The sequence below is a fragment of the Pseudonaja textilis genome, chromosome 2 (genome assembly GCF_049901715.1).
Source record: "Pseudonaja textilis isolate UNSWEBS1 chromosome 2, rPseTex1.2, whole genome shotgun sequence".
In the NCBI taxonomy this organism is placed as follows: Eukaryota; Metazoa; Chordata; class Lepidosauria; order Squamata; family Elapidae; genus Pseudonaja; species Pseudonaja textilis.
The window spans coordinates 162,095,796-162,344,737 of NC_141991.1; the positions used below are offsets into that span (position 1 = coordinate 162,095,796).

The following is a 248,942-nucleotide window of genomic DNA, read 5'->3' on the forward strand; positions in this document are numbered from 1 at the left end:
ACAACTTCCTCACACACCTCAACAGCCTACACCCCAAAATACAATTCACCATGGAAACAGAAGCCAACAATCAACTTCCCTTCCTAGATGTCTTGGTATACAAAAGATCCAATGGCTCCCTAGGACACACCATCTACCAGAAGAAAACACATACAAACCGCTAGCTACATGCACTCTCACACCACCACCCAGCACAGATCAATTCCGTAGCCGAGACACTCATCTCCAGAACAAAATGCTTAGCCGATGAACAACACCAAAAAACTGAACTACACACTCTCACCAATGTACTAACAGCCAATGGATACCAAAGAAAGAAGATTACCCACCTAATCCAAAAAGAAACCCCAACCAAAATCCAAGACAGAGAACAAGAAAACGGCAAAGCCCTCCTCCCATATATAAAAGGCACTACAGACAAAATCAGCAAGATCCTCCAAAAACACAACATTAAAACAGCATTTTGCACAAACAGAAAAATATCCACCATCCTAAGAAACCCCAAAGACAAAATCGAATTAGAAAACCAAGGAGTATACGAAATCCCCTGCACTGCCTGCCCCACCACATACATTGGACAAACTAACAGAAGAATAAGTGCACGCACTGAAGAACATAAGAACTCAATCAAAAAAGAAGAAACGACCTCTTCCCTGGTCCAACACCTCAAAACCACAGGACATGAGATTGACTTTAAAAATACCAGAACCATCGCCAAAACCGAACACTTCAACAGCAGAATAATCAGAGAAGCCATAGAGATAGAAAAACGCCCACACAGCATGAACAAATGAGATGACACCTCCCACCTTCCAGCCATTTGGAAACCCGCCCTCATGAACAGACGAGTACCTAACATGAAGAATGACACCAGACCCACACCCATGAGAGCCACACAAGATGCCGCCACCACACTTCCATGTAGAAAACAGACTCACACCCACTCAGAAGATGAGACACGACCACGGACCAGAAGCCGCACTGCAGCTGCATCACTACCCACTTCAAACCCCTCCGAGCCATACATAAAGCAAACCGACACCCACTATGAAGATGCAGCATGACCACGAACTCGAAGCCAAACAGCAAGATCACAGCTCACCAACTCAAATCCCCCAGCAACTAAGACTAACCTGAGCACAACCAAGCCCCCACCTGAACAGAACATGCCTCCAGCCAATCAGAACACGACCAACCCCCAACCAATCAGAACACAGCCAAACCCCTACCAATGAGAACACACCCCCACCCAATCAGAACACAGCCAAGCCCCCACCCAATCAAGTCCCACCCCACTAGCAGTTAAAAGGAAGAAGCAGCTGCAATCTCACATCACTCAGAGAAGCACAGAGCTGAAGACAGAAGCCTGAAGATGATGAATGAGACTTCATCGAAACGTTGCCTAGATACTTCGAATCTTACGCGGGAGAAAACCCGAACAACCAAAGATCCACATACAAATACCCGCAAGAACCTCAGAAAATATATATATATATATATGTGTGTGTGTGTGTGTGTGTGTGTGTGTGTGTGTGTTCTGACTCACCTGTGGCCACGAGGTGAGAGTCCAAAAGTCCAAAGGAAAAAACACAAACAGACAATATCAGGAACAACAGAGTTAACTTTCCTTTGGCTGAATTCGTCATTGGCAGTTTTCCTTTCCCAGAAGCTGTCTGCAAATTCTGATAACGAGCAGAACTATAAATCAGAGACGAATGGCAAACAGAAATACTTTGTCCAAACTGCAGACACAAATTAACAAGTTTGACCCGAATGGGGATTCAAAGCTAACACGCATCCTTATATTCCCTGAAGGGCATGTCAGTCTCTTTCCTCAGTCCCTGATTCGACGTCTCCTTCCAGTTTGTGCTTGACGTTTCTGCTTAGGTTTGTTCCTGGCATCAAACCAACATTCTTCGGTTTGATCTTCATCTAAGGACTCCGGCACGTTCTCCTGCTTATCTGCTGACACCTGAGGCATAACTAACGAGGAATGTCCTGGAGAGGATGAGGATTCCGAAACTTCCAGCCAAGCAGGTTCAAACCCCAATGCCAAGTCCTCCTCTTCATCCTGACTCCCATTTATGTCATTCAACAAGGCAGGCTCAAACCTTAATGCCAGATCTTTCTCATCACTCGAGCCTATGTCTTCTGACAGAGCAGGTTCAACCTCTGAATCACAACACACACACACACACACACACACACACACACACACATATTCACATTTCTTATAATTGAAAATGGTGCTCATTACCCTGAACCAATTATCATCTTAAGAGTAGAAAGGCAACTAGTGGGGAAGAAGTGGGATGGTGTTTGGAAAGGAAAGGATTACACCATGACACCAGTTTTTCTTCTTTCTACAGGTTTCTGAAAATGCTTTGGGATTTTAAAAAAAGGGTGGGAGACAGTTTTACATTTTTAAAAAATCTGGAACACACTTTCAAATGAGACCATCAATTGTATGCACAGTCATTAGATTTCATTGGATGCATCTGAAGAAGTGAGCTACAGCTCAAGAAAGCCCGTGCCTTGAATAAAATTGGTTAATCAGAAAATATGCTAGCGTATCCTCCTGATTTTTTTTGCCAGCATAGATTAACCCACCTCTATCCTCTTATCTTATCTACACTTTCAAATGGTTTCAATATTCGTTGCGGATGATCCTGTGTCTGTGATACTATTATGATTGCTGTTTTAACCACTTGGTTTTAATTCTCAACTGCTTTGGAAATCTTTTTATGAAGAAGTGCAGCATAATTGCCAATACAACACTAGAATTATGTCTGGTTGTTGTGACTGGGTTAATACTAAAAACCGCAGATAATCTAGGAGATCTTTCTGAAGCTGCAGACACTAACTTTCTATGGTAGATAAACAATCTGCTTTTATTTTGGACACTCATTAGCATTACCCTCTTATCCCAGGTCATGCAGTGGTCCCTCACCATGAGGATGTATATGTTCCTACTAGGAGGATGATCAAGGAATATAGTGGACGTATATCATAATGACTCTCAGCAGGATCATTCAAGGTGTGAAGGACTTTCCAGCTGTACAGCTAAAACAAATAGGCAACTATATTGAACAGCAGCAATGTAGGAAGATGCTGGAGGCAAATGAACATTTTAGTGACAATGGCAAAAATGCCATTGATAGAGCTCCAGAGAAGGCAGTGATAAACTACGACTGTATCTTTATCAAGAAAACCACATGGATAGAAAATAGAAAATGATTAATGATAGAGTGCTGAATGATGGGCTCCTCAGGTCAGATAGCACTGCCCATGCTACTGAGGAAGATCCAGGGATCTCTTGGGTACTAATGTTGTTTATGATATAGCTAGATTAAATCCTTTGGGGTGTCTAGCTGCTAATGTCGCCATACTGGAAAAAGAAAATCAGAACCTGGCAAGACAGAATTATAGTGTAAACATGGAACATAAATGTGAACACGAAAAAGCTCAGCTTAGTAAAAAGATGAAATGAAACAACTACAAATTGACAGCTTAGGTACTAAGAAATTGAGATGGACTAAGACTGGACAATTTCAGTTCAAGATCATACTATTTCTTACTCAGGATATGTAAAACAAAGTTGGAATGGGATTGCTTTTATAGTTAGGAAAGGTATAGTAGGAATTTAATACTCTGAGTGTGGTAAATGTTTGGTTATGCTTAGATATTTATTATTCCTCTGGCTAAAATAGTCTTTAGTTGTGGTTTGTGGTTTGTGATTTTTGTTTTTACTATTGATCTTTTAGTAGCTTATTTTACTATTTTAATCTTCTTACTGAGAGAGGGAAATGCACGCTGCTCAGAATCCCTCTTGATTGGTTATATGTCCCATGTAAGGCCCAGCAAGTAATGAATGAATGAATAAATAAAATGTTATTTTTTCAACATCTTTTGCTTGGGCTTTTGAAGATGTTGCTGGATAATATGGTAGAAAAGTCTGACAGTGTTATGAACTAGCTGACCTCTGACTTTCCAAATCGTCTTTACCTATTTGATTCTGTCATCTTTGGAATGAAACAGCAGCAAAACAATTTTTGGTCTCTCAGAGCAAGATTTTCAGGAAAGTGAACTCCCCAGAGGACCTCACCAAAGGATGATTGTGAAGTATCAGTGTTACATTTCTCAGAAGGGTCAGTCAGGTTAAATAGAGGGCAATGGTTGCAAAGGAGATGATGGTCAACAGCCGTACTATACAAGAGTTTGAAATGTTGCTGAACTTCATAAGAAACACAGTGATCCGACATTCCTTCAGTTATAAACTTTGATAAGAAGCCATTTGCTTTAAAGGTATCTTAAGGTTGAAACAATTATAATTTCTTTTTATATTCTGGGCTGCTTTAGTCAACAGAAGAGAATGGGATCAGATATGGTTGTGATTAAACTCACATGTTGGCAGTTTCTCTTGAAGTCAAGTGAGTTCTGTGCCTAATAAGTGAGGCCCCAAAAATCCAGTCCTATAATGTATTTCTACCCTGAAAGGCCTTCTGAAGAGCTGGAGTGGCTGTATTTCACACCTTTCCATAAGCATATTAGGGTCACAGGGAAGGGCTATTTTGGTGTCTGAATATGGCTTGCCTACCTATTTAGAATGTGAATGCAATTGTATTTGCATTACCAGAAATGTCGAGGTCAAGAGACCAGCCTGATTAAAATATAAAGAAGCTCACGGCACAAGTGAGTTTCTTCTGTAAGACTCTGATTTTGGGGAATTTTTGCTTTTTTCAATACTTTCATTCTTTGTTATGAACTGTTATGAATATTTGAGGGGCTGCCATAAAGAAGAAGGGGTCAAACCTATTTTCCAAAAACACCAGAAGGCAGGACAAGAAACAATGGACAAAAACTAGTCAAGGAGAGAAGCAACCTAAAACTAAGGAGAAATTTCCTGCCAGTGAGAACAATTAACCAGTGGAATGGCTTGCTTTCAGAAGCTTTGGGTGCTTTGTCACTGGAGGCTTTTAAGAAGAGACTGGACAGCCACTTATCTGGAATGGTATAAGCTTGAAGAGGGGGTTGGACCAGAAGAGTTCTAAGGTTCTTTCTAAGGTTCTTTCCAACTCTGTTATCCTGTTATTAAAATACTATAAATTCCAATTTTTTACATGTTAATGTATTTCTTTTAGCTCCCCTAACTTTTAACTCATTTCTTTACCTTTTAGTTTTTAATTCCCAATTTTTAACTTTAACTTGTGTGCATCCAGCTATGTTCAGTTTTCTTTCATCAGAGTAACTTCTCTTAATCTTAACGGGGAGAAAGGAGAAGAGGACTTGATCAAACTTGGGGCATAAAAGTCCAAGAAAATCCTTGAAGCAGCTAAGGATTGATGAGTTGCTCCATGAACTTGATTGTATGCCAAAAAGTGTTACAGATTTATTTACTATAAGTAATTGCTTCAGTTCTTTGACTAACCCATGATGGAAGACATTTGCAGAGGCAGAGGCAGAAGCTGTGAAAAACTAGGACATGTTAGCAATCTACTTACTATACTACTTTCTACAGGAATCTCCCTCGTCAAAACAGCAAACAGAAGGGCTAAAAAAAAATAACAATAGCAATAGTTCCTGGGTCAATTGGTTCCTCTCAGAGCGTGTTAATGGCAAATCAATGCTTAATTATTGCAGATCTGTTCAGAATTAAACAAGAGTGAAAAATGGGACTCCCCACCACAGATTTCAAATATTTGAGAAAAAATATTTCTCAACAGGTCCTCTACCAGACCAAAGAACCTCTCTTGGGATGAATGTTGAAGCAACCTCAAAAACTTTACAATATATTATACAATCAATTCAATTGATGCTTACCATTACAATATCATGAATATTCATAAAGGGGGTATTTCTAAGAAAATAGCACTCTCCTTGATTTTACTGCTACATATCCTGATTTCCCAAGTAGATATGGAATCAATGGAATATCTTTCCAAGTGATAGGGATGCCAGTGGGATCTTTGTAATTTAACACTTGCCTAATTCTATCAGTGCTGATTAAGATGAGGAACTAGGTGGCTACCTTTTAGATCTGTCTTAACCAGGTTTTCAAAGATATGACAATTAAGCCTCTGCTGCTGCCTTTTGATTCTGGGCCCTCTGCCAAACATATCTTTGATGGTAAAGATACTGATAAAAAGCTGGCTTCTGTCCCAGAGAGGCTGACCTTGGCAAGGCAAAGCCACTCTTCAAGCTTGGATGAATTAACTCCTCCATGCTGTCCTACCAGGGAATAGAAACAGGTCAGAAACTCTTTTGCATGGCTAGCTAGGAATGAACAAGACTGTGTTCTTCAGAAATGAAAGGGCTTGCAGGAAGAACTTGCCAATCTACTCTCCAAAGAGTGAACAGCTATTGTGACAGCAAACTTGAATTTACCTTCAGACAAACATGCATTGTAATGATAATTGCACTACTCCTTTCAATAACCTATTAAACACAACATGCCTCCTCCATAGTAAGCATATACAGGATATAATTCACATATTTAAGAAAAAAAAGTCAAAACATACAGAACAACTATTATCAATACACTCAACTTTTGCCTGTGAATGCTTTTGTGCAGACTTCTGCTATCTACTGTTACAAGACAAAGCTTACTCCTCTTCTTGGAGCACATCCCAAATACAACAAAAATTTAAGGACAAAAGCAATCACTCATATTTCAGTCTCCTACCTTATCAGACTCCATCCAGATCTTTAGCCTCAACAGCTGCCAACACTTCTGGTTTTGCCACCTGGACTGCTTCCCCTAGTTGGCAATTGTCTTCTTCTTCCACTATAAAACCCAGATTCTGGAACTTCATGAAATGCTGCCCCAAATGAGGAAATCCAGAATTTACAGACTATTTAAAACAATTTGAAATTTTAGTTTTACAAGAAGCCTAAGACAAAATTGCTTTATATTTAAACAGTTACATCTTTGATTCCCTTTCAGCCAGATCTCACCAAAAGGATTGGCTATTCACTGAGGCAGTCAACATTCTTATTTCCAATAAACTGAATGCCTACACTTTACCTGCTTTCTATTGAGAATAACTTGCTACTGGTATGCTCTTGACAGTTGGTTAAACCAATCTGCTTCTGATAAGTGTGTATTTCTTACATTATACCCATATTTGTCAAATTAATAGAAGATGGGACTATTTTGAATCATGGCTGGTGAATTTAAGTTCACAATTCTAGGTACTATAATAATGGTGGTTTCAAGGCCAAATTTGGAAGCAATGATAAGGCTACCTTGCAGTGACACAATGACCCATGTTCTTCCTCAATTGAGAAAACTTCCTGGAAATGTAAGGATTGCAGTTTTAACATACTGGAAACTTTTTTGTATCAGCAATAACATTTGATTTAAGGATTCTTAATGGATTATATACCATGGAACCAGAGAGTGAATTCATCTTTTGGGGTCCAAGATCCCTTTTGAAAGGCAGAATTGTTTAAGTTCAAACTCAGAGGCAGAATCTATCTGCTTATTAAAATGTCCATTGTATACCCAACAGAGATCTAGTTTGATGCCGCCAATTATTAATAACTCTGATTGCCATTACTCTTCTCCTGTATGACCACTTTTCAAAAAGCTCGAAGAAGGCTTCAAAGATCTTATGAATATCATTAAAGCCACCTGTTTCTTTCCTTTTACGATGAATTGTTAGTTGCTAATTTGCAATTTTAGAATGTCTTTTTATAGTTGTTGTATGTTGGTCTTTTAAATAAGTTTTGATTTGATGATCACTCTATTTTGTGATTCACAGGAGCAAATTCAATAGCATATAAGCCCCCTATCACATTTTCCCCTGCCATCCAATTTAAACTTTGCATATATTTTTTTGCTGTTGATCAGCTAAGCACTTATTATTGCCTGAAAGCTATTCCATTAGTGCTGCTTATGCTTTATCAAACAAATCACTGAATGTTACACTCAGGTCTGGAAAAGGCCCAACTAAAATGAAAAGAAATGTCAACAGAGTTCACAATTTTGCAAAGACTATGTCTGAGGATGAAAAAGCTATTTGCATAGAAGAAGTAAAGTATAGCTAGAAGTTTAACTCTTTCTTATGGTTGTGGCCGTGTCATTTTTTAGAAGGTTTCTTCAGATCTAGAATTTTAAAAAATAGAGTTTTGGTTTCAGCTAGAGATGGCAATTCTAGATTAACAAGGACACTGGACATTGCACATGACTTTTGTGTATTGGTTTTATTAAATGTCTACTCTGGCTCTGGAGGCTTGGAGAACTACTTTAAATTCAGGATTATTTTAAGACATAAAATATTAAGGTAGCCTTTCCATAAAGACCAAACAATAAATGCTAAAATTAAATATTAAAATAATGGCATGATTCTGGAGGGATGACACTGAAAAACAGTGAAGCAACAATACAGAATTATTCACAGCCCTCTGATTTGCCAATTCAGAAGGGCCAGAATTTTATTCAGAGTGCAGCTGAAAATTACTTGGCAGGAAATAGCAATATTTTCTACATGAGTCCTGAACACATTGTAGGAAGAGACACTCCATTCATCTATAGTAATAAAATATCACGAAACTGATAGCATCTTTTTCAACTAACAAACTTTTAAAAATGCCTAGGTTTCCATAAAGTAGTTCGCTTCATCAGATGCATAGAGTAGCTAGTTGAGAGAGAAGGATTGGCCCAAGGTCACCCTGCTGATTTTGTGCCTAAAACAGGACTAGAACTCATGGAGGTCTGACAATTCTCTGTGGCCAACTCGCCACGGCCAACTTGCCATGGACAATTCACCATGGTCAATTTATCATAGCTAACTTGCCGGGGCCAACTTGCTGTGGGACAACTTTCCACAGCTAATTTGCTGCAGGACAACTCACTGCAGGGCAAGAGTTACACTAATATCAAAGAAATAGTGGAATAGAATCATTAGAGAAGGGGTGCAAAAGAGGGATAGAGTGAAATGTGAATGGCAAAAATTAAAATATTTTTTTATTTATTTTAAATAATTAAACAGAATTGTTATATTGTCCCACAGTGAGTTGTCCCACAGGAAGTTGGCCATGGCGAGTTGTCCCACAGTGAGCTGGCCATGATAAGTTGGTTGTGGTAAGTTGGCTATGGTGAGTTGGCTGTGGCAAGTTGATTGTGGCAAGTTGTCCCATTCTGAACTCATGGTCCCCTAATTTCTAGCCTGATGCCTTCACCATTGTACTAAACAAACTGAAACACAGATGTAAAAAGAGGACTTGGAGCAATTTAAAAATCAGGCAAAACATTATTTAAGTGGGTAACAAGAAGTAAAGACAATCCTCTGTAGGAGTCTGTAACCTCAGATATGAAAATCTTCAAGAAAAGCACATGGAGGTGCTCCAGAGGTAGCAAGAGAAGGAAAGAGATGTATTAAAACTTGTATTGATCATGCAGATCTCTATTAATTAGCTACTTGAATCATGAAGGTGTGACTGCGTATTATTATGTTGTATTTTAAAACTAGATAGTTCCAAATAATCCAGATAATGATTTGAGGGATAACCATTCTTGTCCCTCAAATCATTATTTAGATGATTGTTCACTAGGGATGTGGACATTGGCATTTCCAAAATAAAATAAATGAAGCATGGCTACCAAACAGCCACTCAACCTTCTTTAATGTTGAAATGGCCTGGAGAAAGCCAAGTTCTCTCTTGGAAGACAAGGAGAAGGCAACGTGTTTGGTGAGGCATAAAAGGCTCACGGCAGGCATTAAAATAGTACAGAGTATATAACTCTTCAATAATATGCAACACAAAGAAATGTGAGAGCCTGCTTGCCTCAGGAGGAATGGACACAAAGACCTCACCGTGCACTTGGTGACATGGAAACAGTTGTATTGCTTCAGGCTGTTGCATCCATCATAGTTTGTAATTATTTTGTGCTATTCTTTCTCTATACTTTGGTGGTAACTTTGGTGTCAGTTGCAAATAATGTCCTAATATATTTTGTCCTTTTTTACCTTCCAGATACATCCCACCTCTGACAAGGACATTTTTTGAATAGCTGCCACGAGTGAAAGTCACAAAACAGGCAGCCCCTGAGTTACAATCATAATTCAGCCCAGAATTACAGTTGTAAGTCATTGTGGCCGTACGTTGAGGCACTCACATGAAGTAGCTTTTCAGTATGTTTTTTTTGTTCATTAAGTGAACAGTAGGATCATTAAGTGAAAGCCATGGTTATCTGATGACTTGTAGTCTCTCAAAATAACCCAAAACTCAAAACATATATTAAAGTCCGGGAAAGCCTTCAACTTAACTTCACTGTTTTATTTGGTACAGTTTAAAGTCACAAAAGTAAGTATTGAGGCAAACAGAAAACCAAATTAAACCACATTGATGAGAGTCCCGAAGCAAGCCAAGATCATAAACTCCAGGAAAATAACCGAGAAAAGTCCATGGGAAGAACGCCAGCAAAGATAAACCTCTTTCAAGGTGAACACTAAATTGACTCCTGCAAATTCTAACTGCGCAGTTGCAAACTTATATACAGAGCTCCCACCTGCAAGCCATGAGGAGGATCGTGGTAATCTCCTCTTGAGTAGACCTCACTTTCCCCTGATCCTCTCCTCCCTGCATGAGCTAGGATGGACAGGGGATGGGCCTGGATCCTCTTCTGACTGCTCAGCCAGCCTCTGCCCTTTCCCAGCCTCCTCCCCAGCTCTGGAGCCACACTCCCACTCCCTGTTGGCTGTTCCTCCTCTTCCTCCCAGTCAGTCTCCACCAGGGGCAGGACAGGTTATTAAATAAATGCAGAAGTCATTAAGTGAACCCGTTCATTTGAAAGGGAGTTCAAATGAATGTCAATTGCGGTCACCTGGCTGTGGAACACCAAAACTGGTCCAAAAAATAATCTGTTGATATGTAGCCACATGATCTTGAGAAGGCAGGATATGGCTTTTTTTTATGGTTGGGGGTGCTATTTGGGGTTAGGATTAAAGCACCTGTTCCCTGGGTGTTGTAATTTTGAACATTTGTAAAACAAGTGGTTGTTATGTGAGGACTACCTGTGCATCTGGAAAATCTTGATTCAAATCCTTTATTAGATAGATAGATAGATAGATAGATAGATAGATAGATAGATAGATAGATAGATAGACAGACAGACAGACAGAATTCATTATTGGCCAAGTGTGATTGGACATACAAGGAAATTATCTTGGTGCAAATCCTTTTAGTGTACATAAAAGAAATGATACATTCGTCAAGAGTCAAGAATCATAAGGTACAACACTTAATAATCATAATAGGGTTCAATAAGCAATCAAATCATACTAAAGAACAGTCAATATAAATCGTAAGGATACAAGCAAGAAAATTGCAGTCATACAGTCACAAGTGGGAGGGGATGGGTGATAAGGAGTGATGAGAAGATTAATAGTAATAATAGCGCAGACTTTGTAAATAGTTGGATAGTGTTGAGGGAATTATTTGTTTAGCAGAGTGATGGCATTCAGGAAAAAACTGCTCTTGTGTCTAGTTGTTCTGGTGTGCAATGTTCTAGAGTGTCATTTTGAGGGTAGGAGTTGAAACAGTTTATGTCCCGGATGTGAGGGGTCTGTAAATATTTTCACAGCCCTCTTTTTGATTCATGCAGTATACAGGTCCTCGATTGGAGGCAGGTTGGTAGTAATTGTTTTTTCTGCAGTCCTAATTACTCTCTGAAGTTTGTATCTGTCTTGTTGGGTTGCAGAATTAATTAATCCTGAAGCTCACTGGATGATCTTAAGCCAATTGCTTTTTCTCAATCTAGCCCACCTTGTCTAATTCCCGAGAGCAAAGATGACGAAGAACAGAGCTACTAGTGAAGCCTTGACTTCTATACATACTATACCTATCTCTATAGTATACACGTGTAGACTTTAATGACATATACACCTTTGCAGGCTGAATGGATAGGGACTGATATGAAGATATATATTTTTTTCATTGCTGAATCAGTTTTGCAGATGTCTTACATCAAAAGTCATGGCATAGATGTATACATTCTTTCCAATAAGTTGTTACATGTCAATAAATTAATTTAAGGGCACCAAAAGGAGAAAATCTGAAGATAATATTAGCATGGAAACAGATACATATAGAAGGGGAGGAAAACTCCTTGGAAGTGGGTTTCAAAATAGAGTGGATGTTATTGGAAATGATGTCATTTCGAGATTAAGACATCTTATTGGCTAGCCCTGATAAATTAACTTGGTAGTTCTTATTTAAAATAATGAGATTCCATACCCTCTTCAGAGTTAGCCCCAGGAACAAAATATAGTGCCCAATCTGCAGAATATGTAAATGGCACCTTATCTCGGGCTAGATAAGATTGTTGAATTGAGATGAGGAGGGTAATTCTACTACCAAAAATAAATCAAGGAACAATACCAGACAGTATATGCTTAAAAAAAAATCCTATTGAGGATTTAAAGAAAAGATTATTTCAGATGAGTGAAGGCTCACACATGAATCCTACTCCCACTTTCAGATTATTAGCTGCTTTTGCAACTAAGAAAATTAAGAAGACCGCAAACCCAGAGGATGTCCTACTGGTGGGATTCAATTTTTTTTACTACCGGTTCTGTGGGCATGGCTTGGTGGGTGTGGCTTGCTGGGCATGGCAGGGGAAGGATACTGCAAAATCTCCATTCCCTCCCCACTCTAAGGGAAGGATATTGTAAAATCCCCATTCCCTCCCCACCCCACTGACCTGCTTTCCAGCTCTGTTCTCCTGTGCAGGGCAACAGAAGAAGACCCAGCCGATCATTACTTCAGTAATTTTAGCTGTCCACTCTTCCAAGCTCAGTAGGCAAAATCTGATCAACTCTGTTCTGCAGGATTAAATTATATGTGTGAGCTTTAATTTGGGCCAATCTAATATGTAACAGGAAATGAAAAGGCCCACGGAACAAACTGAGAGATTATCCAATGTGGAGAAAAATAGAAGAAACAATAATCACAAGATTTTACATTATTGCAACATTATGCAATTTCTCCATAAATGGTATATGATACCTCTGCAGAAATAACAATAACAATCAGAGCTTTTCATACATTCCACAAAAGCTGCATTGTAGTAATATGGTAGAGGAGAGTATGAGTTCTTCCCTATACGAGTATCTGATTAGTAAGAGCACCGTCTTAAGTTACCCTTCTCACTCAAACAGCAGAGGAAGATCAGGTGAATGGTGCTTGTGTGTGTGACTCGTTTGTAGCAGCATTGTCCTTCCTTTGCCCTTCTTCTCTGGACAGTGGAAAAGACCCATTCTTGGCCCAACTCCCTCCTGTTCAATGAGGAGCCAATTCTGAGCGCAGCCACCTCGCTGATTATGATCTTTCATTCCAGTTTCCTTCTTCCCTCCACTTGCTCCTTCTTGCCTGAGGGTCTGCAGGCCCCTTCTGGGAATGAGCTCCTACCTTGCCCGTCTCCTTGCACTTGCTGCTAATGAGCTTGATACGGGCAGCGATCTGATGGAGAAAGTGATAACGTTTCACTCTTTAATGGCTCTGTGCTTCAGTGCACCAGGCAGCTATACTCTTTTATGGGATATGCTCAGGCATTTGCTCATTCAACCTGGAAGGAGGGCATGAACTTGTCTCCTATATCCACCACCACCCATTGATTTGATCAAAGCATTAACCCCCCCAAAATGGCCTTGAAATCCAGAGTGGAAGTTCTGAAGTTCTCTCTGTGGTTCCATGGGGCGAGATATTAACACATATTAATATTAAATATTATAATAAATATTAACAATTCCAGAAAATCAAACTTTTTAAATGAGCTATCCTATTACTGAAACAGCTCCCAACCAAGTCTTCTCATACCCATCCACCTGAGTTCTACAGCAGAGGTGGTATTCAGCAGGTTCTGACCAGTTCTGGAGAGCCGGTAGCGAAAATTTTGAGTATTTCGGAGAGCCAGCAAATACCACCTCTGACTGGCTCCGCCCCATCTATTGTCTGCCTCCTGAGTCCCAGCTGATTGGCTGGGTCTTTTGTTTTTTTTGTTGCCCTTCACAGGAGAACAGAGCTGGAAAGCAGGCTAAAGCTGCTACATTGTATTGGGAGTAGGTGACCAGGGAAGCCAGGTGATTTTGGGTAACGATAAGTAAGCATTATTGTTACCTTACGAGAGCAGCAGAAGAGCTTGAGGGGAAAGTGTCAACTGGCATATTCCCAAATCAGTTGACTTTGCTATAATCATGAACATGCTTGTCTTAACCTGGTTGAGAAAACTTTCTTCCTCCCCTAACACCAATGAAGCCAGCTGGGAGGACCAGAGAAACAAACCCATCATTGGAAGGGTTGCCTGTTTAAACTAATGTTACTTGGCTACCCCTACCCATCCTAGAGAGCAGAGATGTTACTGACCAGTTCTGGAGAACCGGTAGCGGAAATTTTGAGTAGTTCGGAGAACCGGCAAATACTACCTCTGATTAGCCCCACCCCCATCTATTCTCTGCCTCCCGAGTCCCAGTTGATTGGCTGGGTCTTTTTTTGTTGCCCTGCACAGGAGAACGGAGCTGGAAAGCAGGTTAGTGAGGTGGGGAGGGAATGGGATTTTGCAGTATCCTTCCCCTGCCACACCCACCAAGCCATGCCCACCTAGCCACGCCCACAGAACCAGTAGTAATTTTTTTAAAATCCCACCAGAGGGAATTATTTGTTTAGCAGAGTGGTGGCTTTCGGGAAAAAACTGTTCTTGTGTCTGGTTGTTTTGGTGTACAGTGCTCTGTAGGGAGCACTGCATTTTGAGGGAAGGAGTTGAAACAGTTTATGTCCAGGATGTGAGGGGTCTGTAAATATTTTCACAGCCCTCTTTTTGACTCATGCAGTATACAGGTCCTCAGTTGAAGGCAGGTGGGTAGTAATTGTTTTTTTCTGCAGTCCTAATTATCCTCTGAAGTCTGTGTCTGTCCTGTTGGGTTGCAGAACCAAACCAGACAGTTATAGAGGTGCAGATGATAGACTCAATAATTCCTCTGTAGAACTGTATTAGTAGCTCCTTGGGCAGTTTGAGCTTTCTGAGGTGGTGCAGAAAGAACATTCTTTGTTGTGCTTTTTTGGATGATGTTTTTGATGTTAGGTGTCCATTTTAGGTTATGTGATATAGTAGAACCTAGAAATTTGAAGGTCTCTACTGTTGATATTGTGTTGTCTAGTATTGTAAGAGGTGGTAGTATGGGAAGGTTTCTTCTAAAGTCTACCACCATTTCTATGGTTTTGAGTGTGTTCAGTTCTAAATTGTTCTGGTTACACCACGAGGCAAGTTGTATAACCTCCTGTCTGTATGCAGATTCATTGTTGTCTCGAATGAGACCAATCACTGTTGTGTCATCAGCAAACTCCAGTATTTTAACAGATGGATCATTTCAGATGCAGTATATAGGGAGAAGTGAAGATAGCACACAGCCTTGGGGGGGCCCTGTGCTGATTGTACAGGTATCGGATGTGGTTCCGCAAAGCTTCACCTGCTGCTTCCTATTTGTTAGGAAGCTTATGTGTTCAGGTACCATTGATTGGTTTAATTTACTTAGAAGAGTGTCTGGAATGGTGGTATTGAATGCTGAACTGAAGTCTACATAGAGGACCCTAGCATAGGTATTTGGAGATTCAAGGTGTTGTGGGATGTAATGCAGAGCCACGTTAACAGCATCATCTGTCGATCTATTTAACAGCATCATCTGTCGATCTATTTGCTCGGTATGCAAACTGCATGGGATCTAACAGCGGATCCGTGATGGTTTTCAGGTGGGACAGCACAAGCCTTTCAAAGATTTTCATAACTACAGATGTTACAGCAACTGGTCTGTAGTCATTCAGTTCCTTGATGTAGGGCTTTTTGGTACTGGGATGATGGTAGAACATTTGAAGCAGGGAGGAACATAGCACATCTCTAGTGATCTATTGAAGATTTGGGTGAAGATGGGGGCCAATCAGTCAGCACAGATTTTTAAGCAAGAAGGAGTCTGGCCCTGGTGCTTTTCCTGGCTTCTGTCTGTGTAATAGATTTTGCACTTCTTTTTCCGTGATCACCAGAGGTTGTGAGCCCAATGGATTGGGGCCAGTTGCTGGAGGCTTGGCTGTTGTTGGTGTGTTTGAGATGTGGGTTGTGGAGATAGGTTGCTGTAGTTTCTTTTCAAACCTGCAGTAAAGCACATTCAGGTCATCTGCTAGTTGTTGATTTCCTTCTGCCTGGGAAGGAGGTTTGCTGAAGCCAGTAATGTTTTTAAGAGTTTTCCACATGTTTGCTGGTTCATTTGTTGAGAATTGATTCTTTAACTTTTCAGAGTAGCTTCTTTTTGCTGCTCTGATCTCTCTTGTTAATATGTTTCTGGCCTGGTTGTATAGCGTTCTGTCATCTTTTCTGTAGGCTTCCTCTTTGGAACGACGTAGCTACTTAGTTTAGCTGTGAAGCAAGGTTTATTTGTTACTATATATTTGCAGGTTCCTTGTTGAGACACATAAATCTTCACAGAAGCTAACATATGACGTTAACGCAGGGGTGGGCAAACTTTTTGGCTCAGGGGCCTCATTGACTTTTAAAATTTGACAGACAGGCCGGGTTAGCACAAGATACGATACATATAAAAAACTGCAAAATCTCCGCAAAATCAAGTCACTGCACCTAATGCACCACCTGGTGTCGAAATGCCTGTCATTACAGGTCAAAATCAAATGAATGCAATCATTCAATCATTCACATCAAACCTTAATTCTGTACCAATCTTCGGCGGGCCGGATTAAAAAGACCAACGGGCCGGATGTGGCCCGCGGGCCGTAGTTTGCCCACCTCTGCGTTACAGTATCTGTGAGCTCATCTAGGTCTGCAGAGAGATATTTGGACATATGTTTTAGTTTCAGCTTAGAAAGACTGCTTCCAAAGATGCTGCACACTATTTCAGCCTCTTTTCCAGGGAGCCAGCAATTCTCGGTCCTTCTGGGATTTGAGAGGCAAAATGTAGCATGCTATTTAAGATGGAAAAAGTAGCCCACTGTTATAAGGGACATCAATCTCTCCAGAATGCCATCTTTTCAGAAAGATCGTGGAGTAACGCTTTCTGAGCTTCAAAAGATAATTGAATGAAAACAAATACGGATCTGCCTGATGTACAAATTCTACTCTTGAAAACAACTGCATTTAAATTTGATATTAAAAGCCAAACAATTTTTGGAGCAAACAACTACAAACAAGTTTGGCAGAACTGTAGAATATGCATGTGCAGAAGTGAATTTTAAAAGAAGGGGACAGAATCCCCAAATCAATATGGAATGCTGATCCCTTTTATTTATTGGTGACAGAAGAGCTGGTGGGATGGAAAGGGGCATAGTCATATTCCACCCTGCTACCTATTGAGATAGAATATAGAATAACAGAGTTGGAAGGGGCCTTCAAGGTCTTCTAGTCCACCCCACCCCCACCCCCACCCCGCTTCAGCAGGCAGGAGACCCAATACCATTTCAGACAAATGGCTTTTCTTAAACCTCTTTTTAAAAGCCTCCAGTGATGGAGCACCCACAACTTCTGAAGGCAAGTCATTCAACTGGTTGATTATTCTCACTGTCAGGAAATTTCTCCTTAGTTCTAGATTGCTTCTGTCCTGGATTAGTTTCCATCTGCTATTCTTGCCTTCTGGTGCTTTGGAAAATAGTTTGACCTCCTCTTCTTTGTGGCAGTCCCTCAAATATTGGAACATTGCTGTCTGTACTGTATCCCTGTACAAACTTTCTTCCTTGGCTTTTTTTTTTCAAATAAATAGTAGGAATATTCTCAGTATATAATTGAACTGGTCTATCAGTTTCATCTTGTTTATTACTTATAACTTTGCTCAAATATCCTTCCAGTCAAGCTTTATCCATGGCCAATATTTGGTTGAATGTGCCTTAGATCCACACTGAACCTCTTGTGATTGTGAGTCTTCAGATAATGCCCCAACTGATAGCCCAATATTGTCACTTTGAATTCTTTATCTCCCTTCTAGCTTGTTGCTCAGTTAATAATAACATGCACAGATATAGGAATATTAATTTCATTAACATTTTAGGAAATTATTATCCTTCAGAGTGGGTATTATACAGATACTTTTGTGCAACAGAACAGCAATGTACAATTATCTTAAGTAACCATAATTTTCTGTCCAATTGTCCTTGAACCTGTCAGTTAATTAGCTACACTGGATTTCCTCTTAGTTTTCAGCTTTCAAAATCTTCTTTTTTAAAATCAATGCTGAAGAAAATGCAGTAAGCAGTGGCTAAATGTTCTCTGGAGGGATAGTGAATTCTTATGAACCATAACTCCAGAGCTTTGACATTTGGGCATGCCAACTGGGGCTTATGGAAGTTATAGTTCAAATGATACAGACATTAGTTGCCTAACAATGTGCAACTTCTGTTAGCTATTGATCAAGTTGCTCATGAAATGGATCATACAATAAGGGTGTGCAAAGCCATACTGGCAAATGTTGCTGATCTTATTGAAATGGGCTTCCTTTTGGTGGGAAATGTTACCTCAAATATTGCTTCAGGGGGATAACTTTCAGTGGCATGTTCAATCTCTCTGGGAAATGCTGTTGGACTTGCTTTTTTCCTTACTTACTGGAAACACCTCATACGTTTTGTTCTTTGTAAAGGAACCCATCAAATCTGGGGCAAGGGATGGGAAGTAATATGAAATTTCAAGAAGGAATGGTGTCCATTCCTAGTCATGGTCTCCACATTCATGAAAATGTGGCTGAGCCCCACCAATGGTATCTGCACCAATGGTATCTCCAATTATTCCACCCAAAATGGTGATCAGAAGAAATTGGTTTTGTTGAGGTAATTCCCTGTTAGGAGAATGAGTGCATACAGGGAGACGTATTTGAGAGAAGTGTTTGAATAATACACACACAGTACACAGTACACAGATACACTCTACAGTAAATGTCGGTTTTTACTTCCAGAAAGGTTTAAGCAAATTCCAAAATAAGCAATCCAAAATCATTCACAGGTAAATCAGTCAGTTTTTCAATCCAGGGATAATCCAAATATCAAAGTCCAGTGTCAAAAACAGTTCAGTAAGAGACTTACATTAAATCCAGTAATATCAGCCAGTTAGAAGAAATGGAGCAACGGCAATACTTTCCAACAGAAGGAAACAGAGATACAGAGAGATACACTTACACTCTCTTCTGAGACTAAGACTAAGACAAACCAGGTTTCTGGCTCCATCTTATGGCTGTTTGAGAAACCACACCTAATTACAGTTTTGCATTTTCTTAAAGATACAGTTTTAAAATGTTTATCCTGGTTTATATATTTCTAACCCAAATAGCTGTTAGGTGACTTATATTCCTAACAGGTTTCCTATGAGGTCTTAGATAATATTCTCATGTGAAGTTCAAATCAGAATAGAGCTGGAAGGGACCTTGGTGCAGTGGTGGGGTTCAAATTTTTTTGTTTTACTACTGGTTCTGTTGGCATGGCTTGGTGGGCACGGCAGGGGAAGGATACTGTAAAATCTCCAGTCAGAGGTGGTATTTGCTGGTTTTCTGAACTACTCAAAATTTCCACTACCGGTTCTCCAGAACTGGTCAGAACCTGTTGAATACCACCTTTGCCTTGGTGGTTTTCTAGTCCAACCCTATACCATTTCAGACAGATGATTGTCCAATCTCTTTTCTGAAACATCCAGTGTTGGAGCATTCACAACTTCTGGATATATAGATATAGATATATAGATATTTGTAGTAGCTTGAAAATTCAGAGGCTCCTTTAAGAAGAGTGTGTGTGTGTCTGTGTGTATGTGTCTGAGAAAGAGAGGGAGGGGAAATCCTGCAAATCTAAGGAACACTGCTTTCAACAAAATTGGGTGGCCTACAATGGTAGGTTTGTAATTGGTCATATTGGGGGTGGAGAAAGGTGGGCTGAGTAAAGTAGCTAGTGATGAACCTCAAGTTAAAACCAGCGACATTAAAAGGTTTAGCATGGAAAATGCCTTTGGGTCAACCAAGGATGCTCAGGTGGAAAAAAAACACTATTATTACTGACACAAACATTGTTTCAGTTAAGGAGAGTGTTTTGACCTGACCTTATCCACCTTTTTGTTTATAATGCTATTGGGAGAGTATTTTTTCCTGATTTACACATTATAGAACATAGCCAAAAGTATGCAAAGTGAGGTGATCAGCTGACACCGTACATATTTCTGGTTCCTATTCTGAACTATTTGAACTTAAAAAAAAAAACAAATTTTCCATCCATTCTCTACAAAATAATAAACACTCACACTAAGAAATCTCCCTTGACTCTGCAGGGCTGCTTGCTTTGTACTTTGTAGCTGCATGAAAGCCTAGTCGTCATAACTTTTTCTTCCCTTTAATAGTGGCACGGAAGAAATAGCAATAGCACTGAAACTTATACATCAGTTCAGAGCACTTTACAGCATTTTCTAGGCAATGTCAGCATATCAACCCCAACAATTTGGGCCTCATTTTACCAGCTTCAGAAAGACGGAAGGCTGAGTCAACCTTGAAACCCATCAGGATCGAACTTCAGACAGTGGGCAGAGTTTGCCTGCCATATTGCATTCTAACCACTGCACCACCATGGCTCCTTTTTTTCTTTAATAAGGACTTTAATAAATGCTATAATAAGGCCAGAGATATTTTTGGCATCCTGTACATTTCTGTGAAAATTGCTGTGTAGCATGCTGAAGCATGCATTTAAAGAATAATAAATTTATTATAACAATATATAATTCAGCAAATTGTTCAAAACCAGTTAAATTTCCTATCAGTGTTCAAAAGTGTGCTGTACTTGTATCACAATATTTGTTAATAGAGAGTGCGAGAGAGAGGAAGAAGTTGATGTTGAGAATATCACTTTATGTTTGCATATGTGTATCATTTGCTGAATGGCATTCTGCTAAAGGCTATGTACATTGCAATCTCTATTAGTTTTTAAATTAATGTTAAATTAAAAGTTTACATAAGTTCAGAGAAATGAAAGAGGGGGGGAAATCCATCTACATTTTTAAATAATGTTTTGGATAAAATAGTTTCTGGCAAGAGAAGCCAATTTTCTAAAAAATAATGTTAACTTTGAATTAACTTTGAATTGTCTTGTGATATGTTTTGTAATAATTTAATCTATTTCATATTGAAACATAAAGGTATGTGCTTCTTTTTATCTATAACTAGTTGCTATCTATATGTTTGTATGTATATATGTAATAAATAAATATAACTATGCATAAATATTAAAAAGAATAAATGTAAAGGTTCCCTTCACACATATGTGCTAGTCGTTCCCTATTCTAGGGTGCGATGCTTATCTCCATTACAAAGCTGAAGAGCCAGCACTGTCCGAAAATGTCTCCATGGTCATATGGCCAGCATGACTAAATGCTGAACATGCACGGAACACCTTCCCACCAATGTGGACCTACTTTTCTACTTGCATTTTTACATGCTTTCGAACTGCTAGGTTGGCAGAAGCCGGGACAAGTAACGGGAGCTCACTCCATTACGCGGTGTTAGGGATTTGAACTGCCAAACTGCTGACCTTCCTGATTAACAAGCTCAGCATCTTAGCCACTTAGCCACCTTAAAAAGAATCGCCAAATTCATAATATTTCTTATTTATGAATTAGTTATACCTTGTTCATACCTTATTTTAAAGTGTTGATAGATTATCAGACAAAAAGTAAAGATAAAATTTTCCCCTATCCAGTTGTGTCCAACTTTAGGGAACACAACTTGTTTCTTGGCTGAGGGAGCCAGCATTGTCCGAAAATATTTCCATGGTCATATGGCCAATGTGACTATACACAAGGTGCTTGGAACATTGTTATCTACCCACCGAAGTGGTACCTATTTATCTACTCATATTTACATGCTTTCAAATTGCTAGGTAGGCAGGAGCTGAGGCAAGGAATGGGAGCAAAGAAGATATAAACGTGGTTTTCTAAGTCAATGTGTGACCCACAAGGATCCTTTTGTATGGTTTAGTGGGTTCCATTTTAATACTATTGAACTAGATAATCCTTGTGGTTCTTTCCAACTTTATAATTTGAACGTTTTCTCCATTATTAGTCATAAGTATTAATAATGGTTTACTGGTTTATAAAAAAACCATAAACTATAGCTGTGGTAAAATTGCATAATTTAATACATATAGCTTAATTAGATGTAGCAAATTGTTAATGCCCATCCTTTTAGCCTCGGTGGTGCAGTGGTTAGAATTCAGTACTGCAAACTACTTCTGCTGACAGCCAGTTGCCTGCACAATTTGGCAGATCGAATCCCACCAGGCTCAAGGTTGACTCAGCCTTCCATCCTTCCGAGGTGGGTAAAATGAGGACACAAATTGTTGGGGGCAATATGCTGAAGTAAAGCTTCTCCTTCCATCCTACCTATTACTGTCAAGGAAAAGCATAGATCCAGTGCCAGAAAAAGAAAAAGATAAATGGGAATGATGGAGAGAGAAGATTTTTACTTCCCTTCCCAGTTCTGGTACCTATTCTCCAGTTATATAAGTGAATCTAGTATTTTTCAAACCTCAGCAACTTTAAGATGTTTGAATGTCATTGCTGACTGGGGAATTCTGGGAACTGACATCCACATATCTTAAAGATATTGAGATAGAGAAGCACTGATCTAGATAATGTACATTTCCTATGATCCATTGATAATTACAGCAATGTTTAGGAAAACAACATATCCTATTCTCTGTCAAGCCAATCAAGACCAACTAATTATTTGGAAGATGATTAAAAACAAAGCAGCGAGGGTTCTTCATTGATTCCACTTTGCCAAAAGTAGGTAGGTAGGTAGGTAGGTAGGTAGATAAATACAGAGACAGGCAGACAAATAAATAAATACCCAGTTTATGTGTTTAATCAGGGTAAAACAAAACAAAATTCAGAGAAAACTCAGACAATGGATGCTCATTCTCTAACCATCCTACCTCCCTCTCTCCCTTAAATGCCCTCGCGTATTCTCATGAGTTCTTGATGATTCTTTCAGTGAACACACACACACACACACACAAAACCCAGTATGGAGTCCTTGATGTTATCTGAGCTTGCTTGTTTGCTTGAAGACTAGGTAGTGCATCTTCTAGATCTTCAGTGCTAGGAGTAGACTTTGTTCTCTGTTAGCTTGCCCTGAAAGTGTAAGTGGGGGTGCTGTTTTCTTCTTGGTAGTTTCTTGATTAGGTTGTTGTTTACTGCTGGATTGTTTATCTGATTTTAATCCTGGTGCTAATCCCTGCTTCTCTGGGTGTTGAATTTGCTGGTTAGGAGGTAATGCATATTACACTAGAGGGCACCAGTACTTAGCAAGATGCATTGAAATAGATGGCTAGGCACAATAGTACAGTGGTACATGATATTATAGCATTTTCCACTCACTCTCTAGGACTGTGACCTGCTCCCATAACAATGAAGGGTCAAGTAGGGACACTTTTGTTAGAGGCGACTAGCAAAATTTTACATGCAGGGGAAAAAACTGTAACAAGAAAGTAGCCATAAAATAGCAACAACACCTAGATAGCCTTGATGAACTCAAAAAGATAAACAAAGTCAGAGCGAATTGATAGTTGGAGAGGAAATCAAGATGTTCCAGGCCTATAAACTAGGCAGGGAAGCTGAAAAAGAAGCTCAGAAGAAAGGCATCCATATTGCCCAGAAATACAGCTTCAGGAGAACACAGAGAGGAAATATTTCCCCTACTTTTGATATATGGAGGTGATAGCTGATATTTACATTATAATTACAAGCACTAATTAGAAGTAGCAGAAAATGTGAATAGAAACCCTCTGCCATTTTCAGTCATTTAGCACAAAAGAGCAACGTTCCTTTCTTCACAGAATTACAGATAATCCTCAACTTATGACCACAATTGAAATAAAGAATTTCACAGAGCTCTTAGAAGAAACAAGAAGCAGTATTATGAGGCTGAAGATGAAAATAGCAATGGAAAAACAAAGGAAGTTTTTTTTTAAATCTGTGAAGAAGATTTTAATCTTGAATTGATATGCTATTTAATTAGCACTCTGGTCATTATTGCAAGGTACAGGAATTGATAGAATATCTATAGACACATGGCTAGCAAAAGAGGAATCAGTGAGATTTTAATCAAAGTATGCCAGTAAATGTGGAAGATGAAATAGTGGCCATTAAAATGCAATATATCAATCTACATCAGGGGTTTCAAACTTGATTTCACTGAGACCCATATCAAAGTTGTGTTTGACCTTGGGGGGCCAGGTGGACATTGCCAGTGTCACTCATGTCGGGGGTGCCTGTGGTAGCCTGAGTGCTCTGCCAGTGAAAATGGGCTCCCGAGCTCTGTTTTCTGCTGCGACGGCTTCCTGCAACCCTCTGCCAGCAAAAACGGCATTCGGGAGAGCAACAGGTGACCGTCCCGAGCTCCGTTTTCGCTGGCAGAGGCACCACAGGCTGGTCCTTTGCTGTTTCCAGGGTGGCCCCTCAGGCCAGATCTAAACACTCCATGGGCCAGATCCAGTCCCTGGGCCTTGAGTTTAACACCCCTGATCTACATGCTGGAAAGAAGACTTAAGAGTGTTCCAAGTATTGCACAATGGCCTTAATATTACATGCTGGCAAAAATATTTGCTTAGAATCATCCAATGGAGATTAGAATCCACAAAGAAAAGGGGAATATCAGATGTGTACGGCAGTTTTTAGAAAAAAATAGAGGATCAAGAAGATATATTAGTGCTGAAGCACACCGGATAATTGAGAAACCAAAGAAGTCATTACGTGCTTCATTGACTGTAGAAATGGCTTTGAATGTGCTTAGGAAAATGGAACCCCAGAACATCTCATTGATCACTTGCGAAGCCTATACACAGGACAGGGTGCCACAATCTGGGTGGAACATGGCCACCGACTGAGACAAGGCTGTCTGCTCCCTCATTCATTCAACTGTATGCTGAATTATTATTATATTGAAGGAAACCAATGGGAAGAAGAAAAGTATATTTTAAACTGGAGGAAGAAGCATAAAAACCTATGCTATGCTGTTGATGTTGTTTTGATATCTGTAAACAATTTGCAAAGTCTACTCATCCAAGGCAACAAGCAAGTGAAAAAAGATGGGACTCTAAGTAAATATAAAGGACCAATCTAATGACAGCGAATCTAATAACCAGCCTTTGAATTGACAATACGGTGGTGGATAACTTTTGCTTTTATGATTATCGAGCCAGGTTGGTGTAGTAGTGAAGGCATCAGACTAGAAACTGGGAGACCTGTGAGTTGTAATCCTGCCTTAGCTACAAAGCCAGCTGGGTGATCTTGGGCCGGTCCTTCTTTCTCAGCCCCAGGAAAGAAACAATGGCAAATCTCTTCTGAAACACCTCGCCTAGAAAACTGCAGGGGCTTGTCTGTTGCTCTGGGAATCAGACATGATTGAGCAGCAGAAGGAGAAAAAAGCACTAAAGGAACTGGCAATTAAGAAATACACTGCAGATTAGCATATGCATGGGTAGTAATAAAAGCCTTTGGAAAATATGTTCAGAGGTCATTATATGTCTATACTTGCAAACATCAAAATTATATAGGTAACTGTTTTCCTGATGCACTATGGAAGCAGAAGCTGGACTTTGAAAAAGCAGTTTAGGAAGAGTATTGGTGCCTTTAAACCATGGTGTTGGAGAAGATTCTTCTGTATATTATACATAGCCATCTAAACCAACAAACGTTATAGTTATCAAAAAATAAATTAATCAAGTGCTCTCGCTTGAGGCATGCATGATCCCCCCCCTTTGTTTTTAGCAAAGAGGGGGAAAGCCCTGATACATCACGTGATGCTGGGGTGATGATGTGAGTTTGACACCCCTGGTATAGGGTCTTCCTATCTGTGCAGGGTGTTGGACTAGAAAACTCCAAGATCCCTTCCAACTCTGTTATTTTGTTATTCTGAAGTTAAGTGAACAAATTATTGTAGTTGTGGGTTATTGAGGTTTTTTTAAGCATAAAGTTTGCTTATAAACCAGCCTTCTTCAAGCTGGTGTCCTTCAAATATTTGGGTGGTGCCCTCCAGATGTCCCAATTTAATAGCCATCTGGTGAGGAACATAGCTGTAACATTTTTGGAAGGCAACAAAAAGCTGCTTGCATTGCAAACTCATTTTAAGTTTACAGTAGCTGACCCAATGGGTTTCTTGATTCCTTTTCCTCTTCAGAGGTAGTTGAGTTTTTGCTGGCGGACAAATAACCCGAGTGCACCCGTCTAGTACACCTATGGGTCTTTTCAAGATAACACGTTTCTGAAGGGAAGGCAGATAAATAGCACATTGTGTGACATTCCTGGGATCTCAGTTCAGTATATTTGGATGCCTCAGGCTCTGGCTTCATGCGTGCTCTATTTCTACTAATATGGTCTTTGCAGGAAATGACTTCTTTGGTGCTTTATAACCTAAACTTCAGCCTGTTATTTTTGCATTTTGAAATGGAAAAACCAATGATTTCAAATTATTGACTGCTGGAATAATTTTGTTTATAAGAATATTGAAAAAGATCTTCTGCAGTCATGACATAAGTCTAAGATAATCAGGCTTGTCAGATGCTACATCTTTTCTATCCTGCTCTACGGAGTAGAGAGCTGGTCTCAGACAGAAAGCCACTTGAAGAGACTAGAAGCATTTGAAATGTGGATTTACAGACAGCTGTTGCATATAAGCTGGATTGACAAAATCAGAAATGAGGAGGTGATACACACCTGGGAAAGCCAAGGGCAATCATCAAAACCATTAAAAAGTGAAAGTTAGAATATTTTGGATATGTGATGTGAAACCCAGAAAAATACAGCATACTTCATTTAATCCTCCAGGGAAAGACTGAAGGCAAGCGAGGTCCAAGCAGAAGAAGAATATCATGGTTTCAGAATCTAAGGGACTGGTTTGGAAAAAAGTCAACAGCACTTTTTTGTGCGGCTGTTGATAAAAATAGGATCACCAACATGATTGCCAATGTCCGATGACAGATAAGGCAGAAGATAAGGATACTGGGAAAATGTAGGATAGGTATTTGTACATTGCTAAAAAAACATAGTTCACCAAAAGAGGATGACAAAAGAGGATATACACTTGTCAAAAAATAAATACAATTAAATGTGTACAAATATAATTAGCAGAAAGTTTAATTGGAAATAGAGTATATATCAATATTGTAACTATGTCAGTCTGTATTTTAGAAATAATTGAAAATAATGTTTGACATTTGCTGAAATAAATTTTTGGACAGGGGAAAATATAGATTATTTCCTTACCTGGAAATATCTAGGAATAGTTTTCATTTGCTATAAGAATCAAACCTTAAGAAAGTAGAATAGAATAGAATAGAATAGAATAGAATAGAATAGAATAGAATAGAATAGAACAGAATTCTTTATTGGTCAAGTGTGATTGGGCATACAAGGAATTTGTCTTGGTGCATATGCTCTCAGTATACATATAGGAAAAGATACATTCGTCAAGAGTCAAGAATCATAAGGTACAACACTTAACAGTCATAGGGTACAATAAGCAATCAAATCATACTAGGAAACAATAAAAATCATTAGGATACAAGCAACAAGGTTTCAGTCATGTAGTCTTAAGTGGGAAGAGATGGGTGAAAGGAAGGATGGGAGGATTAATACTAATAGTAATGCAGACTTTGTAAATAGTTGGACAGTGTTGAAGGAATTATTTGTTTAGCAGAGTGATGGCGTTCGGGGGAAAAAACTGTCCTTGTGTCTTGTTGTTCTGGTGTGCAGTGCTCTATAGCGTCATTTTGAGGGTAGGAGTTGAAACAGTTGATGTCCGGGATGTGAGGGGTCTGTAAATATTTTCACGGCCCTCTTTTTGATTCATGCAGTATACAGGTCCTCAATTGAAGGCGGGTTGGTAGTCATTGCTTTTTTTGCAGTCCTAATTATCCTCTGAAGTCTGTGTCTGTCCTGTTGGGTTGCAGAACCAAACCAGACAGTTATAGAGGTGCAGATAACAGACTGAATAATTCATCTGTAGAACTATATCAGCAGCTCCTTGGGCAGTTTGAGCTTTCTGAGTTGGTGCAGAAAGAACATTCTTTGTTGTACTTTTTGATGAAGTTTTTGATGTTAGGTGTCCATTTTAGATGTCCAATTAGAAAGTGATGCATAGAATGCTCATATATTTCACTAATCTCTTTTATCCAGATTAATTCCATACTTTCATACAAAATTTCATTAAAAAAATTACCCATCCATTCAACTCCTTAAAAATCTTGGATTTTAAGTTTCTGATTAAATTTTAATCTTCTCATTAAACAAAGTAATTTAACATTCTCCCTGGATGCATTTCTATATGAGCTCAGTGAATTTTTTAGACTTAGGAGAGCAAAGAAGGACTGGAAAGAGTAAGTGCTAAGCCTTGGTATCATATCTGAGTATGATATCAACACATTTTAAAGAAAAGGAATCTTGTTTGCTACTTTACTAACATTCCTAATTTTCAGTATAAATTATCAGATTATACAGTACTTTTGTTTTCTTAAGTGGCATAGAATGTGTCAACATTCAGTCCTGCTGTGCCGACTTAAGCGCTCTTAATAATTGAACAATGGGTGGTAGGGTCTACTTGCCTTGATGAAAAGGCCATGACTGAGGGTTAGAGGGCAATCTATGCCTGTAGGAAGCCTCAGTTTGAATTTCTAGCATCTCTGATAGTACTAAGTGCTCTTGGAATTGTAGGAGATTTGCCCCCCATATTTATCTCTTGGCATTCTGCTGTTAGATGGACTGATTTTCTGCTGTATTTTCTAGCTGAGGGAAGAACTGAATATAAAGTTCGTTTAAAGTAAGAATCTAACAGACACATGGTTTATTGCGTGTGTGTGTGTGTTCGTTTGCTGTTTTTACTTGGAAAAAAAAAGGCTGCCAGACCTGGTATCACACATATTACCAATCCAAAGTTATGTCCCAGTGTTGTTTAAATGTTTCCAATTAACTCCTAGTTGTAGAAACATAGACTCACAGGGCTGAGTGGGACTCTAGTCCAACCCCCTGCTCAAGACAGGAGTCTTTATATCATCCTGGACAAGGGGCTGTCTAAGCTTTTCTTGAAAACCTCCAGTGACTAAGAGCAAACACAACTCTGGAAGGCAAACCCTTCCACTGAATAATTATTCCTACTATCAGGAAATTCCTCCTTAGTTCCAGGTTGAATCTCCCTCTAACGAGCTCCCACCCATTGCTTCTTGTCCTGCCCTCAAGTGCTATGGAGAATAAATTGACGCCCTCTTCCCTGTGATTGCCCTTCAAATACTAGAAGACTTCAAATACTAGAAGAATACTCTACCTGATGCTGTGGTTTCTTCCCCAAACCCCAAAAACTTTAACCTTAGACTGTCTACTATTGACCTCACCCCTCTTCCTAAGAGGCCCGTAGGAGGCGTGCATAAGCGCACCAACGTGCCTACCGCCCCTGTCCTATTGTTTATTTGTATTTTTCTTATAAGTATCCATCTCATGTATTCATAACTATGTTTATTCTTATACCTGTATCTTGTAAGCGATTGACAAATCAAATGAATACTAAATACCGCTATCATGTCTCCCTGAGCCTTCTCTTCATCATGATAAACATACCTACCGTGTTTCTCATATAATAAGGCCGGGTCTTATTTTTTTTTTGAGCCCCGAAAAAATGGCTAGGCTGTCTTTTCGGGGGTGACTTAATTTCCCCCCCCCTTGCATCTTCGGGTGGGCGGTGACGACTTGGATGTTGACCTCGGCATTGGTGAGGCACTTCGTATCGGGGTCAATGCAGGGAACACCATATCTGGGTGTGCAACAAAAGTATTTCCTAACGGCAAGCCCCCCATACCATTCCCCCCATTTCACATGTTTTAATATAGGCCTTAATTTGGGGGGAGGGGCTTAATTTCATTTCATGCCTATAAAACATGCTGGGACTTCCTATTGGGGGAGGCCATATTGTTGGAGAAACACAGTAGTTCAGCCTAATGAAGAGAAGGCTCAGTATTCCAATACTTCTTGTGATTTGCCTTCATGGCTATACTGCACAAATACAGATAGTCCTTGACCTATGACCACAATTCTGTAACTAAGCAAGACAGTTGTGAAGAGAGTTTTGCCCCATTCATCCCACAGTTATTAAGTGAATCATTGCGGTTAAGGTGTAGTAACGCAATTATTAAGTGAATCCGGCTTCCCCATTGACTTTGCTTGTCAGAAGGTTGCAAAAGGTGATCACATGACTACAGGACACTGCAACTGTCACAAATCTGAATCAGTTGTCAAGCGTCTAAATTTAGATCACAGGAACATGGAGATGCTGCAACGGCCATATGTGTGAAAAATAGTCATAAGTCTTTTTTTTTTTTTCAGTGCCGTTGTAACTTCGAATGATCACTAAATGTAATCAGTGGTGGGATTCAACCAGTGTGACAACCAGTTCTGTGAGCACACACATGCACGCAGGGTGCGTTTGAAACAGCTCTAAAACTTACCTCCTACTGCAGCCCCGGTGAGTAAAACAGCTGAGACGTGGCAATCTGCTCTGCCATGCCTATCAGCTGGGCTTCAAACAAAGGAAATATAGGGCAGACTAGTGCAGGGGCAGGTGGGCGGAGCCAACTGATTATCGGAACTACCGGTTTGCCCGAACCGGTCCATACCGGCTGAATCCCACCCCTGGTTGTAATTCAAGGACTACCCATATCACCTTTAGAATACATTATATCTGTCAGAGATCTTTGATAGAAAAATGTAACAGCCCTGCAAATTTTAGACTCAAATGCAGCTGCTTTTTGCTTTGCAACAATACTTAGATTATTTGTTGCATTATTTAATATTAAATAAGTTTTATTAAATATAGCTTAACCCTCAGGCAGGTTTTGAGATTCACTTTTTTCAACTCTTTTTCATTACGGAACTGTTTATAAATAGTGCAAGAACTGATAGATGCAATCATTTTAATTTCAACTTTAAACATTTTAATCATTTAAAAAGAAAACATATTTTGGTAGGAGACCAAGGAAAAGATAGAAAATGCACCGCTATCTCTTCAGCCTTTGTAATAGAGGACTATCCTTTGTTATGTAACATATCTGGTCACTTTAAAACAACATAAAAATTTCTCTCGACTGTCTTCATTCTTCTGGAATGATAAAGTAGTCATCTTTTTTTTTTTAAAGGGACACATTCTTAGTTATAGAATATGTATTTTATTTTTTGAGATTTTAAATCCTAACCCTAAAATGTGCTGGGAAAGATGCAAGGAAGGATAGGTGGATGACCCAGAGCAAAGTTAATAGACTGTATTATAGCGGTGATGACTGCATTAAAAGGACCCTTGAAAGTTGAAATCTTTCTGGAGAAAATATATCCAGGTGGTCACTATGAATAAATGCCATCTCGATATCACATAAGGAGCCCTGGTGGTGCACTGGTTAGAATGCGGTCTTACAGACAAACTCTGCCCACAGCCTAGAGTTCAATCCTGCTGGGTTCCAAAGTTGACTCAGCTGTACCTCTTTCCGAAACAGGTAAAATGAAGACCCAGATTGTTGGAAGCAATACGCAAATAATGCTGATCTTATAAATCACCCAGAGAGTGCTGTAAGGGGATGGATGTGAGTCTAAATGCTATTGCTATAATTCAGGGCTGTCAAACTCCCGGCCCATGGGCCAGATGCATCACATTAGCCACTCCCACGACTGGTTTAGCAAAGGGGGGAAAGTCCGTATATGTCACATGCAGTGGTGGGATTCAAATTTTTTACTACCGGTTCTGTGAGCATGGCTTGGTGGGCATGGGAGGGGAAGGATACTGTAAAATCTCCAGTCAGAGATGGTATTTGCCCATTCTCCAAACTACTCAAAATTTCTGCTACCGGTTGTCCAGAACTGGTCAGAACCTGCTGAATACCACCTCTGGTCATGTGACACCGCTGTGATGATGTGAGTTTGACACCCCTGCTATAATTTATCAAACCTGTAAAAAGATTTTCACCTGAAATCAAACACAGATAATTTCCTCCATCAAGGATAAAAATATTCAGCAGCACTGATTCTCCTCTGTAGTTTCTTACCACAAAATGCTTATGGAACCTTTCTCTTCACTTTGAAGAAACACGAAATTGACCCTAAGGCAAATTTTGAACAAAAAGTGTGATCTAATAAATCTTTCTTTCCTTCTCAGACAAATAGATCAGATAAATAGGAGAAATGTCAGAACAAATAATAATTAAAGAATATGACAAATGCATGGCCAATTTTGACCGATTGCACATTGAAAAGGCTAATACAGTTTCTCATACTATTTGTTCACAATCAAACAAAACCAAAACCTATTTCTGATACATAACAAGAAACTTAATTAAATTATATTCCTATTTTGTAAAGGGCAAAGAATTTATTAATCTATCCAAAAAAAGAAACACAAATGATTTCTGTGTAACGTGTACTTATGGCTCTTGCTATTCTTTCGAGGAATTCATGATGTTGAAGTACACATGTGAAATGACAAAAGAATTTTAAAATCCACCTTAGGTCTGGGAAGCTCAAAGTTTAAAACACACAGCCCAGGGTCAGGCTGAGCAGTGAGTAACTTACTACATTTTCTGTTATGTTTTTCCCTTGTGGTATAATTTGCAATTTATAGCAAATGATCATGTTGGTAAAATTGTGGGCAGTGAAGCCTCACTGATTATTTGGGTGGGATTATTTGGGCGGGAGCTTAAGCAAGGGCTGATCTCAAGAACCAAACACTGCTTTAGACCCAATTGCAAATGTCTTGCTTTATTACAGCTATACATTTTTAACTTGACAGAATGTGTGCTATGGATGAAGACAGGATGAGACAATATAAACAACATAATAATCTCATAATAATGAGGACAAGGTGACATGATGCACATTGGCAATGATTAAATTACATATAACATATAATAATGTTAATACAGTAGCTGCACATTAGGAATGGCTGAACCATTCTGTGACACCACCTTTAACAACATCAAATAACATTTGCCTATCCCGCTCAGGTCCTTTGGAAAGATTTGATAGGTGGATAAAAATGCCAAATCCAGTCTAAATATCTGGCTAACTGTGCAACAAATCATAATAATCGTAAGCATTACATGGTCAATTGCTAAAATGATCAGGGAGAAAGTGGAAATTATAGATCGTACACTCAGCCTGTGCAATAAGATTGCACAAACTGATTTTAAACAACTATATAACACAATAGCCATGATGATTTACTGGAACTTCCATAAAAAATATGTGTCAGTACTAAAAAATTGGTAGGAACTTATAGTTGAAAAAGTATTTGAGAATAAGCATATTAAAATATTGTCGGATTTCCGACTACAAACTGTTAAAGTCTTAGCTTGTAATACATCAACTTTAAATATGGTTGAAAATGAGAAAGTGTGTATAATTGATGTGGCAGGAGATAGTAGACTAGAAGACAAAGAATTGGTGAAGATCACAAATTCAAGATCTGAACACTGAAGTTGAAAGATTATGGCATGAACCAGTTGTGGTGGTTCCATCAGCACACTGGATGCCATACCAAAAACTGACACTTAGAAAATTTGCACATTGACAAGATTTCCATCTGCCAACTACAAAAGGTCATAGAGCTTGGATCTGCACATGTACTGTGCCAATGCATTATTTACGACATCCTAGGTTCTTGGGAAGAACACAATGGAAATGAGAGCCAACACCAGTTAAAGAACTGCTGTTTTCACATCATTGTGTATATAATAATTTTCTAAATAGGCAAAAGTCCTGTGCAAGGTCTACTTTCTGCACTTTGACTACCTAGAATTTCCAGTTTTAGGTGAAACCAATATAATTGGCTATAAAATAAGGTTCTGTCAATAATTTTTTTTATCATCTATCCACATATACAACCATTCTTACTCTGACACAGTAAGGTACAGTAAGGTACCCCTGTCCATTTTTGTTCTCTGTTCCAACAAAAATGGCAGAAAAGAAAAAAAAGAGACAGGCTGAAGATGAGATGGGGAAAATGGGGGGTTGACTGGAAAAGAAAAAGAAGGGGAAAGAAATGAGGCAAGAGAAGACCCAAGTAGACAGTAAAATAAAAGATGAGAGAGAGAGAGACAGAGAGAGACAGACAGACAGACAGACAGACAGACAGACAGACAGACAGACAGACAGAATGACAGACAGACAGACAGACAGACAGACAGACAGACTATATTTAGGTTGTTCAAAAAGAGTTAAATTCACTTGGCAGATTAACCCGCATTAGCAGCAACTTATCTTCTCTCTAATTTTCCAAGGGGCGCAAACTTTGCAGCTGCCTAACAAGGACCTATTTCTACCTCTTGCTCATTCTTTAGTTATCAGCAGCATCTTCTGTTTTTATTAGGGAATACAGTATAAAATGATTCTCTTAATTCATAGGAAATTATGTGAGGAAAAACAAAATCTATTATCAGGTTAAGTCCAATAAATACTGCGTTCTGCATTGGCCTTTTCCCTCAAGTTGCTTAACTGAGTCCATGAGGTGGGGATATGAATGTATTGGTCTATCTCAATGGAGGGCAATTGATCCAATGAACTAATCTCCAGAAGGTTCAGTAGAATCCCAAAGTGTTCCAATCATCTACTCAATTAAACTAACCCCACCAACAGCAAGATTATTGTACAGCTGATTTGGTCTAGTGCAGGGGTGTCAAACTCAAGGCCCGGGGGCCAGATCTGGCCAATGGGGTACTTAGATCTGGCCTGTGGGGCTGCCCTGGAAGCAGAGAAGGACTGGCCCATAGTGCCTCTGCCAGTGAAAACGGCGCTCATGAGGGCTGAGTGTGACCCTCCTGAGCTCCATTTTTGCTGGCAGGGGTTTTTAGGAAACCATCCCAGCTGAAAACGGAGCTCACAAGGGCTGCACAAGCTCCGTTTTCACAGATTGAGGGTGGCAAGAGGCCATTGTGAAAACGGAGCTCAGGAGCCCATTGTATTGGCAGACCGCTTGGGCCACCACCTGTGCCCCCCCAACATGAGTCATGTCATGCTGGCGATGTCCACTTTGGCCACGCCCGCACTGGGTCCCTGAGATCAAACACAATCCTGATGCAGCCCTCAATGAAATTGAGTTTGACACTTCAGGTCTAGTGGTTAAGGCACCAGGCTAGAAAAAAAACCCCTCTGAGTTTAAGTCTCACTTAGCCATGAAAGCCAGCTGAGATATGTTTACCATCTTGGATTGTTTCTAAAAATAATAAAGGTGGGATACAATTAAATAAATAGTTAGAAAACTAATGAACTACCTACAGTGGAAGATTGGATTATAAAATTAAGTGAGCATGCAGAAATGACTGACCAGTCTCGAGGGAGAGAGGGAGAGGTTATTTTTTGTTTTGAAAGACTGGAAACCTTTTTGCTTAAAGAAGAAAATGTGAAATTAATGGTTTCTGGATTGGGGGAATATAAAGGGCCAAAAAGGATGGGGAAGAGAATAAGATGATAACGACTCAATAGAAAGAAAGGTGGCTACGTAGCTGTTTTTTTCCTCCTTTCTTGCTTTCTGTCTCTTACTTTACCTCTCATACTGCCTACCTGATTAATGGGGAAGAGTTTGACAATGCCAAGAATCTTTGTCCAAAGACTTCTGTATAAAAGATTATGATATATGAGGCATGTCCTAGAGAAAATGGATGGGGAGTCTGTATTCAAAATAATACTATTTTCCAAAACATCTGAATCTCCTAGTTAGTACGCAACCTTAGTGGAAATTCCCTTCCTACATGGCATCTCTTTCTTCCATATTCCTCAACATAATTTGACCAACATTCATTGTTTTAAATCAATTAGTGGTCAACAAAGGTCTCTCACCCTGTAGTCTCACTATTTAAATTGCAGGTGTAGCATTTACACACTGGATAACTTGGGATTGTTCAGATCAAAGATCTGACAATGCCCCCCAAAGACAGCAAAAATATAGGGCTTATGCTCTTGGAGCCAGAAAGCCCAACTGGGAGGGTGAATACTGCAAGCTTACAGTGCAGGAATTCATCTAGTCACTTATCTGCCCCAGGTATTTATAAGGTGGATTTAACAATGAATGTTTCACGAGCTTATCTAGCTTTAAACCAGTGTTGTCTTAGGATTCTTTCTCTTTCTCTCTTTCTCTCCTCTGTGATCAATAGGTACAGGGCATGTTTTTTTCAGAATCAGCACCCACATTTTTCTCTGCTGGCCTTGAAGCCAGCCATATCAGTGATGTTTAATGTTGTGCTTGGAACTGGAAAGTTAAAAGGACCATCATCATCATCATCAACAGATATTTATTTAATTTGTATCCAGCCTTTATTATTTTTACAAATAACTCAAGGTGGTGAACATTTCCAACATATCTTCCTCCTCCTATTTTCCCTACAATCACAACACTGGCAGATGGTACAGGATAAGAAAAACAAGGACAAATAGGCTAAAAAACAGCTTCTATCCCAGGGCAGTAACTCTATTGAATCTTACTGTATAGTGCAATATTAATGCAATATCAGGGTTTTTCAATCCAATGTATAGAATGTGAAGGATGTATGTTTGTGTTTATTTTCATAGTCATAATGTACACTGAAGATGATATTTAATTTTGGTGTATGAGGTACAATGACAATAAACTAAACTAAGCTAAACTAAACTAAACTGAGGTGTGAGTTAGGCTGAGAGAGAGAATGGCTAGCCCAAGGTCACCCAGCTGGCTTTCGTGACTAAGGAGGAACTTGGACTCATGTTTTCCCATTTTCTAGCCTGGTGCCTAACCAGTAGATCAAACTGGCTCTCTTAATTTATATTTCATTTGGTATTTTGTATAGTATTTCTTCTGGGACCAAAATCTTTTCATAGTGTATCTCTCCATCTTGTAGGAAGACCATCACCATATTTCTTTGTGTCTACTTATCGTCAGGTAAACATGTAATGCGCCCTGTCAATTTATATTTCTGCTTTAATCCTATTTTTATTGACATCTTTGAAGCTAAACTGTTGTTGAATTCCTGATTTGATATCTGAGCGAGATCATTAGCATTCATTTTCCCACTGCATGCTGCATGGCTTACATCCATAAATCATAACTGGAATGACTCACATGACTCACTGCATGACTCACATCCATAAATCATAGCTGGAATGACTATAGTGTTTTCGGCAGGAATTCAAGTCAAAACATCCCTACGTATAACTGACAATGTTTGTTTCTACACAGCCAATAAATGGAATCCCACTAGGTCTTGTGGTAATCAAACTTTCTCTTACTTTGAGGATTTTGATATAATATTCAGTCAGGATTTGTCTTCCAAGAACTTTAATTTGTTATTTGGTGTTCTGCCATCTGAATGAGAGACTGTCTATCTGTGTGAATCCTTCTAAGTAGGTCACATCCAGTCTTCTCATCTCAAGCCCAAATGTATTCAGATCCTTCAATACACTTAGTCTCCATGAAATCCCCTTCATGGCTCCTCTCAGACACTACTGCAGGGCTGAGGGCCTGATGCGTCACGTGCTGGCCACGCCCACACCTGGTTTAGCGAAGTGGGAAAAAGTCACGATATACCACGTAACACCGTGACGATATGAGTTTGACACTCCTTCCTTATATGTTGCCTTAATACAACTAAAGTGAGGTGCCTAAAAGTGGAAGTGATATTGGGTGCAAAATTGGTCAAGTGAATTTGGCCCCTTTTTTTGTAGTCATCTTATGCAGAGGACTCACATTTAATTTATAATGACCTATAATTCCAAGGTCTATCTCACAAGTACTGTTGTTAAGCCAGATATTCACTGGTTTACACCAGTACATTGGAATTCTGTGTCCTATGTGGAAAACTCAGCCTTTTTATGCATTCATTGTATTGTTTTTCAGTCCCTTTGTGGTATAAAAATCTGTTTCCAACCTACCCTTTGATAGGTTCTAATAAATTAGATTGGGGATGACTAGAGATGCCTTTCAAAGCAGTCTTTCCCAGAATGATATCCTACAATTCCCAATACTGCCAATTTTTGACTGATTGGGTGAAGGGGAATAATAGACTAACTTTTTAGAAGATACCAGGTCATTGAAGGCTTCTTTTAGTTTTGTACAAATGGCTTTGGAACATTGTGGAGATGAAATAGGTAAAAATGAATGAATGAATGAATTGAATGAATGAATGAATGAATGAATGGAATGAATTAATGACATTCCAATTCCTCTGATCTAAGATATTTTGTGTTCTGCCAACAACTTAAACAAGCACCTTAAATATTCTACTTCTGAACAGGCACAAACGTGAATTGAGTTGTAAGATAATGAATGTGTTTACAGTAGACAGATCATATGATCGTATGACAAAACAGGGTAGGTCCCAACCACAAGGATATTCCACTCTAAATTTCAGAGGCAAAACTCAGCTATTTGGGGGAAAGACAGGTGTAATAGCCTGGGAAAAATCTGTGCTGCATACCTGGGCTGGGTTGCAGGAGTAGATGAGATGATAGACAATCAGACAAATTCATAGCATATTTTAGGCATATTTATTAAGAAGCAAGTTCAATAGTCTCAGTGTCCTTCTAATTCCTTTCAGCCATGGCTGGAATATCCATATAATAAACCTGCCTGCTATAAAGACTTGTTCTATCAGGCTGGAAGGAATTCGGGAGTCCAGTCACATGTGTAGTTCTAAGAAATGGCAGATATTAGAAGTTGTAGAACTTCAAGCTTTGCAGTTGAGAAATAGCAATCTTGAATGTTCTTCAACATGGAAAATAAAACAAACTATTTCTAAAAGCAAAAATCTGTAACAGAAAAAAATGTAGCCTAACCCACTAATTTCTGTTTCTTTTCTAAGAGGCTTTTGATATAGGGTAGCGCTCAACATGCAGATAATTGCTTTAGGATAACAAAAATCTTCATGACAAGGATTTACTAGATTAGAAATAAATTATATTTCTTGTATTCAAGTGCTGTTTAATATTATTTTAGATGGAAGGAGAAAAATAGTACACACCAAAGAAAATGATTCAGTCCTTGAGTAAAGTAAAACAGTAATAAAAACCTTTGCAAAACACCTGTGTGTGTGTGTGTTTGTCTGTGTCCCCATCCTGATATTCCCCTTTTGACATATTGTATGCAATATTATACAAAACAGAGAAAAGGAATAAGGAAGACTAAGTGTGTGTGTGTGTGTGTGTGTGTGTGACAGAGAGAGAGAGAGAGACCTAGTTTATACCACTCTCATTCCTTATAGCCCACACAATATCTACCCACAGTATTTGCAGTATCATTGTAACATTGGTAAAATGGCTCTTACCTGCAAAAATATGAGCCATTACATTTTACGCTATCTGAACTTTCTGAATAGTTTTCAGGAACAGCCCAGAGAACTGTGCATCAAATAGTTCAGTTTTAAGGCCTTTCCTTACATTATGGAATGGCTCTCCTGTAAATCAGATTTGCTCCAACCTTGTTAGCATTTCCAAACTAAGTAAATTTTTTCTTGGGGGCTTAACAAGTTGAAAAACATATTAGCTTGTTTTACATTTTTGTTGAATTTTTATGATTATTTTGATTACTGATTATTCTTTTATTATACTGCCAATAGTCCATGATGGTAGTGATGTAAAAATCTAATTACAAATTTCCAGTTTGTGTATTCCGACCAGTTTTCTTCAGTCCTATTAAAGCCTTTCATTTTCTCTTTGATTCACAAAGTTCACCCAATTTTTTCTTCAGTTTAATTTAATCTGTACTTGTCATCTTTTATTCTTCTTGTTATACTACAGGACACAGTCTTCACTATACTACAGTCATCATCAGATAGACCCACATACCAACTTCTGCTACTCATTGTGGCGTTGGTCAGCAATGCTTGCCCATGTTTTGTAAAGTGACAGGGACAGTGTAGCAACACTACACAGTGTAATAATCATTCTGTCATTTTTGTCAGATGCTGACAAAAGATTACTAATCTAGAGACTACCTTTCAAGCCATCATAAATTGCATACCTATCAACGAAAAGTGTATATAGTGTATGGGCACAGCCTGAGGACACAAACATGTACTATACAATGTGCTTAATTTACATGCCAGTTTCTAAACTCCATAGACATTATTATAAATTAAAGTTTCTAAGGAAGCCAAGAGCCAGGTTCAACAAGTAACTGCAAGAAAGCAAACGCTTTATTGCCATTCATAGATTACTGAGATAATAAACTGTGTTATGACAGTGACTCATATTTGCCCTTTGTAGCTTCAACTATCTGGAGAAAATAAGACTCTACAATGCAAACTTGAAAAAGAATAGGCGATGAATAGAATACCTTTTAGAATATTTTTCATTGTCATTGTATTCCACAAATACAATGAAATTTGAAAGCTACTCCAGCACAGTGCCCCACACACCACATCACAATCACACTACAGAGTTTTAAAAATTAAAATAATTATAATAATAATAATAATAGGACTAAATCACAAATGCACTGTTTGATTCAAGACCATTACTGCCTTGGAAAAGAAACTGTTTCTCAATCTATTAGTCCTCATTTTAAGACACCTATAACGCGTCCCTGATGGTAACAGATCAAAATATGAATGTCCAGGATGAGAAAGGTCTGTGAAGATTTTTAGTGTGCTAGAGAGGAGTCTGGTCTTCGCAATCTCTTCCAAAGAAGAAAGAGAGCAACCAATGATTTTTTGTGCTGTGTTTATAATTCTCTGGAGCATCTTCTTATCCACTGCAGAGCATCCAGCATACCACACTGTTACACAGTATGCCAAAATGCTCTCAATGGTAGACTGGTAAAAAGTAACCAGCAACTTCTTACCGAAACCACTCTTTTTCAGCAACTTCAGAAAGTGCAGGTGTTGTTGGGCCTTCTTTGTAGTGGCCATAATGTGGACCGACCAAGTAAGGTTGTCGGAAATATGAGTTCCTAGAAATTTAAAACTATGAACTCTTTCCACACAGTCTCCATTGATATATAGTGGGAGGGGCTCTGCTTTGCATCTTCTGAAGTCTATAATAAATTCTTTGGTCTTTTTGACGTTCAGGGTGAGGTTATGACTCTTACACCACAAGACAAATCTGAGAACCTCTGACCTATAGGCCATCTTGTCTCCTCCTGATATGAGTCCCACCAACGTGGTGTCATCTGCAAATTTTATTATAGAGTTAGTGGGACAAGAGGGAGTGCAGTCGTAGGTGTAGAGTGAATACAAAAGGGGACTCAGCGGTCTATCTTCAGGGAAGTCCAAAACCAGAAGTCGCAGCAACCGAGTGCGCTGCCATCTTGGTAACCAAAAAGCAATTAATTAGGCAAAAGCAGGAAAACTACAAAAAGACAGCCATGCTGTTCACCCATCCTCTCCCTTTGAGAAGTGGACTGAAGGACATTATGTAATTCAGGAGGGCAGAAACAGTATTGTGTATGTAACTTTTTCAAATAAAATTGGAAGTTGCTTCGTTAAATATTTCTTTTTTTCTGGATCTACCTTGCTGTTCACCTGTGCTTACTTTTTTTGACTAAAACTTCTTTGTAAAAATGTATAAATTCAGCCCACAGAGAGGATTATATTTTGGAGGGTCCAAAAGTCTGAAGAAAAACGTAAGCATATTATTGGGCTGAAGTAGTGGTTGCTCTTGGAAGGAGCCATCAGCTTTGCTGTTGCATACGGAATTAGGCTCCCATTTCTCAAGGTAGATTCTTCCTGCAAGACATTGTCTTTCTCTCTTTCTTTACCCCCCTGTAGGAAGAAAAAGCTGGTCCAGTTTCAACCTGGGAGAAAGGTGCTGAAAATAAAATGGAGGCTGATTGGAAAGAAGGATTCTGTTTACTGAAGAGCAGAACCACAGCATGCAGTTCTGGGACAGCTGACATTAGCTTGATGAGTGAAAGGATTTTTATACTGTACAATTTCTGAAATGCTGCAATGTAGTGAGCCTGGTGTCTTTTGCTATTCTAACCTGGGTGGGTTATTCCTATTATGTCCTAAAGGTCACATCCTGTTCTTAGAATAGGGTGGAGGCATGTAAATTTTAATCCTATCGCTGGAGGTGAAGGTGTTTTGTTTGTGAATAGGCAGGCTCAGTCTTTCTTCATGGGCACCAACTATTTCTGGCTTTAAGAACATGCTTCTCCATTTCTCTTTCGGGAAAATATAATATCCTGCCTCTTTCAATATTCCCCCAAATATTTCATTTTTCTGGGAGGCGGGGCTTTCCTTACCCTCTTCCCCTATTTGTCTTCCAGAAAGATTTAGACCCACAGAGGAAAGAAGTGCCATTGCTGAAGATCACCCAAGTAGGGATCTATATCTGCGCTGCAAAAAACCTAGATAGCCTAAACAAATACAGACAATTTTGGTAGTCCTTGGGATTTTTGTAGCTCAATTCAGCCTAGCCTTTTACTCTGGAACCAGCTGGAGAAAATAAGTACCCCATCAATTGTGCAGTTTGTGAAAAATGAGAAAGTTCTTGGCTGCGGTTACTAAATGTCCCTCAGGGCCTGCGAGGGGGGCGGCCAGGCGACATTTGCGATCCCCAGGAGCCAACTGACCAGAGGAACTCTGCGACCCAGGGCCATTCTGGGGAAGGAGGGGGGGAAGGTGCGCGTCATGATTTGCCCCGCCTCCTTCCAGAGCCTGTCCCTATATTTCTCTCGGTCAGGATCGCGGCTAAAAGCGTGGCTCGGGCAGAGAATCCTGAAGCCAAGAGGGAATAGGAGGAGCGCGCGTGCGGAATAAGCCGCGCTTAGCTAGGACCGCTCTTTCGCGCTCACGCACGCCGCTTCTTTTTTCTTTACCCGGGAAAGTCGCCATCGAAGCTCGGGACAAGCGCCATTAGTCTGAGCGAGTGGGCAACCCAAGACGCTCTGGCGCCAGGTTGTTGTCTGGGGGGCGGCTTCTGCTGCTGCAGGCGCGCTTCCAACCAGGAGGGCGGGAAGAGAGCCATGGGGGTGCCCTTGCCAGGTGCCAACGGCCGCTTGGGCGCTCTGTGGAAGAGGCTGAGTCGCGGCTTACGACCCCTTATTCAAACCAAGGGCGGGCGGCAGAGCTGGGACGAGATACACCTGCTGCATCTGAAAAGGTAAATGCGGGTTTCGGATTGGGCTGCTGCCGCCTTTGCGTTTCAGAAATCAGCCCTCTGCCGGCAAATGAACAGCTGGGCGGGATAGTGTACTCCAGGCTGCAGGATCCGATACCTGCAGGCGCGCGGGCGTCTCTTCTTATTCTCCTGATGAAGATTCAATCACGGCATCGTCCTGCAGCAGGAAAGTTAGTTAGCACAGGAGAGAAACGGTAAAACAAAACAAAAAAACCTTTTTTCTCTTTGTAGGCTGGTTTCTTTCTTTCTTGTTCCCTAGGGGAGCGCTCAGAAACGGCATCCCCTCTACTTTGCAAAAACTGTTGGAGTCAGGATTCTGCTTCTGCTCTTCCTTCTTGGGTCTGGATAAGTCCATCTCAGCTCCCAGTTTGCTCTAGCAGGAGGGGCATAGTTGCATCCCTAAAGCCAGGTCATTTTTGCACCAGGGAAAGAAGCACTGAAATATTGAATTGTTTGCAACAGCAAGGATTTCTGCCACCTGGAAAAAGTGGTCTCCCAAATCTCGACTTTGCAGAAATGTCTTCCTCCTCCTTGTGATGTGCTGGGACTTCATCAGAAATCTTTTCTTGTGTACAGATACTTTAGGAGCAGTCTGATACACATCTATCTGGGAATATGCCCTACTGACCTTAATAATGCTTACTTTCAGATTGATTTCGATTACAGTCGCTTTATTAAAGAAGTCTGAACTGAATAACTGCTTGATGTTGCCCCAAATCAGTTGCCTTAGATGACTTTCTTACTGTTGCTTATTAAAAAAATGAGCTCTGGACTGGTTTATCAACATTTTTTATAAAACAAGTTTGTAATCGCCAAAGTGACCCCTTGCTTTGTGGTCAAAGCAAGTAGTTGTCCATAAAGAATTGGTAGACAGTTCTGGATTTCAAAGTATTTATTGCATGTAATGTTTTTGAGGATATGATAGGCACTTCATCAATGTCATTTATGCTTTAAAAAGCAGCCCAAACTTAAGTACAGATGTCTTGCATAATTCCCAAACCTCAGTAACTGATTTATAAAAAATAATAATAATACTGCATGGTTATGGTTTTTCACTTCCTCCTCAGCTGATTGGTGTGAATGTAATGTAAGACCAGAGGATGGAGGAAAATTTATTTTGAATTGAATATGAATGAAATCTTCTGTACTTGGTGGAATCTCCTCAGAAAATAGATGAAATGCAGGTTTAAACTTCTTGTGAAAGTATCTTTAGAGTCATGTTAGAAACTTCAATATGAATAAAACCAATTAAAAATCTACCTCAGCAATTTCAAACTTAATGGTCCTTCATGGGCAACATTAATTGAGAATTAGAAAAGAATTATCTCAGACAATTCAAAAACACAATTTGGATAAGATTGCTGTAGGCCCTTAGAAAAGCAATATATGACATCACATCTCTGTTTAAAGGTATGGTGACCATTGCACCTGAATTATCATCTATGAGTACATAGACTGCTGGGGGTTTTCAGGCAGAGTACTTATTGAAGTGTTAGTATTTTACAGAAAGCATCCAAAGCATTTATTTCATTGAAAATTTCCATTTATCCTATAGATGGGGTAGAATGATGTTGATTAGTTTTTAAATATTTCCATGCTGAAAAATTGCCATAAATGCAATATGTAGGTAAGGGAATAATTGGTAAAAAAAAAAACCTGGGAAGCTTACAACTATTAGAAATACAAGAGTTAGCACAGTGTAATGTTTTAGCTATAGTTTTGCTTTTGAAATATTTCCCATGGATTGTAAAATCATTATTTTGGAATTGACTATGTTGTAATTAGTGAAAATTTAAATTTGCATTTCTTTTCAGGTGTAAAAATGTCTAGGCATAATAATCAGTCGAGTAATGAATAAGGAGTTCATCACTTCATAGAAACTGCAAAGTTTATATTCCTGACTTCAGTGCAACTAGGATAACTGGCTGCCTAAGGCGGATTCCAAATTTAATTATTGAATTAGGGAAGTGTGAGCAAGGAGAGTCTTAATACCCTGATTCATAAGCTGCAGTATCAAAGGCCATGAATCCACTGCTTATATTGCATGTGTGTGTGTGTGTGTGTCTGTGTGTGTGTCTGTGTCTGTGTCTGTGTGTTTCAACTTAAACCTGGTCATTATTCCTGGTCATTATTTTTGGCTGCTATTTCTACATAAGGATACTTTAAAACAATTTCATGTTTAGAATCAGGATAACATAAAATAAAATTATTGAGTTCTTTAAAATCGGTCTACTACACACAAAGTAGAATGGATTTGCAAAATGCTAGACTTTAGACAGCTATTAATTTGGCATTTCCACTCCTGCACTCCAAATTGTATTTCTCTACTTATAGTATGAACTAATGCACTTCCCCTGATATACAACTTGAATCAGTGTTCAGTATATACGGTACAGTGCTATAGTATGCTGTGTGAATTGTATTATTGTGAGTTTGGGATTAACTGCCTAATGCAAGCCAAAGCCAAGAGTTATGCAGTTAACTCCACACTTGGGGCAATAAAATGATTACTTTTCTACAGATGCAGACTATCTGGCCATACCATGAATTAGTTTACAAGGATTTTGATATAGGAGTGTCCTCCCTTTTAGATATGGCTGTGCTTTTTGTTTCCATTTGAATTGTTTACAAGGTTAATTGCAAGCACAGTCAACTGCTTTAATCTTTAGAGTTAGATTAGGCTGGAATTTGCCTAGAGGCAGGGAGATGCTTTTATTTGTAATTAAGTAAATTCAGTTTGGCCTCCAGTGATAATTATTACAAGAAGATAAAAACTGTTGGTGCTTGAGGGAATGAGATTTAAACTTGTGAGTCTTGGTATATATTTACATTGTGTTTATATGGTAAAGCTATTGAAAGTAATTATATTGCCCAATAGAAAACATTGTGGATTTGGAAATTAATATAATCCCATGTCTCTTTGAACTGCTAATTCTGCTTTCCTTCTGAAAGATGTGGGGAGATCTTTGTAAAGCATATGGCTGCTAAAGTTGTTACTTATGCTATTATAATGATCTATCTCAGAACTGTATTGTTCAAGTCTGAGCTACATATACTCTGTTCTAATGTAATGTGTGTTTCTCCCTAGTAAAATTTTGCAAATCTTCCAAACAAGGATGTCTGATATGTGTTTTTGATCTAGGTCTTTTCAATCATTGCACATTAGCTCTTTTATTAGGGATAATTTCACTCAAAATATTAATCATATTATTCTATTTGTGGTGAGATTCCAAAATTAGGTTATTTTTACTAGAAATCTCATTTGAGATGTAATTAAGGAATAACTAACACTAGTTAGCCATATCCTGATAACTAAATGACCTGAGTAAATGCCTTGCAGATTTGATCAAAGTCCATTTAAACTAGTGTTAATTGCAAGCTGTGTATAAAAAATAACAAAAACTACATGACCCAAATACCGCGCTGAGGAACTACACTTCTGTATCGAAAACTAGGTTACATATATATCCTATTTACTCCTCATTTTGTCTATACTGTTTTATGGGGTTTTTTTTCTCTTTTGATTTGAAGAGTGCAAGCAATTATACTTGCTTAGGCCTTACTAAGCTATTAAGCAATCATTTGTAATCTTTGCATTTATGACCTTATCAAGTCTGCAAAGTAAAGGAAAGCCGAAATAAGATCATAAGCACAATTGCAGCTTCATTTACCAACTGCTTTGCTTAACAACCAAGTTGCCAGTCCCACTTGTGGTTGCTAAGCAAACACCACCTTTACAGAACAATCCTCTAGAATGTGGCACTTCCAAATGTTTAAGGGTAATAAATTTTGGGAAATGCAGGGCCAACTCATGAAAGGTGACAGTCAAATAATCAAGATGCTAAGTTCCAAAAAGGGTTCTATACAGTTCTTCTCATTAATGTCTGTGTCTTCAGAATGGGAGCAACTATGTCCTACTCAACTTCACATTCAAAATTCAGTTGTTTCTTTCCCTTTTCTCATCAACTTCAGTTAAGGCTATAAAAAAAGAACATTTTTAATGATGTCATGTTACTAGATGCTGCTACTGCAAGATTCATAAGAATTAGTGTTTTATATAGGCATTTCAACACAAGCCATATCACCACTAATGCATAGTTGTAAATAATTGCTTTATATGAGATGATGTTGGATTTTAGTTATCCCATTTTTAAACAGATGTTTGTTACTTTAGTATACAAAAATGGAAAAAACAATAGCGTAAAAAAATGAAAAAGCAAACAGAAAGCAAAACAAATACATGATATAATACATATAAAAGAGCTCGAATATTAAACAGCAATAAACCTTAACTACATGAAATAATGTTGATCAGTCTTTCCATTATGTCAGCACAGAGATTGTTTATAATTGAAGAGCAATCACATCAGTCCAAGAGAGTAAATCTAGAACTCCACTATCTTTCCATCATAACAAAACAAACTCCCAAATTTCAATATATATATATTAACACATTGACCTCTTAAACTGGTGTTTCAAACTTTTTTTCACTGAGGGTTGAAGAAAATTCACCAGGCATTTTTAGACTTATCAATCCAAAGATTCATTATAGGTAGGTCAAAAGCAATTAACCAATTTATGAAAGCGATTAGAAAAGGAAGTTATGTGAACCAAGTTCCTTTCAAAGGGACTCATCATGGTTTGAGCAAGATGGTTATTCTCTTGTCTCCGTCTTGCTGTCTCCTCATAGGGAGCAGTTGTGAGTGATTTCAAGTCCTTGTTCAAAGGGGAATTACAAAGAGCTGGTCTACTTGCTGATCCTTCATTCCGCCATGGTTGTTAGTTCTACTTTTTATGGAGCTATCTTCAGTTCACTATTTCTTTTCTGGAAGTCTATCTTTCTAAGCTTTCTCTGAGGTATTCTGTAAACATGGGAAAATCTTTAGCTGAATTAATTCCATTTTGAGAGCTTAAAACCATACTTAAGATTCTTTAGATTTTTAGCCTTTGAATGTGAGTATATGATATTCCAATTCTTTAATTGAAAGCTCTTGCGAATGACAAATCTTGTTTTTTTCCCAAACAAGGTGATTAAAGTAGTAGAGGACTTTCAGATGCAATTATTCTTCATAAGTCTGGTTATGGATTGTCTCTGGGGAAGGGAAGAAGAATTCCAGCATCAAACAAGAATTGTCCATACTTTCTGTAATTAGTAACTCATCACTGCAGTGACTGATTTACCTATTTGAGATGTTATGGCTATTCTAACTAGCTACCAATTCAATTTCAAATTTGCTTTTGAAATACTACAAGATAAAAATCTGAGGGGCCACCTTAGATATTTAGGCAAATTATGGGTAATAAATATCTTGATAGGGTTTAATTTAAGGGCACAGAAGTCTTGTGACCTACCAAATTGCTAGCAGGAGTGGACAGTGTGACAGAAGGAGTTTGATGTAGTTCCTTCCTGGGTTGCAAATTACATGTACTGAAAAGACATAATGTTGATGAGTTCTTTAATTTTAGAACTATATAACATAGTTTGGTTTAGTGTAAAACTCCCAACTGCATTATTATTACATCCTCATCATCTCTGCATATGTTAGTTAGAAAGACTCAGAACTCCCAACTACCGTAATGGCCATGACAACAAGGAATTCCTGGCTGTTGTATCTAGGACACATGTCTGGAAGGAACCTAGTTGGAATTATTTCAGAATAGGTTTTTTTTTAATGATAGGTTGGCAAAGAAATATTCCAATATCCTCTTAAATTGTGCAATCTGGGAATAGCTGCTCCAAGAATATAATATTTCCAATTATGTAGCTGTGCTCTCAATAACATCTTGGAAGAAGACTTGTGCAAGGCTATGATTTACTCTTCTTTAAGAACACGGCTTTCTATAACTAAACTGATGTCTGTATGCCAATATTGTGGACTATAGTTGAGCAAGAGGGGAGCCCTAGAAAATAATTGCTTGCTGCCACTTTGAATCATCTCTACTGAAAATTGTTTGTTAACTTATCCATCTGTTCCTTTGTGACTTTCCTATTCCTTCATTCTCTCCCCCGACTTTTTAAAATACCTTCCTCTGAAGTCTAAGCTCCTATTTTCGTTTTAACTATTTTAACGTTTCAACTATTTTAACTTGCTTTAGGAGGAGAAACATGTTAAATGTATCATGTGCTATATAATGCCCTACTATTTTTAATGCTAAAGTAAGTTTAAGGTGGCCTCATTTAGAGGAAGACCCTTCCATGTCATGGAGGACATGGATTTTCTTCCCTATACAGATAGTCCTCTTCCCTATAGCAAGTAGTTGATATGTTTTAAAATCAAACTCTTTTTCCACCTTCTCAATTCAATTACCTCCTTCCCAGAGCTGAGAGGCCAACTAGTTGGCCTCTTCCCTAAGGCAGAACTGTAACTTACCTCCCAGTTTTTAGCCAGTATCTTAACCCCTAAACTAAAATGACTCTATTTGCTCATCACTGTTTTATAAATCTGTTTCTGATCCATAAGTTTCCTCTAATTTTACAAGGTTTGTTAAGAGTTTGAATATGTTGTTGTTTTTGCTTTTAATTAAAGAGAGCAGAAAAAGAAGGAAGGGAAAAGGGAATCTGTCTTTCTTGGTTACATTTCTATATGCATATAAAACTACACTGATTCATAAATATTTTGTAACATTCATTCTTCTCTAATTGGGACCATCAATTTATCTTTTCAGTGTTAGAGCCAAGTCTTTTAGTGATAGGTAGAGCAAGGTGAAAGTTTTTATTTCTATTATTTTATTCAATTCAGACTTAGCTGTTTCTACACTTTTCATAACTATTCCAATGTCATAGAGATAATTATTGCCTTGAGTACAAATTTTAATCTTTGATGGGATGCTAGAAATGAACACCAGATTAGGATCTGCAGCCAAATCTGCCACAAAAAATAGACAGGTCTAATATTTTAAATCTCATTAAATCCTCAAGAAGGAGTTAAGGTTCTCTGTGAGAAGATTGTTTGTCAGAGAGTCTCAACCCTATTCTAATACTTAAACTATCTTTACCCAACATATTCTTTATCTCTCGATATTTTAGGAAATGAGATTTTACAGAGGAAAAAGTTTGTGGAGTCCTACAAAGTATTTCTCTGAATGCATCTTTAAGTGGATCAAAGACTGTCAATTCTCTGAATGCACTTGATGTTTCTTTTGTTTTCTTGAACTTGTTCACCTGACTTCTGACATCTGGAAATGTGATTTTAATTGCTCCAGGAAGAATGTCACATTATATACTAAACACCTGATTTATATGTGATGCTTATAGAGTTTGCCTGGCCATATGCCAGAAAGTTAAACAGGAGAAAGCTCTTACTTGGGAGTATGCAGAAGAAACCTTTCTCTAACAACATATTAAAGTGGAATATTCCAGCACTTAATGCCAAGTATATTGTATATGCTCTTTACTCTTCTTTTAATTTGCCCAGCTCTAGATAGCAATTCTAATTCATTGTAGCTGAACTGAAAAAGCTAAACAAGGTTGTTTTTTGACAGACGAGAGAGCAGGAAATGCCACTTCTGTAGGCCAGCTTGTACTAGTTGGTTGTAGTGTTTAAGATGTTGGACTAGAAGCAGGGCAATCTAGATTCAGTTCTATCCTGAACACTCTAAACATTTTATGTCAGTTACTTACTTGCATTCTAACCTTCCTCAAAACCTGCAATTGTAGGAATAAAATGACAGGATATTCTTTATAAATTGCCTCCTGAAGAAAGAGCAGAATATGAATCTAGCAAATAAATGCATAAATAGATTGGTAGTGAAAAAAACAACATTCCATAAGAAGATGGTAGCAAAACATTTCTTCATTGGCTGTATTCAAAAAGTCACCAGGAGTCAAAAAGAAGTTACATGTTTTGATTCAGAGCCCTAGTTTTTAAAATGTTATCTCTGTCAAACAGTTTTTTATACTTTTAAATGCAAGTATAAACTGCTTTTCAAATAAACAAATCCATTATTTAAATAATGTTCTTCGATTATCATTAAAATGTGGTAGAAAACTTGTTTCATTGTACCTCTGCAGTATTCATTCCTTTTAGGTTCCTAACATAATATCTAGATGCAAATGGTCCTTGACATTGCCAAGGTAAAATAGTAGTCTGTTTATTTGTTTATTTACCCTCCTTCATCAGCCATTCTTAGAGGCTCTATGTTGCTAACTAAACAATTTAACAAACACACCCTTCCAAATGCATGCAAAAACAGAATCTATATAAATAAGTCATGATTGATGCATATTATAAAGCAGCTTTCTACTTCCTACAGCCAACTGAAAAGGATTTTTTTACAAGTTTCTAAATCACAGGACAGATGAAATAGGCTAAAATTCAGCAACTTTGGATAAAAACTTGCCTCTGAGGTCTGTCAGGTTATAATCTTGACCAGATGGGACCTGTATTTGTATCTTTGAGATCTAGTTGGATGGGAGAGGAATGTCAAATAATCAGGACTGAAGCCATGATGACTGGCACTTTGAATCACATTGGGAAGCCCATTGGTAAGCAATGGAGCTCCAAAAATATTGGAGTCATCTAATTATATTGGGGCATACCCATCATTGCTTGCCTGGGCCAACAGATTTTCTACCAGCAGCAGCTTTTGGGTGAAATACAGGAGAGAAGGAAAAAATGGAAGGAGCATGGGTAGCAAGTAAGAAGAAAGACAAAAAGGAGACTGATGAATAAGCATTGAGACAGAGAAGAGAGATGATCTACAACATGGATATTGAGGCTGTAGCAGGTATTGGGTATTGAGGCTATAGCAGGTCTAACCCAATCCCAGAAAATAGTAGATACACAAGCTGGAGAAGGTAGAGATCATTTACTATTGCTTCCTTTGGTTACTCATGACTAACTTTAGGAGTTAGTCCTAAGAATACATTTGAATGCAATAATAACACTGCCCAAGTGCCGTTTCCCTTATGAGATCAGGGCCTTCTCACTGATTTTCTTGGCAGTCTATTCCTCATATAACTTCATTCTCAATAAAATATTTCCTATCATGTATTTATGTACTTAATATCCAGGTATCACCTGTAATCTTTGTTCAGAAGGGGGATTGAAGGAATGAAAAGTGGGCAATTCTCCAGAGTAAGGGAGAAGTAAGGGGAAGCCCTTACTGATAACAACTACCAGTAAGGAATCAACCTCTGTAAACATCACCACTAGTGAAGCTGGTTTAAGGAGGGAATCACATTTTTTTTGTTCTTACCAAACTACTTTCATGTAGGAAACGTGTAGGAAATTAGTAGGCTTGAGTGAGGCAGCTTAATACTACTGTATGTATGGAGAATGGCAGATGACTGAGGGAGGAAAGATCCATTACCAAGGGAACAAATAGATGATGGGGCAATATGCTGACTCTGTAAACTGCTTATAGAGGGGCTGTAAAGCACTGTGAAGCTGTATATAAGTCTAAGTGCTATTGCTATCGTGACACCCTTTGTTTGATAACTAATTTTGCTCTTTTTTGTCAGATTCCTCAAACATAAATACTTCCTGGTCATGCTTTTCCTGTCTTTTCATTACAATTCTGTTTGTTGTTGTCAAGGGTTATTCTGATCCTCAAGAGTAATTTTCTTATTGGACTTTTTTTTCTGCAGGATCTGGGAATCTCCTCTTCTCCTGGCTGCCAAAGAGAACAATGTTCAGGGTCTTAAGAAATTAATCCAAGATGGTTCTTGTGACATTTATCAAAGAGGTAATTAAACCTCCTCTGAAGAGAGAATCTTCTTGGACTATCAAGTGCTGCAGTAAAATTACATGCATTAATTTCTCCAATCTTTGATCCTCTGCAGTACAAATGTGCGCAGATGTATATAGAAATGCGACTCTTTTTTCACATTATATTGTTATTACATGCCATCTGGGGAGTTCTGGGGATTGAAGATTGCAGGTTCTAAAGTTGCTGAGATTGAGAAACACTCCACTAAGGATGTCCAAAACAGCCATCAAGAAACATTTTGGTACAAAAACAATATTTTGAATTAGAACATTTCTAGATTACCTGGAACAGTCCATTCCAGGGTCGGAACATTCTGTGACTTAACATTTTGCAACCTTTTAGTACACACCCAAGACTAGTGAACACCCAGGTGCATGTTTATTGCAATTGGATGAGAAGACGTCAAGATGGAAGAATGGTGTACAATTCACAGCCAAATTACAGTCCTTTGACTACAGTACTAGCAAGACGGAATAGTTCCCTCACCATCACAGAGCCCTATTTCTCTTTGCAAAGCTCTAAATTTTATATTAAAAGATATCCATAAGTGAGGCAAGCCAAACTTTCTCTCTTTCCCTTTCATTTTAAAAAGACAGACAATAGATAGATGTTTATCAACTTACATATCTGTCAATCTGCAGTGGGCCAAGATGGTAGCTTATAGCTTCAGTAAAGAAGCTTTCATTCTGTAGTTGATTGATTCAACTGTTGCTGTTGATAACATGTTTTGTATATCTTATATGTGTATGGTACAGATGTCTGAACCAACAAGCAAGGCTGGGTTGTAAACTCACTCTTAAGTGACATTTGTTTGTTTTTTATTATTCTATGCAGGAGCGATTGGGGAGACTGCTCTCCATGTAGCCACCCTCTATGATTGCACAGAAGCTGCTGACTTTCTTCTGGAAGTGGCTCCAGAACTCATCAATGAGAAAATGACATCAGCCCTTTATGAAGGTGATTGCTATTAAGGAGCTGATCTAGGATTTTTTTTAAAAAAAATTAAATTTTATATCAATAGCAAATACATATAGTTATTGAGATCTCAAACTGAAGTTCTCCATACCTAAGCACGATGCCCAAATGACAATAGCAATAAGACTTACATACCACTTCATAGCCCTCTCTAAGCGGTTTACGAAGTCAGCCTATTGCCTCCAACAATCTGGGCCCTCATTTTACCAACTTTGGAAGGATGGAAGGCTGAGTCAACCTTCAGCCTGGTGAGATTCGAACTGCTGGCAGTCAGCACAGTTAGCCTGCAGTACTGCATTTTAACCACTGCGCCACCCCAGCAATGTCATGATATAAACTCTGCTCTTTTACCCTTGTTCCCATGATACAAAAAATATATTGGAAGTGGAGCTTATGATGCAACATAATGATAGAGCTCTTTTCTCCATGGAACATCATTTTCCCCCCACGTATGATTGGCCCCCACCTGTTGTTGTTCTAAAAGACCATGAAGACATGGTTTTGTCAGTAGGCCAATCCAGTGGTTGATTTGATTCTGTTGCTGATGCCATGGAGTGGGGAGTGTTAATGGGTTTTTATGTTGTGGATCTTTAATGTTGTAAGCCACCTGTAATCACCTATGTGTGAGTTGGATGTAAGTTTATTAAACAAATTTTAAAAATTGTTTAATAAATAAACATTGTAACACATGATTTAACACTTGATTTAACACTTGCTATTGCTGCAAATATTCATGACCTCAAATCAGAAAACAGAATGAACGATAATAGGAACAAAATGTTTGAACAGCTATTGTGTATAGTAAGAATGGGACTTTCTATCTGAAAAGCTAAATCATCAAAGCTAAAATCTGCTGCTAAACGCTTTGTAACAAAGATTGACTGTATTAGGAAATGGATTTTCAGTGGGAAGATGGTAAAGAAGGGAATGCTTAAAAAGCCCTTAATTCTACCTACAGTCTCAGATGCAGTGATTTTTTTTAAAGAGGTGTCTTCTAATCATAGGATTCAAAGATGTCATTAATATCTAGTTTAACTGGAGCTTTGGCTTTCATTTCAATCTGAATGTTTGAACTCCGTATCTGATCTTGTCAGTTAGGAAAGTTTTGCAAGCTAGGAAAGACATTCTTTCTAAATTCCCTGTTGAAAAACAAATCTAAAATGGTGGTTGGTTTCTTAGCATTCCATAATTGGAAACAAGCCACTATTGGGTACAAAGAATGTACTAATTTGAATTTTTAAAAAATATTAATTACAGGACAGACAGCACTCCACATTGCAGCAGTTAATCAAAATGTGCATTTAGTGAGATGTCTGCTGAAGAAGAGGGCTCACATTTCTACTCCTCGAGCTACAGGACACTTCTTCAGGCGTAACTCCTCACATCGCTCCTATTTTGGTATGATTCCATCTGTTGCATCAGAGAACAGAGATAACTTGATTAGCAGAAGAAAGTCAATGCTCCACAGAGTTAGCTCTGCTCCCCAAAAGTTCTTTTCTCAATAAAGAAATCTTAGTAGACTAGTTTTGTCTGCAAATGAGTAAATAAAATGGGATGAATCCATATTTAATCATCCAGGTAATTTTCAACTTAATGGCCAAGTCATTTAACGACTGCTCAAATTTACAACCATCTTGGAAAAAAGACCTACCCCCACAGTCACATGATTGCATTTCAGGCAACCAGGTCTCATTTATGACAAGTTATAATATCCTGCAGTCACCTGATTACTTTTTGTGACGGTTTTGCCATTTTCCATAATCCAATGTCTATCGGATAAGGTGAATTTGGATTTACAACCACATTATTTTAATGACTATAATGATTTGCTTTATGACCATCATAAACATGGTTGTAAAATTGAGCCTGGTCACATGGTGACTTGATTTACAGCCACAATATCTTAACGACCAAAATTCCAAGCTCAAATTTTTGTCATAAGTTGAAGATAACATGTAATTAAAGAAGAGTCCTTGAAATAATAAATTAAATCTCAATACCATAAACTCTAAGGTTACTCTGGATCCAACACATTATTTTATTTAGATATGTATGCAGAGGAATGGCTTTCCTAAATACGCAGCTGCTGTCATAAGAAAAGTACAAGGCAAAAGAAAACTGTTTAAATGAAAACTGATTAACCAAGGGAAACTTATTCATTGATCCCCCAATAAATGGAATCAGCTAAACAGTGAACCCCAATTATGGTTTTCAGAATATATTTTTATTAAATTACTGAAACTTTGTTTTAATTTTGTTTTTCCTCACAAATTTTATAGGGGAGCATGTTTTATCTTTTGCGGCCTGTGTGGGCAATGAGGAAATTGTTCATCTATTAATTGAAAATGGAGCTGATATCAGGGCACAAGATTCTCTAGGTAAGATGCCCACAGTCAACTTGTAAAAAACATGAATTGTTTTTGGTAGAAACAATAATGAATTATACCTGATTTGAATTTGATAGACCATTGAGTAATCAAACACTTGGCACTTATGTACAATTATATGATAGCATTTAGTATATTTTTAATATATGCTTTAATTCAATTGTTAGGAATTTTTTGGTGTTTTATTTTTTTTCTTCTCTGTAACACACCTCAGTCAAAATGCTATGTAACAAAGTATGACTCAGTTTTCAGACTCACTAATAAATTTATCCCACTGATTCAAAATGGATATATAAAAATGAAAGTTGTGTTCATGAAGAGCTAATAATGAGATCTGAATAATGAGACATTACTAATCTGGATTAATTCAGTAAATATTAACCAATTGTGCAGTTGTATAAGAGCAGTTCTCAAATTGTTTCATCTCCAGGAAACACAGTTCTTCATATTCTAGTTCTTCAGCCAAACAGGACATTTGCATGCCAGATGTACAATCTCATCCTTTCCTATGACAAACAAGAAGGGAACTTGGAACCGTTGGACTTGATTCCCAACAATGAAGGTCTTACTCCATTCAAACTAGCTGGAGTTGAGGGTAACACTGTGGTGAGCTCATGGGCCAATTGATCTCTATGGGATTTGGGGTGGGGGTGGGGAGAAGAATTTTTAGAATATAATTTGTTCTAATATCTTGTTTTGTCCTCAGAAAAGTCCTAGACATTTATATTGGGCTCCCTGACATTAAATACTAAGAAAACCAAAAGCCAGATTCAGATGTTAAATCTTGGATTGTTATGGATTATTGTTTTATGCTGTAGCAGTCTCATAATTCCTCCTTCACATACAACGAAGTTCCCTTTATGTGCTTCATGTTTTCGCTAGGAATGAAAGGAAAATATACAAACCCAAGTCTCATATATATAAAATGACATACTTGGTACTTATTTAATAGTATAAGCAAATCTTACTCCTTTAGATCATTTTGTGATGTAATTGTAATTTAAAATTGTTTTTAGTATGAACACCTCTTTCTCTTAATTGGAAATTGATAAAAAAAATTGTTTTCTTTTGGGTGTTGTTTCAAGTCAGTCTTGGCTCCTGGCAACTATATGGACTAGGTCCTTCAGGCATGGTTTTTCAGAAATGATTTTGCTATTGCCTTGTTCCTAGGGGTTAAAGAAAGACAGAATGACTGGCTCAAGGTCATACAGTTGACTTCATATCTAAAAAAAGACTTAGTTTTGGTAGATCTAGAAAATAGACTCCTGATTTCTAGATCGGTGCCTTTAATTAGGATCCTAATGGAAAAAGTTCTGGATCCTAAAAGCTTATAGCCCTTTGAACTATTCAGAATTTCTGCACTTTCATCCAATTCCAGCATCTAGAGTTGTATTATTTTGAACTCAGTGCCATCTTTAATACGTTCTAGTACTGAATCTTATCAGCAATCTGATGTAAACAATCCTGTGCTGTTTTTTTTTTTTTTTTTTCAGATGTTCCAGCATCTTTTGCAAAAGCGTAAGCAAATAATGTGGTCTTTGGGACCTATTACTACCATTCTCTATGATCTTACAGAAATTGATTCCTGGGGTGAAGACCAATCTTTTCTGGAACTTGTTGTGTCAACAAAGAAAAGAGAGGTACTATGGAGCTCAGATACTTTTAATCTTTGTAGAATGAGGACTGCTTCTATTATTGAACAAGGAATTTGAATGTTCTCCTAGTTGTTCATATAAATTGTATTGTCTATGAATTTTTTAAAAAGTCCAGCTGATGAAGAAGCAAAGATTCTGAGATTCTGATAATAGAATTCACATCACAGACTTCAGGGATCAGATTTAAGAGAACAGTCTTCCAATGCAAACTGTACAATTACTAATACAACAGGTGGACAATTTTACCGAATAAGCTAAATCTCCTGTATTCTTGTTACATTTTTTCATTCAAATAAAAGAATTAGAATGTAGTCAAAATATTCATAACATAAACCACCTATTTGAAAATTTGCTTCTTCTGTATTTACAGAATGTTGTCTGATATTTTTTAAAAAATAACAATTTTCTAACTGCACTATTAGCATTCTTTGATTTATAGAAGTTAATTTGTTGCATAGGCTTCTGTTTGTTTTCTAATTTTATTTTTCATTCATCTCTGATCCCAGAAAGTTCAAAATGTCCTTCAAATAAAGTATAGTTAATTGGTTCAATTCGTTTGTATAGCAGCTTTCTTCCTGGAGCTGTAGGTAATTTACACAGTGTTTTCTCCTCCCATTTATTTTTCTCCAGAACAACCTTTGACGTAGGTTGGGCTGAAATGGAAGGACTGGCTCAATAAACCCAGTTCCCTAGCTCAATGTGGACTTGAACCTGTTTCTCCCAACACTAGGTTCCAGAGTTCCATGGAACTAGTACCATAAATGGAACAAGTTCCATAAATAGTATTCAGCAGAATTTATTTAAGGGCCCAGGAATTATCTAAAACATTAACAGTGTTACTGTTTGTACAGCAACATGATAAAGATTAATCTGGAAGTTGTTCCATTATTCAGCCTTATTTGATCCTCCCCCCACCAGTTTATTTCTTTCCTGTGGTTAACTTCTCATTACAAAGTTGCAATTTATTGTGACCTTGTGCCAAAAAGCCCCTTCTTGTGCACCCCCACATGTGTCACTTTCCAAATTTGCATTGTATTTAAGGATGCAAGAAATGCAATTGCATAGTAAAGAGTTTTAGTCTCTGAAATGTAATTCCCCAAATAGAAGAATCTTCACAAGTCTTTATGGAACTGTAGATGGTGATGAGATTTACATCCTGCCATTATTTTATTGTTTAGTTTGGTAATAACAAGCATTGTAGCCCTTTCTTTTTATTTTAAGGCAAGGGCTGTAGCTCAGAGATAGATAATTACTTTGAATTCAAAAGTTTTTTTTTTTTAAATTCCTGGCATGATGGAGATACCAATGAGGATCACACTTGCCTCAAATCCTAGTAAGCCATTGTTAGTCAACTTTGCCACCTTGTAATGGTTCATTTCATCTCTGGCAGTAACTGACAATACAGATCAATTGTCCTGCAAAGATAAATTGTTTGCCTACTAAGACCTTGTTAACCTTACTGGATTTTGCATGTGCTCTCTGGCTGTCATGTTAAATTTAATAACTTGTGAGCTGTATGGGAAGTTTTTTTTATACACGGTCATCATTGACTTTACAACACCAATTTCCAACTTTACTTTGGTGAAGGTTATATATGACATTTGACAGCTTTTGAATTCTTTAAACCAGAAACATAATCAGAAAAAAGTAGCTGCATTTTGTTAAAATCATATTCACAAATGGCAGCACTCTGAGTAATGATACAATTCGCTTAAAATTTCTTATATATATTCTTATTTTTTTTTTATAAAAATCATACACACACATACACACATATAATTTTTTAAAGAAGTTTTTCGATAGAATAAAAACAATACAGATTTTAAGTTCAACATAAGAAAAATAAAAATAATAAAAATGTGAAAAAAAAGAAAAAGAACAGAAGAAAAATAGAATAATAAAGACGTGGTTCCCAATCTTAGCAGCAGTTAAAAGTACATTTTATCATTTCTTTCTAAAGATTCATCAAAAGTAATTCTAAAATTCTAATGCAGAAAAAGGTGAATGATCCAAGTAGTTTAACAGCATCATCAAATTATGTTATATAAGGATTTATATGATTCACATAGAATTCTAAGTCATAACATGACTTGCATCATCCATCCATTTAGCATTCTGATTATAATGGTGCATCACACCTAATCACATAATTTGTGATTTCAAACTGTGATTAGAAAATATATCTTCAATTAGGCTTTCTGATTCTGTTTATTGGTCAGGAGTAAAACATGGCTTTGTAGTTCAGGTTTCATTTCAAACTGTAATCAAGTTTCATAGCCATGGGTAGGCATGATTCGTAAGGTAAACAATTCCATATAAATGAATGATCTACCAGTTTTTCTTCCCTGAATTCAGGAGACCTGGGATACTAAAATAATGGATCATATTAAGTAATCAGTAATTGCAACATAGAAATGTCAGACTCTGGGCCCTACAATATTACCCATCTTGAAAGTTATATGAATTGAAATACAAATAGATAGACATTTGAATGCAAAAGAAAATAATAAGAATAAATTCTGATTGGGAAACAGAGTGAAACTCAGCAAATAAATTATATCCAATCTTTTTTAAAATTTCTGAGAGGTCAAGAGAAGCTAGCCATCTGGCCCAGAGTTGCCAAGATTGCTCAATCTAATCTAAGACCAGATTCCTTGTGTGTCTAAGTACACTTGATCAAATAAAGTACTCGATTCTTTTTTAAAACTTCCCTTGTTTATCATTGGCTTATCAATGTAACATATAGTCAAGCAGTTGATTTGAAAATATATGAGAGGGAGAGACCTTAAAATACATATTAACTTAAATAAAATAGTGAGAGCGCCTGATGAATGAGGAACATATAACAAACTGTGCTTCAGTAGGAACATACCTGCTGAAAAAGTGTGGTATCTTTGCAAATCAAATCATCTTATGTTAAAAAAAAGTTTTCAAAGGTAACACCAATTTGCTAGATTGGGTATATGACAAAGGGCTGCTTAATTCATAAATATACTGTATAAATTATTGCTGAGTTCTCAACTATACGATAGTCAATTGAATTGACAGATCAATCCAATACAAAGCTACTGATGGGTACACTCACTGGAAAACACTGATAAATGTCAGTAAAGTAATATTTGGATAAACTGCAGGAGAGTTTGCTTTTAAAAAGAATCAAGCACAAAACTAGCTAAAAGGACTGAACCATTGAACCTTTGATCAATTTCTTATTCATTTACAGAATGATATAATAAGAATATGATCTAGAGATTACTTTCAATTTCGAAGACATGCGTTTTCATGATATGGATCATTTTCTAGCATATACTGAAATAGTATATTGTCTAAATACTCATGTGCGGAATTTTGCAAAATATATTATTAAATGTAGCACTTTTTGTATATAGACTTAATATGCATATGCAAAGTGCTAGCTGCCAGGCAGAAGGGACAAAATATGAACCATAACCATTACGTGTACTTAGGGTAACTTGCAGATAGGATTAAAGTGTTCATATTAAGTATTGGAAAGGATTATGTAAGGGAAAGGATAGTCCAACTAAGGTAAGTCATCAATTAAATTCATGGCAAAAAGCCCTCAATCCATGGTTAAAGGACAGCAAACTAAGAAAGTCCCATGTACTGTAGAAGCTTCCCATTCCATAATCCCAGTAATTGATATAATAATTCAATAATTTAATTTAGCTCTTGCATTCACACCTTTGGAAATCAAATATTTTCAAAGAACTTAACTTTCTTTAAAGACTTTAGTTCAGCATGAAAAGAATTAGAATGACAATTGGTGCATTTGTCCAGTGATGATTATGTTCTTCTCGTTTAAAAGACACCCATTGATTGCCAGTGGTTTGAGGACTTAATTCAAAATATCTTTAAAACTGCATGACTTGTTATGAATCTGCTGAACTCTTAAGATCTGCAGTAGAGGCCTTTTGAAAGTTTTCCCAGGAGTGCATGAAGAGCTCTGCCCCGACTGCTCTCCAATTAAGGAATACCCTTTCTTTCGAAAGTTCAAATGTCTTTCTCCTGTTTTTAATATTTTCTTTTTTTCTTTGGAATACTGCCTTGCAGTTCTTTGTGAAAGAAGGTATATAAGTGTGCCCAATATATAAAATTAAGATAAATAATAAATATATTATTAGGACCACACCAGTGGCTGGTTTTTGAAATATGGGACTTTTAGAGTTAATTCCAAGGGTTTTTTTCCCCCTTGCCTCTTCTTTCCAGGCTCGCCGTATCCTAGATATTACTCCTGTGAAGGAACTTGTGAACCTGAAGTGGAACACATACGGGCGTCCTTATTTCTGTTTCCTGGCTCTGTTTTATGTCCTCTATATGATTTGCTTCACCATGTGCTGCGTTTATAGACCACTGAAAAATCGCTCAGATAATCAAACGGACGAGCGGGATAACACCATCATTGTGCAGAAAACATTGGAGGTATATCGGTGCATAACTACAAGTTTCTCTGTGAATCTAGGCAAATTGTGAAATAACTGTCTTCAAAATGTAGCACAGAAGAATCAACAAAGTTAAATAAAGTTTTAAACTTTGTAAAAACTCTTTGAAAATGCTCCCAAGCGGCCACGAAGAAAACGACTACCACAATTGTGAGAACAGTTTAAATATAAGGAAAAAAATTCACTGAATTTGCCAGCAAGGCTCTGACTTTCACTAGCTTTTCTCAAATGAGTCGTTCTCACCTGATCCATAGACGAATAATACACATTTCTTAGATCTTAGAAGATTAAAAAATGAAAGATGTTTCCTGGTATTCAACTGTACCTCTTCAGCCTGTAAATGGAAATTAGCATTAATTTACAACGTTCCCTGCTGTAAAAGCAAGGTAGCTTTCTTTCTTTCTTTCACTGGCCTATAGTATTTGGTTTCCTGTGTTCAGGAAAAATTTGGAGGTGGGGTAATGCATGTTACTTGTGCATCTTTCCTTTTGGTTCATCTTTCCAATCACAATTTCACTATCAATGTTGCCAAAAGAGAAGTAAGTAAATTAAACTACACTACGTTAATTAAATGTCTTGATGATACCAGTTCCAGGTTTTTCATCATTTCCTTAATTAGGATACTTTCCTGTTTTTAGGAATCATATCTGACATATGAAGATCAACTCAGGCTTGTGGGAGAGTTAATTACAGTGATTGGAGCCATGGCAATTTTACTCCTAGAGGTAAGGACGAAAGAATAAAGTTCTAATAGAACTGATCTTCATTGAAGTATACCAACATCAGATTGGCAGTTCTATCTGTCATTGGAGAGACCCTGTATACCTAAGCAATCCTATGTTATCTGGAATCAATATAAGTGTCTTCAAAAACATGATGCTCCATATGCTACCTGTACTTCTGACTTTCTTGTTGGGAAGTATCCAGAATTAATTTTTGTTTTGGAAATAAAGTAAGTAATTATAGATGAGCTGATTGTGGATGAATACAGCCGGTAATTGTTAGCAGGACCTGCATATACTGTAATAAAATAATTGATCGATATTAACGATTTGAATTCATTTTTAAAAATCACTGTCTTACTGAATGTTACAGGCTTAAGGTATTTTATATTTTTAATCAGAGGTCTCCAGACTTAACAACTTTAAGACTTGTGGACTTCAACTCCCAGAATTCTCCAGACAGCTATTCTGGGAGTTGAAGTCCACAAGTTTTAAAGTTGCCAAGTTTGGGGACCCCTGTTTTAAATTGTACCCTGTTTGGAGCATTTTAACATCTTTTCACCTTTTGCTTGTTTAATTACCAATATTAAAAAAAAAAATGAATGTCTGTATTCTGCAAAATTACTACTCCTAACACGAAGTGATTTAGATCGCTGACTTATCAAAGTGTTGCTAACTAGTGAAAAGGAGGTGACATTTTTGATTGCTGATTGTTGTAGTGTATAGGTTTCCCTTTATAAAATCATGTCAGGTTCAGGAAGCCCTTGACTTATAACAGTTCGTTTAGTGACCATTCAAAGTTACAATGGCACTGAATAATGTGACTTACGAACTTTTTTACAGTTACAACTTTTGCAGCATTCCTCATGATCATGTGATCAAAATTCAGATGCTTGGAACTGGTTCATAGTTATGACCGTTGCTATGACCCAAGGTCATGTGATCATCTTTTACGAGCTTCTGATGAACAAAGCCAATGGGGAAGCCAGATTCAGTTAACAACTGGGTTACTAATTTATCAGTGATTCATTTAACAACTATGGCAAGGAAGGTCGTAAGATGGGGCAAAATTAACTTAACAACAGAAATGTTGGGCTCAATTGTCATAATTGGGCTCAATCATAAATCGAGGAATTGTTGTTGTTGTTGTAGTGGCATTGGCCTCATACTGGCTTGTTTTTCTCTATTTTTTCCTTGACCCGGGCACAAAATATGTTCTGACCTCTATACTGTTGAAGCAATTTCTAGAGGTAGACTTGACATATTGGTGATTTCAGTCCTCAGTTGATTATAAACTTTTGATATATATTTCATTTTTTTATAGATTCCAGATATTCTAAGAGTTGGAGCCACAAAGTACTTTGGACAAACTATCCTGGGAGGACCTTTTCACATAATAATGTGAGACTCTACAGTTCCAAAACTCAAATACTCTTTTTTTTCTTATATATACTCTGCCATTGTAATTTTCCTTTCACCATTTTTCTCTTCTTTTACTATCCGCTTCAAATCCAGATTTCTTTCTTTTCAAATTTGTGTCTCTTAACATCTGTTTAAGTTTTGGTAGAGTTGACTGCTGAATTTCCTGAAAAAATTGAAATTCCTCAAACGTTTCAACGTGAGGCACATTAAAATGGACAACAAACAATTTTTCACAAGAAATGCCTTGTTCCAGCAAAAGGGGAAAAAGAGACTCTCTCTATGAATGCACATGAGCATATATTTACATGTATTGTCTGCTCATGTATGTTTAGGGCTCAATTCTATCTCAATTAATTTTAGGTTGTATTAATTAATTAATTACTCATTCTTACTTATATTTACCATTTACAGCATCACATATGCCTGTGTGATCCTGATAACCATGGTAATGCGACTCACCAGCACAGAAGGAGAAGTGGCCCCCATGTCCTTTGCCCTGGTGTTGGGCTGGTGCAATGTCATGTACTTTGCACGAGGATTTCAGATGCTTGGGCCTTTCACCATCATGATACAGAAGGTAAGGAAAGCAAAGCTAAAAACTGAAGTCAAACTGAAGAAGAATTCCACAGGTGGTCCTTAACTTACAACTATAAGTGAGCCTACAATTAATGGTTGCGATGCAGTCATAAGTCAAGGCGTTGCATGACTGAATAAATTTTGCAATAGTTTGTTTGATAGTTGTTAAGCAAATGCCGCAGTGATTAAATCAATGAATTTTTCCCAGTGGGTGGTTTGTGTGTTTGTTTTTGTCAGAAACTGGAAGTCAATGCCAGAAACTGGCTAGAAATGTCACAATTTCTGTCACAATGGCAAGGAATGCTGCAAATGGCTATAAAGCTGAGCTGATTGCTAAGCAGCCAAAACGCAATCACATGACTGCAAGGGTGTGTGTAGATGTTGTAACTTCAAAAACAGGTTGTTTAGTAGCTTTTGGGTGTGTCCAGTGTAATTTTGAATAGTTGTTAAGTGACTGGTTGTAAATTGAGAACTACTTGAATTTATCTCAGAAGGACACCTTTTCTAATAATTGGAACTGAGAATTTAAAGATAAGAAAATAGTGGGTTGGGAACAGTAGAGTTGGAGAAAAGTTAAACAGAATAACATTATTGTTTTATCTTCTCTACAGATGATATTTGGTGACCTTATACGTTTTTGTGGGCTAATGGCTGTTGTCATATTTGGCTTTGCCTCAGGTGAGCTCTAAAGAAAGATGTGAACTTCCAAGATTATCTCAGTATTCTTTGAATATGCAGTCTGAGAAACTCTTAATGTTCTTATGCTATTCATCATTTCTCCAGTGGAAAAAAAAATCCTCTATATTTCCAGTTTTTTAAATTGTACCCATGTTTTTGTAATAGTAATGATTTTCATAAGAACCCTGGAATTTTATGGAATTTCAAAGTGTGCAAGATATTAGCAGATAATATTAGCAATATTAGCAGATAATGCAATGTAAAACTTAAAATATTTGATATTCAATGCTGAGTTTTCACTGTCATGCATGTGGAAGTGCTGGACATATGTTCAGTGAATATGATCAGTATACCAGCTTAGCAATATTGACTGGTGTCTTTGAATAAAATGCCTTATAATTTGGAGTGGGAGGCTCCAAATTAGTGGAAGAAATGGAGGAATAAATAGCAGGAAATACTGGTATCAGTATGTTGGTGGCCATTTTTAAAAGGGATTCATCCAAAATGTGTTAAAATTTGGGGTCAACGTGCTCCTAAATATTAGTGGAAGAAATGGAGGAATAAATAGCAGAAAAAAATTGTTGTCAGTCTTTTGATGGCCATTGTTAAAACTGAGAAGAACAAGTCCTTTGCTCTAATCTAGCATGATTTTTATGTTTGGGAATTCTATAGGAAATGTACTGAGGTTTCTTATTGTGCAACCTTTTAAGAACAGAATGTTCTTAAGATACAAAGTTTAAAAGCCATTATTTTAAATGGTGATTTACCCTGAGCCTTCTGCTATCCTGACTTCTCTATATATATATTTTTTGAAATGTACTATTGCACATTATTCCCTACCGAACACACCTAATGATAGATTTTGCTCCTTTTCATCCATACCTGCATATCACATGTTTAAAATTGCTTGCCTCTCATCTGCTTTTGTGGGACTTCCACAGCATTGAATATCAGCATCCAGTTATTCAAGTTATGGAAGAGAAGAAAAGAATTTACATGCCGGCCTTAGAATTTTCATGAGAATTAAGAGAGGCTATTAACCTTCAGGACAAGTAACTCACAGAGAAAACATCAGCAGAAAGGTAGATAAGGATTTAAGATTCTTGTGGCAGAGTAGTTGAAAGGAATAGTGTAAGATGAAGATTATCCGGTTGTGTGTGGATATATATGGATATATATAGGATATATATGTAGCTGACTGCTCATTTTTGTTTCATCAACAGCTTTCTACATCATCTTTCAGACAGAAAATCCAAGCAATCTGGGACAATTCTATAATTACCCCATGTCTCTCTTCAGTACGTTTGAGCTCTTCCTTACCATCATAGATGGACCAGCCAACTATGATGTGGATCTGCCATTCATGTTCTGTGTGGTGTATGCTGCTTTTGCTATCATTGCTGCTTTGCTCATGCTCAACCTGCTCATTGCTATGATGGGTGACACTCATTGGCGAGTAGCCAATGAACGAGATGAGCTTTGGCGAGCACAGGTGAGATTATAGGCATGCAGTGCAGTTCAATCTATTGAGAAGTTATCTATTTTTGCTGCTTTGGACATGTCTGCAGTAGAAATTTAGACTACTTTACAAATGATTTACTTGCTATGGCTCCCAGTGAAGCATTTCTGGTGTCTGTGACTCTAAAGGGTACTGGGGTGTCCCAGAATTATATTTTATAATTTTCCAGTATAGTATATTTTGAAGAAATCATAACAATTAAATAAACTAGTCTATGTTAAGGTAAAATTATAATATTGATATGCTCTTATACTGCAAAGTTGTGTTATGGATGCCACTACTATTAACTGGGAGCTAATATAATGTTAACGCTTTCTAAATATTTTATTTTCCACTATTGATAACACCATCATCACACTTAGCTAGAAGCTGCTGCTAAATTAATCTGGAATTTTAATTCATTTAATGAATGAATTCCAATTCACTAAATGAATGTATACTTTTCAACATACAGGCTTGTAGATATGAATGAAAAATGTACGGGTTCAGATCCACCATGCATGGCTAGTGAGGGAAGAAGTGACAATGTACTCATATGGAAAGAACTGAGCCCAGAGACAATCTAAAAACCTCACAATTAGTTTCTAGAATGAAGCATGCAACCTGTGCAAAACATTGAGCTCACAACAAACATGGTAGAACTCACTTTTGTGCCAACGTATTATATTACATTCAAATCCATTTCCCTTTTGGGTATGGGTAATGTGTAACACAATGTAATGTTGAAATTATTTTTGAATAGTTAAAGCTAAAATTAAGATATAACCATTTGAAAGGTACTTAGAATAAAGAAACAACTGTGATTATTCCCCCATGTACCTTTTCTCATTCCTGCACAGTAATGCTGTGTCCACGTTGTACAACCTGCAAAGGCCACTTCATGGGGTAGCATGCTCTGTCAGTCAAATTCTTTTCTGTTACAGATTATCATCAAGGCTACAGAAAAATTGGCCACTTAATATATAAAAACAACTCTCATAGTACATAACAGAATCACTTATTAAGCATGATTGTGAAGGCTGTGACCTTTTTTGCATAAACAGTCACAGAAATGATTCAAGAAAGGAAGCAAGAGCAATAGATTAATCTCAGCATAGCCTTTGAACTACATTAACAAAAGAAAAACATATTTCAATGAGTATTACACACGGAGGGAGGGAGGGGGAGAGAGAGAATGAATGAATGAATGAATGAATGAATCTACCTAATGCATATGAGTAATATTTTTATTATATATGTGTATATGTGCATATGTATGTGTGTGTGTGTGTGTGTGAAGTTTTCACGGGTACTTACATGTATGGCATTCAGCTTTGTTCGGGTATTTTCCCACGACATTGTAGTTGTGCTTTTAAAGTTGTAGTAATGTTTCAGCAGAATCTCATCTGCCATCATCAGGCTTCTGTATTGTGTTCGTCTGTGAGTCAGAAGAAATAGCTGTGAACATCTGACTCACAGACGAACACAAGACAGAAGCCTGATGATGGCAGATGAGATTCTGGCGAAACATTGCTACAACTTTAAAAGCACAACTATAATGATGTGGGAAAATACCCGAACAAAGCTGAATACCATACATACGTGTGTATATATATATATATATATATATATATATATATTCATTCTTAAGTTTTTGCGGGTATTTATATGTATGGTATTCAGCTTTGCTTTTAAAGTTATATATAACTTATTTATTTATATATATATATATATATATATATATATATATATATATATATATATATATATATATATATATGTAATTTTGCCTTTGGTAACAGCTGTACATCTTAAAAATCAAGGCAACCTACTTTTCCATTTGACAACCTGATAGTCCAAGAGTACAGTAGCACAGTGTACATGCTAATACAATCCAGAGCAATAACATTCTATTACCAACAATCAATTAATTTTCCTATACGATAAAATGTACTATAACTTAATCTCAGAATATTGCCCACCTAATTCTCCCTCACTTCTCCCTTTCCCTCCTCAACCAGTTCTAGAAAAAGACAACAGGGATGCAGTCTTTGCTGTATTAGCTTATCACATGTCTTGGTTTGGAGAATTTTTTAAAAAGAAGCTAATCAATCACAGAACATTCTTTCACTTGAGATGAAATTTCAAAACATGGGATATCTTGTTAGTCTGGAACACACAAAAGGATTACTTTATGTTCAGGATGTTCTTGCCTATGGCTGTTGAGCTGAAATCTGAACAGTTTGAAATCACACGCCTACAATCTGATTATGTCAGCGAGAATACTTATATATGAAACTTTATTTTACATAACTTGCTAGCTTGTGGTTTTAACTGAATGCCACTATTTATTCAGTGCTTGTAAAATTAAACAAATCTTAACTGTTTGTTTATATGAAGTGTATAAAGACAGAGCTACTTCACAGCGATAATAGAAAAATAATTCAAGCATAATCACATTTGCCACTGAACATTGTGAAGTGGATTGTGAAGTGGAAGGAGCCCCATTAGCTAAGTGCACCTGGCTCTACCTGCTGAGAAATGTATTGTGAGGCAGTGTGCAGATTGTATTATGGGTATTTCCTTCAAAACTCAGCTTTCATTTATAAAAGCTGAATTGTTTATATTCACATGAAGCCTCCCACCATAGTGGAGAATTCATTATTTTTTTAAAAACAGTTGTATTCCCTACCAAATCAAAAGACTCTCAACACCATTAGCATTTAGCATGGTTGAAGTAGTAGTAAAATGCACCATCTCACCATCTCTTGTCATCTAAAAATACCATAGGGGAGAGAGCTTTACCAACTTCTGGGGATGTAGAATTGCCTTCTTGTCCATGTCCCCTAACTCCAGCCCTCGCTGAGAGATTCCCACAGGATGGGTGGGTTTAATTCAGAAAAAGCAGTGCCTGATAAGACTTAGAGCTACACAGATAAGACTCTGTAGGTCGTTTATCAATATTTTGAACTGAGCCCATTTGAACATTAAAGGAGAGATGTTTTGTGCAAGGATGGACTGCCCACCAAATCTAATTGCCACATTCTGGACCTGTTGCTGCCTCAAGATTGACCCAGAGGCTTTATAGAGCATGAAAAAAGTCACCTAGCCAGATGATGATCAAGACTCCCAAATATCACTTGAATCATCTTAAGTACTTGTCTGTTTCTAATTTTAGCAGAAAATTGCACTGTAAAACAGATGGTTGCTTTTGATTTTGTGTCTGGTCCCATTTGTATGATTCCCCCCCCCCCTTTTGGTTCCACTTAACTTAATTCTAATAAATTAAACTTAATGAATTATTTGAACCACTTTCTATTTTATTTTTGAATACAAAATTTTGCCTGGTTTTGTGGCAGGATTGAACTGATCTGTTTGCTTTCATACAGGTTGTTGCTACTACAGTCATGCTTGAACGGAAACTCCCACGATGTCTTTGGCCTCGGTCTGGCATTTGTGGCCAAGAGTACGGGTTAGGAGACAAGTGGTTTCTCAGGTGAACTCCTTTTACCTAACTGTATATTGCCTACAGGAATAGTGTCCAATATAGTTAATAAAATTAGTTAAAATATATCTAGGCATTTGGGAATAAGAACATAAAAAGCTGTTTATACCAAGCAGATACAAAACACTAGTCTGTTTAATTCAGGCTAAATTGATATCCAGCTTTTTAAAAATAGGCTTTTTGTTTCTTATTTGGAAATATCAGTGACTGAATCTCAATCTGGAAATTATGTTTTCTAACCAAGGGCAGAATTTGAGATTGGCACTCAAATGTGAAGTCAGAGGATAATAATACAAACCATGTCCGATACTTCTATTATTGCTTTCTACTTTGCGGGATTCAAGTTGCCTAACTATTACAAAGTCCAGATTTACATGCCCTACAGTTAGGTGTACATCCATTCCCATGCTATCAAAACTGGGTCCTAGGTTCAAACCAGAATTTTTGTGGTTCAAATATATTGAGAGCTGGACAATAAGAGAGCTTTGTCAATGGCATCAGAATCTGGAATCTGCTTGTTGGAAAGTTAGATTGATTAGTTGTGGCCTTTAACTTGTTTTCATAATGAAGGGAGCTTGGCTAAACCTGACATGTTAGTTTCATGATGCTTTTATTTTTATTTTTTTAAAATCAAGTTTTTATTTATTATACTTATAATCAATACATAAACAGTGTTGCACCTAATCATCCTACATTTTGGTGCAAACTGAAATAACAATCACATCCCTTACATTCATCATACTTATATATATACAATTCTAATATTGATGCACATATTTGTAATAATTTATAATCCTTCATTAGTTAATTATTCAACATTCCAATACGCCCTTCTTATGCCAATCACCATATTATTTAAATATACACAATAATTCCTTATTCAATTTCTTCTTTTGTTGTGTGTGTGTGTGCGTGTGTGTGTGTGTGTGTAATCTCTTTGGGCAAGCAGTGTGGTTCCACATTTCAGTACAAACATGACCATAGTTACATATCCATCTTTCTTATTCAAATTCATATCACATTATTACTTTTTCTGTTTTCTTTTAAATATTCCCAAATATTATATTCATTAAACTTATCAAATTTCAGTTCATAGTTTAACTTAATTCATTTTTCTTAAAATATTCTCATATCTTGCTTTACAATATTATCTAGGATTCTTATTTCTTTTCTATATTCATTACACTTATTACTTTTATCTGTCACATTAGCAATTTTATCACATACTATTATTTCATTTATTATTCAATAATTCCATCCTCATTCTATTAGTTAAAAAATTATCCACTTTAGTTGTCAATTCGAGCTTACCACCTATTTGCCTTATGCTTTCCTCCATTTATTCCCTTTAATTCATTATAATTACCTCACTCTACATTAATAACAATTACTACATATCACATATACATATATTTTAAGTCAGATTCTGCATAGTATTCTTTCTCTCAATCACCTTGTAAATCATCTATATATTGTAAAATATTAATCTATTTAATTAATTATAAAAATCTTTCCTTCAATTCCTTATTCTTATATATACCTTGCAGAATCTTCTTCCCTATTATTCTTTTACCCATTATCTCTCACCCTTCTAACTATGTAATTTCTTTTCATTCTTATTTGCTTCCTGTTTCTCTTTCTTTTCTGGTCCTTTCTCTTAATTCTCCTTTTTCCCATTATTATTTCCCTCCATTTCTCATTCCCTCATTTATTTTATCCCCTCCCTTTCTTCTGCTTTTTCCCTTTAACTTTCCGAACCATTCCCCATTTCATTATTACATCAAACCACAAATTTTTAGCTTTAATTCTCCCCCCGTTTAAATGGTCGTCGTTCCATTTGATCTTCAAGACCGGTTTCCTCTTTATTTAACTCCTCCCCTTCTGGTTCTCTTTGTTCTTCTTCAAACTGAGGTACCATTTCTAATTTTTGCAATATATTGCTGCACATTTCCAGGCTTACTTTCATCATTTCTTTCATAACTTGTAGATCCAAAATAGTTCTTTATTCCTTAATTCCGGGGTACCTTAATATCCATATGTTTAGTCTGATTCACACTCTGCTCACAACTGCACCTCTCCAGCACAGTCTTAATTTCCCGTCTTTGTGGTGGTCATTTTTGACCACCGCTGCAACTTGTCTTCAGAGGGGGTTTATCCTGTCAGGGAAGGGAGATGTGGCTCCCCTCAACCCTCCAAGCAATTCCCCCTTTCTTCACCATCCCTCCAGGGTGGTTCCAGTCCCAATTGGGACCCTCCAACAAGTGAACTCGGAGCGAAACTGCGCACAATCGCGGATTCTGCTGCGACCACAACAGTAGAGCAACGGAAGCCAGTTTCATGATGCTTTTAGTATGAGGAGTGTGGCATGTGTTCTTTTAGGATTTTTTAAATAAGCCACCCAGGTTCATCTCGAATTGGATGGTCTCTAAAATAAATAAGTCATTACTTTTATTTGCTCTCCTTTTCACAGGGTGGAAGAGCGTTTGGATATCAGCAAGCACAAGATGTTACGTTATGCAGAGGCATTTAAAAACCAAGACAAAGAGGATTTTGATAAGTATTCTGGGAAACTATATCAACCCGAACCTTTCCGAATCAAGAAAGAAACATCTCCATCGGTCTCACGAAGTACTACTCAAAGTAGCTTCCACCGTGGTTGGCAAATCCTGCGGAACAATACCTTCAGCCACCTTCGTGGGGAAGTAAATCATGCTTTGGAAGAAGAGATCTATCACGTCTGATATGCCTCTTGAATAACTGGTCACATTTACTGGTGCTTTGTGCTGCTTCACAAATTCTTCCAGTAGCTGGTGGGATCTGGGGGCAGTAATATCAGGATTCAGGATGACTTCAATCTTCCTAAGTTCATCTTTTTCCTTGTTCTCTAAACGACCAACTCTGCCAAAAATTTAGATTAAAACAAGAAAAAAGATAAACCAGCTAACTTCTAGCGTTCAGTGGCGCAGTACTGTAAGCTGGTACTGTGCAGTACTGCAAGCTGCTACTACTGCAATTTGGCAGATCGAATACCACCAGGCTCAGGGTTGACTCAGCCTTCCATCTTTTCGAGATGGGTAAATTGAGGACCCAAATTGTTGGGGGCAATATGCCGACTCTGTAAACTGCTTAGAGGGGGCTGTAAAGCACTATAAAGTGGTATATAAGTCTAAGTGCTATTGCTGTTGCTATTCCAGCAACTTTTTAAAGAGGTTGAGCATTAGTTTATTGCTTTCCCATTGTTCCACCAAAAGATTGAAAAAAGTTGCTGTTATTTTTTATATAGGACTCCAGTGCACTTTAAGTTAAATAGGTGACATGGAATTTTATCCCAGGTACAATTTTTGTAGTCAATAGGATAGTATTCCTTTTCTTGGCTGAATTGAATTCTGCTAATGTTTCCCTTGGGGAGAGGAATAATGAAAAGGTTTACAAACTTAATTGTATTAATATACAGCCTCCTCTGTTTATTCTTGCTGGCTTGGAATCAAGCCTGTTACTACTCTTGACCTGCTACTATACAGGACTAGAATTTTGCTTAGAGCAAATCTAAAAATAAAACCCTAATTAACTAAAATCCTAACTTTAAGTCTAACTTAGTAGGTGAACTTCCCAAAAGTATTGTGTTTCCCTAAGAAGACATCAAGATTTGCTTAAAGTAGTATACAAAGTAATACTAAACATTTTTACTCAGCCAAAAATAACTGCAATTAATTTGAGTGAAATGTTTCAGAGGGCTTTTCGCAGTCTACTTCCAAAGTGATGGTTCAGAGTCAGCCTTTCCTACAGATCCAACTTGAAAAGATCATCTTTCCAAATATAAAGTGAAGCAAAGCAGGTGCTGCTTTAATTTATCTCTAGCTTTCTTACCACTTCAAACTTTACTCCAGAAGGAAAAAGCCAATATTTCATCACTTAAAGCAAATTAATAACTTGTGCCTTTCCAGCAGCTGAGTGGAAAATTACTCCAATTCCTTTGCAGCAGGAACAATGAGAGAAGGTTCTAGCTGGTCATATTCGCCTTTCAGTTGCCCTCGTATATTGACCTGAACTATGTAGCATTAAAAAGTGATGCAGACAGTTTTCAGGCATTGTCAGCCTGATTTCTGCTTGATCTACTACTGCATGAACTTGGCTCTGGCCTTAAGGATGAGTTGGCTTGATTCTCATTCCATAACGAAAATGCATTTTCTATGCACAGATGTCTGACAACTCAGGAATTTCTAGCTGTATTTTAAAGTTTGTCACACTGGCCAAGGGTTCCTGAAGGACTCTGCCTGCTACTAATGACCTTGCTCTTGGTTGAGCTTGAGAAAAGAAAGCTATGAGCGCATTATTAGACATACCTTCAGGGACCAATTAAATGTTCGATGGGAGGATGCCACTTAAATTGATTTCAAACCCAGATGATGCCTCTCTGCCACCTCGGAACTTCTCTGAACTCACAGACTTGGGGTGAGAGAAGGATTTCTAAAGAAGAAATGGGAAGGAACTTTTTTATCCAAGGATGAAATTCAGAAGCTACCTCTTCAAGTTGAAGTTGGAGATTTGTCAGATCACTGTGATGAACTGAACTAGTCTTTATTAGTTGTGGTTATGTGTATTTCCTTTGTAGAATGTTGCACTGTATGTCTGTGAAAATACATATTTGCACATGTATAAAACTGATCTATGATGCTTTAGGGAGTTTGAAAGGTAATTTCATTTTATGTCTTAATATTCTGATTTCATATTCTCTCAAATGAAGTATTAGTTAAATTCCTTAGGGGTTATTAATAGTTTAGTAATTTATCTAGCTGGCACAGATCTTAGTTTCTCCAAGTAATTGGACAAGGATTTGAATTAGATTGGACATTGGTTTGGATTAGAAATGATTGGACAGGCACTGAAGAGGTTACGTAGTCTGCTAATAAAACAACTATAAAACCATAAAACAAAGCAAACAAACAACCAAGCTCAGAGATCACCAAGGACTGCATGACTGGATAAGGACCTGCGCCATGGCTCACATCATCTATGATGTAATTAATGGGGTACCAGGATATTTGGGGCAGGGCCATTGGTCTTTTTTCCTGGACTCTGCCAGGAAATTGTGTTTTAGAATATGCATTAATTAAAATACAATCCTGCTAACAGGAATAGAATACATAGTTTCAGCTCTCTAACATTCAGCTTTTGGAGACACAGGATTTTATCAGTGGTGATTTTTTTTAGTAAGGTAGTAATGAATGAATGAATGAATTCTTTATTGGCCAAGTGTGATTAGACACACAAGGAATTTGTCTTGGTGCATCTGCTCTCAGTGTACATAAAAAGAAAAGATACATTCGTCAAGAATCATAAGGTACAACACTTAATATAGGGTACAAATAGGCAATCAAATCATACTAGGAAGCAGTCAATATAAATTGTAAGGATACAAGCAACAAAATTACAGTCATACAGTCACAAGTGGGAGGGGATGTGTGATAGGAGTGACAAGAAGATTAATAGTGATAGTAATGCAGACTTAGTAAATAGTTTGACAGTTGTTGTGGGAATTATTTGTTTAGCAGAGTGATGGTGTTAGGAAAAAACTCTACTTGTGTCTAGTTGTTCTGGTGTGCAATGCTCTGTAGGGTCATTTTTGAGGGTAGGAGTTAAAACAGTTTATGTCCAGGATGTGAGGGGTTTCACAGCTTTCACAGCTTTTTTGGAAATATGTATTGATGAAGTAAGCAGAAAGATATGAATATAAATCACATTGTAAATCTCTTGAAGCTTGTCAAGATTTGCTTTAGAGGAACTGAATATTGTTTTAACCACCCTAGCCCTCAAGGGAGATGAGTCTAATGATTAACATTGTTAATCCCTTTTGGTCACAATTATCTATAGTGAATTAAGCTAATATAAGTAGAAACAATTGTTTTAATTTTTCTGAGTTCATTTTGTTTAAAGTTGCACTTATTCTTTTGTGTCGTATTAATGTTGACATTTTTTTACACTTTGCTAAAAGCATTTAATAAAATTTGAGATTCAGTCAAAATAAATTTATAATTTTATACTACAAAACATGTTGCGGTCTAAATTGGAAAGTTACAACAATCATATTAAGATTTCACATATAGCGTAGGTTCAAAAATATGATTCCTAATGAGTTAGCAATTTTTCAAATACTGCCATGTTGCCACAAGCCATTTCAAAACCTTTAGTTAATTGAACTTTACAACTAAGCCAGGGCGTATTCTGAATGCCACTAAAAACAAATGAAAAAGCCCAGTGTATTTGAGCTCTTTAGAAATAGCTATCTATTTGTATTACTGTATATATGTTACATCATATTTTTAGCAATATGTTCATTTTTAAGACAAACGTCACATTAAATCTCAGCTCTTCATCCAATGTTTTCTTTATGTTGCAATTGTTTTTCTGGTGAAAAAATGCACACACACACACACACACACACACATGGTGTGACTTGAAGAACATGCTTTTTCACAGTTTCACACGTCTTGGAGAATCTTAACAGCCAAACACATCTCTTCTGATTTCTGAAAACCAATGAATAGTCAGTGTTGTACAGGTTGCAGCATAACAAAATTGACAAAAGTGAAGGGGGTCTGAATACTTTCTAAGAATAATCAGGTGGAAGATTGGATAGCGCCTAGAAACAAACAAGATGATTACTAGAAGCCAGCATGGGTTGTTAAAAACACATCATATCAGACAAATCTCATTACCTTTTTTGACAAAATTAATGGATCAGCAAAACACTGTGGATGTAGTGTACTTGGACTTCAGCAAGGCATCTGAACACAACCTACTTCTTGTAAAGATAGAACAGGGGTAGACAGTACACCATCAGACTGATTCACAATTGGCTGACCTGAACTCAGTGGATAATCCTCAATAGAGCTACATCTATGCAGGGAAACATGCAGAAGGGTACCTCAAAGATGAGTCTTGGGCCCAGTACTGTTCAACATCTTCATAAATAGTCTATATGAGGAGATAGAAGGAGAACTCATCAAATGCAGATGACATGAAGCTGGAGGGAATTGCCAACACCTTGGAAGATAAAACTCAAGATTCAGAAGGATCTTGAGAAACATGCACATTGGGCCCAATCCAACAAAATGCAGTTCAGTGGTGAGAAAAGTAAGGTCCTGCATTTAAACAGGAAAAACAAATGCTTATGTATAGAATAGGCAGTACCTAGCTCAACAGTCTTGTTAGAGGGATCTAAATATAGCAATAGTACTTAGACTTATCTACCACTTTATAGTACAGCCCTCTCTAAGCGGTTTTACAAAGTCAGCATGTTGCCCCCAACAATCTGTCCTCATTTTGCTCACCTCAGAAGGATCGAAGGCTGAGTCAACCTTGAGCCTGGTGGGATTTGAACTGCCAAGTTGCATGCAGCCAGTAGTTAGCAGAAGTAGCCTGGAGTACTGTACTCTTAACCACTGCACCACCGAGTATCCTAGTGGATCACCTAGTAAGCCAGCAGTGAGCAACAATCTGCCAAAAAGCCAATGCAGTCCTAGGCTGCATCGACAGAGGGATAGAGTCAAGACAAGGAGATAGTACCACTTTACACTGCGATGGTAAGACTGTATCAGCAAAAACAGGCTCCCAAGCTCTGATTTTGGCTGCGATGGCTTCCTGAAACCCTCTGCCAGTGAAAATGTTGTAGTTGAGCAATGAGAGGCTAGACCAGGGCATGGATGCAACAAGACTTTATTGTAGCAATAAAGGACTGAACGTATTAGCTCTGCCTAGAGCAGGCTCCCAGCGATCAGCGACTGGCCGGACCCTGCAGCTGGCTTTTATAGCCGGCTGTCGAGGGAGGCCAGCCAATGAGGGGCAGCAAACGCCCCCGCAGCATGAACGGACCTGGGTGGGGACTTTGGCAAGTTCCAGGGACATAACACCCCTTCCCCCCAGATGTGAACACGCATAGTCATTTAAATAAGCGGGCGGTCTGTGCTGGCGTCCCGAGCGTCGTAACTCCGGTGAGTTACCCAGTGTCTCAGAGTTCAAGGAACCCGGTGGGGTTGGTGATGGGGTGCAGCCTCGCTCTGAGGGTTGCACAGGCACCGGTGTAGTGCTTCTGGTTGGCGATGTCGTGGCCCCGTCTACTGGTGCCGGTGGCGGACCCATTAGGCAGTCCCGGTCTACTGCCAACTCCTCTGGTCCAGGTGGCGATGGTGTAGAGGCTCTGGCATGGTCTACGACGGGAGCTTGGTGTAGCACCTGAGGGTCGACCTGAGCCCACGATCCGACGCTGGCGAAGGTACCCTGTCACTTCCTTAGCTGGTCCAGGTGTCTTCTCCAGATGCGGCCGTCTTCCAGCTGGACTCGATACGACCGGGGGCCGGTGATGGCTACTATCACTCCTGGAATCCACAGTGGGTCTCCCGCATAGTTCCTCGCAAATACATGTTCCTGCAAGACAAAATCTCTGACCCCCGTCATTGAAGCGAGAGGGGTGTCAGGGCAATAGTGTGGGTGGAGCCTATCCAACACAGTTCTTAGGCGTCTACCCATTAGAAGTTCAGCAGGGGATTTGTTGGTGACCATGCAAGGGGTCGAGTGTTGACTAAGCAAGAAACGGGAGAGTCTATGATGCCAATCTTCTTTGCTGAATCTGGCCAACGCTTCTTTTGTGGACCTAACGGCTCGCTCTGCCATTCCGTTGCTGGCAGGATGAAAGGGGGCCGTGAAGATATGTCGGATGCCAAGATTTGTGGCGAAACGGCTAAATTCTGTTGAGGCGAACTGGGGGCCGTTATCCGAAACAATAGTATCTGGTAGCCCGTGTGTTACGAATAGGTGAGTTAGAGCCTTGGTAACTGCTAGCGTGGTGGTCGTGGATAGTTGGGCCACGTCGATCCATTTTGAGTATGAATCTACGACTACCAAAAAGGTTTTGCCGTGTATTGGACCCACTAAGTCAATGTGTAGCCTTGACCAAGGCGCGTTGGCGCTTTCCCACTTTGTGGGGTGGTGACTGGAGGAAGGTCTGGATTCCTGGCAGGGTTGGCATGAGCTTACCCACTTGACGATGTCGTCGTCCAAGCCAGGCCACCAGACGTAGCTCCGTGCCAACGCCTTCATCCAGACGATGCCCGGGTGGCCTCGTGTAGTGCCTCTAAGACTGGTGTGCAAGTGAGGCCGGAATAACAACCGGGTGCCCCACAACAGGCAGCCCTGTATGCTAGACAGCTCCTGTTGACGGGTCTTAAAAGGTGTGAATTCGGCTGTGAGGTTAGAGTCCGGCCACCCCCTCCTCACCCAGTCCAGTACCTGGGCGATGGTTTTGTCCGTCTTGGATTTGGTGGCGATGTCGAGAGCGGTGACAGGAAGGTCGAGCTCGGTGACATCGAAGATGGCGTGGACCGGGGCCGGGTCTTCTGCTGGAGCTGGCAGGGGCAGCGGCTGAGGCGTCTGCGTGGCTTAACGTTTTTCCTGGGCGGTGGATGAGCTTGTACGAGTAAGCCGCCAGGAATAAAGTCCACCTCATCATTCTGGGAGACAACACTTGGGGAGTCTGCTTGTCTCCGGAAAGAAGACCCAGGAGAGGTTTGTGGTCCGTGATTAGCTCAAAGTTGTGGCCAAATAGGAATTCATGAAATTTCTTAACCGTGGCCACTGCGGCTAAAGCCTCCTTGTCTATCTGACTATAGTTACGCTCTGTTGCTGAGGGCGTTCTGGAAAAGAAGGCGATCGGTGCCTCAGAGCCGTTGGGTAGTCTATGGCTTAATACGGCGCCAATCCCAAAGGGGGATGCATCCGCGGCTAGTAACAGTGGAAGGTGTGGGTCAAATTGAATAAGGACTGCGTCAGATGTGAGCAGTGACTTGACTGCGCGAAAAGCGGTGTCTTCCTTGTGTCCCCAGTGCCAAGGTGCTTTTTATCTAAGAGCCTGTGTAGAGGCTCTGCTACCGATGCTTTGTGAGGTAGAAATGATGCATAAAGTTCAATAATCCCAAAAGGCTTGTAGCTCGGCTTTAGTGGTTGGCGTGGGTGCCTCATGAATTGCCTTGACCTTGGACTCTAGGGGTGGATGCCTGAGGCGTCAATTCTATAGCCCAGAAAGTCCACCTGTCTAGTGGCAATGGCACATTTTTCCTTTTTAATTTGAGGCCATGCTGTCTGAACCTGTCTAACACTGCTCTGACTCTCTGGAAAAGTTGGGGTCTGTCCCTGGCCGAGACCAATATGTCGTCAAGTAGGGTACTATGCCAGGGAGGCCCTGTAGTATACGCTCCATGAGGGATTGGAAGATGCCGGGCAACACTTACGCCAAACTGGGAGACGCTTGCACCGGAAGGCACCCTGTGGGTCACAATGGTCTGCAGTTCAGCTGTTTGGTTGTCAACAGGAACTGCTGATACGCTTGTGACATGTCCAATTTGGCAAAAATGTTGCCAGGCTCAAAAAGTATGCAATAAATGTTGAATGACCGGGACTGGGATGCGCGCTAACTTGTAGAAAGCAGTTGATTGTTGTTTTGTAATCTGAACAAATTCTCAGGCTGCCATCCTTTTTAAGGGGTGTGACAATTGGCGTCTCCCATTTGGCGAAGTCTGTCGGCTCAATGACCCCTTGCTTTAATAATTTATCGAAGTTCTGCATCCAGTTTAGGCCGAATGGCGAATGGGACTCTACGCGGTTTCAGCCGGACTGGAACCGCTTGGGGTCAACTGCAAATGAGATGGGGTACCGTTATAACACCCCAACTCATTGCTGAATACGTCTGAGTAGTCAGTAAATAAGGAGTCAGTGTCAGAAGCTGAGACAGCATGGACTCCTGTTAACCCTAGGCCGAGGTGGAGGAACCAATCAAGCCCCAGGAGACTGGGGAGGTTGCCGTTAACTACCACTAGAGGCAGGTGGCCTTTAAAAGCTTTAAAATTAACAAGGAACTTGCCTTTGCCGAGCACTGGAATGTCTTTTCCCTGATAATCCCTCAAGGAGATCTGGCACTTCTGGAGCTGGTTTCTGGATAGCCTGGGCTGGATTTTCTTGAGAGTGCTCCAAGAGATGATTGAGAGCGCTGACCCCGTGTCAACCTCCATACGACAAGGTTTACCTTCTAATAAAATGGAAAGTGTTATTTTACTAATAGAGTGACAGGTGTGGTTAGCATGGTAGCAAGTGTGACAATTTAGTACTTGCCTTTGAGGCCCAGAATGGGAAAAGGAAGGAACCTTTTGTGCTGAGTTGTGCGTGGCCTGGCAGACTCTGGCGATGTGGCCTTTTTTGTGGCAATGGTTACAGATGGCACCCTTGAACTTGCATGTAGCTCTCGAGTGAGGTCCGCCACAGGATAGGCACAGGATGATGTGTTTGGGTGTGCTGTTGGTTTCTTGCCTGACTCCTGCCTGTGGTTGTTTGGCGTGGGTGAGGCGGTGGATGTCTGTTTGGTCGCTAGGGTCGTCTATGTTGACTACCTCTTCTGAATGAACTGTGGTGCAGCTTTGTTTGGGAGTGGGACCTTGAATTTCAGTGGCTGACTGGGTTGCCAGCTCTGCTGCCAAGGCTTCCTCGACGGCCTGGGATAAATTGAGGTCCTTCTTGGCGAGTAGTCGCCTTTGGAGGTGAAGGTCTTTGACCCCGCAGACGAGCTGGTCGAGGAGCTTGTCATCTAAATAGTTCCCGAACCCGCAGTGGAGGGCTGCAGTCCTCAAGGCGGCCATATATTGATTGATGGTTTCTTTTTCCGCTTGCTTCCTCATCCGGAAGGTGAAACGCCTCGCGATTTGTGATGGTCTGGGGGAGTAATGATTGGTGAGAATCTCTAGCAATTCTGCCCAAGGAACATTCTTTAACTCACGTGGAGCGACGAGTGCTGTGGCTGTATCAAAAACGATGGCTCCGCAATAACTGAGGAAGAATGATCTTTTTCTGTGCTCCCCAACATCAGCCAGACCGATAGCGTCGATATAGTGGTTAAAACGATTCTTGTATGACTCCCATTTTTCTTCTTCCAGCTTGAATGGTGGGAAGGCTGGGTTGGAGTTCATGATGAGGACTCCTGCGCGTTGTGCTGTTGAGAAATCTCTCTGGGACAACAAATGGCCCTTGTGTTTTTTGTCAGGCTAGTGACTACAGCTCTGGAGAGGCTCCACAGAACCTCTGTGCTCTCTCTCTCTGGGCTGCAATTGTGGCTAAGCTGCAACGGCTGTTGGCAGCGTTTTGATTTTCGCGCTCCTGGAGAGCGTAGGCGGTGATGGCTTACCGCCTCTGATAGCGCTTTGAATTTCACGCCTGCGTAAGCGTCAGTGACTCGGAATAACAGCACCGCGCTGTATTCCGGCTTGAAATTCAAACGACAGCCGTTTGAATTTCGCGCTCTTTTGTATTGAGTGGCTGTGGCTCGCAGCGCTTCACTTTCCTCTGTAGCTTGCTAACAAGCGGCTACAGACGCTTATTACTTTCGCTTTTGCTGACCGAGCTCTCCGGCGGCACGGCTGCGGCTCAGCGGTTTCAGTGATTTCAGCTGTTGCGAACTGCCTCTGGTAGCCATCCCACCCTCGTCGCCAGTGTTGTAGTTGAGCAATGAGAGGCTAGACCAGGGCATGGATGCAACAAGACTTTATTGTAGCAATAAAGGACTGAACGTGTTAGCTCTGCCTAGAGCAGGCTCCCAGCGATCAGCGACTGGCCGGACCCTGCAGCTGGCTTTTATAGCCGGCTGTCGAGGGAGGCCAGCCAATGAGGGGCAGCAAACGCCCCCGCAGCATGAACGGACCTGGGTGGGGACTTTGGCAAGTTCCAGGGACATAACAACCATGACTCCCTGAAATTTAATTCAACTTGATATATAAGTGTCACTCACATATACATCACTGACTTTTCAGCTATTTGTATTAGCAGGTATATTTGCATATATCTAGAAACACAATACCTACTAATATCAGATCTAACCACAGTGAGCATGCTTTTAGAAGAATTGTTCTTAATCTTTTCCCTTTCAAGCTAACCACAATGACCAAATTTGGATTCATGCCACGCTGAGACAGAAATAAATAGACTGTAAATACTTTGCTAGTTATGAAGACTGTCATGATGTACAGTGAACAAACTGGTTATCATTGCAGGGATTATTATTCAATGAACGCTATGCAACCTGAAGCAAGTGGTTGAAAAATGAACAAATACAAGATGACATTGTGGGATTCAAGTCCCTTCGATTAATGTTAAAGATAAACCACTTGTTTCTTCCTCTTCAGTAGAGTTTGTTTACCAAGGAACTATATCTCACGAAAAAAGCAGTGTTTGCTGAATAAATTAGATTGGTATTAAATCTGCCTTGCTAGTCCTCAAATGTTGTGCTTTAACCAACAACATCAACTGCAACAATGAACACAACATATTGTCACGATTTAGAAACGTTTAAGCTTTTTCTGGACCATTTTTCCCCATCCTCAATTTGTTATTTTGAAAACATGCTGCTCTCTGGCTTTATGACCAGAAGAAACTCCAGCCAAAACAGCAACAGCTGTCATAAAATGGGGAAGAATTCAGCCCCATCTATGTATGTGTCTCCTTCCAACAATTGAGCTCCAGCAGCCCTGGAGTTTGACTATTGCAATAATTCCTACCAAATTAGGAATTCAGAAATACTCAATTGCTAGGTTGAGCCTGGAAGCAGACCCAGATGGGCCTGGTAGATTATAGAAAAAGCCTGGCATAACATGGAATTTTGTTTCTTGGTTATTTGGTAAACAATTCATTATTTCAGAATCAATCATTTGGTTAACAATTAGTTATTTCAGAACCAATAACATCTGGCAAATCAATGTTTACTACTGAGACCAACAGAATATTAGCTAACTGGGAATCAGGAGTGCCTGGGCTGCAATTTTGCAGCTTTTTATTGGATACAGTGACCTAAAATGATTGCAATTTTCCTTTCAGACTGTGTTAATATTTAGTGTTCTGTTACACACGGAAACCGCTCTGGTCTTAAAAACGTGAATCTTGGGACACCGGTTGTCCCAAGTGCCTGAGGCCAGAACTGTAAACAGAACAGCCCAAAGGGCATTGGGTGCAGAGATGGGAATTTCCAGTGTTTATTGGGGGTGGATCGCATGCAGTTGGGGAGAGGCAAGTAAGTTACACCTTACCCCTATGGCCCTTAAGGATCCAGGATGCCCAGAAGATAGGTTTGCACTCTGTTACCTTAAACAGAAAGGAGTATTTAATGACAGACTCAGCTGGCTTGGGGAGGTTTTTTTTGTTAATTTATTGCATTTACAATGTTTGCCAAGTCTCTTGTAAAGGATTCAGAAGTTGAGGAAAATGAGACCATTTAGATTAAGAAAGAAGAGAGGGGAAATGCAGTTTGGTTCTACATTCTTTGGTAAAGATCATAAATCATATATCACCTTAAAATGTAATCTGACTTCATTTTTCCACCCATTATACTATAATCAGGTTAGTCTTATCATTTAGGTGCCTCATTTCTGGACATAATCTGTGTTTTCTGCACAGTGATGAGCATGTCCTCGATACAGGATAGAATGTATAAAAACAATAGTTGGTATCTACAGCCATTTTAAAATGGGTAATTTTAAATCTGCCACTGGTGTAGAATATAAGATAGCCTCAGTGGTGGGATTCAGCTGGTTTGCATTGGTTCACCTGAACCAGTAGCTAACTTTTTCTGCAGTTCAGCAAACTGGCTGATCCCGTCATTGGCTGGCCCTGCCCCACTCCTCTCCCCTCTCCTCCCAGCCACTCATCCCCCATTCCCCACCTACCTTTCCCTTCCTCCCATGGCTGGTGACAGAGAGGAACCACAAGCCAGGGCTGAGCCGCCGCCACTTGGCCTCCTCCCCCAACCTGCATCTCATCCCACCCTGACTCTCCACAGCTGCTGGGCCTCGCCCACCATGGCTGCCAACAGGCGGGGGCAGCAAGGGACCATGAGACTGAGCTGCTCACATCATCCCTCCACCAGCTGGCCCTCCCCACCCCCAGTCAGGGTGGAGTGCGGGAGTTCCTGGCCTCCTGGCCACCGGCTCGCCTGGGGAGGAGACTCCAGGTTCTAGATTCATAGTAAAAAACCACAGAGGGGTTGGATGTAAACACTAGACCATAGGGTAAGTGGGGAGAGCTTTGGCATTGGGCTGCTCGGAGCCATCTTTCATGAGCAGCAGCAGGTGGGGTGGGAAAGTGCCTCTTAGGTTTTCTAGGCTTTGGCTCCAGCCTTTCTCTTATGAGAGGCTGTTGGCGGAAGCGAGGAGGAAGATGCCCAGGCTCTGTTCATCTGAGCAGAGGGGGAGTTGCTGTCAGGTGTCCAGTCATGACTCCCACCCACCTTAGTCCTAATTAAGGCTAAGGGGGAAGAGCCTGAATGGTGGTGAAGTACCTATGGGGCTTATTTTGAAGGCCAGGCAAGCTGCCCTGAGGAAAGAGGCTGGCTGTGGAATGACTGGGGAAGGGGAGGCGTTCCTCAATGTCAGTAACATCGAGTTGGCCATGCCCACCAAATAATTTGAAATTATTTGAATCCCACCATTGGGTAGCATGTCTTCTAGAGCACCCTTTGTTGAGCTTCAAATGATTTTGGTTGGCTTTGGTTGACTGCTTGCCTTTTTATTTGCAGGCATAATACTTCCTGTCAATTGTATAATCGTGCTAATTTTTTTGGGGGGGGGGAGGTTAGATGGAGAGAAAGGGGCTAATTAAAAGTCATTCAGTTAATTTCACAGCTAGATGGGAACTTGAATCTTCCCAAACATTATTCAGCTCTTTTATCATTACATTCTATTAATTATCTATCATATTCATATCATGACTATCAAGAATCAACCATCTCCCCTGATAAAATACTTGATATTTCCCGCATCGGCAGAGAGTTCAAAAACAGAGACAGTTTGGTGGCCCCACACTTCTTCAGGGTCATTTGCAAAAATGAATCAAGCAAACGTAAATTCATTTATACTATAAATTCACTTGCCAAAAGCAACACCAACCATAAGAACCTCCATTCTCACCCTGACCTAACCGTACAGCAACATGCCCACTCCCGTGTACTCCGCACAGAACTCAAAAAATGTCTAGACAATGGAGAGAAGGACCTGTACATTGACTACTGTGATGACTATATCAAAAGTAAGTCACACAATGCACAACTCAGCATCCAACTCTACTTCAACCAATCCACCATCACCCAAGACTAGGCATGCATTCTCCTAACTACCTCAATCCCAACTACAGCTGGCCTTAAATGCAAGCTACTCAATGCAAGAAGCCTTGTAAATAAAATACACTGAATTTCTCCTCTTACTAAATACAGCTAAATTTGACATCATATTTGTCTGTGAAACATGGCTTCATGCATCTCTCCCTGACTCCATTACCACAGTAAGAGACTGTCATGTTTACTGATCAGATCATTAAATCCGTAGAGGAAGTGGTATTGCTATTTTCTATAAAAAGTCCTTACATCTAAAAAAACATCCAAGTTACCCAAGAGCTTGCTCTTCCTGAGACCATCATCTGTGAACTGCCCTTAAATATCACATTTCGATTCTTACTATGTTACAGAGCACCTGATTATGACATCGAACATGTAAACAAGCTAAATTCACTACTAACATGGGCAACATCCTGCCCACACGCTTTTATCTTTCTTGGTGACTTCAATCTACCTCATATTAACTGGACCCTAAACGAATGTACAATGGAACCCAAACATGCAACCTTCTACAATGCTGTAACAAATCTAGGACTGGAACAACTAGTAACCAACAATACTAGACTAAACAACTGCCTCGATATCATTTTCTGCAATAGTTTGAATTCAATTTATGGAATACAAATTAAAGAACCCTTTTCCAACAGTGACCACAACATGATTGACTTTTGTCTCAACATATGTCCACACAAAAATTATCACAATGATGTGATCCTCAATTATAACTTCAAAAAAGGCAAATATGATCTTATAGACAACGATCTCTCATCCCTTGATTGGCAATTTCTAATCACTGGATGCAATACTGTTGAAGACCATTACAACATATTTTTACTTGAAGTCAAAAGAGTCATCAATCTATATGTACCAATAACAACTCCCAAAACAAAACAAAAACAGATTACCTATAACAATAAGGAAACTCCAAAAAGAGATCACTTTGGCAGAAAAACAAATCTAGTCATGTTGCCAACTTCAAAAGCTGATACAAAAATTTATGCCACCAGATAAAAACTGAATGCACCAACTATCACATTAAACAAGAGGAAAACCTTCTACACACAAATTCCACCCGCGCTTTCTACAACTTTGTAAACAACAAACTAAAAGACCCAAGGTCCATTGCACCCCTGAAAGGACCAAATGGTAAAGACTGCAATGATGACACCATTATAGCCAACCTCTTTAACACATTCTTTGGCTCAGTATTTATAAACAGCAATGAATCATGCCCAGTATTTCCTAGTCGAACCACAGGCAACTACAATGATCTAATACATATCAATTTTACAGAAGACAATGTTGAAAAAGCACTATGCAATCTAAAACCATCTCTATCTATTGGTCCGGATGGAATATGTGCCTACTTCTTAAAAAAGCTATCCACTGCCATAGCTGAACCTCTAAGCATAATCACTGAAAAATCTTTCAGGACCAGCTCCTTGCCTAACCTATGATCACAAGCCATGGTCACACCCATCCTCAAAAAGGGAGACCCCAGTCTAGTTTAAAATTACAGACCAATCTCTTTATGCTGCGTCACCTGTAAAGTCATGGGATCAATTATTAACCAATCCATTATCCTCCACTTAGAGACAACAACCTACTCTCTAATAAACAATTTGGTTTCAGAAAAAAACTATCCTGTAATCTGCAATTCTTACACTGCAAAAACATATGGACTACACAACTAGATCAGGGCAAAACAATAGATGCAATCTACATAGATTTCTGTAAAGCTTTTGATTCAGTGGTACATGACAAACTACTACTAAAACTAAAATCCGATGATATCTGGACACCTGCATAACTGGGTAGAAGCATTCCTGTCAAACAGACAACAAATGGTCAAAATTGGGAGTGTCCTATCAAATTCTGTACCTGTCAACAGTGGTGTCCCCCAAGGCAGTGTTCTAGGACCAACTCAAGCAACTGTGTTCTCTTCGCTGATGATGTAAAGCTATTCAATACCACAGACAATACTGCTACCCTTCAAAAAGACCTCAACTATGTATCAGAATGGTCAAACAAATGGCAACTTCAATTCTCAACAAATAAATGCTCCGTCTTACATATTGGGAAAAAAAAATCAGAAAATAAAATGCAAGCTGAATAGTCAAGACCTTGTTGATGATCCAAACTCTGTCAAGGACCTTGGAATTCTCATCTTTAATGATCTAAGTGCTAGAGCCCACTGAAAGTACATAGCCAAAAAGGCATTAAGAGTTGTTAATCTAATCCTATGTAGCTTTTTCTCTGGTAATATCACACTACTAACTGAAGCATACAAAACATTTGCTAGACCAATACTCAAATACAGCTCATCAGTCTGGAACCCACATTACGTATCTGATAAAAACACAGTTGAGAAAGTCCAGAAATATTTCACAAGAAGAGATCTACACTCCTCTACTCATTGCAGAATACCTTATGCCACCAGACTTGAAATTCTAGACCTAGAAAACTGAGAACTACACCGTCTTCGGTCCGATCTAAGTATAGTACATAAAATCATACATTGCAATGTCCTACCTGTCAATATTTCAGCTTCAACCATAACAGTACAAGAGCACATAATAGATACAAACTCAAGGTTAATCACACCAAACTTGATTGCAAGAAATATGACTTCAGCAACAGAGTGATCAATGTCTGGAATACTCTACCTGACTGTGTTTTTTCCCCCCAAACCTTTAACCTTAGACTGTCTATTATTGACCTCATCCCTTTCCTAAGAGGTCTGTAGGGGGTGTGCATAAGCGTACCAACCTGCCTACCGTTCCTGTCCTATTGTTTGTTTTATTTTTCTTATATGTATCCATTTCATGTATTCAAAACTATGTTTATTCTTATACCTATTATCTTGTAAGCAATTGACAAATCAAATTAAATAAATAAAAATGAAATAAGCATTCTCTTTCTCCATCATTCAAAGGACTCTGAATCTGGGTATATCCTAAAAGCAAGTGAGCAAACATTTGTGTTGCTTAAATCACTTTGCCTTTTTTGTTCTCCTTTTGAACTGTTTCCTTGGTAAATTATAAACCATGGAACAAGGAACTTCTTTTATTAAAAAGCTGCTTAATCCTTACTGCATTTTAGGCATTTTAGACCTTAATAGAAACAAAAAGAACAGATCTAGTTTCCCCAGATTCCATGGGGAGAGTCATAGAATAAACAGTGTCACCAAAAAAAAAAAAAAATGGCACTCCTTCCGTTATTGGGAAATGAGTCCCCAGAAAACAGGAGATTGTTCCAGGGACCTCTGAATGACCCACTGACTTCTGTGGGGATTCCCAACTGCAGACTCTTCCTTTTTCCGCTTCATGGACAGTGGTCTTCTGTTGAATGTCAGTTGGATAAAGAGAAGTGCTAATGTTGCTGTTATTATTAGCATGCATGATTATTAAAGTAGCATATTATTATTAGCATGTATGAAGGAAGGTTGGTGTTTGGGTGATTGAAATTCAGCAGAGAGGAGGGTGTTGAGCAAGCAGGGCTCCCTGCCCAATATTTATGCAAGACCTAGTGGAACTCAGGGCTTCATGGTGTTAAGAGTCAAGGTTTCACATTCTTATTTTCTACTGAAACTTGAGCTTATACTTCAGCTGTAATGCTGTGTTATCTGCATTTCAGCACCAGGCTAAAAAAAAAAAATCCCAACTGAAATCTGGGGCAATGCTTGGAACTGAATGATAAGAATGTTGGTGTGAAAGGACAGTAAAGGTTGTTTAATCCACCTGCATCCGTCTCTTTCATAAATGTATATTTATGTTACATGTATATTTATAGTTGAGAAGTAAAGCCCATAAGTTTTAAATAAGGACATCGGATTACTAGGTTTTGGGGCGTTTGGGGGGAAAGGTTGGTTGTGTCCTCAGAAGCTCTCAGTATGGTACAGTGGAGGCTGCTGCTAAGGAAAAGAGGTTGGAAGAAAGCTAAGAGGAGAGGACAAGGGAGTGGGGGGGAGAAGAGGGCAGGGGAGGACAGGGAAGGAGAGGAGAAGCTCTGAAACAGCCCCCCCAAAGTTATGTTTCTGAATGCTTAGGAGATATCCAGGAGAGAGAATAGATGAGGGAAGTCAACAAATCCAGCATGCAAGAGATGTGGAAGGAGAAACATCCAGAATAGGGACCCTTGGGAGAGGGGATGAAATGTTTTTTTCTATACTGTGTTTTTATTGTTTGTAAGCCACTTAACATCACTGTGGGCAAGTAGGCAGCTATATAAGTTTTATAAATAAATAAATTATTCATGTGTGTTATTGTGGATATTATATGTAACATGTTTAACTTTGTGTAACTGATTTTCTTTGCAGAGGGGAGGATGCTTTTATCCTGTCCAATCAACTTTTCTTTTTTTAATCCCCTTTGATGTCTTGGCTATAAAAGGGAATGTAAGATGAGTCTTGAGGTTCCCTCTTTGAATGAGATTAATTCTTTTTATCAGAATGTTCTGAATAAATTATAATAAAATGATCTCCCAGTATGAGCCTGTTTCATTGGACTCTGCATGCCGAGGCCTGAGCCTAGGGCCAGATTTGACCATCACCCTTGTGAAGATACAAACTTATTAAGGTAGAATTTAATTAAGACTGAACAACCATGGCAAGATGGGGAGAAGTAAGCCTCTCTTACTTTCAGACTGGCTTGGTAGAGGCTAAAAAGGGAGAGAGGGGACAGCCAAGCCGGTTAGTGTTATGGCTCAAGAAACTCACAGTAGCTTTAGGGAGAAGCAGCAATAAAAAAATAACCAGCAATAGTATGATAATGGTTACCATCTCAGGTGACTGGAGGAAAGCACCAGAAATTGGGCTGCATGGTCAAAACCATTGGCATACTGGGTCCCAGCGACAGTGAGTGCTAAGGAGGGCTGGAAACTCTGTCTTTTTGGTTATGGTGGGGCAACAGACTTCATATTTGATTCATACATATCCATGACATGACAATAGTATGTAGTATTTATTATTATACAGTACTATATTGCTTCGCAAGCTATTGCAATTTATTTTCCCCTGTTTCAAAGGATTTCTACAACTACTTTACATAAATAAATCAACAGAGAATAACTTCCTTTTGTTACCTGGACCCTGCTGCCACTCCTGTGAGACCGAGATTCAAATTCTTTCTTAGTCATAAATGTAGTGTATGCAAATAGAGACTCCTAAGAATGCATTCCTATTGGTTAGTTAATGCAACGAAGCGATTGGTTAATAACGACAGTTACCGATTGGCCGCCTAAGCGGCGGGAAGTTTAAATAAATGCCATTGGTGGCGAGCCGCTAGCAGCCGCTATAAAAAGGGCTGCCATGGCTCGACTTTAGTTGAAGTTACTGGTTGCTAAATAAAGAGCTGAATTCAACTCCGGTCTCTGAATCTGCTTTATCCTGGCGACAGAACAATAAAGTTTACCTTGGACATGCTGATCTACCTCCATACTGTAGTAAAGATGCAATGAGGGAAGGCATAATACTGCATCAGCTCTTATGAGGAAGGCAAGTAAAAAGATATCTAGCTGAATAAAATTCTCAACATTCTCAACATTCAGCTCATAATCCAACATGTGAATAATAGTCAACGTAGGCATCAAATAATGAGCATTAATCTGTGAACAGGTCCCAAGGGATGGAGGGATAAGAATTTGCTAAATGCACATGCGTTTTGACTTGACCTATTAGAATCTGAGCATTATTCTGGCTGACTCTGTGAAGCTGAATGTTGATTACATGCAGAACCAACCTAAACATATAGATAATGGTATATGAGTAGCAAAACAGAGTTGATGACGGTGATACTAAATTATATGCAGCATAAATAGCTCTAGATTACCCACAAAGGCAAGTAACTCAGTAATTGCTATCATTCACAAGATGATAATATGTCTTAACATAAAAAGTAAACAACCTATTAAAACAACCATACTAGTAAGATGGAAGATTAAAATAAAGACGTCAGCTGGGAGAATCCTAGGTGAAGGTTAGGTTGCTGCTACCTAATTAGGTGTGATTTAATATGAGTCTGCTATGATTTTGTTGCAGCAATAAACATGCAAGCCTAGGTAGTCTAAGTGGAAAAGCGTCCTTCTATCATATCATTTTCTTCTTCACCTCAAACAAATGTTGAGAAACTGTAATGTAAAACTGAAAAAAGAATCCTCTGGCATCTTAACAAATTATCAATTTATTATGGGATCAGCTTTCATGAGCTGCGCAAGGTCATGAAAAGTATAACAAATAGTAAGGTATAACAAATAATAAGATATAACAATTTAAAATCTTTAAAGTTTCATAAAGCTTTGTTGCAATAGATTAATGGCTCTACAGCCCTTTAGCCCTCTGGAGCTAAAGGGGCTAAAAGACCAGATCTTCTCTGGAGTTCAAGAGGCAACCAATGGAATAGCTTGTCTTCAGAGAGGCTTTCAGAAAGAGTGAGGGAAGTATACCCCAAAAGGACAGTGCCGGGAACCGGTAAAACAACACAGAAAACTTAAAACAGCCACTCCCCCTTTTAAAAAAAAGTCAATCCCAAAACAAATGCAACAGCTGAGAGGGAAACTAAGAGCAGCCACTCATGCTAATTGAAAGCCTGGGCATGCTGCCAAAAGCCATTAATCCTTCTAACTCTATTATTCTATGTTCTCTATGTACTAAATTGGGTGCTTTACAGCAGAAGCAATACAGCTGGCTGGACCACACGTGCATTAAATTCATGGCCTGTATGATTAAGCTGCATCATGGTCCCCTCCTGGATCTTTTCCCCCAGGAAGAAACAAGAAGTAGCCAACACTGCAGCAGCTATAAAAGGTCTTGGGGAACTCAAGGAAGTATTGGCTGATCACAGAAGTACTCTTAATACTCTTTATAATGATAATGTTTGTAATCTTGTCCTTCTTCCTGAAGTGAAGAGGTTAATCCCATCCCTAGATGGGTGATTGATGTGTTTCCTTGCCCTAATCCTGTCAGTTTCTATTGTTTATCGATTTGATTCAGCATGTATTGGCTGCATTCCAGCTGCAACTGTTAAGTGGTTCTTGGCTGTTTCCCCGGAGCTATTAACTGAAGGGAGGAGGGAGGGAGGGAGGGAGGGAGATAACCTCTCTTGCACTTTATTTTTAGCCGGATCTCTGAACTGCATAAGCAATTCTCAAATGGTTTGGGTGAACAGATGAGTACCGGCTGAATCCCACCTGTGTAAATGATTAAAATGAAGGATGAAAGTGAGTTATTGAAAAATAAATAAATCTAAAGGACAGCTTTCTGAAGTAAACAGCTGTCCTTTATAATAAAGGATATATATGGTCATTGTATCATAGAATAACAGTTGGAAGAGAGATATAGGCTCCAGCAGTCCCTCAGTCCTGCCCGGCTTGCTTGCGTGATCATGTGTGATATGATTTGTTCTTTTTTTCCCCAGAGACTGGTCAAAAGATGGGAATGAAAATTCAATGTTGTATTTCTCCTTCCAGTATTGCCACAACTCTGATGTGACCCTTGTTAGGAATATAAGTCATCTAACAGGTATTTGGGTTGGAAATATGTAAACCAGGATAGACATTTTAATACTGTCTCTTTAAGAGAATCCTAAAAGTGTAATTGGGTGTGGTTTCTCAAACGGCCATAGGATGGAGCCAGAAACCTGGGTTGTTAATCTTAGCCTTAGTCTCAGAAGAGAGTGTGAGTGGGTCTCTGTTTTTCCTTCTGTTGGAGAGTGTTGTCGTTTCTTCTAATTGACTGCTATTCCTGGATTTGATGTAAGTCTGATGCTGAACTGTTTTTGATGCTGGACTTTGTTATTGGATTGTCCTTGGATTGGGGGCTGGCTAATTTGCCTGTGGGTTGACTTTGGACTGCTTGTTTTGAACTTTGCTTGGGCCTTTCTGGAGGTGGATACCTACATTTGCTGTGCGGTGTATCTGTGTGTGTATTATTCAAATACTGCTCTCAATATGTCTCCCTGTATGCACTCATCCTCCTAATGGGGAATTACCTCAACAACCCTCAATGAAATTGAGTTTGACAACCCTGCCTTATGGGAATGTTTCTTTGCTTTCACTTGACTTTGCTTGGACCTTTCTAAATAGCCAGATGTTTTAAAGATGGTGATGATGATGATGATGATGATGATGATGATGATGATGGCAATGATGATTAGCAAAGTCCAGGATCCTAAATATTATGAATGTGTACTAATGAGGACCATGCATTGCAACTTGGATTCTGAGCTTAAGTGACATAAGACTCTTAGGCTTATTATTAAAAGGTAAAGGTAAAGGTTCCCCTCCTACATATGTGCTAATCATTTCTGGCTCTAGCGGGTGATACTCATCTCTGTTACAAAGCCAAAGAGCCAGCACAGTCCAAAGACATCTCCATGGTCATGTGGCTAGCATAACTAAACGCCAAAGGCACACGGAATGGTGTTACCTTCCCACCAAAGTGCTCCCTACTTGCATTTTTACATGCTTTTGAACTGCTAGGTTGGCAGAAGCTGGGACAAGTAATGGGAGCTCACTCCGGTACACTATGCTAGGGATTCAAACTGCTGAACTGCCGGCCTTTCGGATCGACAAGCTCAGCGTCCTAGCCTTATATTAAAAGCTAGAGGCAGGTTAAAGAGAACAATGCTTAATTGTATGTTTTACCCATAACATCTCTTTAATGGTGTTATTCTCTAGAATAAACCTGGAAAGAGTTGTTGGCCAGGTAACAAGATGATTCATCTTATAAATCAATACTATGAATGTTAAAGATTAAAGAGAGAAGTTAATTCTTCAGAAGCATTCTATTTGTGCTAGAGATCAAAACTACATTTTGTCTAACATTGCACTTTATTCTATGGGAAAAGAGTATGCTTGTTTTTCCCAAAACTGAAAGAACCAGAATTCACTATAAAAATACAGAGAAGTGTAATCATACGTGATTTTCCTTTTTAAAAAAATAGAAGCAAGTAGCAAAAGTTTACATTTATAATTTAGCTTATAAAAATATAGCACAATACTGGTATTTCATATACTATTTCAAAGCGAAAATAAGTGAAAATAAATGCAAATTAAAAAAAAATTATTTGCTTTAAAGAGGAGAAAAAAATGCACTCCTGCCAGTGTATCCCCAGCTCATTTTCAGAGAGTTTTACTATAATTTAATTCTGCAACTCTGTAGGTGCTAAAACCTTGCATTGATTTCATGGTAGTTTGAGACTCAGTTTCTGCAAAGTCTGAAAGCAGTCTTGCCAGGATCTAAATGTTATCTAGAAACAAAGCCACTGTACAAGGAATTTGAAAATATATGATTCCTCCGGGCATTGTTTTTTTTAAAATAAACTTTATTGAATTTTATTACATTAAAAACATAAAAAATATATAATAACAGCTGTTTGTGGTGCTTATCGTGTAACAATCATTTGTGCAATATTTACAAATATTAATTTGTGCATAATTATATTCTTATTTTATCTATATTCTATATTTAATAATTACTTATCCTTAATCTGTCTCCGATTTATCCAGCTATATCATTGTTCCCATACCTTATAAAATATTGAAGATTCCTTATCTTTTAAACTCGGCATTAATTTATCCATTTCAGCACAATTCATAACTTTTTGTATAACCAGTTCCTCTACAGGTGTATATGGCTGTTTCCAACACTGGGCAAAGGCAATCCTGGCAGCAGTCAGTATGTGTAATAATAAGTATTTTGTACTCTTTACACATTTTTTTGAAGATCCCCAATAGGAAGAGTTCTGGTTCTAGGTCTAGTTCATTGGTGATTTCCTGTAGCCAATTTTGAATTTTGAGCCAGTATTTTTGAGCCTCTGGGCAAGACCACCACATATGATAATATGTTCCCTCTTTTTTTTTTACATTTCCAACATATGGAACTCAATTTAGGGTACATTTTCGCTAATCTCAAAGGGGGTAAGTGCCACCTATAGAACATTTTATTTGTATTTTCTTTGTATGTTACTGATTTTGTTAATTTGTGGTTTCTATTCCATACAGTCTTCCACTCTGATAACTTTATGTTATGACCAATATTTTGACTCCATGCAATCATGCATCCTTTCACTACTTCTTCTACTTCTACTTCTAGGAGATACTTGTACATTTTGGTAATTTTTTAAAATCTGGGACTAATAAAATTTTGTCTAATTGTTGAGGTTTCAAGTATATTCCATACTCCTTTACATCCTTTTTATATTGACTTTATATTTGAAGATAAGTCCACCAGTCTACTTGTAGCCCTTGTTCTTGGAGTTCCTGTATTGTTTTTAAATTTCCATTTGTATCCAATAAGTCTTTATATTTTAACATTTTGATCAGGTCTAAATTATTTGGGTGGATCGCCGCTTCCATTGTAGATAGCCAAATTGGGATTTTTGTATAGTGTTTCTTTTTAACCTTGATCCAATTGTATATCAACAAATCTCTAATCAGATGTCTATGGAAATATTTTTGTTTAGTAGGTCCTGTGTCCCAAAGAAAAGCATGCCATCCCCTCTGAAGGTCATGACCTTCTACAGCTAATATTCTTTTGTTCTTTAAATTAATCCAATCTTTTAGCCATATTAATGTTGCTGCACTATAATATAATTCCCAATTTGGCAATCCAAAGCCTCCTCTGCTCTTCATATCTTGTAGTAATTTCATTTTTATTCTGGGTTTTTTTTACCCTGCCAGATAAATTTTGCTCTCAGTCTATTAAGATTATTGAAAAAGGTCTTTTTTAATTTAACTGGAATAGTTTGAAATAAATAAAGAAATTTTGGTAATATAGACATTTTTATGGCTGCTATTCTTCATAATAATGACAGTTGCATTTTCATCCATAATTCCAAATCTTTTTTTGTTTGTTGTAATAGCTTATTATAATTATTCTCCTTTATCGCCTTACAGTGTGCTGTCAGCCATATTCCCAAATATTTAATTTTTCTTGTTGTTTGGAGTCCGAGCACCCTTTCCAATTTTGTTATTTGTAGATCTGTTAAGTTTTGTACTAGAAGTTTTGTTTTCTGTCTATTAATTTTCAATCCTGCCACCACTCCATATCTTTCCAGTTCCTTAATTAATACTTTCCTTTTTCTATTGGATCTTCCATAATAAAAGCCATATTGCCTGCAAAAGCTTGCAGTTTATATTCTTCATTTTTAATTTTCAATCCTTTTATTTCAGACTTTTGTCTCACTCTTTCTAATAGTATTTCTAATGATAATATGAAGAGCAGAGGGGACAACGGACAAACTTGTCAGACTCCTTTTTCTATATTTATAGTTTGGGTATTCTCTCCATTTATTATGATATTTGCTTTTTGTACTGAATAAATTGCTGTTATAATATTCTCAAATTTGGTGCCGAAATTCATATCATAAATTTGCTGAATCATAAATTGCCAATTAACATTGTCAAAAGCCTTTTGAGCATCCAAAAAAACAAGAGCTACCTGTCTCCCTGGATGGGCTTCCAAACTATCCATTATTATTCTTAAATTGTTCCTAATTTGTCTATTTGGGAGAAATCCGTTTTGGTTTGGATGTATGTAATTGTTCACAATTTTCTTTAATCTACTAGCAATAATAGTAGTAAATATTTTATAATCTACATTCAACAAAGAAATTGATCTATAGTTTTGTATCATTCTGGCATCTGAATCCCCCTTCAGGATTAGTGAGATTAATGATTCTCTCCATGCGTCTGGCATTTTAGGAGATAATAATATCTCATTATATAAATTCACCATTATTGGTCCCACTTGTTCTTCTATTGCTCTATAAAATTCTGCTGGAAAGCCGTCAGGGTCTAGGGCTTTATTACTTTTCTGAGTTCTAATTGCTTGTTTAATTCTGTCATAGATATGTCCTTTGTCAAAAATTCTTTCATCTCATCGTTAATTTCTCGAATTCTTTTTTCTCTTTGATATTCCCTTATCTGATATTCATCTACTCTCTCTTTCTTATACAGATACTCAAAATATTTATGTGCAAACTCTTTTTTCTTCTCTATTGTATGTTGATAATTTCCACTTTCATCTTGTAGTTGGTAGATGGTTCTCTTCTCTTTCTCTTTTTTAAGCTTATAAGAGAGCCATCTGCCAGGCTTATTTGCCTGTTCAAAATATATTTGCTTGGTTGCTTTCAAGTTTCTCATCAATTCTTCCTGTTCTATTAAATTGAGTTTATGTTTATAGAGAATCAACTGTTTTTGTATTTTAACATTTTGTGGGGCATCTTGTAATTTGAATTCTAGTTTCTTAGTTGTTTGGTATAAATTGTTATGTTGAGCATGTTTTTCTTTATTTTTTTGTGCAGTGTAAAATATTATAATTCCCCGTATAACGGCTTGCATAGCATCCCATAAATTTTGGATAGTTGTGTCTAGGTTATTGTTTTCTTTAAAATAGAAAGTTAACTCTTCCTTAAGTTTCTTTATAAATTCCTCATCCTTTAATAGTTGAGAATCTAAAGTCCACCTTCTCCTTGATTTTTTCTTACTTTTCCAACTGATTCTAAGAGGGTTGTGGTCTGCCCAAGAATTTGGTATAATTTCTGCTTCTGTCACATCTACTAGATCTCCACTCATCCATGCCATATCAATGCACGACCATGAGTGGTGGGGATTTGAGTAGAAAGTGAAAGTGAGTAGAAAGTGTCTCTTATATGGATTTAATTTTCTCCATGCATCTATTAAATTTAATTCTTTAATCATTTCTACACAAATTTTAGGTAATTCTCTTTTCTTTTTTCCCCTTCCCTTCTTATTCCCCCATTATAATCTTTTTGACGATCTGCTACAGCATTAAAATCCCCTATAATACAAATATTTTTCCTTTCCAGTTCAATGATTTTGGCAATAAAGCCTTCTAGAATTCTATTTGATTGGTATTAGGGGCGTAAATTACCACCAATAGGATTTTTTTTTTGAATTTATCTGTATTTCTATTGCCAGAACTCTTCCTTTGGGGTTCCTCTGCAAATATTAATGTTGCTTTTATCTCTTCTTTAATGTAAACTGATATTCCATTCTTTTTTTGTTATCTGCAGAAGCCATAAACACTGTCCCTAATTTGGAGCAGACTAAATATTTTTCCTATGTTTTTAAAATGTGAGATTTCTTTGTCCTTATACTTGATTGTTTCGTCTCTCAATATTTTATATATAATGTCCCGGACCTTTCTTCTTGCAAAACATACATGCACTTCTCTTGGGCATTTGGGTCATCTTGTATAATTAGTTCTTACTCTATAGACTTCATCCAACTCTTTCAGAATCTCATCTTTGTCTCTTTCCAGTACCTCCACCAAGATTTTCCCCATCACCTGATCTAAGTCTTCTTCTTTTGATTCCACTATATTTTGGAATCTTAGATATGTTGCAGCTTTGTCCATTTCTAAATACACCAGGGAATCTTCCATTTCCTGACTCACAGTCTTTAAGTGTTCATCCACTCTTTCCATTTTTTTTCAGTTTGTTCTGTCCTTTTCTCTACTTCTTTTATTATCAATTCGTTTTTCTGCAATGCTTGCTGTAATGTTCCAATTTTTTCATCTACTTTAGAAATATCTACTTTCACTTCTGCTTTTAATTTCCCCATCTCTTCTTTTAGTTCATTTATATCTGCTCTCGTCTCTGTATGATTTTTGAGCATTATTTCTTGTAACTTTGACATAGAATCTTGTAGAGTAAGCAATGTCGAATGGATATTGGCATTTGTAATAGAAGGCTGTTTCTCCAATGTTAATGATTCCTCAATTGTCTTCTGTGATGTTGGTGAGGGTATTGCCGTTGGAGTTGTTAATGTCGTCTTCTTTCGAGCTTTGAGTATTGTAGTAGTTATGGAAGTCATTTCTTCTAAAATTTGTTTCTGTTTTTGTATTATATTAATTCCGTTGTCCCAGATTAACATTCACTGTTAAATAATATATTGTAAAATTAACCAATAAACTAAATTGACCGATAAACTAATTAACTAATTTGTCTATCTATCTCTTAATTTCCTAAATTCTTTAATATATTCAACAAACTTGTAAATGCAAATACTATCCAATCTAATCTCAAATTAAAGTTCTAAATTAAATATATGCATATATAAAATCTATGCTTATGTCTCAACATTATAAAATCCAAGTAATAGTAATGATAGATACCTTCTCCTATCTCTCTAATTATATACAAATCTTGTCTATTGTATGTTCTATACCGTTCCACATATGTAGAAAGATATATATCTATATATATTATGAGACAATATTATATTATAGTATTATAAAGACTCCATCAATGCACATAGAAAATTTTAGAAATAGATTACCCTGAAAAAGTCAATTGATTATTTAAAGCAATAAGCAAGATATATTCAAATATTAATATGTAGTTAATCAGTTAATCAGTTATAACTATAAATGTAGTAAATATTATAAATATTAAATAATCATTGTTATCAATATCAATGTTACTTAACAAGTTGCTGATAAATCAGCTAGGTCCGGCAGAATACCTCACAATTACACTCATCAAATGTCTCTCCTTCTTCAGTCAATACATAGGTAAAGGATAATAAAATATAGAATAGTTGATCCAAATATCCAAAATTAAAGAAAGGAGAGAGTCTTAAATTAATTGTCTAGCTCTCCATCTCTGAAGCTAGATGATTTCACTTCCTCGTGTTCAGGCAAAAAAAAGAAAGAAAGAAAAAAAATGCTGAGTAACGTTTATGGCTTCCTAATATCTCAACACACTCAGCAGTACACATTCCTCCTTCCGTCTTGGGTTTCAAGCAAATAATTTTTCCAAAATTCTCCACTAAAGAACTCCCCCAGCAACCCCCGTTCCATGTCCAGAGAGACTTAAATCAGTTATTGATATTGTCTATAACCACAAATATTTAATCTACTTCAAAGGTTCAAGTCTTCTCCCGGTCTCAAAAGTAGCCAGCCCAATCCTTCCAAACAAAAAATAATCCAAAAGCACCCCAAACCTCCATGAGTCAAACTTTTTTCTTGAACTAGCAATAATATAGCAAACCTCTCCGATCCGAGCCTCCTTTTCCTCTAGGTCGCTACTGTTAATCTTCAATTCCTCCTCTCGAACCCTTTCACTTTCAGACACTTTCATGTCCTCTCTTCTTCGCCACTTCTTTCCAGCTCCGATCAGCTTGTTGCTTCTCAACAAATCTCTTCACCAATCAATAATCAAACACTCTCACAGGATCTCCACACAAACCTCTTTGTTAGTCACCACAGGCTGTCACTCACTCTCTTCCTTTCGCGGGTGACAGTTTGGACTATGGGATCTCCATTACAAGCCAGTGATCTCTTGCTGGTTAGCCTCTGCAGGGTTTCTCTTCATTGCAATGAGGGGTTGCCCTCCCCTCCCACCGCAGCCTGAGTCTCCCGACACTGGCATGGTTCTCTACGGGAACCGTGCACCCTGAGGGGTCGCGCCAAACAGCAAAAAGGATTTAGAAGGACCGGAGATGGGCTTCTACACCTCTGTTCGTCCTCACTTCATCACCGGAACTCCTTCCGGGCATTGTTAATTTCTTTTGTCATGTTGAAAGAAATATCCTTCTGGGTTCAGTTCCAAGTGGGGAAAAAGACGCTGGAAACATGAAGGCTATTTGGAAAGATGGTTTAATGGTGGACAGCAGGACCACATGGCTTGGAGCTCCAAAGTGAAAAAGAAAGGATGATCACATGCTTCAAGGTGAGAAGAGAAGGTCAAGAAGGGCTGAGTTGCTGAGAGTGCCTGGGTTTTATAACCTTTGTTGGGCCCCACCTTAGTGTTTCCTGTTCCTGTCTAAGAAATATATCCCATTGGTTGTCAGACTCCTAGGGGGCAGGGGTCTTAGCTAACTTTGTAGGCTTTGGCTGTGTCCCAGGCTTGTTTGACTGCTGACTGATGTAATCTTCCCAGATGCCATGTGGTGAGATGGGTTGAGGGCTAATCCTATCTGCTATGCAGAATAGACTGGCTCAGACCTTAATGGCCCATTGACAAAGTTTCTGCCTCTCTGGGTTTCTACTTCTCTTTTTAGCGGAAATATTCTGCCTTTTTAATATTTCCTAGGCTATTTCAATTTTCTAGGAGAGGGGTGGGTGCTAACTTCCTACAGTCAGTTTCTTGGAAATGGGGAAGAAGAGCACAATATTGAGGTGGACTGGACTGTTTCAAAAATATTTACTCATAATTTGAAAACAAATTCTTAGCCAGTTCTAAGCAGACTTAATAGGCACTTCTGGGCAATCAGCTTTCCTGTTCTCAAATCCTATAAAATCTATTCAGAATTGTTCCTTTTGTCCTGCCTATTTCTGATTCTTTTAGATATTGAGATGCCCCAAGATTTGGGCCTATGATGGGTTCCATCAGCAAACCAGTGCTTGTCTTTTTTGGTGACTAGCCAAACGTATACTTTGTCTTGATTCACTTAATCTCCAAACTTTAAAATTAAAAGAGGAGGCTATTTCTGGCTTCTGGTGGCAGACTCCATTCTATACTTTAAATCCATCATTTGGGTAGCTAAATTTTCACTCCAGTGAAATTTACCCCAGTGAAACACTGTCCTGTTCGTGCAAGACAGAAATATTGTCACCTCCACAGCAATAGCCACTTCTGCAAAATTGGTTTTCTACTTCCTGGAGGAAAAGCCAGGATTGTGTTCTGCTTTGTGGCAATGGCATGGCAGCAGGGTACCATCTGTAAGGTGGTGGTGTCATCTATTTTGTCAGGCATTCACACACATGCACACATACACACACACACACTCCAATCTGGAAGAGCCCAGTGAGATTCAGGCAAAAGTGTCTCTCTCTCTCTGTGTGTGTGTGTCTGTGTGTCTGTGTCTGTGTGTGTATGCTTGCAGTCATATAATTGAGGAGGACACTTATGCATCTTGAGTGGCAAATAACATGGGTTTTATTTTTTGTTAACTAATTACCTTGCATTTTAATTTGATTTATTTTCTCTCTTTTAAAATATAGAGCCCTGCTATACTCACCGGAACTGCCTGAGTCGATTAGCTGCCTGTATGAAGCTGCATTTCAGCCCAAAGTGAGAATGCGTGCTCACGACCAGCGAACCCCTTGTCAACGAAAGTGCAGCCCACCTCTGAATTGGGCAGATGTAATCCTTCAAATAACCTGGCTCTGTGAAGAGGTTTGATGGCCATAACCAGCACTTTGAATTGCCCCACCCCCAAAAGTAACCTGGTAACCAATTCAGCTACAGGGCAGAAATGGAACATGTGCTTGTTCTAGGGGCAATATAACTCCCCGTGTCATTGCATTAAATACGGGCTGGAACTTCTGAATGCATTTCAACAGCAGCCTCATGTAGAACAGATTACAGTCGTCCACCTGGGAGGTGAGCAGAGCCTGAGTGACTTGTGAGCAGAGCCTTCTGATCCAGGAATGGGCACAGCTGTTGCTCAACACAAACCTGTGCAAAAGACCTCCAAAAGACCTCTACCTGCCACCTGCTCTTTGAATAGCAATCATGAGTCTAGGAGGACCCCCAAGGATCCTTGAGCAAAGAAGCACTTTCCAAGGGTATATAAATCTGATTTCTACATTCTATTGCCAAGTTATACTGAGGTTTTAAAACTTTCCTGGCTGCCAATTGTATTACTGGCTATATATTTTTATTTCAATTTCTCTCTGAAATGCCAGTTATCGAATAAAAAGAAACCATTACGGGCACAATTATAAAGTTATTATATTCCTTTAATATCCCAGCAATCCCGGCTTGGCTCCATTGTTATCCATTTTATTTCTGTACTATATTTCTTGCTTCAAAGGCTGCAAGGCTTCTTTGAAAGACATTGAATGAAAGTATAATTTGGACCTCCATACAAATAACAAAATTATACTCTAAAACTGCAAAATGGCTGTATATTCAATTAAAATTTCTTTTGATTAAACAGTCCAGATGCAGAAGGAGTCTCTAAAATTCTGAAATTACTATTGGTATTGGAACATATTTATCATCTAAAATCAACACTATTTTTTTATAAAGAATATTATTAAAGTGGATATTAGTTGGCAAGAAATGCTCTGACATAAAGAGTGGGAATATCAGATATTCCAGAGTCAATGTGGAGGGTCTTAAATAATACTTTTTAAAAAATTTAAGACAAGATTAGAATAAGCAAAAATTGTTTTTTGTGTTCTTTGGACACCCAGAGCAAGTTTTGAAAGTGTTGGCTATCACATTCCTCATGCTGCATATATAAAATATGATCATAAAGTATCAGTTTGGTTAAATGTACTTGTGAATTATAAACCAAAAACTTGAAATTGATCAGTATATGATGAATTATAGATTTATTGAGTGAAAAGTGAGCAGAAAAACGTTATTCTTCAAAGATAGAAATAATGAACTCTGTTTTGAAATCTTGGTTTATCAACATATATTTGTTTTATGTCCTATTAATTCAACAGAAAGACTTCCCAATAATATATTTATAAATTAGGCTAAATGATTTCTTCATGCAACATACTATGTTTTTGTTATTGTTTTCCTGTTTCTTTTCTTTTTTGTTTCTTTTTTTGCAGCATTTTCCTTCTGTTTTTCCTCTTTTTTGTATATGAAAGTAATACTTTTTTAAAGGAATTTATACATGGTTATAAAAGAAGAGGACAAGGAAAAGCATCTCTTTCTTCTTCAGTAAATATTAAAAAGCTAATATTTCTTCATAACTAAAGAAATTGCTTTCTTGGAAAATATGTGTTACATTATTAAATTAATTTTAGTAGGGTGTAGTAATGTCTGTAAAAGTTGATGAGACAAATTCATGAAGGATTAATAGGTATCATAAATAATTAATAGGTATCATAAAGTTGATGTATGACTTTTAACGAATTTACCATGTTCAGTCAGCCTCAGAGTCAGAATACTATGTGCTGGGAAATTTAAGCAAGCATGTATACACTACCCAGGCTTCCTATTTCCTACTCCACTGGAAGACTAGCCTTCTTGTCAGATCCGTGTATCTGTCATTTCTTCAGTGGAAGAAGAAAAGGGGTGGGGGAGGCTGAGAAAGAAATCCTTTCTTGATGTAACCTGAGTATATTTAACCTTATATCAAATTTGTATAACCCACACATGATACAATGGAGGGAGAAAAGCCAGATGGCCAGAACCTATCACCTCTGAGAGGTGCAGCCAAGAGATGAGAAGATCATAAAAATTCCACAGTGAGATGTATGCGGGGAATCTCTGGAAAAAGTTCATTCTAAAAAAGGGGTGGCGGGAAATTAGGTATGTCCTGGGAAACTGTGAGAAAGATCGTTCCTACAGAAGGGGTGGGGGGGGGGAATTAACATACTGGCTTTTGTTTCTCTAAATACACATTGAGATAACGGGAGGGGTTCTAAACTCCCTTATGTATCCCTGTATGCCTGAAGGACCTCAGATGCTGCTTTGAACTCCTACATGAATTGTCTCATCTCAATAAAGGATTCCTTTTGATACGTTTGGTTCTCAGAAGTTTATTCTTGCTAATTGAATGGGAAAAAGTTCTGTAGCCTGACACTTCTGATGCAACAGAACTTTTCTTGAGTCAGTCTGTAGTGTTATGAGCAGACTTCCATTTATAGTACGTTTGGCAATGTGACATAGCCTAGTTGTGGGGGCACCCAAAAAACTACTAGTATAGATGGGATAAGATGGGATAAGGGTCTTACAATTTAGAGATTGCCCATAGAATACATCACATCAAAACACATTTTACTGTGCTCATTTTTTTCCCTAGAAATGGCATAAACTCCAACCACTTGTGCCATAAAACTAGTAAAGAGAAAGCACGCGCATGCACATGCATACACACACATACCCCTGTATAATCTAAACACACTGGAATTAGGAACCTATGGGTCAATTTATATAATCAATAGATGAGAGAGAGAGAGAGAGAGAGAGAGAGAGAGAGAGAGAGAGAGAGAGAGAGAGAGAGAGATGATAGATTTATTTGATTTCTAAAGTCACCCATCTCAGCAAACGACTCTGGGCAGCTCACAATTCAGAAACATAAATTACAATTAAAATCTTAAAACATTTTAAAATAATAAAAACAGTAAAGATCACAGGAGCTTCTGTGGCGCTGTGGTTAGAGTGCAGTACTACAAGCTACTTCTGCAGCCAGCTGCCTACAATTTGGCAGTTCAAATCCCACCAGGCTCAAGGTTGACTCAGCCTTCCATCCTTCTGAGGTGGGTAAAATGAAGACCCAGATCATTGGGGGGCAATATGCTGATTCTGGAAACTGCTTAGAGAGGGCTGTAAAGCACTATAAATCAGTATATAAGTCTAAGTGCTATTGCTATTAAAACACTAAAAAAGTTATGACATCTAATTTGAGCATATGGAAAGTAAAACAAAAATGATAGATAGATAGATAGATAGATAGATAGATAGATAGATAGATAGATAGATAGATAGATAGATGAGTGATGACTTTTTTGGTAGAATTCACTGGAAGCCCTATGGAATAGGATGCAACCAACATGTTGACATCAATTCACTCTAAATCGAAGATTATTATATTCAGAAGAATACTTTTTTCCTAATGCTCTCTGAACAGGAGACCTTGCCTGATGCAGCCATACCTACTTGCCTCTGGAAATCTAGTCTTTCCCACTTGATTTGACTGAGGATTTGAGCTGGCATTCTAAAATTTCAAATATTTCATGATTGATGTAAATATAGATTATGAGTATAGCAGCACAGCATCTCTATTACATTCTTTTATTATGTTTTCCCTAAAACATTGAGCTCAACATTATGATGCATTACTTCCTGCAGAAACCATTATTTCTCTCTTCCTTGCATCACAGTTTTCCTCAAAACATATTTTCAAGTTAGTGTTGACTCCTGGAGATTTGCTGTGTAAGTCCCTGAAGTTTTCTTGTCTACACTTCCAGAAATGGTTTACCATTTTCTTTTACCTAGGGCTGAGAGAGAGGGGCTGGCTTCATTCCTAGGGTGGAAGTAGAACTGCTGGTTTTCTGGTTTCTATCCTGGCATCTTTAATCACTACAGTATGTCAAACTGGCTGTCCCATAAGAACCATTATACTGATATACTGTATATTTATAACAGATCCATTCAAGATTAAAAACATAACTTAATGTACAGTATATTTCTTATATATGAGAAACTATCAACTACTAAAATTAACTGCTTAATTTTTCCTGCTTTTTTATATAGAGGTATATTAGTTTATTCCTCCTCAAACATTTGGCCACTCAGAATTCTGGGAACGCAGACTTACTCATTTAAAAAAATAGCAGATTGGAGAAATGCTGTCCTAGATCATTTGAGTAGTAGTTCATTAACCTTCTAGAAATCAATAGTTATACCTACATACCTAGATGTCACCTATATACCATATTTTTGAGTCCCTTTGGGCTGGAATAACAGCCTAACAGTACAACAATAGTTATCATGTAAGTCTAACTTCTTATTTTAGGTTCCTATGCTGGAATAGATGTTGGTATAACCAGTCCTATACCCTGATAACCACCATTCCTGTCCCATTATACTTTCTTACTATGGTACAGGTGTATTCTTGGGAGAGGTAAATGAAGCACACCATGGATATTAGCATAAAAGCCTGTCCAGTGACTGTCCAGTTAAAACAAGCAGGCACATATATTAGGTAACAGCAATATGGGAAGGTGCTGAAGGAGGATGATCACTTTACTGATAAAAGCTAAGTTATCATTTCATACTGTGTGGGAGAAGGCAACTGTAAGCTATCCTTGCATTTTTACAAAGAAAATCCCATGGATAGGCAAGACAAAATGCTTATTGCTATAATGGGCCTCTCAAGATAATAGTTGGGTGGTATTCAACCTGCTGCTGAGGAGGAACTAAGGACCTTTCAGAATATGAAGCAACATTTAGAAATGTTTTCATCCTAGGACTAGGTATACAACAAATGAGACAGGGCTTCATATTTTCTCTTTATTTATTCAACATAGATTGAAATATACTGTACATAAATTGTATATTGAGGCAATTTGGATTGTAAATCGAAGAGTGGCTTTAAAAGTTGAAGAAGAGACATCAATATTTGCACAATACTTACATCACGTTACTCTGATAGGTGAAAATGCAAACGTTCTGCAAACTCTAGATCAGTGTTTCTCAACCTTAGCAAAGATGTATGGACTTCAACTTCCAGAATTTCCCAGCCAGCCATATTGGTTAGGGAATCCTGGGAATTGAAGTCCACACATTTTAAAGTTCCCAAGGTTGAGAAACACTACTCCAGAAAATGAAATGACAGAGTAAAAACTGTTGATCACACTTTGGCCTGATTGGGAAGTGAAGTAATTCTGCAACATCGATGATGATGATGATGATGATGATGATGATGATGATTGTGGTACTTTGGTACTCATCATTAATTTGTTCCAGGAGGTGCATTGAGTGCCAAAAATGATGACAAAACAAATTTTTCTCATAAAGAATAATGTAATGAATCACTGTAATGTAAGTCATTGTAAGTCAATGCAATGACAGTGGACACAGAAAAATTTATTGATTGATTGATTGATTGATTGATTTGATTTGATTTGATTTGTCGATCGCTTATAAGATACAGGTATAAGAATAAACATAGTTATGAATACATGAGATAGATACTTATAAGAAAAATAAAAAGAAACAATAGGACAGGGACGGTAGGCACAATTGGTGCGTTTATGCATGCCCCCTACAGGCCTCTTAGGAAGGGGGTGAGGTCAATAGTAGACAGTCTAATGTTAAAGTTTTTGGGGGTTTGGGGAAGAAACCACAGAGTCAGGTAGAGTATTCCAAACATTGACCACTCTGTTGCTGAAGTTGTATTTTCTGCAATCAAGTTTGGTGCGGTTAACCTTGAATTTGTATCTACTGTGTGCTCTTGTATTGTTATGGTTGAAGCTGAAGTATTCATTTGCAGGTAGGACATTGCAATGTATGATTTTATATACTATATTTAGATCAGACTGGAGGTGGTGTAGTTCTAGTTTTCTAGGTCTAGAATTTCAAGTCTGGTGGCATAAGATATTCTGCAACGAGTAGAGGAGTGTAGAACTCTTCTTGTGAAATATTTCTGGACTTTCTCAGTTGTGTTATTATCAGATACGTAATGTAGGTTCCAGACTGATGAGCTGTATTCAAATATAAGTCTAGCAAATGTTTTGTATGCTCTAGTTAGTAGTGTGATATTACTAGAGAAGAAGTTAGGTAGGATTAGATTAACAACTCTTAATACCATTTTGGCTATGTAGTTACAGTGGGCTGTAGCACTTAGATCATTGAAGATGAGTACTCCAAGGTCCTTGACAGAGTCTGGATCCTCAACGAGGTCTTGACTATATAGCTTGTATTTTATTTTCTGATTTTTTTGCCAATATGTAAGACAGAGCATTTATTTGTTGAGATTTGAAGTTGCCATTTGATTCACCAATCTGATACATAGTCAAGGTCTTTTTGGAGGGTAGTAGTATTGTCTGTGGTGTTGAATAGCTTTACATCATCAGCGAAGAGAACGCAGTTGCTCTTAATATGATCACAGAGGTCATTTATGTAGAGTATGAAGAGAGTTGGTCCTAAAACACTGCCTTGGGGGACACCACTGTTGACAGGTATAGAATTTGATAGGACGCTCCCAATTTTGACCATTTGTTGTCTGTTTGACAGGAATGCTTCTAGCTTGTGCATTAAGTACCAAAGAAAACAATGAGTACTGGGACAAAATTTTCATGTCAAAATGCACTGATACCAAATTGGGTGAGTTTCAAAGCAGTTGAGCACCAAGCTACCACTGTATTCCTGTTCTTTTCCATCATTTTTGCAGATAACCATGCAGTGTGAGAGGAAAAGACAATGAGACTGAGGAGAACATTTTTTTCTGCCAAGCTCTTTCATATGAATATGAGAAGGGGAATAATTTAATGATCCAATTCTCATTCTATGTAAAGGAAAGGTCATTCTTTGAGGACCTTTGGCTGAGTTTATAATTGTGCAGTAAAAAGGCAATAGTAAAAATAGTAATAAAAATGAAATCACATATAGCTATCAAACCAGCAGAGGGAGTTTGAACATAGAGAATTTTACAGAAAAAAGTAAACTCTCTGACATTTCGTTATGTTTTTACTCAAGAACATGATGTGAAGTGCTACCCAGTGGTGGGATTCAAAATTTTTACTCCTGGTTCTGTGGGCGTGGCTTGGTGGGCGTGGCAGGGGAAGGATACTGTAAAATCTCCAGTCAGAGGTGGCATTTGCTGATTCTCTGAACCACTCAAAATTTCTACTACCGGTTCCCCAGAACTGGTCAGAACCTGCTGAATACCCACCTCTGGCTAGAACAGTTGCATGAGAACAAAAATGCTGTGAAGAAAAATAATCAAGGAGTCAGATCAGTCTCTTTCCCACATATTGAGAGCCTTGGCAGGGAATATTTTTGAGCATTAGAAGAGTTCTGTGTTTAGATGCTACTATAAGCAACTACGCAGGCTTAATGTGAATTATTGGTTTTCAACATCAGTTCTTACCTTTGTGATGAAGTAATACTTTTAAAAACAAATACTAGTCCTAGAGTTTTGTACAAGATTTCTCTGCATAGTGCTCTAAATTTGAATTGATCTTAGTAAGATACAGGCAGACAGGAGCTAAGACAAAAGGATAAATGGAAGCATCTGTGTTCACTCCCTCTCTCCCAGGAAAGGGAAAACAAAAACTGTTTGTGGATGTGCCCTCATTTTCACTTTTCAAAACTGAGCCAGTCTTGTAATGGCCCATGATTATGCTGGTGACATTGTTTCAGGAAATTCAGATAAGCCAAGCACAGTAGCATTAAGGTCTGCCAAAATGTGCCCCCAGTCACAGGGGCTATGGTGACTTAACGATTTTGTGGATCACAGAAAGCCAGGGACTCTAGGAACAGGATTGGCAGAAGTTTCCACAATGGGAAGAAGCCCACTTATTCTGGAGCTTAGCATACCTCCAGAATCATGGTTTGAGCTGGAAACAGGTAAACCAGAAGAAAATTGTATCAGCATTAGCGGGGAGGTCATAGGGTGATATGGATGCAAGGTAAACTGAACAGAGCCAAAGGCTACCTGCTGAAGTGCTCTTGGAGATGATTTGAAGTTAATATGTAATTGTTTTTATTCTGCAAGTTTGAAATGCTGAGAACAAAGAGCAAAGCCCATGACTGCACCCAAATCCCTTCTCTCTGTTTCAAGGAAGGGGATGGGAAGAGAAGAGAACTTAGTAACCTGAAGTGAGTAAACTGATGTAAACAATTCATTTTTACACCATGTTTTCCTGTGAACTATTGAAAGAGAGTTATAAATCTACCAAGTTTAATTACATTGCAGGAGGAGAGCCATGTTAGCTTATGGTAAACCCCAAAGCACGAGTCTGGTAGCCCCTTTTCCAGCTAAACATTTTATTTAAAGTTGTATTTCCCCAAAAATTATGCATGTGATGAAGTGAACTATAGCTTGATTGGTTGATCGATCGATCAATTTGATTTGTTTGCTACCCACTCATCTTGAAATTTATGACTTTCAATAAAATGTTCCAGTAGGAAAAAAGTACTTCCAGACTCTTTCTCTCACAGTACTTACAGTTCTGGAAGCAAAAGCAAAGGTGAGAATGAATGAATGAAGCAACTAAAACGAAAAATCCTCAACCTTAATTCTGTAAGTAGATTGTGGCTCACGTAGAAAAAAAAAAAGAAGCAACTCCACTCTCCAACACTGATGATACAATGGAAATATGGAGGTCCAGAGCTGCTTTAGACCCAGAATATGGAAATGTCCCATGTGAGAAAACAACAACAAGAAATTGGGAAGTTTGAGATCATTTCAAACAGTCTCTGAGCTAGGATTATTCATACTGAAGGCTTTCAATGTGTTGGACTTCAGTTCCCATAATTTCTATCAGGTCCTCCGTGGCCATGCTAGTTGGCATTATATGTTGAAGAAAGTAGGGACAATCTGCCTTTTGGAAGTAATCCTGGTATTCTAGATAGTTTCACTTCACTGTGGAGGAAAGACATTTAAAATGATCTTCACCTTTGCAGTTCTTAGGTCAATTTTTCATTAATTTGCTCTTGTTTTTCAGAGGGCTAAAGCCAAAGCAGAAGTTAGATGCAGACCACCAGAAAGACAAATATAACTTGTTCATGGGAAGAGACTAGTAGGAAAATACTTATTCTTACTATTAATTTATAATGGCCCATATAACACATAAAAGAGTTTCCTTCTTAGCTTGGATTCAATCTTGGCATCTCAACTAAATCATGATTTTGTCCATGTAGCATCTAAGAAAGAATAGTTGTGCCATGTATGATGGGAAATGATCACAGATCACACCTCAGTTACTATCATGAAGATTGCCAAATTCTTTTCTATTACCATCTCTCTCTATGCTGTCAAATGATAACTGTGTTTTTGTAGATGATTTGTACAGGTGATCCTTGTCTTAGGACCAAATGGTTCTGTTCGAAATTACAGTGGTGCTTAAAAATAGATTTACATCAATAGATCAGTCCTCAAAGTTCTAGCTTTGATCATGTCCCATAATTATCACAATCTAGTTGCTCAGGTGTCCAACTCACAATTTCAACATCACAGCAGACACATTATATGATGGCCATTTGCAACCTTCCCTGATGTCTTCCCACAAAGAAGTCAAGGAGGAAGCTGCCAAAGAAAGTGACAAGTTGCTCCAGTCAGTCTTCCCTGCTGCTTTTTCTACTTAGGAGCCCACTGCAGAGTATGAACTCATGCTCCATAGTAGCCAATATGCCTGTCCTCCATGGTGTGCACCAGCCCAGAGCAATCCCCTCTCATGGTCCCTGCTGCCCTGCGCATGCTCCCTAGGATTTACCCTCAGCCCCTTTTGCACTCCTTACCCGGGACTCCTGCCTTTTCCAGCTTAATAACCTGCACATCCTGGGATTGTTGTCATATTGCTGGGGACTGCTGGGATCGCTATTGATAAGTGTTATGGTCACATGACATTGCACTTTATGGATCACATTGCTTAGCGAGAGCAATCCTGGTCCCAATTGCCATCATAACACGAGGATTACTTTATGATTTGAATTCCATGTTGATGTTAGGATAGTAAGGCTGACATTCTTTTATCCTATGTATTGTCCTGAGCCCTAGGTTTATTTACACATAGCGACACTTTATAGAACATGTGTAAGTCTTCAGCCATTTTATTTCAAAAGATACTAGATTAAAATTATCAAGGAAAACTTAAACTCAGATTTGCAACATCAATCCACTTACCCAGTAGAAGGCAATTTCCTTCCACATCTTGCAGTACTTGGACCAGAAGAGTCAATTTGATATGAGCATTTGTAACTATGAGTAAGGAAATGATATTTATATAAACCTATTTGTCTACTTTCATGTAGGTTTTGAACATTTCCCATGTGCTGTGCACCCATTGAGACACTTTATACTGCCACTATAAAATGTCTGGCTCAACCCTCTGTTTTATTTATTTATTCAATTTCTACAGCCATCCAACTCTGCACACATATCAAAGAGATCAAGATTAAACCTACCTGTTCTAAATCCAGGTGAATTGTGCAATTCTACTCCTTTTCCTTAGGTTAATTTAGCATTAATTCATTTTTACACTGTGTTCATTATTATACCATTATACGAGAAATCCCAGTTTTCTGATCTTTCTGTGTAATTAAAATTGTACAGTCTGCCAACATTTTCCTCTTTGGGTCTACTTTGTAATCTATAAGTCCTATAAGACAAGGATCTATATTATTCTTTTATCAAGAATCAAGAATTTAAATCCAATGGTACAGAAAAATCTTAGAATTTAATGGCAAGATGATTAATTATCAGTCAATACACAATAAATCTAGTATATCTAATATATAAATAAAAGAGTATAAAAGGACAACTGATCATGAGAGAATCTATTTCTTGGCAAGCTAGAAAAATATCAGATAGACAGCATCATCACAAAATGCATTTGTAAGGAGCTGTGGTGGTGCAGTGGTTAGAATGCAGTACTGCAGGCTAATTCTACCAACTGCCAGGAGTTCAATCCTGACTGGCTCAAGGTTGACTCAGCCTTCCATCTTTCCAAGGTTGGTAAAATGAGGATCCAGATTGTTGGAGGCAACACGCTGACTCTGTAAAACTGCTTAGAAAAGGCTGTAAATCACTGTAAAGCAGTATATCATTCTAAGTGCTATTGCTAGTGCCAATTGGCTGACAAATCTTACTCAGTGTGTAGTCCTCAACAGAACTAACATCTACATGGAAGCAATGGGGGTACCCCAAGGTTCCATTTTGGGCCCCAAACTCTTTAATATCTTCATAAACAATTTGGACGAGAGAATAGAATGGTAACGCATCAAATTTGCAGATGACACTAAGTTGGCAGGAACAGCCAATACCCAGGAAACAAGCTGACGATCCAAAAAGATCTTGACAAATTTGAACATTGGGCCCTATCTAACAAAATGAAATTTAGTTTAGATAGAAGTAAGGTTTTACACTTAGGCAAGAAAAAACTGTATTACAGGCTAGGTGAAACTTAGCTTAATGCCAGTAACTATGAGAGGTATCTTGGAGTCCTAATAGACAATCAAATATGAGCCAATAGTGTGCAGCAGCAGCCAAAAGAGGCAAGAAAGAATCAAGATCACATGAAGCTCTAGTACCATCATCACAATATAAAAAAGATGTTGAGAGTCTGGAAAGATGCAAAAAAGAACAGGAAAAATGATGAGGAGTCTGGAAGATAAAACATATGGATAATGGTATGTCTAGTCTACTGAAAAGAAGAACTAGGCAAGACATTATTGCAGTGTTCCACAATCTGAAGGGTTGTCAGAAAGATGAGGGGGTCAAACTATTTTCCAAAGCATCAAAAGGCAAGTCACAAAATAATGGATGGAAACATTACAACTAAGGAGAAATTTCCTAACGGTGAGAACAATCAACCAATGGAACAGCTTGTCTTCAGAAGTTGTGTTTACTTTTTCCCTGGTAAAAGGTCTTCATTTGTTCATATACATGACATTTCAAAAGGTAATGGGGAGGGCTGAGACTTATCTGGTCATCCTTAAATCTAAGCTCTGTGTTTCAGTCTTGGTGTTGAAAAAACAATCTCATCAGTGGTGGGATTCAATTTTTTTTACTACTGGTTCTGTGGGCGTGGCTTGGTGGGCATAGCAGGGGAAGGATACTGTAAAATCTCCAGTCAGAGGTGGTATTTGCCAGTTCTCTGAACTACTCAAAATTTCCACTACCGGTTCTCCAGAACTGGTCAGAACCTGCTGGATACCACCTTTGAATCTCATGCTTTCAGAATCCAAGATTACTAAAGAAAGGGTGGAGGGCACATCCATTAATCTGTAAGTTTCTTCCTTACATCCTCTCCAAAGGAACTGGAAGCAGCCAGATAGTAGTGGCCGTGTTGGTGCAGTGGTTAGAATGTAGTATTGCAGGCTAACTCACTGCTCATTCCAGGAGTTCAGTCCTGAGCGGCTCAAGGTTGACTCATCCTTCCTTCCTTCCGAGATCAGTAAACTGAGAACCCAGATTGTTGGGGGCAATATGCTGACTCTGTAAACCGCTTAGAGAGGGCTGTAAAAGCACTGTGACCATCTGTGTTTCAGATACATGGAAAAGAATCCTAAAAGAATCCTAAAGTATAATCTGCTTTGCATGCAATCCATTTTTGAACCATCTGTTTTCCCCATCTCTTTGTGAAAACGATGACTTTTATCTGCTGCAATGAATGCACTTGGCTTCCTCTTCACAATTCTTGGCAAGGGCTTGCAACACGTCCTCAAATGAATCTGGAGCACAGGGAGTATTACTTAGGTAATTTACATATCAAGGCATTATCAACTAATACGTATGTGTGCGTATTGTTTACCACAGAGTGGATAAGCATCCTTGCCTATATCTTATCTGTGTTGGTTTAGAACCAATTTATTTATTGTGATAATTATGGTACATCTAATTCACCCTGAAATATTACAGAATAATTACCTGAGAATATTTATTTGTTTACAGAGTTTAAAGCTGTAGAGAAAGAATGGGAATCTTGTAGCTTTCCCAAAATTGCTGAATTACAGCTCCAGCAGTCCCAACCACTGTGGACAATGTGTTGTGGTTCACCAGCAGCTGGTGCAGATGGCTGTGGAGTCGGACAGTGAGGAAGAAAGGGAATCTGAAGAGGACTTGGATGAGGGTCCTGAGTTCAATGCAGGGATGGGGCCAGGACCATCTGGGAGTGGGTTGCTGACTCCGGAGCCTCTGGAGTCTGGGAGCAGCGAGGCAGAGGACCCAGGGGAGCCAGTTCCCAGTGCGCATGTGTGCAGAACTGCTAGAAGGCAAGAGCAGCTGAGACAAAAGGGGCGACTCGGGAATAAAGCTGGGAGGTGATTGCCCCTCCCATAAGGAATAAAAGTCAGGCCTCAATGATGAAAACTTTGCAGGAAGCAAAGCAGTTCAATTAGATTCCGAGTCTTTCTTGAAAGTCTGCGTACTCTGGTCTTTTTTTTCTGAAACTTCACATGCGTTCTGTTAGAATTACTTTGAAGACTTCTGTTTTTGGCAGCATTCCCCAGCACTGACAAACGTGGGCTTATCTTGAGGAACTGTGTATACTGAGTTCTGGCTGGAAATGAAAGTCATTCCCAGTGTGGCATTAAAATAGGTTTTGCTTTTGAAACAAGTTTGTGTTTCAGTATGCTTGATGAAGCCTGGGTCAGAACACAATGTTGGGAGATGGTGGGAGTAGTACATGATCAACAGCTACAGGAAGTTCCCCACTTCTGCAAAAATATAATTGTCCTTTTCATAACAATATAGCTCGTCATCTTTTTCAATGATAACATTTTTATTTTGGCAGGCTGCTATTTTTTTTTTACAGAAGTCATAATCTGATATGACATTATAATGCAAGAAACAACTTAATGTAGAAAGTGTAAATCTGAAGCCACTGTGAAATGAGGAAGCAGTTGGAAAATGATTATCTTTGTTGGGACACCCAGTTCAAGAGAGGAGTTTCTCAACCCATAAGATAATTTTCTTTCAGCATTATGAGAATGCAAATGTGCAGAGATGTGCAATTATGGACAGGAAGATAAAGATCAAAGAAAGTAAAGGGGTGTTATACCAACTTGAATGTAGAGATTCCATTATCACAATCCTGTCCTTTTGGGAAGCATTTTAACCTAAGTATTTAAGTATGCAAACAAGATAGGCTAATTTAATTTCACCATCAAGGAGATTAGAGGCAGGTGGCTGATCAATGCTGCACAAAACAACACCTGGAATACTGCATCCAGTTTTGGTCAGTACATTACAAAAAGATGTTGAGATTTTGGGGAGAAATGCAAAGAAGAATGACTAACATGATTAAAGGCCTGGAGACAAAAGCATATGAGGAACAGGGTATGGCTAGTCTACAGAAAAGAAGACTAGGGGTGATTAGAATAGAATAGAATAGAATAGAATAGAATAGAATTTTTTATTAGCCAAGTGTGTTTGGACAAATGCTCTCAGTATACACAAAAGAAAAGATACATTCATTAAGAATCAAGAATCATCAGGTACCACACTTAATAACAGTCATAGGGTACAATAAGTAATCAAATCATACTAGGAAACAGTCAATATAAATCGTAAGGATACAAGTGACAAAGTTACAGTCATACAGTCACAAGTGGGAGGGGATGGGTGATAAGGAGTGATGAGAAGGTTAATAGTAATAGTAGTGCAGACTTTGTAAATAGTTGGACAGTGAGGGAATTATTTGTTTAGCAGAGTGATGACATTTGGGAAAAAAACTGTCCTTGTGTCTAGTTGTTCTGATATGCAATGCTCTATAGGGTCATTTTGAGGGTAGGAGTTGAAACAGTTTATGTCTGGGATGTGAGGGGTCTGTAAATATTTTCACAGCCCTCTTTTTGACTTGTGCAGGTCCCCGATTGAAGGCGGGTCGGTAATAATTGTTTTTTCTGCAGTCCTAATTACTCTCTGGAGTCTACGTCTGTCTTGTTGGGTTGCAGAACCAAACCAGACAGTTTGATATGATTGTAGTACTCCAGTTCTTGAGATCTGCCACAAAGAGGAGGGGGTGAATGTATTTTCCAAAGCACCAGAAGGAAAGACAAGAAACAATGGGTGGAAATTAACCAAGGAGAGAGAAGCAACCTGGAATTAAGGAGAAACTTCCAAACAGAGAGAACAATTAACTAGTGGAACAGTTTGCTTTCAGAGGTTGTGGGTGCTTCATCACTGTATGTGCTTGAGCCGGGGTTTGGATTAGAAGACCTCCAAGGACCCTTCCAGCTCTATTCTAAGTAGATTAAAGAAAGAGAGGCAAGGAAGAAGGAAGGAAAACAGACTGGAGGCCTGCCAGTTTACCTTGTTTGCTCCCTCTGGTCCATTTGCATCCCTCTGGCCTTCAATGAGGAACAAGTAAAACAACTTTCACAATCTGTGAGGAGCAAAACAATTATCAGATCAAAAGAAGGAGAACCCAAAGGTGCTTTTTCAAGAGGCAACTGGACTTGGGGGTTTTCTTTGAAGACATTTCATTTCTCATCCATGAAGCTTCTTCAGCTCTGACTAGGTGGTGGGGAATGGAATACCATATAGGTCTTCTAAATGAAGGGAAGTAGACCTGTTACAACATCAGAGATCCATACCAAAAAATGTAGATTTCTCGTTTGCAAAGGTGTTCTTTCACACACATGCATGCATGCTGACATTTTGGAAATGACACTGCCTTGGTGGCAAAATACTGTTTAAATGAAGAGATATTGACCTTTGACTAAAATCAAAAGCTGTTTTTATTTCTCCATTACTATGAGCAGCTGCCAGAAAACTCAAGTTCTTCTAAACATAAAGTTTGGCTGTAAATACCTACTTCTTGGTAAGCTAGAAAAATGTGGGATAGACAGCATCACCACCAGATCTATTTGTAATTGGCTAACAAACCATACCCAACCAGTTATCCTTAATGGTACTATATTTACAGGAAGGGAAGTAAGCAGTCGGGTATCACAAGGTTCCATCTTAGGCCCAGTACTCTTCAATATCTCCATAAATGAGGGAATAGAAAGGGAACTCATCAAATTTTCAGATGACACTAAACTGGCAGGAATAGCCAACACCCCAGAGAACAAGCTCAGGATCCAAAAAGATCTTGACAGACTTAAACAATGGCCTCTATCCAACAACATGAAAGAGAAACGCAAGGTTTTACACTTAGGCAGGAAAAATCAAAGCTATAAGTACGGATTAGCCAAAATCTGACTCAAAAACTGTAACTATGAGGGGGACCTTGGAGGCCTAGTGGACAATCGCTTAAATATGAGCCAGCAGTATGCAGCAGCCACCAGAAAAGCTAATACAATCCTTAGTTGTATAAACAAAGGCATAGAATAAAAATCACATAAAATATTAGAACCATTTCATAAGGTCTTAGTAAGGCCACACCTGGAATACTAAATCCAGTTTTGGTCAGCACATTACAAAAAACATGTTGAGACTTTGGTATCTAAAACATATGAAGAACGCTTGCAGGATTTGGGTTTAGCTAGTCTAGAGAAAAGAAGGATTAGGGGTGATATGATAGCAGTATTCCAATATTTGAGAGATTGCCACAAACAGAAGAGGGTCAATTTATTTACCAAAGCACATGAGGGCAGGACAAGAAACAATGGATGGAAACTAATCAAGGAGAGAAGCAACCTGGAACTAAAAATAAACTTCTTAACAGTGAGGATAATTATCAGAAGTTTCTAAGCAGAGACTGGACAGCCACCTAATGTAAAAGGGTATAGGGGTCAGACTAGAAGACTTTGGTCCCTTCTAGTTCTATTCTGATTAATATATGTCTATGGAGATTATCAGTCATGCAGGTCATGGTTGTCCCAGAGGTGCTTTTCAAGAGGCAACTGGACTTTCTGGTTTTTCTTGGAAGACATTTCGCTTCTCATCCACAAAGTTTCTTCAGCTCTGACTGGATGGTGGGAAATGGAAGGATTTCTACTCCTTGCAGACAGCTGGTAATTTGCATTCTTTTATTGAGTTGTTAAGGCCACCTGAAGGTTTATCTGTGTTGTCAGGGTCACCTGAGTGGTGCAAATGGGTATGGAGCCTTCTTGGAACTATTGAAAGGTATGTTGTAGACTGGAGATAGATTATGTCAAATCCCTCCCCCTCTGTTTCAATTTTGACATAGATGGCCTCTTTGATCAGTCTGTGTCTAGAAGTTGTTATTATTTTAAAAAAATGAAGTTGCAATAAGATGTATTTGTCATACTTGGGTTGTCCCACATTTGTTGTATTGAGGTGGAAAAAAATAAAATCAAAGGCATCTGGGAGCATATGAAATCAGAAATAGCTCCTTCTGTGTTCAACTGGATTATCATCTAGGTCAGCCACTTTAAGATGTGTGAATTTCCTCAATCTGGGGAATCTTAAAGATGTTGAGGTTGAGAAAAATTCATCTAGATGAATGATTACAGGACTATAGTCTAGGCCCCCACTTATGGAAGAATTTTAAAGAGATTCACCCATAAATTGGGGATGGGATTATCATTGTTGCTTGTGCCTAGGTCAGGGAACATACAAATGAAGTCAGTAACCCAAGCCCTTTGAACTATACCCACAAGCACAATGAAAGCTAGGGCAGCTGTTTTGGCAAGGGGATCAGGAGATTCCTGTACCTACCTAGCCATTAATGTAATCTGACGCACATAGTAAAGGGCAGGATTCCCATTGTTCTTTCATCAGAGAGGGTTGGCTTAAGAGTGATAGCAGTGGCTTTTTCATTCATCTTTTCAATACTGTACATCTAAATTGGGGAACAGTTTTTCATAGGCATATTATGTAAGAATATATGTGTGTATATTCTGTGAAGAAGATTAGAGATAGATAGATAGATAGATAGATAGATAGATAGATAGATAGATAGATAGATAGATAGATAGGATAGATAGATAGTAGTAACATATGTGTTCCCTTAGTTTTTTCATTAGTTAATAACAAAGTCAATGTAAAATAAAAGTAATTATATATTTGAGTTAAGTTTGCCTCTTTGTGAATATTCCCATAGTTTTCTTGAGTTGTCATTGCCACCTTGTCTCTGTGACTGCATTTTAATTCTCCAATCTTTCCCGACTCCAGTTCTGGGCTTCCCTGATATCTCTCTATCTACACTGGATATAAAAAGTCTGAGTAGTTTAATATAACTTTTAATATTACATATAAACTATACAATTCATCTGAAAAACAAACTGAACTGAAATCTTATAGAGGGAAAAATAGCAATAAACTAAACAAAGTCACTGCATAAGTGTGCACACCCTTTTATAACTAGGGATGTGGCTATGTTCAGAATTAATCAATCCGATTCACACATTTTACCAGGGGGGTGTAGAATTTCGACATCCATTGTAGGTCTGAGTAGGTGTGCTGAATTCAAGATGCTATCCTGTTTTCAGGCATGGAATTTGTTAAATAAGAGTCTCCCTGGTGATCTTTCACTGCACATAATTCCACTCTCTCCTTGGTACAGGACGATGATTTCTGGGGGGTGGAGAGATAGGAGCAGTGTTATTTGTCATGGTGTATAAAGGTTAGTGCTGCTTATCCAAGCAGATGTCTAAATGGAAGCTTCAGATCTTCCTGTAGGTCACCATGTTCCTCTTCCTTGTTTTTTTCCCGGTTTCTACATGGAGAGAACTGCCAGATTGCATATGGATTCTGTTCCAGGTCTGTGCAAAAGGAATCCTGGGTGTTTTGCAGTGATTTGATGCTGCAACCTCTACTCAGGCTGTAATTAGGGAGGGGTGGAACAAGGGCTGCTCTGGTGTTTCTCTCGGTGGTAGGAGAATGGCATGCAGTCTCCATGACCTGTGGAACCACATTCATGTACCATACAGTCCCAGGTGTATTACAACATCCTCCCAATAAGACGTTCCAGTTATTAGTTCTGCAAGCTCACAAGAGAACTTTTGTTGCCTCCCAGGAACATCATGAATAAGCACTTAGGTATTCAATTGTTTATTTTTGCTATTTAAATTTGAATTTAAAGTTTGAGAATAGCGCAAACCATAACTCTTTGCCTTCTTGCTTCGTCAGCTTCAGACCATGGGAAACTGTACTTTGGTTTTATATTCAGAGATATAGCAGTCTGAAATGGGTTGTGAGAATAATCTTGGAAGACAGAAGAGCTTCAGCAGGGCTATTTCAGTCCACAGAAGGAACAGAGGTGGAAAGCATCTCAGAAGGGACACGCCCTAATTATTGAAAAGTGAAGACAAGGGAGGGGAAAAGTACTTTCAGCTTTGCAAAATTCTGCCACTGTAACCTTAGAATAAAGATAGTGTTAGTACTCAGGGTTTTGGTTTCTGCCTGGACTACCTTGATACGACTTATCAATGGATTTTGTAAAGGGCAGAAGGAATAACCTTGGAGAACAGGAAGAAGAGCCAAAACCAAGGTAATAGATTTAAAAAATCTGAATCTGGGGCAGAAATGTAATTTGGGAAAACAGACATGACTCTCCCTAGTTGTCAAGAAGACAAAGGATGGGAAAGGGGAACTGTATTTATGCTTGCAAGATTCTGCTACTCTAATCCTATAATAAAAGAATAATAGTTTACATGTCTTTGGTTTTCAGATTTGGTCTACTTTCAAGGGCTGTCAGGTCTTGAGCAGTTGCTCAAGGATTCCACCATCAGAAAACTGTTAGTTATTACTCATGATATGGTTTCTGTTTCATAACCTTAAGACAGGATTACTGAAACCCAAGAGAGAACATACTTGACCTCAAAGCTGAGCTTTCTACATTATCATTGAGACTATCTACCTAAGACTGCTCTACTTCTCTGTTGTTCTCCTTTTCCTTTCATTTAGTTATTTATGCCGTATATTATTAGGTTTGCAGATCTCTAATTTATTGTTCATAGAAACTCATAGATGCAACCATGGAAGTTGGCTTGAGTATCTTCAGAATTTGTTCCAAATTAAGTTAGTACATAGTGTATTTTGTTCACAATAAAGAAAACAATTTTCATCTCCAGCTTCTACCAAGCATTTGCTTTTCACCATCATTTTTGAAAAAGTTGGTTTTCTCTGTGAATGTATTGGAACCTACTGACATTCCATAAAGCTATTCTAGCCCAAAATACTATCCAGCATGTTATCTAAAGAAAATACATCACTATAATAAACTTGCCTTGAGTCCAATAATATCAATACTATAACTGTGGTTTTCCATATGGTATACATAAAACGTCATTTCAGAAAAAAAATAGTGGGGTTATTTCAAGGATGAAAGTATACTACTAGGATTAGGAATTAGAGGCATAGAAAGAGAGAAAGTACAGAGAGAAAGAATTGTATTTCTTTTCCAATTGTATTAAATTGGGTTCAAACAACATCTGAATATATCTGTAGAAGTCACAATTATTCAATGCTTGAATTTTGGTTGGGTGAATTTTTATCAGTTTTTTATACTAATGTAATTTCAATAGTTTAATTCAGATAAACCTATAAATTTTTGTTTGGTGGTCATTAAATTGTTGGTTGACAGTCAGTTTCATGTGATGGTTATGGTGCTGGGCCAGAAACTGGGAAACGATGAATTCCGGGCATAAAAAAGGGCTGAGTGAATTGGGGCCACTCCTTTACTCTCAGCCCAACCCCCCTCATGGGTGAGTTGTTGTGAGACAGGAAGCAGAGGCATTATGTATTCCTCTTTGAGATGAACAAATAAAGTAAGATCAACCTAAAAAGAAAAAGAAATAGTTCTGCATTCAACAAAATTAATGTATGTTGTTGGACTTCGATGTACTTGTTCCAGCGTATTTCCCAATTTGAACTCTCTGTATTTGAATATGTATTCTACTGCTTTTTAAAAAGGAACTTATTTTGAAGGAAATCTGTTGAATTAAATCTAGGGATTTTTCCTCCTATGTTAAACAATAGGTCTTCAGCATTCCTCAGGTTTAAAGTTTAATAAGAATCAATTCTGTGGATCACACACATTGGCCCCATGGACCACTAAAGTTATAATAGAAGCCTGTAGTTTGTTAATCAGAGCCACCTTTCTTGCTATGTTTATACACAACCATGTATTTATGATCAATCATTCTTATAATTGCATTAGCCGAAAAAGTCCCCCTGGCATCCCCAAGAAATACTGGTGCTACTGTGTTATCATTATTCCAGGAAGTACTGAAAACAGTGTCCATGCTGCGCCTGCACCATTTTTGTTTTGAAACAAATAAGCTCAACTCCCTGGACACTTCATGCACTTTCATTTGCAGAATCTGAATAAAAGATCAGGTGAATGACAGCTGGGAAAGATTTGGAAAGAGAAGCATGGAGAAATGTGCAACATTGGGACCCTTCCTTCTCCCACAATTCTCACTTGCCTGCATGTATACATGGAGGTAAAAGAGGCTAAGAGTCAGTTTGGTGTAGTGGCATCAGGCTAGAAACTGGGAGATTGAATTCTAGCCCTGCTTTAGATACAAAGCCAGCTGGGTCACCTTTGGCCAGTCACCCTCTCTCAGCCTTAAGAAAGAGGCAAGGGCAAACCACTTCTGAAAAACCTTCTCAAGAAAAATGAAGGGGAAAGTAGAGGTAGAGAGACAAAGGGGTAAAAAGGGGAGGGAGAAGAAGAGAGGGAAGAAGGAAAGAAAAAGAAGTCACAAAGGTCCGGAGCAAGATATAAAGAAACAGGACCTATTTAGAGATAATGGGTAAAAATTTAACTGAAAGGGGGATTCTGTAAAGGTACATGAGATTGTGTTGTTATATTTGAAATAGAAATAACTTTAGAAAATTGGAAACAACATATGATTAGAATGAGGGATAGAATGGTTAGTGTAACTTAGTGAAATGTTTGTGAATAAAGTAAATGAAATAAAATAAATGAGAAAATTGAATTAGGAAGGAATGGGAACACTTTAATTAGTCAATGTTTTTTAAAATATAAGTGAAGAGGGGGGGAATTGATTATGGAAAGCTAATAATTGTTCCCATAGAAATATGATATTTAATTGAAAAGTAACGTGAAAAATCTTAAGACTTTAATGAATTTTAATATTAATGACAGAATTGAATTGGAATGGAATGTTGTTTTAATGATATACATTTATAATTTTTTCTTTTTTATAAGAATATTGTGTGTAGTTTAAGAATGTACCAAACAGAATCTGAATGGAAGCTATGTATTATATTGAGTGTTATAACTTTAGGGGAAAGATATAAAGGTGTCATACTCCAATCAGTAACTACAGGAGAAATTTTGTTTAATGAGAAAAGATAATAGACAATTGAAACAGGACAGACAAAAATATATAAATATAATGATTTGAATTGAGATGAAATAAATATAATAAAATTGAGGAAATTAAAAGAGAGGAGAAGCTATGTGTAAATGTGTAAAATTGTAATAAGATATGGAATAGAATATAAAAATGATCATGAACCTGAAATTGTGTCTGTACGAAGAAATGTAACCTGGGATTATGCTGCTTTCAAAAAAGATGTTTTAATTGTGTTTCTTTTGTTTTTGTGAAAACTCAAATAAAATTTACCAAAGAAAGAAAGAAAGAAAGAAAGAAAAATGAAGGGAATAGTCCAAGCAATCTCCATGAACTGAACATGGCTGAATGGAAGGGAAAAAAGAAAAGAGAGACTAAAGAAAGCTGCTTGAAATTTTGTAAATCTGTTGGGTAATCCCACCTTAAGTGATTGTTTTATTGCTGCATTTATATCTGGGTTTTTGTTCAAGGCAATTCTCTCGATTTGATTCTCATCATTAGCCATGTGACATGGGTTAAGCCATGTGAGCTCCTTGGTTGAGAATGTCCTCTTGGTTTGAGCTCAACAACTTAATCACTATTTGCACAGGCTCTCTAATTCTTTTTTCCTCTCACATTGTTGCATACACAGCTAGACTCTGCACACCTAATGAACACTTGCATTATGCCCCAACTAAATGCAAATCCCCAGTTGGATGATTCAGCATAGAAAAGTTATTTCACTGATGTCTAAAAAAGTGGATATCCAAAAGTATTCAAACATATTCAAAGGAACTGCTTAAATCATTTCTGACTATGTCAAAGTAGATAATAAATTCAAACATATTACTTGAGTAAGTTTCCTAAATATCTTTATATCACGCACAAAAACCCCCAGCCCCCCCCCAGAGGAATTAAAATACAGCGAACACTGAATAACGCCCATCTCTAAACCTGTCAAAATTACTCTTGGAATCCAGTGACAGTTCCAATTTAATTCAATTTATTGAAAAATGAGACAGGGCATCAAACTCACGTATTAGTAAAATGAGATTAAGAATAGTTATTTCTGGCTTTTATATAACATATCTGCACATATGTTTCAAATTCTGCTTCTCTTCCTGCCATATCTTTCATATTTTCAGCATTTCTAACAGTTCAACCAAGACATTGTAAAGGAAATCAAATGAAGAGAAAATACACAATTAGACACATTTGTAATTTAAGGACTAAACAAAATACCTCAATCCAAAATGACTGTAACATTTTGAAAATCCAAAGTGAGTCAAGCTTCATGTCAGAATCCTTCAAAAAATATAACTGCAAAAGATTTATGTTATCTGAAAAAAAACCAGAAATTTTAAATCTGGAGTGTTTTAAACTTTTTAGCTTTTAAAATTACTAATTGTTTATATCCCCATTCTTCTTATGCTGGTCTATGACTGTAATAATGGGTTTTGATCTGATTGTGTTAACTGTCTTCTCAACATCCTCCCCCAAAATACCTGCTAAACTCTGTAATTTTGAGTTGTCAGTTAGTCAATATTTAATATTAAAATACTGATTATAAATCTACCTAATGTAGGTGATTATCAGCCTCCTCCCCTGTGAATTTGATTGACTCTTACCTATTGCTAATTTCCCTTGACTATTAGTAGATCAGATTCTTGCGTATAGGTAGCATGTAATAAACTTTTAGTGTATTGAAGCAAACTCCTGCTCCTGGCTACTTGTGCCTGATACCATAAGTGCACAATAGTTGAAAGAACAAATGATAGTCTATTAAAGAAAAAGACTGTTAATCAAGTGGCAAGGTTTATACGAGGAACACAAAATACCTTGGTTGGGATGGAAGGAGCTACAATATTGAGTGCACTGAAATTTAGTGATAAGACTCTATTTGAAAAAAAAAATGAAGGTACATTTATCTAGATGATGGGTTTATAATGTAAAATGACAGGTTTATAATTAAAAAAAACATGGTATAAACCTCACCCTGGTTGCAAAGGACAATGACATTAGCCTAATTAAAAGTAGGGTATAAATGTCTGGTAGGAAAAAAAAAACCTTAAAAATATACATCTAATAAAATGGGAGACAATACCCCAATATACTTTTCCTACCAATCAATTGAAAAACTTTCAACCCTCCCATAATTTCTAAATTTAATTTCTCAAAGAAGAAGAGGCATGGAGTTAGGTAACATACTGTATTAATTATGGCAGATTCATATTAAAAGAAATAAATCAAATTTGTTAGTTGTTGACAAGAAAGCTGGAACAATGCACTTTGAAATATTCTTTTCAATATCTATGTTTACATTTCTATATTTTTATATTTAGGAGTAAAATTAATCAGAGATGCTGACACTTTGTTTATGACCAATTATTTTTGATACTGGAGCATCAAGAAAATATGGGGCAGGTCATCTATTAGAGGATATATATGTGCAACCACAGCTAAATGGAGTCAATATTCATATAATGTGTTTATTAGAAACAACACCATTATTAACTTAGCTGTTCAAACTGTTGTATAAATATGTCATCTCCAATACAGAAATGACAAATTGATCTGCCTTAGGCATTGTACTCATTTCTTTTCATATTCTTAAATTTTAATTTTGTTTTTATATTTTTTCATGTTTTCTATTTCAAAGTGTCATTACATATACTCAAGGCAACTTCACATCACTTCATTCATACCACAAGACAGAGGTATTAGTGCTCTTGATAGAGACCCAATTTTTGTAGAGTTGAAAAACCATTAGGAAGAAAAGTTCACCCACAGAAAATAGCCATCCCAGTAATGTATGTCAAGATATCTTTTTTCAATGCAGAGAAGCTTGTTTTACCTTGTACAACCAGGAGTAAGAATCAAAACAACCCCAAGTATTATTGAATTGCTACTTCCAGAATCCATGCAAAGTATGGTCAATGGTAAGGAATGTTGAGAGTTGCAGTAGCAATATTCCAGTAGAAGTGGTTCATAAAGGGATGAACTGCTGAGTTCTTAGAGCTCTCTGATTTGGTTGTCTTCAGTGGTGGGATTCAAATAATTTAACAACCGGTTCTCTGCTCTAATGATTTCTTCCAATAACCAGTTCACCAAACTGCTCAGAAAGTTAACAACCAGTTCTCCCAAAGTGGTGCGAACTGGCTGAATGCTACCACTGGTTGTCTTCTTATAGATGTTTAATATGATGATACTTCCTAGCCTGGTAATGAAACATCTGCAAATACTAAGAACCCAACCATATCTGGAGGGCCTCTGTCAGCCTACAGCAAAGTGCAACCAATCACTTCAGATCACTATCACTGAATCTCAAAACTATGTACCAGTATTTCTGAATGTCATGTCAATTATATATACTGAGAGTTGTAATCTATTGTGATGGCACAAAAATAACAAAGGCACAAAAGTAGGTGAAGTCCCTTTAACACCTCCAACTTGGCCCCCAATCTCCAGTTATCATTGGCTGGAGGAAAAATTCTCCCAAGAACAGTTTTTAAAGGGAAGAAATTCAGTCCGAACCCAAAGTACATATAAATTATAAATAAAAACCAACACAAACCATGCTGCAGCAATTAATGAGACAGGGCAGGATAAGGAATTGCAGACTTCAAAAGATAATGAAACACACACACACACCCAGATAAGACTTGACAAACAAAGATAATGCATGCTTTGCTTCCAGCAAGGTGCTGTGTGCAAACACCCTTTTTAAATCCTGTTTTCACAGCTGCAGCTAATGAAGGAAATCAGGGCCCTTTTCTCCCCATAACCCATGTAATTCACATTGCTCTCTTCTCCATTTCTCCCTGTGTGCCCTAGGATGAAGAGGGGGTGGACCTGGGTCTTCCTCTGAATGCTCAGCCAGACTGTGCCCTTCCCCAGTTTCCTCCACAGCCACCGGAGCCACACTCCCACTCCCTGTCAGCTGCTTGACCTCCCCCTCAGAATCAGATTCCAACAGGGGCATGACATCTATGTTTAAAAGACCCAGCTTGGGAAAAGCTAGTACAGGCTATATGTTTTGTACTATTAGTTCAGTCATGTCTTTTTCTGATTTTTGATACTGCATCACCATGGGAGTGTCAGCTGAATATCTCCCAACATATTAGGATAAAAATAGAGATGTGGTTATGCAATGCAAGTACACAAGGCAGCATGGAAAAGACCTTTTAAACTCCTCAATCTAACATATATTTTATTTCTTAAACTCTAGAGAGGCAATAAATGCAGGGCTTAAACAATGTTTGGCACCATATGGGCAATCTTTCCAGATTCAGAAACCGAAGTTGAGATATATGTCTAAATGATGAATGGAATTGTCTCATAATTTGCTAATGGATGGACTGTATATAATGCAGGCACAGACAAGACCATAAATTTTCCTACCACTTGTATAGCAGCTTCAAAAAGCGATTGTTCTTATCTACTCATGTCTACTTCTTATCATATCTACTCATAAAAATGAGACCTGAACCATACAATTTTTCAAACTGAGAGATGAATCAGAGAAAGACTTTTTATAATGAGTTTTGGATAACTGAAAACATTTATTTTTACTGAAGTTATCACTCCTAGCCAATTATTAAAATACAATTGGAAAAAATAATACATACTTTGTCATTTAATTATAAAATAATCTGAACTATTTTATTTGTTTCTTGTGAACTGGATTAAAAGCTCATTGGTCATTAGGAGGATTTTAAACTCTTGACTTTACACATTTTTCTGAAGCTTGTCAATATCTACATGATGCAATAACTCTACATTAATAATCCTACTCTGGGATAGTCCAAATTCAAAGGCAAATGTTTAATTAAAAGATTATTTTACTTTCCAAACAATTGAGCAAATCTCTGTTCACTTTATGAGGAACCAAGTCTCACTTCACTGTTTTGTTTGAAATTCTCTTTTCACAGATTATAGATTGACTATGTGCCAACTTGATTGCCGTAAGTTTGGAGTAGTAGTTAAGGCATCTGGTTGGAAACTGGGAGATTGTGAGTTCCAATCCCATTTTACAGCTGGATGACTTTGAGCCAATCATACCTCTCTCAGCCCTAGGAAGGAGGCAAGGGCAAACCACTCCAAAAATCTTGCCAAGAAAATTGCATGGACTTGTCCAGGCAATCACCAGGAGTCAACCCTGACTCAAATGCACGCACAAATATGCCATCAAGTTATTTTATTGATTCTTAGCAACCACACTGGTAGATTTTTTCCATGACAATCTATTCCTAACCAGCTTTTACAGGTCTTCCAATGGCACACCCAGTAACAGTTTGAAAATAATATTCCTTGCATCCACGATCTAACTGGATGATGATTGAAAAGATCTATTTAGTTTTTTAGATACATACAGTATCTGCAAAATTATATTCAACTAAATGATGTGCAAAACTTTGTTGCACTTGCCTTATTTGGACACCATTATCATATTCCAAAAGCACTGAGAGCCTTATAACAGGGAACTCAAAACTGTTCACAACATATGGAAAAGCATCATAATTGTGAATGAGCTGGCACTTATTTTATTTATTTACTTATCAAATCTGTATGGCCTCCCAACTCACAAAAATTGATTCTGGGCTGTATACAACTTTAATTTTTAAAAAATCAATAAATATATAAAACATACTGAAAACTATTTAAAAGTTTGTTCATTGTAGTTCTTCCCCTAATTACAGTTAATTATAGCTCTCCTCCACATGGGTATGTAGTGAAATTAAAACTTGGGGTATTTAGAACTTATTTAATGCTGGCCACTGATAGCAAATAAGGTCACATGAGAATTGCAATGATTTGGCAGTTTTCTCGGCCTGGTTAGTCCTTGAAAGAAAGACCAACAGAAAATTCTGAGAGATGTAGAACTATAATGAAAGAAAGTAATGGCAAACTGATTATATTTTCTTTGCCAAAGATTCCAAACATGAGCATTTCTTTATAGCTATCAGGAACTGAGCTCTAATTTAGGCTGTCTTTATCTTTCTTTTTTTTAATTCTTAATTGAAAAATGGAGCCTGTAAACATTTAATACATAACAATACCCATGTGCCTTCACCTACTGGTCATGTGCTATAAATTCTGGGAGTTGTAAATCATTTGAGTAAACTGTAATTGCAAAATTTTATTTGATATGGAATTTTTGCTTAAAAAAATTCCTGGGTGAACTGCATATCAGTTGAAGATGTTCTGCTTCTTTCCTACCAATAAAATAGACCTGAAGAACAGTGGAACCCCTCCTGACCTAAGGCTAGAGCAAAAGTTTGAAGGGAGGCCTCAAACTTGCTCTTTGCTCAATGGATGACCACCAACAAGAAACAGACAAGGAGAAAAATCAATGTCTCTTAGACATGACTTTCAAAATGTCAGACCATTTGGAGACTTTTGCTCACCCTGGGGAGCGAAAGCCACAACATAATGCTCTTCTGAATACAGAGAGTCTCACAATCAGCCCCTGGCATGTCCATGAGTAGAGAAAAATGTGCCTAGAAAATCTGAATCCCCGAGTAAACAGTACTAGAATGGTTGAATTAATGAATGTACTCCTTAGTGTAAGGCAGCTTCTGTATTCTTGTGCTTAAATCAAAACTGAGCAAACTTGTGATTGTCATGATACCAGGGGGAGATTTTTGCAGGTAGTGCAGTAGCAACAGGTATGTAATTAGAACACCATATGTCAGATAATGGGCATGACTACATTTTCTGAGAATGAGGATGATGTTACTGATGATTGAAGGTATTTGTTGTGAAAGATGGTTCCCACAGAGGGGGAGTTGGGGTGACGGACTATAATGAAATGGCAGTTTCTTAGGAAGGAGGAAACACACTCTGGGAAGGGGAATGAGACAATGGGCAGCACAGCACATCACAGAGCTGGATAAGAGACAGAGGAAGAATGCAAAGATAGCCATTCCCTAGAATCTCCCAGGGTATATCCCATTAGGCTGGGAGAGATAAGGGTTTAGCCTAGCAAGATTCTGTCCGTTGGATGTAAGGAAATAAAGAACTGAACTCTGACTGAGTTGCTCCGTATTGTTCTTGGGCTTAGACTGAGAGTAATTGAGTTTGCAATCTTTCCAATTGCTTATCTATATTATTCCTGTTTTTAATTATTTGGCAATTAATTATCTGGTGCTGAAACAATGGTGGCATAATTTAATATGATGTTTGTGGGGAGGGGGGCAAGGAACATATTTATGTGACTGACAATAATGAATACAAGTTCTTTGTACTCTAAAATTCCACCTCCAGAGCTGGAAAAATATGACCAGGAACATTGGAAGATCATCTGGAATCCTTAGTTACATCCCTACTTTTATTTTCATAGGGGAACTTAGGATAATATCTGACATTAATTTTGCAGTTGATAGGTATACACTGTTTCCTTTAATCCTACCTTAGAATTAGGCTGCTTTAGAATGCTTTTTGTGTTTCTTAAAGAGCAGCATCAGAACTTTCCACATTTAATATATCTGTGCTTAGGGTGCAATTAATCTCTGAAATAATAAATATAAAGTTATTTCACTTCTGGTTAAGCATAATTCTTGTTACCAATTGTGAAGCGTATTGGAAACATGGCTGTTCCTTGTACAATGTACTTGACTGAAATGAAAAGTGAATTCCTGATTTGGACATTTATTTATTAGATCTTTTTGTGCTACCCATCTCATCTAGATGTGGCATGATGGTGTTATGCAGAAATTATTGAAATATTGCTAGATTATTTGAGATGGCTCTCAACCAAATGCATTTTTATATGCCTCAAAAGCTGGTGGAGATGGAATTTCAAAGTTGTGAGTTCAATTGCTGGTAGAGATTGCAGACTGATGGCACCAATTTTTTGTAGCTTTTGAATCTTCTGGAATATGCTGGTAGCTTAAAAGCAACAGCACTGGTAAAAGAAAATTCCTCTAGTACAGCATTAAGCATTCCAATGGTTGTTATCATGCCTCTGGAAAATTCACACACACACACGCACACACACACGCATTCAGGATAAAGATAATGATCTCCTATTGCTCACTAGATCATCAAACAAGTGGAGACAGAATGCTTCAGACAATGGAAGTACTTAATCAAGAAAAGCATTTCTCACAGTTTGTCAAATAAAGTTATATGCTAAATGCATCACCTCTGAGTTGTTAATTTAAGAGATACATTCTGAAGGGAAGGAATCCAATCTAAGCCTACTGACAATTAATTTCAGCTACATCACACTGTGGGTTTTTTTCTCACAAAATATTCCTCCAGAAAGGCTTTGAGCTTCACACCCCAATCCTATCTATATTGATTCAGAAGACATTTTCTTCTGATTGCAGCGTTCAACATATTGTGGAGAGAGGGGGACTGAATTGGGATTATGAGATTTATTGGAATTTTTCCCCTTAAAATATTTTATATGAATTGTGTAAAGGCAGAAATTTTTAAGGAGGGAGAGAAAGGATAGTAATTTGCTTGAAATACCTCTGTCAATCAAGATTTCAATATTTCAATATTTCAATCAACCAACATTTCAAGGCCAAGAAAGATTTGCTTGACGTTCCAAAATATGAAATATGACATAATTTTACTCCAAAGTGCTTCTTCACTCATTTTTAACTGATGAACTGTATTTTTGAGGTCGGATATCCTAAGCAAAGTTAAACATTTGATTTAAATTGAATTGACATTCTCTGGCTGGAGACAGAACATAATGGTTTGATTGTTTTTCTGCCAAGACTGAAGACTGTTTGAAAGAGCCCGTCTCCAACTTTAACATCTTTGTTCTTTGAACTCAAAATAATATTTGATAGACAGTCTTAGGATATAAATTCTGGATTTTGTAGTTAAACAGTGGCTTAATCTGCTAAGAAGGCCAAGATCAGAAATCAGTTCTCACAAATTTTGAAGACCTGCTGAAAGGCAAATTGTATGATTCATTTTGTATTTCAGTTACTATCTTTATTACCATCTATCATCTGTCTATCTCTATCCATCCATCATATCTCTCGATAGATAGATAGATAGATAGATAGATAGATAGATAGATAGATAGATAGATAGATAGATAGACAGATAGACAGATAGATAGATAGAGATAGAGAGACAGAGATAGAGATAGAGATCATCTCTAGTTCAAGGGCACAACTCCCAAAAATGTTCTGGGCAGTTTATACTACTTTAAAGAATGCAGAGTTTAAAGAAGCATGACTATCTGCATAACTAACATTTTTTTAAAAAAAATGTCAGGGACTCCATAGACACCCTTACTCCAGACCAAGGAGGAACAGGGCTGTGTGTATCTCTGCTGGTATGCTGTTCAAGTGGGAGAGGCCCCAATATTTTAAAATGGAATTAAAGGTATAAAACGCACACAATATCTGCCTTATCCAATTCATCTTGTGCTCACCAGTGAGATGAAACATGCTTATCTTGATCCATTAATGTGATCTGGTTTCATGACTGATTTGATTTCAGCCTTAAGTTATCAACATGAAAATTAGTTATATACAAAGCTCTATTTAAAAAGTGGAGATGAGGGGTAGATTTTAAAAAAGGAATTAGCAATATTTAGTTTAACTTAAGTTACAACTGAGTTTGGTTTTGGTTTTAATACAAACTACATTCAGTCACCTAGAATCACTTTGTGATTAAATTGATGTACAAATAAATAAATCAACAGATAAATAAGCCAACTTATTCTAGATTTGACTTTTTGGAAATCTTGGAATGTGATCTCCATGGGAGGAATATTTCCACTCAATCGAGAAATTTACTACAAGTAGTCCTTGTTTAGCAACCACACTTAGGACTGTCAACTCAGTAAAGAAAATCAGTTGCTAAGTGAAACCTTGACTGTGCTTACAATTTTACATATTTTGCCTCCCTTTTCAGTCTGCATCCATTCACCCTTTCATATCCAGAGACATTGGCACTGATATCCTCCATATATGTACAGGGAATTTGTATTCTACTGATAACCTCACTTACATATTTGTGTAAGTCAGTTCTTATGGTTTTATTGTTCTGGGAGAAGAGAAAATGAAAAGAAACTACACCCACAATTATCACCTTTAGATCTCGTGCCTACTTTGGTTAACAACTGGGTCCCAAATTGCTTCTGCATAAAGAAGGGAAAAACACTTGTCTGTTGAACTATATAATTTATTATCTTTCTAAATTCTCCACAACAGTTCAAAGGGTTTATTGGGAGGACAGAAGAGCTGGGGAGTGGCCAGGCTGATGAACATCTCTGCCTTTGGTTTTCTATGGCATTTCTGCTGTAACCTGGTTGACACTGAACAAGGAGGGCTCAGTGCAAGGAGAAGTAAACATTTGCTATAGGTTACTCCCTCCCTATGGGGACTCGGTGACCTTTATATTTTAGGTTTTATTGAGTCAGATGATTTTCTGGTTATTTCTAAATTCCTTTCGTACAAAAGGCATGAAGAACACAAGGGTGGACGCCCTCTCTTTGACCCAGCAAAACAACCTGTTAGGGAGGCAAAGCAAGCAATAGAAGCTGAGGTATTGATTTCTCAAATTAATTTGTTTCATTTGCATCAGCTGAACAAACTAGGATGGAGGTGTATTTCATTGCCCCTTTTATTCATTTATTTCTTCCCCCGTGTGGTGTAGTGGTTAAGGCCCCAGGCTAGAAACCAGGATACTGTGAGTCCTGTTTAAGAAGAAAGCCAATTGACTGAACTTGGGCCAGTTACATCTTCTCAGTGTTAAGAGTCAGTGGCAATTCACTTCTCAAATCTTACCAAGACAACTGCAGGGACTTGACCAGGCAGTTGTCAAGAGTCAACACTGACCTGGAGATACACGCAAACATTCATATGTTCATGTGCTCTCCTTCAATTCTCAGGGAATGTAAGAGATATTGGGAAATAATGGTTTCAAGATTCCCCCAGCATGTCAACAAGGAACCTTTTTTCCATGTTCTTCAATATTAGTAAAACACTGGTGACAATGGACCTTTCTGCAGCCTTTTGGAAATATTTAAATGACATGTTCCTCTTTATAGTCCTAGCTAGACAACAAAACCTAACCACTTGTGGTCCCTACTGGTTAGCACCTGATTGGAAAACCACCAAGAAGTATCTTGACTACAAGCTAGGTTAGGAAATTGAAAAGAACAACAAAAACAATGACTTTCATAGTGTTATCAGGAACACCACATGGACATTTTATGGGGAGAGGATTTTGATCTTCAGCAATGTGAGTGTCTACTTGCATCCTGACAAAGGATAATGCTCACAATATGATTCTAAGCTATTTGCAATATATATTATGTGGCACATTTGTTTGCCAGCAATAAAACTTTAGATTGGAGCATCAGATAAGAAGCCACATGAATGTTATGAAAGCTTTCAAAGAAATTGCAATGGTTTTTATGGTGGTTTCTCAACATCACTTTCATGACAAATTAATGATATAAGGAAGATTTAGACACCAATTATGACTCGATATTCAGGAATAAGGAATAATAAATATTGTCAGTTCTGTGGCATATTTCTAAGGTGATTTTGAACAGTGCTAGGTTCTGAAAGTTTCCAAAAAAGTTGACAGGAACCTGGAAGGTTATTTTTGTAAGATCCAACATTTTATCAAATGGCTTGCCTACCAAATTCCTGCATTTCAGAGCCGTCACAGTTTCTGCTGCATCTTCCATTCACATTAGAATTATGTAATAGCATGAGGCAGATAATTATGAATGCTGCTCTATTTCTGGAGGTATATCTTAAAAATATAGTGCTGAGGTAAGATGGAATGTTAACAATCTTTCAAATACTGACAGCTATGAAAATGGTGAAGATTATTATGGAGAGCTGGAAGAACATTTGGACAAACTTTAAAAAATTAACTCCACAACCCTGGATTTCTACTAAAATGTTGAAGAGGTAGTTTGCTAATCAAATTGGCATAAACAAGCAAATACACCCCACCCCATCCCACCAAAAGCCTGGTCTGGAAGACACATGGAAAGTGCTTTGAATGCTGTCCTACATTGTCTCTCTACTGTATGTTTGAAAATCTCATAAGATATTTTGTTGGTACAGGCACGTGCCCAGAATGACCTGGAAAAGCATTAAGGAAGTACTTAATTTTGTCAATGTGCTTGGTGCAGCATTCTTTTAAACGCTTTGCATTATTATAAGGTGGCATTCATCTATCAACTGGGGAGCTCATATACTCTGGGTTACAGAGACTTTTGCCATTTCTGAAATTTTAATCTATTTTAAAGATTCACCAATGCTGAAGGTTCTCTCTCTACCTTATGAAACAAGGAATTGTGCATTGCAAAAACATGTGGTTCTTTTCATCTGTCTGAACCAACCATCTGTCCATCACTTGCATCAGATGAAGCAAGCAATAAAAACAGCCTAAGCAATGTTGAATTGCTCCTTGGAAATGGGGACATGAACTTAACAGGGGTAACATGACTGTAGTGCTTTGAGTTTCTCTGGCAATAAAGAAATTACAATGTTGTGTTTGGATATGGAGAGCAAAGACGTCCAATTTATAGATCCATGCTATAAAATGATTCTACACTGAAATTTCTTACTCAGTGCAGATGGCAAAAAGATCCTAAGCATCTAAGAACAAATCAGAACACAGATGCTCAGGACTAGAAATCTACTTGCCCTTTTGTATCAGGATGTAAAACTTTTATTTGCCATGGCAAATAAAATACATAAATTGCAAACTATGGTTTTGATGACCAGTCTGGCTTTAAATGGTGAAGTCTGTCAGAGATGACTGATACAAGTCAATTGTGGTTGACTTATGATCACAGTTGAGCCCAAAATTTCTGTTGCTAAGTGAGATGGTTGTTAGGTAAGCTTTGCCCCATTTTACAACTCTTCTTGTCACAGTTGTGAATCACTGCAGTTGTTAAGTTAGTAACCCGATTGTTAAGTGAATCTGGCTTCCCCATTGACTTTGCTTAGTCAGGAGGTCCGAAAAGATGATCATATGGCCCTGGGACACCACAACTGTCATAAATATGAACCAGCTGCCAAGCAGCTGAACTTTGATCACATGACCATGGAGATGTTGCAGTGATCGTAAGTGTGAAGAACAGTCATAAGTCACTTTTCTCAGTGACATTGTAACTTTAAACAGTAACTTAATGAATGTCTTTAATTTGAGGATTGTCTGTATAATATTATTCAGTATCATGATATTGCTAACATTCAGTGGCTACACAATCTTTAGTTGTTGGCTCTCTGTTGATTATTCGAACCAATTCAGATATATTTACAATTCAAGAAATAATATTAATGTAGCTCAAAATCAATATTTTTCTCTTTTTATCTAGCCCACAGGTGTGTGTGTGTGTGTATGTATACCTTTAACAACTTTGAAATTCTGGAATGTTGGTCAACAGACAATAGGATGTCAAGGATGTTATGTCTAAACATGAGCCACTGATCTAACCAATTGAACTTCCAATGTTTTCCAATGTTTTTCTTTCAGTTCATAGCCCAGCTCATCCTCCCAAAGTTTTTAAGGGTTTTCAAGAGAACAGATTGTGTTAAGCATAAAATATTGTTGGAAGTCCTGATTGCCAACTACTTAACATTGGCATGTGTCATAAAAATATACTTAATTTTATATTTGACAACAGACTATTTGAAATGCATCTGTCAGCAATTGGTATATTTCTGTGCATTTTGACAACTGTACTTGAGGCTTGCTAAAATCAGTTGTGAAGGTGTGTCAAAAGAAGCACTTGAGTGTAGGAACAATTTTAACATTTTGCTATATATATTTAATTTCAGTGGCATCAGTTTATAATCAAAAAATAAACTTGGCATTATGATTTGGGGTTGAATAATCAGTACTGCAAGGTGAGAATTTAAAGTGTTGCCCTTGTTGCTGTTGTTGTCATCCTCAACAAGTTCCTGCTACTTTAGTGTTGTGTTGCCTACTCAGGAAGTTTTCTTTTCAACCTGAATCACACCTATTTGGTCACAGAATGACCACTGTAGCCAAATCCAGTTCCAGGAAGCACTGTCCCCATTATTACCTAACCTTATTTACCGGTTTGTTTGCTTAGAGTTTATATCCCACCTTTCCATCAAAAATAGTGTCAATCAAATTCACCCCGATTATGTTGCTATTTGATATCTCGTTTCTCATGTCATTTCTGGCTGGTTGAGGCCAACCACCTGGCTTATCCACACGACAGAAGGAAACAAACACAGGAATTAGAAGAAAAACAAGCACTGACACAGCTAGTAGAGGAGAAAACATAACTTCAGATAATAATATATGAAAGGGTTTTTTGCCCTGTCACAGCATGGTTTTGATCTTGAAAACCAAAACAAACGAACAAACTGGATAAAGTCTTGATTTTAGCATAACTAATTATTAATTACATCTCAATACATTTTTAATCGAAACTCAGGGTATGTATTTCCAGAGAAATGAATTCACACAATCCTGCAACCTGCTGCTGCAATCCTCTATAATTTCTACAATTAGCTTCCTTTGTCCTGAATGGAACTTCTATCTCAGTTAAGCAACCATGGACATTTTTCAAGAAACTGAAAGAAATGAAACACTGATTTTGGGATTGAATGATTAGGATTATATGGGGCAATAGGAATAATGTAAACAAATGTAAGTAAGAGTTTGATGTATTTTTTTTTTTAAATCTGTATTTGTACCAAAGAAAGTTGGGAATCATTTTTTTTACTATCTTCCTTTCTTCTTTTTTTTTTAAACTCATCTTTTCTTGCTCATGGTAATGATTGTTTTGTTTTTTTCTAGATTGATGAGCAATTATTTAAACAGCTGGTTACTTCTTGGGAATAAGGCTTTGCCATCTGCTGGAATAAAAATCATATATTTTGCATACTTTTCGGGATGAAACATTCGTTTTGAGTGAGAGAAAAGTTTAGCAGAGAGTAATCTTCTCTCTCTCTCCAGGGTTTCTAGAAGGATTTTTTCCTGAGCCTTCTGAAAAGATTAGCTATTACCTTTCCAAGAACTAAACAGGAAAATTGAGGATTTTGGTAGGTTTTATAGCTATAACATTGGAAATATTTCTTTTTTCACCCAGAAAGAGCCTTATCCAGTGTTAATTCCAACTAATTATCTCTTTGGTCTACATTAAGTCTGAAATCTATATTAAATCATTTAAAAACTAATACAGTTAAATGCATACATTTAATTTAAAGATATATTGCATTGTGTGGGTCATAATCCTAAAATCTTTAGTGCTGTTCATCTTCCATTCATTTTTCCTTCCACCATCATTTTTCTCTTGTTTGTTTTTCTTTTTTTCCTTCAAAATATATTATCTGGCAACTGTATTTTTATGATTATGCAAACATTGTTTGTTTGGAGTTAGGCTGTATGAGTAAAGTGACTATGTATTTATATTATGTGTTTCTGGCTCCCAAGAATCATAAAACTATCCCAAAGAAAATTCCAGCACGATTCAACAAAATCAGGGTGTCCATCTGCTTCAGAATAAGGAAAGAAACAGAAAGAGAATTTAAAAAATGGTAGCCTGACTTTGTCATTAAACCCAAAGGGACAAAAAATAGAATAGAATAGAATAGAATAGAATAGAATAGAATAGAATAGAATAGAATAGAATAGAATAGAATAGAATAGAATAGGACAGGACAGAACAGAACAGAATAGAACAGAATTCTTTATTGGCCAAGTGTGATTGGAGACACAGGGAATTTGTCTTGGTGCAAATGCTTCAGTGTACATAAAAGAAAGGATACATTTGTCAAGAATCGTAAGGTACAACACTTAATAATAGTCATAGGGTACAATAAGCAATCTAATCATACTAATTAAAATAATCTAATGAAGCCACTTTCTAAAAGCTTACTCGAACAAAATCATATTGAAAATCTTTAAGAAAGCCAGAGAAGATGCCATGCATGCGTCTGGAGGCAGTCTATTCCACCACATTGAAGCTGTCACTGCTAAGAATTACTACTGTACAAGTATTCAAGATATCATATAAATTCAGTGCCCTCAGAATTGTGAACTTTAAAGAAAGACAGGAAAGGCATGGTGCTTGCTACCCGGAGGGTAGAAAAAGCAAGTTGAAAGATCCGAAGTCTCGCTATGGCAAAATAATGGGATGAAAGAAACATGTATGAATAATTCTATGTGCAACAAAGCATTTTGCAAACAATTTCTTTAAAAATGCTGATTGTTCTCAGCTTCTCTAAACTCCTAATTCAGGGACATACCGTTAGTCCTAGACTTACAACCACAACTGAGCCCAAAATTTCTGTTCTTAAATGAGACATTTGTTCAGTGAGTTTTGCCTCGTTTTACAACCTTTCTTGCCACAGTTGTTAAGTGAATCACCGCAGTTGTTAAATTAGTAACATGGTTATTAAGTGAATTCAGCTTCCCCATTGACTTTGCTTGTCAGAAGGACGCAAAAGGTGAGCACATGACCCTGGACACTGCAACTGTCATAAATATGAGTCAGTTGCCAAGAATCTGAATTTTGATCACATGGGGATGCTGCAATGGTTGTAAATGTGAAAAACGGTCATAAGTCACTTTTTCAGTGCCATTGTATCTTTGACAAGTCACTAAAGTTGAGGACAAGTTGACAAGTTGTAAGTTGAGGACAGCCTGTATATGTGTTATGTAGAAATTAAGGAATACATGTGGGTTTCATGTTACAAGTTAATCATAACCATATTTGCCTTTTAAATGGGAAAACTGTTTCCAATGGTATCATTTCAAAGGTGGAATTTGTTTTTAGAAGCAGTGTCTGACCATGAGAGAGCCAATGTGCCATAGTAGTTAAAATGCTGGACTAAAACTCAGGAGATCATGAGTTCTAATCCTCTCTTAAGGATCAAAACCTGCTGAATGACTTTGATCCCAAATCTCTCTCTCTCTCTCTCTCTCTCTCTCTCTCTCCCTCCCCCTCCCCCTCCTTCCCTTGTGGGAGAAATGGGGTGGGGAGCATTATATATGCCAGGAGTCACCAACCTTTTGAATCTCAGGGACCACCAAACTCATAATTTTCAATCCCACAGACCACTAATATGATTTTTGACCTATGGTGGCTTTCTGACGTTGGTAAGAGAGAGAGAGGTCCAATCTAACCTTGGAGGGCTGGATGTTATGTTCCCCCACCCCACCCCACCCCTCTCTCTCTCTCACACACACACACAGGTCCCTCACACCCCCACACCCGCTCCAAGGCAGCCACATTCCTAATCTGCTTTTCAGCTCCATTCTCAGGGGGAGAGAGAGAGAGAGAGAGAGATGGTATTCTGTGATCCCAAATAAAGAACGATTGATCTGTAGAGACCCTGGGAAAATCCCCAAAAATGTCTGCAGGAAAATCCCTCACCCCGTTTTCCTACCGATCGATCATTCTTTACCATCTCCAGCTCCGTTCTCAGGGAGAGAGAGTGAGAGACTTTTGGCTTCATGCAAGGAAAGCAGCAGAAGCAGCAGAAGTCTTTCTTTCTCTCCCCCAAACTCTGCCAGAAATGAGTCTTTGTGGGACTTGTCATGCTGGCGCAGCCTATTGGAGCAGGATGCCTCGCAGGGTCCCAAAACTCATTTCTGGTGGAGATTGGGGGAGAGAAAGAAAGATTTTTGCTGCTTTCCTTGTGTTTAGCCAAAAGCAGAAGAAGAAAGAAGCGGAAGGAAGCAGCCCGTTGCCCAGGTGAGGCGTGTGGGGTGCGTGGAGCAAGTTCCTCCCCTCCCCCTTTCCCCCCTCCCCTCACTACCTTGTGTTGTTCACATCAGTAGGCCGCGGCCCACCGGTTGGTGACCACTGATATATGCCCCCTTGAGTTGCAGAAAATAAAGGTAGGGTATAAATATAACAATAAATACAGAAAATAAATGTGTACATTGAATTCTCAAGAATTATTTATTGATTGATTTCATTTAGGCAATACTCAACTCCAGAATGACTCTGGGTGTCTCACAGTGCAACAAACAAGCTTGAAAAAAACAACAAGTTAGATAAAAAAACCAAGATGATGAATCCAGTTAACAACAGAAAATTGTATACAAAGACACACAACAAGGAACTCTAACAACCCTCATCTGGGAGAACAGCCAGGTTTTATTTTAAGGCCAACAAAAATACATATTTGTATGCTTAACAAAGACTTTCAATGGAGGGAAAAGGTAACTATATCCCTCCTTACCATGGAACAGCCCAAAGCTCAAGAGTCTGTGAAGAAAGAAGTGGCCATGTTTGTGGAGATTAGTTACATTCCCAAGTACGAATACTTCAAGAAGAAAGCAAACTTCCCTTTCCTTTATGCTCTGTGTGAGTGATCTGAAATGCTGCCATTGAAAAATCACCTTAGCTAAAAAAAATAAAAAAATCCCCCCCCCAAATAAAATAAAATAAAATAAAAATAAATTATGGACTTCTCAAGAAAACAAGCTGCCTTGGTTTCCTTTTTTCTGCCAAGTAAACACAACTAGCCAGCTAGAATTTCAGCAGGTTTATTGTTTCTTGTAAATGCTCTGAGTTAAGCAGGTGATGTGTTAACCAGAGTGCCCTTGTTGTTCTTTGCTTGTAGCCTTTTCTCATATTGTTATGAGATCTATAATAGTTTTCACACTCACCTTAAATCAAAACACAAGGCGGGGCTTTACTGATCACGGTAGTTCTGAAAGCCCCAATGGCTGAAGTCAGCTGAATGCATGAGCAAATGAAGTCCCACCTCAATCTATGTTGGCTTTTCCTATTAAAACGATGCCATTCACTCCTACAGTGTCAAAACTACGGTTTGTTTCCTAGGGGGCAACATTTACCTGGCTGGCTTTGGTCTTGCAATCCAAACTGGGAAGGGATCCATAACCCCTCTTTCTGTGATGGCAGGACTAGTGGGATTCCTCTGGATCTGGAGAATAAGGAGGGGTGGTCAGAGCTTGCATGGGACCATCAGAGCTGAAAACCAGATGTACCATACAGTCACCCAGAATAGAGGTTGTGGCTTGTGAGAGACTGCACTTTGACCACAATTCTTAATAATCCTTTTCGGCACAGAAGGGGTGCCCTTGAGGCATTGTTGACTCCTGGTAGCTTCTTCAAAAGTAGCTTGCCCTTGTCTCCTTCCTAGGGCTAAAAAGAAGTGACTGGCCCAAGCTGGCTTTTTGCCTAAGGCAGGACTAAAATTCCCATTTTCCCAGTTTCTAGCCTGTTGTCTTCATCACTACTTATCTAAATGGCTCTCTTAATGATGCAGGATCCAATCTGGGTCAATCACGGGGACCCAGAGTTTCGGTCTTCCGAGCTTTTGGACTTGTGCTGGAAGAGAGCAAATTGAAGAGAGAGAAGTATGCTGAGGATGGGGCCCAGCACCGAGTCCAAAAGCTCGGAAGACCGAACCTCTGGGTCCCCGTGATTGACCCAGATTGGATCCTGCAACATTATCCCAGTATATGTATATTTGCTTTTTCTTAATGGTCTTTACAATATAGAAAACATAAGTTTCCTGGAGATACCTCCCTTGCTTGAATACAAACAATTTTAAAAGTGGCATTCTAGCCTGCCCCGGAAGGCCACTCACTAAATAATGAAAAATAATTCTGTTGACCACAAGGTTTTCTGAAAGGAAGGGGTACCTTCTAGGCCTCTGAGCATAAGGGTGGTCTTATCAGAGTGGGTCTACTTGCAATGTAGGAGTCCATGTAACAGAAGACAATTTAAAGGAATAATCAAGGAGGTGTGAAGAAGGAAAGAAGGAAAGCTATAATCCCACACCTTAAAAAAATACTTTCGTCCTAAAACTCTTTCCTGGTCTCTTTAAGTGCCAACAAACAAACAAACAAACAACACTTCTGTCGCGCTGAGGTGGATCCGCCTGCCTTTCTCCTTCTCCTCCTCCTCTCGGTTCCTCCCCCGAAGGTTGTCCCTCGGATCCTGTTCCTGGGACTCTGCCAGGTACCTGCCTCGCTCAGCAGCCAGATGTTGCAACCGCCATCGCCACCCCGCTTCGGACTCTGTCGGCTGCAGACTCATCCGTCTCCAGACCAGACTGGAGCTGGCCTCCAGCAGCCGGGCAGAGGGGAGGAGGACGAGGATCAAGGAGAGAAAGAGGAGGAGGAGGAGGAGGAGGAAAAAGACGACGACGACCAGAACCGTCCCTTCAGGGATGCGCTGCTGAGACTGAGCCAGCCCAGCGATGGGGATGCTGCTGCTGCCCGGAAACCGCGGCTTTTTCCCTAGGCTCTGGGCTGCGCTCCTCCGCAGAATACGCGGAGAGAAATCCTGGGCCAGAAAACTTGACGAAACCAACCTGTTGCAACAGAAAAGGTGGGTCCAACCTAGGACATTTCAGATCCTGAAGGCAGATGGGGAAGGAGACGTGCCGCGAGTTACTGAGTTTACTATGAAAAGAGAGTTTCCCAGGAGCGCGTGCAGAGAGAAGGTTGGCGAAGCGCGTCCAGCAAAGGGTGTGGGTGCGCGCGCGCGCACACACACACAATTTTTACAAGCTCCTTCCTTGGTGTTCGGAGAAAGAAAGACTGGCCACACATCCGACTTATACCTGGAAGGGGAGGGGAAAAAAACTTTTAAACCCTTTTTTGCCATCGGGAGCAGGGTAAATACCTGGGCAGAGGAAAAGCTGTAACCAGATCCCTGCAAGTCCAGCTTGAGTGCACCTGCTGCCTGGAAGGCAGACAAGGCTGCATTCTGGGCCACAGGCAGCCAAGCACACACTTGGACCTCTTTTCTGAACTCTGTAGTAGGACACAGAGAGAAGAGGGCAGCCACAAGAGGGTGAAAGATAAAAGCTTTCTTTCTTTCTTTCTTTCTTTCTTTCTTTCTTTCTTTCTTTCTTTCTTTCTTTCTTTCTTTCTTTCTTTCTTTGCTTTCTGTGTTGTTTAGTCTCAGCTTGTCATGAAAAAATAAGTTGATTATCCAATTTAATCACAGCTTCTTAAGGGTTTGCTCTTTGAAGCTGCCATGTTGTGAATTAATTGCTGTATGACAATGCCGCTAAGCTTGTGTGGCGAACATTTTTCATGCTTCTGAGCAAAAGAGCTAATGGCATTTATACAACTGAGATTTTGGGAGAGAAATCTAGACCAGTGGTTGCCAACCACTGGGCTGGGGACCACTGTGGTCTGCGAGAAAATTTTGGTGGTCCACAGAGAAATGTAACCCCCAAAGCACCCCCCAAAGCAATTAATCCAGGCTGCACCAGGAACACAAGGCTGTGCCGCCCACATGGCCCATGGAAATACAAGGCTTGCATTGCGAACAACACAAGGTAGTGAGGGGAGGGGAGAGGGGAGAAAGGCCGGTCGGGGACTTGCCCCACGTGCCTGGCCTGGCTACCAGGTTGCTTCTTCCTGCTTCTTTCTTCTTCTGCTTTTGGCTAAACACAAGGAAAGCAGCAAAAGTCTTTCTTTCTCTCCCCCAAACTCTGCCAGAAACGAGTCTTTGGGACCCTGCAAGGCATCTTGCTCCAAGAGACTGTGCCAGCATGACAAGTCTCACAAAGACTCATTTCTGGCAGAGTTTGGGGGAGAGAAAGAAAAACTTCTGCTGCTTCTGCTGCTTTCCTTGCACGAAGCCAAAAGTCTCTCTCTCTCTACCCCTGAGAACGGAGCTGGAGACGGTATCCCAAATAAAAAATGATCGATCGGTAGGAAAACGGGGGTGGAGAATTTTCCTGCAGACTTTTTTTTTTTGGATTTTCCCAGGGTCTCTGGTCCACAGGATTTTACACCACAGTTTGGTAGTCCCTGAAGTCCAAAAGATTGGAGACCCCTGAGCTAGAGGACATGGCTTAAGGGTTGAAGGCAGGCCCTTTGGGGAATTTGAGTCCTGCTGATTCTCTAATAAAGGACCATCTTTTCCAGATTTGTTTGTTTGTTTGTTTGTTTTTGTGGCTCATGTTGGACGAGCAAGTGGTAGCTGTAATTGGCAGGACTTTTGCCAGCTTAATCTTGTATGCCAATTGTGCCCTTTTGTGGACTGAGGGGCTCATGCCTTAGTCAACTACCAAATGAATTGCTGCAATCTACTTTACATGGGGCTGCCCTTGGAGAACATCCAGAGAGTCCAAAACACGGTGGCAGGGGAATTTATGGATGCACCTTAGTATATTCCACTATTCCACATGCTGCACCTGCTCCTAGTGTGGTTCCAGATGGAATTCAAGGTGCTGGTGGTCACCTATAAAGCCCTTCATATCCTTGAGTTATTCATGGGACAGTCAATTTCTCAAGAATTTCTACCATTTCTATCGTTCTATGGAATAATCAGATAAGAGAGGCTTGGCCCACAGCTGCATAACAGGAAGAGAAAGAAACTTAGAAAGGAACCTTCCCGAACTTATCAGGCTGTAAAAGAGGCAGTGAGAGATTTGTACGATTAGACTTGCAAGATTATACTACTGCAAGATAAAATAGAATGATCTGATCTGGTCGTTTTCCCTGTCTGGTCTACCTGGAAAGGCCAACACTGAATTTGTTAAGCAGAATTGAGCCTGGTGAATATTTGGATCGGAACTCCATGAGAGAATTCCATGGCTGTGAGTAAGATTGGGAAATAGGGATGTTCTGGAAGAGGGCAATGGTAAACTAAAGGTGAAAAAAAGGTAAATATTTCCCTGTCAGTTAGAGTATCCGACTCTAAGTGCTCATCTTCATTTCTTGGCCAAGGGAGCCAGTGTTGTCCAAAGACCATTTATGTGGTCACGTGACTAGCATGGCTATATGCGAAAGGCACATTGTACCTGTTCATCTAGTCACAGTTGCACACTTTTAAACAGCTAGGTGGCCAAACAACCCCCATAGAATTCCATGAAATCTGCATGGATGTGTTTGTCTGTCTTTACCTGTCCTTTAAAAGTACCCTCATGAGGATACCTAATGAAGTAAAGAATTGAATATCTTTCTTGGTTGGCTTGATAGTCATCAATGAAGCTGCAGAATGTGACTTTGAGATGAGACATTACACCGCTGCACTTTATTTGGGATATGGTAGCAAATGAGGAGGAAGAATGGATTGAGGGGCATTGTTTATGCAAAGTTGTTGGTGTAAATCAGAATACATATGGAGGACTTTTAAAAGATATTGGTGTTTAAATGTATGTAGCTTTGCGGAACATTACTAGAATGTGCCACTGGTCTCAAATGGAACCAGATTGTTTATCCTATCTGTACTGTTACTTATTTGACCCAGTCTAGGACTGACAAAGTGATGTAGACTAATGAGATCATCTGTTTGGGTGATATAAGTACACAGAGCTTTTAGTGTTTCACAGTGAATTCAGACTCAAGTGAGATGTTGGAAAGAGTCATAAGCAATGGTTGCCGAACATTTACTTTGAATGGGACAGTCACATTTATAAATACATCATAATCTATTTTGGAGCAGCACTTCGTTTTGTACAATGTTTGGAATATTTCCTCTTAAATATAATACAAGGAATCTTGATTCCTTGATACTAGGCTCTTTTTGATCATTTAGCAGTGAGATTTTCATCCTTTTTTATTTTTAGTGCCATCACATTATGATGTCAGCTGCCATTCTTTAACCTCCTTCCATTTCTCTGCTGCTTACAGTGGATGCCAGCATCCAAATTGATACTGCCATGGATTGTACACCGTAGGGACAGATGCGGAAAGCAGATTGGTTACCTTATTGCAATTTATGATTTTCTATTTTGTACCTTGATTAATAAGGAACAGACCAAGAGCTTTCTTGCTGCTTTTTAAAAAATTTTGCACGAATCATAAGATATCAGTGCTTTAACTGTGAAAACAAGTTAGGTGTTTCTATTCAACTATTTCCATTTCTTTGTATTATAGTCTGTCAAGGAGCCACATCTTCTCATTTTAGCCAAAATACTGAATGAAATATTTCCTGCCCCACTAAGTGATATATTCTTGCCTCTGGAAACAAAACACCTTTCATTAAATAGTCATGGGAACATCCCTCAATTATTTAGCATTGATCTATGATAGTCTGTGGTGTATCCATTCATTCCGGTATGCGGAGAAGCAGTGGTACACTTCAGTGAGAGGATCTGAAGAGATGAAAGTTGGAGAAATGGCGCAGAAGAAAGACTGAAAGAGAATCTCTGTAAGGAGAGTTGTGTTTCTGATATCCTATGGAGCATTGCAGGAGATGTGGAGAAATGAATAATGGAGTACACAGGGAAGTGACACAGCATGATTGCACAGCCATTTTGAGCCATTTTGAGTGAGGTGAGCCATCGCATGAGGAGTGGGTACAGTGCTCACTCTTGGGGTACTCTTCCTCCACTTGAGAACATGAGGCCTACTTGAGGCCTACTTAAACGTTTTTATTCAGTCTATGCTTTCTACTCATAACTTTTGAGTTTCTACCTTCCTGAGATGAATTTATATTGGCTTGAGGAGTCTTCCATTCATTGGCCTGTGGAACTGACTAAGCTGAAAAGCCATGGATGCACCAAAGTCACTCTGTGACTTTTATTTCGGAAATTTGAACCCAGGTGATTTTGTCCTATTCTCACTGCCATGTAGGCTGGCTTATAGACTCAGTATTTTATCCTTAGCAGCCTTTTAAAGTCAAGATTTGGGTGCAGTTGCTCTGCTTCATTCCTAAAGTCTTCTAACACTGGGACTCCAAACCTGGCAGCTTTAAGACTTGTGGACTTCAACTTCCAGAATTCCTCAGCTAGCACAGTTGGCTTTCTGGAAATTGAAGTCCACAGATCTTAAAGCTGCCGAGTTTGGAGTCGCCTCCTCTAGCACAACCTGATGGTCTCCAACTGTATGGGATTTCAGTTCCAATCATTCCAACCCAGTTTAGCTGGATTATCATTTTAACTAATGATGCTGACTATAAACTATGGAAGCTGGAACTCAAATAACTCTAAAAGGAATCATGCTGAAGAAGGGTGCTCTCAGAGAAACTTGTTGTCCCATTAAGATATAATGGAATAAAGACTTGGACAAAGGTACATGTATACATTTAGAATGGAAGGTGTTACCTTTTATTTTTAACCATTAATGACCTCATAAATAAGATAATGGCTTGGAATGAGAATATCTTTGGCGTATTGTATTGTGACATTACAATAATAATACTCCTACTCAAAGTTATGGAAGAGTCTAGTTTCACTAACACCCAGGAAAATGTTAAGCATCTGTTATTATGAACCCATGATGGATTAAAGAATCAGAAACAAATTATGGCAAGGCAAGGCCAGGTCTTGCTAAATAATGTTTAATTGTTGCCATTATTCTTTACTGGTAATTTTTGCCTCCACAGAAAATATAAATCAAGCATTGCTCAAGTAAGTAATAGATGATGTGTGCTTTAGTCTGAATTCCTAATATATAAGGCTTCTAAAGGTAGTTCTCATTTAATAACTGCCTTATACAAAGACAGTTCAGAGTTACAATGGTGATGAAAAAGTAACTTTGTGACCAGGGTGTGCATTTTTCACCTTCACAGGTCTGTAAAGCAAAGGAAAGCTACAGTAAGATATTAAACACAGAGACATGGTTTCAGTTTGTGACTGCTTTGCTTAATGACAAAATCCCAATTTTGGTTGCATATAAAGGACTGTATATAGCTTCAAGCCTCATGTGGCAATTATTTGTTATTGCTATTATTATATTTATTAAAACATTTATAGACTGATCCCATCTTTGTGGCTCTAGGTAGGATACAAAAAAGTCAAATCAAAATATAAATAAAATATAAATTTATTGTATACTGTAAATATACAATAAAGCCATTAAATTAACAGTAGGATATCACATATATTTCCAGCATAAGCCAGTTTTCTTTCACCAGTTTTTGTATTGGTTATGAATGGAAATATATGTTGATGATGTTAATGTGAAGCATTAATAAACAATGTATAAATATCATCAAAGGCACCCATACACTAAATAAAGTAAGGACCATACTTGCTGGCATGAAAATTCTTTTGCTTCTTTTTTAATGCTGGCAGGGTTAGGGTTTAAAGCAGAGGTGGGTATTCAGCAGGTTCTGACCCGTTCTGGAGAACCGGTAGTGGAAATTTTGAGTAGTTCGGAGAACCAGTAGTAATCTACTCCCTGGAGTGGGGTGGGAATGGAGATTTTACAGTATCCTTCCCCTGCCACGCCCACCAAGCCACACCCACCAAACCATGCCATGCTTACCAAGTCACGCCCACAGAACCGGTAGTAAAATATTTTGAATCCCACCACTGGTTTACGGGGATAAGGAACCAGTAACAAATCCTCTATAACCCAATCCTAGATCATAAAAGGTCAGTGATAGCCAAATTCTTCAATTGGATCCAGAAGCTCTCTGTCATCAAAGCAATGACCTATATCATTTTATTCTTACCTGTAGTCTACCCCATCAGGCATGTTGTCATTTCACTGTGTATCAGTTGCAGCTTCTGGGTTATTGCAAAAGGTAGCTCAATATAGAGTACTTTATGGCAGTCGAACTAAATGATGCCAGCCTCTGATGTGAGATGTTTCAAATACGAAATACAAGCTCATCAGTCCAAGAATGGGTATGTGTCACATGCAAAACCTGCTTGGTTAATTACCTCTTTCCTTAATACCTCTGGCTAAACTCTTACATTTCACTTCCCATGGATCTCTCCTTTTACTATTCCTCCTATCCCCATTAACAGCAGCTACATAGATAGAACTCAGACATTCAATTTTGTATGAGGTGCCACCAGATTAGTTTATTATTTTTGCTGAAGGCTTCCCTGTTGGGAACCAAGGAACAGGGCAGCCTTTGAACATTTTTGAATTTTTAGAGCAGGGGTGTCAATCTCAAGGCCCGCAGGCTGAATCCGGTCCATGGGGTGCTTAGATTTTGGCCACCCTGGAAACAGCAAAGGACTGGCCCACAGTGCCTCTGCCAATGAAAACAGACTGGGACAGTGTTATGTCCTGAGATACTCTAGGAGTTCTCACTCAAGTCCACTCACTTTGCGTGGGCGTTCTTCCCTTCACTCATTGGTTGGTTCTCCCCAGCAGCCAGCTATAAAAGCAGGCTGCGGGGTCCCACCAGTTGCTGATTGCTGCGAGCCAGTTTCCAGGCGTGGCAAGCACGGTCAGCCCTTTATTGTTATAATAAAGTATTGTTGCACTCATGCTCTGCTTCAGCCTCTCATTGCTCAAACTTAACACTGGCGATGAGGGTGGGATGGCTACCAGAAGCACCATGCAACCGCTGAGTCACTAACCGCCGATCCGCAGCCAGAGAGAGCGATCGGCCGGCGATAGAGCGACACTGATCCGCAGCCAGAGAGAGCGGTCAGTAAACAAAAAGAGCAAACAAAAAGAGCAAACGCTGATCCGCTGACAGAGAAAGCGGCCAGCAAGCGATAAGAAGCGAACGCTGATCCGTAGCCAGAGAGAGCGGTCAGAATCAAAAGTTAGAAGCGTCTGTAGCCGCTTGTTAGCCCAGCTACAGGGAAAGTGAAGCGCTGCGAGCCGCAGCCGCTCAGTATTAGGCGCGAAATTCAAACGGCTGTCATTTGAATTTCAAACCTAAAAGGTACAGCACAGCGCTGTAGCCCAGTCACTGACGCCCACACAGGCGCGAATCCAGACGCCGCCAACGGCTAACAGCCAAACGTGGTCAACCCAGAGAGAAAGAGAGGATTGCGAAAAGCCTCTCCTGAGCTGAATCACTTGCCTACCACAGGCACTAAAACATTGTCTGCTGCCCCAGAGAGATTTTTTCCACAGGTTGTTCAACCGGTCCCAGCACCATGAGTTCCAATCCAGTCTTCCCAGCGTTCAAACCAGACGAGGAGAAGTGGGAATCGTATAAGAACCGCTTTAATCATTATATCGATGCAGTTGGCCTGGCGGATGCAGGAGAGCATCGGAAAAAATCGTATTTTCTAATCTACTGTGGAGCCACCGTCTACGATACTGCCACGGCTCTCGTGGCTCCTCGTGAGTTGAAAAACGTTCCGTGGTCTGAGTTACTTGAAATCCTCACTAACCACTATTCCCCCAGGCCCTCACAGATTGCCAGGAGATTCACCTTCCGTATGAGGAAGCAATCGAGCAAGGAGACCATCAATCAATATATGGCCGCTCTCAGAACAGCAGCACTGCATTGTGGGTTTGGAACCTACCTGGAGGACATGCTCCTCGATCAACTAGTCTGCGGGGTCAAGGACCTCCACCTGCAAAGGCGCCTTCTCGCCAAAAAAGACCTCAACCTCGCACAAGCAGTCGAGGAGGCCTTGGCAGCTGAGCTGGCAACGAACTCAGCCACCGAAATCCAGGGCCCTAGCGCCAAGCTGACATCACTTCCAGTCCACTCCGAGGAGGTGGTAGCAGAGGAAACCGTCAGTGACGAAAACGCGTCCACCGCCTCTCCAACGACCGACGGCCGCAGGTAGGAGCCAAACAAGAAAACATCGGTCCACCCAAGCACATCACCCTGTGCCTAGCCTGTGGGGATCTCATCAGAGGGCCACCTGCAAGTTTAAAGGAGCCACCTGCAATAACTGCCATAAAAGGGGCACATCGCGAGAGTCTGCCAAGCCCCCAAAGCTCAGCACAAAGACACCCCCCCTCGTACTCGGGACCACAGAGGCAAGTATTGAACTGTCGCACGCACCACCTTGCCAAGCACACTGGCCACACTGTTAGTAAAATTTCTCTCTCCATTTCCCTAGAAGGTAAACCGTGCCGCATGGAGGTTGACATGGGGTCAGCGCTCTCAATTATCTCGTGGAACACCCTCAAGAGGCTCCAACCAAGCCTATCCACTAGCCGGCTCCAGAGATGCCAGTTTAGCCTGAAGGACTACCAGGGGAAGACCATTCCTGTAATTGGCAGAGGCAAGTTCCTTGTCAGTTTTAAAGCTTTTAAAGGTCATCTACCTCTAGTGGTAGTTAACGGCAATCTACCCACCTTATTGGGGCTCGATTGGTTTCCCCATCTCGGCCTAGGGCTAACAGGAGTCCATGCTGTCTCAACCTCAGACACTGACTCCTTATTCGCTGATTACTCAGATGTGTTCAGCGAGGAGCTGGGGTGTTATAACGGTACCCCCATCTCATTCTCGGTTGACCCCCAGGCAGTACCAATCAGGCTAAAACCGCGGAGGGTCCCATTTGCTATTTGGCCAAAACTAGATGCAGAATTAGATAAACTGTTAAAACAAGGGGTCATTGAGCCAACAGATTTCGCCAAATGGGAGACGCCCATTGTCACACCCCTCAAAAAAGACGGTAGCCTGAGAATTTGCTCGGACTACAAGACGACAATCAATAAATTTTTACAAGTTAGCGCTTATCCGGTGCCCGTCATTCAGCATTTATTACACACATTCGAACCAGGCAGCATTTTTGCTAAATTGGACATGTCTCAAGCATATCAGCAGTTCCCTGTTGATAACCAAACAGCGGAACTCCAGACCATTGTCACTCACAGGGGTGCCTTCCGATGCAAGCGTCTCCAATTTGGCGTAAGTGTTGCCCCAGGTATTTTTCAATCCCTCATGGAGCGGATTTTGCAGGGCCTCCCTGGTGTAGTACCCTACTTCGACGACATCTTAGTCTCGGCCAGGGACAGACCCCAACTCTTCCAGAGAGTTCGAGCAGTGTTAGAGAGGTTCAGACAGCATGGCCTCAAGTTGAAAAAAGAAAAATGTGCCATTGCCACTAGACAGGTGGACTTTCTGGGTTATAAAATTGACGCCTCTGGCATTCACCCCCTGGAGTCCAAGGTTAAGGCAATCCACGAGGCACCCACTCCAACCTCCAAAACTGAACTACAGGCTTTCTTGGGGCTATTGAACTTTTACGCATCCTTCTTGCCCCATAAAGCATCAGTAGCTGAACCCCTACACAGATTACTGGATAAAAAGTCACCGTGGCACTGGGGGCACAAAGAAGACCAGGCTTTTCACGCTGTCAAATCACTACTCACGTCAGAGGCGGTACTTATTCAATTCGACCCTAACCTTCCTTTAGTGCTGGCAGCAGACGCATCCCCTTTTGGAATTGGGGCGGTACTAAGTCACAGGCTCCCCAATGGCGCCGAGGCTCCCATCGCCTTTTTCTCAAGGACGCTCTCTGCAACGGAGCGCAATTACAGCCAGATCGATAAGGAAGCCCTAGCAGCTGTTGCAGCCGTGAAAAAATTTCACGAATTTCTTTTTGGCCATTTTTTCGAGCTGGTCACGGACCACAAGCCCCTCCTGGGCCTACTAGCCGGGGACAAACAGATCCCTCAAGTCCTTTCCCCTAGGATGACAAGGTGGACCCTCTTCCTAGCAGCCTACTCCTACAGACTTATACACCGGGTAAAACACTGTCCCACGCTGACGCTCTCAGTCGCTGCCCCTTGCCGGCTCCGGCTGAAGACCCTGCTCCGGTCCACGCGATTTTCGAGATCACCCAGTTGGACCTACCCATCACTGCCCTTGACATTGCTGCTAAAACCAAGGCAGATCAAACGCTCGCCCAGGTGCTCGACTGGGTGAGGAGGGGGTGGCCAGGGGGCAATGTGGAAAACAAATTCACACCCTTCAAGACTCGCATGCAGGACTTGTCCAGTTTGCAGGGCTGTCTACTATGGGGCACTCGAGTGGTCATCCCGACCTCACTGCGTACCCGAGTTCTGGAAGCATTGCACGAGGGACACCCTGGCATCGTGAGAATGAAGGCATTAGCACGCAGCTACGTGTGGTGGCCGGGTCTCGACGAGGACGTTGTCAATTGGGTAAGTTCCTGCAGCATTTGCCAGGAATCCCGTCCTGCTCCCCCCATTGCCACCCCTACTAGATGGGAAAGCGCCAGCGCTCCTTGGTCCAGAATTCACATCGACCTGGCCGGCCCCTTGCATGGGAAGATGTTCCTAGTGGTCGTGGACGCCTATTCTAAATGGATTGACGTAGCACAGCTATCCACGACCACCACACTAGCAATCACCAACGTGTTAACACGCCTGTTCGTAACGCACGGGCTACCCAACGCCATTGTCTCCGACAATGGCCCACAGTTCGCATCGACCGAGTTCAGCCGTTTCGTGGCCAACCTGGGCATCCGCCACATTTTCACAGCCCCATTTCATCCTGCCAGTAACGGATTGGCTGAAAGGGCCGTCAGGACCACTAAAGAAGCCCTGGCTAGGTTCAGCAGGGATGACTGGCACCACAAACTCTCGCGGTTCCTGATGAGCCAGCACTCAACTCCTTGCTCGGCCACCAATAAGTCCCCAGCTGAGCTCCTGATGGGCAGGCGCCTGAGGACTGTATTGGACAGACTCCACCCACAATATTGCCCTGACTCGCCCCTCGCTTCCACATCGGGGGTTAGACATTTTATCTTACAGGAGCCAGTATTCGCGAGGAACTTCTCTGGAGACCCCCTGTGGATCCCGGGCGAGATCGTAGCCATCACCGGACCGCGGTCATATCGGGTCAGACTAGAGGATGGCCGCGTCTGGAGAAGGCACATAGACCAACTGCGGAGGTGCCTCAGCACCCTCGCCAGCAGGGATCCAGAGTCACATGATGAAGGGAGACCACATCCGCAGCCCCACATCCACATCATGCCCGGCGACCAGTTCACACCAACAGCCGATCCCGAAGGCCCGAACACGGACAGCGGCACCCAGACGATTGACCAACCCGATCCAGTCTACGGGAGCACATCCCCAGGGACCAACCCTACGAGCCCCGGGCATGCCCGAACCGAGGGGCATACTGATGACACTTTGCCGGCTCTGCCTTCCCAGGCAGACCCCGAACGGACAGACAGTGTTCCAGAGCTGCGCCGTTCCGGGCGCCAACATAAACCTCCTGCCTACCTCAGAGACTATGCGTGTTCGCATCTGGGGGGAAGGGGTGTTATGTCCTGAGATACTCTAGGAGTTCTCACTCAGGTCCACTCACTTTGCGTGGGCGTTCTTCCCTTCACTCATTGGTTGGTTCTCCCCAGCAGCCAGCTATAAAAGCAGGCTGCGGGGTCCCACCAGTTGCTGATTGCTGCGAGCCAGTTTCCAGGCGTGGCAAGCACGGTCAGCCCTTTATTGTTATAATAAAGTATTGTTGCACTCATGCTCTGGTTCAGCCTCTCATTGCTCAAACTTAACAGACAGCCTCCTGCAACAGGCTGCGATGGCCTCCTGCAACCCTCTGCCAGTGAAAACGTAGCTCCGAGCTCTGTTGCAGCCCCCCAAGCTCGAATGCAGGAGACCGTCGCAGCCCCCCAAGCTCCGTTTTTGCTGATAGGGCGCTCAGGCCACCACAGGCTTACCCAACAAGAGTGATGTCAAGCTGGCCATGCCCACCCTGGTCACGCCCACCCATTCCCCAAGGTCAAACACAACCCTGATGCAGCCCTCAATGAAATCAAGTTTGACACCCCTGCTTTAGAAGTACCTCAGCAGTGGTTCCTTTTATGGTGGGTTTCGTGTGTGATTGCAACATCCTTGTTGGGTGTGAGTAGAATTTTCCGTTCTGTGCATAAGGTAGTGTGCATGTTCCTTCATACTTCCAGCACTCTTATACTCAAGAGCACTTGGGAATAAGATTTTTGAGTCACAAGCTTTGAGAGATGTCCCATTTTCCTAACAAATGTTCCTTTCTTACATATACTGACAGTACAAATGGGGCAAATTTTAAGCGGATCCACTTTTGAAGCCCATAAAATTCTGAGAAAAAGGCAGATTATTTTCATAATCAAAACTTCCCAGACTCAAAATAATTAAAAGGAAATCATGTCATATTCACCTACCATTTTTCTTGTACTCAGTATAAACGGATCTCTGGTTATCTCATCATGATTTGTATCTACGTGCAGGGATCTTGCAGTCAGTTATGAACTTTCATTTTTCCCCCACCCCAAAAGGAGACATTGTGTATTACCTGCTGTCATGTGTGTTAATATAGGTTTTGCCAGATTGTGTAATGTCTCAGGAAGTGAATCAAGGCTGTTTTCTCCAGTATGGCAGACTCTGGCTTCTTTCTGCTAAGATGATTTTATGCAAAGTAGAATATTACTAAGTGGTAGACCAACATCATTTGTTAAAATATCACAGCCAAAACAGTGTTTTATTCTCCTCTTGCTTTCCCTCAGATGATACTTTGTGGTGGTGATACATAAATTAATTATTACGGGCTATTATTTACTTTTTGGCTAAATTGGAACACCATTGGCCATCTGTTCCTTAATGCTGATTCATTCTCCAAGGGGGCTTAAAAATGAGACAAGAGGCTCAGGTGGCTTAGAGGGATGTAAAGTTTGCAAAAGTGTTATTTAAAAGCATCGTGGATTTCCTTCTCTTCCTGCAAGCAAACAAGTGAGAAGCATCGTTTGTAATAGGCATAAAATGAGCTGGCAATTGAGAGGAGTATAACTCTAAGGCAGGGGTGTCAAACTCGTGATGACACAGCATCATCACATGACATATAGAAACTTTTTTCCCCTTTATTAAACCAGGGCCATGGGCGTGGCTGGATGCATGACACAACTGGGCCATGGGCCGTGAGTTTGACAATCCTGCTCTAAGGCTAGAGTGGAACTTAATGGCATACCCAGGAAAAGCAGATAGCTGAATCTTGTTAGAAAACTCTACATGTGCTTGTGAGCTTTATAGATCTCACTGAGAGGTTTTCAAGCAACCGTAACATAACTTTTTACCTAATAGTAATAACTTAGAATGCTTGTGAGCTTTACAGAATGCTTCCATGTATTCTTTGATTTATAGATGAGGCCTCCATATTCATGGTCTCCTCAATTTGTGGAGAACAGTCAGATATCTATCTGTACCTTCGCTGCCAGTCTACTGTGTGGGGAGCAGAAAACAAGTTTTTATAAAGAAATAAACAGGAATACTGGAAAGAGAATCAGTGGCCCTACTATTTTCCCACCATTAATTTTAGTCATAGCCCCCTCCAGCATCATAGATCCAACACATTACTTTTGAAGGAATACAATTCTTGAAAGAGAGGAAATTGTCCTTTCCTAACCTCCTGTTTTGCATTTTACATCTGACTCTAAGCCAGAATTGTAAATAATTCTGATTGATTCATGGTCAACAGCTCTTGCCACATCCTTGCTCAATACCGCTTAGCAGCAGAAATGACTGAATTGTCTTCTCCATCTTGCACCCCTCCCAGGACATGTACAGGTCAACAGAGTAGAGACAGCTAGGTTAAATGAACCAGATATGAGCCAGAAAACAAAAGCTGTGTGCTGAAAGTGGGACTCTAGTTTTGTCATTATCAAATGTGCCAGGAGGAGGAAGATAGTAACAAAACTTGATCTCAGACTTGAGGTTTTTTTTTAAAGAAATGGCAAGCTAGGAGAACCACTGGCAGGAGGAAATGTATGTAAGCACGAGACCTGAGAAAATATAACATAGCTTATTTTTTCTTTGCCAAGTGGCCCAGTGCTGAGATCCTTCCAAGTAATGTGGAGTGAAACACTTTGATTCAAACCTGAATGTTTCTTATGTTCTTAATAAAATCTACACTACAGTCTACACTCAAGAACATATCAAGTACCTTCCAGCCGACCACCAGAGAGTGCAGCCTGATAGAACAGCCTTCTTATATTTAAAATGCATAGAAGTGAAGCACCTCAAGGATTAGTCCAAAATGAAAGCCCAAGTTGGGCTCAAGAGCCAGAAAAACCTCCCAATAAACACTTCTGAACATTAAGGTCGATGCTATGCCACCCCTGAGGCAAAGAGATGTGAGAATGAGCAGTCATTCAGCAGTGGTGTGATGACCCAGAGTGGGATACAAAACAAACAGTCACAGAAAACAGGTGAAGCCCCTTTTATTCCTTCACTTTGCTTCCAAGCTCTGAATATCTTCAACTTGGAAGACAAAAAAACTTCCCACATAGTTACATGAAGAAGGAAAAAAGCAACACAAACCAGGCAAGATAAGGGCTGGAGGATGTCCACAGATAACAAACACTGGGAAGGACGCCAAACTCAGAGAGGAACTATAAACTAGAGATGTTTACATGATTTGTTTCCAGCATTTGCTAGTACATAGTTCCAAACTTTTATTCAGTTGTCACAGCTGCAGCCCATGAAGAGGATCAAGGCCATCTCCTCCCGAGGAGACCATGTCTCTCCCTTATCCTCTCCTCCCTGTGTGCCCTAGGATGGAGAGGGGATGGGCCTGAGTCCTCTTCTGACTGCTCAGCCGGCCTCTGCCCTTCCCCGGGCTCTTCCACAACCTCTGGGGCCACACTTCCACTCCCTGTTGGCTGTTCCTCCTCTCGCTCAGAGTCAGTCTCCACCAGGGGCATGACAAGTGGCTTGGAGGGATCTGGAGCAGCAACTTCCAGCATACATGCCTCACTTGTCAAGGGCAAATACTTGGTCAAGGAATCATTGCTGAAAATGTTTGCTGAAGGCAAAACAGGACTTGCCTTTCTTTTCAGTCAATAGGCTATAAAAATTGGAATTTGTATACACCTAGTTATTCTGGGAAGATTTATAGAAAAGAGGATGTTAGAGGTGCAGGACATCTTGTAACAAATGTTGCTAGTGAGGAGGCACCAAACAGAAAAAAAATATATTCCAGCAAAAAGTTGGGGAGAGGATTAAACCAACTCTAATGTCTTGGTGTTGTACAGTTCTTTAATGAGCACCACTTAGAACAAGTGTTTTGTGTTTATCCCATGACAGAGATAGGACAGACCGCACTATGTCTAAAACTCTCCAGCGTATTCATGACAGGAGGCATTTTGAACTGTGTGATGACCATTATGCTGCCAGAGAAAGCAATCTTATTGCAAGGCAAACTCTTGTTCCACCTAGTCACCAATTGCCTACCTGATATGGTGTTTTCTCATTTTGCAGGAAGATGGTGGAAAATCAAACCTAGAGCTTTCTTGGGCAAAACAATGGCCCCTGGCCCTTTGCCATAAAGGGCTTTTTTGTTGGGGGAAATGATGTAAAGCAATCAAAATCAAGATGTCTAAATGCACTAGGGTAGAAAGTTATGTGTTTTACCCTGAGTTATGTATGGCATTTAATGGCTTGGCAAATGTGATGGACCATTCATCTTACCAAGGCCCAATCTTTTAATCGGGATTTTAAACTCATATTGTACCACAGGGTATGCTTGCCAAATCCATTACCTTCTTTGATTGCTAGTACTAGCTTTGGCTTGTGGACTTAAATTTAAAGCCTAACTAAATGTGAAACTTGAAAAGCAGGGAGGGCAGTCGTGTTTTTAAAACTAAATTTCACGAGCAACTAGCAACATGCTTTTTCTTCTTTTTCTTTCCAAAGAAAACAAGAAGAAGGGCTGGCTAAGGAATGTGGTGCGCTCTATGTCATTTCTCAATAGCATTTACAGAGTGTTGACACAACAGTCATTCAACTATGAATTGTTCAGAAGGAGTTGTGTTTTTATCTGTTGCTGTCATCTTTTAACTTTGATAAAAATCTAAGGTTTAATTATAGTGCTCAAACAGCCCAAAGCCAAAGTATTTTACAGCTCCAACATTGCCCCTGGGGAAAGTGCTCAAACTTAATGACCTGACACTGTTTAAATGTCGAATGCAAAATTAGAATAAAGGTGTGGAGAGAAAGAAGGTGTGTGTGTGTGTGTGTGTGTGTGTGTGTGTGTGTAACACTGCTGTTCATTGGTGGGGTTAAGATAGTATGTGATCCTGCCCCAGAATGAGTTCTTGGTCTCTTGCAAATAGTTTCAGTGTTCAAGAAAACCTCCCATCCTATACATGTGGATATTCATGTTTGCATAGAACATATTGGGTATTTCGATTCGATTCGATTCGATTTTTATGCTGTTTTTATTATACTTATAGAAAATTCAAGGCTGCAACCATACCTAACACTTCTTCCTTTCCCTATTTTCCCCACAACAACAACCCTGTGAAGTGAGTTGGGTTGAGAGAGAGTGACTGGACCAGTCACCCAACTGGCTTTCATGCCTAAAGTAGGACTAGAATGTACAGTCTCCTGTTTTTTGGTGACTTAACAACTAGACTAAACTGATTGTCTTTGCAAGCCTGTTCCTGGAAATGTAGTCAGTGCTTATTGAGATGTAAAGAAATGAAACTTACTTCAAGACTAACATATATTTTCGCCTATGCTTTTCAGAACCAATGTATAGGTTGTGAGGCAAATCAAAATGAAGTATCATATTATGAGGCAAACCATAGTGGCATCTTAATATTTGCAGCATTTATAAGTGGCACTATTTATCTTCCAAAATATAAGAAGGCAAAAAAAAAAGCAAGCAAGCGCACATCTTGTTGGAACATTTATGAAGTTCGCCCATTTAGATATTTTCCAACTATGCAAGGGTGGTGTATCATTTTTGAAAACTTTTAAAGTATAGAAGCAAAATGTTGCTTTGGTTATTTATTTATTTTTTGCTGGGGTAGAAGATTCTGGGAAGGATAAAAAAATAGCAAGATACTCATTTATCATATTAAGCTGAATAAAGCTTTACTAAATGTCACCTATAACTTAATAGGGGTTTTTCAAAATGGGTGGCTACCTGAATCATGTATGATCTGCTTTGGAGCACAGTACATAGAGGGAAAAGAGAATGGCCTTGAAGGACAGAAGAGTGACTATGGCCACTAGCAAGGCCATGGTCAGGTAAAGGGAGCTTGAGGTAGGACCAAGAAAGTAACATGAGTAAATGTTCTCAGGTAAGTCCCACCACCACCACCACTTCACACCAATATAAAGAGTGGGAGGGAAAAATATATTTAGACTTGTAAGATTCTGTTTAAAGCCATTACAATATATAATTGTAATTCTGTTTTAAATGGCACAGTTTTCTTAGCCTGTCTACTGATATAGTAGAACTGATATAGTATTAATAACTATCAACTGGATGGGCATCTCCAAGAGGAGCAAGGGAGGGACAAATGACAGGCCATTGTGCAAATAATGTGAATTTGTATCTATTGCATAGTGTGGCACAAATGACATAATTTACATCACCCATGCAATGATATTGGAACTTGTGATATCACTATGGCTTGTAATGGGTGCTGTGATCAGTCAATTACTATCATTAATGCACTTTGACAAATCTGGAGCCCACAGCTGCTCAGCTCTACCAAATGCTAATATCTTACTCTCCTGAAACACCATGCACCATTGCATAACTTTACTATCTTTACATTGAACACCTATGTGTCTTCTTAGAAGGTTTAGTGGAATAACATGGGAAAAAAACTATATGTGTTCTGGAATATCTTTTTCTTTTACCACAATCAGCCAAAACAGACCTGATGTAAATTAGTGCCATATCTTGAGGGAGATATTATGCATATGTTATGCTTATTCCATGTACCAAGTTCAAATGCCCATTCCATTGGTACACTCACTTCTAAATATCCAAGGAATTAAATCTGAAAAAACATTCATTCCAATGCAAAATGTCACTAAAGTTTGCAAAGGAAGTTGATTCAGGTATCAATTCAGTTCCTGCTGAATTAAATCTATACAGTAGAAGAAAGTCAGAATATAGGAATATTTATAACATAGTATTTTTTGAGAGACAGAGCTGTACTTTGGTGAGTATTATTAGTTTTCAAACTGCTATTCATATTTTTATGCATTCTATATGATTGGAATGTACTAGGATAAGTACATAGGATAAGAAAAGTTGTATCTTTATGGAAATATCATCTCATTCTCACATTTATGACAGTGAAGTTATTTTTACTCTTTTTCCATTTTTAACTTCCCATGGAATTACTGTTAGATCAGAAAAATAACTAAAGAAGTGTCAGAAAATAAACTATTTATTTGGAGATGTTACCAGAGAGTAGCTTCAGATCAAAACTCATTGTCTGAATGCCTGAAAAATGGCCAAATTTGTCACCTTTAGCTGTGTAACCATCAGGGTGGTTTGTATGTGGCAGCTACCAGACATACAGCAGTTGTATTGGGCAATTGGCGAGGAGCTGATTCCCACAAAGAAAATCCATACCCCCTGTAGATGGTAAATGATGAACTGAGATGGATTTCCATCTAAATTCCCCATCTAAATTCCTTGAATCAAGATGAGAGTGTGTTAAAAAAAGAAATCAAAATAATGCCTCACCAAAATCAGTTGCGGGATGTAGCTTCCCCAACTTGCATTGTAGGAAAAAAAAAAAAACCTTGAAGTTCTGAAGTTGTTAATTTATTCCTTTCAGTGGCATCCAACCCTTGCAGGACCCAAAGGATGCCACTCATTTACTGTATGTAAAGGAACCACCCAGCAATGTGGATATCCATTTTTCTTTGAACAGAGTAAAACCAATAAAGATGACTGGAGGGCTGGAGGCTAAAATGTATGAAGAACAGTCGTAGGAACTGGGTTTGTCTAGTGAAAAGAAGGACGAGGAGGAACGTAATAGCACTGTTCCAATATTTGAAAATCTGCCACAAAGAAGAACCTATTCTCCAAAGCACTAGCAGACAAAACAAGAAACAATGGATGGAAACTAATCAAGGAGAAAAGCAAACTAAGGAGACATTTCCTGACAGTGAGAACAATTAACCTGTGGGACGGCATGCCCTCAGAAGGGTTGGGTATGCCATTGTTGTATTAACCATTAAGCAGATTAAGCACATGCTTAGCCCACCAGGCCCAAAGGGGGCACCACAAAAACTTTTTATGTAGCCTAAGCTTGGCTTCATTTGTACAGTATGTACCTAGGAGGGGGGACACCAAGATTTGTCATTGCTTAGGGCACCAGTGAGCCTTAATCCGCCACTGCCATTACTAGAAGCTTTTAAAAAGAGACTTGAGGGCCATTTGTTTGAAATGGTATAGGGTCTCCTGTTTGAGCAGGGAGTTGGACTAGAAAACTTCCCAGGTCACTTCCAAATCTGTTATTGTTATTCTATTAACCATGCTCCATTTTTCTTTGAGCATAAAGACAGGGATCCAATTCACTCTTCCTATGAGAAGTCATCTATTCCCTTCTCTTTACCTAACAAAGAAAGGAGCAAGATAATAAGCAAAGAAGATAATAAGCAAGATGAAAAGGAGGAAAAAGGGGGGTTTTGAGTTGAGTTTTGGGTGATTACTTACTACAGTGCTGGTGTTTCAGATGTATAAAGAAGGTGTTTTTTCCCTCTGGTATGATCTGGGATTTCTACATCGGTTTTAAATTATCAAATCGTTGCACAGAAATCCAGAAGTCTTAAAGTTGAGAAGGTTGGACATCCCTTGTTACATGGGTTGTTACAGAAGTGGAACCAGGGTAAAGAAAATGGAAACTTGTGGCTATTGTTTGGCCTGAGGAACATCTAGTAAGTTCAAAACTGAAGTGAGAGTTGTGGAATCCAGAAGTTTATCTTAGTTCATATACTTGCTCTGAGTGTATTGTGTTCCTCACCCATGTTAATGAAATAAATTGGATATATATGGGAATTGTAGCCATTCTGTAATCCCAGGATATCTGAGGACACCAGACTGAGACCTGAAGCCGTACTAAATCATTGCTATATATATGAAGGATTTTAAACATTCAGGTGTTTTACTTGGGTTCTAGCTCATCTTAATGCTTGAAGATGTTATACTCTCATTTGCTTTAAATCCTCCTGAGGAAAAGACATCCCGAACATTAAGATGCTGCTTTGTTTCTTGATCAAAGTGATTTCAATGAATACTTGCAATATCTACATCACAGGGCATAATCTATTAGGAAGAGAAGTGTACATTCAAAACTCACTGTGAGAATGTAGGAGAGCCGGAAAGCAAATGGGGAATTAAGTGTTAGTTAATGTCATGATACACTGATCTTGCATAATTGCTTGGTGTTGACTAATAAAACACAAACATGGAATGCTGACATTTCTAAAGAAACTGTTCCCTTCCTCCTTGATGATCTTTCGAATAACAGAACACAGGAGAACAGAATAACAATAGAATAACAGAATTGGAAGAGAACTTGGAGATTTTTTATTTATTGATTGATTTGATTTGTCAATCGCTTACAAGATAATAGGTATAAGTATAAACATAGTTATGAATACATGAAATGGGTACATATAAGAAAAATAAAAAGAAACAATAGGACAGGGATGGTAGGCACGATTGGTGCGCTTATGCACACCCCCTACAGGCCTCTTAGGAAGGGGGTGAGGTCAACAGTAGACAGTCTAAGGTTAAAGTTTTTGGGGTTTGGGGAAGAAACCACAGAGTCAGGTCGAGTATTCCAAACATTGACCACTCTGTTGCTGAAGTCGTTTTTCCTCTAATCAAGTTTGGTGCGGTTTACCTTGAGTTTGTATCTGTTGTGTGCTCTTGTTATGGTTGAAGCTGAAGTATTCATTGACAGGTAGGACATTGCAATGTACGATTTTATATACTATACTTAGATCGGACTGAAGGTGGCGTAGTTCTAGATTTTCTAGGTCTAGAGATCTTCTAGTCCAACCCCCTCCACAAGCAGGAAATCCTATACTTTGGGTGGAACAACTATGGCAACTTTAGGACCTGTGGACCTGTGGACTTTAACTTCAAGAATTCTTGAGCCAGCATGGAATTCTGGGAATTGAAGTTCACTGGTCATAAAGTTGTCATAGTTGTCCTGGAACCTGGATTTCAAGAGGCTACTTCACAAAACTTAAACAGCAACATAACCAACCAACCAACAGCTCCAAGGATTATCATGAGAGGAAAGCAACAAAGTCTCCAGATTCCTGTATCATGCAATTAATCTCCAGTCTGTGCTTTAGAGTGAGCTGGCTGACATTCCGTTCATTTTTGTTAGGGAACAAGAGAAAAGGCCAATGATAAAGCTATTGTAACAATAAAGGTTAAGTTCCACTTTCAAATAAATCTTTAAAGTATATGTCTTTGAGGCACTTTCTCAGCAGGCCTCATATGATTTTATTTATTGTTTATTGGAATACTTCAGATATTTATCAGAAAATGTAATTATTGGTTATATTTAGAGCTAAAGTACTGAAGTGTCCTCTATTAACAATGTATACCAGTAGGTGGCAGCATATAACTGACCCTAATTGATCTCATAAAAGCTAAGTAGAGTCAGGCCTGATTAATAATTATATGGGAGAACTCTAGGGGGTATCAGGCCTGGAGACTAGGTTGAGGATGAAGGGTGGAGAAAGGAAGATCTCAGTGGGAGATTGTTTCTGTATTGCTATCAGCCTCCCTCCCCCAGCATGTGTCTGTGAAGGCACCAGGAGTCAAGTTCAGAATGAAAGGGATGTAATCTTTGATGTCTCTGAGAACTTCACAAGGGAATGGATTGAAGTGCCTAAATAATTAATATATTCATATAAAAGGGCTATGAGGAGTGGGTTGCGTAGTTTAATGCAGAGCTAGTTTCACTGTTTAATTGTGGTGTTTTTTCAGATGATTAGAACCACAATCAGAGAGCTGCCATGTCCTCCCACACTTAGTCTGTTTAAATAGTGCTGTCAATGGGAGGCAACAGCTTTCCTGTCTGTAAATCTTCCTGGCCTGGGGTTAAAAGAGAAGGTGGGGGAAATGTTGAAAAACAAGTCCTTCAGCTTTAAAACCAATACCACTGGAGAAGAGCTATGATGTTGCAGAAATTGGCAGAAGCGTAACTCTGTAGTGCACAGAAACTAAAATCACAGATACGTGCACACACACACACACACACATGTACACAAACTCCCATAAGAAACGTGTTAAGGAGGGAAATGGAGGAAGGATTAGAAGCAGGTAAATAAACTGGATGTTGCAATGGGATGCTAGACAGTTGTTCACTAAACTGTTGAATAACTCAAAGTGGTGTAATATTATGACAGCAACATCCTACATTCTGTGTCACTCTTTTGTTTGTTAGTAATAATTGTCATTCATGCATATTCATATTCATATTCATATTCATGCATGTTGTATCTAAAGATTTTGACTTTGTGCTATTGAATCAAAGTTTAGGGATGTCCCTAATTAACACAAGACTGAGATCGTTGTATGCTTCCTATAGGATCCTATACCATTACAACAATAGCAAAGATTGAAATATGGCTTCTCTGATTAAAAACTCTCTCTCTCTCTCTCTCTCTCTCTCTCTCTCTCTCTCTCTCTCTCTCTCTGTGTGTGTGTGTGTGTGTGTAAGTCAGCTGTTATAGTTTCATTTTCTTTTCTTATCTGATGCTTTAGCATTTGCTATTTTTAAGATTGCACTATATTTTGTGTAGAATAATTGGCAATAAATAGATAAATAAACCCTTCTCTGAGGGATGCAGATAACATTGAAATCACAGAGGTCAAAAATAGTATGCGTTGCACCATTTTGTTTGCAAGAGACATAGTTCTGATTTAAAAATCATTAAGACAAACAGTGCCTTTAAACTTCTTGACAGGCAAGAACAACCAACACAATGGTGCAAATACCTTAGATTTTTGGAATTGCAGTCATTGATATCTAGATCTCCTGTTATCTTTTGGTAATTCCACAGAATGCTTTGCAGAAGTCCATGCTTCCACTTTTAAATTTATATCCTATGGCTTATATATCCTTGTTTAGTCATGATTCCAGTAAATATGCTCCACACAAATGCACCATAATGCTGATGCACGTAAGAGGGGTTTGATAGTAACAATCGTAGAAATGACTGGTGGAGTGTGGCTCTTAAGTGTGTCCACAAAGAGAGGGTGAGAAAAGTAAAGATGGTCACAACCATATGATCAATCATGACCTTTTACATAAAACGAACAGAGCTTTAATCACATGGGTGCAACCACTATCTTAACATTTTGAATCGCCACTACAAACACTCCTGGTGGCTTTGTTGCTTGAGACATGATTGAAATGTTATTGAATTGCTTCCTGTACTTCAGAGTTGCAGTCAGAAGGTCTCCAAAGGGAGGAATTAAATGCCTGTAAGTTGATGTTTTCAAGAACTATCAGATAGCTGGTAGATACATTCATACCGTTGAGATTTACTTTTCTTAGTAAGAGGAAGATTGACATAGACATAGATGCTCTTCCTTCTTCACTATACTACAAGCTACTACTGTTTTTAGAAACCAGCTAATGGGAGTTAGGTTTTCAAAAGTTTTGCTTTGCAAGTATTGATGCTAAATACTTAATGGGACAGAGTTTAAGTCTATTTTAAAGACATCTACACTTGATGTTCATTGATAATTCTTGATGCCTGCCTTTGTAACTTGATTACAGCATTTAATAGTCAGTATGCAATCATACTGAGCATTTGAAACAAGGCACAGGATAATATTTAGTGTTTGACAACTGGAAAATTTAAGAATTTTTATATTTAATGCCTGCCAAAACAAAACATGTCAGCAGAGCTCAAATATTCAATATTTATAGTTTTCAGGGAAAACTTGGCAAATGTTGGAAGTGTGAATATTCAGAAATGTATGTTCAATTCAGCCCATCTGCTTTCTTCAATGTAAACTTCCTTGTTTGGGTATTCTGAAATAATTATACCCCACTGAACTGTTTTGAAAAGAAAAATGGTAAAATACAGTAAAGTAAAAAAAAAAACCCATAAAATGAAAATTGATTTAGGTGCCATAGCTAATATCACCAAAACTTTTTTTTTTTGCAAGTCCTTCTCTAAATGGGCTTTCTTATCTGTCCAAATATTTTAGAAATTGATCGTGGGATTTTTTTCCCATTATGATAATTTTAACACCTTTAACAGCACAGAGACAATATTAAACTGCTTGGAGGCTGAAGCAGTTGATGAAAAACAGGAAGAGCTCAGTTTGTGGATTTTTTTCCCTCCTCCAAAGAAACAGACACCAGATTTCTTTGCAACGGCCATTTATTTAGTGATCAGTCAGAAGTTCACTCAATCAGAAGAGAGCTAGAAGAGACCTTGGAGGTCTTCTAGTCGAGCTCCCTGATCGAGCAGGAGACCCTAAAACCATTTCAGACAAGTGACTGTCCAGCCTCTTCTTAAAAACCTCCAGTGATGAAGCACCCAAAACTTCTGAAGGCAAGCTGTTCCACTGGTTAACTGTCCTCACTGTGGGGAAGTTTCTCCTTAATTCCAGGTTGCTTATCTCCTTCATTAGTTTTCATCCATTGTTTCCTGTCCTGCCTACAGGTGCTTTAAAAAATAAATTGACCCCCTCTCTATGTGCCAACCACTCAAATACTGGAATATTGTTATCATGTTCCCCGCCAGTCCTTCTTTTCTCTAGACTAGCCAAACCCAAATTCTGCCATCGTTCTTCATATGTTTTAGTCTTCAGGCCTTTAATCATCTTAGTTGCTCTTCTTTGCACTTTTTCCGCCCCCCAAAAGTATTTTTTGTAATGTAGTGACCATTACAAAATGCAATTATTTGGTGAGTTAAACCTCTACAGTTCTTTTTTAAAAAAGCAATAATCCAGAAACTTTTAAATAGCTACGTTTGCAGTCTTCATTTGTAAACTGAGTTAGAGGATTTATTAGTAGGTTTGTTTTGGAGTCATGTTGTATAAGAGAATGTTTAATTAGAGTGTTAGTCTCATTAAGCATAAAAAGTAGGACAGGAGAAAACCAGAGGCATAAGGGTTAATAATGAATTATTTGGGGAGGGTTTTTTTTTTTGTTGTTGCTTATAAGGTTGGAACGATGCAGTCCTGAACTTCAATGCTGATCATTATAGCATGAAAGCAGCAAACAGAATTGGTTACTGATTTAGTTTTGAGCCTCCTTCAAAAGTCATCAGACCCTTACAAGAAGATGTCTCACAAAGGATTTCTAACCTTGGCTGATTTTTGATGGCTATCTTAAATGTTTTATTGAGAATAGAGTGGGGTGGTGAGATCTAAAATGAACTTTTAGGCTATGGCTGTTGGAGCTGCATTTAGTGGGCGTATTGGAATCTATTTGTTGCTTCTGTGATTACTGCTATGTATCAACTTTACATGGAAGGCTCCACTTATGTCAAAACTGCTCTAATAAACAAAGGGAAGAATGCCTAGGAACAGGGCACAGAGATGTTTATGCAGATAAACAGTGAGAGAGATTAGCACGGGAGAAAAAAAACCTGCTGCAAGAACTGAGTCATGCTTGCAAGGCCATTATTCGATTATTCCACCTTTAATGACACTTGGGCATAACGCACAAACACACTGGGGAGGAGCAGCTGGGCTCCAGAGCCGTCATTAAACGTCTCGATTGTGTTTGAGAACTGACCCAGATTTATTATTTAGAGCACTTACAACCCGCTTTCAAATATTTATGCCTTGCTTCTCAGCCTGAAAGATCTTTGAATGCTCACAGGCTTGTGAATTTCAAGGTAGCAGTCTAAAGTGGGAGAGCAGAAAAGGAAAACGGAATGGAGACAGACAAAGATAACAAGGAAATGTAGGCATCTCAATAGCCTATTGTCAACCTGCACCAAAGTTAAAAAGAAAAAAAAAAGTGGCATTTCACTGTTCCAGCCCGTTTGTGACATTGCATTGCATACACACATACAGGTAGTTCTTGACTTACAACAGTTCATTTAGTGACCATTCAAAGTTATTATGGCACTGGAAAAAATGTGATTATGGCCATTTTTCACACTTATGGTCATAGCAGCATCCCCATGGTCATGGGATTTACATTCAGATGCTTGACAACAGGTTCAGGGGTCACGGTTCAAGATCACCTTTTGCAATCTTCTGGTAAGCAAAGAAAAGCCAGATTCACTTAACAGCCATGTTGCTAATTTAACAATTGTAGCCATTCACTTGGCAACTGGGACAAGAAAAGTCATAAAATGAGGCATTTAACAAATTTCTCTCTTAGCAACATAAATTTTGGACTCAATTGTAGTCATAAGTTGAAGACTACTTGTACTGTATATTATAAATCTTTGTCCCCTCTGCAAAGTTCTCTCCTCCCTCTCCCTCCCTCCCTCCCCCTCCCTCTCTCTCCCTCTCCCACTCCTTCCCTCCCTCCCTCCCCCTCAACAATTAACAAAAGTCTATGTTCATATGATGCAAGCCCGTAGTATTATTTTCAGTGCCAGGTTACAATGTTATTTTCTTTAGAATTAAACTTGCCTAGTTGCATTTGTTTTGAATAGTGGCCTCATTTTATTGCAAAAGTACCCTTTCCCCCCCCAGAATCCTGTGAATTGCCACAGGGTGGAGAAAAGTACATGACGTTTTAAATAACTAAGTAAACTTCATAAACTTTATTTGGCATGTATACATAATTTTAAAGATCTGCGTAATAAAATGCCAAGTGTTCCAACTTGAATAATTAGTGAAAACATTATGTATTCATTGGTTTCATGATGACATAATGGGTAATTCAAGCCAAAGCAGGAGAAAGAAAGGAGCCTTGAACTAGAAAACAAAGACTAGAAAGAGTCTAAAAAATTTCTTTTCTTTTTACGAATTAATACCCATTTATTATCAGTTGCATTGTATGTTAAAAAGTTAATTACCTGAATATTTTTTCCTGGTCTGATTGAATTTAAATTTGCATGTTTCTCAAAATATATGCGATGCAGATGAGAAATCACATTATTCTTAGGATTATTTGTAAATGAAGCCACCTTGATATTTATTATTCTAATAAAGAATAAGAAAATTGGAGCTCCACTCTTATGCATATTGACTTTTGAGAAGTATTACTCAATTCATTAGAATGTATCCATTGGATAGAGGTGGACTGTGGTTAAAATTAGTTCTATAGGTTCCTAGATTTCAAGAAAGCTTTTCAAGTGATGTTTGTGAGGTCACTGATTTCTCTCTCTCTTTCTTTCTTTACTTCTTACTGCATACCTTTCAAATTATGAGTGGCTTTCTAGGGATATCTGGAATGTCCTTGAGAATGATAAAAAAGCTCCACATTCAGGATAAGTTCTTTGTGTTGGAGTTTTATCAAAAGGGACAGTGTGTTCACAGAAAGTACTGCATACAGCTCAAAGCACTTGACAAGTTCTTATAAGTGGCCTTATTCATGCCTGCCTGTGAGAAATCAAGCATAAGAGCTTTCTCCATTATTTCTTCTTCAAGCATAAATTATCACCTTGAAGTGCATGTTGAATGTGCAGGTTCTCACAAACCAAAGCAGTGATGCTAGTTGCAGGTGATCCCTAGCAACATGAAATACCTGGGGATCTGTATGACTGTACATAGAAAAGGAGTGCCTTGGGTGGGCACTGCACCAAGACCAGAGATAGACTTCCTTTGTTATTTCTTTGCTTTTTGTTATGGTATAGAGCAGGGGGTCAAACTGGATTTCCTCCTCCTCCTCCTCCTCCTCCTCCTCCTCCTCCTTCCTAGCACAGGCATATATGAAAGATAAACCAAATGATTGACCATTCAAATACCATGAACACATGAACACTTCTTGTCCTTCTCCTCCTTCTCCTTCTCTTTCTCCTTCTCCTCCTTCTTCTTCCTAGCATAGACATATATGAAAGATAAAGCCAAGGATAGGCCATTCAAATACCAAATTATATATTTGAATTTCATTATCATGATTCAATTCTGAGACAGTGAATTAAACCTAGGTGTATGTAATTATATTTTCTTTTTGTCTGGTACATTGTGCAAACTTTGCCAATTGAGAATTAATCAAGAAACCATAGTGAACACTCATGCTTAGCATGTTGTGTAAATCCAATCGCAGCACAGTTCAGATGTTAAGGTTCTCATCCAGTTGGATCAGAACTTACTCATAGCAGTTGTGAATCTTGCTGTATTTTATCAGTTTACCAAGTGCATTTGTAAACTTCAGATCGGTGTATTTCCCAATATGTTGACATTTTCTGAAAACTGAGCAGATGATACAATGTCATGGCTTACTTGCCACTGAAGAGAAGTAGCATTTCACTGCCATCTGGTTGATTGTGAAGTTCCAGATTAAGTGAATTCCTGGGGACCAGTTTGCTGAATTAAATGTTTGACTATTTGTTGAAGGACTGTTTATGAAATGCAAGCATTTCTTTAGAAAATCTCTGTAGAGATAGCAGGTATGTGGGAAACCTAGTCTACCTGGGCTTGTTTACCTGTACATAGGTAAGGCATGAGAAAATCCTGGTCTCCTAACCCACCTATCTACTTTTAAGCTCTCAGTTGCCCTGGAACAAGCAGCTGGCATATGTCAATGGCAAAGTGCTACCTGAGTTTAACAACAATGCAGCAACAAAGACTGATGGCTTTCCATCAACAACTGTGGAAGGAAAAAGACGACTTCTCTTAAACTGTTAAATCTTATATACATATGCATGATCAACAATTAAATGTGATGAAAGTAGTTATGGTCCCTGTAGATTTTTTTTTCCTTGCTATGTAATTCCTGGCATATGGATGACTTGGGAGGCTCAACCCCTCTTTTTTGGAAAGAAAATTATCTGAACAGAAGCTTCCCTCCTTTGGGACTGAACCAAGTAGCAGAACAGATTTGCCAAGTTCTCCAAAAGGGGGCTTAGAATATGAGGAAGTCACATCTTGCAAATCTTAATTTCATTTTGGTGAACTTGAAGAGGCTTGTGCTTCCTTACACTGAATCCTATGTTTCAGGAGCAATAAATTTTCTTTATTTGCTAGCCCGGAGTTCATCCAATACATGTTGACTAGGTAGAGCATCATTGCTAGTAAACTATCGAAATTTTGTTTTAAGTTCTTGCCATGAGTGTTTGCAGATTGCATTTGGCATATGGCAGCTGGATAAAAGTTGTTCAGACCCAACTAATGCTTTGAAGTATGTACTTTTCTTTTTCTTTTTTCCCAATAGGGTTGAGCTTTTGGAAAGTCAACACTGAGCAAATGTCAGAATTGATGTCAGTATAATGAAGTAGGAGTATATTACAAAAGCAGACAATGATGCTTATTAATCTCTGTCAATATTTTAAAAGTATATTTAAGATGGGCCATTGGATGCGTAAGCTTGGAAACTTCAGGTTTATGCAAAGGAAGAATTTGGAACAAGGTGGGTGATGCAACAACTGTTGCCTTTTCTTGTTTTGGTGGAGAAAGAGAATGGGAGGGTATGAGATTCCAGTCAAATTTTCTTGGAAACTGGTACCGAGAAGTAAAGCAGATCATCCCTACCAGCTAAACTGGTGAGAGGGCTACCTAATATTGAGGAGGAATTCAACCAAGCTAGTCAGCTGAGGAAAGTGCAGAGTGTATGGAAACCATCTGAATGACCAGATACCATTATTTTTGAAGAATACATTGAAAAGAAACCTCCATGACTTCATTTAGAGCAGGGGTCCCCAAATTCTTTAGTTTATTGATCCCAGATTGTTAATTGATCTTCAAATATTTATTCTATGAAAAATAGTTTAAAAACAGCTAGTTTAATAGTATTGTAAATAATAATAATAATAATAATAATAACAACAACAACAACAACAACACCCATATTAATGCCTATATAATAATGCCTATGCTAACTTAATAATTCTTAGGTCTTTGGTTAGGATATAAATTATTAAGCTTCCACATTCTTAGACTGTGTATCTAATTATACACTATAGATTACCTGATGATGATGATGATGATGATGATGACAATTCAAGACGGCTTTTATTTTTAGATTTACCTTGAAAGTACGGCTGATTTAAAGGAATGCTGGGGGGGGGGGGTGTTTCTACACATTTTGAAGCACCTTTTCCAAATCATTTCTAATATTCAGTTTTCAAATTGTGCTCTAAGAAGTAGAAACACCGAGCTAATTTATCTGAGAGATAGTATGCCTAACATATTGGAGAATTTTGTGTTGAAAATGAATATTTGAGAATCTCGTGCAGCCGGTACAGCCAGTACAGTCTTGCTCTATGTAACAAAAACATTGACATTGTTTATTTGGGATTTATAGAAGTTGGAGATATTTCAGATGAAATGAGATTGTAGCCAACTGTTAAGAAGAAGATCCATCAATCACTCCTTTGCTGGTTTGGGCATGTCTAAAGAATGGATGTGCCACACCTACTTATGAATTTGCTGGAAAGACAAATTTTACCTGGCTGGAAATAATGAAATTTCCCGTCTCCTGCAAGACCTAAATCAGTCAGCTAGCAACTGATACTTAGTGATTATGCTGTAATATCACAAATTGCAGCATCTGATGAGGACCCAAACTACTGGAAAACTATCTGCAGAGATAACTATTAACCATGGCCATCACAACCACAGCAGTGATATTCTACAATTTGTGGAGCCAGTCTGCTGGTGCTAGAATATATGAATGAATGAATGAATGAATGAATGAATGAATGAATGACTTTAGGAACTAGAAATGAAATTAACTATTTGAAACGTTCTGAACAAAGCAACAGGATTCTGAATAGTTTTCACAGGTCTGCAAAAACATAAAAAATGTTAATTTGTTGGACAATAATGCTAATTACAGAGAAAAGGGAAGGGCGTGCATTCATCAGTCCTTCTAAGCAGCAGCTCTGCCAGCGTAGTAGCAGCTGGACAGCATTTTGAATGAATCCTGTGTGGTGAAATGCAAACTAATCATTATAAAAAATAAACATGTGTCAGAATTCGTCTGAAACTCTTCTTCTGGTAAACTGAAATCTCAGTGGAGATATGAGAAAAGTTAGCCAAATGTCTGCCTGAAAAACCTCACAGAGACATTTGGATGCTGAATGCAACTAAGGAAGCTCCAGGTTTTGTTTTAAAGGACAGTTCGTGCGATTCTGAATCATATGAGGCATACGAGAAAGAAATGTGAGGCCAGAAAATGACTAAGGCTTTTCTTCCCCTCACAAGAGTATTAATGGGAGTATGCCCAGTAAGTAAGTTGTAACTATTTGGTCTCTTCAGCTTATGTCTGTTGAACAAAGGCATCTTTTATTGTCATATGTTTGCATAATGGCAGGATTTAGAGAAAACTGACAAGGAACAGTGAGAAATAGACTTTGGCTATTAAAAAGTAAATAACTATTGATTCAGAGGAAGCACTTTATACCCTTGTGGCATGGTTTCGGTGGTTTACCACTAAATGTTTAAAAACCAACCCTGCTGGTTCCATTGCTACACCATGCTGCTAATTGCACAACAGCTGATTGGCAGGCTAGGCACTGAATGTCACCTTTGCTGTCATTGTACGATGACACTGTACGATTCTAGAAAATCTGACAATCTGCTCTTGTGTGAGTCAGTGCAAGTTGGCTCCAGCACCACTTCAGCTGTCTCCAGCATGCTTCTCATATTGGAAGCATGCTGACAGGAAGAAACCTACGTATCTAAAGTAGAAGAGCATAAGAGATGATGTGTTAAGTATGCTGGTGTTAGGTGAGACAGACCAGGGCCACACCTTAAGTTCCAGTTGATTTATTGCTTATGCATAGAAATCTACTCAACTGATGGCTAGCACTATTTTGGTGCTAGGTAAGGGTTAACATAATTCAAGAAGGGGGTTTGATTGTGGCAGCATAGAGACTCTAGGCCAGGGGTGTCAAACTCAAGGCCTGGGGAATGGATCTGGCCCACAGGGATGCCCTGGAAGCAGTGAAGGACCAGCCTGCAGTGCCTCTGCCAGTGAAAACAGAGCTTGGGAAGGATGTGGGCGGCTGACCTGAGCTCTGTTTTTGCTGGCAGAGGGTTGCAGGAGGCTGTCGCAGCCAAAAACGAAACTCGGGAGCCAGTTTTTGCTGGCCCCAACACAAGTGATGTTGAGTTGGCCATGCCCACCCTGCTGGCCAGGCCCACCTTGCCCCCCGAGGTCAAACACAACCCTGATTTAGCCCTCAACGAAATTGAGTTTGACACCCCTGCTTTAGGCTGATTCCTCTTTTGATTCTGCCACTCCTTCTGCTACAGTTGGGCTCCCTACGTCCAGGGGTGGGATTCAAATTTTTAACAACTGGTTCTGCGAGCGTGGCTTAGGTGGTGGGTGTGGCTTGGTGGTCATGTGACTGGGTGGACATGGCTTGGTGGTCATGTTATTGGCTGGGCGTGGCCAACTCAATATCACTCACATCAAGGCATGCATCTCTTCGCCTGGCCTCTCATGACTTTGGGGATGCTGCAACAGTCGTAAGTGTGAAAAAGGGTCATAAGTCACTTTTTTCAGTGCCATTGTAACTTTGAATGGTCACTCCACACAAGCAAAGTACCAGCAAAGGAGGGGAAAAAAAACTCCAGAGACGTTCCAGAGACAGGAAGTCTAGTCCCGTCAAGAATGTAATAAAGGTTAACGGAGAGGCAGTTTCTGTAAGCAACACCAGAATATTTCCTTCCTGCCTTCCTTACAGGATTAAGTCAGTAATTTCTTCTAACAATCGGTTCTCCAAACTTCTTAGAATGTTAACAACCGGTTCTAGCGAATAGGTGCAAACTGGTAGAATCCCACCTCTGTCTATGTCCCTCTTTTTAATAGAAAAAGTTAACTCAGCCGTCAGCCCTGCCAGACCTCAGCCTGACAAATGCTTATATTCTGTCTATGTGCCTGTCTTATTTAGCCCCTAGATATTTGAAGTATCATGTTCAGGCACTGTTTGTAAACTAATCTTTCAATTTTTGGTGGCATGTTGTATATGTTTAAGACCCAGCCAGAAATAATTTTCAAAATGAATGGAGGCTTATTGTTGCAGGGAATGAAATGTTCCATGGAATTGGAGGTCCAGTTTCAATAATGGGGAATAAATATAGCCCAGGACTGATTTTTTTTTTAGATTCTTATTCTTCTCTAACCTTGATTTTCATCTTGAAGATGTTTTGTTATCTTCCTCAATACCATTATCACTAATAATGCACTAAAGATATTAGAGAGAAAGGTAATAAAGTATCTACAAGAACCTGTAGCAGTGGCGGCTAACCTTTTTGGGCTCCTGTGCCAAAAATTGCATGCACACTCACCTGCCGGCACCCTGAAGGCAATGCTCATGGGCCCCCACCCATTCTCCTGAGCATGCACACATGACCCCTGCACATCACACATCTCTGTGAATGTGCATGTGTCTCCCACACACCCCAGCCCCCCCATGCATGTGTGCCAGATACCCAACAATCAGCTGTCAGGTGGGCGGCATGCACGCATATGCAGTGGGGCTCTTCCAGGCGACCTCTCACCTGCCGGCAGAAGTGGCTCTGTGTGCCACTTCTGGCACGCTTGCTATAGGTTCACCATCATGGACCTATAGTATCCAATTCCAGTTTAGCATTATGGTGCCTGGCTTAGGTACTTTGGAATAGACAGGTTTGTGTTCATCATTTGCATTTCATATGATTCCTGCGAGAAAAATAGATCACATCCACTGATGGTTAAGTGCATAGTCAGAAGACTTCAAAGGAATCCTTTCCCTCTGGAAACTACTTTGGTGATTTGTGCAGATCTCTGCTGCCACCTTTTGGCCTTAAAATGTGACTGTGTTAATAAGGGAATTCATGTGGTTGCCATCAAAATTATTCTGAGCATAAGTGCTCATTTCTGTTTCTCTAAGTGGAATTCAAACAGAACAGCATTTTAAAGAGTAAATTGGGTACATTATCACAGCAGCTGTGTATAGTGAGAATTGCAAATTAAGGAAACAAAAACTTTAAATAAAGATTGCACTTAAGTCTCAGAGAAGATTGTAAAATGCAGAGCTCATTTCACCTATAATTGTCACCATACTGACTTTAATGAGCCTTGATTCTAGATATTGAAATCTTAATCTAATGCTAATAAATATTAGAATGTACACAGTGCATGTAACTGGTGGGTGTCTCATTTGTAATTCACCAGGATAAAACCCACGTAGTTTATATGCCTCTTTGCTTATCCTATAATTCTGAAAGAGCATTGCCTGTTTCACTTAACAGAAAAAAAAAAATCTTACATTGTAAATTGGAGTCCAAAGTTTAAAATCCTTGGAACAATTTCCTTTTCTGAGAGTTTTTCATGCATAAAAAAGCCATAAGATATGCTCCTAAAGGTTTTTTGTACACATAAGGTCTGCTTGAGTGAAATGACTTTGTAAGTCTGAAACATTTGAAATCAGGTTTGCTGCTACATATATTTAGACTTTTAGGACAGGTCTGAAAGATTATTTCTACTTTGCTCCTCTACAACAAAAATAGAAATAAAGGATAAGTTTTTTTTCCCCCCAATCATGTTTCAAATATTGTATGTGGGGGTGTGGGGTGCGCATTAAACAGCATATAGGCAATTCAATTCTTAATTCCAGAATGTTCAGTTTGTTCTTGAAAAAAACATTTAGTCGAGTAATTCACAAAACGGAAAGGTTAAAAAACAAGATTTCTGTTTCCACTGTCAGCTGTTCTAACAGGAGCAATAGATTATGCATGTCATGTTGGGGTCAGCATCCTGTTTTGGTATCAGAGGTGTTGAAGAAGGCAGTAGCCAAAACAGCAATACTTTCAAATGGTTTCTGTCATTTTTTACTTCATATAAGTGAACAAATTTAAGGAAAAAGGATCCACCTTGCCTTTTAAAGAAGGGACACTATAAAAAGTGACTAATTCAACAAGGGACTGCATGGGAATAATTTCTTGAGCAAATATCTCGCTACTGCCTACTTTCAGGTGGTAAGAAGTTCTACCTGCCAATGAAATATATTAATGATCTGAGTGCTATTGGTAGAAGACACTCTGAGAAGTTTTAATTAGTCAGTAATGGCACAACCAGATCCTAGAACTTTTATCTGCTTCTCCAGGCAAAAAGCAACAAAGCAGATTCTGATAAATGGTATGATAGGCACTCTAGGTAAAAGATTATCCAAACTCACCACAAACCTGCCACAAATTGTGCAATCTTATCCATAAAGAATGATCCAAACTTCTGCCAATGGAACTCAGGTGATATCAGGTCAATGGCCAGAACTGCTGGAAAATTGTGTTATATACACAGCAGATTTGAAATCTTCAAACTCTCCCAAGAGTGACACCAATGGAAACTACTCCTTTGTGTCAAACTCCCTGTAAGAACTGATGACATCAAGAGCCCATTCTGTTTCATTTCTGAATCTGGTGGAAGTAATTGTTTTACAGAATTGCTAGGAAACGCCAAGCTGAGAGTGTGGGAAAGCTGGTGGAATTGCTTCAATCCATTCTCCAAGTGTGAATTGGTGGTTCGAAGAAGACAGCTGAGGTGTGAGAGAGCCACAGTTAAAGACAGTGAATTTGTCTGAGAATGTGTGCATGACAAATCTTTTGGAATAAATTGGAAAGTTTGGTTTTAATCTCTTATTTGCATTATAGAGGCCTTTCTCTCACCCTTCCTTTGTTGCTTGTTTTGTTATAATTTGGCATATTTTCTTTATCATACTGTGGCTTTTTAATGCAATTGATTAAACATTATTATAGTGTAGGCATTTGCCATCTGAATATGTGCCCGACAACTTTCTTCAGTGTCACTCATACCCTATTCAAGCAATGACAGGTGGCAGATTTACTTCCATCTCTTCTAACTACCACAATCATCATAAAATTACCCCTGTTGTGTTGGTGACTCTCACACCACTATAATGGGTCAAGCATTTACTTGGGTTGCCTTATGGAAAGATGTGGTGGGTATCTCATCTGAATCATCATCATCCAAATTCCTATGCATGCAGTGACATCTAGAGAAAAGTCATTCTTTGGGCAATGTATTGCTGACATTAATACACAACTCTGGAAACCACCACAGGTAAAATTGGGGTTGCCTTACAGGAGTTTCAAAGATACAATGCTCAGGTGGGGGAGAAAGACAAATATAGCAATGGCACTTAGACTTATATTTTTTTAAATTTATTTTATTTGTCAATAGCTTACAAGATAATAGGTATAAGTATTAACATGAGTAAGAATACAGGAAATAGGTACGAATAAATGGGCACAATAGGGGGACAGTAGGCACGATGGTACACTTATGCACGCCCCTTATATATACCACTCCATAGTGTTTTACAACACTGTCTGAGCAGTCTACAAATGTCAGCATATTGCTCAAAACAATCTGGGTCCTCATTCATACAATATCACACATATATTGTATGTTTTAACAAGCCCATCTTTTAACAAATCTTAAGCTAATTATTGCTGTCTTCAGTTAAAATTCTGATCCTGAGGTAACTCTGATGCCTGTTAGATTCCTTTTCTTATCTGCCTTTTTATGGTACATATAAATGAAATATGTGAAGAATGAATGAAGCAAAGCAAGGTTCCCCATGTAATCACCTATGTTTCGAACAATTCTTCTATGCCTCAAATGGGTCCCTCAAGTTTTCTGAGGAAGTAAATGATGGATGGTACTTAATGCCCAATGGCTTGTGTTTGGAGTGCGTCACATGACCTAGATAAGTCAAAGTAGAAGGAAACATTTGGTAGATTTATTATTATTCTGTCCGGCATGGCAGTTATTTTGTAAATCATTTATCATTGCTCCACCCCTTCAGCAATTTTGGCAAGCTTCTCTCAGATCTCCAAATGTCTCAAATGTTGGGAAACGATGTTTTATTCATTTAGAGCATAAATTCAAGGATATGCAGATGATCCTCAACTAACAATAATAATTGAGCCCAAAATGACAGTCATAAGTGATGCTGGATATTAAATGGGTTACCATGTGACTCCACCTGTTTTTACACCTTTTTTTGTTCAGTGAATGCCGTGTTCACTGTGCGAATGTCGCAGTTATTAAGTGAACCTATTTTAGCCAATGGACTTTTTTTGGATGGAAAACAAAAATAAACACCAGTTTCTGACAAAAAACACCGTAAGTCACAGTCACATGACTGCGGGATACTGCAAACAGCTATAAATGCAAGTTGGTTGCCAAGCACCCAAAATGTGATCATGAGGAAATGGCAGCTGTCAGAGCTCCGAAACCAGGTCAGGAAATCTGTTGTAATTTTAAATGGTCGCTAAGTGACTGATTTAAGTTAAGGACTACTTGTACAGCATTTTCCATCAGCAAATGGTAGATTTGGATAATGTGACCCTCATAGATTCTCTAGACCTGTTGTGATGACCTGGGGCACGGCACAAAAATAACAAAGGCACAAAAGTAGATAAATTCCCTTTAATACCTCCAATTTGGCCCCCAATGTCCAGTTATCCTTGGCTGGAGATCAAAATCTTCCAAAAACAGTTTACAAAGGGAAGAAATGCAGTCCGAACCCAAAGTACAGATAAATTAGAAATAAAAAAGCCAACACAAACCATGCTGAAGTAATCACCACGACAGACCAGGATAATAAATTACAGACTTCCAAAAGGTAACGAAGCACGGTTGGGAGGATGCCAAAACCCAGATAAGCCTCGACAAAGATAATGCACACTTTGCTTCCAGCAAGGTGCTGTGTGCAAACACCCTTGTTATATCCTGTTCTCCCAGCTGCAACTAATGAAAGGGATCAGGGTCTTTTTCTCTCCCGTAAGCCACATTGCTCCCTTCTCCATACCTCCCTGCATGCCCTTAGATGAAGAGGGGCTGGCCCTGGGTCTTCCTCTGAATGCGCAGTGGACTGTGCCCTTCCCCCATTTCTTCCACAGCCACTGGAGCCACACTCCCACTTCCTGTCAGATGCTCAATCTCCCCCTCAGGATCAGACTCCAACAAGGGCATGACACCCGTGATGGTGAACCTAAGGCACACTTGCCGGAAGTGGCATGCAGAGCCACTTCTGCCAGCACATGAGAGGTTGCCCAGAAGAGCTCCACTGCGCATGCATGTGTGCCCCCACCAGCCAGCTGTTTGTTGGGTATATGCCGCATATATGCGGGGAGATGTGTGCATAGGAGATGTGCGTGCATGCACAGAGGCATGCAGTGTGTGGGGGGGTCATGTGTGCATTTGCAGAGGGGGTGGGGGAGACAAGTGTGCATTGCATCATGGGTGCAGGCACACGAACACGCACACACACTTTTGGCACGCAATGTGGAAAAGCTTAGCCATCACTGCTCTAGACCCATTTAATGAAATACAGTAAACAAACAAACAAACAAACAAACAAACGTGAACCCTGACTGCTCCCTTTTGGTAAAAGGAATTTCTAAATAAGAGCCAAAGCAATATTCCTTGTCTGTTCTATGCCCTCAGAGATATACAGTAATGGTTTAGCCAAATGGTTCTGCTGCAAGATTGGGCAGTGTGCTGTCAGGACATATTTTGTGCAATGACTGGGTGCTGTGATGCATTTCAGATTGTACTCGCCATCATCCATAAAGCTGGAAGAGGCGGTGAATTACCTCCCCCTTTTTCCCCTTCCTGAGAATCCTTATCTCTCCTTGAGCAGCAAATTGTTCCCCCTAATGAAGGGGAGTGAGAATAATCAGCCTCTGAAGGAGAGATACCTGGAGCGTTGTAAAGAAAGAGGAGAAAGGCAGCCAGCATAACTTGAGGAGGGTCCTGTGGCCAATTACAGGAACTGGCTGAATGAAAATTGGAGCCGAGTCACCAATTTTCATTGATATTTTGGGTGTATCTTCTTGGAAGTCTCAAATATTGGGAAAGAGCTTTGACACACGTTCTTTGGACAGGAATCTACATTTCAAAGTGGAACTTCATTCGACCTTAACCTCCATCCTTAAGATGTGGAAAAAAATGTGGAGCACTGTATAATGAGCTTTCATCCTTGAGCAATGAGAAGGTAGTGAGGATAAATCTTACATTGGATATTTATGACAAAATTGTCCGCTTGCCGTAGGAATATAAGTTTGACCTCTGCGTCCATGTATAAGCTGCCAAGAATATTGCGATATCTGAAGCGGCACGATTTCAAATTTGGTAAAATTCTCATTAAATTCAATTGAGAATCTGGTATGAAAACCAGTACTTTCTGCTTCATGGTTCAATTCTCGATTATATTTTACCTTCATAGAAGTTTGGTCATAAACATTTTGCTTTTCTAAGGAATGCTATTAACAGCATAGCAGTATAAAAAATCCTGAGAACCATAAACCCATTTTATGACAGCTGTTGGACCAATCTAGCCCTCTCAATGGTTCAGCTCTGCTAACTAGAGGCCAGAATGCAGAAGGAGTATTTCCTTATTATGTAGCTTCTATTTATTGGCTTTTTATTTGTCTAATGGACATGATTGACTCAGCTACAAACAATGATTTGGCACACTTTCTTGAAGAATCTATCCTATAACACCTCCAAATATATACTTACCAATCCAATAGTGAAATCCGTAGAGGAGGTGGTGTTTCTATCTTCTATAAAAAGTTGTTACATCTAAAAAAAATCCAAGTTACCCAAGAGCTTGCTCTTCCTGAGACAATTATCTGTGAACTGACCTTAAATATCACATTTCGATTCTTAATATGTTACAGAGCGCCTGATTATGACATCGAACATGTAAACAAGCTAAATACACTACTAACATGGGCAGCATCCTGCCCACACACTTTTATCTTTCTTGGTGACTTCAATCTACCTCACATTAACTGGACCCTAAACAAATGGTCAACTGAACCCATACATGCAACCTTCTACAATGCTGTAACAAATCTGGGACTGGAATAACTAGTAACCAACAATATTAGGCTTAACAACTGCCTCGATATCATCTTCTGCAATAGTTTGAATTCAATTTACAGAATACAAATTAAAGAACCTTTTTCCAACAGTAACCATAACATGATTGACTTTTGTCTCAACATACGTCCACACAAAAATAATCACAATAACAAAATCCCCAATTATAACTTCAAAAAAGGCAGCTATGATCTTATGATCAATGATCTCTCTTCCCTTGATTGGCAATTTCTATTCACTAGATGCAATACTGTTACAACACATTACAACATATTCTTACTAGAAATCAAAAGAGCCATAAAACTACATGTACCAATAACAACTTCCAAAACCAGGAAAAACAGATTACCCATAACAATAAGGAAGCTTATTTTATATACTATAGAGATCACTTATATACAAAAAGAGATCACTTTGGCAAAAAACCAAATCTGGTCACGTTGCCAACTTCAAAAGCCTATACAAAAATCTATGCCACCAGATAAAGACAGAATGCACCAATTATCACATCAAACAACAGGAAAACTTTCTACGCACAAATTCCACCCATGCTTTCTACAATTTTGTAAACAACAAACTAAAAGACTCAAGGACCATCCCACCCTGAAAGGACCTAATGGCAAATACTGCAACAACGACACCATCAAAGCAAACCTCTTTAACACATTCTTTGGCTCAGTATTTGTAAACAGCAATGGATCATGCCCAGTACTTCCTAGTCAAACCACAGGCAACTACAATGATCTAGTACATATCGATTTTACAGAAGACATTGTTGAAAAAGCACTGCGCAATCTAAAACCATCCCTATCTATTGGACCAAATGGAATATGTGCCTACTTCTTAAAAAAGCTATCCACTGCCATAGCTGAACCTCTAAGCATAATCTTTGAAAAATCTTTCAGGACCAGCTCCTTGCCAAAACTATGGTCACAAGCCACAGTCATCCCCATCTTCAAAAAGGGAGACCCCAGCCTAGTTGAAAATTACAGACCAATCTCCTTATGCTGCGTCACCTGTAAAGTCATGGAATCAATTATTAACCAATCCATTATCCTCCACTTAGAGACGAACAACCTACTCCCTAATAAACAATTTGGTTTCAGAAAAAACAGCTATCCTGCAATCTGCAACTCTTACACTGCAAAAACATATGGACTACACAACTCAATCAGGGCAAAGCAATAGACGCAATCTACATAGACTTTTGTAAAGCCTTTGATTCAGTGGTACATGACAAACTACTACTAAAACTAAAATCTTATGGTATCTCTGGACACCTGCATAACTGGATAAAAGCATTCTTGTCAAACAGACAACAAATGGTCAAAATTGGGAGCATCCTATCAAATTCTGTACCTGCCAACAGTGGTGTCCCCCAAGGCAGTGTTTTAGGACCAACTCTCTTCATACTCTACATAAATGACCTCTGTGATCATATTAAGAGCAAACAAATGCGCTCTCTTCGCTGATGATGTAAAGCTATTCAACACCACAGATAATACTACTACTCTCCAAAAAGACCTTGACTATGTATCAGAATGGTCAATCAAATGGCAACTTCAAATCTCAACAAATAAATGCTCTGTCTTACATATTGGCAGAAAAAATCAGAAAATAAAATACAAGCTAAATAGTCAAGACCTTGTTGAGAATCCAAACTCTGTCAAGGACCTTGGAGTACTCATCTCCAATGATCTAAGTGCTACATCCCACTATAACTACATAGCCAAAAGGGCATTAAGTGTTGTTAATCTAATCCTACATAGCTCATTCTCATATTAACCAGATCATATAAAACATTTGCTAGACCTATACTTGAATACAGCTCCTCACTCTGGAACCCATATCATGTATCTGATATTAACACAATTGAAAAAGTCCAGAAATATTTCACAAGAAGAGTTCTCCGCTCCTCTCTTCATTGCAGAATACCTTATGCCACCAAACTTGAAACTCTAGACCTAGAAAACCTAGAACTATGCCACCTTCGGTCCAATCTAAATATAGTATATAAAATCAAGCATTCCAATGTCCTACCTGCAAATGCATACTTCAGCTTTAATCATATCAATACAAGAGCACACAATAGATACAAACACAAGATTAACTGCACCAAACTTGACTGCAGAAAATACGACTTCAGCAAGAGAGTGGTCAATGTTTGGAATACTCTACCTGACTCTGTGGTTTCTTCCCCAAACCCCAAAAATTTTAACCTTAGACTATCTACTATTGACCTCACCTCCTTCCTAAGAGGCCTGTAGGGGGCGTGTATAAGTGCAGCAATCATGCCTACCATCCCTGTCCTATTGTTTTGTTTTGTTTTTCTTATAAGTATCTATCTCATGTATTCAAATCTATATTTATTCTTACACCTGTATCTTGTAAGCGATTGACAAATCAAATAAAATGCTAAAATAAAAAATACTAAATACTTATCTTGAATTGTTCTCAATGCAGAAAGTACTTTGGTTTTTTGGGGAAGCAAAGTACTCCTTCTTCACTAAACTAGTTTTTCAAGCACTATTGCTAAATTTATTTTGAAAGACTGAAAGTCTTCTGAAAGACTGAAAGGAAAGAGTTTGCAAACAGTTTATCATTTTGAAGTTAATTCAGCCTATTGTTTGTGCAACTGGCATTCATCATCAAATGTTTCCCAGAATCCACCTTGAAACAAATGTACAAAGATATTTTAGAAATACATCTAGGTATGGATTGTAGATGTTTTAAAAATATTTAACTTATGCTATTTTTTGAAAACAACTTTGGTGTAGTAGTTAAAGCATCTGGCTAGAAACTGGGAGATTGTGTTCTATCCTAGGCACAAAGCCAGCTGGGTGACCTTGGGCCACTCACCTTCTCTCAGCCCTAGGTAAAGGCAAGGGCAAACCACTTCTGAAAACTTTGCCAAGAAAACTGCAGGGACTTATCAAGGCAGTTGTCAGAAATTAAAACTGACTCAAAGATACTCCACATGTACACATACACAGATACGCACACAAACACATAATATTTTTTTAATAACTGAAATTTATAGTGCACTTATGGAGTAAAAACTGATTTTTGGTTTGCTTGTGTAATGCATACTTTTTTTAACAGAATTATATATCTTCTGAATAAATATATATTCAGTTATTGTAAAAAGTTGCTTAGCTTTCACTTTCTTCCTTTGTGGAATTTGAGCCAACATAATATCGCTTAAACTAGTCTTAAATCAGCAGATATTTTAAACACTGGATATTGCTTTGTGGCATGAAGCCATTCTATTTTTTTTAGGTTGGTAAGATAGAAAAGTAGAGTTCAACAAAAGGGAAATTCTATTCTCAGACAAAAGAACTTTGGTTGACTATTTCAAAATGGCTGCTGCAGTGTATTCATCATTGTCACCTTGCTGATTCCACCTTCTGTCCAGTGTACTCCAGTGTATTTGAATTTAGTGGAAGATAGAATTTACCTTCAAATCTACCCTTATGCCAGCATTTTAGCTTCAAAATGAGGCTGAATATGTGAAAGCAGTTTCCTCAAGAGGTTTTAATGGAGGAAGAAAATCTTAATAGCTTAGGAAGCAAAGTCCAGAATAAAAGCAAACTAGTGGTTTTTGCCAAAAGAACTGATAGAAATATATCTTCCAAAAATTAGGGTAAAAAAAGTGATTGTGTCAGTTCTCAGTATATTTATACTTGCAGTACTGACACATTTTTATCAGTTTGGGTTGAAATTTGGAGGAAATGATAGAATTCATGAAGTAGATAATGGAAAGCAAGTTTCAAATTATCAGCTCTGCTACTCCTTCCAATGCACTATGAAATTTTAAGGACTATTAATGTTGAAGTTGTCCTTTGGCGGAGGTAACTCTGCCACTAACAGCCCACTATAAATGATAAGTAGGTAAGGAAAGCAGTAAAGAAGCTGATCTCATTAATAAAGCAAGTAATAATAAAGGTCTGTGTTAGCAGGGGACCTGGGAAAAATTGCATGTTAGGTAATTCTGTGGCCTTGCAGAGGATTTGAGCTGCAAAACTCTTGTCTTTCTCCCCATGCAAATGGCAAGACCTAGTCAAATTTGGCTAACGGCCAAAGGCTAAGCATTTGGGGGCTTGGTTAGTATTTGGATGAGGCTGGGGAGTTGAAAAAGAAAGCAATGGCGACCCACTATTGATTTTCTGCCAAGGAAATTACACAGAAGGATCCCATGTAGACATCCCAGGTTGAGCTTGTTCAAGCATGTCTTTACCTTTTTTAAATCTTGGCTTTGGTTGGGCAGAATCAATTCCCAGAACACTGTTGGAGACATGAACTTCTGCCAAAAGCTTTGACAATCTTCTTTGGTGCTTTTTGCTACTCAGGACAGCAATAAAGGTTGGCATTTTTCACATTCATTTTAATCTTTTCTAATCTGATTCTGCAAGAAGGCAATGGCAAGCCATTTTTGATATTGTTAACTGCAAAACTACAATAGGATATGTCCATGACATCATCCAATTTCTCAATGAGGAAATCTTTTTAAATTCTTTTTAAAAAAGATATGTGGTATTTTATATTTTTATTTTACAGAATGCATTAATTAGATTACTTCTGGTTGTAAATAATTAGGAAGAAAAGAAAAATCAGACATTACCAACTGCAACTAATTGAAAGTCAAAATATTAGTTCCAATCTAATAGGAAAGATGAATTATTGAAAATATAGTGGGAGAGATTATATCACTTTGTGCTTATGGTGAAGTGAGGTGGAGCTCATGAAAGCAAAGGCCAGTTAATAACATTTTAGTCCAAAAAAGATGCCACTGCATTCTTTTTTTAAGTCACTTGGGAGTAAATCTACTGAAAATAATGTTACTTTCAAGTAAATTTGCATGACTGAATATCCAGTTGAAAAATCTATTCAGATTTTTTAGGGGGGACTGTTTAAATAAAGATATATTTGAACCACATTGGAATATACAGTATTTTTACCTATATGTGTATGTTTATAAGTGAAACATAATAAAATGCATCAATGTATATTTTCCAACTTGGTATTATGCCCAAAAATGGAAGGGAAAGAAAAGAGAAGAATCTCTAGCAGAAGGTAAAAGAATAATAATTCAGTACATCCATAATTATTGTTATTACACCTGTAGTTTGCATCATCATCATCATTACCTTTCTGCAAGTTATTCATTTTTATGATATGTGAAAACAAACATTGTCATTCCTATGGCAAGTTCTCCCATAAAACCCCATAATTAAAAGCAGATGGGGACATTTCCTGTTCTTTATATTAAATGTTAATTAAAACGGTATGATATATAGTTTTAATGAGCTCGCTTTGTTGTTGTTGCCTTTTTTTTAATCTTCAGACATTCAGCAGATTCTGAAAGATCAGGTGGGTGATAATTTTTTTCAAAAACAAAATAGCTTGTGGGAGATGCTCCCAATAGAGTTAGGGAGAATATTAACGAGTTAGAAGTAAAGTCTGGTAGAACTTAAACGGAACTAGGAGGAGAAAAACACATCAGAGATGAAGTTTTAAGATGTTTTGGACAGATCAGAATTGGGACCACTAAGGTGGATTGTGGGGTGGTATTCAGAAGGTTCTGACCAGTTCTGGAGAACCAGTAGTGGAAATTTTGAGTAGTTCGGAGAACTGGCAAATACCACCTCTGACTGGTTCCCCCTCCATTCTCCACCTCCCGAGTCCCAGCTGATCGGCTGGGTCTTCTTTGGTTGCCCTGCACAGGAGAACGGAGCTGGAAAGCAGGTTAGTGGGGTGGGGAGGGAATGGGGATTTTGCAGTATCCTTCCCCTGCCATGCCCACTAAGCCACGCCCACCAAGTCAAGCCACACCCACAGAACCGATAGTAAAAAAAATTGAATCCCACCACTGATTGTGATGGAGCATGAATTTGATAGAATGCAGCTTATTCTTATACTACTTATCTACTCAAAAAACAGTTATGGATTTCCAAGATCTATAGCTGCTCTAAAAAGGATCCATTCTAGCTTGAGCTTGAAACTATATACATCATTCTCTCCTGTTCCCTTAAATTGGAATGCATATCCACGAATTGAATGGAAGCCCTGAGTTAGGAAGATAAATTCTTTTTTTTAAATAAAAGTTTTATTAATTTTCAATAAATAAACATACACAAACAAAACACAAAACATAAAAACATAAAACTTCTTTTTGGAAAGTGGCTTAGTCCTGGGTTACATCTTTTTGTACAGACATAATTATATAATCTATATTTTCTATATAGCTTCTCCCCTCTTTTCACTCTCTTAATTCTATTTTATTTATTTCATCTCAATTTAAATCATTATACTTGTATCTTTTGTCCATTCTATTTCAATTATCAATTTATCTTTTCTCTTTAACACAAAATTTCTCCTGTAATCACTGATTGAAGTATGATGCTTTTATATCTTTCCCCTAAAATTAACACTTAAAATAATATATAGTTTTCATTCTGATTCTGCTTAGTACATTCTAAAGCTACGTACTACATTTTAAAATAAGAAAATAATAAGTTTATAATATAATTAAAACAATAATCCATAACAAATTAAATCTTAGGCATTTTACACATTCCCTTTAATATCATATAATGTTCCAGTTTTCTAACTTTATTTCAAATACAGATACAACAATACAGTCTTATGTGCTTTTGCAGAATCTCTTTTTTAATTATGTTTTTACCCTTTATCTCTGAAAAAAAAAAAACTGTTTCTTTACATCCTGTTTCAGGAAGATAAATTCTACATATGAACTCTCTTCCTACCCATAGTCTGCCCTGGTCATTGTAAACTGGAGTTGGTTATGGTGCCATAGAGTTCCATTGCTCCCTCACACAACCCAATCCCCAATGAACATATATTCTGGTATTTTTTCTATTTGCATAAAGGAAAATGGTGGGTCTATAAATAAACACCCTAAAGAGGAAGGACCCTGATATGTGTGCTGGCACAATGTGTTTCAACCTCAGCAATTTTAAGATAGGTGGACTCCAACTCTGAGAATTCAACTTAAGTGACAGAAGTTGAGACATACTGTGGTAGAAGATGCTGTGCTTTGTGTTTATAAGAGCATTTAGTCAACTGCAGCTCAGGAAGCTTGTGAAACTGTGGTTCTTGGGCAGTGAATTCTTAACATTTTGTTCATATAGACTAATTGTTATAATAGTTTACTTCCATCCTTTCTTCTGCAATGTAGCAATAACTTGGAGGTAGTTATTACTACATTATTATTGTATCTGAGGGACTAACTAACTCCTATTGTTTCTGCCCATCTGTTCTGATCAGATAAAGTGGGTGTGCTCTGAGTCCTGTCATACACACAGATTTACCTAATGGGAGGGGGCCACAGTGGCTCATGTGGTAAGACACTGGGCCTGGGCACCATTGAGGTCGGCAGCTCAATTCCCAGGTGTGAGTAAACCATGTAGGGACAAGAAAAGAGCTGCCCCTGAACATCTACCAGCTTTCAAGCATGCCACGGGTAAAGATAACACCACTCGAAAAAATTCCTTTCACAGAGGCAGCCAGCTGCCTCGGAGATCCCCGGCTAACACGTGGCATGCGCTACCCCACCCTCAAGTTTGTTGCTTTTTAACAATTTGGGAAGGGCAGATGAAGGGAGATTTAAACTTTGGGAAAGGTGAGAAGGAAGAGGAATGCATGTGTGCATCTAAAATGTTAAGTCCTATAATACTTGTACATTTCTTCCTGAAACCATTTATAACATGGTACTTATAAAGACCAACCTTAAAAAAAAGTTATGTGTAAAGTGGTGCTGAGGGGGGATATTCAGGAAGGAATCTTATTTCCCTCTTGCCAGCTGCGTTTTATCCTTCTCCCTGCTTTAAAGGGACCTCGTCGTTACTAAATCTTGCTGATAGCCAAGTTTGTGTTAAAAAGGAATTTAAAAAATAAAAAAAAACAAGCAAAACCAAGTTTCATATCATGCCTGCTTCCCATTCTTGCCTTCCTTTCAGGGAATTCATGAGGCTAGCCCACATGAGGCACTATCAGTGAAGAAACCCTAACATCAGCCTTTCTCACAAATGGGAGGAGGGTTAAAGAAACCTCATCAGCGTGCTCTGATAGTTCTAAAACAGGGGGAAATAGGATGCCAGGAATCAGTGCCAGGCTGCCTTCAGTTCACCCTGAGCTCCTGCTTGGAGCCAGTGCCAACTGCATTTCCTCATTTCAGGGCATTTGCTGGCACAGAATTCAGGGAACTTCATGAATCAGGGCTGAGGTGTGGCACTTGGCCCAGTAGATCTGCTGCCTTTCTGACGGGTTCTGTTTTCCTTAACTGAAGTCAACCTTGGCCTGGCGTGCATGATCTTCCCTGGTGTTGGGACTTGACATTCTTCAGCTATTCCCACACACCCATTGATTGCAGGCTGGTATTCTGTTATCAGACAATTTGAGTGGGAAACAGCCAAGAACCGGGTTGTTTTGTGCATTAGAGACAAGAATGAAATTAAGTAAGCTCCCCCATGTAATTCTTTCTGAAACATGCCTTTATTCCAAAGCCCTGCAGCCTGTCTCATAGGGAGTCTTTCAGTTGTGAGGCCTAGGCAGGAAAATACATAAAACTAGATATGCTTCCTATGTATTCATTTAATGTTGTTTTCAAACTAGGCAACTTTATGATGTGTGGACTTCAACTCCTAGAATTTATTAGCCGGCGCTGATTGAAACTGAAATGCAGGCCAGAGGCTGGAGAAAATTATTCTGTATTCTTTCCTTTGAATAAAACGCAGCATTTACATTTTTCATAGAATTTGAATAAACTACACAGACAGATACAGTTGGCAACCAAGTTATAGAACTCAATTTATTTAGCTTCTTTCTTTTATTTATGGCAGGTTATGGGGAATAATTATAGGGATAATGTTTTGGTCATTCAGTGCTTCAGAACCTAACTTCACAATCACAATGTCTTGTTATGCACTGTTTTATTATCTGCAATTGAACATTGGAACAGAATATGTTGCCCTCCCACACCTCTCCTGATAAATAGGTCCTCTTACAGTTTTGTAAGGAAACTGGGCAACTCAGAGAGTTGAGTACATCCAAAATAAATCAGGCTCGGTAATACTCCATATCTTACTGAACTGAGAAATCTGAGTATATTGTATTTTTCTTCTTGAATCTTGCAAACATTATACTTAACAATCCTGGAGTGGATTTCAGTTGTTTTTTTCCTCACAAATATCCACAGTCTGAGAGCATGGAGCTAATTCTCCCTATAATGGAGTTGGAAGGGACTTTGGAGCAGTGGTGGGATTCAAATTTTTTACTACCGGTTCTCTGGGCGGGGCTTGGTGGGCGTGGCAGGGGAAGGATACTCTAAAATCTCCAGTCAGAGGCAGGATTTGCCAGTTCTCCGAACTACTCAAAATTTCCACTATTGGTTCTCCAGAACTGGTGAGAACTTGCTGAACACTACCTCTGCCTTGGAGGTCTTCTGGTCCAACTGGCTGCTGAAGCAGAAAACCCTATACCATTTTAGACAAATGGGTGTCCAGTCTCTTCTTAAAAACCTTCAGAGGAGCACCCACAACTTCTTGAAGCAAGTCATTCCATTCATTAATTGTTCTACCTGTCAGGAAATGTCTCCTTAGTTCTAGGTTGGTTCTCTCCTTGATTAGTTTCCATCCATTGCTTCTTAATCTGCCTTCAAGTGCTTTGGAGAATAGGTTGGCCCCCTCTTCTATGTGGAAGCTTTTTAGATATTGGAACACTGCTATTATATAAATAAATATAGTTATTTAACCTTAAGGGGGTGGTTGTATTGGTTCAGGAATATTGTGACTGATCCTTCTGGGCTGTCAAAAGGGAGTAGCTTACAAATAAACAGGTCTAAACATTCTGATTGCCTTTTGACATTATGTCAAAAATGATCTGAGAGTGAGCTTACCTGAACATCTCATCCCTTACTTTTTCATAGAGTTTTAGATTATCTGAGACGAAGAAGAAAACTGTAATGATGTCCATTGCAATTCCAAGAGGTTGGCTATATAAATTGGCGATATAAATACAACAACAACCACCACCACAACAATAATAATAGTTTCCTAGCTAATATAGTACCCCCAAATGTGTTTTCTCAGTGGGATTTCTTGTTTTACTAATGGTGATGATGATTCTGTAGAGTAGACTTTAATTTTAAGAAAATGAAATTTGTTCTGTGGGAGAGTAATAAAATCCTGTAAATAGAGGTTGAAGGATTTGGGCTTTTCATCTTGAGAAGATTGAGGGGGTGTAATTGTACTCTTCAAATATCTCAACAGATGTCATATGGAAACTCAAGATCTATTTTTTCTAATTCCAGCATTCAAGATAAACCACAAGAAACCACCTTCTGACTGAATTGTCTTTTTAAAAAAATCTTAATTGTAAGAGGAATTTACAGCAGAACCAATTACCAGAGAGATATGTTCAAGTTTAGTCCAGACAATCATCTTTCAAATGAGGGTACTTTGGATTCCACATTGAACAGGGGATGGAAACAATGGCCTAATTGTTATAGTCCATGGTTTATAATTTTCTTTTCATTTAAAATTCATTCCCCCCCCCCCCAATTCTGGGCTAAGTCCAGTAGGGTTGAAATATAGTTTTAAAGATAGATGGGAGAGAAATCTGTTGCGAGATTTCTTCAGAATCAATAGGCTCTTCAGAATAATATTATCAACCCAATTAAAGAACAAATTTGGATCTTATTCTGAATGCCACCCCAAAATATTTCCCCTTGTTAGGTGTTAATAGTAGTTTCCAACCAGCTGCTTATGTATTCTGTATCATGATGCTAAAATAATGAAGAGTTTTAGCTCTGACCAAATTTAATGTTATGCTATCAGCAATTTTAGTTACTAGATACTAGAAAATTGCATAGAAGCAGCACCTTTGCTCTTGCATAAAGAGGAATACTGACTCAGTAGAACATGTATTGCTTCTTTTACACAGAAATATGATCTATTTATGCTGCACCTATTATTAGGAAATTGCTAAATTGATCTCCTGGTGGTGAGCTAGCTGAAACTTTTATAGATTCTATAAGTCAACCCTTGGAGGTACATTCATCGGTTAAGAAATATGTTTAACTTTTAGCAAGGTAAGGTCTGTTATGGTTAGTAGGGATAGAATTAAGATAAGCTTAATAGAACTGATAGATTTCAGGTTTTAAATATTGACTGATAGCTTAGAATAGAAGGGAGGACTCAAACACGTTTCAGTTTGCAATATTTTATATATTTATGAAATGCTGTTTCTGTAGTTTTTAGTGGAGTGATTATAATGAAATAGATAATGCTAACCTCAAATTTCCTAAAGTAAATAGTGAATAACAGCCATAATATAGATAACATTTCTGTACAATACGACAAGCAAAAATTCTCATGGGTTTCAACACTTTAGATTTTACTACAAATTAAATTTTAAAAATTGAGAGTATTTTTTCCCTGACAGACATAAATCAGCCATTGAGAATGCCTCAGCCATCTTCACATTTTTTAAAATTAAGGATGGCTTAAATAGGTTCCATGTCATTTTTTAAAGTTTAAATTTAAAGTGTGCACATAAATATATATTCAGGGTTTGTACTAAATCTGGATTTCAGTACTCAATGCAATATTCATTTTCTTTAGCTCAATATCTACTGTAGATTTGAACCAACATGTAAATGCTGGTGTCTCCTTTTCTAGGACAGTGGTCGCCAACTGGTGGTCCGTGGCCCACTGGTGGTCCATGAGGAAAATTTTGGTGGGCTGCAGAGAAATGTCACCCCCAGAGCACCCCCCAAAGCAATTAATCCAGGCTGCGCGGGAACACAAGGCTGCGCTGCCCACATGGCCCACAGGAACCCTCCCCGCCCACTCAACCCTTACCTGGCAAACTTGCCTGCTAAGTTCTGCTGTGCTGGGAGATTTAGATTAGCTAGAAAGCAGGAAACCATTGGATTTCTTGCTTTCTAGCTAATCTTTAGACCTTCGGCTCTGCTTTTAAGCAGAGCCGAACCTTCCTTAGAACTGAACCTTCTATTATTCAGTGCAGACTCTCACTCTCTCCCACCAATGTCAGCAAGCCACCATCAGTTAAAATTCATATTAGTGGCCCCTGGGATTTAAAATTATGAATTTGGTGGTCCCTGAGGTCCAAAAGGTTGGCGACCCCTGTCCTAGGATATACATCTTCTTAAAGTAACTGTTGCATACTTAAAGTTTTCTCTGTGACTGAGCTACATAAAATCTACTGATGTGCAGCTCTCTATCATTATTCTGACTGAGATTGACTAAACACAAGACTTTTAGTGAACCTTCTGAGAAAATAAAGGAAAGTAGAGTACAAATGGTTGTGGTGAAAGTGGTGAAGAGGAGTTTCAGAGAATGTATCTATTGGAATGGGTTTGATACATATCTGTGATATTTATCTGTATTGCTCCAACAGCCATTAACTCTGCATTGACTTACATTGACATTCTGCATTTGCTAGTTTGCTGCTGATTTGTTGCTTTTGAAAAAAAATCCCCGTGGAGCTGTATGTAAGAAAAATAAAAACAGTAAATTACCATGTTTAAAAAAAATCCTATTCCGAGGACATTCCATGGTGTTATTACCCAATTAGTAACTAAGTCTTTGTACTTCAATATCCTGTAAACAGAGAAAGAAATAATATAAATTTTAGAAATTACAATTCTAAAATAACACTGCCTCCTTTAGATTTAGAAAATCTAAATTAGAAGCAGGCAGCATGGCTGAGACAGCCTGCAGACTAGCATACAATGGAATGGACCTTCTGGGCTAACTGATGATTTCTTCTTTAATTTTCCAAATTGGTGGCCTATATTAACATACCTTTACCATTTATGGGTTTTATGTGTAAAATAACACTGCCACCTTTAAAACATAATAAAAAAATGGCAGGCTTTTGATTGAAGATAACCTGTGATAGATGATAGCTACTTTTATATATCTATATTTCTTGGGATTTTTTTTTCATTGGCTTATGATTAAAAAAATAATAATTTTCCTAGTTTAGAAAGACAAGAACTGATATGATGAAAAGATATTTCTATGTGAATTGTAATATATAGTATTCTGAACTGATTACCCTTTGTTCCTGCTTGCTACAGGATCTGGGAATCTCCGCTCCTCCTTGCTGCAAAAGAAAATGATGTCTCAGCCATCCAGAAGCTGATAGCGAGCCATACCTGTGACCTTCATGAACGAGGTAGTGGTCCAACCTATTTATCATGGCCCTATTGCCTATTAAGAGAAATCACAATTTGAGGAGCAAAGAAGAGATGGTGGCGGAAATGTGTGGTTGGTTGATTGGCATATGCAAGGACAGCTTCAGATCCTGCAAGGAGCAAATGACTAAATGCCTTGAACTTCCTTCTGAAAAAAAAAAATGCCCCTCATGAATATGGCATGGTCACTCTTGTTTATTGTCTGTCAGAAGAGAGGCCACACACAAGAGATCTCAGGAATAGACATGTCCAGCATTCTGTCTGTTGTGACCTATAAACATAACTGTCGTAGTTGTGACTATCTCTAGAGGGACCATCCCTAGATCATTGCAATGTCATGACAGCTTCTCTTTCTTCGACACTCTTTGTAGGTGCTGTTGGGGAGACAGCTCTTCATGTAGCTGCCTTATACAATAACTTAGAAGCTGCTCAGCTCTTGATCAATGCAGCTCCAGAACTTGTGAATGAACCTGTGACTTCTGAGCTGTATGCTGGTAATTATTATGATTATTGGTTTTATGTCTCATACTTTGCATAAAATATCAATGAAGAAAGCATCAGTTATCGTAAACATAATTAGTCACCTTCTGGCTCACAAAAGGAAAAAAGAATCCTAGAATATATTTATGGAAACTCTATTGAAATGGGTATTTTCATGATACCCAGCTATAGAAAATAAGATAATGGGATTACTCGTGGCAAGATGTTCCTTCACTTTTCTCCAATTACTATTCAGGCCCACTTCCAAGTCTTCAGTTGCTAATGGGACATGGTGGATCTTTTCAGTAGGGTTACTGTATGGAAGCTAATTTTCCGATGAGAAGAATGCACTTCAATGAATATTTTATTTAGCATAAGAATGGAGTATCAGTTAGAAACAGTCACTATAGATGAATCCCAGACAACCATTTATTCTACAACAGACTGTGATAATATAACCATTTAAGTCCAATTTCTCTCTACAGTGCCCAGAAACAGTGAAATATTGAATATGTTTTAGTATATATGTTTTAGACATATAATTTGGCTAATAACTTGCTCAGAATATAATTTGCCTTGTTTAAAGTAAGAGTATATTTGAGAACCTGATGTGCATTGTAAGACAATGTTTTACTTGCTCCATAAACAATTTGGAATATGACATGAAGAATGAAATACTCAAATTTTCAAATACTAGGAACCAAATGAAATGGAACAAACTAAATTATGTAAATGGACAACAAAATGGCTCATTGTAAGTGACTGCAGTCTAAGTTTCATACTGACAGAATTTGCAGTTCTGGGGAAAATATTTGTGATTCTGGTGGAAAGACATTTTGCGATTCTGATGAAAATACTAAGAATCCCCAGTTTAAAAATAAACACAAGAAGACTAATTCCATGTGAGAGATTATTATTGAAAGGAATAAAAAGTATATCTGCTGATATTATAATATAAATGGACATAATAGTGCAACTTAAAGCACTACTATTCAAAATGGATTAGTGTTCCCATATAGGGAGCTTGTGGTGAGATCAGAATCAAGGAACTCACAGTTCAGCCATTTTGCCACTGCCTCATACTAGGCCCCTGAGAAATATCTTCTAAGAAATTCAAGATGGAATATTAAGCAGCGCATTAAACATTAAAACTCTTGAATGAGAACCTGGGTATTCATTTTTAACGGCAATTAACTTTGCAATTGCATTAATAATTAAATCCAGCCTCCAAACTAACACTGAATCAAATTCAATTCCCTTCTGCATTTAACCCTGATGAACTTCTTTGAAAATGCATGAGGCTGCTATAAACTATAAGTGATTTAAAATATGTATTTATGTTGTTCATGAGATACTAATCTATAAACTACATTGATCATATAATGAGCTCTCCAGGACACTGATCATAGTTTCCAGAGGAATAACAAATTTCTGTGTAGAAGAAATAACAGAGAATCTTACACAATCTTAAGATTTAACAGCATTATCATAACTTTGTGCTTCATGGAGTACAGGTGTCCTCTTTGTGTTGTGATCCTGTCAGGAAGCTACTAAGAAGTAGATAGAGCAATCTGAATTAAAGAAGAGTATATGTAGATATGATGGGCCATATGAAATTCTCCGTGGTCCAGAACCCAATCTTTTGGCTAGAGTGCAGACAATTATTTCAGCCCTACTCTTAATTTTGAACATCCAGCCAATATTTGCCTTTATATAAGCCTACTACTTCTTGTTGCAGAGCTTTTCCTGTAGATGCCAACTTCTTTTAGGGGTGTGGGGAGGGGGGGTATAGATTTAATAAAACAGACAGGAAATGTTTCCTCAGGCGATCGATTTTCATAAGAAAAACTGAGCTCTGTTAATTAAGATCAGTGGCTAATAGCTCTTCTTGATCCATCAAGGGATTCAGTTCAAAAAAATCTGAGTTGAAGAAGACTGTTGATAACCTTTCATGACTTTCTGAAATCAGTGTCACCAGAGGCCATGAGAATATGATGAAATAGTTCATGTAAATGCATAACTATGCATGCTTATATATACATATACAACATATATATATATCCATGCACACACAAATGCACACATGTGGAATTTCAAGATGCTACAAGGGTTTTTGTTAATGTTGTGTATTACAGGGGAGACAGCTCTTCACATAGCTGTGGTAAACAAAAACTTGGGCCTGGTTAAAGCTTTACTTGAGAAAGGAGCGGACGTGAATGGTCCTCGTGCTACTGGATATGTTTTCAGGAGAAGAAGTGACAGTCTTTTCTATTTTGGTATGTTGGCGGTCAAATACCTTCTGTGTGAATAATCTGCAATTCGCATTGTATAGAGGAAACACTGGTAAGGAGGAACATTCTGTCCCTTGCACCCACCTCTTTCTGAGACAGAAAGTGCTCTTCTCTGAAACAGTAGTCCTCTCAACTATCATTCCTCTGTAAACTAAAAGTCCACATGCTTAACTTGCTTAACGTGCTTAACTTGGGGTCAGGGGGGTTGCTTTGAGGGGCAAGGTTATTCGGAAAATCTATAAAAATAACAGGAATTCAGCCTATGGCACCTGATCTGGCATGGGCAGCTCTTTTTATCTGCCCATTTTCACAACTCAGTCCTCCGTTGAGGAGCATGAAGTCATCAGCCAATCAAAAGAGATCAGATATAAAGAAGGTCAAGATTGTTGTGTTGCCTTTTCAAAATAGTTTTGTAGAAAAGAGAATCTATGAATATTTTCTCATTCCCACTTAACCAATTGATCAGCTGCCCATTTGCATCTAACTGCCCAGGTCAACACTAAGGATTGCCTAAGCATTTAAAACAATAGTAACAGTGAGATCAAGTATGTTGGTTTTTTTCATGTCTAGGGATATATGTGTGACTAAAAAGTTTGATCTTATTTTATTTTTTATTCTTGTTTTTGTTTCTATGAGGGGTATTGTTTATTGTTATTATCCTTATGGCTGTTTTGATTGGTTTTAACTTCAGCATGGATATTTCAATTTTTATTTATGTAGCCTTTAGATTGCCGAGGATTTGATGGTGGAGAGTTGAAGTAAAATTTTAAGATAAATTAATAAAAAGGCAATGATAATATTGTCCCATAAGACAAAATTAATTAATTTGTGTTAAATATCTTTAGCAAACAGAGCTTTCTCATTTAAGAGAAATGTAGCCTATTACATAAGAAGGAAAAACCAGCATCAAATAGAACAGAAGTATCTTCTTCTCATAGTAGTCTGTAATTCTACTATCACTGCCTATTTTTGAAAATAAACTATTCTGAAACAACCGTCAGACTTCATTATTTCAATTGCTTTTGCAATGTTTGTATCAGGTAGTACTGTTATTGTTCTGTTCCCACTGAAGAGACTAACGGAAAGATCTCATAATGAATTCTTGATAGAGGTAAGTGTTAGTCAGGACAAGGGAAGCATCTACACTCCTTTCTGAAATGGCTATTGTTGGCTTTTCCCAAGGAAATATCATTAAGAAGAGGGAGGTGTGTTGAGGATCTCTTAATGGAGAATTCATGCTACCAACTCCTAGCCTATTTAGAGGAAGCCACATTGGTTTAAACCTGATAGAAACAAAGGAGGAATTCCAATCAAGAACTAATTTGATCTGATATATGAACAAGAACAGGAGCTTTCATGCTTCCTGAATCTTCTTTTTCCAAAAGATGTTTTTAAAGTTGCTTATTTTGAGAGAAAATATGATTTTAAAGGTCTATTGGAATTTGTGCATTTTTAAAAGCAAAAAAAAAAAAGTTGAGTCCATAGAACAAGAACTACAAATGTAGCAGATGTAAGTTGACCTAGCAGTAAGTTGTGTGTCCATGTGCTATTACCTCTCACTTTCCCTAAGGATGTCATGCTCTTCAGTTGAATTCCACTACAATTCAGACAAATGGATCTATTTTAGCTATTAGCAAGCTGTTCCACCTCTGGTTTCCTCTAGTATTTTGATTCAGAGACTCTCTTTTTTTCCCAACAGCAGCTAAATACCCAGCCAACAGAAATCCAGATTTCCCAGTTGGCTGCAGTGGAGCTGAAGATTGGCCATGCTATGATTAGCGAGCTCCCTCATTACCTGTTTCAGACCATAATTAAGCTATACTTAATAGATCAATTTTCAAGCATTTTAGTAATGACTCCTCATTAATCTTCACTGTGAGTAAATTGTAACACTCTGGAGTGAGAGTGTGAATGAAAGGGGATATCTCCAGATTCTGCCATCCTATTCCTCCTCTGGCTGCTTATATTCCAACTAATTTCCAATTCTGTTGGGAAATGTGCATTCCCAGAGGTTATTTGGATTAGTTTAATGACAGTGGAGACTAGAGTAAAGGGAATCTTTCTTAACTGAGTGGTATAATAATAAAAAGATATTGGTACAGTGATAAGGAAATATAAATATGTTATCACAATATATATACACATATATACAGTATGTATACATAGGGTGTATGTGTGCATGTATATATTATTTTCATCTTGGATATGTTGCCCAATGATTTTTTAAGCTTAAATATTGCACAAAAATAATCTTTTCCTTTTTCTCCCTTCTTCCTTTCTTCCTTTCTCAGGGGAACACATTTTGTCATTTGCAGCATGTTCTGGGAGTGAAGCCATTGTCCAGTTGCTGATTGAAAATGGCGCTAAGATTCGAGTGCAGGATTCTCTAGGTATGCCTTCCTCAAAGGCTCTACACTTACTCTAAGGGCATGCATGTGGGATGAGAAGGTGATTTATGCAACTCTTCCCTTGTGTAAGACAAACTCCTTCTCTTATCTCCTGCCATTAATATTACACTGCAGATGTAGACAGATACTTCCTAGTCAACTGCTCTGTTACAGTGGTCCTTCTTGTAGAGATAAGGCCCCTTTCCAATCTATAGAGGGTTTGTGGGAGATTGAGGGGGCATGTTGGCTTCAGGATGCATTTCTTTGTCCTCCCTCCCAAAAAATATTCACATAACTGTTGCTGTTCATGGAAAATCATCCTATCAGTTGCATTGGGTGAAGGCATGAGATTGTTATAGGTATATGCTGGAAAAAAAATGCAGATGATCTAAACTAGCTGTAAGAGCCAAGCTATGTGATCCGAAGAATCATCTTGTTCAGCAATTATCACTTCAGAATGCAAGGATTTAAATACATAATGTGTTAGAAGATCCTTTTCTGTATCGTATTTGCTTTTTTATGAAGAGAGATGCTGAATATTTCATACTATAATGATACATTCTCCACTGGTTATCCAGAATGATACAAACTAGCTACTGCTAGTTTGACTGACTCTGTTGTTTAAGTAAATTGGCCTGGAATCTGTTAATTTAAACAATTAAAAAGTCTATTCCAAATCATACAGCAGCCAAAACTTTCTTGGCAAAAATATTCAATGCAGGAAACTCCATTCTTTATTTTTTAATTGTTGGACTCCGTTTCCCACTAAGCCAAAAAAAGGAAGATTGAAGAGTCTGAACAGGGATCAATGATATCTCGATTTCTCCTTAAGATACAGAGATGAACTTAATTTCTATTTCTGTTTAATTCCTGATAGGTAATTCAGTCTTCCACATCTTAATCCTCCAGCCTAACAAGGCATCCGCATGTCAAATATACGATCTTCTCCTTTGCTATGACAAGAAAGAGAAGGGTCTGGGAGACCCGGATGCAGTCCTCAATTATGAGGGATTCACCCCATTTAAGCTGGCTGGGGTAGAAGGCAACACTGTGGTGAGCAAAATGGTTTCTCTACCATTCATTTTTATCATTTCTTGTTGGAAGTAAGTGCCCCCTTTTCAGGAAGGATTTAAAGGTGTTCAAACCCTGCAATAAAATTGTAAGACTCTAAAACAAATAAAAGCTACAAATGATGTATATTCCATGAACGTCCTGATGGTTCAGATTGTTGTCTCTTAAGTCCAGTGAGGCAGTGAGAATTTTGTGATCTTGTCCCACTTCTGGACCCATTTTCCAGAACGTTTTGCCAATTTAAAACCTCTCTGGATGAAGGTGGGGAAGATCCCTGAGGTGACAAAATAAGTGAGAGAAATCCTGCTATATTTCCCTCAGCTCAGCTTGCATAAGGATGATACCAAATCCTATTACTTATCACAGCCAGTACTTCACTTCTTGGAAGTGTATCTATAAAATCTTCTAGGGAAGACTACCAATCATCTCTTTCCTTGTAACAATGGAGGTGGATATGTGGTGAGCTTGGCAAGGGCTCCACAAAGGAGAAAAACAACGTATTGCTGTATCTCAACCCTGATTGGCTCCTTCATGGCTCCTTTCTGGCAGGCAGTAAAACGATACTTCCTTCGCCCCATACCCCATACTTCAGGAGTTAGGTTTTTAAAGGTTGATTGCTGAAAGCACCTCTGTTTTGGAGCTCTTCAATCAAAAACTAGATCTTAATTTTCTAGAACATCACTGAAAGTGTTGAAATCCAACCTATATGCATTTTAATCAACATTTTTTCCTGACCCTTTTATTTTATTTATTCATTTATTTGATTGATATAATTCTTTTTCAAGAGCTCAGGTTGGCATCCATGGAGCTTTCTGCTCTATATTTTCCTCATTATAAAAGCCCAGTGAAAAATCAAATTGAGAGATAGTGGTTAATCAAATCTAGTGATTTGTGATTAGAATCAAACTCAGGATCTCCTTGGTTCTAATCCAGTACAATTACATCAGCCTTTCTGACCTGCTGTACTATAAAAAAATTAAATGATTTGACTTAATAAAAGAAACCCCAAATACCTGGCCAAAAAGGATCATCAGGGCAAACATTTATTTCTGAAACAAAACTAAAGGCTAGGGACCCTAACCTACTAGCTTAGGATGTTACATTAAAGCTGCATTAAATATAGGTATCAGCATAGCCTATTTGACATGCATTCTCTGGACAGGAATCTACATTTCAAGGTAAAAGTTTATACTCTGGGCTGTTCCACAATTTTTTTTTTAAAAAAGCAAACAACACTCATTTGAGAGAAAAACACAATTTTCTTCCATATCACCCTTAGTTTAAAGAAGAGTAGAATGTGCAGAGCAGACAAACTACAGGAGACAGACAATCCTTCAAATAGTCAGGCTAGTTAAATGTAGGGAAACTTCTGTGAATCCCGCTGTGTAAGCCATATTATTGATAGTTTTATTGTATTCTCTAACTTTTGTATTAGCTTGCATTTTGATAAATTAAAAGAGAGATATGACAGATATCGGTTGTGGGAGCAAATACCCCCTTCAACAGCAAGTGTCCAGGCTGACTGAAACTTTTCTTTTCCTCAAATTAGCTGTTCAACCACCTAATGCAAAGAAGAAAACACGTCCTATGGACTTTTGGGTCTTTGACGTCTACCTTGTATGACCTTACGGAAATTGATTCATGGGGCGATGACCAGTCTCTTCTGGAACTTATTGTCACCACAAAAAAAAGAGAGGTATTATGTTGAAAGGAGGGGCTGCTGGATGTTTCTTCTCAAAGTGTCTTTTTAGTAGAGAACCAGATTTATTCAGTCAGATCAGACCATCTTTTCTGAATACAGATTCTTTTCTACAACTGATTTTTCGAAGTGTATCCATAAGACAGTGTGGGATGCCTTCAACATCTGCAATAGGTTAGAGATTTTGTGGCAGGTATCTGGAGAGTTTCTGACTAATGAGCTCTCATATAATAAGATCTCCTTTCTTAAAGTCACCCTGTGATCCAAAATCCACAAAGGGTTTCAGTAAATATTAGGCAATTATCTGGTGAAGCAGTGGTTAGAAAGCAATATTGCAGGCTGACTCTGCTCACTGCCAGGAGTTTGATCCTAACTGGCTCAAGATTGACTCAGCCTTCCACCTCTTAGAGAGTGTTATCAAGCACTATGAAGCTGAATATAAGTTTAAATGTTATTGCTATTGCTATCGTTGCCTTATATTAAGGGCACATTTGTGTTATCCTATGACATTCTTATGGTCATACTGCTTGAATGTGCAATATTTAAAAGAATTGAAGGAAATAATGCAACCAACCAGCATATGAACTGGATTTGGTTGGTGGCATTTTTAGTGTATTTCAGCCCTGAATGGTCATCTGCCTTCCTCGAAGATCTCACACATCTTCAAGCTATGTTCTGCTTTTGCATCTTCATCCTTACCAACTTCATAATTAGCACCATCCATTACTATTTTTACACACTGAAGACTTCTAGCAAGGACTCCAGTGCTCTGTAATGAGAAACTGGATCTTTCAATATATTCTCCAGGAGTAACACCGTCTTTTAAAAATAATCCAAGTACCCCCTTCATTTTCAGGGGTTGCTTTTGTTGTCTTTGAGAATTATTTGTTTATAAGAAAAAAAGGCTGAACACAGGCTATTTTACATCCCTCAGGCCCGAAGAATCCTCGACCTTACTCCTGTGAATGAGCTGGTAAGCCTGAAGTGGAATAAATACGGACGGCCCTATTTTTGTATTCTGGCCTTATTTTACGTCCTGTACATGATTTGCTTCACAATGTGTTGTGTCTACCGACCCCTGAAAGAGCGAAGCTTCAACAAAACAAATGAAAGAGATAACACAATCTATGTTCAGAAACTTTTGCAGGTAGGTTCTTTAACATGAATCTATTAAAAATGTAAAAATCATTTACAATTTTCAATTCCAGGAGAAACCAGGGGTGGGATTCTAACAGTTTGCACCTATTCACTAGAACCAGTTGTTAACATTCTAAGCAGTTCAGAGAACTGATTGTTAGAAGAAATTACTGGCCTAATCCTGTAAGGAAGGCAGGAAGGAAACTTTCTGGTGTTGCTTACAGAAACTGCCTCTCCGTTAACCCTTATTACATTCTTGGCAGGACTAGACTTCCTGTCTCAGGAACGTCTCTGGAGTTTTTTTTCCTCCTTTGCTGATACTTTGCTTGTGTGGATGACCATTCAAAGTTACAATGGCACTGAAAAAAGTGACTTATGACCATTTTTCACACTTACGACTGTTGCAGCATCCCCACAGTCATGAAGCTAGGCAAGGAGATGCATGCCTCGATGTGAGTGATGCTGAGTTGGTCACACCCAGCCAATAACATGACCACCAAGCCATGCCCCACCAACTAAGCCACGCCCGCAGAACCGGTTGTTAAAAAATTTGAATCGCACCCCTGGGGGAAACAACTTCTCCAAAGATAGTGCACAGCCAGATATAACCAAGGGCTGGAGAACAATTGGCCTGGGAGGCAAAAAGTAGTGGCATTGTCCATTTAATTTAATTGTGTGGGGGTGTGGGTGGGGAAACCCCTGCAATAACAAGTTGGTGCTCTATACAGCAATTCTGTGCATATTCATTCAGAATTTCTCAGTACCCTGTGGAGTTTATTCCCACTGCAGCGTCTTGAGAAGTCTTGAGCTTGGCATCAGCTCAAATAATAACAGGCAAATTGGTAGTTAGAGGGAAAAGTGTGGACACTATTAGTTCAGTTGATGGATTTTCCGGACAAACGATAACAGTTCAGAAGACTCCCTGAAAATTGCTCTTTAGCGAGTGTGGCAGTTAATGACTTGACTATGAGAGAACACATTTTATGCAAAATCGAAACATGTACAGAAATATGGTAGGAGGTTTTCCATTTCCCATGTGCTGCTGTTATGCTCCTGTGAGGAAGTAGAATGGCGAAGCCATTGCATTTAAGAGCTTCTTTGACTATAAACTGTGATTGTACTAATATGTGTGCAGCCTTTATTTTCTGTGTTTATCAAACAATAGGGGATTCTCTACACGAACCATATTGTGGATGTGTAATGACCTTATGCAAGGCTTCAATTCATTTAGCGCTAAATTGTGGCAGTAAAGGTTGGTAGGAGATATGGGTATTCATTTATGCCTATTTCTCCCACAACAGTCTTCCCAGTCTTAAATAGAACTATAAGGAAATTCAGTCAAATGTGTGAACCCTTTCCTTGCAAATCTGCACATTAAATTCATGAAGCTCTTTTTCAATAGTCAGATAAACAAAGGATCCCTAAAGTTGAATAGTTGAATATTCTTAATAAACAACTGACTTCCCATAGCATAGTTTTTCATCAGTACATCGAGAGTTTCTTTCCCTTCAATTTGGCCTCTCTCTTTCTCTAAAATATCACTGTCACCTAATACACTAATTTCTGTTGTCATCTGTCATGGTTTTACTTCTGAAAGGCTTACTTTTCATTGTCATAACAGGAAACATTAGCATTTAATCTCCTGAGTATGAGGAAGTTGAAGTCTTTTTCCTTTTTTTAAAGAAAGAGAGGCAGATAGATGGACACAGCAGAGATGAAGTCAAACTTTCTCAAGTTCTCAGAATGTCAGGCAGCTGGCTCACTTTGCTTGGAACTGTATTAATTCTGAAAGTTGACTACTAGTGGGGTTCCCAGCTGAAAAGCACATTAGCTCACATTATTAAATAATCCTGCAGGATTCAGGTTTCTAAGTTTCCTGCTATTCACACACACCCTTCTTCAAAATTTTAGAGTGATATGAGTGATAATCAAAGTAATTATGTAGTTTTCAGCAACTGTATCTAGAACCATTGGGTGGATTCCACTTTGCTAGTCTTGTGCTTATCCACTAACCTTTTGGGATGTACAGATTGTGAAGCCTCCAACTAAAAGGCAAATGGATGAGTAGTCACTAATATTGTTTCTCTGACATGATGATGGAGTGCAGTCCTGGATATATGCTCACTCTCCACTTTTATTGATCATCATTGCCATCTTGGTCTAAATCCATAAAACAAGGAAGTTGGATCCTTGAAATATTAATTCTTGAGGTTGTGATGCTCCTAACCAATATGGGTTTGCATTCCTTTTCAGGAGTCTTATATTACTTCTGAAGATAAGCATAGACTTGTTGGTGAGTTGATCACTGTTGTTGGAGCCATTGTGATATTGATATTGGAGGTAAGAGCAATGTTTATCCTTCTCCAATCTTTATGTGAAAAAAAACCTTGGGTAGAAAGCAACTGAGCAGCAGAAGAAGCATTCTATAATAGGATTAGCAATATTGTTTAACGTAAGTTCTTTCTAAATCCTCTGACCTCTATTTGAAGGCTGCTACAATGTACATCCTAGATCCTAACCTAGTGCAGTGCTAAGCTATAGTGTAATATTGTAGTGCTTAACTAAGAAATCTTCAAGCTTTGCCTATGCAGAAGTCACAGGCATTTTGAATCAGTCATTTTTGCATCAGGGAGGGACCCAAAAGTTCTTTTTCAAGAGACATTGGACTTTCTAGTTTTTCTTTGAAGATGTTTCACTTCTCATCCAAGAAGTTTCCTCAGCTCTGAATAAGTGAAACATGACAGTTTAAGGTCATCTTCTTGGATGAGAAGCGAAACATCTTCAAAGAAAAACCAGGAAGTCCAGTTACCTCTTGAAAAAGCACCTTTGGGACAATCATGACCTGAATGACTGAGAATCTCCATAAACATCAGGGAGTGACTTCTCCAAAATAAAGGAGAAGGTGTCAGCTTGTGGTTGCAGTCCATATAATTCATTCAGATTCTAGTATTGAAAAAAAAAGTTGTATCACTGAGTTTCTTTGGCTTTGGGGTTTCTTTCTTTCTTTCTTTCTTTCTTTCTTTCTTTCTTTCTTTCTTTCTTTCTTTCTTTCTTTTTCTTTCTTTCTTTCTTTCTTTTCTTTCTTTCTTTGGTGAGAAAATGAGCTAACTGTTTTTAAGCAGAGCACACCATTGATCAGTGGATTTATTCCAGATTCCAGATACCTTCAGATTTGGAATTACCAAGTACTTTGGGCAAACTATCCTTGGAGGACCTTTCCATGCCATCATGTAAGTTTATTTTTTAGTGGTTGGCTTGCTGTTAAATGTTACTGCAGAAAAAAAAAACCCTGCATATATTCTGTTCTTCACTGTTGTTTCTATCTCTACAGCATTGTGTATGCCTGCATGATTCTGCTGACCATGGTGATGCGCCTCACTAGCACCAATGGAGAAGTTGTACCAATGTCTCTGGCTCTGGTGCTTGGCTGGTGCAATATTATGTACTTTGCACGAGGATTTCAGATGCTTGGGCCCTTTACCATCATGATACAAAAAGTAAGCGATTGTCTACAAAAGATGAAGTTCTTAAATGAAGAAGGATATGCTGATGCACTGATTCTGGCAATATTTTTTCATCACAAATCAGAAGGTGATAGAATCATAGAATTATAGGGCTGGAAGGGGCTTTGGAAGTTTTCTAGTTCAACCTCCTACCTAAGACAGGAGTCCTTATACCGCCCTCTATGAGTATTATAAGGATTATCTATCTATCTATCTATCTATCTATCTATCTATCTATCTATCTATCTATCTATCTATCTATCTATCTATTATCTCTTTAGCTATCGCCAGCTTCTGATCTAAGTTTCAGTCTTCATTTAACAAGTGAGAAATATGTGAATATCTATCTTGGAATTCTCTCCTAGGCCCTCATCTGTAGATTGTGTTTAGGTTTATCCCAGCTCTCACCAGCTTAATCTGTCATCCTCTATTCAATAGTAAGGAAAAATAGGACTCTTCTCTCCATATCTTTGCAGCTATTCTTTGGATCTAGCATGTAGAGTGAGATGTACTGATATTTTTCATATATTCAAATATTTCTGAATTTCTAACTGGAACAGTTATATGAAATACCAATCACTTCTAATTAGTATCTAATATCATTAATTGTACAGGTTCCCTTTAAAAAGACTTCCTGAAACTAACTTTCTCCTTTAAGTAAGCTTTCTCTCTCTCAGTATTCAGTCTATCAACTACTGACAGTCATTCATTCATTTCTCTTCTATTGCAAAGGGGGATGCCCCTATGGGCATTTCCGTCTTCAAGGAAGCTCTCCACTTCTTGGAATCTTGACTGTTCTGCAATTCTCTCTCCCACTGCTCCCCATCCTTTTAGAATGGGAGTAGAAAGGAGATAGCAGAGGTAAAGGGACTTCATAGTTTTGAATATTCTAGGGCCCTTTCAGAAGTTTGTGTTTGTCTATGTTGAATACTTAAAGGGCACAGTTCATTTTCATTGTGAATTTAGATTGCTTGGCTGCTTTCTTTGTACCCTGATTAGTAATAAATTCAAGACAGACAGAAGCAAATATTGAGCAGCTGGAGTTCAGTAGTTCAGTAGAAAAGTGCAGTAAAATAAATGTTACAGTAATGGCCACCAGCCTAAATGGCACTGAAAAAGAATTTGATAAATACGTTGACAAGGTAAAGGGAACGAAAAGCTGTTCAAATCTGCTAACCATAATGGCTTTATAAAATCCTAATACAAATAAAAGAGGCAAATGTGTGAACTGTTTCCATCTTCATATGCTTTCCTGTAACAACTTGAAACAGGAGCAATCCATAAAATGAGTATATACCAGAAAAGTCCTGCAAGCAAAAAGGTAGAACTGAGGTAGACAAAACTCAGCAGAGATACAGATTGAGTGAAAATTTCTGAAAATTTGTATTGAAGAACAGCTGGGATTTGATTGACGGAAAATGTCAAAATTGTCTAAAACAAATAATGAAAATGCCACAGCGAAGATAATCCTGTTTCCTCATTCCATTACTGAACTTCCATATATCGGGACTATTTTATAGGGCTTCAGTTTCACTACTAAACATGTTCATGTTGAAATGGCTGTTTCCAAAATTCTGATTTCTATACTAAGGTTTGAGGTCAGGATGACCTTTCTCTGGGACCCTTCAGATGGGTTAGATTTCAGCAGCCACAATTCCTAAGTAGCATGGCCTTTAGAAGCAAATAGATAAGGATCCCTTGAAGTTGGAATGGGACTGGAATGATACAGTTTAATCCAGAGCATCTTGATTTTGATCTAGAATGCTGTTCCTTGGATGTAGTTTTGTGAGAGGGAAAAGCTGCTTAGTCACTGTATGTTTTTTTTCCCTAGATGATATTTGGAGACCTCCTCCGTTTCTGCTGGCTCATGGCAGTGGTCATCCTTGGGTTTGCATCTGGTAGGTGACATATTCTAGACCACATTCTTGTGAGCTTGACTTACAAAGCAAAGTGTAGCACTTCAGAGTGGGAATATTAAAAAATTCCTTCCTCTTGGCTATAGGATATCTTCTGTTGTTGCCATATCTTTGACTTTTCCTTTTGTTTTTATGCTATCAACTAATAATAATAGGAAGTTTATATATAAATAGTATAATGTCATCTTGAAATTAATAGTTATTATAATAATGGAAAAAAGAGGGAGCCTCTCACCATTTTATATTGGATTGCAATATGTTTATCTGATTGGATTCTATATTCTGTAAAATTTTCCTAAGGCTGGAGCTGGTTCCTTGCTATGCTGTGAAAATATTTTCTTCTTGCAGTCTCTATCTTCTTTTTCTCTGTGTTGTCAGATAATAAACTATTTAATTTATTGCTTAAGGTGATAGCTTCATGAGTCTGATAAAATAAGTTATGATTAATGGAAGTGAATGGCAGAGTAATTGATTAGACATCAACCTGCCATAAGACTCATAGATTTTACTGCAACAGATTACCATTGCCTATCTTAAGCTGGCTGGATATTTAACCTTTCTTGTGCCGCTTATCCTAATGTATCAATTCACAAAATGGAATCTAAAGTGGTTTTGCATTTTTGCCACCTAATTCAGTGCCACAAAGATATGTGGTATTTCATAAAACTACAAATCCCTCAATGTCATTTTTAATTTTTTTTAAAAAATAATTGTACTGTTTTTTTAAGAATATAAAAATTTACAAATTTCAATAAGTTTATACATTTTAATAATTACATGTTCTTTTATACACAGTTCTGTCTCAATCTTAGAATGTTTAAAACCATACAGTTTTTTAAAGTGTTTTATTTTTCAATATTTCTAGTAATTGCAAATAGGAGGAAAGTTGACCATTATAAACCTTTGCTACCAGTTATTCTCTTGATTTTATTCTGAATGTTCTTTGACAAAATTCTATTTTTTCACAATAAGTGAACCATTTGTTTTTCCCTAATATTTCCTCCTGTAATGTCCTTTTGCTGAATGCCACAAGGGTATTTTTGGGCACAACCTGGGTTTGTATCTATGTTCTTAAATGTAGCATGTCTAGCATAATGGTTTTTTAAAATCCAAATTGACCTTGATTTTGTCCATGCCACTCAAATCTCAAGTCATGTTCTCTTAACTTTAAAAGTCTTCTATTTCTCAAAAAAAACCCCATCTATTCTTTCATCCAAACCAAATAGCAAGCTCTAAAACAGTTTCAAATCTGATAAACATGGCCCTCCTCTTTCCTTTGTGTCTTGTAGCACCTTATATTTAACTTATATTTTTCCTCTGCCACATAAATTTAAATATTCCTTTTGCCACTTTTTAAATGGTTCATCTGTCAAAAGAGTTTTTGAATGAAACAAAAAGTATCATTCTAGGTAGAATATTCATTTTTTTGTCGCATACATTCTCCCCAGGAATGACAATTGTAATTTCTCCCATTGTAGAATAACTTTTAAGTTAATTTCAAAAGCTATGTTGAAATAACATAGTTCATATTTGACATGTTACCCAAATATTAACCTACTTCTCAGAGTTAAAACCTGTTCATCAATTTAGTTTGAGCTTCTATTTTATTTTTCATTAACATTCAGTTTTTTAAATTAATCTTAAAATCTGTCAATGCACCAATTTTTTTTAAAATGTACCCAATAATAGTTCAATTTTCTTTAAAGCATCTTCTAGAATCAGCACCAAGTCATCTGAAAAATTCTTTACTTACAAGTTTCTTTTTAAAAAACATTTATTCTCAAAATCTTCACATTTTTTCTTATCTCTGTTCCTTATTTCCTTATTCAATATTTCTAGAACTAAAATAAACAAGAGAGGGAAGAGTGGGCATCCCTGCCTTGTTCATTTTTGTACTTTACATGACTTTTTTTCTTTTGTTAGATCTTCATCAACAATGATTATTTGTACTTTCTATGAAGAATAGATCTATCTTATCCATTTTATAAAGAACTCTCTAAAATTTGTATCTTCCAAATACTTAGATAAAGAAGCTCAGCTCAAATTGTAAAAAGCCTTTTCAGCTTGTTTTGCATTATGTTGCCCAAGAATTCCAAAATGTCCAGTGCATTGATCTTTAATTTCCCTTTAGATAAAACCTGACATTGATCCTCATGAATACATTTTTGCAAAATTATTTTCACTCTATCAGTCCATCTTTATGAGCAACTTATAGTTATTGCCCTATGATTTCTTGTTAAAGCCAAATCTTCTCCCTCTTAATGTGATATATTGACCTCTTTCTAATTATTTGGCATTTTTCTTCCTCCTTCTTCAGACTTTTCTTTTGTATTTTTTTCATTTTTCCCTTAAAAATTGACAGCACTTTTTTTTCTCCTCAATTTTTCTCCAAATTATTACTATACTAATTTTTAAAAACCATTCTAGCATTCTAGATCTGGATATATGTAGATTTGATTATTATCCTCAATCGTACATCATGCACAATAGAATACATACATGTGCATGAATGAACAAATTTAAAAACCACATGTTGTTCTATGAATTGAATTAATTGTGTTTTGTAAAAATCTGTAAAACTTCATCAACACTTTTATAATAAGAGCCTGATAATGCATCTGGTTTAGGCCCTTTTCTTAGTTTAATCATTTCTGTAGCCTCAGAAACTTCCCTTATTACTATAGGTCAATTCATAATCTTGTGTCTATTCCTCTGTAATCATTAGTAAATTTTGTTTCCTTAGATATTCATCTATTTTCTCTAGAGAGATGTCACTTTTTTTATACAAATTAAAATAATATTGATGAAATACTTTTCTATGGCTGCATTGACCATTCATACCTCTTGTAATTTAAATATCATTTTCTTTTTGTAATTTATATGCTAACCATTGCTTTATTTGCAAACTCATTTTTATTTTTTTGCATAATTCATTTTTATTTCCTTTTCTCTTACTGTTCACATAGATAATTGTTGTTGTAGAAGCTTAATTTGCTGAGAAACATTTATCTTCTCTGGAGAATTCTTTAATTCTTCTTTTCTCTTTGTCTCATCTAAAATAATGTGTATTTTATCTTGACTTTTCTTTTTAAGTTTGTTATTATATCGTATAAAATGACCTCTAATAAAAACTTTGTGAGAACCTGTTTAGTCTAATGATTAAGGCAACAGCTAGAAACTGGGAGTTGTCCTGGTTTAGACCCAAAGCTGGGTGACCCTGGGCCTGTCACTTTCTTTCAGCCCTAGGAAGGAGATAATGGCCAAACCATTTCTGAAAATACTGTGCCAAGAAAACTGCATGCACTTGTCCAGGAAGTCCCCAAGATTGAACACAATTGAACAGAAGAAACAATAAAAATAAATGCTTTATTCACATACCAAACCATTGTTAAATCAATCATTTCTAGGTACCCCTGATGCTTACCACATGTTACAACCTTACAATATAAGCATTCTCTGTGTTAAAATTTCTAAAAGCTTCCTCTTCATCAGATTGAGAAAACCAGTGCATATAAAAATGATTTGAAGAGTGAACAAATGGTGTCTCTCTGTCTCGTTAGCAGCATTTCCAAGTGTTACTCCTTCTTCCTGTTATTCTCAAGAAATTAATTGTTGTAAAAAGAAACCAGTGAGAATTGTCATTGGCTCAGTCTGGAAAAGATTATCTGACTTTCCACTATCTAGCTATATCTATCACAGTTATATCATGCACTCTTGACAGTCTAGTCCAGTCAATACAGTCCAGTCCATGCAACAGGAGAATAACAATGAAGGCCGACTGAACAATGCAGCTACACAATGATATTGAGAGCAGACAAAAATTCACACATGGCAAACATTCAACAAGGGAACATCTTCTAATTAGAAACTGAACTCATGACCTTTTGTTTTCTTTGGCAGCATTTTACATCATCTTCCAAACAGAGGACCCCGACGAACTGGGCCATTTTTATAGCTATCCCATGGCACTCTACAGCACATTTCAGCTGTTTCTCACCATCATTGATGGACCTGCCAACTATGAGGTGGACTTGCCTTTTATGTATGGCATCACTTATTCTGCTTTTGCTATTATTGCGGCCCTTCTTATGCTCAACCTCCTTATTGCCATGATGGGGGATACTCACTGGCGTGTGGCCCATGAACGGGATGAACTTTGGAGAGCACAGGTGAGGGACGGCATTTTTACCTATTAACTGATCGTACATGATGGAGGAGACTGGGGAGGAGACCTGAATAGATTATTCTCTTTAGGTTAATTTCTGTCTAATGAAAGCAAGTAGAAAAGAAGTTCAGAAAACAGGTGCTTGTGTCCATTTAACAAAAATCTGCACCAAGGGGGAATCTTCTCATGATAATATTGAAACGAAAGTGTGTTCAGTATCCTTTCTGAATTAGATTTAGAATTACATTGTGATTCCAGGATCCCAAACAGATCAGTGACTCTTTTCAACTGTATGTTTATTATTGGGAAAACAGCATTTCAATAATCATACCTGTTTTAAGTGTATATAATTGAATGGGAGGAAAGTAAAACTTGGTTTTTTAAAAGATAAATATGTGGTTTCCAGATTTGTTCACTCGTACACATGTACATATTTTATGCATTATGCATACCTGCAGATAAGAATCATATCAACATAAATCCAGACCAGTGGATGCTAGGATAGTTTAAAAAATTAGTACAGCAATAATCGGATCAGAGAAAAATTGAGGAGAGAAAAAAGTCCTGTCAACTTTTAAGGGAAATGTGAAAAAAAATTGCCAAAGCAAGGAGGAAGAACGAATAAAGAAAATCTATTCTGAGCCTGCTTGTCCCCATCAGAGTGGACGATATTTAGATCATTTCCTAAATTTGTAGCTATGGGATATGCTGCAATTCATGAAAGTACATTGCATATTGGCACTAAGAGATTCCAAAACCTGCTTTAGGAATATTACCCAAAGTTATATGGACATTTGAGTGTTATGTAGAAGTTAAGGGCAACAAAGAATCCCATAAACTTCTGCAGGATAAATAAACAATGAAAAGCTACATGGAATCCTTTCCACGTAGAGTTCTGGAAGCATCAGGACTGGATGAACAATGTCTCCAAATATTGTTTAATATGGCCATCAAATATTCATACTCCTCCAGAGCAATGATGGTATTCAAAAATTTTTACTACTGGTTCTGTGGGCGTGGCTTACTGGGCATGGTGTGGCTTGGTGGGCGTGGCAGGGGAAGAATACTGCAAAATCTCCATTCCCGCACCACTCCAGAGGAAGGATACTATAAAATCCCCATTCTCTCCCCACCCCACTAACCTGCTTTCCAGCTCTGCTCTCCTGTGCAGGGCAACAAGAGAAGACCCAGCCGATCATCTGGGACTCAGGAGGCAGAGAATAGATGGGGGCGGGGCCAGTCAGTGATGATATTCCGAACTACTCAAAATTTCCTCTACTGGTTCTCTGAACTACTCAAAATTTCCTCTACCGGTTCTCCAGAACTGGTCAGAACCAGCTGAATAACACCTCTGCTCCAGAGGATTTACAAAATGGTAAATCATGTTATTCTTTAGTCTGTGTTACATTTTTCCACTATTGCAAAAGAGGAAGGTTCCAGATATGATAGTAGCGGAGTCATTTGACTTAATTAAAACATTTTGATTATCCAATTTTTAAAATTGTGTGTTTCAGGTTGTTTCCACTACCATTATGCTAGAGCGCAAACTCCCACAATGTCTCTGGCCTCGCTTAGGCATCTGTGGAAAGGAATATGGGCTAGGTAACCAGAGATATCTGAGGTAAGTTTCATAATCAGCAATTTGTGTACATCTTCTATGATAAAAAGGATATTATGTGTGTGGATTAGTTACTATTTAAACCAATGTCTATTTACTTAACGAACCCATAGCATCAATAAATTGATATTTAGGATATATGGGAAAGCGTAAACAGAGCACAGATAGATTGACAAGTGGCAGAATTAAGAAGCAAGACCGATGATAGAACTACAAAAGCTACAGAAATAGCCATCGAAAGCTGGACCTAGGAAGGACCAGTCTCAATACCAGCTTTCTGTCCCAACAAAACAAGAGATAAATACTAACACTTCTCTTAAAATATGTGGGTTTACCATTGTCATTGTCTGTGTGTAGACAATGACAATAATGTTGATAATGACTGATGATAGATAGATATGATAAATGAGAGAGGGGGCAGGTAGACAGACAGACAGACTGATACATATGATTATGATCATGACATTAAAGTACTTATTCCCTGTTCCTCTCCTCCCCATTGTAATTATTGCAAAAATATATTCATGGGAAAAGGTTTATGTTTTCAGGACAGGATCTAAATTGGAGCTCTTATATTTTCAAATGCAAAAGTTGCTCAAATGGGCATAAAGCCATAAACATGGCATAAAGGTTGCCAGATTTACAATGCACACAGCACATGTCACAGTAAGACACTTGATAGGATGTGTGATGACTGTATCTCTGCTATTCCATATTGTTTTAGCTCAAATCGATCAAAAATATTTAGGCTGCAAATCCCAGAGCCAAACAGCAGTTGGAGCATCAATAGAACATAAGATATTAAAAACTGTTTTAACTACATTGCAATGTTTATATTTATCACAACAAATCTCTTAGGATACTAAAATTACTACTTTTCAGCGTTTTTATAATTAGAAGCCTCCTTTTCTTTCCTTTTCTTCTTGGACACTAACATTTATAGTATTTATTTTAATTCCATTGTTCAAAGTATGTCTAATATTCCCATGAAATCCCTAAACTACCCCTTCCAATATTCTCTCATTTTAGATTGATCCCAAATGATCTCATCACATTTATTCTTAATTCTACTCATTCTTCTAGAGGTGTCTTATTCAGTCCTTTTCTCTCACTTCCAAAACCATTTTCTATTCCCATTATCTTTCTCATTTTTTAAATGCCTTTACATTTTAACCACTTCTTGATCTCTTTGACTGGATTCTTTCCTCTATCAGTACATTGGTATATAATGGTCACTCCTGGTCACTTCCCATCTTGACTATTGCAACATACTCTACATGGGGCTGTCCTTGAAGAGCATCCGGAAGCTCCAGTTGGTGCACAAGGCAACACCCCGCATGGTTTTATGCAGACCCCGGTGTGCACATGTATCACCTCTCCTGCAGGAGCTGCATTGGCTGCCAATTTGCTTCCGAGTGCAATTCAAGGTGCTGGTTGTCACCTTTAGAGCTCTTCATGGCTTGGGTCCGGGTTATCTGTGGAAACATCTCTTGCCAGTGACATCTACCCAACCCATTAGAGCAAGGAGACAGGGAATGCTGCAGGTCCACCCCTGAGGGAGATACACCTGGTAGGACCTTGAAGAAGGGCCTTCTCTGTGGTGGCTCCATCTCTCTGGAACATCATTCTCCCAGAGATTAGAATGGCCCCCTCATTAATACTATTCTGAAAGGCACTGAAGACCTGGTTTTGCCAGCGGGCCTGGGGAACCCAGAGAGGGATGGAACCCATCAGATGGCTAGTGTGACCTGCTGTCGTTGGGGTGGGGGGATGGGAGTTGGTTTTTGTTTTGTTTTGTTTGTTTTTACAAATTTTGTTCTATTGTACTTTACTAATTTATTTGATTCTTTTTGTTAGTTCTTATTGTTTTTGTTTTTATTTTTTGTTTTAAATATGATTTTACATTGTGTAAGCCGCCTTGAGTCAGCTGGGCGAATAGGCGGCAATATAAATCAAATTAAATAAATAAATAAATAAATAAATATGCAATACAGGTAATTCTTGACTTGATTTAGTGACCGTTCAAAGTTACAACGGCACTGAAAAATGTGACTTGTGACCATTTTTCATAGTTACAACCTTTGCAGTACATGAAGTACAAAAAATGATGGTCGTATGATCAAAATTCAGATGCTTGGTTCATACTTATGACTTTTTCTTTTTTTTAAAAAAAAACCAGTTTTATTGGTTTTTAAAGACAAACAAAAACAAACAAAACATAAAAACATAAAACAAAACATAAAAACTTTCTTTCATAAATGTACAAACAGTGTGTTGGTTGGTTTACAAATTTTTTGTGCATCCATTTCATAGTCTCAATTACAGTTACACTGCATAATAATTCATATTATCAATCAAAAATTGAATACCCTAGTATCACTCTTAATCAGTCATTTGACTATAATTTTGTTCATTGATACTTTGCGAGATAACTATAATTTACTTAGTTTATTTTATAACAATTCATATAATCATCCCCAAATCTATACTAGAAACATTTTATAGATATAATAACAAAATAAGAAATACATCTTTATATAGTCATTATATTCTAAAATTCCAAGTATTCTATTATTATATTTTATTATCCAACCATTGATAGAAAAGCTCCCAAATTTTATAAAATTGTTTATCCTCTTGCTCTCTAATTTCAAATGTCAATCTACTCATTTCAGCACATTCCAATATTTTCTTAATAATTTCCTCCTGTAATGGTATTTTCTCATTTTTCCAGTTTTTAGCAAATACAATCCTAGCTGCTGTTAATACATTTACAATCAAATATTTTAAATCTTTACTTATGACTTTTTCTATGTCCTGGGGTCATGTGATCACTTTTTCCGACCTTCTGACAAGTAAAGTCAATGGGGAAACCAGATTCACTTAACAACCAGGTTACTAATCTATCAATTGCAGTGATTCACTAACAACTGTAACAAGAAAAGTTGTAAAATAGGGCACAACTCACTTAACAAATGTCTCAGAACAACATAAATTTTGGGATCAATTGTGGTCGTAAGTCAAGAACTACCCATATCATCCCATTCTTTGGCAGCAATCCCTCTTCTCAATGCATTTTTTATCCATAATCTCCTTCATTTCATGATTATGCCAAGCATCTTGTTTTGTAGCCTAACTCCACATATTTCACTAATGTTTTGTAGCATGATTCTTTTCATTCTGTGCCAGTCAAATTCCACATCATCTTTATTGAGGAAGAATTCCTTTGGGTTGTATTGACTCCTGGCAATTGCCTGAATTAGTCCCTGCAGTTTTTGAGGCAATGTTTTGGGGAGTGATTTGCTCTTGTTGCTTCCTAGGGCTGAGAGAAAGTGACCGCATAAGGTCACCTAGTTGGCTTTGTGCTTAAGATGGGACTCACCGTTTCTGGTTTCTAGCCCAGGAGCCAGAGGTGGTATTCAGCAGGTTCTGACCACTTCTGGAGAACCGGTAGAGGAAATTTTGAGTAGTTCGGAGAACCGGCCAATATCACCTCTGACTGGCCACACCCCCATCTATTCTCTGCCTCCCGAGTCCCAACTGATTGGCTAGGTCTTCTTTTGTTGCCCTGCACAGGAGAATGGAGCTGGAAAGCAGGTTAGTGGGATGAGCAAGGAATGGAGATTTTACAGTACCCTTCGCCTGCCACGCCCATCAAGCCACGCCCACCAAGCCATGCCCACAAAACCAGTAGTAAAAAAAAATGGCTCAACTACTACACTAAGCTGGCTCTCCATATGGGAGTTATATATGTGTATATTGGATTTAGCAGCAAAATTGTGCCCTGTTGTGATATGGTACTAGGAAATGCTTAGCTAGCTGTTCATTTTTTATGAATGACATGGTGCCTTCAGCTAAATCATAACACTGACTGAATTCCCAAATTCAAAACAATCCAAACCTGGCAAAATTTAATGCCCTTCCAACTGTTGTGTTTGAAGGGAAATTATGGAGTCTTCCACTTAAAAAAAAAAAACTTTGTTCTTAAGTTCCTGAAACATTAACCCATATTTGCTAGAATACAATTATAAAGGTGCTCAGTTGTAGCTAATAACTCTCCATCTAGATAGATTTCCAGGAGACTCAAATGTATTTCATTTATAATTATTACCATCTGATCAGTGTGATTTTTGTTTCTCTGGGTGTGAGTGTGTTTTATTTTCTTATTTATAAAACACAGCATATCAACATTATATAAATATAAAACATATATTTATTAAATTTTAACAGATTTTACTTGCTGTTTTGCAATTTTTGTGTGTTGTTGTTGTTTCTGAATTGGTCAATGACTATAATCAATTCTACTTCCATTAAATTGAATATCTAGTTTACTGGTCAAATTGTGTCTCTTCTAAAAAAAGAATCATGTTTTTTATGTTTAAACTGAAAGATAAAATATGTGTTAAAAACAACATATGGAACATTTCTCTCTTCAAATCCACAATATCATTGCCAATTTCTAATAAAAATAATAAGGATCATGCTCAAGGGATTCTCTAACACCAAGTATTTAGCAATTTTTGTAATGTTGAATACAGATTGATTTTTTTTTTGTCAAAAAAAATGGGGTGACTCAACTTTTGACTCCACATTTGCTCATGTCTGTTCTCTTCCACTGTTTTCCATTGTTACTGCTTATTCTCTGGACATTCCTCTCTCTATTTCATTCCTCCTGTCCTCCCTGGTTGGGAAGATTATGTATTAAATATGACTACACTGTAATGTTTTGGTAATGATTTAGGTATTGTATATATATAGGTCCATATGCTGTTCAACCTTCCAAGCTGGGCCCCCTTCTGAACTCACAAAATTCCCAGAAAGAATTGCTATTTTTGAGAATTCTGGAAATTGATATACCCACCTAGATTTTTGTGCATCTGATATGTTCTTAAACACACACGCAGAGGTGGACTGCTCAGGGTTCAAAGGGGTTTGAGACAGCCCCCTGGCTAAGATTCTGTGCAATTTGGAGAACCCACAAATCCCACTCCTGGCTGGCCCCACCGACCCCGCCCCGCCCCTTCTAGGAGTCACCACGTGGCCCATTTTGGATGCAGGTAAGTGCAGTGCGCACACGGAGGCTCAGGGAGGGCAAAAAAATGGGCCTCCCAGAAGTTTGGGAAAGCCAGGAATGGGCCTGTTTCCAGCTTCCAGAGAGCCTCTGGAGCCCAGGGAAGCCATTTTCGCCCTCCCGGAGGCTCAAGGAAAGCCTCTGGAGCCCAGGGAGGGCAAAAATGCCCCCCACCATGGTGCAGGAGGCTGACTAGGCCACACCTACCATGGCCACACCCACCCAGAAACTTGGCAGAGAACCCATTGCTAAAATTTTTGAAGCCCACCCCTGCACATGTGTATATGATTAAAAGAAGTAATTTTCCAACCATATATTCAGAGTATTTGTTAAATTTTAGGTCACAATGATCCCTGCAGCTTTTCCCAAAAAACCCACCATAATAATGTTTTTCTACTATGACAGATGAAACATGTAGTGCTTCTTATCCTTTACTTTCATCTAACATGATAATTTCACTTATTTTGTTTACATTTCTCAAAACATTAAAATTCTCCTTTACAAGTTTAGAAAATTCCTTCAACATTGGAGGTTAATAATTTAGGAGAATTAAGATTTCATGCAACTATTAAATTATGATGACTGGGTCTTACCAAACTGGATTATGACGTTAGATTCTAACTTCCATTATGTTTCAAGCAATATTAAAATATTTTTCTTAAAATTCAGGAGAAATGGAGATTTCTATAAGCTAGTTATTTTCATTTTTTTAAAAAAAACTTGTTTTATAGGCTGTTGGGTTTGGTAATTACCTGCTACTTTTTGCCATAATCTATTTCATACATTGTATAGCAAGAAATCTGACATTTTAGAAGAGGATGTACTCAATAACCAACCCCACCTTCCTGCCATGTTTATTCATGTGAAAATTTGAAAATATGTTTGCTGCCTTCACCCTTTACATTTTTAAAGGTGCCCAAAACACAAAGTGCTTTTCATACTAGAAATCTTCTTCTATCGTAATTGATACTCATGTGGGAATCCCAAAGGTGCCTTTTAAAGAGACAACTGGACTTCCTTTGTTTCTCACCCAAGAAGCATCTTCAGTTCTGAACCAGCATTCAGAACTGAAGAAGCTTCTTGGATGACTTCTTCAGAAATGACTTCAAGGAAAAACAAAGAAAGTCCAGTTGCCTCTTAAAAAACACATTTGGTACAGCCATGAACTGTCTGGGAATTTCTATAGACACTCATGTGGGGACTTCCTAAGTAAGTAGAAGTCATGTTAGATTTAGGATTTAGGTCAGATTCTTGCCTGGAGATCTGTCATGATATTTGGGAATAACCTTGGGAGATGGGAGGAAGGAATGCTGCTTAAGAATGATCAGACAAAAGGCCAAACCCCAAGCTGTATAAGGGATGCACACACACACACACACACACACACACACACACACAGAGGGGGGAGGGAGGGAGGGAGAGAGGGGGGGATCCTTTCTAATTTATCATATGTAAAAAAGATGCAGGGGATTTGTACTTTCATACTTGGAAGATAATGGTGAGCCTTGCCAGGCAGTCCAATAGGAACCATAATATGAACTTATTCTCTTTTATTGTAACACTACTTAAATCATCTTTTTACACCTTGATAAGTTAGTAAAGATCCTTTTCATTTTCTTTCTGTGTCCATTAAGTAGCTGTGAGTTGCACTCTCCACTTTTACTTGCTCACTTCCTTGGTAGCATCTCTTCTTCCAATCTCCCAAGGTCATTCCAACATACCATTACTGTTATGTCCTGAGGACTCTAGGAGTTCTCACTCAGGTCCACTCACTTTGTGTGGGCGTTCTTCCCCCTTTCCTCATTGGTTGGTTCTCTCCAGCAGCCAGCTATAAAAGCAGGCTGCGGGGTCCAACCAGTTGCTGATTGCTGCGAGCCAGTTCCAGGCGTGGCAAGCACGGTCAGCCCTTTATTGTTATAATAAAGTATTGTTGCACTCATGCTCTGGTTCAGCCTCTCATTGCTCAAACTTAACACTGGCGACGAGGATGGGATGGCTACCAGAAGCATCATGCAACCGCTGAGTCACTAGCCACCGATCCGCAGCCCAGAGAGAGCGATCGGCTGACTACAAGAGAAATGCTGATCCGCAGCCAGAGAGAGCGGTCAGGCAACAAAAAGAGCGAACGCTGATCCGCAGCCAGAGAAAGCGGTCTGGTTCGAAAGTTAGAAGCGTCTGTAGCCGCTTGTTAGCCCAGCTACAGGGAAAGTGAAGCGCTGCGAGCCGCAGCCGCTCAGTATTAGGCGCGAAATTCAAACGGGTGTCATTTGAATTTCAAACCAAGAGAGATACAGCACAGCGCTGTAGTAAGTCACTAACGCCCACGCTGGCGCGAATCTAGACACCTCCAACGGCTAACAGCCAACGTGGTTAACCCAGAGAGAAAGAGAGGATAGCAAAAAACCTCTCCAGAGCTGATATCGCTTGCAACCCACGAGCGCCCGTTGTCCCCAGAGAGATTTTTTTTCCGCAGGTAGCCCAGCCGTTTCCAGCACCATGAGTTCCAACCCAGTATTCCCGGCATTCAAACCAGACGAAGAGAAGTGGGAATCGTGATAAGAACCGCTTCAATCATTACATCGATGCGGTCGGCCTGGCGGATGCGGGAGAGCATCGGAAAAATCCTATTTCCTAATCTACTGCGGAGCCACCGCTTACGACACTGCCGCAGCACTCGTAGCTCCAAGAGAGTTGAAAAACGTTCCGTGGTCCGGAGTTGCTTGAGATCCTCACTAACCACTACGCTCCCAGGCCTTCACAGATCGCCAGGAGGTTCACTTTCCGTATGAGGAAGCAATCGAGTAAGGAGACCATCAATCAATATATGGCCGCCCTCAGAACAGCAGCTCTGCACTGCGGGTTTGGAACATACCTGGAGGACATGCTCCTCGATCAATTAGTTTGTGGGGTCAAGGACCTCAACCTACAGAGGCGCCTTCTAGCAAAAAGACCTCAACCTCGCACAAGCGGTCGAGGAGGCCCTGGCAGCCGAGCTGGCAACGAACTCAGCCACCGAAATACAGGGCCCAAGCGCCAAGCTGGCATTGTTCCCAGTCCATTCCGAGGAGGTGGTTGCAGAGGAAACCTCAACGATTAAAACGACATCCACCGCCTCGCCACGACAGACGGCCGCAGGTAGGGGCCAAACAAGAAAACACCGGTCCACCCAAGCACATCACACTGTGCCTAGCCTGCGGGGATCGCATCAAAGGGCCACCTGCAAGTTTAAAGGAGCCACCTGCAACAACTGCCATAAAAGGGGCACATCGCGAGAGTCTGCCAAACCCCCAAAGCGCGGCACACAGACTCCCTCCTCGCACTCGGGACCACAGAGGCAAGTATTAAACTGTCGCACGCACCGCCTTGCCAAGCGTACTTGCCACACTGTTAGTAAAATTTCTCTCTCTCCGTTTCCCTAGAAGGTAAACCGTGCCACATGGAGGTTGACACAGGGTCAGCGCTCTCAATAATTTCGTGGAACACCCTCAAGAGACTCCACCCCAGCCTATCTACCACCCGGCTTCAAAGATGCCAGTTCGGCCTGAAGGACTACCAGGGGAAGACCATCCCTGTGATCGGCAGAGGCAAGTTCTTTGTCAGTTTTAGAACTTTTAAAGGTCACCTACCTCTAGTGGTAGTTAATGGCAATCTACCCACCTTATTGGGGCTCGATTGGTTTCCCCACCTCGGCCTAGGGCTAACAGGAGTCCATGCTGTCTCAACCTTAGACACTGACTCCTTATTCACTGATTACGCAGATGTGTTCAGCGAGGAGCTGGGGTGTTATAATGGAACCCCCATCTCATTCGCAGTTGACCCCCAGGCAGTCCCAATCAGACTAAAACCGCGCAGAGTTCCATTTGCTATTCGGCCAAAACTAGACGCTGAATTGGATAAACTATTAAAACAAGGGGTCATTGAGCCAACAGATTTCGCCAAGTGGGAGACGCCCATTGTCACACCCCTCAAAAAAGATGGTAGCCTGAGAATTTGCTCGGACTACAAGACAACAATCAATAAATATTTACAAGTTAGCGCCTACCCTGTGCCCGTCATTCAGCACTTATTACACACATTCGAGCCGGGCAGTATTTTTGCTAAATTGGACATGTCTCAAGCGTATCAGCAGTTCCCTGTTGATAACCAAACAGCGGAACTTCAGACCATCGCCACTCACAGGGGTGCCTTCCGATGCAAGCATCTCCAATTTATGGCGTAAGTGTTGCCCCAGGGATTTTTCAGTCCTCGTGGAGCGGATTTTACAGGGCCTCCTGGTGTAGTACCCTACTTCGACGACATCTTGGTCTCGGCCAGGGACAGACCCCAACTCTTCCAGAGAGTGCGAGCAGTGTTAGAGAGGTTCAGACAGCATGGCCTCAAGTTAAAAAAAGAAAATGCGCCATTGCCACTAGACAGGTGGACTTTCTGGGTTATAAAATTGACGCTCTGGCATTCACCCCTGGAGCCCAAGGTTAGGGCAATCCACGAGGCTCCCACTCCAACCTCCAAAACGGAGCTACAAGCTTTCTTGGGGCTGCTGAACTTTTACGCATCCTTCTTGCCCCATAAAGCCTCAGTAGCCGAACCCCTTCACAGATTATTGGACAAACAGTCACCGTGGCACTGGGGGCACAAAGAAGACCAGGCGTTTAACGCCGTCAAATCACTACTCACGTCAGAGGCGGTGCTTATCCAATTCGACCCTAACCTTCCTTTAGTACTGGCAGCAGACGCATCCCCTTTTGGAATTGGGGCGGTCCTTAGTCACAGACTTCCCAATGGCGCCGAGGCTCCCATCGCCTTTTTCTCAAGGACGCTCTCTCGGCCACGGAACGCAATTACAGCCAGATCGACAAGGAAGCCCTAGCAGCTGCTGCGGCCGTGAAAAAGTTTCACGAATTCCTTTTGGCCATTTTTTCGAACTGGTTACGGACCATAAGCCCCTCCTGGGCCTACTGGCCGGGACAAACAGACCCCTCAGGTCCTTTCCCCTAGAATGACAAGGTGGACACTCTTCCTAGCGGCCTACTCCTACAAACTTATTCACCGCCCGGCAAAACACTGTCCCACGCCGACGCCCTCAGTCGCTGCCCTTACCCGCTCCGGCTGAAGACCCTGCTCCTGTCAACGCCATTTTCGAGATCACCCAGTTGGACCTGCCCATCACCGCCCTTGACATCGCCACCAAAACCAAGGCAGACCAAACGCTCGCCCAGGTGCTCGACTGGGTGAGGAGGGGGTGGCCGAGTGGCATCGTTGATAACAAATTAACACCATTTAAGACTCGCATGCAGGAGCTGTCCAGTTTGCAGGGTTGTCTACTATGGGGCACTCGAGTGGTCATTCCGACCTCGCTGCTGCACTCCGAGTCCTGGAGGCGCTGCACGAGGGACACCCTGGCATCGTGAGAATGAAAGCATTAGCACGCAGCTACGTGTGGTGGCCGGGTCTCAGACGAGGACATTGTCAATTGGGTAAGTTCCTGCAACATCTGTCAGGAATCCCGTCCTGCTCCCCCCATTGCCACCCCTACCAGATGGGAGAGCACCAGCAGCCCTTGGTCTAGAATCCATATCGATCTGGCCGGCCCCTTGCATGGGAAGATGTTCCTAGTGGTCGTGGACGCTTATTCCAAATGGATTGATGTAGCACAGCTATCCACGACCACCACACTAGCAATCACCAACGTGTTAACGCGCCTGTTCGTTACGCACGGACTACCCGACTCCATTGTCTCCGATAATGGCCCACAGTTCGCATCAATAGAGTTCAGCCGCTTTGCTGCCAACCTGGGCATCCGCCACATTTTCACAGCCCCATTTCACCCTGCCAGTAATGGGTTGGCGGAAAGAGCCGCCAGACCACCAAAGAAGCCCTCGCCAGGTTCAGCAGGGATGACTGGCACCACAAACTCTCACGGTTCCTGATGAGCCAGCACTCAACCCCCTGTTCAGTCACCAATAAGTCCCCAGCGGAGCTCCTGATGGGCCGGCGCCTGAGGACTGTATTGGACAGACTTCACCCACAATACTGCCCTGACTCTCCCTCGCTTCCACTTCGGGGTTAGACATTTTATGTTACAGGAGCCGGTATTCGCGAGGAATTTCGCTGGGGACCCACTATGGATTCCAGGCGAGGTCATCGCCATCACCGGGCCGAGATCGTATAGGGTCAGGCTGGAGGATGGTCGCGCCTGGAGGAGGCACATAGACCAACTGCGGAGGCGCCACAGCACCCTTGCCAGCAGGAATCCAGAGTCACCAGACGAAGGGGAACCGCCCATCCGCCTCTCAACCTCATCGCACCCAACGTCCAGTCCGCACCAACAGTCGCCCGGTCAGCCCGAACTCGGACAACAGCGCCCGAGAGTTGACCAGCCTGATCCAGCCCACGGAACTCGCCCCAGTATCCAACCCTGTGAGTCCCGAGGATGCCCAATCCGGAGAGCGCGTTGGCGACACGCTGCCGGCTCAACCGTCACAGACTGATTCTGAACGGACAGACAATGTTCCCGAGCTGCGCCGTCCGGGCGCCAACACAAACCCCCGTCTACCTCAAGGACTATGCATGTTCGCATCTGGGGGAAGGGGTGTTATGTCCTGAGGACTCTAGGAGTTCTCACTCAGGTCCACTCACTTTGTGTGGACGTTCTTCCCCTTTCCTCATTGGTTGAGTTCTTCCAGCAGCCAGCTATAAAAGCAGGCTGCGGGGTCCAACCAGTTGCTGATTGCTGCGAGCCAGTTCCAGGCGTGGCAAGCACGGTCAGCCCTTTATTGTTATAATAAAGTATTGTTGCACTCATGCTCTGGTTCAGCCTCTCATTGCTCAAACTTAACAATTACAAAATCTCAAGCCCATCACATTTTGTTATCCTGAATGCCTGGAAACAGTGTCTACAATCTTCAGAAGAAAAGATGTCAGGTAATAAGACTTTTCCAATCAACCAGTGAGCCAGTAGCCAGCTGCTTTTGGCTAGTTAGACTTGCTAGATTTCTGAGAAAATATCTTAATGGAAATGCTGTGGAGCTGGACTGGCCTCTGGATCCCTACCCTTCTTATGTCCTAAGATGCCTGATCTACTTTGGAGTTAGATCATTCTGGGGATAAGATGGTGGGCAACTACCGGTCAGTTTTTTAACACTCACAACTCTCCAAAACCTTCAAATTAAAAACAAAAACACCAAATACAGTAATATCACCAAAAATGGAATAGAAGTAGTAAAGAGTACATTTCCACATTTTGAGCAGGACTGCCTAGCTTTTAGAAAGCTTGAGTGTTGGCAGTTTTTATGCTCCAGTGGCTGCTCAGCTATTCTTGGCCCCCACTGCTTTTCCCCCAAAACTCATTTTAAGAAACAGATATTAAATAGAAGGACTTTTATGTGATCATTTCCAGCCAGGAAAAGACATATGGATTGAGATTTCTCTGAAACTATAAATTGGGCTTCTTCTATTATGTTGGAATCCATCACTCCCTGTATCCCTTCTGCCACCCATTGTGGATGGAAGAGTGGGCACGGTAAAATGTCTAAGAGAATTCCGTTGGGGGTTCTTGTCTTTGTTCTGCTTGCTGCTAATTCAGGCAAGCCGGAGAGGAGGTGGTGTGGTGGTGGGGAATTGTCTTGGTCGGCTGCTTTTGCAACATGAGCCTTTTTTCTGTCTGCAGTGATTTGGGATCTCGCTATAAATATTGATTACGTGTGAAATATTGGCAGAGGGAGGGCCCAGTTTTTTCATAGAGGAAAAAAAGGAGGAGGAAAGAGAAGAAGGGAGATGTGCTCCAAAGCTTCATCCTGCTTACCATTTTTAAGTTGCTTCTATTTAGAAATACGCTGTGAAGTGGGAAGTATAGCTGCAGTGACGGGTTTATGTTGTCAGTTGTTTTCATTTTCATCTCCCTTGCACATATCGACACAGTATATTTCAGCAGAACATCCACATCTGGTGTGAACATGAGTTAGGGAAGGATTCCCCCCTGCTAACCATCTGCAGTGGTTCAAGGCATCAACCTGCCAACAGCTGAAAAGCAAGAAGCCATTGCTGTAGTACAGTATTTCTTAAACTTGCAACTTGAAAATGTGCGGACTTCAACTCCCAGATTTCCCCACCAGCCTGCATCTTCAAATACCAAAGTAGAGAAACACTGCTCTAGTAAAACCAACTAATTAAATTTGCCTCCCTGCATCACTGCTGAGCTCCACCATTAATATGATATAGCCATGATGAATTGTTTTAATTTCCTTGTTCTGAAATGCTTCAATTATCTTTTTCCTCCTGCACTTTTTCACATCTAGCGTGGTGTTATGGTGAAGATGCTGCACTAGCACTGCAGAACCAGGTTTAACACCAGCCTCAGCCATACACTCTCTCCTCAGCACAATCTGCTTTACAGAGTTGTGGATTTAAAAAAAGAGAGACATCCCCATATACTGTGCTCAGCTCCTGGAAAGAAACATGAGACATAAACCTAATTAACTAACGGCAGAGTATAAAGGAGAGGCATATGAAGGTGCAGTATGAAAGAGACATTTTGACAGTTAAATCTGCATTGAAACAAACACCTTTGCTATGAAAGGATTCCATGTGTCTCTTCTGCATGTTGAATTATGCTGTAAAATGGGGAGAGGGAAGGTTAGGAAACAATGAAAAAGACTATTCATCTCTTCAGGCACAAGTGCCATGCCTGTCTTTGATACAGTAAAATAAGAAAGGAATTACTTTTCTTCAGCAGCCAATTCAGAGTCTTCTGAATATCTGCAAAAGTGAGGTAAAAATTAAAACACACCCCATAATCAGAAAGTGGACTTTGGAAACAACAAATGCAAGAAATAGGAAATACATGCTATATGAATTTTGCAGAAACATTTTAAATTGCTACTCTCCTTATTCTGGTCTTTGATCCTAACAAAGATTTCATTGATTGTAGAAATATGGCTGTAGCATCCTAATCGCTAAAGACATTTTCTTCCTACTGCTCCCCCTCACCTGTGGATGCAAGCATGTGCATTTCCACAGACCTCCAATCCCAATCTATGTCAAGCAACCTATGCTTTGAGGAGCTTCTTCCCCACTTCGGATTCCTGGACAGCTCAGATATATCTATAAAATTGTTTTGTCACCCTTATCAACAGATTTAAACTTTTATGATATAGGATAAGCCCCTTATTTTATGGGATAAATCTAGAAATAATATGTGTTCAGTCAGTTACTTTGGACTAGGTAGGCACCAAGTCTTCTAGTCCCTTGAAAGTAGCTGAAGAATAGCCTGTGACTCAGACAGTTTTATAAACAAAATAATGGGATAACTACTAAAACTATCAAAGAAAGAGCCAGTTTGGTGTAGTAGTTAAGGCATCAAGTTGAAATCGGGAGGCCATGTGTTCTGCTCCTGCTTTAGGCATAAAGCCAGCTGTGTAAGCATGGGCGAGTCTCTCTCTCTCTTTCAGGCCTAAGAAATAGGCAATAGCAAATCACTTCTGAAATTTTGCCAAGAAAACAGTAGGAACTCATCCAGATAGTTTTCAAGAGTCACTGACTGGAAGGCACAAAAACAAACTATTTAAAAAATAGACCATGTTTCAGAATCATGCAATCTTGTATTATGTAGTGGTTATAACACCAAAGTACATCAAATATCCAGTACAGTATTTTCTCCGAAAACAGAAGAAACAATTCCAAATATTCACACCAAATTCACAGCCAGTGGCCAAAATATTTATTGTGATCTTCTGAGTTCAGCGCCCTGTTTTTTCACTTCCCTTATTCCAATTAGATCTCCAAGTATTTGGGCTCATACATACAACTACCCATTGTAATTCCCTGGGATTTGATTGTCAAGTGTCCAAAATCCACTCATATGAAAGTAATATTGAGAACACAGTAATGGAAGAGTGAATATTATATTATGTGATTTATTTTGCTAGTTGTTAATACATTATTGTATTTATCTGCTTCACTCTGTTTTTGTTCTTTTAAATTTTGCTGGGCATTGATTTAATAAATATTGATTGATTGATTGGGAAGTCATCTACCACATCTGTGAGTTGCCATAGCTAAAAGGATGATGCAGCCAGTGGGCAAAGGACCATAAAGAATGCAAACTCACACATTGGTAACATGAGTGTTAAAAAAAGATCCAAAAAATGTCAGGCACTTCTTGACATTTATAAAAAGAAACCCTGTTTTTAAACTGAAGGTAGTTTTAGGGCATCTGAGAATGTCAAATATATCACGAAGTGTTTCATTGTATGGCAGGATTCAAGGAATGTATCTTTAGGATCTTTGTGATATGATGCATATCACATTTGTTCTTATTGACACCCAATTCCTTGCAGTCTCCACCTTGTCACAGTCTTCCACAAATATCTGCCTGCCAAGGGGGTTAGTAGATGCTTGTGGAAAAATGAGCTGTACCAAATGGTACAATTGTACCTGTATTGTGTTCTTGCTAGCATAATTTGCAATGAAGGTTAATGGTCATGATCATAAGCATATTTAATACCTGTCTGGTTGGCTTGCAGGACTATGGTACAAATGAATCCTACAGGTTCATTTTATGGGTTTGGACAATTTTCCAAGTCATAGGAAGACAAATCAGGCATTGCAGATTGCCTTTTCTCTAGTAAGGTATTTTCTTGCTCATGGTTTAAATTCAGCCCATTATCAAGAATAGAAATAGCTATTACACTGATGCCTTAATTGGGATGCATGTCCTTCATAAACTCATGTGTTCTGTTCTCTAATTCAGTCCAATTTGGGCCCAAATCATATCCTATATATAATTTTATTAAAAATTAATGAGTGGGGATAATGGAAAAGATAGGGCACAGCAGTTCTTCCTTCCCCTGCAAATGGAATGCTTAGTTTGGATTTTAGTGCATGTTCAAATCTCATTCAAAAAAATAAGTTTGACCTTTCCAATGTTTTTTTTCCCTTACGAAAATGTAAGGAAAATTCTGAAGGCAGGGTTTTTAAAAATCCATTTGCTTAACAAGAAATAAGATTTCTTTCCTGGTTCTTATTGTTATACTGGCCTATTAGGGCACATAGATATAGACATGACTGACATGTATTCTCATTAAATTTAAAGATGCTGGAATAAACACTTTTGCACATCTAAGTTTTGAAAAAAAGATTAAAAGCTAACAAAGAGTAACATAAAGTAAAAGAGAGAAAGAAAGGAAAAAATAAATAAATAAAAAGAAATATCTTTCAACGGGTGCAAAAAGAAAAAATATTTTTTTATTATCTATTTTTTCTAATCAACAAACAAATTCATTTTTTCTGTTTCTTGCAAAAAGTCTCTAAGGGGTTTCCAGTCAGCAATAAACATAGATACTGTCTTTTTCCTAATCAAGGAAGTCAATTTAGCCACCTCTCAAGTTCCATCATCTTATCCAGCCTTTCCTCCATTAAGGGTAATATCGAATCTTTCCACTTTTGAACATATAATAATCTCACTGCAGTTATCAGATGTAAAAAACAAAGTTCCATTTCTTTTTTTTCCAGCTGTCAGTCCATTTTTTTAAATGATACAAATGAAATTACCTTTAAATAAAAATAAGTAAAATAAAGACATAGAAGAAGCAAGTTGGGATAAGATATTTTGACTATAAATATAGTGGACAGCTAGTTAGTTACAAGCTCTACATCTCAAGAAAAGCTAATCAGGCATTCTTGCTTCACTTTCTCTCTATAAATGTATTACTTTGAGAGTTCAATTGAGGTTGTAAAAATCAACAACTTGAAGGGTATATCATCTTCAGTACCGTAAGACCCCTTGTTTTTTGGGGGTGGATACCTGGTCCATAATAAATTCTAACTAAGGAAATGTAATTGAGCAGACTATAATATCATTATCCTTCAAAAATATTGAGGTCTCCAGAGCTAAATTAATGAGAATCAAGATGGAACTACAAATGTTTTCTAGAAACTAGACAGTTTCTTCTTGTGAGAAAAAATGACAAATACAGGCAATCACTTGGCAGGCCTGGAGTCATATCCTTCCAGAAGTTCCTGGATAATCGGAACATTCAGAAAAGGATGTGGGGAGCAATTTAAGCTAAATAAATTTCTAATTAATTTTGCCCGATAAATTGGATTCTTCTTGCAATTTACCATGATATACAAAGAGATACCAAAGTTGTAACAAAACTATGATTCTCAAGGGTATTGAATGAGGGAAAAAAGACAATGGAATAGTTCACATTGATTTTCCTTTGGCAGGTGCCTTTATTAACAGGTAAATTAAATATGCGAGAAATGTATTACATTTTCCTTAAGGCAAAGACTATGGAATTTTAGTGGGCAGCCAACACCTCCTAAAAGTAGCTCATTTTTAAAGCAGATAAAGACATTTCCTAGTATTAATAAAGGGAATAATTATATTAAAGTATTTGTATTTAGGATCTTGTCATTTTGGACTAATAAATCATTGTCTTCTTTCCCACTATATTTTTAGAAGCCTCTGGCTCCTAGCCTGGTAGGAATTATGCTAATATAAATGCAATATTGTTCCAAGCTCTCTTCCAAAGACCTTGGTTCAACATCCTTTGGAGAAGCTTGAATAATACAGATGGTAATGCATATAACCAGTTATAACATGTTCTTCACTACTCTTGTTAATATTTTGCATTCAGGGTTGAAGAATGTTATGAAAAAAGGCAGATATCTGTTAAAACAAATGGGCCTTACCGAAGAGATGCCTTTGAGAAGTACCTGCAGAGAAAACAGACCCAAGATGTTGCAGCTGATGGAAGAGATGGTCGAGCAATTTTGTCCAAAGAGCAGAAGGGCATTGGTGCTCCTTCAAATACAGCAAATACTAACAGTCATTGGAACATCTTACGGCAGAATACGCTTGTCCACAAGCAGGGATATACCAATCATGCCATGGAAGACGAGGAGGAGGAGGAGGTTTATCATGTGTGAATGCATAGGCCCAAGTACCTCTGTGGAAAGTAACATAAACTGGGATAAAGAAACCAACATTTAACAAAGCAATGTCTCCATTCAAAAGTGTATTTAACAGACTTAAAGGACAGCTTCAGCATTTTCATAACACTGCACGCAATACTTCTGAGAGAGATGTATAGAATATATCTTCATGCTGCTCAGAACAACTGGTCAAAAGAATGATGGTGTACAATTGTTCCCACCAGCTGAAACTCACTCATACTTAGAAACAGGACAGTGAAATATAATGGTTAAAGAGCTAGATTAGGACTAGGGAGTCCAACAATCAAGACCAATCTCAGCTATGGGATGATGTTAGGTTAGTCTCTCTGCTCTCTGTCAATCTACCTCATAGGGTTGCTGTTGTGGGGATAAAATCAAGGGAGATCCTCACATAGGTTAACTTGAGTTCTTGGAAGAAAGGTGAGCTAAATGTAGCATAATATTATATATAGAAGTCAAACACTAATAAAGATGAATGCCAATGTGGATGTTCAGTGTTAAATATTTGCATTCCATGGGACAAGTAAACTCTACTTAAAGGCTCCAAAGGTATGGCTGTGAATTTAAAACTGGGAAATTGATCTGAGAGGTATAAGGTACATTTTAACATATACTAGACAGCCCTCATTGTTTCAGAGATATTTCCTTACCTAAAAAAGACGAAAAAGCATTAGGAGTAGGAGTGCCTTCCAATTTCCTCCTACATCTTTGTGGCTGACTGCCCTCTAGCAGTTGATGTTGGGACTCTTCTATACAGCCTCTGGAGGGATAGCATGGTACTGGTCTACCTGATCTCCAGGGGCCAAAGGTGAGGCCAGTCTACCCAGCCTCCAGAGGACTAGGGCAGGACCAGTCTACTAAACCTCTGGGCAGTGGTGTGGCAGCACTGAAATGACCATTCATGAAACGAATCATGGTTCTTGGACTTTGGACACATTCTGCAAGTTAGCCCTTTTGAGGTAACTTGGTTCAAAAATTGTTGTTCTATGAGACACTGTTTTGCCCGATTAAAGGACACAGACATAAGAATTTCATGGTATATAGTAGATTCATAAGGAAAATTTTAATAGAATTTTAGTAGACAATCAAGAAGGTTGCTAGATCAAGATGTGTGTGTTTTGTATTATGTATAGCAAAACTTGTATTAATTGAACAAATGGGGCAGGTAGTGTCTGTTATTCACAACAATACAATAAATATGCCACTGCAGGGAGTCTTCAACTTATGAGCCTGGAATTGCGTTTGTAAGTCATGTCACATGACCTTTACCTGATTTTACAACCTTTTTTGAAATGGTCATTAATATAAACATGGTCATTAGATGAACGCAGTGTTCAAATTAAGCAAATCTCTTGTCCCTAGTGGTTTGTTTGTTTGTTTGTTTTGCCGAAATGAGAAGTAAACACTGGTTTCCAGCAAAAAAACCAACGGCATAAATCTTGTTCACGTGACCAAGGACGTGGCAAATGGTTGTAAATGCAGTTTGGTTGTTGAGTGCCCAAAATATAATGATATGATCACAGAGTGCAGGCCATCAGAACTTTGAAACGAGGTTGTAAGTAGGTCTGTTGTAATTTTGAATAGTTGCTAAGTAACTGGTCATAAGTCAAGAATCTCTCTAGTATCACAACAATTTACTTAATTTACATTGTGAAATCATGAAACAAATGATATACATTGATGAAACTGATGTCATTTGCGTGATTTGTGTGACAAATATGTGATAAATTTGTATGACAACGGATGATGTAAATCACCACAGAGATTTAGTTTGTTACATGCAAGTTTAATATACTAATATCTGTTAAATCAAAGTTCTATACTATTGGATTTTAGTGCTCGTTACATTACTTTGGATTTTCTTTATCCCAGTTTTCTTTCCTTCTTTATTATCATTACTATCCAACCATGTTTCCACAATTGGTTTTGTGCCCACGAACCTCTCTGATTCAAATTCTCTGGCACTAATGTTTGTGGAACACTTGGAGCTTTCCACTTTTGAGTGGAAACTCCAAAATTTTTCCAAGCATGGTCATGAATATGGATCAGCATTGAAATGTTATCGTTGATCTGTAGGACACAAGATATAAAAAGGTCTCTTGATTCCTCTAAGAACAAAGACTCTTTTTCAGAGCTTCCCAGAAGTCCTTGCAAATCTTAGAGACTGGATGGTTGCTTAAAGAACATTGGTCAGTGCTTGTGGATATGGCAATGAGGAATATAGGTTCTCCTTTATCATTTAAATCCTGCACATTTCACCGAATTCCTGGCTGGCCTGGCCAAACACAGTGTTTCATATGTACCAGATCAGAACAAGAAAGGATTTGGAGAAATAGTTGAGTTGCATTATAAAATTCAAGTACATTTTACTCTTACTGTGCCAGTAATAATAGACATTAATCAAAGGGGGAAAGGCAAAATCAAGATGGGAGATATTGCTGCCCTGTATATCTTCCTTCTTCTTCTTCTGAAACCTCTGGTCATCTTGTGCTTTTTAATATTCCCATTGGAACATAACCATTCTTGCACTGTCTAGCTCTATTTATGAAGGGCAGCCTCCTTGAAAACAGCAGCCATCTAGTGGAAAAAATGCAGGGAAATTGTGACTCCATGATACCATATCACACATGAGCTTTCTTCATCTTACTGGAGACAAGTATCAGGGCTCCAGTAGTTACCTCCATTAACGTCAACTCATAAAATATTTCTGTGGTCTTTTAGAGTTACCAACAAGAAATGCTGTGGAACTGCCCTCCCCCCTTATGAAAATCTTGTTCAACTTGTTGGGAGAAGAAAATGGACTACTGCTGTTTTGCACAAGCTAATTTGGCATTCTAAAAGCAACTTTCTAAAAGCCTTTGAGGATGATCTTTATGAGCATGTCAAGGAATTATGTGAAGCAATCAAGCCCTATCTCCTAAGCTGCATCACTACCAAACCAAATTTTTCTATTTTGTTGAATACAAGGCTGTGGATTTTGGTTTTATCTTTCTAAATCTTGGTTATATATAACTTCACTGTTCACCCAATCCTTTCATTGTTCAAACTGCAAATTAAAGTTAGAAGACATTGCAGTCCAACTATACTACATGTGCAAAACATTCCAATATATTGATCAAAGAGTATAATAAAGGTTTATTTGACCTACCTATCAAATAATTTAATAAATTATGTTTATTTGTCCTGGAAAAAATGGTTGTTTTTATTATTTTTGTTTAATTCTTTTATCCTTGAATAAAATACAAAGTCTAAAACATTAGGTCTCAGATTTTCAGGCTGTAGGCTGCATGTACCCCTGTGGGGGTACATATTGTAGGCTGGTCACTTAAGGAAAGAGAGTACTTGCGAATAGTAACTCAACAGCTTACCTTGGGCAAACTGATGTGTCTCCTTGGAGCAGTGGAGCCTGGATAAATGGACCACACAGCCATAGCCAAAAATATTTTATTCCAAGAATTTTCATAATGCCTGGGTAAGACCACGCTTGGAATATTGTGTCCAGTTTTGGTTGTTAAAAAAGTTGTTGAGGCTCTAGAAAGACTGCAGGGAAGAGCAACAAAGATTATCAGAGGACTGGAGGCTCAAACATGAAGAATGTTTGGATACGTCTAGTTTAATGAAAAGAAGGATTAGGAGTAACATGGAAGGAGTGTTCCAATATATAAGGGGCAGTCAGTGTATTCTCCAAAGCCCCTGAAGGCAAAACAAGAAGCAATGGATGGAAACCAATCAAGGAGAGAACCAATCTGAGGAAAAATTTCCTGACAGTTACAATTAATCGGTGGAACAACTTTCCCCCAGAAGTTGTAGATGTTCCAATACTGGATGTTTGAAGAAGTGATTTGGACAGCCATTTTTCTGAAATGGTATAAGGTCTCCTACTTGAATAGTACTAGAAGAACTCCAAAGTCCCTTCCAATTCTGTTATTATGTTATTCCACTTGCTCTCATTGGGTGCTATTTCTGAAGCAGTGTTGGGCTATATGGATACTGGCATGGGAAGGTGAGGTTGGCAATATTTTCTGTGCTGGCCTGCAACAGCCTCCTTACTAAGCTGTCTGTGTCCTTGGCTGGCATCCTATCCTCACTTGCACCTCATGCAACTAGCTAGGGCTCTTGAAAAGTTCCTAAAACTGACAGAGTGAATCAAAGGGAATAGTAAGATTTCCTGAAACACAGTAGCATGGGGAGATAGGTTTTATGATTTCACAGGTGACCGCTCAAAGAACTTCAGTTACTGGTAACTAATCAATTCTTCTGTGATACATGCACATGGGAACTCTATTCTTGGTTTGATACAGAGGCAAGAAACTCTTTTATTAGTAAGCTAGAAAGAAATATTTTCCAATGAAGAAATAAAGGAGAAGGTGACCTCAAGCCATGGTTACTTCAGAGAAAGCCTGGATTTGTATTTTCACATGCAAGAGAAAAATTAATATTGCATGACTTTAAACTGGTGTTTCTAGGAAAAGAAAGCCCTCAAAGATTTCTATTAGTTACCCTTATAAAAGTCTTATAAGAATTCCACATAAGACCTTGTGGGACCATAGGAACAATTTCTCCAGACAGAAAGGCAGAACGAAGGACTTGTCTCTGGGTAAAACAGTGGTTCATTCCAGAGGGGGGGAAAGATTGGGAATATCCCAGCCTTATTATGGAAGGTTGTGATGGGCCATCACCCATGGAAATAATTCCCATTTGTAGGTGGCTTTTCTGCATGGCTGAGCTGCTTGACAAGGAAGTTAACTGGTCGTTGAATTGAACTGCCAGAATGAAGATGGAGTGATGGATGCTCCAGATCCAAAAGGTAATGTATGAAACAAAGATGGACTTTTTGTCACTTTCTTTGTATCCTAGACTATTCCAATATAACCTGGACAGTCTAATCATGATGACAATCTCAGAAGGTTCGTGTGGCTTGCAAGTTGAAAGATGTTCCCATATCACTGGCATATGTGAAATGCAGCCCAAGGGACTATTCAGCTAAGGACCTGATGCCTGGAGGATAAAAAAATGCCCTGATAAACAATTTAAATGATTTTGTTTTTAAAAAAAGGCTTGGAGGTTATTTAAAACAGCAAGAAAAAGTGAAGTATTTAGATAAAGAAAAAGGATAAAGAATTTTGGAATGAGCTAGTGTGATTGAAAAGTAATTCAAGGAGTTTAGTGTAAGCCGTGTCCCATGTCTAGCCACCGTGTACACATGGTTTCCACTGCTCTAGAGGCTTCCAGATGGAGCTTCCAGACAGGCACCTAATTCCATGTCTGTGAATCACAGAGACCACAATGAAAAAACATTTAGGTATATAAGCATTTACAAAGCATATACAGCTGAGTTTGTAGCCCACTTTTCTTGTACTTGGGTCTTCAAGAAAGTTTTTAAATGCTGTAACACTTTATTCTCTGTTGATGTTGGGAAATACAGATGGTCCTCTGTCCGGAGGCCATTTGATAAGATGATTGTTTGTATTGTTCTGCCACTTGTTCAGCAAACAAGCCCAATCAGAGAAATAGAAAGGGAATAGCAGATTGGGTGTATTCTAGGGTGACTCATTGCTTGATTGGGTTTTCAAGCAGTGGGGCATTATTACCAGGTCAAAGACTGGCCACAGGAAAGACACAATTGTGTGTGACTTTCTCTGAATATGTCCTTGGAGAAGAAAAGAAAGTGAATGTCTCCCAGATACTTTTTGGTAAACAGTAAAAGAGTCACTGCTCATATTTGAAAAAAGTTGCTGCTTCAGTACAATAAGCCGCAGATGTCAAATTCCCACATGCAGATCTCAGCTCCATATTTAGAACCAGAAAGTCATGCTCCGGAGTTGAATAATCGTGTATCAAAACAATGTTCCCAGGAGTGTCCTAATTCCCACTGCTACGGCTGTGATGTGGGAAATGATCAGCATGAATTGAACAAATGCCATCTCACAAGTATTATATATACATTCCCACTGCAATCTGGATTCTCCAGCTAGCACAAAAGTACTCTGCAGTTGGGAATAAATGTAACCTGACAATAAATGAAAATATTTGTAGCTCAGGGCTGAAATGAGGGGTCCTTGGTGCTCTCTGAGGCTGCTTGTTTTTTTGGCAGATGTTTCATTACCCAAACTAATGGGTATTACTTACTGTAGCACTAGTTTGGGTAATGAAAGTTCTAATGTTTTACCACCAGATGGATTTGTAAATGGCTGACAAACTGTATTCAATGAGTAGTCCTTAATGCTACTACATCTATATGGAGGGAAGTAAGCAGTGGGGTACCACAAGATTCTGTTTAAGGCCCAGTACTCTTCAATAGCTTCATAAATAACTTAGGTGAGGGTATACAAGGGGAAATCATTAAATTGGCAGATGATACTAAGTAGGCAGGAATAGCTAGAAGATAAGCTCAGGATCCAAAAAGATCTTGACAGGCTTGAACAATGGGCCTTATCCAACAAAATGAAATTTAATGTGGAGAAAAACAAGGTTTTACACCTGAGCAGAAAAAACCAAAGGTACAAGTACATCTGTAGCCCAAATCTGACTCAAAAAGAGTAACTGTGAGAGGGACCTTGGAGTCTTAGTCAGGGGTGGGATTCAAATTTTTTAACAACCAGTTCTGTGGGCGTGGCTTAGGTGGTGGGCATGGCTTAGTGGTCATGTGACTGGGTGGACGTGGCTTGGTGGTCATGTTATTGGCTAGGTGCAGCCAACTCAATATCACTCACATCAAGGCACGCATCTCCTCACCTGGCCTCTCATGACTGTGGGGATGCTGCAACAGACGTAAGTGTGAAAAATGGTCATAAGACACTTTTTTCAGTGCCATTGTAACTTTGAATGGTCACTCCACACAAGCAAAGTACCAGTAAAGGGGGGAAGAAAAACTCCAGAGAAGTTCCTGAGACAGGAAGTCTAGTCCTGCCAAGAATGTAATAAGGGTTAACAAAGAGGCAGTTTCTGTAAGCAACACCAGAATGTTTCCTTCCTGCCTTCCTTACAGGATTAGGCCAATAATTTCTTCTAACCACCAGTTCTCCGAACTGCTTAGAATGTTAACAACCGGTTCTAGAGAATAGGTGTGAACTGGTAGAATCCCACCCCTGGTCTTTGTGGACGATCACTTAAACATGAGTCAGCAGTGTGCAGCAATAGCCAAAAAAACTAATACAATCCTTGGTTGTATAAACAGAGGAATAGAATCAAAATCATGTGAAGTATTAATACCAAATATGGCATCCAGTTTTGGTCATCATATTACAAAAAAGATGTTGAGACTTTGGAAAAAGTGCAAAGAGCAACCAAGATGTTTAAAGGACTGAAGACTAAAACGTATGAAGAATGGGTGCAGGATTTGGATTTGGCTTGTTTGGAGAAAAGAAAGACTGGGGAGGGCGGCATGATAGCAGTATGCCAGTATTTGAGCAGCTGCCACAAACAGGAGGGCTGGAATTTATTTTCCAAAGCACTGGAGGGTAGGACAAGAAACAAGGGATGGAAACTGATCAGGGAGAGATGCAACCTGGAATTAAGGAGAAACTTCGTAACAGTGAGGACAATTGACCAGTGGAATGGGTTTCCTTCAGTTATTGTGGGTGCTTCATCACTGGAGGTTTTAAAGAAAAGACTGGACAGTCACTTATCTGAAATGGTACGAGACCTCCTGCTTGAGCAGGGTGCTGGATTAGAAGATCTCCCAAGGTCCCTTCCAGCTCTATTCTGATTGATTGACCCCTCAAATGTAACCTGGCTTTGAATAGCCAAAAATACAGTTTGCTGAGGATTGCAGCAGCCCATTCCATGCAAGCTGCTTATAAACTGGCGTTGTTTCCATGAGAAAAGTGGAAGTATGATGGAATTCTTGGCAACAACACGCCGTGTTCCCTTTCTTATTGCCCCACATGGCCTTTCTGCTGGGCCTCTCTTTTCCATCAGAAGATTTAAGGTTCCTGTTTTGTGCTCAACTAATATATAGAAGCAAGCATTTACTCCTTTCTTCCCCACTCCTGTGAGAGCGATAAAATTAATATATTGTTACTGTACTGTTGGAGGAAATAGAAGATTCTGAGCCAATTTGTTGGTTTTTTTTTAAAAAAAGAGTATCTCTTTGCCTTTTCTCGTTCTTTTTTCTCCAGGGTTTATCCTAAGCTTTCGCATGTACCTTATTTTCCATGCTAAGACTCCTTCCGCTTCTACAAAAAAAGCAAAAAGGCTGAGCATTGGGATGATACTGTGACAAAGCTGTCTGCTTGCTCTTCAACCCAACAGAGAGCAGAATGTTTTGTTACAGTATTGTCCCAATTGTTTTTTTTGTAGAAGAGGAAGAAGCCTTAGCATGGAGAATAAGGTAAATGCTAAAGCTTAGGATAAACCCTGGAAAAAAAAAAGAATAAGGAAAGGCAAAGAAATATTCTTTAAAAGAAATAAATCACCAAATCAGCTCAGAATCTTCCATTTCCGCCAACAGTATATGCTAACAACATATTATATTTTAGGAGGTTATTGGAGAAGGGGAAGATAAATATGGCGGCTCCAAAATTGCTACTCAGTGGTATCTGTAAAGGTAGAGGACAACAAAAATCAGCAAAATGGCTGCCATGCTTTCTTTTTTTTTTTTTGAATGAGGGGCTTACATTAAAAAGCTTTGTCCAGCATGGAATCACTTTTGATGGTCATCTCTTTAGGTGCTGCTGTTGTTCCTTGCTAACTATTGTAAATTGAAGCCTTGTTCAGGAAAATGTCCAGTGCAGTGATCGTGTCCAGTTTTCTCCACTGCAGGTAGCCTATGTTCCCTGTTGGCACTCCTCCCAAGCCAATGGATTTGTTGCCACTTTATACATAAATATTATATTTATATAAAAATATTCCAAGTATGGAATTTTCTTCCAACTGTCTGGGTGTCATGCCCTTGTTGGAGTCCGATTCTGAGGGGGAGATGGAGCAGCTGACAGGGAGTGAGAGTGTGGCTCCAGTGGCTCTGGAAGAAATGGGGGAAGGGCACAGTCCGGCGGGGCATTCAGAGGACGACCCAGGCCCAGCCCCTCTTCATTTTAGGGCATGCAGGGAGGAATGGAGAAGAGAGCAATGTGGCTTACGGGAGAGAAAAAGGTCCTGATTTCTTTCATTAGTTGCAGCTGGGAGAACAGGATATAACAAGGGTGTTTGTACACAGCACCTTGCTGGAAGCTGAGGTTGAGGCTTATCTGGGTTTTGGCATCCTTCCAACTGTGTGTGCTTCGTTATCTTTTGGAAGTCTGCAATTTATTATCCTGGCCTGTCGTGTTAATTACTTCAGCATAGTTTGTGCTGTTTTTTTTATTTCCAATTTATCTGTACTTTGGGTTTGGACTGCATTTCTTCCCTTTGTAGACTGTTTTTGGACGAGTGATCTCCAACCGAGGACAACTGGACATTGGGGGCCAAGTTGGAGGTATTAAGGGACTTTACCTATTTTTGTGACTTTGTTATGTTTGTGCCACGCCCCTGGTCATCACACTGGGCTATTTAATCACAGAGAATGGAAACCATATTGAAAAATAAAGTATGGCTGATACAGTCAGACAAATGTCTCAGGATGAAAGACTAGTAGTATAAAAATATAATTCTGAGGATGAAGTAATAATTTGCTTTGTACTGCTGTGTAATGTATATAATCACAAATAAATCCCTTGCAAATCAATCAATGTTCTCTTAACGTCTTTGTGGTGGGCTGCTACATTAGCAATGTCATGTTATGACAGCCTACAAACATCACATATCTAAAATAGCAGGAGTCTTCACTGAATATTTTTGTGCTTTGGGTTACTAAAGGATGATCCTGGCAACATTAACTCATTTCTCCCCCCACCCAGGCTAATATAGCCTGTGTAGCACTGGGGTGCGCAGTTGCTATCTAGTAACCGGTTGTGTGCAGAAGTCAGTGGGTCTTGGCTTAGGGAAGGTGATCTTAATCAAGTCTTCTAAATAAATGATATTCTCTTAATTCATAGCATCTTTTTCAGGTGATTAGTAATACAAAATAAGGTAATAATTAAGAGCTGTGTCTGTATCATTGCTTATAATATAAATATACTTATGCACACATATATGTTGTGTTTTGTGTGTGTGTGTGTGTGTGTAGTGCACAAATAACAGAATAAATGTATTGCAGCACCAGACAAGTTTCATTTGTATTTGTGTCTGTCTGTGAAATTTCAGTACACCTAGCCCTGGCTGAATTGTGGCTTCCACGTTTACAAATTGGCAGACTTCACAAAAAATTACTCTGGTGTCCCCATTAATAATGGCAAATATTGTCTGCACTAGCGTTTGTAAACCCAATTGTTTCTTGTATTATCCTCTACCTTCATTAAAGTTTTAGAACATAAATATAAATGCATATTCTAAACATAAGTGAGCAAAGTTGATGATGTCCATTTGCATAGCCAAGGGCCTTCCCACCTCTTTCCCCACCCTCTTGTCTTCCCACCGTAGTCCTTTCATTTTTGTGGAGAGGAGAGGTTAACTAGGAATCTGATGTACTTCAAAAATAACCTCAAGGCCATTCTTGGAACAATTCAGCTAATCCACTCACATCACATGCAGCAATGCACTAACAAGCTGCTAAGTTGTCAGATGTGTCAGTGAATGTGTACAATTGATTCAAGAGAAACAGATGAATGTTTACAGAGGACAGTTGGCATTCACTAGTGTATAGCTAAAAGTGGGAAATTGGAACATTTACTTGAGACAATCATATGTGCATGTTGATTTCAGCACGTTTGGAGCCATCTCTCCTTCTGCGTGTGTAAGTGTGTGTGAGACAGAGAGACAAATTTCCTTTCTAAGATATAGTCTGCATCAATCCTCCAGGGACTT

General features: G+C 38.8%; 2 protein-coding genes and 1 long non-coding RNA gene across 18 annotated transcripts; 2 read left to right on the forward strand and 1 right to left on the reverse strand.

Moving 5' to 3' along the window:
• Positions 1–42,965: 42,965 nt before the first annotated feature.
• Positions 42,966–73,524, forward strand: LOC113449596 (transient receptor potential cation channel subfamily V member 6-like). Its single transcript, XM_026720684.2, has 15 exons — positions 42,966–43,102; positions 52,710–52,807; positions 53,666–53,788; positions 55,064–55,204; positions 56,086–56,184; positions 56,624–56,799; positions 57,687–57,833; positions 62,076–62,288; positions 62,947–63,033; positions 64,355–64,431; positions 64,864–65,029; positions 65,640–65,706; positions 66,930–67,198; positions 70,594–70,700; positions 73,180–73,524. Exons 1-15 carry the CDS (start codon positions 42,966–42,968, stop codon positions 73,448–73,450), a joined length of 2,178 nt encoding a protein of 725 aa, XP_026576469.1. The 3' UTR covers positions 73,451–73,524.
• Positions 59,738–146,721, reverse strand: LOC113449599 (uncharacterized). Of its 16 annotated transcripts, XR_015742077.1 has the most exons (8): positions 146,510–146,721; positions 145,023–145,111; positions 140,340–140,404; positions 127,470–127,567; positions 122,335–122,496; positions 119,323–119,395; positions 114,193–114,267; positions 108,911–112,932 (listed from the first exon to the last, which is right to left on the reverse strand). It is a non-coding gene; the product is annotated as an uncharacterized LOC113449599 (long non-coding RNA). The 16 variants fall into 16 exon arrangements; XR_015742079.1 differs by lacking the exon at positions 122,335–122,496; XR_015742088.1 differs by lacking the exon at positions 122,335–122,496 and having other exon boundaries at positions 140,340–140,408.
• Positions 146,134–239,448, forward strand: LOC113449594 (transient receptor potential cation channel subfamily V member 6-like). The gene is made up of 15 exons (XM_026720681.2): positions 146,134–146,526; positions 199,689–199,786; positions 200,177–200,299; positions 202,421–202,561; positions 204,868–204,966; positions 205,841–206,016; positions 207,584–207,730; positions 208,668–208,880; positions 211,124–211,210; positions 212,024–212,100; positions 212,202–212,367; positions 214,205–214,271; positions 218,190–218,458; positions 219,969–220,075; positions 237,782–239,448. The coding sequence occupies exons 1-15, from the start codon at positions 146,396–146,398 to the stop codon at positions 238,071–238,073; spliced, it is 2,193 nt and encodes a 730-aa protein (XP_026576466.2). The 5' UTR covers positions 146,134–146,395; the 3' UTR covers positions 238,074–239,448.
• The last annotated feature ends 9,494 nt before the right edge of the window (positions 239,449–248,942 follow it).

Bases quoted from the DNA above. Each gene is read 5' to 3' on its own strand.
- LOC113449596 (XM_026720684.2), top strand. From the start codon at position 42,966: ATGGGGGTGCCCTTGCCAGGTGCCAACGGCCGCTTGGGCGCTCTGTGG. The intron at 55,205-56,085 runs GTATGATTCCAT...CAAATTTTATAG, and splicing joins CTCACATCGCTCCTATTTTG to GGGAGCATGTTTTATCTTTT. The intron at 56,185-56,623 runs GTAAGATGCCCA...TTTCATCTCCAG, and splicing joins CAGGGCACAAGATTCTCTAG to GAAACACAGTTCTTCATATT.
- LOC113449594 (XM_026720681.2), top strand. From the start codon at position 146,396: ATGGGGATGCTGCTGCTGCCCGGAAACCGCGGCTTTTTCCCTAGGCTC. The intron at 202,562-204,867 runs GTATGTTGGCGG...TTCCTTTCTCAG, and splicing joins TGACAGTCTTTTCTATTTTG to GGGAACACATTTTGTCATTT. The intron at 220,076-237,781 runs GTAAGTTTCATA...TTTTGCATTCAG, and splicing joins GGTAACCAGAGATATCTGAG to GGTTGAAGAATGTTATGAAA.